Genomic DNA, 280,182 nt, shown 5'->3' with positions numbered 1-280,182 from the left:
CAAAATAATAATTTTCTAATTTTATCATTTATTTGACTTTTATAAGCTGTATTTTTATTTGTGATGAGTTGCAATCAATTTTAATCTTGATTTTTTTTCTGCTTACATAGCCCTAAATTTGGCTGGTAGAAGCCCTCTCAAATTGGTGTCTGTGTCCCTTGGTAGGGCCCTATCATTGGCCTCATCCCAGGATCACCTGGTGTTACCCTGTCCCACACTTAGAATCAACCTTTATTACAAGGAACTTGGGTTGCTTTGAGTAAAAAGTATTAGCACTGGTGTGGTGGTAAATGTTTAATAGACAGCTCTCCAGAGGGATAAAGAAGCCCTTAATTTTAATTTTTGCCAGTTTCTGCTGGGGAAGTACTCCCACTGTAGTCAATTTCAAGCTACCAACACATGCATAGCTGGAAAGAGCTATGGTTGCATACTGTTTTGTAGTATCATCATATAGATACCATATATGCATATTACCTCAAGTAAAATATAATAGAAAATTCCAAAGTAATGAGTTTTAAGTAATTATTGCCTTTGTTTTTAATACAATTTAACTATATGTTTACATAATTTAATTTTTAACTCATTTATAATTTAATAAATTAAGTTAATTAGAGCTTGCAAAATTCCTGGAAATTTAATAGTCATCCCTTGCCGGGTGATATGAGCAGGCTCCAGTACAACACTGAATATTATTTAGAAACCAAGATGTGCATTTATTGCTATGAGGCTATCATTGTTTCTATGCTCTTTCAGTGGAGAGAATGAGGAAACAGAGGTATTGTTTAGAATCTAGGGCTTATATTTATTGTCATTCAAATTAAACTTCCTTTCCTTAAATTATTGTATTTTATATTGTGTATCTTTGTTCTCAGAGTGAAAATCTTGATTTTTAATAATGTTAATATATGTATTTTTTGCCTTATTTCTATAATAAATGTAAAATAGTTTCAAAATTATAACACCAATATTACTGATAACAATAGACTTGTTAAGTGAAGATTAAGTTTTCTTTTTCTCCAGAATATATCTCATTTAAGGCTGTACTGTCACAGTACTGTGTTCAGAGTTTACTTGAAATAGGTATTTTTTTTAGTGGTTTTGTTGTCCTTATTTTCATTTGTTTCACTTGGCCTGTTGGGTCAGACAACAGACAGTTTCTGCTGCGTGGTATTGTAGACTTGGAGCACCCACACGCCCTTCATTCTGCCTCTTTCCCAGGCTTTGATGCAGAAAATGGCTCACAGAAAGGAAAGTATTTATAGTCTAAGGTCCTCCAAAGAATCATTGGCATAGCTCACAATCAGTATGCAAACACAGTCTTCTAGTCCTAAGTCAGTGCTCCAAAAAAACAGGAAGGAAGGAAGGGAGAGAAGGAGGAAGGGAGCAAGGGAGGGAGGGAGCGAGGGACAGAGGATGGAAAGAAGGAAGGAAGAGAGAGTTTCAAGAAAGGATTTGAAAATTAATCAAACTCTGCAGAAGACACAAAGTTCTATTTGATTTGTGAATTTCCCTCAAGGAGCTCAGTCTTGGGTAGATTCCCCAATAAGATATTTCATTAGTTTCCAAACTAGAGTGACTTAACCAAATAAGAATTTATTTTCCTCATTTAAGAAGAGGTACAGAGGTAGGCTGTGTAGGGTTGGTGTAGCAGCTCCACAAGGCCATCAGTGAACCAGGTTCTTTGTGTTGTTCAGCAACAGTATCCTTTGTGAGTGGCTTTCATGTTCATGGTTACCTCATCACGGCTAAGTGGCTTTCTTCCTCCAGTATCACATCCATATTCTCGGGAAGGAGAAAAAGGGAGTGACAGGAAGGAAGCAACAACATCAAAAAGGCAAAACTTACCCAGAAATCCTCAGCTCACTTCCATGAAAACAGTCACATGGCCACCCTTAACTGCAAAGGAGACTAGATAAAGGAGCTCTTTAGCTTGCAACATTGCATCCCTGAACAAACTTAGTTTTGTCAGTAATTAATTCAAGAGAATGTACACTGAGTAAGTAACTATTCACCTACACAAAAACAAATACTTCTCATGAAAAAATCATTATTGGCCTCCCTCCAAAACAATGAGCAGAAACCCATGGACTTCCAACATCTGCTGCGGTAACCTCACCAGCCTGCCAAGACGGTGATGCAAGTGGCCAAGAGGGCAAATATTCAACTTCCACCTGAAGTAAACAGGATTTTATACATAAGAAATTTACCTTACAAAATAACAGCTGAAGAAGTGTGTATTTGGGAAATATGGACCTATTTGTCAAATCAGAGTAGGGAACACACCTGAAACTAGAGGAACAGCTTGTGTGGTCTACGAAGACATCTTTGATGTCAGGAATGCCTGTGATCACCTATCAGGATTCAGTGTTTGTAACAGATGCCTCATGGTTTTGTACTATAATGCCAACAGCATTTCAGAAGACGGACACAAAAGGAGGAGGAACAGCTGAAGCTTCTCAAGGAGAAATACAGCGTCAACACAGATACACCAAAGTAAACACTGTTTTCTGCATTTTCATTTTGAACCAAAATCCATAAATGTCCACCACCACCTTTTCTTTCTTTCTTTTTTTTTTAAATTAATACTGAATATTGTGATTTCTTATTTGTGATTTAAAATGACCTGCTTGGGAATTTTGTACGTTAGAATATATTTTGTTAACAAACACAGCTTTTTGTAAACATGTCAGTGTTTTGTCTTAAACTTTTCCCTCCTGTTTGATACCAGATTTAAAAAAAAAAAAAAAAAACAACCAGTTGAACCATGTCAAGAATTGTTTGGTGGGAGGTGGTCCTAGAGACTGAGCCTCCTGAGAGCAGGGACCTTTCCATGTTTTTATGCCTCCAGTGTCCAATCCAGTGCCGAGCCGTCAAAGGAACTTGTTATAGAGTTATTTATTGAATGTCTGTTAACAGCTCATAACAGCTCCATGAAATAGGTAACTCCATTTTGCAGATGAGGAAGCCAAATGGTTGAATGAGTAAAGTACTCACATAAAATGCTACTGTAACAGCAACCAGTTCTTAGTTACTCCTGTGCATTTGTATAGTACTTGCTTTACAGAAACAAAGCACTTTTGTGAATGTGGATACCCTTGTCCTTAGAGGTCTGTTCTGGAAGTGACCATTCGGATGACAGCACATTGTTAGAAATCTGAGCTCATGCTGCTTGGGTGGTTGTGTTGGTTGCTGCACATCTAAGATTAATGTTTCTGTAGCCATTCCCTTCAGCTGTGAGGCGTCTGTGTGTAGCATGTCTTTGCTATAAATAAAATAATGCTGCCCCTCCGAATAAACAGATAAATGACTTGGTAATTCTGAGAAGGGGGCAATTATCCACTTCTGTCTGTGTAGGAAATCAGGAAAAACTTCATGTAGGAGGTGGTGTTGAAATCAGCTTTGAAAACAAAGTGGGCAGAGGAGAGAATTGCAAGAGGGAATGCCACGAAAAGAGAAGAGGCTTCAGCAAAGGGAGACGTGTGTTTTGATAAAGTCTGGAAAGGGCAACATTTTCTCTTTGGCATGGAAGGGCTGGGAAAAGGCATAGGAGGACATAAGGCAAGATGGCAAAAAATTGTGGAGGACCTCATTTGCAAAGGAAGTAGTTTGGGTTTTTTCCTTTCAGCAGTAGTAATTCCTATCCATTTTTATTTTCCAAAATCTGTCAAGTCTGTCCCCTCTTCTCTATCCCTTGCAGCCCATGTACCAACACGTCCTCCCTAGACCACCACACCTGTGTCTTCCCTGGTCATCTGGCTTGCAGTCCCTCCCTTTCCTGGCCATTTCTCACTTGACTCAAATGGGATCTTCCTAACACCAGGCATGATCCTGTTCTTCCATGATGCAAAACCTTTCCATGCATTCCCATTAGCCTTGAGAGAGAATACAAAACCTGACCTTTGAGGCCCTTACAAGGGGGCAGGGACTGGGAGTGAAAGACTAAAGGAGAGAGAAGAGAGGGGACAGGGCACTGGGGTGTCAAAGTGGTGTCTCATCCCATGTAAGGATGATTGAGAAGTCAGAGCCCTGGTTTTCTAAGAATGCTTTCTGCTCTCCTACTCCCACATCCTCTTTCAGTTGCCCATCAACTGATCCTTCCTGGACATAAGGTTCTGAAGTCAGGGTCAACCTAGTAAAGACTCTGGGCCTCTCCTGTTCCTAAGAGCTCTTGTGGCTGCAGATGGTGCTATGGCTGGGTGAGTGGGAGGACAGGCAGCACTGGAGGTATCTGAGGAAGCCAAGGCTCCAGGGCCAAGGTGAGGTGTACAGAAAATGGGTTGGGCTATGGTGATATGAAGAAAGGAATAAGGGCATAGATACCAAACAACCAATGTAGATTAGCCATCTTTTGTTTTCTAGATTCTGGTGGGACTGGGTAAGTCTGGGAGAAGGAGCAGAGTCAGCCAGGGGGTGGGGGAGGTGGGAGAGATTGGGAGCTGTCAGAGTGGTATGAAGATATGAGAGCATAAGGAGCTATTTCAGATATTACTAACACATACTGGAAGCCCCAAGGCTAGTCAGTTTTTTGGCATGTGTTGGTCGCTCTCGACAGACATACTTTCCCCACATGGTAAAGACAAGAATACAGCAATCACAGTCCCCTGCAAATTACACCTCTCCCCAAGCGACCTAGGTGAAAAGTCTAAGATCAAAGGGCTACTGCTGGTTATGGGAAAATTACCTCTTTCTTTCAGTAACCTTAAATGACCCCAATGAAAAAGTACATGAAAACACTAAGAACCAATTTCTCATTATTGAGAAACTTAAAGTGATTCTTCCTTATTAATCTATGATATTCACAAAACACATATGTCCTACCTAGTCTCTGTGGAGTGAGGCAGTTTCAAAGGTTCATACCCAGAAAATGCTGTAGCCATCTTTGCTTCAGATGAATACTCAGCCAAAGCTCTTTGGGATTGGGAAGGAGGAAATCGAGAATGCATTCTATTTGTTGAATGGGTAATACTTTACCACACACTGAGCTAGGAGCTCTCCAAATCTTAGGGCATTAATTCTTGCACCAGTAACAATATGAGATAGGTTCAGTGAATATCCCTATTTTCCAGAATAAGAAATAGCAAAGAGAGGGAAAGTGACTTGCTGAGCAACATCCAGCCGGTAAGTAACGTAGGGGGAAATTGATCATAGAACAGCCCAGGAAGAGGCACAGCCTAAGGGGAGAGATGGGGATGGGAGGGAAGGGGAAGAGTAGGATCAGGGATTGGGAATTCTATGCTAGGGGACAGATAAGTGACCATAACTCATGTAGATCCTGAGAAAAGTCATTCACCATCAGTCCGGAAGGTTCAGTGTTCAAGTTCAGGCCAGATGAGGAGAGAGGATGAAGGAAACTGGCCTGTGAGGCCTAGACCCTCTGAGCTTCCGGAAAGTCTTTCTGAAGTTCCTTGTGAATTGTGAGTAAGGGGAAGGCTGCATCTTGGAGGAGGCAGAGGAGGAAGTCAGAATGTCTTGCTGACTCCCGACCTTCCCTCCCCACAGCACCAGCCATGCTGCTCAGTTCCTCTTGCTCTTTGGAAAAGACACTGCGGTGCCGCTGTTCCTTCTAAGGGATCCCCACACCCTCTGTGCAGTGGTGGATGGGAAGTGTTCCTGTGGGTGTGGACAGCTCCAATGGCAGCCTCCAGGTGGTTTCCACCATGCTCGGTGCCTGAGCCAACAGCACCACCATCTGGCCTGACCAAGGAGCCAGAAATGGGCACAGACCTTCTCTGTGGGGGGAAGAATGATCATGGAACCCATGCTTTGAGCATTCTGCTGATATCAAGTGAGGGTACAAGGGGCCCGATGACTGGTTGAGAAAGATGAGGGGGGCTGGGAATGGCTGCTGGGGCCAGAGGAGGGAGAAGAGTTCTGGCCTTGATTCCTGGGTCTTGGTAGAGAAAACTTTTTTCATATCCACTCTACTTCCAGAAAAGAGTTCTTTGGATCCCCAAACTTCCATGAAAGGGCTGATCCAGGGCATTGCATTTGCAGCCATTGGAACAGCACAGCTCTTCCTCTGCCTCGTGCCCCTCACGTGAGAACCAGAGTTAAAACTCACCAGCAGGGACTTCTGGAAGATGGCATTTAGGAAAGACAGGGCAAAAAAACACCTCTGTGAAAAATACTAGATAAAAGCCAGAAAGTCACCCAGAACATCAGTTCCAGCAATGCACCGGCTGGACAAGGTCTGCTAAATCCACAGGGACTGTGGACATGGTGAAACCGGGAGTCTGCATTCTGAAACAAGTGAGTAAGCCTGCTGAATAGCCAGCACCCACACTGCAGTGTGGGGAAACTGTGGGTTGGCGTTTGGAGTTGGACTAGTTCTTTTTTAAAAACCCAAAAGTGGCTGCAGATGCGGCAGGAACGGCATCTCCACAACCTGTGAGTACACCTCAATGTCTGGCATGCACAATAGCCTTTCGCGCACCCACTGCTAATCGTCTCAGAGCTAGGAAGGCAGAGGTTAGCCAAAAGGGGAAAAAAACCACACCCCTTACAGCCATCTTCCCAGCGGGCTGGGAATGCTCCTGCCCGGCGCCGGCACCAAAGCCCAGAGCTGCACCAAAAAATCCAGTGTGACGGAAAGTGTTTCCAGCAATGCGCGCACACACTGCGATATCTCGCGTGGACAATAGCCCTTTGCACACCCGCAGCTAATTGTCCTGGAGCTAGGAAGGCGGAGAGGTGCGAAAAGGGGGAAATTAACACTCCCCATTCAGCCATCCTTTCAGCAGGCTGGGAACACCCCTACACGGCCCAGTGGCCCAGAGTTTCCCTTGAGGGATGGTGTGCACTTGTGACATAGCACACCCTTCCCTCAGCAGAGGCCCTAGAAGGGCATGGCTTGGAAGAGGGACCCACTTGGAAATCCCAGGGGCCATATGCTAATACCAAGGACTTGTGGGTCAGCAGCAGAGACAATCTGTGGCAAGACCAAAATTAAGGTTTAGACTCTTGGAACAGCCTTAAATCTTCAGGAACACCTGGGAGGTATGATTGTTAAAGCTGCTTTCACTCCCTAACCACTCAGACACACGCCCCACATTCAGAGTGAACAGCACCAACTACACATGCAAAATTGGTGCACCAATTGGACCCCACACACCACAAAGACAAAGTTGGGGAGAACTGGCTTGAGGGGAATAGGTGGCTCGCAGATGCCACCTGCTGGTTAGTTAGAGAAAGTGTACGCCACCAAGCTGTAGATCTGACAAATGAGAGATAAATCTTTGAATTAGCATACATATCCTAAAAGAACCCTATCAAGTTAAGCAAATGCCAAAGGGCCAAAAACAACAGAAAATTTTAAAGCATATGAAAAAAACAGACAATATGGATAACCCAAACCCAAACACCCAAATCAAAAGTTCAGAGGAGACGCGGTACTTGGAGCAATTAATCAAAGATCTAAAGACAAACAATGAGAGCATGGCACAGGATATAAAAGACAGGAAGAAAAACCTAGAAGAGCATAAAGAAGAAATTGCAAGAGTAAATTAAAAAAAAATAGATGATTTTATGGAAATAAACTGTCAACCAAATTAAAAAGATTCTGGATACTCAGCACAAGATTAGATGAAGCTGAACAATGAATCAGTGACCTGGAGTATGACAAAACAGAAAATGAAAGAACAAAAGAAAGGATGGGTTAAAAAATTGAAAAAGTTTAAATGGACCTCAGGGATATGATAGATAATATAAAACATCCAAATATAAGACTCATTGGTGTCCCAGAAGGGGAAGAGAAGGGTAAAGGTCTAGAAAGAGTATTCAAAGAAATTATTGGGGAAAATTTCCCAAACCTTCTACACAACATAAATACACAAAGCATAAATGCCCAGCAAACTCCAAATAGAATAAATCCAAATAAACCCACTCTGAGACATATTCTTTTCACACTGTCAAATACTGAAGAGAAGGAGCAAGTTTGGAAAGCAGTAAGAGAAAATCAATTCACCACATACAAAGGAAAAACCATAAGACTAAGTAGTGACTACTCAGCAGCCACCAGGGAGATGAGAAGGCAGTGGCACGCCATATTTAAAATTCTGAGGGAGTAAAATTGCTAACCAAGAATTCTTTATCCAGCAAAGCTCTCCTTCAAATTTGAGGGAGAGCTTAAATTTTTCACAGACAAATGCTGAGAGATTTTGCTAGTAAAAGACCTGCCCTACTTGAGACACTAAAGGGAGCCCTACTGACAGAAAAACAAAGGAAGGAGAGAAAGATATGGAGAAAGATTCCATAATATTAAAGGAAGATGTATTTTTTAAGCCATATAGTGACTACTGAATATAAGTTTGGCTTTATTATCATCATAGTCATCATAAGACACAACCCTATATTAAATTATTTTTAATTCCATATTTCAGAGAGGAATAAACAGACATTGCAGAATGGTGACATTATGAAGGAGAAAACATACTTGAAATCACATCCTATTCCATGCTGCCATTTCTTTTACTCTATTTCAAATGGGTAACTCAGGTTTATGGTATGCCATTCTTTCTGAAACACTAGAAGTCAGAAGATGAAGATACTTGCCTCACTTTTCTGACTTGCTGATTGTAAATGTGGTCTTCTCACTTAACTTGTAAGATGGCTCTTAGTTTCCTAATTGATAAAACAGGAATTAGACTAAGAATAATTAAAAACTATTAGATTTAAGTCTGAAAATAAAGACTTCTTTTGAAAATCCAAAGGAATACTCTTACACTTTTTGAGAGCATTGAAAAATGTGTATTCTCAATTATGTTCTATTGATTGGTGTAGATTAGATGCCATTGTCTGGAGATAGGCATATAGAGCAAAGGCATATAGGGAGCAGTGTTGGTGAAAATGTCTATTTATTTATGGAGAGACATCTGTTATTGTAGTCATTGAACCACTAAATTTAAGTGGCAATTATTAACTTTTATTTCATACACTGAAACAAAAGAACATTAATTGTGGACCCAAGATTTACTATTATTGCATAGTTAATGGAAAATACTGAACCATTTTAGCTTCTGAGTTCAGATAGAGGGTTTAGCAAAAAAAAAAAAAAAATCTATTTACTCTCTGATCCCTAAGCTTGTATAGCTTACAATGAGAATTCCTATAAACAAAGCAAAATTATCTCAATGCATTTAGTTCCTTGGTTCAGATAAAAATAATTTCAATAGCAAGGGTTATGTGGAGGTATGTTTGTAAATACAAAGGAGGAAGAAGAGGAAGTATTGATCTGTATTCAGACTTATTCTGCAACCTATGTATGGTGAGAATAGTGCAACAATATTCTCATCTGTAAAATTTATAACATGGCCACTATTTTGTGTTATCAAATAAGATGACTATAAATATCTGAAAAATAAATACTATTTTGAAACTTAAAAAAAATAATAGATGGGCATGTAAGGGAAAAAATATACCTATTGCAAACTAATGTATTTTAATGTTCTTTCATCAACAGTAACAAATGTACTATACCAATACTATGAGTCAACAATGGAGGGGGGGTAGTTAGGGGTATGGGAGGATTTGAGTTTCCTGTTTTTTTTTTTGGTCTGTATTTCTTTTCTGGAGTAACGAAAATGTTTTAAAAATTGAAAAAAATTAATTGTGGTGATGGATGCACAGCTGTATGATGGTACCAGGGGCAACTGATTGTACACTTTGGATCTTTGGATAATTGTATGGTATGTGAACAAGCTCAATAAATAAAAAATTTATAATTAAAAAAAACTCACCAGTAAGCTTTGCCTGACACCTGCTACAGGCTGGCACAGGGAAGGCAAAAAGGAGCTCAGCGTCTGGCAAGGGAAAGAGGCACCAAACACGGCATCACAATGCAGGGCCATCAGGACTAGGCTGAGCCACAGAAAAGCCCATGGGACAGAGGTTTATTGCCATTTTATAAATGAGGAAGCAAAGGAGGCAGTGGCAACTGTGGAGGAGCCAGCCAAGAATCCCTGAGGTTTTGTCACAGGTGGGCCTGGAAGGTTGAGTATTCGTTTGTGTGGTAGTAACTAGCAGCTGCAAGAACCCCAGAGGTATGTTTGAGGAATTCCTGGTGTCTTTGTGTCATTGAAACAAAGGTACATTGAGAGATGGGTAATGGCTAAAAATGAGATTGGAAAAGGTCATTGGTGTTAATTCATAAAAACCTTTGAAACTCAGCCAAAAGTATTGGATAGAAGCCTAGAGTGAGAAGGGCAGAGATGCTGTTCAGGCTAGAGAGTTGGGCAGGGGAGCCACTGGACATTCCAAATGGCTTGGACTTAACCCTCAGTTGGGAGCCATGGAAGTGTGCTAAGCCAGAAGGAACAGTGTCAGCTTGGGGTGGGACATAGACTGGAGAATGAGAGTCCAGGGCTGGAGGCCAGGCAGGATGCTGGTGCCATGGTCTAACCAGGAAAGGCTAGTCCTGAGCCAGGGCAGGTGACGAGGGGCAGCCAGAGGGATGGGACTTGGGGACTGACTGGCTATCAGGGGAGAGAAAGAAGAGCAGAGTGGCAAGGCAAACTGAGGAGCTGGTTTCTAGGGATAATCAGGTGGACTTGAAGACATACAACAATCTCTTCACATTTTGTAAAACACTTTCATAGATGACCTCATCTGAGCCCCATGACCCAATAAAGCAGGGTGTCCCTACTTTACAGTGTGTGAAACTGATCCCTGGAGAGGTTATGTGGCTTGGCCCAGGTAACATGATGAACCAGTAGTGTTGTTGAGGCTGTAAGCCTGAACTTCTGACCAAATCCAGGGCCCATTTGGGGGTACAGGAAGGTGGAGAGCCAAAACTAATCAAGAGGGTTATTGCCTTAGAATGAAGCACATCAGAATGAAGCAAGCAAGGAAAATTGCAGAGATGGAAACAGAAAAGAGTCCTAAAGTCAGAGCATGCCAAGAACCCAAGATGCTTCTGAAGACTGAGGAACAAGAAAACTCCATAATCACCCCATTTTCTGAGAGCTGAATATTGGTGGGTACCTATTGTGTCTGGAATCTACTCTTTCTCGCAAAATAATGATAAACTGGCCCATGGGGCGAGGAACATACAGTATTATAAAGGAATTATCATCCTCAATCCTATATGACATTGAGAATGCCAGAGCATGCTTGAAGATCTTCTTGTAGATGAAGAAGCTAAAGTCCAAAAAGGGAAGAAGGATAAAAATTAGAAACAACTAAAGAGGTTAATGGAAATCAGCAATTTACACACACACACACAAACCAGCACTCAGAGACTCCATTGAGAAGAGGATCAGGGGAAACCCTAGTGGTGTTTGTAGCATTAGAGTGGTGATCTCTGAGCATTTGGCAGGGAGTGATCAGCAGTCTATAGATGCCACAGGCCCAAGACAGCCTGAAGTGACTGGACACAAGGCCAAGCGCAGGTCACTCCTTCACTTAAGTGCCCATATCCTCAGCAAGGTTTAGAAGGGACAGTGCCTGCTGCCCTGAGATTGCTAGGGCCTCACTGTTACTTACCATTTAAGATGATCTGGGACCAGAGTGCCCTGCTGCCCTCCTAAAACCTTGCTCTAGGAGCTTGTGTTCCTTTCAGGATTAACTACACCAATATTTCCTAATATTCATGCTGGACAATGCTGGAGTCTCAGAAATGGGTCAGACCCAGGCGTTGCTCTCAGGGAATAACCAGGGCAGTCAGGAAGGCACATGCACAGTAACAGGGCCAGGCCAGGGGTTATGGTTGCCCACAGGAGGGAGGGACTAAATCTATCTGGGGAAGTCAGGCAACACTTCTGACTGAAGTCAGAAGTCTGGAACCTGTGGGATGGTTCCTGGGGCTGGGAGTGTACAGAGAGGGCCAGTGAGAGAAGACAGGATTACAAACTCAAACTATGGGACTGTGAGGCAAGGCTAAATCAATGCCTGTTCCACTTTATCTTAATTCTGTACTCAAAGAGGAGTCCTTTTAATATTTAGATACCTCACCTCCAGATCTGTGCCAACATCCTTCATTCTTTACCTTGCACCATCCACCAATTCCAGGAAAAGCAAGATAAACTGGAGCGGATGAAGCCTGTGGAAACTACATCAAACCTGGAGTCCATATTATTCCTGGAATTACAAGAGTCTACAAATCCAACTTGGAGCTCCCCAGAACCCTGGAGCCCCTGGAGTCCCCTCAGCTCACACAGCTCTCCCAACTCTGCCTATTGCTCACACTGGTTCTCCATTGAATAGGGGCTACTCTTGGCCCTAATCCTACAACCTTTGAAAGCAAACCCTGTAACTTGTTTGGATTAGCCAGAAGAAACATGCCTCAACCTGGGATGGAATCAAAGGAAGGAGAGATAAATGTGAGAAAGGAAGTAGCTTAAGAGCCCCCACAGTGTGCTCAGTGCCAGGGATATGTAAATTCACAAGAGCACCAGACTTTGGAGCTGCCTTATATGGCTTGAATCCCAGCTTCACTGCTTAGTGGATGTATGTCTTTGGACAAAGCCTTTTGTGCACATCCCTCCCCCCACCACTGTCCCCTCTGAACTTTAGTATTTTCACCTGAGGTGTTCCTGGGTGGAAAGTGAGTATAACGTGGTGTCCAGAGATGAAACTTAGGAGACGCATATAAGGCATGATGATGGGTCCTGAACATCAGGATAAGGCATTAGAGCTTTATCTTATAGGACTGTGAGGACCCAGGGCCCAGGGCCCCGCCCCTGCCTTCATTACGAGATACACACTGCCTACCTGACCAGGCAACAGGACCCTCACCCCAGGTTGGGGGAGCATTAAAACTTCCCTCTCCTAATCACTGTTAGTAACCAAATCTCACAAGAAACTCCTTTGTAACAAACCTTTATAAGCTGCCCCGCCTTGGCCCGCCTCCCTCTTTATCACGAGGTTCACTTTCCACAGCCAGCTGTAACCATGAGACCATTATCTCCTGTCAATAAGTCCCAATTAAGCCCATGTCCACTTCTGTGCCTGGTGTGTTCTTCAGTCTTAGGGCTAAGCTGGGTTGGAACAAGGACCTTATGCCAACTCCCTTAGAATGTAAGTTCCATGAAAATAAGGACCTTGTCCCTTGTTTTCTACTTGGATCACCAGCCTAAAATACAGTAACCCCTCAAAAATGTTCCTTGAATAATGAATGAATGATGCTAATAAAAGGTTTGAAGCAAGGAAGTGGAGTGGCAAGGTATATAGAAATTTCATTCTAGGAGTAGTTATTGAAGATGTATTTAGAAGAAGTGAGACTGGAGGCAGAGAGCCTGTTTAGGAATATTGTAATATTTCTTGACCAGGCTAAAAGGCAGGCATACAAGGAATGAGAACTGGGTTCTGGTGTTAGAACGGACCACACCTGTGTATGGTTCCCTTAAGAATGAATGACAGCCTCCCTTCTAAAGCCAGATATTTTTAGTTTACAGAGGATGGCAAGAGCCTCATCTCTCCCCTTATGGAGTCTTTGTAAGTTAATACGGGGATTCTCCACTCAGGACCATTGAGATAGTCCTCTGTTACTCAGGGTAAATGTTTATAAGCCCTCGCATGGGTGAAGCACCTCTTTTGCATGTAGTTCACACATTCATCCCAAAGAAATGTGAGTATGTTGGATGAAGTGAGCAAGCCAGAAACAGTGGCCCTGGCAGGTACACAGACAATGAAGAAATAAACTCAAATTCATAGTTTAAAATGTTAAGTACACAGTAAGTAAAATGTTAAGTACACAGACAATGAAGAAATAAACTCAAATCCATAGTTTAAAATGTTAAGTATTGGGAAGAAAATACTAGGAGAAAGCACAAGTGACCAGCGGGGGGTAGGGGGGGGGATTAAAGAGTTAGAGAAGGCCTCTCTGAGAAAGTGACATTTGTGCAGAAACCACAGGATTATTAAGAGCTAGCCAGAGAGAAGGAGCAGTAGCGTTTAGGCTGTGTGATGGGAGAGGTTTGGCGAAATCAAGAGAGCCAGCCCCATGTGGCTGGTGCTCAGAATGAGGTGCGCCTGGGAGAGGCATCAAGGGCCCTGGTGAGAAGTTTGGGTTTTATCCGCACTTCTTGCGGGTTATTTCCTCCTGTGTTTTGTAACTCTGAAAAGTGAGGTTGCAGTCAGTGTACCTTGATCTGTGAGAAGCCTGCACAGCAGAGATTTTGAGTTGTGGGTAGAAGCCTTTATAATCGTGTTTGTTTCTACACAAATCCTCTGTTCGGGAGGGAGAGGCAGACAAGGGGATCGGTTCGAGGAGTAGAGAATGGGATCTAGAAGAGGAATGGGTGTTGAGGATGGGGAGTGGGTCGGGGATGGGTCTCAGAATGGGAGAGCCGTAGCTGGGTCTTCCTGGGGTCTCTTGTTTTGCTGGTGGCCGGGGCCTCGCTTGCAGGACAGGAAACAGGGAAGCGCACAGGCTGATCTGCGGCTTGGCCCGAGCGTCGAGAACTTGGCATTTAGTTCCTAGATCAATGGCTTCCAATCCGCCCCACTACCACCTGCATGCTTACAAGCACTGGGTTGGGAGAGGATTCAATCCCAGCAAGTGACTGGCCTAGAGTCTCGAGACGGAAACGATCCGCTGGAAGCGCTTAGCTAGAGCCCCGTGCTCCCAACAGCAGCCCCCGCTCGGGTTTGCTCCGGCTCTGGAGACCCGCGGTTCCCCTTCGCGGCTCCTCCCGATCCCAGCGGCACCCGCGCGCATCCTCAGGCGCTGATTGGTTGCAATCGCGCATGCTCGTTGGCGGCCCTGCGGGGGCGGGACCCTGTGGCCTTCTGCCGGGAGCTTCGCGGGTCTCCTCCGCCTCAGCCCCGGCGGTCGCAGGCGCGGCCAGTCCGGGTGTCCGTCAGTTAGTAGGTCTCACCGGGAGTCGTTAAGTCAGCCCAGTCGACTCGTCCCCTGGAAAGTGAGTTCTTCAATCAGTGTTTGCAGGGAGGACCTTTGGTTTTCCAGGATAAATAGCCCGGTGGAGACGCGCTGATGAAGGTCCAGGCTGGGAAGTCATTGGGGAAAGGAGAAGATGTTCAGTGGGAGGAAGGGAGGCTGCCGTGCAGACCGCCTCTGTGTTCGCCAGGGCGCAGGGAAGGCAGTGAAACCTGGAAGGGAACAGAATTTTAGTCTTAAGACCGTTACATACTCGGCAATAAAACCCTACCATTTTACACAGGAAAATGAGAGGAAATCAGAGAGCGCACGGGGCTTCCCCAAAGTTATCCAGAGCGCTCCTGGCCGAGCGCGGGCTGCAGTCACCCCAGAACTCTTCTCGACCTAAATTAGAGGAGGAAGGGATTTGGTGGTGGGAAAGCAGAAAAGGAGAAGTGGGTTGTGAAGGAGAAAACTTCTTTCACTCAAAACAGGTTTATTGTGTTTATTGTGCTCCGGATTCTGTGCTGGGTACTGGAGATGCAGATAGTGACTAAAACGTGGCAGGCAAAGGTGACACAGACACAACTTATTTTCTCAAGGAACTCACAGTCTGGTGAGGGGAGCCAGACCTGAGAAGAGTTACTTCCCTAAGTACCTTGATGCGGCAGAAACTGACTGAGGAGAGAAGAAATGGAGGGAAGTAATATTTAGTGCATTCTCTCAGGTATTCTGGATAATACTCCTTTGTCAGAGTTTGGATTTTGTTCCAGAAATGAAGTTAAGCCCTCAGAGGTTATGAGCAGAAAAGTAATGTGATCTAATTTGTATTTTAAAAGCATAACTCTAGGTGCCATGTCGATAAAAGACTGTGGAGGGGTAAAGGTGGAAATAATATTGGAACAATGGAAAATTCACTCTCCCTTGCTTAGCTGCAAAGCTTCCTGCATAGTCTTCCCCTCCTCCTTCCCCTCTAAAAGTTTTTTTGGGGGGTGTCCCTAAGGGTATTTCCTATGTCTTCACAAATAGCCCCCCTCCTTCTAGTTCCTGCAGGCATGAAAACTTCAGGTCGGGGGCCAGGTTGGCACTGCTGTTGTTCTATGGGTGCACCAGGCCCCATTAGACGCTGTAGCTACCCTGCTGCTGCTCCTTCCTAGGCATAAGCAGTCTCTTCCAGAGACGGTACAACTTCTGCTCCTTTCCTCTGCAGGGCACATCCTCCAAGAGCCCCAGAGCTTTGCAGAACGCTGTCCAAGTAGTAGGACAGGGTGAGGTAGACGTGAGAGAGGAAGGCACAGTTCTCCTTGTGTTATATTCGTTAAAGGACTCTAGCAGTGTTTCTTGTGCCTCGTGGCAGACAGATTCTAAGATGATCCCCAGTGATCCTCCGGGTTTTTCACACCCTTGTGTAATCTCCTGTGATAGTTAGGTTCATGTGTCACCTTGGCCAGGTGATGGTGCCCAGTTGTCTGGCCAAGCAAGCACTGGCCTAACTGTTACTGAAAGGATATTTGTGGCTGGTTAATAAACCAAAAGGCTGGTATATTAAACCATCAGCTTTTTTGATTGCATCTGTGGCTGATTGCATCAATGAAGGGAGATGATTCAGTCAGCTGGATTTAATCCAATTAGTTGAAGATTTTTAAGGGAGAATAGAGAGAACTTCCACTTCTCTTCAGCTGGCCTGCTTTTCCTGGGGAATTCATTGAAGACCCTCATCAGCATGCCAGCTCAAAGCCTACCCTATGGAATTTCTCTTCTTCGATCAGCTAGCCTCTCCTGGGGAGTGCATTGAGGAACTTCATCAGAGTTGCTGCTTGCCCTGTGGAATTTGTACTCATGCATCCCCACAGTTGCATGAGACACTTAAAAATCTCATATTTACAGATATCTCCTGTTGGTTCTGTTTTCCTGGAGAGCCCTGACTAATACACCTCCCTTTGAGCACGAGCTGACATAGTGACTTGTTTCTCACCAGTGGAATATGGCAGTGGTGGAGGATGATGCTTTCATGATTGTGCTATATAAGATTGTGGTTTCCTTGGTGCCAGCAGTCTCTCTCTCTTGTTGGCTTTGATGAAGCAAGTTGCCGTGCTGGGAAGGCCCACATGGAAGCAGATCCTTCCCCAGTCAAGCCGTCAGATGAGCCCCCAGCTGTGACTGACACCTTTATGGCAGCTTTGTGAAAAACCCTGAAGCAGAGCCCCCACTAAGCCGAGTCCAGATTCCCAACCCACATAAACTGTGAGATAATAAATGCATGTTGTTTTAAGCCATTTTGTGTTAATTTCTTATGCAAGAATAGATAACTATACATGCCCCAATGGGTTACAGCTCCCTGATCTCTGATATGAATCCAGTAAGGGTGGGGCCAAGACACAGACAGATCCCATGCTATAGTTAGCATCATTCCTCCTGCTAAGGTCCAAGATCTTCCTAATTCTCAAATTCATAAGACAAGGTCTCCCCTTCTCTCAGGATAATTTTTTTGAAGAGGATTTTCTTTCTATATTCAGAGAAATGTGAGGCAAATCCATCCTCCAACCAGTGTTCCAGATCTAGATTCAATAAACAGTGATAAAATATTTTCCTATATTAACTTGTGAGTCTCTTCCTGGCAATAGCTTCTACTCCCTAGTCCCTTCCTAATTTAGTCAGTGGCATGAAGTGGGAGGGGGGCATTAAAAAAGGCATGCAGAAATGCAGAAAACACAAATACAGCACTGCTGGAAACTGAAGATATAGGGGAAATTGTGGTGGCAACCGGGGGGAGAAATATGTACAGTGGTACCTCAGTACTCAACTGCTTTGAAACTTGTCAAATTTGGTACTCAATGCATTTTGACATGAAAATCTTGTCCCAGTACTAGTCCTATGTTTCATACCTGATGTGCAAGCTACAACTTGGTGTCGGTTGCCTTGTGACTTGCTGCCCTTTCCAGTCGAAACAAAGGGCCACACATTGGTTTTGCAGTAGTTCTTGCCCTGTGCATATCCCTTGAGGTCTCATCTTAGCTTCTGTGGTCATTTTGTGTATTTTTGCTGTTTTTTTCTCATCATGGGTCCTAAGAAAATGAGCAGTGATAGCACTGAGCAGAAAAGAAAAATTACTTTGCACCATCATTGAGCAAAAAAAAAGAAATAATGGGCAAATATGAGAGCAGTATTTCCATTACTGATCTTGCTAGAGAGTACAGAAGCAGTCCTCAGTGGGTAAGTTTTTGGTGAAGGTGACAAAAGAGTGTGTCAGAGCCTATGGTGCAAGTTGAAAAAAGACAGAAAAGAGAAAGAACACCTCAAGTGCAAGTGCCCGATGTGCTATTGGAGGGAGACTCTCCTTCCAAACATCACTCCATGTACCCTCTCCTCACCACTCTCCTCCCACCATCTCATTAGACCATGGACTCTTCTCAGTATGGGTAAAGTTAAGTTTTTATTCTATTTAATCTAAGTATTTATTAATTTTTAGGTTTATTTATAATTTAAAGTAATGATATACAACCATATCTTTTTATATATTGCCTTAAAAATGTGCATTGTCCTTGGTTTGGGAATGCATTAAATTTGTTTACATTATTTCTTATGGGAAAAGTTTGTTTGGAGCTTGTCATTTTCAGTACTATCGTGACTCCCGGAACCAATTAACAATGGGTACTGAGGTACCACTGTATAAGAAGAGGAATAAATATAAGCACTTAAGAAGCCCTCGCTTCAGCAACATATGCAATCCAAAAGAGAGTGTAAGAAGTACTTATAAAGTATTGAGAGAAATACCCCTGTCAACCCAGAATTCTATACACAGCAAAAATAATTTTCAAAAATGAACTCAAAGATTTTTCAAGACAAAAAAATAAAGGAAAGAATTCATTGCCAGCAGACCTATTCTGTTAGAAATAGTAAGGGAAGCTCCAAAGGCAAAAGGTGTATGATAGCAGAGGGAAATTCTGATCTATAGAAAGAAGTGAAGAGTACCTGAAATGGTAACATTGACAGTGAATATAACAATTTTCTTCTTTTTAATGGCTTTAAAACATAATTGACTGCCTAAAATAAACAGCCACACCATATTACGGAGTTCATAAAGTACAGAGAAGTACAATGTATGATAACAATAGCTGAGAAGATGGGGAAGAAAATGGAAGTATAATAAGATTTTTGTACTATATGTGTGAATAGTATAATATTATTTGAAAGTAAACATCGAAGAGGTATGTTGTAATCCTATAGCAACCACTTAAAATTAATTAAAAGGTGTACCTAATAAGCCAATACCGGGAATAAAATAGAATCTCAAAAAATACTCCATTAATCAAAACCAGATGAGAAAAGAGGAAAAAAAAACAAAGAGCAGATGGAACAAATAGAAAGGAGCTATTAAAATGGTGGATTTAAATCCAACCATACTAATAATTACATTAACTATAAATACTCTGAACATTCCAATTAAAAAACAGAGCTTGGCAGATTGGATTTTTTAAAAAAAAGCAGGTTTTAATTATATGATATCTGCAGGAAACCCATTTTACATGTGAAGCCTTAGATACATTAAAATGGGAAAAGATATCAAATGCAAATATGAATCCAAAGAACACTGGAGAGGTTATATTGCAATCAGACAAAGTAGTTTTAAAAACAAGGATAAAGAGGGACGTTACATAAAGATGAGATCAATTTACTGAGAAGAAATAATCCTAAATATGTTTGCCTCTAATAAGACAGTTTCAGAATATGTAAAACAAAAACTAATAAGTAATGGCTAATAAATACAGGGTTTCTTTTGAAGGGGATGAAAATGTTCTAGAAGTAGATAGTGGTGATGGTACAACTCTGTGAATATGCTGAAAAAAACAACATTGTACATTTTTGAAGTGTGAATTTGATGGTAAGTTAATTACATCTCAATAAATCATTTAAAAATGGCTAAAGGTATACTTCATTCAAAAACCACTTAGTTTCAGATGAAGAGAATTTCATCATCAATAAACCAAATTCTAACTTGCATGGATACAGAATCAGAACAGGCAAAACCAAAATACAAAATCACTCTATTCTCTGAAGGATTAGATTCTGAGGATTAGTTCCTGTCTTAGTTCACCAGGGCTGCTATTACAGAAACCACAAACTGGCTGGCTTAAATAACGGGGATTTATTGTCTCACAGTTTCAGAGGCCAGAAGTCCAAAATCAATGTCAAAAGTCAAAAGCAATATCGGCAGGCCATGCCTTCCCGGAAGTCTGTAGTATCTGGTAGTGTCCTCCTGACCATCATCTCTGCTTCTGTCGCTTTGTGGTCTCTATTTCTGTCCCTCCTGTGTCCAATTTCCTCTGCCTATAAGGTCTCCAGTCATATTGGACTAAGATCCACCCTGATTCAGTTTGGCCTCGACATCTTCAAAAATCCTATTAACAAATAAGTTCATACCCCTGGGACCAGGGGTCAGGATGGCAACATTTCTTTGTGGGAAACATGATCGAATCTACCACAGTTCCTAACTAAATTGGCGTAACCATTTTTTTTCCAGTACCTTTTAATTTCAAAAAGCCAAAAAATAAATAAATAAAACTTAATATAAATGGAAGAAGAACTAGGCAAATAAACTTTCTCCTCTCGGTAGTTGATAGAGGAAGTATTTGAAAAAGTCAGCACAGCTACAGAATGCTATTGGCCAACATCACACTGGCTAATAGTGGCATTTGTAGAAAACTCCATTCAACAATAGTTACATACACATTCTTCTCAAGGGATCATGAAACGCTTACCAAAATAGACCATATTTGAGCCATATCTCAATGAACCTCAACAGATTTAAAATAACTGAAATCATATGAAGAATGTTCTCTGACCACAATAGGGTTAAACTAGAAATTAATAACAAAGATAGCTAAAAATTGCCAAATATTTGGAAATTAAACAATACACTTCTAAACAACTAGTGGGTCAAAGAAAAAAATCACAAGAGAAATTAGAAAAGGTTTTAACTGAATGAAAATAAAAACAATTATTAAAACTTGTGGAATAACACTAAAGCAAAGCAGTGCTTGGAGTAGAAAAGAAGAAAGGGTGCAAATCCATAGTAGAAGCTGCCATCTTAAGAAGCTAGAAAAAAATAATAGCAAATTAAACTCGAGGCAAGCAGAAGGAAAGAAATAATAAAAAGCAGAAATCAATGAAATTGAAAACACAAAAACAATAGAGAAATATCAATGAAACCAAAAACTTGTTCTTTGAAGAAAAAAATCAATATAATTGATAAACATTGAATAGACAGACCAAGAAAAAAAGAGAAGACATAACTTAGAAATATCAAGAATGAAAGAGTGGATATAATCACAGTTCCTAGAGACATTAAAAGGATCATAAGGTAGCATATCAGCAACTTTATGCCAATAAATTTGATAACTTGGAAGGAATAGACACATTTCTTGAAAGGTACAAATCACCAATCTCATTCAAGAAGAAATAGATAACCTGACATGCCCTATATCTGTTAAAGAAATAGCATTTATAGTAGCAATGTGACCATCAATAAAATTCCAAGCCTAAATGGCTTCATTGGTCAATTCTACCAAATACTTCAAGAAAAAATAATTTCAATTCTACACAATTTTTCCCTAAAATAGAAGGAAGAACCTCTACCTGTTTTATGAGGTTATGTCTTCTCTTTTTTTCTTGATCAGTCTACTCAATGTTTATCAATTTTATTGATTTTTTTCAAGGAACAAGTTTTTTGTTTCATTGATGTTTCTCTATTGTTTTTATGTTTTCAATTTCATTGATATCAGGAATGAAAAAAATCTGACATAGATCCAATAAGGACTTAATATACAGAGTATGTAAAGAAGTTGTTTAACTCGGCAACAAAAAGACAACCCAATTAAAAATGATGAAAATACTTGAATAGACATCACTCCAGAGATGTACAAATGGCCAAAAAGCACAAGAAAAGTTGTTCAACATCATTAGCCATCAGGAAAACACAAATCAAAACCACAATGAGATACCACCTCACACCCACTAGAATGGCTACTGTTTAAAAAAAAAAAACAGAAAATTACAAGTATTGGAGAGGATGTGAAAAATTAGGAACATTCATTTATAATTCCTTGTGGAAATGTAAAATGGAGCAACTGTTGTGGAAGATAGTGTGGTGGTTCCTCATAAAGTTATGTATAAAATTACCATGTGACTGGCAATCCCACTTCTAGGATATCCCCAGAAGAAAGCAGGGACTTGAACAGATATTTGCACACCAATGTTCATAGCAGCATTATTCACAATTGCCAAAAGATGTAAGCAACCCAAGTGACCATCAACCTATGAAAGAATAAACAAAATGTGGTATATACATACAATGGAATACTATTCAGCCATAAAAAGGAATGAAATTCTGATACATGTTACAACATGGATAAATCTGGAAGACATCATGTTGAGTGAAGTAAGACAGACATCAAAAGGGCAAATATTGTATGATCTTATTAATATGAAATAATTAGAATAAGCAAACTCATAGTGTCAGAATCTAGAATATAGGTTACCAGGAAATGGGGTGTGGTAAGGAATGAGGAGTAAATACTTAAATTGTACAGAGTTTCTATTTGGGTTTATTGTAATGTATGGTGATGATGACAGCACAACATCATTGTGAATGTAATTAACAGCACTGAATTGTTTATGTGAATAAGGTTAAAGGGGGAAATTTTAGGTTGTATATATGTTACTAGAATAAACATTTTAAAAACATAGGACTTTACAACCACAAATGGTGAATCCTATTGTAAACAGTGGACTATAGTCAATAGTACAATTATAAAAATGTTCTTTCATGATTTGTAGCAAATGTACAACTCTAATACAAGGTGTTAATAATACAGTGGTATATGAGAAGTCTGTATTTCATGCATAATTTTTCTGTAAACCTACAAAATTCTCTGATAAAAAAAGGAGTGAACCTTTGATATGCAAAATAATTTAGATGAATCTCGAAACCATTATGTTGAACAAAAGAAGCCAGACATCAAAAAAGCATATTCTTGGTGATGTATGCACAACTATGTGATGACACTGTGAGCCATTGATTGTATACTCCAGATAGTTTGTATGGTGTCTGAATATATCTCAATGAAATTACATTAAAAATAATACGTATTGTATGCTTCCTTTTATGTGAGACTCTAGAACAGGTAGAATTGATCTATAGTGATCTATATCTTTGGTCTGTGGCTGGGGTTGGGGTGCAGATTGGCTGCAAAGGGTCATGGGGGACCTTTTGGGTCTTATTAAGATGTTCTATAGCTTGACTGAGGTGGTCATCAAATGTATGCATTTGTCAAAATTCATTGGACCATACTTAAAAGGGTTGCCTTTTATTTGATGTAAACTCTATTTCAATTAGGATGATTTAAAAAAATTTTTCAGAGCCCTGGTAGACTTCCATTTGGCTCACATTGATTAGAACTTTGTTGTGTGGCCACCCCTAGCTGCAAGAGAAGCTTGGAAAGTGAGTGTCCATTATTTCTGGCCTCCACAGAGGAGACAGTGAGGGAAATCACGGGTGGGAGCATCCACGGGACCAGCCAGTGCCCATGCACATCTGGGTCTTAAACTTGGGTATCCCGATTCCAAGCAAAAACTCATCACAAACCAGGAAAGAATCATTTCTGGAAAGGAAAGACTTGCATTTGTTCATTTTTTTTTCATTGAATATTTTTCAGGCAAGAACCTTCCCAAGGACCAAAAAGGACACAAAGGTCTATTTGATGTGGGACTTTCCCTCAAGGAGCTCACTCTTGGATAGTTTGGTAGGGGCTGGTTCAAGCACAGCCTGCCACCTTTCCCCGTAACCCACATATACACCCTGTGCTCGGGTCTGTGTTAGCCTGACCCCTAGATCAGGATGATGAATGTGAGCTGATGCCCTTTCTGGGTGCCTTGTGGTCAAACACATCCCCTAGCAGACGGTAGCCTGCCGGCACATTCCATGCCCATTTGCCTGGAGCATGTGTAGACATTGATTGGAGACTGTCTGAGTAACTATGGCGCCTGCCTCATCCCTGCTGAAATATCTGTTCTCGGTGGGGAGGGAGCAGTGCCCTTCCACTGTGGGAAAAGAAGGGTCTGCAAAGTTCACCTGCCTGCACTGGCTGTGGATTAAGACCTTCTGGCCATGGGAAACTGAGACCCACTACTGGAGCTGACTGTGCTCCGTCTCCGTCTCTTCTCCACATGAGTTAACATCTGTCCATCCACTGCCTGTGCAAGTTGTGCTTTTGCTGGTGACCCCGACACCTGCAAACTGTCAATTGGGTTAGGACCCAGGAAGTGCACAGTTGCTGTAGGAGCTCATCAAGGCCATCAGGGGACCAGGTTCCTTACATTGGTGTCCAACAACATTCTTGGTCTGTAGCTTTCATCCTCTTGGTTGCCAGAGGGCTGCTCTTTCTCCAGTATCACATCCACATTCCAGGGAGAAAGAAGAAGAAATAAGACACAAGCAGGAAGTAGTGATGCCATTATCAGAAAAGCAAAAACTTTCCCCCAAATCTCCAACAGTCTCTCTTAACTTCTCTTAAATCCAGTATTTTAAATAAACAAGCTTCTCAAAATACTTGTTTAATAATAAATCCAGCATAGTCAAGGGTTTTTATTTTGACATGGTACATGTGGAGAGAAGAATGCACCCTTACAGATAGGAATTAAATTTAGGATGTTGATTATGACATTATTACTACCAGAACAAGAAATTATCAAGACAACCAATCAGAACGACATATTATTTGGAGATCATTTCCACAAAACATAGAACAATTTCTAACATCTTTGGAGTCTCATAAGACCACTTTAAATTTTTCTTCCAAGGACAGATTTGTATTAACAAAGAATAGAACAAGTCAGTAACAGTCATGAATATTCACAGACAACTATATATTGCAGAGACAAGCATAACTGATATTCTTATAAACCTTCTGCTTTGCACAATATCAAATCAATTTCCTTGAACCATTTCATAGCAGAACAACATCTTTTGATTCATAGCTGCTGGGGAGAGGAACAGCTCCTTCAACTCTTTCTGAGACTCATTTACTTTATTATGAAAACTTGCTTCTGTAAAACCAGGCTCTGGAATTTCAAAAGTTCCTATTATATGCAAAAAAAGACAAAAAACAACAACAACAAAAAAAACAGACCTCCAGAGCTCACTTGTGCTGGTGAAAAACGGGAAAAGAGATGAATAGGCTTTTATGTGCTCATAATAATTTTATAGCATTTTTCTTTTATTTGGCTCATGGGCCAGAGCTTTGTCCTATGACCACCCCGAATATAAAGGAAGCAGGCAAAGAGATTTGTTTTTAAGCTGAGGGCTTTGATAATCTGAATAAAATTGAAATGAAGGAGGTAGAAGAGGTTGTATACAGGTAAGAAATTTTCCTGATCTGACACAGACTTTGCCCCAAAAGAGATGGACAGATAAGAGGGCTGATGAGATTCTGAAAAAGGTGGCTTATTTCTGGCTGGGGAGACCTAGGGAGGCTTCCAGGAGGAGGTGACATTTAATCTGGACTTGGAAAGAAAGAGGATTTGAATGGGGCAGAGGAGAGATTTGCAGAGATTTGCACCATACCATGGAAAGGGGAGTAGCCTGAGCACACAATAAGAGAAGGAGCTCATAGACCATATGTGGGAAAGGTCACATTTTTTTGTCTTTGGCAAGCAAAGAGTGGACAGAGATATAGAGAAGGAAGTGGGCAGTGAATCTAGGGTACATGTAGGACAAAATCATGGAGGGCCTTGAATGCAAGGAAAGGGAGTTTGGAATTTATGCTGTCAGCCATAGAAATGTCTTTTACTTACCAACTATCTCTTAAGTGTATCCCCTTCTTGCCATCCCCTAAAGCCACTGTTCCAGCTCAGGCCCCATCAACTTTCTCCTGAACTATCTATTGCCTCCCCATCAATGCCCTCCCAAATGACTATTTTAACACCCAAACCTGACTGTGTCCCTCATGGTCCAAAACCCTCCCATGGCTCCCCACTGACTCAGGAGACAGTCCGAGCTCCTCAGCCTGGGACTTGAGGCCCCTCAAGGGAGGAGGAGACTGGGAGCGAAGCCTGGAGGAGAGAGAAGGAAGCAGACTCGGTATTGGGGGCTTCACAGGGAGTGGTGGGGGCGCCACCCTGTCCTTGAAGCTCAGCAGCACCTTCCCATGTGCCTCCTAGTTCACAAAAGGGACACACCTTAAGGGTGATGAAGAGACAAGAGCCCCCTCCTCCCACCAAGCAACAAGCATGTTTCCACCCAGCCTCATTCTGACTTCTGCCCTTCATCTCAAGCATTCCAAATCCCGCCCTCCAGGACCTATGGACCTGAGGCCAGAGTTAGCTGCAGAAGGGCTCCTGGTGCTCCCCTGCTGAGCTGATGGCCCTGTCGCTGGTACAGTTGGGTGGAAGTTGTCTGAGGAAGCCAAGGACGAGCCAGGAGGGTGAATGGGGAGTGGAAGATGGTGGGGCTGAAGACTTTACACTCCTTACGTGAGGACACAGAGAATTAGGTACTAAATGACCGATGTGTCACAGACGTCTTCTGTGTGCACAGTCTGTGATTGTCCTTGTGACCCACCTGTGCACCATTTCACCTACCCAACAACTCCTTGAGCAATTACTATTTCTGTTTTACAGATGAGGAAACAGGCTTTCAGAGATTAAACAACTTGCCCCAAATCACTGGAAATTTTACTTGTGGAGTACCCGACTCTTCTGGCCCCCTGGTTCTGTTTTAATGACATGCCCTCCCACTCCAGAACTGAAATAATCAATTCATCCACACATCTGCTCTCTCAACAACGTTACCTGTATGGTGGGGTCTTATTAATTCACACCTTAGAGAAGAAAAACGGTGAAGTGGCCCAGAACCATGTGCGAAGAGAGCCTGCCCTGGGGTGACTGGATTTAGAGTGTGGAAACCTGTGGATTCCAGGCTTGATGACATTATATCTTGCTCTATGGCCTGGGTTAGGGCACTTAATCTCACTGAGCCCACTTCCCAAACTGTCTATGGTAATAATAATAAAACCACTGTGGGAGCAACTTAAACCAATGTTTATAAAGGCACTGAGAAATCTGTAATGGTATCACTACCTTCGTTTTAGGGTGTCATTATTAGAAGTGTCCTCAAAAACCACACAGTTCACCATGTTGTGCCTGAGAGAGCTGTTACTGAGGAAGTGGAGAAGGGAGGAGAAGGCATAACTGTTCACTGGGAGCCAATAGCTGAATTATGGTCTACAATTGTTATTAAGGAGTTCTGAATGCCTCTATAGTTACTATCGTTAATTATCACGACAGCTTTGCAGTGTCAGTATTGTTACACCCATTTTTCTAATTGAGAAACTGAGACTCAGAAAAGATGTGACACAGCCATGATCACAAGATACAATTAATACCAACAAAAACAACAAAAAAACCCCAGCAGATTAGGTCCCCCAAACCACCCTTAGTTTCAATAATTCCCTAGAATAACTCACAGAACTCAGAAAAGGTGTTACACTCATGGTTAGTTTATGACAGTGAAAGGATCCAGTTTAAAATCAGCATGGGAAAGAGGCAAATAGGGCAGGGTCCAGGAGAAACCAGGCAAGAGGTTCCAGTTGTCCCCTCCAAGGGGAGTCAGGTGGACAGCGCTCAACACTCCCAGCAACGATGTGTGACAGCAACACACAGAGTATTGCCAACCAGGGGAGCTCACCTGAGCCTTGGTGTCCAGGTTTTTGAATGGGAGTGGTCGCACTCACACAGGCATGGCTGACTGTCCAGTGGCTAACCTTAGTCTCCAGCCCCTCCAGAGGTCAAGCTGACGCACATGGCCCAGGACCCCCACTATACATCGCATTGTTAGCATCAACTGTCTGGCATGGTCCGAAGCCCCCAGGAAAACAAAGACATTCTTATCAAGCAGGACATTCCAAGGGCTTGGAGGTTACCTCCGAGGAGCTGGACGATGACTAGACCTCTCTTTGGGCAAGGTTAACCCTTTACTGCACAGGTGGGATGCCAGGGGACACAGGTGAGTTCAACTTCCAACTTGACTCTCTACCCCACAGGATTACTTTCTCATGTTTTGGGGGAGGTCAGGAAAATACCAGTGGAGGAGGGGTTGTGTACTATAATCCCTTGCATGTCTGAATTTTCCAAAGGATCCCCAAGCAATTCCATGGCCATGGGCTACTGGCTCAGTAAAAATACCAGCTCCCTTGTAGCTAGGAATAAACCCAATGTGACTATAGATGGTAACACCAAGGACAGATTCCACCTTGTTTGGAGTCTTGAAGAACAAGACTGTACGTAGTTGATCCATGACATACTCAAAAGGGGCAGCATGAGGTACTTATTCCATGCTGATCTAGGAGAATGAAAACGTGCTCTCCTGCGGGAGAATGTTGAATTCTGTGTCAGGTGACATTCAATCTCATTCAATAAATGGTTTCAGAAGAAGGTAACCCAGCGGGGGTTTTGGCAATTGTGTGGGTTTTACTTCACAGGGTGCTGGGCTCTACAAACCTTAGGTCATTTCATTCTTACAAGAGATCAGTACATTTGCTAACTCTATTTTTCTGATTAGAAACACTAAAGAGAGGGGAAGTGACTTGCCCAGCAGCATCCAACCAATAAGCAATGGGGAGAAAAACTGTTCACAAAACAGGCTGGGAAGGGGCAGAGCCTGGTGAGAGAGCTGGCGAGAGAGGTGGGGTAGCTGCTGAGGCTGGGGAGTCTAGCCTAGAAATTGGTGAGGGGTCACAGGCTATGTAGAAAATTCATTCACTGTCCCTCTTGAAAGTCCAGAGTTTGGGTTCAGGCTCTGCCACCTTAAGCAAGTCTCCAGTTTGCTCACCTGGATAAGGGTGTGGCCTGGTTCCACACAGAGGCAGGAAATCAATTTGTGAAAAGCCGCCCAATAGTACTGATCTCAGATTGCAAAACACTGCAGTGCAGTGTTCCTTCCATGGGACCCCCACACCCTCCGTGCAGTGGTGGATGGCGGGGTGTCCCTGTGGGGATGGACAGCATGGGTAACATCCTCCACTGTAGTTGCCCCCTGGGCCCTCAGCACCTAAGTCAGGGGACAGACGTAGTTACGAGCCTTTTCCATGAGGGGAAGAACCAATACGGAGTCCACATACTGAGCATCTTCCTGACACCAAGTAAGCATACAGGGGACCCAGTGGCTGGGTTAGAGAGATGAAACCCAGGCTCCAGGTGGAGGCTGGGCCCAGGGCCAGAGGGAAGCAGAGTTATGGCTCAGACTTCAAAGCCTCAGAAAAGCCCACTCTCACTTCCCTCTGATTCTAGATAAGAATTTGGTTTTCCACCTGTTCGTGAAAGGGCTGATCCAGGGCCTGGCATGTGGAACCATTGCATTGGCGGTGCTCTTTCTTGCCTCATCCTTCTTATGCATCAAAGCTGAAATTCATCAGCAAGCCTTGCTCAAAGCCTACTACATTTATTTCTGTTCTTTATTTCCTTCCTTGTGCTTTCTTCCAGTTTATTTTGCTTTGCCTGCCTTCTTGATATGAATGCATAGTTTGTTAACTTCCAGCCATTCTTCTTGTCCAATGTCTCCATTTTAAGGCTACAAATTTCCCTCTGAGCATAACTTTAGCTGCATCTCACAATTTTAATATGAATTATTTTATTACCATTCAGTTAAAATATTTCTAATTTCCATTATGAATTTTTTTCACCTATGGGATTTTTAGACACAAAAATGAGATACTAATTCTATGTTGTTAAGCTTCACAAGATATTATTTTTATACAGTCACTGTTCATTTATATTTACATATCTAATTTTCCATATGTCTTTACTCTTTATTCCTTCTTGTATCTCAGACCTAAAAAGCCCTTTAGAGCTGGTTTTCTGGTAGCAAATGTTCTTTGTTACTGTGTGTATCTTTGTTTTTGTTTTTGTTTTTGGCCCTCATTGTAGAAATATATTTTTGCAACTTTGGAATGCTATATTGGCAGATATTGAACTATTCCACATTCCATTATTTATTGCTTCTAACATCACTGGAGGAAAGTCAGCTGTAAATCCAATCTGTTGCTCCTTTGAAAATACTCTCTCTTCCTGCTTCTTCTTTTAAGATCTTTTTCTCTCTAGCATTTCTGCAGTTCTACCTTGCTATTTCACCTCCTCTGCCCCTGCCTGACACTTCCCACTTTCATCACAGCAGCTTGCTTATGCTTTTCTGGCAGATAGTCCTGTTTCTTATCCTGCACCTTTGCTGACCATGTCTTCCTCCTGGTTCCCTTCCTTCTCTACGCTTCATCTCCCAATCCTGTTCCATCTCTTACCCCAGCTGATGCATATTCTTCACCTGGGACTCAGCTCAAAGCTTTGGTGGAAGCCTTCCCTGGCCTCTTACCTGGGTTGGGGTCACCTTCTCAGGGCACCCAGAGCCTCTGAGGACTGTGGGTGATCAGACTAACGGTGTCACTCTGATGTCAATAAATGTGGACTTTTCTTATTTATTATTTTTTATATTTGATTGGCCCCTTTAATCTGTGCTTTGGTGTCTTTTATCAGTTCTGGAAAATTCTCAACCATTATTTCTTTATATATTACCTCTGCACTTTCTTTTCATTACGGTGCTCTTATTTAATGTTTGTCAGACTTTCTCTTTCTTTTGTCTTCCTCAATGTCCTGTACTTTCTGGCGACATGGACAAGTGAACAAGTGCTAGGTTAGAGGCCTGTACAGGAGAGATACTCAGCCAACTCTCTTGTCTCCTCCCCTCTCACTCTCAGCAATAAGGATTACCATCTTCAGAAAATAAAAGCACCTCCCAACACCTACACAGTTATTGCCATTTGGTATTGATGATTTACTCCTTGCCTTTTTCAGAGAAAGAGGCATTCCTCTTCCTGTCCAAGGTTAGCCCCACCTCCTTCACTTGGGAATCAATCTCCTCCACCTCCTTGGGAACTACACTCCATTTATCATCCCCTCTGTCTCCTAAATTTTCAATCATTCTTTCTCTACTGGCTCTTTCTCTGAACGATACAAGCATGCACAAGTCTCCTCCACCCCAGCCCCACAGACTCCCTCTGCACACCATCCCACCTTTTTTGAGAGACTAGCTTACACCCATTTCCAATTCTCATCACCCTTATACTTTTCAGTCCATTGCAATCTGCTCTCCAATATCACGCCACTGAAACAACACTTCAAAAGCAACCAATTATCCTTCTTTATCAAAATCCAATGGCAGGTGTCCTGTATTTTTCTCGTTCACCTTTAAGTGGCATTTATGATTAGGAGAGGTGGGGGTGGGCAGAAAGATGAGCCCCTTCCACCTGATGGTTTCGTTTTACAACAAAGGAAGTACAGCAAGACCATCTTCCGAAAGTAATGTGGGTGCAGGCAGAAGAGAGGGGTAGGGGACTTGGGGATAGTGGAGCTGGGGGTGGAATCATCACTGTGGAGAATTAGCAGCATCTGTGCAGTACAAGGAAAACAACTGGTGAGTAGCAGCAAAGTCCCAACAGTGGCTGGAGGTTATTCGTTAATGGTGCAAACTTCATTGCCGTGTGATGTTTCTTCCTGGCAGTGCTTGGTCCTTTGAAGAGAAAAGAGTAGATGTTGGTATTGATCTAGGTTTGGGTCTTGGTAGACAGGGTGCCATGGAGGGTAAAGGGTGGCAGACAAGAGAGGTGAGAAAGCTAGAGGGAGAGAGCACATCAAGTGGATGAGCACGTGTTCCCAATGAGATAGGGGAGGGAAAGAAACCAAGAAAGTTTCCATCAGTCACTGGAGAATGTGTTTGTCTTGGGACTAAAGCTTCCATCTGTGAGGCCAATAGTTGGAATGACAGCACAAGAAAATTGGATGGAGAGAAGAACTAGGCAGACCATGGGGTTGTGGAATTTGAGAAGTGGAAAAAGATTTTGGAAAATAATGGAAACTTGGGCATTTCATTAGTCAGGACCCTTCCAGTTGCAAATGACAAAAGTTGAACTCAACGAGCTTAAACACAAAGGGAACAGTTCCAGTCGTTTATTGCTATACAACCAGCCCCTAAACCAAGTGGTTTAAAACAACAACCATTTTATCATATCTCAGAGTTCCGTGGATCAGGAGTTTGGGCAGAACTCGGGTGAGTGATTCTTCTGCTCCCTCTGACATTGATGAGTGGTATTCAGCTGGCAGCTGAGCTGGGCCAGACGGTCCAAATGACTTCCTTGACATGCCTGACACTGGGTGGGGACAGCCAGGTGGCTGGACTGAGATGGGCCCCTCTCCCTTTCCATGCAGTCTCAGGGTCTCTCCATATGGTCTCTTCCCAGGCAGAAGCTGCTGGACCTCTTAAAGGCTGGGCCCAGAGTCAACACAGCATCACTTCTGCCAAAGTAAGTCATGGGCTAGCCAAGAGTCATGCCCTGATGGAGGGCATGTCAGTGGATTTGCAGCCAACCTTGATCTGCCATAGGAACGCACTATCTTTACGTCTAAGTGTGTACCTGTACTTCAGGCATGATGTCGCCAAGAGCCCGTCTGCCCCCTCCTTGGCTCTGCTTCCTTCTGCACTGACATGCCCTCTGGAGACTCTCTTCACCTGGTGGGAAAGGCGCCAGCTGCAGCCTCAAGCTCACATCCCCCTAGCTTAGCAACTCCAGCTGAAAGAGCTTGTCCTTCTCGTGGTGATACATCAATTCCAGAGAAGACTCTGATAGATCCTGCTTGAGTCACATTGGTCAATCTGGACCAATGGCCATGGCGAGGCAGACACAGCACTTTGTCCATCCCTGACTTCCTCACCACGACTGGCTCCCCCAGGTTGGGTACCAGCCACCAACAACAAAATAAACCAGCCACGGGATCCCAGGAGCTGGAGCAGAGCTCAGGGCATCAGATGGGCATACCCATATGGGGGCCGAAGTCTCCAGGATGATGGCAAGGGTTTGGGGAGACTGAGAGCCACACAAAAACATCCTCTGGGAATACAGAGCTTGACCTGGAGGTCCCTGATGAGAGAAACAACTCAGGGAAGTGGATGTCCTGGCCAAACAGCATGAGCTGCAGAATAGAGAAAGGGTTTGCTTTTTTTTTTTTTTTTTCCTTTTTTAAGTCAGAGTGTGGGGGTTCTAAAAGAATGCAGGCATGGATTCCAGATCCACCAGAGAGTCAAGTCAGAAGAACTGCAGCCTTCTCCAGAGGGTGTTTCAAAGGAGGTGGTGTCCCGGGAAAGGAGAAGGAAGGATCTGGGAAGACGGTGAGGGTCAGAGAAGTCATCTTGGTCAGGTTCTCCAGAGAAGCAGAATGAATGGGAGATTTAGGGTTAGGATTAGGGTTAGGGTTAGGTTTTATCTATCTATCTATATCTGTCTATATCTATACCTATATCTATATCTATCTATATCTATACATTTATCTATATCATCTATATCCATATCTGTATCTATATCTATATCTGTATCTATATCTATATCATCTATATCTATATCTACATAAAGAGATTTATTCAAGGACCTGGCTCGTGCAGTTGTGAGGACTCTCAAGTCTGAAATCCATAGGGTAGACAGCGGGCTGGAAATTCAGCCAATATTGTTGATATTACATTGTTGATATAGTTGATGTTACAGTCTTGAGCCCAGAATCCACAGGGGAGACCGACAGGCTGGAAACTCAGACATGAGTAGATGCCATGGTCTTGAGGCAGAACTGAGGGGTCCGGTGCAGGGGAGGAGGCGTTGCAAGAGCAGAAGAGGGTCCAGGCATGGGTGCGACAGGAGTCGGGCGGGGTCCCAGGCAGCAGGTCTGGGAGGGAGGTGTGGCAGCTGTGGGGGTCTCTGTGCCCCTCGGAGGGACAGCAGCCGTGGTGCTGGGCTGGGCTGAGCTCCTTCTGCAGCCGGGCCCCCCGGGGGTCTTGGAAGGGTGGGAAGAGAGTCAACATGTGTCTGAGCCAATACAACAAGCCGCCGATTCCTTCAATGGGCTGGCAGGCTCCCCTCGTTCTCACGGGAGTGGGCAATGGACAGGCCTTCTCCACATCACCCACTCATGAGCAGACACTCTGTACCTGGCCCTGGCGCTGTGTTCCCAGCAGTGACAGACACTGAGGAAAGAAGCACGCAGGTGTCCGGTGACACAAGAAGGGGGTGCTTGGAGGATAAGAACGGGGTGCAGCGAGAGAGCAAAATGGAAGAGAGGGAAGGCAGTTTGCATTTTGGATCAGGGGAGGCGTCTCTGAGAAAGTGCCATCTGCGCTGAGACCTAACGGTGCCAGCCGGGCAGAAGGAGCAGCGGCCTCCAGGCTGTGCGACAGGGGAGGTTTGAGAGTTCAAGGGTGGAGAGCCGGCTCCACGTGACCGGAACGCAGGGTGAGGGGTGAGCTCGGGAGGGGCCTCCAGGGCTCTCTGGAGAAGCTTGGGTTCCAGCGGAAGTCGCAGTGGTTTATTTTGTCGTGCGCTTTGTAACACCAAAAAATGAGCTCATATCCAGTGGGGCTTTATCTGGGGAAAGCCTACGTGCCCTGAATTTGTGCTCTTTTGGCTCAGCAGTGTAACAAGCTCAGGACTGCCGATGCTCGCTGCCTCCCCTGGGGCTGTCTGACCCAAATCCCTGCCCGTGGCCTCAAATTCTAGGAGAAAACGTAACACTCAACGCAGAGTCCAGTCCCAAACAGATACACGTTCTTGCCAACTCCTTGCGCCCAGAAGGAGATATTTTTCCTGCACACCCTTGGTGTGGACTCTCAGATCCAGCTCCCCACCACGTGTGGCCCAAAGCCTCGTGTTCTCCATCGCTGGGCCGTTTAAACGAAACCTGTGGCCGCGCCCCGCGGAGGGCAGCCAGGCCTCGGTCGCCCAAAGCCTGTGATTTCCAATCCACGCTTCCCTACAACCTCGGCCAGCTCTGTTGGTGTTTTTTTAAAAATTCCTGTTGCATTGTGGTAACATATGTATAACAAAATATCCCACTTTAACCATTTTATTTTCTTAATTTTTCTTTAAAAACACTCTACCCCCGACCATTTTAGCCAGTTTTAAGAGCACAATTCTGCACTGTTAATTACACTCACGATGCTGTGCTGCCATCGCCACCAGCTATGACCAGAACCGTTTCCATCACCCCAAACGCAAACCCTGTCCCCATTAAGCAGTAATTACCCATCCCCGCCACCTGCCGCCTTCCCCTCGCAACTTCTCATCTGCTTTTTATCTCTATGGTTCTGCTTGTTCTAGATATTTCATATCAGATGGAGATTCTAGATTAGAATCATACACTGTCTGTCCTTTTTTTTGTGTCTGACTTACTTCACTCAACATGATGCCTTCAGGGTTCATCCATGTTGTAGTGTGGATCAGAACTCTATACTTTCTTATGGTGGAATCACAATCCATTGAGTGTGTAGCCCCATTTTCTTTCTCTGTCTTCTATCGATGGACACTTGGGTTGCTTCCGTCATTTGGCTTCTGTGAAAATTGGTTGTGGGTGAGAGTTGCATCAGCGTTTCCAGGCTTTTGGTAGAGGGTGGGTTCTCGGGCAGGAACCTGAGTGTCTCTCAATGCAGAGAGAAGCAAGGGGAGGATCTTGGTCAGAGGAAGGACAGAGCAGAAGGACATTTGAAAAGCTCACTCCAGCTGCTCCGTGGAAGGCAGATGACAGAGGGCAGAGCGAGCAGCAGGGATGCAGCGAGCAGGCCCTGACTGCCAGGGCAAGAGACAGAGGGGACTGGTTTCCTAACTGATGGCACAGCCATACAGCGGAACACTATGCAGCTGTGAAAAAGACCAAGAAAGCTCTTCACACACTGATATGCAGACATAGGCCTAAAAGAAGAAAAGAAAGATGCAAAAGATTTGTCCTAAAAATCTTGACATGACGGAGCTGGAAGAGAAGCAGAAGAAAGGCTTGTGAGGAGCTGCCAGGCTCAGGGCACTGGGGAGCCATGGAAGGGCCTTGAGCAGGGGAGGGGCAGGGTCAGCTCTGGGGACATGAGGTGGGGGCCAGGAGGGAGAGTCTGGGGCGGAGTCTGGGGTGGTGGCCCAGGAGGGGGAGGAGCGCACAGGCAGAGGGGGTAGGGCCGGAGGGGCGGGGCCGGCTTTGGGATAGACTGGAGGCCGGGAGGCGGGAGGAGAGGCTGGGAGGAGACTCCAGGCCCCGAAGGCAGAGATTCGTATCCCCATTTGATGGGAAGAAGTTAGAGGGAGCAGGTTACAGATCCAGCAAGTGGAGGCCCTGGAAAGTGTCACCTGGGAGCTCTACCCCCTGAGCCCACCCCAGGACCCTCCCGGGAACCGGGAAGGACTGGGCACAGCCCAAGTCACTGGGCTTGCTGCCCTTAAATGAAGATACTTAAAGGGCAGGAGGAAAATCACATTCCCAAAACCAAAGAGGTCCTGAGCTTCAAGAAACCAGAGTCACTGGAGGAGCCTGAGTCACCCAACAAGTCTGAAGGCCAAACCCCAGCAGCCCAGGAGGGAGGTAAGCCCCGGGCCAGCCTGCATGAGCTCAGCTACAGTGCAGCCCCGGCCTGTCAGCGTCACCAGTGGCATCAAACACTTGGCCACCCCGCAGAGGAGGGAGGCTCCGACACGCGCTACGTCGGGGGCAAACCTTGAAGACATCACGGCGAGTGAAAGAAGCGGACACAGAAAGACAGATAGTGCACAATTCTGCCTATATGAAATATCAAGAAGAAGCAGTGTCATAGAAACAGAAGGGTTAGAGGTTACCAGGGGCTGGAGGAGGGGGAAACGGGGAGGTTTTGCTTTAATGGGGACCATTTCTATTTGGGGTGATGCAAAAGTCTGGGTAATGGGTGATGGTAGCACAACATTGCAAATGTAATTAATGCCACTAAAGTATACACTTAAAATGGTCAAAATGGGAAATTTTGTGTTTTATACATTATCACATTTTAAAAACTTTAATAAAAAACAAAAATTCAACCACCACCACAAAATACGCAGAGATTCCCAGTCCCCGCACCCCCCACCCCCAAACCGGACCCCCAGGTCTGGAGACAAGCTCCCCAGCTGGGTCTGATGTGTGGCAGGGATGGAGGAGTGGGCCCAGGCCTCTGCAGAGGGTCTGCCTGCATTTTCTCACTCTTCCTTACGGGGTCCCCTATGAGCTGGGCTCTGTGCTGCCCGATGCAAGGATGCCAAGGGGGTCAGCACCAGCCCTGCCTGATGGGGCAACTGACTCAGACACTGGCAGCCCCTGCCCAGGTGACCAGTGAGAGAGGACAGTAAACTCCTAGACAGGGTTTCTGGAGCAACTTGGCGCTCTCCATTATTTTTTATTGCGGTGACACACATATAACACAAAATTTCCCCGTTTTTAAGTGTACCCTCCAGCGGCATTAATCACATTCAAACTGTTGTGCTGTATTTGATGATACTATGAGCCAGTGATTACATACGTTGGATGGTTTCTATGGTGTGTGAATATATCTCAATAAAATTGCATTAAAAAAAAAAGTTGTGCCACCATCACCACCATCCATTACCCAGACTTCTGCATCACGCCAAACAGAAACGGTCCCCGTTAAAGCAAAAGCTCCCCATGTCCCCCTCCCCCAGCCCCTGGTAAACTCCAATCTACCTTCTGTCTCTATGCAGCTGCTTATTCTAGATATTTCATGTAAGTGGAACCATGCAGTGTTTGTCCTTTTGTGTCTGGCTTCTTCCATGTGGCACACTGTTTCCAAGGTTCCTCCACGAGCCTTATCGGGCGCGCATCAGGACCTCATCCCTTTTTACGGCTGAATCGTATTCCATACCATGGAGAGACCCCATATGTGATCCATTCATCCACCTTTTGGCTTTTCTGAATCACGCTGCTGTGAACATGGCCCTACAAGTATCTGTTTACGTCCCTGTTTTCAGTTCTTTGAGACATACACCTACGAGTGGGATTGTGCGGTAATTTGGTACTTTTATTTTTAACTTTTTGAGGGGTCTGCCAAACTCTTTTCCACCGCGGCTGCACCATTTGACATTTGCCCCAGCAATGCGTGAGGGTTCCCATTTGTTTGCATCCTTGACAATACTTTTTATTATTTTTTAATAATAGCCGTCCTAGTCGGGGTGTGTGACGTGGCACCACACTGAGGCTATGATTTGCATTTCTCTGATGACTCACCCTGTTGAACGTGGACCCCTCCATTTGGGGGAGGGGAAGCCAAGCAGCGGGTCTGGTTCTCCCGTTGTCTAGGGCTCTGGAGAGGGAAAGAAGACAACAGACACACACGCCCTGTGTGGACCATGACAAACCACGTGTAGATATACCCACTGCCCCCCGGGCAGACCCTGGCTGACTCCGACCCTCAGACCCACAGATCAGGCAGGGCCTGCAGCCCTGCACACCCCATGTACCCCACAGGCATTCCCGGAGGCCTCCCGCATGCCTGGGGCAATCCCATCCCCCGTGGACCCCACGAACGCTGCGAGGGGCACCGTGAACCCAGCAACCAGCAAGCCTTCTGCAGCCAGACCAGCCTTTGGGCACTGCTGATCTAATCCAGTGGCAGCATTTTGCAGACAGGGAAACTGAGAACTGGACAAAAGAAGTGACTTCTATGCTTAAGAAACCCCAAGGACTGCTCTGCAGGGACCTCGGGGATCAGGAGACCCATGCCCGCCCTCCGTGTTGCAAACAGGGAAAAGGCTCACAGCGTCTCGGGCCACACAGCAGGTCTCTGGAGAGCTGCCCCTGCCCCTGCTGTTTTCTTACTTTGCAAGACTCTAAAGCCGAGGTTACAAAAAATACCCACCATGGCCACAGGTAACAAAACACGTGCCCTTGGCCTGGAGGGGGCCGCGTCCAACTTGGGAGCAGGTGCCCCGCCGAGCGGCAGTGGCTTTCCCCAGCTGGATGCAGGGCCTCCACTGCCAGGTCTTCCCTTTTTTTTTTTTTTCCCAGGAGAATCCAAAAGTCCAGATTTCAGTGAGAAATCTCTTGATTTAAACCTGTTAGCAATTAGTAACATTAAAACATAAAAGCAGCTTGAGTCAAATGAAAGCCAGATGTGGTTGTGCCATTTACAGAGCCGATCCGATGCGTCACTAGGAAGATGTCTCCTTCCCCCTAAAACCACCTGCAGCCAAAAGGAGGCGTCCTGAGGCAGAAGGCAAACCCCTCGGCGAGTGCAAATAAATGACTCAGGGGCACACGGAATCCCCCAGCACTGGGAAGAGGCTTGGATCTGGAAGGGTGTGGAGGAGAGAAGTGCGTTCCCATGAGTGAAGGTCGCAAACTGTCCCCAAGGCCTCCAGGGCAATGGCTGGGTCAGAGAGAGGGCCTGGGGGAGCCACACACATCTGCAGAACGGAAAGAGGCAATGGGAGAATTCCCCAGGATGGATGCCGGTGTTCTCAACCCACCGAGAACCCACCACACAAGGTGCGGGGCCGCTTCCAACATCCACTATGTTCATTTTAACTCCCAGCTTTCCATTCTAGTTAAGGTGCAAGTTTCATATGCACAAGGTACAAAAGATGAAAGGCACAAGCGGGGATGAGAAGGAAAGCGAGACTCCTGCCTCAGTTTCCCTCCCAGAGACCACCACCACCCCTGGTACCCTGGGTCTCCTTCAGGAGGCGATTTCGCCCCTTCAGGGCACGTACGTGTTTGGTGGTCGTGACCGGCGAGGTGAGGCGTCCTGGCATCTAGTGGGTGGATTTTAGGGACACTCAAGGTCCCACAAAGCACAGGACAGCCCCCGGCCCAACGAATTGTCCGATCATAAATGTCAAACGCTCCGCGGTCGAGAGAGCCTGCTCCAGAGGTCTACTGTGCACATACAAGCCCACGTGCGTGCTTACACGTTTCTTTTCATGTCAGAATGCCTCATGTCCTGTATTTGGCTTCTTTCCACTTACTTGGCCTCCGTTCCTTCCAGCCACCTCACTCTTTTTCTAACCACAGATCCGGATCCCACCCTGCGAATGGACCGCGATGCCTCGTGCCAGCCCCTCCCGACGGGCGCAGAGGCAGATGATCATCTCCAAGCACTGCAGACGGTGCTGCGCTGATGCCCCTCGCCCGTTTGTCTTTGGGCACGTACAAGACAACCTCTGCAGCGTAAAACCCAGGACGCGGCCTTCCGAGGTCAAAGGGTGTGTGCGTGGTGCCTGGTTTTCACAGATAATGCCCAAACGCCCTCCTTGGAAACGGAGCCGACTTCACGCTCGGCAGCAAGTGACGTCCCCAGCCTAGAGTGTCCTCAGGTCCTTTGATCTTTGCTCATCTAATAGATAGAGCAAAAAAGGTAACTTGTGGCCACCTGAATTTTAATTTCACTTAAAAGGTGTGAAATTGAGCAACACTTCACATCCTGACCCTTGTAAGCATCTCTTTAGGGGACTTCAGGCCTCGATGCACGTGGGAAACCCTCAACAAAGAATCATAAAAGCCAACAAGAGAGTGGGCCAATGGGCCCTGGTGGGAAGGAGAAGGCACCCTGCAGTGGGAATTTTTTTTATTGTGGTAACATATCCATAACATAAATTTTCCCATTTTAACCATTTTTAAGTGTACATTTCAGTGGGGTTAATTACATCCACAATGTCGTGCTACCAACACCATCATCCGTCACCAAGACTTTTACAGCACCCCAAACACAAACTGTGTCCCCATGAAGCAATAACCCCTCATCCTCCTCCCCTCAGCCCCTGGGAACCTCTAATCTGCTTTCTGTCTCATGAATTTGCTTTTTCTAGGTATTTCATGTATATGGAATCGTACAATATTTGTCCTTTTGCGTCTGGCTTATTTCACTGAGTATGAGATTTTCCATGCATGCCGTAGCACGCACCCACACCTCGTTCCTTTTATGGCTGAATCATATGCCACTGTAGGGATAGACCCCATTTCGTTTCTCCATTCATCCGTCGATGGACACAGGTTGTTTCCACCTTTTGGCTTTTGTAGATAATGCTGCTGTAGAGAACATGGTTGTGCAAGTATCTGTTCGAGTCCATTTTCAATCTTTTGGGGACTATGCCCAGGGGTGGGATTGTGGGGCCATGTGATAATTTTAGGTTTAACTTTTTGAGGAACCACCAAACTCTCTTCCACAGTAGCTGCGCCACCTGGCTTTCTCCAGTAGGAATTTTGAAACAGGCTTTCTAATAAAGACCCATTTCCAGAGGTGTTAGAGAAACAAAGAGGAGAGGGCAAGCTCCTGATAACTGGATAAGTAGAAAATACTCAGTATATTTCTTTAGCTGGAAAATGCTTAGCACAGTCTTCAGTAGTCAATAGAGGGAAAAAAAACTGTTTATTAAGATCACTTCAGTCAAGCAGCCTTGAGTTATTCTAAGCATAAAAAGCCCTTGTTAAAATAACTTGCTGTTGCTCTAATCTCAACAACAAAAAACTTACTCTGTTCCCAGGAACTTTCCCAGCATTGCCTGCAGGAAAATGCAAGGGATATCACCAGATAGACTGATGGTCACTTCCTTTTTCTTGAAAAAACAAGCCTGAATGAGGGGAGGACTTTAAGATAACAGGAAATTCTGACCAAACAGCTTTCTCCTATTTTTTCCCCCTTCTGCTTTCTTCTGGATTCTGGCCATTTCTTTTGTCTGTGTTGGGTTATAAAAGCTCAAACAACTCTTCTCACTCTGAACTGATCTTGGAAAGTTTTTTTTTCCTCCAGTTCCTTGTTGATGCATCGTCAATAAACTTACCTTCTCACCAAAGTAAAGAGACTTGTTTCTCTGTTTGATGCGGGATCAGGTGGGCCTGACTATTTCGGACCTTGTTTTCTGATGGTAACGCTCCCGGGTATTGGCAACAGAAGCAAAGGGTCCTCCTCACTCTGCGGGGCCTGGAGAGACGAGGGGCAGGAGCCACCTCCAGCAATCAGCCTGTGCCTGCCTCCAGCCAAACTCACCTTGAAGTTGAAGGGCAAGGGGGTGTGCTGATATGGTCAGCAGAGGTCAGGAGACACAGCCTTGAGCAAAAGCAGAGCAAAAATCCCTGCCCTAGTGATGCTCACAACCTGGAAGTGGATGATGGGAACGTAACTGAAGATACAGAAGCGAACAAATGGAGTAAGAGGCTCTTAAATGCTATGAAGAAAAAAAAAAAAAAGATGTATTTGCCAGAGACTGGGGGCAACTTCAGACAGTGTGATCAGCAAAGACTCCTTAGAGGTGAGACCCAAATGATAAGACATGAGTGCCGATCTAGTGGCAAGAACATTCCAGCAAGTGCAAAGGTCCTGAGGCTGAAACGTGTGTGCCTGGACCAGAGAGAGAGCAGGGTAGTTGCTGCTGAGCGTGTGCTGGAGGCAGGGCCGCGGCCCCGGCTGGTTCAGGTGCTCTGTGGTTGTTGATGGACACATGGAGGCACGGACGGAGGTCTGTGGGTGTGGAGAAGAGGATGCCACAGAGATCTGCTTTGGAGGCAGAGCCTGCAGCCCTCACAGGTGGGCTGGCTGGGGTGGGGAGGAAAGAGTTGAGTATGGGTGTTTTCAAGGTAGAACAACCCCTTCGGGGTCACTGCACAAGCTCCTGCTTCCAACTGCTCCAGTAATTGGGGACTATTTCTGTTTTTCCCAGAGGCCAATGGGAAATAAGCCGTACTCCTTACCTGGTAGTCCCCAAGGGGCATTATACCTGGTGATGCACGAGGAGGGGCACTGGGAGAAAAGAGTCAACTACAGGCAAAGCCGCAGCCCCTCCAAGATCTCACTGATTCTTCTCACCAAACTTGAGAAATAGGGATTATTCCATTTTGCTGGGGAAGACACTGAGGGCCCAGGAAGAGCAGTGACTGGTCCAAGGTCACACAGCAAGGAAGGTGGGGAGCAGGATTGTGTGCACCCAAGACCTAGGTTAATGTCTCCTCCCAAAAAGAACAGGTCTCCCCAGCCCCTCCCGGTCCCCTGTTATCCTGGGGCTGAGGGCTGGAGTGGAGGGAAGAAGGATTTCACCCCAAAAGTCAGTGTTATACTTATTCATGGAAGAAGGTGGAGGGGATGAACTGTGCCCCACAAAAGGAGGGGGGGGGGGACGCCCGGACTCCTCAATCTGAGGGAGGAGGGTCTGGGGTCTGTACTCCTGGGTCTGAGGGAGGAGGGGGCTGGGGGCCCGGACCCCTGGGTCTGAGGGAGGTGGGGCTGGGGGTCCGGACCCCCGGGTCTGAGGGAGGAGGGGCTGGGGGTCCGGACTCCTGGGTCTGAGGGAGGAGGGACTGGGGCCTGGACCCCTGGGTCTGAGGGAGGAGGGGCTGGGGGTCCGGACCCCTGGGTCTGAGGGAGGAGGGACTGGGGGCCCGGACCCCCGGGTCTGAGGGAGGAGGGGTCTGGGGGCCCGGACCCCCGGGTCTGAGGGAGGAGGGGCTGGGGGTCCGGACTCCTGGGTCTGAGGGAGGCGGGGCTGGGGGCCCGGACCCCTGGGTCTGAGGGAGGAAGATGAGGTTGGCGACCTGGTGAGCTGCAGAGCCGGGTTTCGGGAAAAGTGTCCCAGACTCCGGGTTTGGGGACCCAGGGTGGGAAGGCGGGGGCCGCCTGGGGCGGGAGGGGGTGGGGGCCGGGCCGCAGTAACAAAGGCCTCTCCCTCCAACAAGCAACCCCCCCTCGGCCCCGCCTCCCCGGCCCCCCGCCTCCCCTGATTGGCCGGTCTCCCTGCCCGTCAGCGCCGCCCCCCTCCCCGGGTCTGCAGCAGCTCCGGCCGCCTAGTCGCGCCCCCCCAGCCCCCTCCCCCCGCCCCCGCCGCCCCCCGGGCCGGTGCAGCCGCAGGCGGGGTCCCCCTCCCCCTTCCCCCTCTCCCCCCAGGCCTCGCGCGCCCCGGACCGGCCCCCCCTTTCCCCTCCCCTTCGCGCCGCCGCTGCCGCGATGCCCCCCCCTGCGCTCGGGGCCCGGCTCCGGCTTCTCGCCGCCGCCGCCCTGGCCGGCCTGGCCGTCATCAGCCGAGGTACCGCAGCGCCGGGGGCGGGGGGCTTGGCCGGGACTCCAGGGTCCCCGGGCGGGGGGATGGGGGCGGGAGGGCTGCGTCCCGGGGCCGGCAGGGGAGGCTCCGGAACGCAGAGGTCGGCGCCCGGGGGCGGGGGCCGCATCCCCTGGCCCGGCAGGGGGTCCTCGGCTGTCTAGAGCCGCGCCGGGATGCGGGGGTCCGCGTCCCGGGGCGGGAGCCTGGGCTTAGGGGCGGAGGTCTGCTTCTCGGGGCCGGGGAGAGGGTCGCGGACACCCGGGCCCGGCCTGGGGGCGGGAGTCTGCGGCTCCCGATCGGGGCGGGGATGGGGGGGTGTCAGACTCTGGAACCCCCAGGCAGGGGTGGGGAGGTGGTGGCGGGGATCGGATGCTGGGTCGGGGGTCTCCTTCTCTGCGTGAACAGGGTCCCTGAGGAGGTCCCTGCCTGGGGGCTGGGCAGAGATGGGGGGATGCCTTCCCTGAGTCTGTAAGAGGAGGGGGCAGGTTGGTCCAGAGACCTGGATCCCAGGGCTAGGAAAAGGGGGGAGCTGTGGCCTCCCAGCTGGGAGGGGCTGAGATTCCCCAGCTGGGTCACCCAGGTTGGGAGGAAGTATTGGTATTTGGGGATTCCGGGTTATGCGGAGCTGGAGATCCGGGGTGCTGGTTTTGGGGCTCAGATTTAGGAGCTCTAGCTGGGTGTCTGGGTGCCCCACCTGGGCAGAGGATAAGAAGGGCTTGTTGAGAAGGGGGATCTGCTTGAAGAGGAGGGAGGGGAAGGGTTAATGCCTGGGTCAAAGGGTTAATCTCAGCCCTCCGGTGGGGGAGGGGGCTGGGGGAAGGTCTACTGTGGAGCAGTGCTGGGGGGATGGAAAGGTTAATGGGGGTGGGGGCCGGGGGGATGACTTGGATATAGGGGGAGCTTGTGTCTCCCCAGCAGGGAGGGTCGAGGAGAAGCCCCACAGGAAACCGAGGGGAGAAGAAGGCAGGGGGTTAAGTGGGTGGGTGGGTGGGCTGGGATCAGGGTGAATTCAGTGCTTCTGGAGGTTTCCCCAGGCCCTGCCCTGAGCCAGGAGCCACAGAGGCCACCAAGGGCCCCCAGCAGGCAGAGACCCCAAGTTCCAGCCACCTTGCAGCACCCACAGTCACCCACGCACGGCCACACAAACAGCCCCTCCTGGCGGCCGTCTACACCCACCCACGCAGACACCCAGCCCGGGGACAGAGCCGGGCGCTGCGGGCACCTTCTCCCCGCCTGAACTGGGTGAATCACCGTCTGGCTTTCTGACTGCCTGTCTCTCGGTCTCGCTGTCTGTCTGTCTCTCTCTGAGTCTCTGTCCTCAGATGCTCTCTCTCTATCATTCTGTTTGTCTGTCTCTCCTTCCCTGCTGGTCTCAGCACTATCTCACATCTGTCCCTCTCTGCCTCTCAGACTGTCCCCGTTGTCATGTCCCACGCGTGGGGCTCGCTCCCCTCCCGGTCACGTCTGAGTCCTCACTCACTTCTCTCTGGCTTTCCATCTTCATTTCTCTCCTGGTCCTCTCTCTGGCCTTCTTTGCCCTCCCTCCTTCCTTCTGCACTCCTGCTACCTTTTGTCTCTCCCCCCACTTCCTCCCTCCTTCTTGCCTCCCCTTCCCCCCTCCCTCCACCCCACCCTCCTTCTTGTACCCTCAGAGTAACTTCCCCATTTCCCACTTCTGCTCTTTAGGACTCCAGGCATCCCGTCTGTCCACATTTCCTGGCCTGGGAGCTCTAGCAGAGCCGGGAGTTGCCTGGTGACCTTGACCAATCCCTGACCCCTTCTGGGTTTTAGGTTCCCCATCTGAGAACTAAGGGTCTCGGGGGATGGGGTGCAGTGAGCTGGAACAGGTAGGAGGCAGAAGCGCACACACACACACAAACACACACACACACACACACACACACACACACACACGTCCTGACAGCGTGGGCTCCGAAAAAAGCCCAAGGCAAGATACACAAAGTAGTATCTTCTCTTCTCATTTATTCATTTGATGTTTTCTGAATTACGCGAAGGAAACAGTCCCCCAGGAGGATGTGTAAGAGGCAACCCCGTCACCCCACCGGCCCTGTGCAACGTCAGCAGCCGGAGCACACCCTCCGCGGCTCTCTCGCACTCACACAGAGTCAAGCCACAGAGGTCAAGTGTGGAAGGGATTGGTTTGTCGGCTGATGCTTTCCCCGACAAACCAATAGAATCATAATAAACCCATTTCTCCGCAACAAGTTTTTTTTTTTCTTTTTTCCCCATTTAACTATCCCTCCCTGGCATCTGTAGATAATGATCCATCTTTTAGTTTCTAGATTCTTTATGCGCACACACACACACACATACACGCCCACACACATATCCATTTGCAAAGTAGCAGCACTGTTGTATTTAAAAACAATTCAACAAAATCAAATGGCAGCTTCAGCTGCGGCCAGTGGTGCAGGCAGGTCCTTTGCTTGCTGGGCAGCCGGCAGGGCCGTTTTAGGTCGAGGGGGCAGGGCAGACCGTGGCAGACAGGCGGAGCCCCAGGTTTGAGTCCTGGCATTGCCCACGGCTCCTCAGAGCTCCCCATTTGTCCAGAGTGACTGCTCTGCTTCAGGGGTTCGTTTCACAGATTTTTCTTAAGTGCACAGTCGCTGTTCTAAGAACTGGAACCGGGGGTATGTACGGCAGTGAGCAAACCAGAGCTGGCACGGCCCTCAAGGAGGCTTTACCTCAGTGGGCAGAGAAAAACAACAACAACAACAACAACAATTAAAAACAAACAAGTAAAGAAGATAATTTAGAGTGATGAGTGCTGTAAAGAAAAGAAGTGATTTCAGGGCCGAGCTGCCCATTTTAGCTCCCGGGGTCAAGGAAGGCGTCCCTGAGTGGGTGGGTGTAGCTAAGCCCTGATGGAAGAGAAGACGCCTCTGCGGCATCTGGGGAACAGCGGAGGAAAAGGTGGGCGCCAGCGGAGAGATCAGCAAGGAGGTCAGCGTGGTGGGATGGAGGCTCTCTCTGCATCTGGGCCCCATGCGTCAGTGATTAGAAATCCCCCAGCCTCCCAAGGTCCGCAAAGAGGGGAGTGAGTCTAGGGTGCCAGTTACCCCAGGACCCGCTCTTCTCACAGCCCTTTCCTGCCAGAACCCCACCCTACCCCCACCCCTGCCCTCGCTTCTGCCACTGACTAGCTGACCAGGACAAGCTTGTGCACCCTCCCTGAGCCTCGGGTTCCTCATCTGTGATTTCTAGGGCTCCAACTCTTGAACTCCTATTCACTCTTCAAGGCCCACACTCAAATGCCCCCTCCTCCAGGAGGACCTCCCTGACTGTTTGAGGTAGAGTCCCACCCACTCTTCTGCACACCCTCCGACTCAGCAGGGACAGTGTCCCGGGGGTTCTCCCCCACCTGACCAGGAGTTCCCAAGCTGCCCTCCGCCCCTCAGCTTTGCCTAAGTTCCTTTGCAGGGCAAAGAGGTTCTTACTCCTAGGCCAGGTTGCTCAGCTTGTTAGAAATCTCTCCTAGGGGAACTCACCTGTGTGCAGCTTTCATTCCTTGGTTTATCACAGGTATCTGGCCCACCGATCTGGACTGTAAATTCCTCGGAGCAAAGAGCTATTATTTTTCTCCTCTTATAGATGTGGAAACTGAGGCTCAGGTTGGCCCCGAGTCACCCAGTCAGGAAACAGTGGGGCAGATATTTGGCCCCCAAGCCCAGGGTTTTTGGGGCTTGGTTATCTGGCCTCTGCTGACTGTCCATTCCCTCCACAAATACTCCTCTGCCCTGAGCCAGGCCAAGCTCTGGGTCTGGGGGACACAGAGAAGATTCAGGCCCTCAGGAAATGCCTGCAAAGGAAGGGAGGCCCCCAGGAACACTGTCGCAGCTGATTTGGAAGGTGTCCAGAAGAGGGCATGGGAACTCTGCATCAAACAATCAGGGAGGTCCACCTGGAGGAGGGGGCATTTGAGTCTGGGCCTTGAAGAATGAGTAAGAGTTCGAGAATTGGAGCATGTGCCGCAGGCATCCATTTATAGTCACTCATTCAACAAATATTTCCCAGGGCACCCCAGCTCTGCCCTCAGGGAACTTCTAGTCTGATGGGGGAGACAGATGCACAAAGTCACCATAGCATGACCCAAGCTCTAATGGAGGCGGTCCAGGCATTGTAGAATACAAGTTCCCAGGAGACATGATGCCGAACTGAGTTCCCTGGCAGAGGTGAGGGTTTTCCAGGCAGAATTTCCAGAGACAGGACCTCTTGTACACCGGCTTGGTGATTTACATGTCAGCATCTCCTCAGGCCTCCTGGGGCCGGGCCCTAAGATGGAGAAGCTAGAGCTCTGGATTTGGTTTTCTGTCCTGGAGGGACTCCAGTCTGATGGGGGAGGCAGACGCACACGATCCAGAGTGATCAGGGCAGTGACAGAGGAGGGGCCAGGCCTGGGGACAGAGTGGGTCATGGGCTCCTGGAGGGTTGATCCTGAACAAAGGAATGGTTAGCCTGGCCCCCCATAAATTGACATTTATTGAAGCCCAGAGAGGGAAAGGATTGGCTCAAAGTCACACAGCACAGAGGGGACTCCTGGTCCTTAAGTCTGGGGATTTTGCAAGAGAGGTAGACAGACCTGTGACATGCAAATCCAAGGAGACACAGAGCAGGAGTCAGAGTCCCCCATGAGACATTGATTCGTTCATCACGTATCTCCAGGACCGCCCAGGAGCCAGCCCTGAGCTGGGCGTGCTGGGGACATAGAGATGGCTCCTGCCCCACACTTGCCCTGGAGGAGCAGCTCCCCATCTGGTGGGGAAGACAGATGGACAACTCCGTCCAAAACACGCACGAACCTGCATCAAGCTTGGGGAAGGCCTCCCCTTTAACCAGGGGCCCCAAGGAGAAGAGTTTTTATGGAAACGTTGGGGGCAGCAGGCTGGGGAGAAGGGAAAGGCACAGCTGGGCAGGCAAGTGCCGGGGACATGGGGGAGGAGAGTGATGCCAGGCCTTGGGCAGGGGGCTGAGGGGCCAGGACGCCATCCCCAGAGTACTGGGGAGCTACAGAAGACAGAGCAGCGAAGGGGCGAGGGCAGTGCTGAGTGGCGGAAAGCCCTCTCTGGTGAGGGGTGTGTTTGTCCATCTGTCAGTGCTTCTGTCCAATGGAACATATAGTGAAGGTTCTGCCTTCCTGTGTGGGGTCTACACCCTCAGCCCACCCAAGCAGATGACAGTCCTGCAGGGGTGTCTGTCTGCATCTGCCAGCTGCGGATCAGGTCTTCACATGCACCTGCAACCACGTGTTTCAGACCTGGGTGTGACACCACCTCGGACAGCTTTTTGGCCCAGGGTGGCTGTGTGTGCCTGTGTGCCTGTACACCCTGCCTGTGACCTGATTGTAGGTGACAACGTGACTGCACACGGCTGGTTCTTGGCCCCGGGCAGCCCCTTTGCACGAGAGAAGGTGTGATGGCCTAACTATTCCACCATGCAGGCTGTCACTTCGTGCATGACTTTCCGATGTGGGGCGGGAAGGGGGTGGCCCTGCTCCGTGAGCTCAGCATGACCTCTCAAGCCAGCACGTGTGCGTGTGCAAGACAGTTCCCCCGGGTGCTCTGGGTAACCATGTGTGGACTTACCAGCAGCTCCTGGGAGGTGGCGGGGCCATCTATGGGACCGTGTGGATAGGGGGGTGCCTCTGTGTGCTTGGCCCGGGGCCAGCTTTTAGTGGCCAAGCAGGACAAGGGGATGCTTCTGGAGCCAGCTGTCTTTTCTCACTGACCTCCTGCTGGGTGTGTGTCCAGGGCTGGGTGTGCGTCTGTCCCTCGGAGCAGGGCTGAAGCTGTGCGCGTGGCTAAGAGTGAGGGGCTTTTTCCTGGTTGGGAGCTGCTCTGTGTGCCTCCCTGGACCCTGGTAACTGTGTGTGTGAGCGTGCATGTGTGAGTGCCATGTGCAGAAGTGTATGTACATATTGCATATGCATACATGTGTGTGCATGTGATATTGCGCATGTGTGCACGTGTGTATGTGCGTGCATGTGTGTACGTGCGTGTGTGTGCACATATGGTTTGTGTGCAAGTGTGTGTGCATGAGTGCCATGTGCAGAAGTGTGTGTGCATGTGTGCACATATGGTGTGCGTGAGTGCCATGTGCAGAAGTGTGTGTACGTGTGTGTGTGCCTGTGTGTGCACACATGCATATACGCTTGAGCAGGTGCATGTATGGTGTGTGGTGTGTGTCTACGTGAGAGTGCACATGCATGTGTGTGCATGCATTGTGTGTGCACGTGTATCCATAGATCACGTCCTGTTGTCACTAGGCCTGTGCATGGCAGTGTCCACCGTGCATCCTGTGCTGTCCAGCTGGGGGAGCCTGAGCCCCTCCCTCCTCCCAGGCTCTGCCAAGGCCAGGAGAGGCTCGGGCCTGTGGGAGCCCAGAGCAAGGGTCTGCAGGACCCAGCCCTGGACCCCAGCCCTGGTGAGCCCATGGCCCTGGCTTGGCCCCAGCCCCAGAGGGGCTGCTGATGGAAAGGGCCTTTGGGGGCCATTGGGGCCGCACAGACAATTAATTCATTTGATGAATTAGTTCCTCATCCCAGGGTGGGGGCAGGGCCCTCCCTCCTTGACATCCAAGGTCACCCGCTGCCTTCCCTCCCCCGCCAGGGGCTGTCTCCAGCCTCCGTGCGCCCAGCCCCCTCCTTGGCCGTGGTCCAGAGAGAGATGAAGGGGTGGGGTGGGGACTGGCTCCAAGGAGTGTACAGGCAGGCGAGGGCGTGCAGGGGAATTGTGGGCACACGTGTGTGTCCGCATGGGTGTGTGTGGCTGCGAATCTGTGTGGCTGTTCACACAGAAGTGTGCATCAGAGAGATGTGTGTCCGGGGGAATCTATATGTGCATCTGTGTGTTTGGGTGACTGTGACTAGCTCCATGTGCTCATGTGTAAATGTGTGTGCAGATCCATGTGCAACTGTCTCTATGGGTGTAAATATGTCTCTTGATGTGTGTCTATGATGGGGATTTGTACGTGTGCACCTGTGAATACATGGGATTGCATGTGTGTGTGTGTACACGTGGATCTGTACATATGTATCTCTGCATATCTGTATGAATATATCTGTAGGTATGTGTGTGTGCACGTGTAGCTGTGCATGTCTATATGTGGGTATCCGTGTACGTGTGTGTGTGTACACATGGATATGTATAAGTGGGTCTCTGTATGTAGGTAACTGAAAATTGTGTGCGAGTGTATCTGTGTACGTGTGTGTGCAGGTGCATTTGTGTACTATGATTGCGTGCCATCTGTGTAAGTCTCTGGAGGTGCATGTGTGTACCCGTGCAAGTCTCCCTGTTAGTCTGCCAGAGCGGGCCTGTGGGAGAGCACGTGTGTGTGTCTGGCGTGTCTGCTCTCCCTGTGACTGCTGCGAATGCATGTGTCTGCAAGGGTGTGTGCGGCGTGTGCATGTGTGTGCGTGTGCGCATCTACGCCATCTCTGGGGGTGCCAGGGGGCGGGAACCCCCCCCCCACGCAGACCCTGCTCCCCCGACTGAGCCGGCCCCTCCCTTCCTCAGGGCTGCTGTCCCAGAGCCTCGAGTTTAACTCTCTCTCTGACAACTACACTGTGTGCGAAGGGGACAACGCCACCCTCAGGTACCCCCCGGGGCTGGGGAGGAGCTTGGGGACCTGGCACCATCCTGCCCCTTCGCCATCCAGAGCCTCACTCGCAGCCTCTGTCAGAGGGAAGGAGAGAAAGAAAACCTCCTGTCCCCGAGGACAGCCTGATGCCTCCGTCAGGAGAGGGGCTGGGGGGGCCAGCCCCGACACAGCTAGCACCACCCCTGCCTCAGTGTCTGTGACTGTCAGGGGGCTGGGGACAGGAACCCCTCTGGGGTGTTCATGCACACACAGGGTTGCTCAATAAACAACAGCCAGGTTATGTCCCCTGGGTTTCTGTCTCCTCTGTCTGGGTCCCTGTCTCGGTCCCCTTCTCTCTCTGGGACCCTGTCCCCCCCTCTCTGAGTCTCTGTCCCCCCCTCTCTGGGTCTCCGTCCCCTCTCCCTGAGTCTCCGTCCCCTTCTCTCTCTGGGACCCTGTCCCCCCCCTCTCTGGGTCTCCGTCCCCCTCTCCCTGAGTCTCCGTCCCCTTCTCTCTCTGGGACCCTGTCCCCCCCTCTCTGAGTCTCTGTCCCCCCCTCTCTGGGTCTCCGTCCCCCTCTCTGGGTCTCTGTCCCCCTCTCTGAGTCTCTGTCCCCCTCTCCCTGAGTCTCCGTCCCCCTCTCTCTCTGGGTCCCCGTCCCCCTCTCTCTGGGTCTCCGTCCCCCTCTCTCTGGGCCTCTGTCCCCCTCTCCCTGGGTCTCTTTCCCTCTCTCTGGGTCTCCGTCCCCCACCCTGGGTCTCCATCCCCCTCTCTGGGTCTCTGGCTCACAGCAGTTCACTAACTGCTAGCCCTCATCCCCTGTGGCCCCTGAGGCACATGCCATCCCCCTGAGGCTCCTTCCACCCCCCTGTAACGAGGGTTCAGTGATGTCTGCTGCACAGGGCTACAGCAGGAGCCTGGGGGGCCTCCCCGCCCTCCTCATCCCAGGTGGGAGAATGTGGGGGACAGCTCCACTGCGGGGAGAAGCACCTCCCTCTCCCCCACCCCCAGCTGCTTCATCGACGAGCATGTGACCCGCGTGGCCTGGCTGAACCGCTCCAACATCCTGTACGCCGGCAACGACCGCTGGACCAGCGACCCGCGCGTGCGGCTGCTGGTCAACACGCCCGAGGAGTTCTCCATCCTCATCACGCAGGTGGGACTCGGCGACGAGGGCCTGTACACCTGCTCCTTCCAGACGCGCCACCAGCCCTACACCACCCAGGTGTACCTCATCGTCCACGGTGAGCCCCCGCCGGGCAGGAGGGGAGGCCGCGGCACACACCCAGACCCCTGCCCTGTGGGGTCCAGCCCAGCAGAGCCTCATGGATAACCACCCTCCAGCGTGACCTTCTCCAGGGCGGGGAGCGGGGGGCACTCAGTGGACAGCTGCATCCTCTCACAGCTACTCCACACCCAGCTGCTACTCCATGCAGCAGACGCGGGGTTGCAGAAGGGACATGCGCTGCCCTTTGGAAGTGGGCTTTGAGAGGAAAGGCTCAGAGAGGGCGTCCCAGACGCGACGACTGAGGGGAGACTTTTAGCTGGACAAAGAGCTAGTGCCAGGAAAGGAGCAGCAGGTACAGAGGCCCCGGGAGATGTCAGCCAGCTGGCAAAGGCCTCCCAGCCGCTGGATTCTGCCAGAACTCCGAGGGGGAGAGAAAGGTCTGGAGGGGCCACAGAGAGGCAGGAGCCAGGAGAGGGGCTGGGCAGAGCCAGAGCAGAGGAAGGGACGGAGCTCAAGAGCCTGCCTCACCCAGCATCACACATGTGTCTGCAAAGTTAGATATGAAATTATCATGCGACACAGCAATTCCACTCCTAGACCTATTACCCCAAAGAATCAAAAACAGAGGCTCAAACAAGACTCGCACCCAGTGTTCACAGCAGCATTATTCACGAGAGCCCGAAGGCGGAGGCAGCCCGTGTCTGCTGACAGATGATGGAGAAACAAAATGCGGGAAGACTCCCAAAATGGAATGTGATGCGGCCGTGAAGAGGAGTGAAGTTCCGATCCATGCGGCAGCATTGATGAACCTTGAAGGCATCGTGCTGAGTGAAATAAACCAGACACAAGAGGACACATTGTACAATTGCACCTACATGAAACAGTGGTACAAGCAAATTCACAAAGAAAGGAGATTGGAGGTTTACCAGGGGCTGGGGGAGGGGAGCAGGGAGTTACTGCTTCGTAAGTAGTTTCTGTTTGCAGTGACGAAAAATTCTGGAAATAGTGGTGGTGGTGGCACAAAATTGTGAATGGTAATTAATGCCACTGAAGTATTTTTGGGTTATAAATATCTTAACCACAATTTAAAAAAAAAAAACTTGCTTCTCCTGTCCCCCAGAATTGCTTTAAAGTGGGTCTGGAGGAGAGGGAGGGCTCGGAGACACAGAGACACGGAGGGGTCATCACGAGCTCGGACTCAGGCGGTCTGGGTTGGGATCTTGCTCCCCTCTGAAAGCCGAGCAGCCCCCCCGGCAGGCAGACAGGGCCTGGGCAACCTGTGTGCAGGACGGGGCAGGGGCTGTAATTCGTCAAATCCAGGACATCGTTGACTGGAAGAAGCACCGTTAGTTTAGGTCCTGCTAGGAAGGAAAAAAAATTCTGCCAAACAGACTCCAGCATCATCCTTCAGGGCCGTTCTGACTTGAGAAGTGTTCAAATGGGGAAAGCACACGTGCCTTAGAACTGATGGGACAGAGCGACAGCTGCCCCCGGGGGCAGGAGAGGGGGTTAATGGGTCGATTTTGTAAAGCACTTGGGTCAGGTTGTAACACATGGCAAGTGCATGTTTTAAAATTATAATAATAATAGACATAGACAGTGATGGGGGGGGTGGGATTCAGACTTGATGGATGATAGAGAAACCAACTTACGATGAAGGTGGAGAGACAGAAATCAACAAAGTGGGGAAGACAGAAGACCAAGAAGTAGAGACCTCAGGGGAAGGGCAAAGAGGCAAGAGAAACACAGAAAGCAAATATCAGATGGGACTCCCAGGTCTGAGGGAGGAGGGGGCTGGGGGCCCAGACTCCTGGGTCTGAGGGAGGAGGGGCTGGGGGCCTGAATTCTCGGGTCTGAGGGAGGAGGGGGCTGGGGGACGGGACTCCCGGGTCCTGAGGGCCCCCAGCCTCTCACTGAGCCCCTCGCCCCGCAGTCCCCGCCCGCATCGTGAACATCTCCTCGCCCGTGGCGGTGAACGAGGGCGGCAGCGTGAACCTGCTGTGTCTGGCCGTGGGGCGGCCTGAGCCCACTGTCACCTGGAGGCAGCTCCGAGGTGAGGACCCCACCCCTTCCCCGCCTCCACATCCGGTCCCTCATTCCCAATAACCCCGCCCTCCATCCCCCTCATTCCTAATTCCCCCAACTCTTGCATTGACTTGATTTCCTCATCCTACCCTGATCCAGTCATTTCACCCCTGGAGCTCAGATTCTTAGAGATCTCCCACCCGGATATCCCCAGTCTCCCTCCCCACGCTCACAAGATTCTCCTGGACTCCGAGCCCCTGCAGCTAGGCTCCATTCTACACCCCTAAGCCGGGGACCCCCTGGCCCTCGTGCCCAGGCGTTCGCCTCCCCGCCACGCCGCTGAAGGATGCTCTGGCCTGGCGGTGCCCTCACCCCTGCAGTCGGTTTTAGGTGACTCTCCTGTGTTCATGTTTGGGTACCACTGCTCTAGGCTGACCCCAAGTACTGCCCAGGTGCCTGAAGGTGACATCCCAGACCCCACAGCCCTTACCTGACCCAGACTCCAGACCCCAGACCCCTGGGCCCTCACTTCCTAGGTCTTCGGAGGGGGACCAGCCAGTCCCTATGTCCTCTCCCCTGCACCCCCTGTGACCCGGGCACCAGCTCTCAGAGCCCTGCACCTTCCCCCACTGGGACACTGGAGCCCCAAGAGCTCCGTCTTGAGATCCTGGATCCCTGGGTGCCAGTAAGTCCCCAATCCCAGGCTAGATCCCAGGGTCTTCTGAGTCTTGTGCTCTGTCATCAGAGCCCAGATCCCAGAACTCTGCACCCTCCCCCACTGGGTCTGTATTTCCAGGATCTTCTGAGATCCAAGATTCGGAGATCTTCCCCCACTTACCCGTCATGATCTGAGTCACGGGATCCTAGATCCCTGGATGCCCGGAACCCCCAAATCCTAGGGCCCTCCCCACTGGGTTCCAGTTACCGAACCCCAGGTCTGCAGCCACGAACCCCCACCTCCGCCCTCGGGGAGCAACCAGCCCCGCGACCCCCTCCCGGTCCCACTGACCCGTGCACTCCGGCCCCTCAGTGCCGCCCCGCTGATGTGTGTCCGTGTTGTGCCCGTGTTGTCCCGTGTTAAGTGTTTGTGTCCGGCCCCGCCCCTCCCCCCTCCCCCCACAGACGGCTTCACCTCCGAAGGCGAGATCCTGGAGATTTCCGACATCCAGCGGGGCCAGGCGGGGGAATACGAGTGCATGACGCAGAACGGGGTCAACTCCGCGCCCGACAGCCGCCGCGTGCTGGTCACAGTCAACTGTGAGCCCCCTCCCAGGCACTGGGCCCGAGGCGGGGGGGGGGGCGGGCTGTGGGATCCCGGGAGGAGGGGTCCGAGGGCGGAGGGGCCGGGTAGAATTCACTGACCCTCGGCCCTCGCCAGACCCTCCGACCATCACGGACGTGACCAGCGCCCGCACGGCCCTGGGCCGGGCCGCCCTGCTGCGCTGCGAGGCCATGGCGGTGCCCCCCGCGGACTTCCAGTGGTACAAGGATGACAGGCTGTGAGCACAGCCCCGGGGCGGGACGCGGGGGAGGGGGAGGGTCCTCGGTCCCTTCGTCTGGTGGGGGCGGGAGCCGGGAGCTGGGTCCCGGGAGCTGGGTGGGGGCGGGGCACTGCGTTTCAGTGACGGGGTCCGCTGGCGCCTGGGAGAACGCGGGGGCCTCGCAGGCTGAATGCTGGGCCCGGGCTCCCTGGCTAAGCAGGGCTGGAGTCGGGGATCGATGCCGGGGTTCTGGCGGAGCTGGGTCCGGCTGGCTCAGGGCGCCCCTGCAGACCGGGGGCGCACGCCGGGGGCGTCCAGGGTGCTTGAGAATCCAGTATACCCGGAGAGGTGCGGCGGTGGCAGTGGCCCGGGGTCCGTCAGCGCTGGGACCCTGGGGCCTCGAAGTCGTGGGGTGGGGGTCAGGATGCGGAGTCTCCGGGGTCTGGGCTCTGCGCCCCCCCGGGATCCCGCGGCCCGGGCCCTGACCCCAGCGCCCCGCAGGCTGAGCAGCGGCGCGGCGGAGGGCCTGAAGGTGCAGACGGAGCGCACCCGCTCGATGCTTCTCTTCGCCAACGTGAGCGCCCGGCACTACGGCAACTACACGTGCCGCGCAGCCAACCGGCTCGGAGCTTCCAGCGCCTCCATGCGCCTCCTGCGTGCGTCCGAGCGAGCGGGGGGGCGGGGCGGGGCGGGGCGGGGCGGGCGCGGCGGGGGGGAAGGTGGGGCCGGGAGGGGGCGGGGCGGGAGTGTGGGGGGCGGGGCGCGGGCGGGCGGGGAAGGTGGGGCCAGGAGGGGGCGGGGCCGCGGGCGGGCGGGAAGGTGGGGCCGGGAGGGGCGGGGCCGGGAGTGGAGGGGCGGGGCCGGGAGGGGCGGGGGGCGGAGCCGCGGGCGGGCGGGAGGGGGCGGGGCCGCGGGCGGGCGGGAAGGGGGGCCGGGAGGGGGCGTGGCCTGGAGGTGGGTGGGGCCAGGGAGGCGGAGACTCCAGGACCGCCCCGCAGACTGACAGCCAGATTTAGGCAAGACGGACGCTGAATTTCAGAAGCAAGAAATTGATCATTCAACAGATAGGCATTGAGCGTCCACCAGGGACCGGGCGTGGGGGGAGCCAAAAAATAAACAAGTAGCCACATGTGTAAATAAATAACAAGCAAATACAGTCACGCATAAATAAACAAACACATGTTTTGGATATCCAGAAGAGCTAGGAAGAAAATAAACATTAGAGGGGATTGGGGGTGGCGACGTTGGATGAGCTCATTAGAGAAGGTTCCTGGAGGAGAGAACTGAGTCCTGGATGGTAAGAAGTCAGCCTTGCCAGGCTCTGGCGGGGAAGCTTTGCCGGCAGAGGAGGCTGCGTCTGCAAAGGCTCCTCAAGGAGGCTGGCATGACCAGAGCGTCCGGGGGACACCAGGTTCAGGCTGAAGGTGGAGCCCAGTTGATTCAGAGCCTGTAGACGACGCTAAGGGGTTTGGATTTTATTTTACTGCAGAGTGGGGCCCCTGGAGGCTGTTAAGCAGCAAATGACATCTGGTGGGTGTTTCTAAAGAGAACACTCTAGCTGCTGTTTGAGGAATGGGCTTTGGGGAAGAAGATGGAGGCAGGGAGATCAGGCAGGAGACTGCTGCAGCTCTGGGGAGAGGGGGCAATGGTGGCATGGGAGTGAGGCAAGCTCTGTCTGAAAGGTGCTTAGAGGAAGAAGAGGAGGGTGAGGAAAGAGTGAAGCTAAGTTAGAGGCGGTTCCAAGTCTTCAGCTTGGGCAGCGGGTGGATGGGGAGGCCACTTTTCAAAACTGAGAAGCATTGGGGGCTCGCTGGTTTTAGGGGAGAAAAGTCAAGAGAGCGGTTTTGATCTGTTGGGTATAAGATGCTTGGTGGAAGTTCTGGATAGACAGAAACCGTAAGAAAGAAGGATGACCACTGAGAATCCCAGGCTGAGACAGCGGGATTAGAGGATCCTAGAGGGGCAGGGAGACAAGAGAGCGACCAAGCACGGAGAGAGCTGTGCACAGGGAGATGCTGACTCCCAGCAGAGGCCCTGGAGAAGTAAAAAACGTGGACACATCGAGTGAGAGCCCTGGAGACCCTCAGACACAGAGAGGGGGCACCCAGGAGAGACATGCGTGGCATCTCCCCTACCCAGACCTCATTCTGTGACTCTTTCTCTTCCCCCCAGGCCCCGGATCCCTGGAAAACTCAGCCCCGAGACCCCCAGGGCCCCTGACCCTCCTCTCTGCCCTGGGCTGGCTGTGGTGGAGGATGTAGGCGAAACCCAGTGCGGCTGGCTTCCCTGCTGGGGGGGCCTCGGGCCGAGAGCAAGAGAGGAAGGGGGAGCAAGCGCTGTGGGTCTCGAGGGGGCCGAGGAACTCTCGGCCGCCGAGGAAGAGGAGAGGAGGAGGAAGAAGAAAGATCTTTAGAGAACCCATCACTGTGAGGGATAACGCAAAATTATGCATCTTTCTACAGCCATTCTCGTCACCCGTTCACGTTTCCGATTGTGACCCACCCTGGCCACCCCGCCCCCCACTCTTAGCTCAGGCTGTGGACTGGATTGTGTGTGGGTGTGTGTGTGTGTGTGAGTGTGTGGTGGGGAAGGGGGCTCAGCAGGTCTCCCTCCTCTGCACCCCTACTTCTTCTATCCCCCAACCCTGGTCCCTCTCACCTCGGGCTGGAGGTAGCTATGGGGGGGTTTTGTGGTGGCAGCTGTGAAGACAGTCTGTTCAGGCTCTCTGCTTTCCCAATATATGCACGCATGCCGACCCCCTCCCCGGCCTGCTGAAAGGGTGTCTCCAGGTAGGATGGGGTGGGGAGAGGTGTCCCCGTCTCCTGTCAAGATGTCATTTGGCCTTTGTGAACAGGCAGGGAGGGGAGGGGTCTCCATCTCAGCTCCCAGCCTCCCTGCTGTCCCCCACCGGCTGCCTGTCCCCGGAGGCCCCCTCACTCACCCAGGAGCCTCAGACCTTCCCCCTTTGCTTGCCCTCCCCACCCTGAACTTTCTGGCCCCCTCCTGGGCCAATCGGTGCTTCCATCTGACTGTCAGGCCGATGGCCATCGCTGCCTGTCTGTCTCAGTGCTTTGCCCTGCCCCCACCCCCACTGCCCTCGGCCACCTGCAGTGCCAGCCAGCTGCGCCCCCCCCCCCAGCCCCTGCAGCTGGCCCCAGACACCCAGGTGTGAGCTCACGGGTCCGTCACGCCTGGCTTCACCGACTGTCCCTCCCAAAGGCTGACCCGCCCGCCTCACACACACTCAGACAGACTCACACACCAGCGACTGTGACCAGCAATAGCCCCAGTGACCAGCCGTGGTTCCCCCGAGGGTGGGCCACTGCGGCCGGGGAAGGAGCGTGGAGAGGCTGCCGCGTCAGCTCTGACTGTAGAACACCCCGACCCTGCCACGCCCCACACGAGGTGGAGGAGAGACAGGCGTCACCTGACATCCTGAGGCAGCACGAAGATGCCAGGTCACCGGCTCTGACTCCTGGGAGACCCTCCTCTATAAACACCCACCCCCGACCATTCCATCCACAGCTTGGTGGGGAAGAGGGCAGTGCAGGGGGCAGGGGGCAGTGACTGTACCTCAGACGGGGGCGTGGGCCCCATCCCACATTGTCTTCCATTCCCAGGGTCCGGGGGGATGGGGAGGGGCGGGGGAGGGGCTGGAGGGAGAGGGGCGGGGGGCCCTGGGGGCTGTGTGTTCCGATTCATGGGGAGTGTTGAAACCACCTCACCAATAAACGCCTTTTTCCAAAGTCTCTGCCTGCAGGCGTCGGCATCTTTAAGGATTTGGGTGAGAGGAGGGCAAGGGGAGTGGACATCGATGGTGCCTCTTTGGCGTCACCCCCCCTCTCCTTTCTCTTTGGCGGATTTGGCATTGACCCCAGACCCAGAGGCGGCCCTTGATCAGCTTAAGTCAACAAGATTGGTTCAGAGATGAACACAAGACCCAGTCAGGCTGAGGAGAGCAAATGAATCCCAGCATTTATTTGGATTCACAGGAAGAGACACACTTTGGCCAGGTAATGGAGCTCAGGGCTGTGAGGTCTGGATCTACAGGGCTGACACCCCTCATGAAGAGAAGCTGCATCTGTGGGGATCTTGGTGGCAGTGGGGGGAGATAACACGCAGAACTTGAGAACAACAAAGGCTATGGAATGCAGAGTGGAGGGTACAGAGATCCTGAACCCATGATGACATCATTTGAGCAACTGGATCAAAGCCTACCTGATGCCCACCTTCACTTATGTGGGCAAGAGTCCCTTCTATATTTAAGCCAATTTATGCTAGGTTTTCAGTCAGCAGTCAAAAGAGAAATTAAAACTTAACTGATATAGAAGAAGGAATACAGGGAGTCTAGGCACCAGGACCCAAGCCCTCCTCTTTCCAAAAAGATCTGGGGGCTCTATTTCCCCAAGGCCTCTTCTACCTCAAAATGTAACCAGAAACCCCCACATGCATTCCTTCCCTGAAGCACACCAGACACCCATGCTTTAGTTATTTGCTTTCCCTTTCTTCTTTGTTGGCACACCCAACTCCTGAGATACAGGTTGAGATAGCTGGTCTCCCAGCCTCTCTTGCAGTTATGGGACCAGTTTTGGCCAATGAGAGGGAAGTTTGATGGTGGCTTCCTAAAGATTTTTTCTGTCAGAGAGAGTGGGAGGGAGGGAGGGAGGGAGGGAGGTGGGAAGACAGTCATGCTGCATTCCTTTTGACTTAGGATACAGTTGTGATGCCTGGAGCTACAGCAGCCATCTTGCGACTAGCATGGGGGCAACAAGCCTACAGACAATCTAGCAACCCAATAAGGGTGGCAGAGCAGAAGGATGCAAAGGATGCAATGACCTCAAGTTGCTGATGGGGTAACTGAGGTGCTGAACCAACCTGAAACCACTGACTTCCATATTTCTTGCCACCACATATTTTGTTTCTTGCAGCCAAAGGCATCCTCATTATCACACTAAACTCCCAATGAGAAACCCAGCCAAGAAAAAGAAAGCCCACCTGCACTGGCACCAAAACATTTGATCAATCAACCAATATTTACTGATTGCCTGCTATGTGCCAGACTTTGTGGAGAGTAGTGGGGAAAATGACATGGTTTCCGCCTTCATGAAACCTTCCAGGTAGAGAGAATATCAGAGCTAGGCAAGTAATTACCATGACAGATGAAAAGCAGGAGGTTCAGCTACTCCTGAACCTAACCCATGTTCAAGGGCAAAGTTTAGGAAGGGTCTCTGAAAATGGTAATTGTACTCTTAGCCTTGAAAAACAAATCCCACAGGGTAAAAGGAAGGGTTCAAGACAGCATGAACTCCAGGGCCAAAGTTCTGGAGGCAAAATAACACGGGGCCCATTCCCAGAACTAAGAGAAAGTGTGTGCTACTTGGAGTAGCATGGGGGAATGTCTGGGAGAGGAGGCAGCCATGGAAGGGTTAAAAGAGAGGAGGGACGTGATCTGATCTGATCTAAGATGCAGACTCTGGGAGCTGGATGAAGCCCATCCTAGGCGAGGAAAAAGTAGAGAGACCTTTTCTGAGAACACAGCCGGGCTCCCTCTCCAACTGAGCACGGCAGCCAGCCCTGCCTTCCCGCCGCCAGGCCTGCCCACCCTGCCTGCCTGGGGCTGTGCAAGGAGTCCACGGGAGTCACCCCAGCCCCCAAGTCACATCCTCTTGACCGCATGAACACAGGTAGATTCGTCTGGGGTCCACCCTTCAGTGGCAACCAGACAGGAAGGCCTTGCCCGCTGCGGGGGGCAAAGCAGGAAGTTCGGCCCCAGGACGTTCTGAGCTGCACAGGCCACAGGCCCTACTCACACCTGCGTGGCCGCCCGCACCGTCCTTGGGACCCGTCCTGGAGAGGTGACAGGACTGGGGACCGGGACCTGAAAGAGAAGGGGGTGGAGGTGAGGGTGACCTCAGGAGTCACCTTGGAGGAGACAAAGCTCACCTGCCTAGCCTTTTCCGGCTCTTTTCTCTGAACTTTTCATTCAGTAAAAAGCTGAGTCCCCTTCATTTGGACGGGAAAAGTGGTCGGCCACCCTTCGGGGGGAGACAGGACTATCAACAGCTCAAGTTTTATGGGGAAAGAGGGAAATTTCATCCCACTTTAGAGAGAAAATGAAAGTCTCGCACAATTTTTATGGGAGGTGGGGAGAGGAGGGGAAACTCTTCTTTGGATAGACACTCCTCGTCCAACTTTATTAAAAGGCGCCGGGCGGGGGGGCGGGGAGGTAAAGCTTCATGACATTATAAACCGAGAAGTAAAACTCACTTCCCTAAGAAACAAAACGTGCTGCCCCCATTCCCGAAGGAAACTGGGGCGCCCCCACTCACCGGCTGGGGCCCCTTCGGGCTAGGGTCCTCCAGCGGGACTTTGGGGGGCGGAGGCCGTGGAGTCTGGGTTGGAGTCACACCGCGCGGCTTCTTCTCTGGCGCGGAGACCACGGGGGTCAAGGAAGGGGGCGGCGGCTTCTTTTTAGGGGAGCCTCCTGAGTAAGAGAGGGCGGAAGAGAAACGGGGTGACGTGATTGGCTGCTCGAGCATGCCGGCCAGCCAATGGCGGTGGAGCCTTACTCTGATTGGCTGGTATGAGTGAAGAAGGCGGCCAGTGGCTGCGCTGATGGGTTCAGCCAGGTCTCCCCTGGGCTCCTCCCCGGGGACCCCCCTCCCCCCCGCCGCGGGACCCCAGCTCACCCCGGAATCGGCACAAGCAGCAGACGCACAGGAGGAGAAGCGCTGCCGCGAGCGCCAGGCCCAGGAGGGAGCCCAGGACGATGCCGGCGATGGCCCCGGGGCCCAGGATGGGACCTGGAAGAGGCGGGGAGAGGAGAGAGGAGGGGGGCAGGGGGCAGGGCTGGACCACGTTTCCTGCGCCCCTAACGCATCCTTCTTTCGGGGACCCAGGAGTCCAGACCCTCTGTTCCCCTCTTCTCGGGACCCTGGAACCTGGGGCCCCAGCTCTCTCAATTCATTTACTGAGTGACAGTGGCGTGCCTGGCACCCTGCTAGGTGCTCAAGAGCCATCTGTGGGTAAAACAGGCAAGATCCTTACCCTCATGGGGATTAATTCTAGGAGGGAAGCCAGAAATAAGTGTGCAAATAAATAACATTTTTACAGATCGAGCAAACAAGGAAAAAGCATGCTGTGATAGCACTAAGGGGAAGAAAGAAGGGCACCATTAGAAAGGGGGGTGGGGTGGGGTGGAGAGGGAAGGTCCCCGAGGAAGTAACATTTGAGCGGAGACCTGGAGCATAAGGAACCAGGAAGCTAGACCTTGGAGAAGGGTGTTCCAAGCCAAGGGAACAGAGGAAAGAAGTCCCGTGTGAATGGATGATGGGGGAAGAGAGAGGCAGGGAAAGCAGCCAGAGAGGCAGGCAGGGGCCGGCCCTGGAGGAGAAGAGGGGGCTTGTGGGAAATGATGGATGCTTTCAAATTGGGTAACAGCATGATGTGATTTACATAACTTTGACTTCTACTCACAGAATAGATTGTAGAAGGGCGACAGGGGGTTGGAGAGACCAGAAAAATGGTCATTGCAGTCCAGGTGAACATTTCACCAGGGGTGGTGGAATTGAGATGGAAAGGAATGGATTGAGACATTTTGGAAGGAAGATTGACTGGATGTGCTGAGGACTGGGCAGCTTGAGCATGTGGGTGGAGCCATATAGCAAGATGGGGAAGCTGGGGTGTCTTGAGGGGTGGGGTGCAGTTTAGGGGGGAAACATCAAGAAGTCCACTGTGGACATGTGAAGTCTGAGATGTCCAGCAGAAATCCTAGTGAATTTGTCAGATAAGGAATTGGCTTCTTAAGTCTGGAGTTCAGGGGAGAGGTCAAGGTGGGGTAGGGACATTTGGGAGTTATTTGCATATCAATGATATTTAAAGCCCTTGAACTTGGACAATATCTCACTGAGGAGAATTACAGATACAGAAGAGATCTGGTCCCTGGGACACTCCAACAAGCAGAGGCTGGGAAGAGAACAAGGATGTGAGGACAAAGACTGAGGACGGCTGGCCAGAATGCTGGAGGAAGGCAAGGGAGAATGCATCAACAGCCCCAACTCACCCGCCTGGTAGACCCGGCTCTGAGATGGGGTCCCAGGCTGGCCACCCAGCGTGGGCAGGATACGCAAGGCCCAGGTCCCGGGGCTCCAAGGAGGGAGGGGCACCACGGCTGACCGCTCCCGAGGCCCCAGGATGAGCAGGGAGACCCAGTCCTTGTACATGGTGGCTCTGCCCAGGTCAGATCTCTCGGGCCGGGCCTGGACCTCGAAGCCACTGATCAGGGCCCCGCGTTCCACATCCCAAGTCAGCACAGCCACATCTCGGGCTCTCTGCAGCCTCCAAGAGGAGATGGAGGGTCCTAGGGAGACAAGGGCAGGGGTGGATTCCTGGGTCCTAGAGGGGAAGGGGAAAGGGGGTGGGGGCCCGAGTCTGAGGGAGGAGAGGCTGGGGGCCCGGATTCCTGGGTCTGAGGGAGGAGGGGCTGGGACCCCTGGGTCTGACGGAGGAGGGGGTGGGGGCCTGAACTCCAGGGTTTTGGGAAAGGAGGGGGCTCACCAATGAGGGTGATCTGGTTGCCCCCAGCACCCAGTGCCCCACTGCACAGCACGGAGTAGTTCCCCAGGTCCCTATCCAGACTGAAGTTGCCAATAAGGAGCCTCCGCCCGTCCTGGCTGAGTCGCAGGCGACCCCCGCCACCTGGAGCCAGGGGCCGTCTTTCCCGGGCCCAGGATGCTCGCGAGGGTGGGGGACAGCCAGAGGCCTCCAGCACGACCTCTGCCACCCCGGGCAGTGTCTCCTCCACCCTCGGGTGCAGCAACACCTCTCGGGGGGCCTCTGCAGGTGGGAGAAATTCAACCAAGAAAGTCAAGACTGTGGGATTCAGAGAGCCAGTCCTGTGCCCTTAAGTACATCAAATAGAGCTACCCCAACACCTTGACCAAATGAGACAGAACTACCTATTCCCTCATTCATTCATTCATTCATTCATTCTCGGATTTCCTCAACCAGTACTTTCTGAGCACATACCTTAGGCCAAACCCTATGCTGGGAAACTCATATCATTCTCAACCATTCATTGTGCTGAAAAACTGACTTAATCTCTCTTCGTAGGTAGGAAGGCATCAGCTCTCTTCCTGGGTCTGGTAAAGGAAACTTATCCTTGCCTCCTCCTTAATGGGTAGGAAAAACCGGGATTCTTCTCCGGGTTAAGGGAAACAAAAGCCCCCCACCGCCTGCCCCGCCCTTCTGAAATCCTAACGGACCAAAGCAAAATCCCCCCCTCCTTGAGAAACAGGAAAGCAACCCGCCCCCTCGCACCCGGGGTGACGGTGCAGGTGCGCGTGGTGACCAGATGGCGAGCGAGGCACGTGACGGGGACGCCGCTGAGCCGGGGGTGGGCGGGGACCGCAGCCAGGAGCTCGGAGGGCGCCGGCCCGGCGCGGACGCCCTCGGGAAGGCCCTGGAAAAGCAGGGAGGCGGCGGGGACCCCGCCGGGCCACGAGCAGCGGAAGCGGAGGCTGCGGTCCCCGGGACCCCCTTCGACTGTGCACTGTGGGGAGCCGGGGGGCTGATCTGCAGAGGGAAGGAAGAGATAGGGACAAGGGCGGATAGCCCCCTTTCTCCCCTAGCCCCGCCTCTCCGGCAGGTAACCCACCCCTTCCCCAGGAACTCCAGCTCTAAGAGCGCAGCTTGCTGCACAACTTCTCACACCGATTGTCTCCCTTCCCAGACCACCCTGTAGCAGGCTACTCCGCCCCCTCTGTGATAACTGCTCCAGCAGCCTTTTCCTGCCGACACCTCCTCTTTCCCCAGGTATCTCCGCCCTTCCCTGTGGGTCCCGCCCCGTTTTCAGGATGATCCTGACCGAAAGGAAAAGCTTTGTAGCTACGCCCCCTTCGCCGGTGACCCACTCTTTGCCATTTAACTGGCGGCTTACTGTGCGCAGACTGCTCCTTGCCCACGAATCTCCGCCCACTCCGTGGGCCCCGCCCCCTTCCCAGCTGGCCCCGCCCCTTTCTGACTCCGCCCCGCCAACCGGCCATCCCCGCCCCCTTTTCAGGGAAGCTCCGCCCCTCCGTGCCAGCCCCGCCCCCGCCTGGCCCCGCCCCGGCCCCCTCACCCGCCACGGTGAGGTTGAGCAGCGAGCGGCGGCGGCGGCCGGTGCGCGGGTTGGCGGCCAGGCAGGCGTAGGCGCCGGCGTGGCCCGGGCCGACCGCGGGCAGCAGGAGGCGCGGCCCCGCGGGCACCGCGGCCTCGGCCGGGTCCGCCAGGCTCCACGCGAAGTCGGCGGGCGGCCGCGAGGCGGCGCTGCAGCGCAGGGTCACGTCGCTGCCCGCGGAGACGTAGAGCGCGGGGGCGGCGTCGCGGTCCGAGGCGACCGTGATGAGCGGCGGGTCCGGGCCGTCTGCGTGGAGGGGTGGGAGCCTGGGCCTCAGCGCCCTCCTGCCAGGGACCCCGGGCCCTGGGCCCCCGGACCGCTCCCCGCCCCACGCACAAGAAAGACGCTGACGTCGGCCGCGGCCTCCGTGTGGCCGAAGGGGCTGCGCACGCGGCAGGTGTACCGGGCGTGGTCGCCGCGCCGCGGCCGCGCGATCAGCAGCTGGTCGCCCTCCGCGCGGACCCGGGGCGGCTCGGCTCCCTCGGGGTCCGCCGCCTCCAGGACCCGCCCGTCCCGGCTCCAGCTCAGCTCCCCGCGTCCTGGCCCCCAGCCCACGCAGCGCAGCCGGAGCTCGGCCGCCCCCTCCTCTGTCTCCGGGGCCTGGGGCTGCACCGACAGTTGGGGCAGGGGCTCTGCAGAAAAGGGGAGCGGGCTCGGGGACCGGCCTGGGAGTTGGGACCAGCCACCTCGTTCCTTAGATCCAGGACCCCGGGCTCCAGGCAGAGTGTGGGTCCCCAGGGCCCCGGAGTCCAGCACCCCCCCCCCCCGCCCCCTCCCCTGAGAGCCAGGAATCTCGATTCCCAAGTCCAGCTTCCATCAAGCCGCCGAGTGGTGGCCCCCAGCCCCTCTGCCCCTCCCTCCCTCAAGGACCCCAATCCCGGACCCCTTCCTCAGAGAGCAAACCTCACTAGAATGGCACAACGCCTTGCCCAAGGGTCCCCCAGAGCCAAACGGCCCCTGCAGCCTGCGCTCCCGGCCCCAGGGCCCACTTACCGTACACACCCACCGTGAACTCCCGAGTCTGTCGGGAGCCCCCGGCCCGGATGACCTCAAGCTGTGTAGACACCCGGCATCGGCCAGCTGGGCAGAGGTGAGTTCCAGGCCCCCTCCTGCCTGGTCAAACCTCAGGCGGTCCCGGTGAGCAGGGTCTAGGCTGAGCCGTGGCCCCCCTGGCCCCAGGCCCCCAGTTGCCAGCACGGTGGAGCCCCGGCGCCAGACCACCAGAGGGGCTGGGGGTCCGGGGCTGGGGGCTGGCACCAGGGGGAGCCGGATGGTGGTCCCCACCAGCACGGTGAGAGGCCCCCCCACCTGCTGGGGGAAGCCTGCTGCTGGCTGGGCCTCAGCAGATACTTGCTTGTGGGCTGAGAATTTAAGATCCAGCTCCTGGGGAGAGAATTTTGAATCTGCAGCCTCAGTAGATAGCTTGGCGTCCGGGACTGGCACAGAAGCATTGGAAGCTGGAGTCTTAACGGAGAGGGGAGGCTTGGGACCTGCGGCAGGAACTTGAGACCCCAAGGTGGCAGGAGATGCTGCGGGTCCAGGGATTTCAGAGGCCGTGGGATCCTGGGTTGGGGTTGGGAGTTTTAGATCCGGGTCCTCAGCGGAAACATCTGACCAGAAGGACCCAGACGCATGGTTTGAACTCAGGGCCTCCGGAGACCACTGGGAATCGGGGATTCCAGCAGATGCTTTTGAACCTGGAGACTGTTGTGGGAATTTCCAGCTAGGGGCTTTGGTGACGGGCACTTTCAAACTCTGGCCCTGGGAAGAGCTTTCCGAGTCAGAGGCGGCAGAGGAGACGTTGGTTTGCTGAACTCCGGAAGAGACTCTGAGGGTGAGGACCCCTGCTCTGGAGGCTGAAAGGAGAGGACAGAGAGCGCTGGGGGAGGCTTCTGGGGAGGGGGCCAGTGGGGAAGGGGCAATGGGGGAGCTTACCCAGCAGCAGGAAGAGCGGCAGGGCCCTCCAGGTGTGCATGGTGCTGGCCGTGCCCGAGAGGACGCTGGAGCGAGACCCGGGGCCTGCACCCGTCCCTCCTGGGTCGGACAAGTCTGACAGGACTGGTAGCTTCCTGGGCGGGGAAGGGAGCCAGACCTGGAAGGAGGCGTCAGGATCCCCCACCCAGACCTGATGGCTGAGCTGCCCACCCCACCCCACTCACCTTCACATCAGCTGGCCCCGTCTGAGTGGAGGCGCAGCCTGACCCCTGCACACCCACCCCCAGGGTAAAGATGGGGAGAACTAGGTCCCAGCTGGGAAAGTGGCGGCAAACCTCTGGGGGCAAAGCCAGGAAGACTTCCCGGAGGAGGTGACTCCTCAGAGCGCCCCTCTGGCCTTGACCTCAGTCCCAGCGCAGGCCTCCTCCCCCCAGTCCACTCTGTCTTGCCTACAGCCTCTATCCGAGGCTGCCCTTCTGCTCCCAGTCCTACCATGGCTCCCTGCCGCCCTCAGAGCCAAGCGCAAGTCACTCTCTCCAACCCCGCTGCGTCTCCTGAGGCGAGGCCCAGAGCTGCATTTCCATGTCCCCTGGGTCCCTCTCTGCCCCGCCCTGTCCTGGGTTCCCCATCCTGTCTATGCAGTCGCTGGGCTGGGTGCCTGGGAGCCTCTTCACTCCCTCCTTCCCCCTCACCACTGTCAGTTTCCAAACCTGGTCCCTCCTGCCCTGTCTGCCCAGGCCTCAGCTCAGGCCTCTCCTGCCTGGACCCACGCCCATCTCTCCCCTCCAGTCTGACGCATGTGGTCCCTGGGTGTCTTCCTACAGAGCTGACCCACCTCTCTGCTGTTCACTGCCTTCCATGGTCCCCCGGGCCCTGGGAGAAAATCCAAAGCTCCTCAGCAGATCGCAAGCCCAGGGGGGCCTAGACCAACCCCCTCCCCACTGCCCCCCAGCCCCCCCAGTTCTTACTCTTTAAACCACATGCCCTTCTTAGGCCCCAGCTCTCACCTCCGAGCCTAGGCACGTGCCGTTTCCTCTGCCTGGAAGGCTTCCCCGTCCCCACCCCCTGCAACCTGGCTAACCACAACCCGTCCTTCAGGTCTCACCTTAATAAGAACAATAATACAAATTACCAGTTGTTGCACACCAGGAACCACGCTAAATGCTTCCCGTGCATTATCTGGCTGAACCCTGCCAAACTCCCTGGGAGCTGGGTGCTGTTTTCATTTTACGTATCAGTGGACTGTGGCCCAGAAGGGGCCTGCGGAGGTTGTACAGTCGGAGAGGGAAGAGCTGGACTTGAGCTTGGGGGGCTAGACTGTGCCCCCCTTCAGAGGGCTTCTCCTACTACCCCACACTGGGCTTAGGGCCTCTGCTCAGCCCCTGGCCCCTGAGCTTACCCTGGCATGCTTCTCACCATGCTGCTCATCATGGTAATATATATTGAGCATTTTCTGTGGTTTGGGGGTGCTACATAATTAACCCCTCGAGACACCATGAGGATGAGGTCACTTAAAAGATGGCTGCAGATACTGACACTCCTCACCTTGAAGGATGAGGTCTCCGTCCCCTTGAATCTGGGTAGGCTCTGTGACTGCTTGACCGAGAGTACAGTGGAAGTGGCCTTGTGCCAATTCTGGGTCTGGGTCCTGCATGATTGGCACATCCCACTTCCTGTATCTTGGAACTGGCCACCATGCTGGGAGGAGGCCCCGGCCGACGGGCAGCCCCGCTTGGCAGCCATCTGAATGACACCTCTGGTCCCACTGGGCCACCCACCTGATGCTACATGGAGGAGAGACGGGCTTTCCTCAGCAGCCCTGCCCGAGTTCACATTTATGAGCAAAACAAATGATCGCTGTCTTAAGCCACCAAGTTTCGAAGGACTCTGTCATGCTGCAAAGGATAACCAGAACATGGGTGTTACTCCCAACTCCATCCGACAGAGAAAGAATCCTTGGCTTAACGAGTAGCAACTTGCCCAAGGGTCTTACAACTTGCCGAGGAAGTAGCAAAGCCAGGACTTGAACCCAGGCCCTCAGGATCTAGATCCCTGCCCTTAGGCCCTACACGATGCTGTTACTATCCCTGTCTCCCAGCCCAGGGAATGGAAGCTTGTAGGAGGAAAGTCACTTGCCCACGCACCCATGGCTGGTGTGAGTGAGGGCTGACATCGCTAAGTCTGACCCCAGGACCTGCTCTTCACCCTCCATCAGGCTTTGGTTGTCTGATGCTTGTCTGATGCTTGTCTGTCTCCCCAACCAGAACCAGAGCTCCAGGCCTTGTTCCCTCGTGTCCCAAGTCGCAGCAGAGGCCAGCTGGCCCATAGGAGGCCTCAGCAGACACTCTGTGGAGCAAAGTCTTCTCTCACCCACTCACTCCTGTTGTCCTTCAACCCCCAGCTTCGATGCCATGCCCCTGAGGAATCCTGTGACCCCGGAGGCCAGGTCAGGCGCCCCGTCTGGGTTCCCAAGGGCCCACTGCTGCCCCGTGACGGCACATCACCCTGCAGGACACCTCCCTTTACCCATGTTTCCTGCTTTCACCTGCAAGCTTCTCAAGGGCAGGGATGGGACATGACTCACGTGGGTCCCCACCTCACACAGCACAGGGCCCAGCACACAGGGCATGAAGGAAGTGTTTGTTGAGTAAATCAAAAAACAAGTCCCCACTGAATGAGTTGACGAGACAGACGTCAGGAGTCACAGTTTATTGCTCAGATCCGCCCGATCTCCCTCAGCTTAGACACCAGGTCCTCTGTGGTCTCCACCTTGAGGCCGGCCGTGCGCTCGGGTGGCTCCTCCACGCTGACTACCGAGAGCTTGGAGGTCAGGTCCACGCCCAGGTCGCTGGGCTTCATCACCTCAATCTTCTTCTTCTTGGCTTTCTGCACGCGGGAAGCCATGGATCATGGGGCTGCTGGAGCCCCTGCCCTGCCCACCGGCCATTACTCCTGGGGCCTCCTTCCCCTGGGTGCCATGTCTGCAGCACAGTTCCCATTGGCTGGAACCCCTCTGGACCACCCATGGCCAGGACACATGCAGCCTCCTATGGGACCACGCCTGCTGCAGACAATTCCTGGTGGCCGGAGAGCCCTGGGGAGCCCTCCCGTTGTCACTGTCCGTCTTCTTGTAGTCAGTCACCTTGATAAGCCCTTGACTGGCTGGAATGGACTGGTAAACCCATCCTTTTGGCAGTAATGACCCAATGACTTTTGGCTGAGATGACCCACTGATTTCCTGTTGGCTGAGATGACCCACTGAATCCTTCCTGTTGGCTGAGGTGACCCATTAAACCCACCCTGTTGGCTGGAATGACCAATAAACCTTCTCACTGGCTGAGCTGACCCAATAAACCCATCCTAGTGGCCATGCTGAGCAATGAGCTCTTCCTGTTAGCCAACACGGCCTAACAATTCCTAAGGTGAAGACTACCAGGGGAAATCTCCCTGATGAACCAAGGTGACCTAATGGATCCTCCTTATTTGGCCAAGATTACCCAGTGAACTTTCTCTGTTGGCTAGAATGACAATGGGAATATTGTCCAATATGACCCATTGAAGTCTTTCAATTGGCTAAGATATTTAGTAAGTGCTTTGTTAGCCAAAATAGTCTCCATAAACTCTCCATATTGCAGAGACAACCAACAAACCCTCCTCCCTCTCAACCAAAACGACCGGGTGATCCCTTCCTCATCCTTGGATCCTACCCTTCTCCTGCAATGCTGCCCTCATTCCCAGGCCCTCAGCCCATAACCACCACCCCACCCCCAGCCAAGCGGTCACCATGATGTTGGGCAACGTGGCATAGCGGGGCTCGTTGAGCCGTAGGTCGGCGGTCACCACAGCTGGCAGCTTCAGGTGCAGGGTCTCCAGGCCCCCGTCAATCTCCCGCTCCACTTTCACCTTGTCCCCCTCCAGCGTCACCTGAGAGGCGAATGTGCCCTGAGGAGGGACAACATGGGAAGAACGGGCAAGGTTATTCCAGGCTCCCCTCCCTGCTCCACTGCCAAAAGGAAGTAGGACTGTGAGAACTGGTGGGAGAATAAAAGACGGAGAGATCTGCAAGGTGGCCTAAACCCTCGAGTTCAGAACGAGGAGGAGCCACAGCAAAGGATCTCAAAAATCCAGGGTAGGTTGCTTTTCTTTTCCCTGGGAGCAAGGCACAGGTTGCGACTTCCCCAGCCTTGCAGGTGGGTCCCCTTGCTTGAATAACAGTGACCGTATATTGTGCACTGGGCACTCTTCTAAGCAACTTACTTGTATAAAATCATCAGCAACTCCCAGCAACTCCAAGAGGTAAATGCCAATGTCCCCATTTTACAGGTCAAGAAGACTGAGGCAGAGAGGCTGGAGAGCATGCCCGCTGCCCCCACAGCTGACAAACCCGAGAGCTGAAATGCATGCCCGGGCAGTCGCATGCTCACTACCCTCCATTCTACCCGTAGGAACTCTCTGCCCTGCCTGTGCCCACCTCCATCCTCGAGGCACCCCCGGGGCCCTCCTCTTCACTCAGTGGCCATCCTCTGGCCCAGGCCCTTTGCCCCACGGTCCTTCCACGTTCCCCCACCCTGGCCCAGGAACTAATGGGGCCTGCACCCCTCTCTGTCTCTCCACTCAAGCTCATTTGACAGCCTCATCCAAGTGCCCCAGGAGCCCGGCTCTGGGGATACCCCATGAACCAGGCTGGCAAGGCCCCAGCTCTCAGGGCGTATGTGCTAGTGGGGGAGACAGCCAGGGACAGAGTAATCACAGGTGGAGGATCATTGCAGAGAAAAGAAGATGTGATGAAACGAGAGACGGGGGTGCTGGGGACTGAATCGTGCCCCCCACAAAAGGCAGAAACCTGGTCCCGCGGGTGTGAATAGGACCTGGGAAGATGATGTTAGTTCGGGTCCCAAACTGAAGGAGGGCGGGCCTTCAGCCAGCATGCCTGGAGTCCGTACACGCAAGGGAATCGGACATGGATGTGGAGACCGGAGAAGACACAAGGGCTCAGCCAGCTGCGTGGCAGAGGCCTGCGGGAGCCACAGCCAGCTCACTACGGACTACAGAGTGGCCCAGCTGACACCTTGATTTTGGACTTCTGGCCCTCACAACTGGGAGCCGATGAATTGCTGTTGTTGAAGTCCCCTGGCCTGTGGTGTCTGTCACAGCAGCCCTGGCAGACTGACACAGGGACTTGAGAGAGCCCAGTCACAGACAGATGCTTTGGAGAGAAACACAAGGTAACGGTCCAGAGCTGCATGCTCTCCATCGGGGGCCCCGTGTGACTACTGAGCGCCTGAAATACAGCGACCATGACCGAGAACTGAATTTTTAATTTATTTACTTAATTTAAATTAAAAAAAACTGAAACTTGAGAAACAGTATCATGGTTGTGGGGATGGTTTCATGGAATCATTCTTCAATCGAGTTCTTTTTAAACAGCAGGGACACTTGATTCAGTTATGGGGAAAACTTTAAAGTTTGCTTGGAACAACTTGGGTATGGGAATTTACTTTTTCAACTGTGACTAAATCGAGGATTTAGAGTAGATCGGTGCTAAATCAAGGATTTCTGATGGAAATTTAGCATCCGGATAGGTACCAAAATACAAAATACACACTGGATTTTGAAGCTAGCACTGCCCCCCCCCACTCCCCCAAAAAAGGATGTAAAATATCTCAGTAATTTTGTATGATAATTACACATTGACATGATATTTTATATACGTGGAGTTAAATAAAATATAGTGTTAAAATTAGTTTTGCCTTTTTCTTTTTATTTTTCAACATGACTATGTAAAATTTTTAATTTATGTATGTGGCTTCCGTTACTTTCTATTGGACAGCGCTGGTCATGGACAGGGAATGGGGAATCTGGGGTTCAAGTGGTGGGGGTTGAGTACTTCACACAAGGTGGGCAGCGGAGCCCCCTCTGAAGAGGTGGTACCTGAGCAGACACCTGACGGGAAGGCGTGAGCAGGCCAGGGGCCACCTGAGGCTGCCGGGAGAGTAAGTGCAAGGCCCTGAGGCCAGGGCGGTTTTGGCTCAGGAGGAGCAAGGCCGGAGGGGAGGGAGCATGTGGAGCCCCCAGAGGTAGCCGGGTGCCCCTGCCGTGAGCACCCCAGCTCCTCCCTCCTGCCCTCCCGTGTTCTCCCCCGGTCTGCAGCCCCCAGGCCCGGCCCTCAGCAGGGGCCCCCCACCCCAGCCTCACCTGTGGCCAGTCCAGAAAGCCAGCCGTCATCTGCCCCGTCTGGTTACAGTCATCGTCGATGGCCTGCGTGCAGAAGGAGAGAAGGCCGCCTGACGACGGGACCCCTCCCACCCTACCCAGGGGAGGGTGAGCCTTCTCTAAAGTGGGCCACAGAATAAGCATTGTAGGCTTTGCAGGTCCTACAGTCCCTGTCACACTACTTGACTCTGTCTCTGCCCCTGTAACCTGTAAGCATATGGGTTAATGAACCATATAAATGAACTTGTATGGCAATGATCTGATACAACTTTACTTACAAAAACTGGCCGGAGTAGAGGGACCATAGCTCCTTGACTCCTGGTCTAGAGTAACACACTCACTTGGGCCGAGAGACAGGCAGCCACTTGTCCAGGAGCATGTGGGGGCATATGGCACCCCAACTTCAAATGTCTGCCCACTGTATAGTCCCAGAAACCTTCAGTGAGCCAGGCCCTGTGCCGGCTGCACTAGGGAGCTGGGTGAACAGGGTCTGACCAGCAAGAACATTCTGTCCCCTGGCCACAGTGATGGGCTTGGGGATGGGCCCATGACTCAAGCTCAACAGTGAAGAGTCAGCCCCAGGAGCTGCAGTGGAGCTTTTGGGAAAAAAGCCCGGGGCTGCCAGGCTGGGGAGATGCCGTAGAGTGAAGCCAACGCAGAGGAGCAGAGCCGAGAGCTCACACGTGACCCTGGATCAAACTGTGCCTGAAGCCTGATTTACATGAGCTAATAAATTTGCCTGGGACTTAAGCTAGTTTAAGTTGTGATTCTGCCCCCTACGACAAAGAGCATCCTGATGGGTTTGTCTGGCATCTCCCCAACGGGAGGCCCTGGCTCCAGGAACTGTCCCTAACAACCAGGACAGGCAGGATGTCTGTGTCTGAGTCCCACCAGCAAGTGCAAAGGGCTGTGCAATGGGCTGTGCTGCCAGCACCTGTGTCCTGGGAAGCTGGCCTGAGTCCTGGGTATCCACAGTCCCACCGGGGCCTACCTTTTTGGCCCGTTCTCCAGTTAAACCCTCTGCCTCAGTGCACCAATTTGCACCCCCAATCTGCTGCTTTTTGTTCTCTTTGTTTTCTACTGTATGACTTTCATAGTGCGTTCCCCAAACTGCAGGGCAGGCTACCCAGTAACCTATCCTCACCCAGAGGCCAGCATGCCCCCCGTGCCCCTGTATCTCCTCTCTGGAACCCCAGCTTTCTCTATGTTCTAGAAGCCTCCAAAGCCTGTCTTCCCTCTTGGTCTGTGGCCTTCTCGCACGGCCTCTGTCCCTAATTCCCTGCCTGTGGCTCTTCTGATGACCCTCTTCTTCCCTCCCTGAGTGTCCTCGAATGGGAAGGGGCTGTGGAGACATCCTGAGGAAGGTGTCCCCAGGTCTCCCAAGGCCAACAGATGGGCCAGGCCACAGGCCAGCTCAGCTGGGAGGGCCGGGGCGGTGGGACGTTCTAGTTGGGTCCTCGCTCACCCCAGCTCACTCCACTGACCTGGCCTCCTGTCCCAACCGCCCAGCACCCCCCACAGCCCCAGAGGGGTCTTCCTGTACCCAGAGCTGACTCCAACCTCCCCTGCTCAGACCAGGGCTCCCCAGTGCCCCCCAAAGGCCTCCAGTCTTCATCTCAAGTCCAGGCCTCTCCCAGACACCCCCAGGCCCACCTCTCCAGCCAGTTTCCTACCTTGGAATCCAGCACTTACCCCCCACCACCCACTCCCTTCAAAGCTCAAGCCCTGTCCCTCCGGCCGCGTCTGTCTCCCTGCTTTGTCCTCTCCTCTCTGTCCCCTCCCCTGTGGGCCATAACCTCAGCACCTCCCTGGCCTCCAGTCTCCCCCAGCAGGTCCTCAAGGGGTATGAACCGGTCCTTCCCTGAGCCACACTGCTCAGCTGGGAACGCCTGAGGCCCTGGGCCAGGCGACCCTCAGGTCCGCCTCACGTCCGCCCCATCTCCTGAGCAGATGCAGGAGGGTGAGGGGCACACCGACCTGCTTGCCCAGCAGCACCAGGTCCACCTTCTCCTTCTCTGCCAGCTTGGCCAGGACCCGGGCCACCTGCAGGGGACCCAGGCGATCTGCCTCTGCGGCCGGGACCTCCACATGGATGCCCCGGTCTGCGCCCATGGCCAGGGCGGTGCGGATGGTCTCCTGCAGGAGGGGAGGCGGGGCTCAGCTTCCACCTCTCCTCCCTCAGACCCAGGAATGCAGGTTCCCAGGCCCCCAGCCCCTCCTCCCTCAGAGCCGGGGGTCCAGGCCCCAGCCCCTCCTCCCTCAGACCCAGGAATGCAGGTTCCCAGGCCCCCAGCCCCTCCTCCCTCAGACCCAGGGGTCCCGGCCCCCGGCCCCTCCCGGCCGAGCACCTGGCACTGCATGGGGCCACAGCTGACGGCGATGACCTCCTTCACCAGCTTCTTCTCCTTGAGCCGCACGGCCTCCTCCATGGCGATCTCGCAGAAGGGGTTCATAGAGTGCTTCACGCCATCCGTGACCACCCCTGTCTTGTCTGGCTTCACCCGGATCTGCCCGGCCAGGGGGGAAGGGTGGGCTCAGAGGGAAGCGGGGGGCTGGGCCCACTGAGAGGGGCTGTGGCTTGTCCAGTGTCCCCCCGCTCCAGGGGCAGGGCTGGGTGAGAATCCACTGGGGGCAGTGGGTCGCCCCTTCAGCCTGTCACACTGCTCTGAGTGCAGGGACCTTTTACAGCCTCATCCCTGCTCTGGGGCCACCCCTGGGGCCTGAAAGAGCGTCTTGCTCTTTCATTTTTGTTTACTGGAACCCACAGTGAGAAATACATGTTATGTTATGTATTTGTAAACATTCCCCACCTATTTCTGTAAAAACAGTTGCCATATTTGGCTCAGGGAACATGACTCACCCTTGCTCTTTATGCTACACCCTGACATTTTGCATTTTTTCTTTTTTTTTTTGTAAAACTGCCAGCCTTCCACACTGATTCCATGACCCAAGAACATTCACAATCTAGGCTGAAGAACACGGCAGAGGAGCCTCTCTCTGCCCAGGCGGCGGAGGCAGCCGATCCCTCCCCTCGCACAGCAGGTCTGCCCGAGCACCCACCGCCCCAGGTGCCGGGCCCGGGGGCGGGTCTGGGGGCAGCCGGGAGCCGTGGAAGGAGGGCCCCGGCCCCGGGAGCCCCCAGTCTGGCTCAGGAGGCACAGAGGGAACGACCGAACCACCTTCGTGTTAGCTTCTCGTAGTTGCTGCGACAGATGACTGCAAACCTGGTGCCGCAGTTTCTCACTGGCTGAGAGCCAGGTGCCGGCAGGGCCACCTCCCGGGGAGGATCTGCTCTTCGCCTCTCTCGACTTGGGGCTGCCGGCATCCCCTGCTGTGTTCACATCACTCTCATCTTCAAGTGTCTCATGTGGCCTTCCCGTGTGTGTGTGTCTGTGTGAGTGTGTCTGTGTGTGCGTGTGCACGTGCGCACATGTGATCTCACTCCACCTCAGTTACTGGGCCCACCCAGATAACCCAGGGTACTCTCCCACCTCAACAGCCTTCATTTACTCACATCCACTTAGACCCTTTCCCCGAATACGGTCACACTGACAGGGCCAGGCACTGGGTCCCCTTCTTTTGGGGCCATTTCTCAGCCTGCCGTGCTCCTCGGATGGGGGTGAGATCACCAGCCACCGGTTCCCGGGGGCATCATGGAGGAGCCCCCTCTGCACCCCCTCACCCAACCCTAACTCGCTAATCCTGGGGACCGCCCGGCTATCCCCACATGCAGGAGAGAGAACTGAGGCCCACAGTTGGAGCACCTGGCCCAAGGCCACACGGCCGGCCAGAGGAGGGCCTGGGGGTGCACCTGGGCACGCGAGACCCTGGCCCAAACGAAGGACTACTCCCCAAGGGAGAGGTGCAGGGAGCTGGAGAGGGGATGCCGGGGTCCCAACCGCGGGTGATGTGGCAGCAGCCAGGGGAGGCTTCCCCAAGGTGGAGGGCCCGGAGCTGAGACCTGAGAGATGAACGGGGCTGATGTGGTGAAGTGGGAGGGAAGGGCTGGGGGTGGGGGGCAACAGCACGTGCCAAGGCCCTGGGGTGGGAAGAGGCAAGGAGGTGGCCATTGTGTCCACAAGAGAGTGATGAGCAGGATGGAAAGGCTGACAGGGCTGGACCATTGTGGGGCTGAATAATGGTCCCCCAAGATGCCCACGTGCTAACCCCAGGACCTGTGAGCACATCACCTCACACGGCAAAAGGGGCTCTGCAGATGTGATTAAATGAAGGGCCCTGAGATGGGGAGAGAACCCTGGAGTACCCAGGTGGCCCAACATCATCACGGGGGCTTCATAAGAGGGAGACAGGAATGTCAGAGGCAGAGAAGGAGCCACGACAATGGGAGCGGTCAGAGAGAGGGAGAGGCTGGGGATGCCATGCTGCTGGCTTTGAAGATGGAGGACGGGGCCACGAGGCCAGGAATGCAGGCGGCCTCCAGGGACCAGAAGCAGCCAGGAAAGGGCTCTCCCCAGAGCCTCCAGAAGGAACCAGCCCTGCCCACACTTTGATTCCAGGACTCTAAGAGAATACACTGTGGCGTTCTAAGCCACAAAGTGTGTGGTGACTTGTTATACAGCAGCCGTGATGGGCCCAGGAGGCCGTGGTGAGGAGCTAGGTCTTGATCCTGAGGACGGGGAAGGGGAAATAGACGAGTGGATCCACCTGAAGTTTCCATGAGGTTGTTCTGGATTCTTGGTGGAGAAAATTGGAAATGAAAGCATGGAGGTGGGGAGATGGTTAGTTGCTAAATAAGAGATGGAGGTGCCCGAAGGAGAAGAGGATGTATTCGGGAGGTCTCTGGAAGTGGAACCGGGATATCTCTGGAGGCAGTGCCCGAGCGGGGCCTGGGCAGATGGGACGGGAAGGGAAGGAGGCCTCTGGGGACAAGCAGGGGACCCAGGTTCAGTTCTGGGCAGGCTGGGTGTGAGACACCGCGAGAGCTGCCCAGAGGGACTGGCTGCATAGCCCGCTCTTCCCCAGGAGCCCGCGGGGCCCGGCCTGTGACTCGCCCTCTCCCTCCCCGACGTGGCTGCCAGCAAGGGCCCGGCCGGAGCCCTGGGGGGCAGCCTGGGTGAGCTGGGGCACAGGGGCCCTGCCCCTGTGGCTGGCAGGTGTCTCTGCTTCCATCCTTTGGAAAGATGGAAGCAGAGACAGACATCTGGGATTGGGATTCAGTCGGTGGCTTCCCAGCCTGGCCATGCCGGGAAGAAGGAGAAGGGAGAGAAAAAGGGGGACGGAGTAGAGGAGAAAAAGGGGGAGGAGAAGAAAAGAAAACCCATCCTTTCCTATCACTATTATTTCATTTTTAAAGTCCTTTTAATATGAAAAATAAGGCCCAAATTGAAGGCTTGAATAAACTTACTTTTAAGAAATATAACTGGAGCAACCACCATGTACTGAATCCCTATTTTTTCACTAAGGACAATGCTAAGCATGTCATACATATAACTTTCTATCTTCCTTGCCACAATGCTGGAAGAGATACAGTGTATCATGTTATGCTGTGATGTGACTTCTATTCTATTCTACTCTATTCTATCCTATCCTATTCTGTTACGCTGTAAAGTTATTTTATTATCCAATGTTACACTAATATAATTTCTATTTCTTATCTTTCTCCCCATCAGAATGTCACCTCCACAAGGGCAGGGATTTTTCGGTCTGTTTTGTTCATTTCTGCACCCTCAGTACCTAGCACGAGGCCTGGCACACAGTAGATGCACAAGAAATAGCTGCCCAAAGAACAGCTGAAAACTCGCTCATGGGAGTCATGCATTAGACCGTGCACCTGGCAAATGCTTAGTAAGCAGTACGGCAAACAAAACCCAAAAGCCCTCACTTTCCTGAAAGGGGGAAGCATTTGAGACAGGAGCCTCCCCTTGCGGGAGAGCAGCCCCTCATCAGGAAAAGGCCCCTGCTGGCTGCCTCGGGGAGGTTCCTGCTGTGGCTGGAGTGAGTGTCCCCAGCTCCTGACTGCAGAGGAGTCACGGACGAGAACCCTCCGGCAGCACCGAGAAGGAGAAGCGTGCCAGCTCGCTCTTTCAGGAGACCTTTTAAGCTCTGTTTAGTTAAATTACAGAAGCAGGAAACAATGGTTGGTGTAAAAATCGGTGGCAGGTTGTTCTTTTTATAGGACAAGGTTTTATAAATTGAGGTAGAGACTCAGAATTAAGCTTTCAAGCTTTCTCTTAAAGGTGCAGCGTATAAACACTCAACAAAAACAGCTACAACTGGTAGAGGCAGTATTTTAGGAGCTTTATGTGCATCAAAACAGCCTAGGGGGTCGGTACTTCTATTTTCACCCTCGTTTTACAGATAGGGAAACTGAGGCACAGAGAGGCCAAGCGCCTTACCCGAGGTCACACAGCAAGGAAGCAGCAGAGCCGAGAGCCTAACCCCAGGCTGTAGCTCAAGTCCCTCTTGGGAGGCCCATGGCTCCATAAAACCAGCGTGCCCTGGGAGCTACCAGGGCCAGTTCCTTCATTTGCTGCCCACCACATTTGAGCAGGTTTTTATGAAGTGATTCCCGACAGCCTTTCCTGAGCCCTGGACACAGCGCATGGCTCCTGATTCCCTCTGTCCTCTAGTCTCCCCCACGGGGCACTGGGCATGTGCTGGGGACACAAGGGCCAGCAGGACAGACAAGGACACAAGGGGAGACGGCAAACCTGCATGGTCCCAGCTGTGGCCCCCTAACTCCGCGTGGTCCCCTAACCTTGTGTGATCCCCCAACCCTGCGCTGTCCCAGCTATGGCCCCTAACCCTGTGATCAACGCTCGAGACCCTTCAACGGGGGCCCTCCTCTGGGGCAGGCAGTGACATGCCCCTGAAGAAGGAAGCCCAGCCTCCTCCAGTGTTGAAGGGACAAGCCTCTCATGTCCCCCGGAAGCGACAGAAGGCACGGCTGGCCCCAAATTGGCCCAGGGGTGGGAACAGGTTTTCCTGTTTTTTTTTTAAGACATAACATCCTCTACCCACGTGTGTGGGTGTGCTGTGTGTGCCCATGTGTGCATGTGTGCTGCATGTGCACATGTGGGATGCTGTGCTGTGTGTGTGTATGTGTGCTGCCTGTGTGCATGTTAGGTGTGCTTCGTGTACATGCCTGTGAGTGTCTGCATGTGTCTGCGTGCCCCCGAAGAAGGAAGCCCAGCCTCCTCCAGTGTTGAAGGGACAAGCCTCTCATGTCCCCCGGAAGCGACAGAAGGCATGGCTGGCCCAAAATTGGCCCAAGTTCATATACTCTGGGAGTCCTACCGAATTGTGAATTCAGAATTGCTACAGCCTTTCCCAGGATCTTGACAGAGGCTGGGAAGGTTTAGTTCCTCAGTTTCATGGAAAATGTGCCCCCGGCCTGGGATGAGTACTGCCGGGTTGCCCGATGTCTACCAATACCTGATGCAGACACACGCAGACACATGCAAACACTCACAGGCATGTACACGAAGCACACCTAACATGCACACAGGCAGCACACATACACACACACAGCACAGCCTCCCACATGTGCACACACAGCACACCCACACACGTGGGTAGAGGATGTTACGTCTTAAATAAATTGTTAAATAAGTCCCCATTACATCCTGCCAACGACGAGGCTCTCGGGGTGCCACTGGCACTCACCATGTGCACGCTGCTCAGAGCTTTACAAACGTCCACTCAGAGCAACCCAAAAAAGCAGGGACCACCACGGTCCCGTCTGTCATGAGAAGAAAGAAGCTCAGCGTGGGGGGGGAGGCTGAACGACAGCCCCTGAAACGTGTCCGTGTCCTAATCCCCAGACCCTGCAAATATGATCCCTTACGTGGCAAAGGGTGCTCAGCCAATGTGACAACATGAAGGACCCTGAGCTGGGGAGTTTTTCCTGGATTACATGGATGGACTCATTGTAATGTTAGAGACAGGAGGTTAGAGTCAGACAGAAAGCGATGTGACGAGGGGAGCAGAGGGACAGAGTGGCAGCTCTGCAGACGCCACGCTGCTGGAATTGACGAGGAGGATGGGGCCATGAGCCAAGGAAGGCAGGCAGCCTCCAGAGGCTGGAAAAGGACTCTCTCCTGGAGCCTCCAGAAGCAGCCAGCCCCGCTGACACCTCGGATTTAGCCTGTGAGGCTGGTTTGGGACTTCTGGCTTCCAAGACTGCAAGTAAATAAACCGTGCTGTTTTAAGCCACTACATTTGGGGCAATCTGTTACAGTGGCAGCAGGACACTAACACGGAGGGCTTAAATAACTCCCACAGCCACACAGCAGGAAGTGTGAAGGTGTAACTTGAACCCGTGCTCTGAGCTGTTCTAATAGCCCCCCTGCCTGAGCCTGCAGTGTACACTCCAGGCAAAACCCCTGCTCCCCCTGGGGCTCGAATTCTGGAAAAGGAGACAGACACTAAAGCAATAAATAAGTTGTACAGTGGATGACAAGGAGCTAAGAGAATGGAAAAAATAAAGGGGGAGGACAAGAACGGGGGGGCAATGCAATTTGAAGTAGGTGACTGGGAAGTGACGTTCGAGCAAACATTTGAAAGAGGGGAGGGAGCCATGCCAAGATTACAGACTCAAACTTGGCCCCTCTTTGAAAGGAGCTGCTGATCCAGTGGTGGAGGGGAACACATCTGTTTCAACAGAAGATGCCACCCACTGGGGGAGCTGACCCAGGGAAGCCCAGGGGGGCTGCAGAAGCCCCCAGGAGGCACCAGTTAGCCTGATGGCAGTGCAAGGGGGTGCTTCATGGAGGAGGTGATTTGACTCAGATACAGTCAAAGTGTGGCATTTAGGCAGAGTAAAGGAGGGGAGGGTGGGGTGAAGGGTGGAGCAGGAATGGTGCCCAGGCAGAAGACACGGGGAAAGGGGAGGGACGGCAAGAAGCAGCCTGATTTGTCAGGAAAGCACGAGCAGGTTGGTGCTACGGGTGCAGGGTTAGAGGGGACAAGGCTGGAGAGGGACTGTGGCCAGACCATGAGGGGGCTCAAGGGCCAGGCTGAGGGGCTGGGACTTTGTCTAGTGGAGGTGGGTGTGCTGGGGAGCCAGGGAGGCTATGAGCAGGGCAGGGGCGGGGAAAGACCCCGGAAGCTAGTGGGGGATGGACTGCAAGCTGGGGAGGAGGCTGGGGTCAGGGTCCATGTGGGCGAGGCCCAGGTCTGAACCTCTGGGGCCCTGAGGATGGAGAAGAGGGGACAGGGCAGAGAGAAGGGGAGGGCAGGAGGGTCAGGGCTGAGACTGCAGGAGGCAAGGGAAGGAGGAGAGTGGATGGGGCCAGGGTCTGGCCTGGTGAACAGATACCTGGCAGTGTTTGAATCATTTCGTTGGACATCCAGAGACAAGTACGGAGAGAGACAGGATGTGACAGAAGCAGCCCCAGGGTACAGGCACCTCAGTTCTCCCCTGTGTCAGGCCCCGTGCTGGGAGATGCCAAACCCTAGAACAGGTCAACCCAGGTCTGCCCTTAGCAGCAACCTGCCTGCTGGGGGAGACAGATACGACCGCAGACATCTCAGCCCAGGGGAGCAGGGCTGCTGCAGAGGAGGGTACAGAGGGACCCCGAGAAGCAGCCAAAGAAGTGGGAGGAGCACATGACACCGTGACAGGTGGCCAGCTGAGGTGGGGAGACGCTGAGGGAGGGCACAGGCTCTGGAGCTGGATCCGCCAGGGCTTAAACCCTGGCCCTGCCACCCACTAGCTGGGCGAGCCAGCAAGTAAACAAAACCTCCACGGGTCTCAGTTTCCTCACCTGTACAACGGGCTTATCGAGAGGACCGAAAGGGGTAACGTCTGCCAAGGACTTAGAACACTACATGGTTTGGGCTCCCTAAACATCAGCCACTGTGATCACTGCAGGTTTCAGCAATATCAGTGTCAACTGTGCTGAGGCGCCGTGCTGGGCACTGCTGGGGACGTGGAGGTCAGCTCTCAAGTCTGATGGGGGAGACAGCCATGGATGGACGGACGGACACCACCTTCTGCCTGGCTTTCAGGCCACATACTGAGAGAAACTGGCCAGGGCAGTGGGGGTGGGGGGCTGTGTCTGATTCATCTCCGCCCGACCAGCTTTCCTCTAGGGACAAGCCCCAATCAGAGACACGCTGTCCTCTCCTACCCCACTTTCCGGGCAAAATCCAGACACTCCCTGCTCAGACAGGTTGGTTACCGCCTCCAAGAAACAAAAATGCTCTTTTTTTCCTTCTCCCTTCCAAGATAAGGCCTCCTCACTCACTGTCTGGCTATGGGGGTAAAAGATCTCTCGCAGGGAATACAACCTAGTGGGTAAAAGCTGTGAGGAGTCAGGAGGGGCTGGACTGGGGCCTGGGCTGTGTCCCTTCCTGGCTCGCTGCCTCAGTTTCCCTGTTTTAAAAAGGACTAGGACTCCCCAGCAGGTAAGAAATACAGGAAAGTAACTTGCCCTGCACATGTCTCAACAGTTGGAGGAAAGGGACGGGGTCATGACCCCAGGGGGCCCGGGTCCGAATGAAGAGGGATCGGACATCAGAACCTCACAGTCCTTGATCTTTGCCCCCAAGTGCGACTTTGACAGTGGGGACAGGCGCGGCACAGGTCAGAGGTTACGAGTCAGTGTGCGCTCCTGACCCCGGAAGTACACGGCCGCAGGGCTCAGGGAGGTAGGAGAGGGGGGCCCGGTCACCTTCACAGCGAAGTCGATGACTCTCTTGACACCCACAAGCGCGCGCAGCTCCGCCATCTTCCTGTCGCCGCCGCCCGCAGGGTCAGGCCTCCCGCTCGGCCTCAGGATCCAGACGCCACGCCCCGTCCCCTGCTGCGCCTGCGCACCGCGCTCCCAGCCAGCCAACCGCGGCGGGGCCCGCCTCCCCGCCCCGACAGAGGACCAATGAAGAGGCCGGGAGGGAGGATGTGGACCAATAGGCCGCGGCTCCCGGCGTGAGAGGCGGGACCACGAGGGAAGGGAAAAGGTCCGCGAGGAGGTGTGGCCGGGAACTAGGGGAAAGGTCGCGCCGCTTTGGCGCGGTGGGGGGCGCTCGGGCATGGAGAGGCTGGGGGTCGTCCTGAGTACCCTCAAACTTCCCACCCTCTTCCCCGCGCTCTCCCCGAGCGTCCACCTCCCCACATGTCCTCACTTCCCCCCGGGTCCCCGCGGCTTTCCAAATCCATGTCCCATGTTCGTGCGTCCACGAGTGTCTCCCGGTTCCCGCTGTGTTCCTGCTGCCAGTCCACCCCCCACCCCCGCGTCTGCGAGCCCGTGTTCGAGACCCCGGCCTCTCCGCGTTCATGTCCCCGTGTCCATGTCCCCACACCCTCCACAGGAAGGCCCACGGAGCCGCGGTGCTGGCAGCCGTTCCTTTATTCTGCCGCAGGAGGCGGCGGTCACAGGCACACGGGGAACCCGCTGATGGCGTCCGTGCTCTGCAAGATCATGTCCGCCAGCAGAAAGCCGAAGCCTGGCGGGAGGGGGGCGGTGGGTCTCGGAGCGGAGGCAGGGCGGGCCCGGAGCGGGGTCTGGGGCCCCCGGGGAGTGGAGACGGCGGGTCGTGCAGAGATGGGGGCGGGGGTCCCTGGGAGGTCGCTGTGGGCTCTCCCGGGAGGGCGGCTGGGGGGGGCTCTGAGTGTGGCAGGGGTGGGGGTCGCCTGGGGGGTCTCCTCCACCCGCTTGCTCCCGCCTTCCCGGTTACCCGCGAGAATAGAGAAGGGTAAAGCCAGCCACCCCGCAAAATAGGACCAGGAGAAGAAGACGTCGGACTTCCACGCATCTTTCACGGTGTAGCCTGTCAAGGCGATGAGCAGAAGCAGCCCTGGCCCGCGACCGCCGGGTGAGCGTGGCCAGGGGCGCCTGCGCCCGGGCCCCTCGTGCGCCCGGGCCCCTCCTGCGCCCGGGCCCCGCCCCCGCCCCGCCCACTGCCCTGCCCGGCCCTGGGGCCTGCAGCCGTCTCACCGCTGAGGAAGAGGATGGCGCTCGTGGACTGGCCCCGCAGCGCGTCGCCGTGGCGGCTCACGATCTTGAGCCCCATCGCCATGCCCACGATGCCGGAGCCCGCCGCCAGCACCATGCACGCCCCCGTCACCGCCAGCATGGCTGGGGAGAGGGACCGCGTCAGCCCCCGCGGCGAGCGCCTGGCCGAGGGCCGGGCGTGGGGGCGGGATGTGGAGGCCGCGTCGCCAGCCCCCGGGGGTGGGTGGGCGCGGGGTCCGGGGCGTGGCGAGGGCTGCGGTCGGCGCAGGAGCCGGGCCTCACTCTGGCAGGGGCTGATGGAGCAGACGCCTTGGTGACACTCCTGCCACAGGCCACTGTGGCCGTCGGGGTAGCGGCTCCAGTAGTTGGTGGCAGCGGACAGCACCATGAGGATGTTGGCCAGGAGGCTGAGCAGGGTGCCCCCTCGCTGAAGGCTGTGCTTCACCCCCATGCCACGGAGGCTGCTGCGAGGGCCACAGGCTCATGAGGGGCCACACCCCTGCCCCCGGCCCCTGGCCCCTTCTTCAGAGCTGCCCCCTCCCCAGCTCCTTCCACCCCTCCCAAGACCCTCTCCCCTGAGGACCCTCCCTCCCCAGCACTTTGCATCCTGGTGAGACCCTCTCCCCCAAGGTCCTCCCCCCAGCTCCTTCCATCACCCAGACACATCCTCCTTCAGCTCCCCGCTCCCCCAGACTCCTCCCCCAGCACCCCTGGGAGTGGGGATGGGGGTGAAAGTTGGGGTGGGGGTGGGATAGGCAGCCTCCCTCAGGCCTTGCTTTGCCCCTAAAACTCCCTCCTCCAGGGATACCTGCTTGGAGCCCTTACTCCTGGCGACCCCTCCCCCAACAACCCTGCTGGGGTACCTGAGACCCCCTTCCTCCACCAAGGCTACCTTCCCCCAGGCTCCGTGCTTAAGAGCTCCCTGTCTTCCCTGACACCTCCCTTTCCCAGGGACTATTCCCCCTTCAGCCGCCCAGTGCACACCCTCCACCCTCACACCCGCCTAAGTGGCCACACCAGCTCTCCAGGGCTGCTTACACGCAGCGTGGGCGGGGCTGGGTCTCTGTGAGGCAGCAGGAGTTCCAGGACCCCCTTCCTCTGGGGCCATTTAAAGAGATAAAGCCCTCACCCCCAGCGGAATCCCAGCAATGCGACAGCTCTGAGTCAGACAGCAGGTGTGACATGGGTCATGACATGGTAGACCACTTCCTACTTCTAGAAACGTCTTTTCCCTTAGCTTCTGGGGCACCACACAGGCTCGTCTGGTCCCCTGCTCTCCGACTGCCCTCTCAGGACCCCTGCGGGCTCTTCTCCGTGCGGGTTTTCCTTGAGGCTTGGATTTGCACTGTCTTGCCAAGGGAGCCACTCTCTTGCAGCTCCTGCCGCCACCCCAAGCTCCACCTGCAGCCCAGCTTTCCCACCTGCTCCCCCTGGCTGCTCCCCACCCCATAAAGCCCTTGGGTCCCCGCGTCCTGCCCTCCTGCCCCCTGAAGCTGTCTGGCTCATTCCTTTCTATTCCAGTCTTGTGCCTGGCCCCAGGCCCCACCTCTCTGCTCCTACCCTTGCATTCCCAGAGGCTTTCCCTACCCTCTGGCCTCCCCCATAACCCCCGGAGGGGTCTGACACCCAGAGCTGACACTATCTCTCCTCTGCTCACAACCTTCTCAGCTCCCCATCAAGCTCAGGAGGGGGTTAAGGGTGGCCTTAGAGGCCCTGGCCCCCTCCTCCTTTCCTTCCTCTCCCCCCACCCTTGATTCTACGTTTCAGCCACAAAGCGCAACATCCCCCCCACTGTGAGCTGGCCCCTCTGCCTGCTCTGCTTTTCCTCAGTCCTCAAGATATCCCAAAATGCCCTTTCCACAGAGGCTCAACTCCATCTCTGCACGATCTGCCTCCTGCATTCTCCCCTGGAGCTGACTATCTGGCCTGGGTTAACTGCTTTTCATCTATACCTGCCCCCACCCCAACCCCCGGTGCAAGGCCCTGGTGGGAGCCCTGGCTATGACCCAGGTCCACGGCCCCAGTGCGGCCTAGCAGAGAACACATGCTCAGGCCACGGTCCCTGAGCGATGAGCAGATTGACACTGGGCACAAAAAAAAAGAAAGGAGAGCGAGGAGAAGGGAGACCCAACCCAGGAGGAAGAGAGAGTTAGAGACAAAGCAAGGACACAGGGAAGAAAAGAAAAAGAAAGAGAAAGAAAACGGAGCTCCCTGCAGGCAGGTGGAGCTGGCGCACGGTTGGCTTACGTCTTTGCTGAATTAATCTCGGAATAACCACATCACGGCAAAATTTTGTTGCATGAGGGATGGTACAAGTGAAGGGCTGGGGGTGGGGGTGGAGGTTGGGGGGAGGGATGGAGGGTCCAGCGTTCCTGGGCCTCCTGATGGATGGTGCCTTCCGGAGAAGAGGGCTCCAAAGCTCATCCCGCCATTCCTGCTCACATAGCCTCGTAGCCTGGCCGGGGGGCATGGCAGTGGGTGACCAGGCTCAGGGCGCCTGGAGTGGCAGAGAGAGATTAGCATCTGTCCCTGCCCTGCTCCCGGGGGGCCTGGGCTGGGGGTCAGGGTGGAGGGCAGCAGTCACCTGTGCAGACCGAGAGGAAAGCCGAGACCCAGCCCAGGTAGAAAGACCAGGAGAAGAAAGTCTGGATCTGGGGGTGCTGAGGCTGGCCCCACTGCTGGATGGTATACACGGTCATGGCAACTGTCATGAAAAAAGCTGGGGACGGGGGCAAGAGAGAGCGCTCAGCCCCTTGGCAGCGACTCTCCAGCGCTCGGTGTCCAAGTCCGGCCCCGAGCCCTTACCTGCAGCAAAGCCTGTGATGGTGGAGACCAGGGGAATGCGGCCTGGGGCAGACAATGAGGAGATGCAGGGCAGGGTGAGCGCGCCCAGGGACACCAGGCCCCACAGGGCGGCCAGGATGCTGAAGCTCTGTGTCACGTGGATGTAGCCTGCCCGGAGACAGCCCGCTGAGCGCCTGTCCCACTAACCACCCCCTGCAAGCCCACCCACTCCCACTTACCTGCCACTTGGTCGGAACCCGCCCTTGGCCAGAGGCCCAAGTGGATTGAAAAGTGGGGCCCCAGGGCCACGAACCAGAAATCCGTGCTCAGAGCCACCAGGTCGGATATCAGGGCCAGGGAGCTGACAAGCAGAGCCAGGGGTCTCCAGGGCTCCATGGTGGGGGGTGCTGGGTTTCTGGGACCTGGGTGGCGACGATGGACAGGCTGGTGATCCAGACTCCGGGCCTTGGAGAGAGGAAGAGGCTGTGCGCCCAGGCTCCTTGGTCTTCGGGGATTGAGAGAAAGCAGCCAGGAAGCAGTAGGGGTGGCTAGAAGTCCTGTGCTCCCCAAGAGGAGGGTGGCTGGTGTCACACAGTTCCCGGTAGCAGCTCGCACACGACAGCCCCCTGCCTGGTTCTGGCTCCCCTCAGGGAAGAGGGCGTCAAGACATCAGTGGTTTAGGTGGTGGTTTACAACTTGTCTCTCTGCCTTGGGTTCTGTATGCCCCCGCGAAACCCTCCACGCCAGGGTGGCGCTTCCTGGAAGAGGTGAGAGAGAGGCTTGGGGGCCCAGAGGTGGGAGGTGGCCACCGAGGCCAGGGTGTGAGCTAAATGTGGGGGAGGTGGGGGGCGTGGCCGGATGGACATTTCAGAGCAGAGTCATGCTTTCCCTGCGTTCTGTAACCTTCCTGCCAGGTGAGGAGAACCCCAACACTAAGGGCTCCACAAGGGAGGAGCCTGGGGGTCCAGACTCCTGGAGCTGCAGCGGGGGAGGGGAAGGGGCTGGAGGGTTGGGTGGGCTCAGATTCCTGAGTCCCTGGTTGGAGCTTAAGCCCAGGGCAGACAAAGGATAGAGAATCACAGCTCTGAAAGGTTTGTGCAGGTGAAGAGACGCTCCCATCCTCATCCGATGAGTGAGTTCAGAGGCAGGTGTGCTTGGGGCTGGGTCTCCAGCCAGACAGGCCCCAACACCAGGACGAGGGTGCCTAGGGGTGGGGAAGTCACAGAGGTGTTGCTGCAGGCCTTCGGGTTCTCCAGGCACCCGCCTCCCCCTCCCACACCAACACCAAGTCCAGGCCGTGCCTCACCTGTGAGCAGGTATAAGGTGAAGGCGCCAAAGCCCAGGTAGAACGCCCAGGAAAATTTGACCTTTATGAATTGGGAGATGGCCTGAAAGAGGAGCTCTGTCATGAAGAGGAGCTGGGCCAGCAGTCCCAGGAGAACTGGAGAAGGGGACGGCCAGGGGGCCAGGAGAGACTCCTTTAAGGGAGAGTCCCCATCCCCTGCCCAGACCCTCACTGGTGAGGTAACTGGCCACTGCTGAGAACGTGTTCAGGGGCACAGGCTCCCACAGGTGGACGGAGGTCATGAGCAGAATGGGCACCAGTGCGAGGTTGGCCGTGGCCATGGCTGCAGAAGGGAGCAGCCGGACGGTCTTCAGGTAGTCTGGGCCAGGGGGGTTGGGTGAGGGGAGAGTCAGAACCTAGACCCCATATGTGACCTTGACCCCAAACCCAGCCCCCACTTAACTCCAGCTGCAACCCCAAACCCAACCCCATCCTTGACCCTAGCCCTCAAACCAGCCACTCTCCATCCGCAATGCCAGTTCTCACTCCAATCCCAACCCCGTCCTCATCCTGAAAATTAGCCCCGTCCTCATTCCCATCCCCAAACCCAACCACATCCCCAACTCCAGTCCCACACCTATTTCATTCCTCCTGCATCTTCCAACTCCCTTATCTTCTATCTCAAAGAGAACCCCCACCACCACCACACACACACAGACACCATTTTCATCTTTGTCCCCCCCCAGGTCTAACCTTGTTTGTGATCTCCCCACCCCTCCATGGCACACGTGCCCCGTAGCTGCCTCCAGCAGGTTTCTGCACAAATAGGCCTCACAGGTAGACCACAGGCCCAGGTACTTAGTGCCACCTGGAGCACACACCTCAAGCCAGTAGGGACAGACGAAGGCCGCCAGGAAGAACCCGAAGCAGATGCAGCTGAGCACAGTCCTCAAGGTGGTGGTGTCTGGAAGTAACTCTGTGCAATTTCTTGACAATGTGGACCTTGGGGTTGCCAGAGGGGACACTGGGGCCACTTCCTGAAGCTTTTGCTGAGACCCCAAGTGCCCTCTCTGCCCTGCTGCCCCAATCATTGGTTTCCTTAGGTCTCTACCAGTCTCGCCCAAGCACTGACAGTTTTCCTGAACCACCCCAGGTCTCTTCCAACTCCTTCCAGCCCTTCCCGGCCTCTCCCGGGCTTAGGAACCTCTCGGCAGCTCCAACTGCTACAGAACATCCTCTGATACCATCACTCCGGGGGTCTCCTGCTGAAGCCCCCCACCCAGTCCCAAGGCCCTGCCCCCAGCCAGAAACCCTGTTCCCATACTGGGCCACATGCTGTTTTATCAGCCCCTGGGGATCCGGAGTGACCAAAATCAGGTGCAAATTGCTGCCCCTTCCAGCTGGAGAGACAGACAATGAGATACTACATCTCAGAAAAATATGTAGTATGTCAGGGAAAAGTGCCGTGGGGAAAAAAAAGCAGGAAGGGGGTGAATAGTAAGGAATTTGGCATCTGAAGAGAGGACTGCCCTTTGACTCTCCCGGGTGAGACACAGTGGTGGCTGGGACCAGGGGGTGGCTGTGGGTGAGCAAGAAGGAACCGATTTCTGGATGAAATTTCAAGGTGGAGCCAACACTATTCGAGAGATGTTAGGGGAGAAAGAAAGGAGCTGAAGACAATCCTAAATTTGTTCCTGAGGGGTCACCCACACACACCTGATGGTTTATGCCCCACCTCCCGGGAGGGGAGAGCAACTGGAGGTCAAGTTCAACCACAGTGACATGGATTCAATCTTGTCCGCATAACGAAACCCCAACAAAACCCTGGACAGCGAAGCCCCGATGAGCTTCCCCGATTGGCAGCGTTTTCTGGGTATGGTCCTGACTCCACGTGGAGACGGTGATGGAAGCTTCGCGCATGAGCCCCCGCTGGACCCTGCCCTGACGTCTCCTCGGTTGGCTGGCTCTGAGTCGCTCCCTTTTGCTTTAACTAAGCTGCAATCCTTAGGATAGTGTTTTTCCAAGTTCTGAGAGTCACTGGAGCAAATGATGAAACCTAAGGGACTCTGTAGGGACCCGCGAATTTGCAACCAGCTGGGGAGAAGCCAGGGTGGCCTTGGAGCTTGCGGCTGGCACCTGAGGTGAGGGCATCCTCGCGGAGGGAGTTTGGCCTCTGATTTGGCGGTGACTGAAGTCGTTGTAGGGGAGAGGGAGTGCGTTGTGATCTTAAGTAAGGTGGCCAGAGAGGCCTCGCTGAAAAGGTCACTTCTGAGCTAAGACGTGAGGGACGTTCGGGAAGAGGAGAGTGGTCTGAGCAGAGGCGGAGCAAACCTGGACCAGCAAGGAGACTCCCCAGCACACCTGGGCATTTATGCTAATGAGATGACAAAGGGTGGGGCCGCAGGGGTGAGAGGGCACGGAGGTGCCCATCGGTGGATGTCCACTTGGCCTCTGAGATGGGGGCCTCGGGAGGGCTGAGAGCCAAGAAGTGACCTGCTTTGAACTGTGTTAATAAAAATGCGTCTTGACGCCGTGCAGACCTCAGGGGTGGAGGCTGGGGCTGGGGTAGGGGGGCCGGGGAGGGGGCCCTTGCCATCAACCAGGCGGGAGATGGTGATATCTGGACTAAGCTGGGGCTGCGGCTGGGCCAGAAGGAGCTGCTTTCTGGATAAGAACCCCCAGATAGGGCCGACACCGTCTGCTCCTGCAAATCGGGCTGGCGTGGGAGATGAGAGAAAGAAAGGAGCTGAGGGTGAGCCCAAGGTTTGGGGCTGGAGCAGCTGGAAATTGACTGCACAGCTGTCATTTACTGAGATGGGGTGACTGTGGGTGGGGCAGATGTGGTGTCTGAGGGAGACGACGGGGAGCTTGGGTTTTGGCCTGTGAAATTGGACTCGCCTCTTCTTTTCGAGTGGAAATGTTGAGTAGGTAGTCGGAGATATGAGTCTAGGGTTACAGTTATAACCAGAACCATTATTCTTGCTAGAGGAAGCCCCTATAAATAGGATTACTGGAATCAGCCGCAGTAAATATTCCTATTTAAACTGGCCTCAATAGATTATTATTAGAGAAGGCCTCAATTGCCATTTTTATTAGTGTAACGGTAATAATAAATACATATAAGCTATTATAAATATGCTATTGTATTATATATTATATACTTATTTATTATATAATCTATACTATACTATTACATTATATTATTATAATAGACTATATAATATAATACTAATATACTATTATTGTTATTGAGAAGGCCTCAATAAATATTTCTAGGGGGTAAGGCTCTGTAAATGTAACATTTATTAGTGTAGAATTTAATAAATATTATTGGCATCCACTTTGCTAGACAGTCTTATTATTTCATGACAGACATCAGAAATCTTGTGGCCATCGGCCTCCACGTGTTTAATGAACCAATGAATGGGCGAATGAAGCGAGAGCCAGGCTGGCGAATGGTATGTAAAGAGGATGGGGCGGAGGCAGAGGGCCAGGGTCCTGGGAGGGGAGAGGGAGCTGGGAGACCAGCTGGAGATGGGGATGGTGGGCAGCGAGGTCTTGCCCAGAGCTTTTAATTTATCCTGTTACCGGACAGGTCCGTTTCGCAGAAGTTTCGCCCGCTGGTGGGCAGCTCCTGGGTGGGGGCTGGTTGAGGCACCCCTGACCCGACCATACGGTGATACAGCAGCCCCCTACCCCCACACCAACCCCACGGTCCCACCTGTTCCCCCCACCCCACCCCACCCCCAGGGACTCACACTTTCATAGTCTCACATCACTTTTATTTTACTCCCCCAGACCTCCCTAATAGATAGGCCATTTCTCTAGCAGCCCCGGCAGGTGGGGGCTTTGGGTCTTCTCAGCACCCTCCCAGCAGACCCCACTGTTTCCCGTCCCCATTAGGATGCAGGAGCCAGGGGCCCCCACCCAGGGTCCAGGACGGAGCCCACCCCCATCACCAGACGAGCCAGTCCGGACCCCGAGACGTCCCCCCTCTTCAGCGTCCTCACATTCACTGCCCGATGAAGCTGGGCATCGGTCGGGGCTCAGCGGGCAGTGGACAGGCGCCGGCACTCGTGCATACGGTAGGCACACATGTAGAAAATCCCTGAGGGGGAAGAGACCCCATGGGCTCCCCAAGCCCCCCCAGGCCCTGCTCCCACCCCAAGAGACCCCAACACTCCCCTTCGCTGTGCTTCCCAAAGTCCCCAGCCCGGAGTCCGCCCAGAGCCTGTCACCTGCCCCTGAATGCTGTCCGGTCTGCCCAGCAACCCCTCCCACCCCCCCAGCGCCCCCAGCCCCAGTACCTGCAAAGAAGGTCATGAGCAGGGCCACCCAGCCCAGGATGTAGGACCAGGAGAAACGCCAGTCCCCGAAGCGGCGGCCGAGGAAGCTGACGGTCACTCCAGTGTAGACGGCCAGGGCCAAGAGGACAAAAAGGGCTGGGGGGAGGGGGAGCCGTGGGGGGATGGGCAGGGAGGTGGAGATGGGGGGGCACGAGGGAAAAGGGGGGGTTGGGGTTGGATTAGAAATAGGCACGGAGGACAGATATCATAGGAGCTCACTGATGTGAAATAATTAGAAGGTGCAAATTCCTCGAGTCAGGAAGTAGAATGCAGGTTCCCAGGGGCCGGATGGGGGCGGGGAAAGGCGAGTTGAGGCTTAATTGGTAGAGATCCGTTTGGGGTGATGGAAAAGTTTTGGTGACGGATGGTGGTGACAGCTGCACAACATTGTGAATATAATGAACGTCACTGAATTGTGTACTTGAAAGTGATTAAACAGGGAAATTTCAGGTTGTATATGTATTACCAGAATAAAAAATTAGAAAAAAAAGCATAAAACTGTACAGCACTGAGAGTGAACCCTAAGGTCAACTCTAGACTATGGTTAAGGATATAATTATAATAATATTTGTTTAATCAATTGTAACAAAAGTACCAAACTCATGCAAAATGTTAAGTAAAGAAAACTGCATGAAGGGAGATGTATATGGAAATGGTACTTTCTGCATGATTTTTCTGTAAACCTACAATGGTTCTAATAAAAGAAAAAACATGTTTTTAAAAGAAATGGGCATAGAGTTGGGGTTGATATTAGGGTGGGGAGAAGTTGGGGGTGAAAAGGGGTAGGGGTGACAGCAGGGATGGGGATGGTTTGGGGCTGGAGATGGGCAGGGCATTGGGGGTCGGGAGAGGGGTAGGTTGGGACCACTCACTGGAGGCGAAAAACAGGATGCCAGCGGAGAAGGGCCGCGAGAGGCGGGTGGAGGGGGGCTGCCGAACGAAGGCCAAGATGCCCAAGACAATGCCGGCAGTGGCGCACAGGGAGGACAGGATCATGAAGGCGCGGGTGGCGTTCCAGTACGCTGTGGGAGCATCCCAGGGTCACCCCATGTCTCCCCTGCTCCCAGCGGTGAGCACTGCCATCTCCAGGGAGAGAAGGTCTTGCCTGCCTCCATGCCCCTGACCCAGCTCCTCCTTCACCTCTCTGCCAAGGCCCTCCTCTTCACCTGGCGAACTCCTACTCATCCTTCAAAGCCCCAAGCTACCAAGTCCCATCCTCTAGGAAGTATTCCTTCATGCCCTCAGGCTTTATCTGCAACCCCTCCTCCAGGTCGCAACTCTCTTCGTCTGTCTCCCAGTTCCAGGCTTATTGCTCCCTGAGGACAGTGGATGGGATGATTCAGTCACTCACACTCCTAGTACAGCTTTGGTCTGCACACAGGCCTCAGGAAGTGTTTGGTTTTGAATGAATGAACAAACGAAAGGAAGAAAATAGATTCCCAGTATCTTCCTGCCAATCACTCTCTGTCCTCTCTCATATTGTCCTCGTTCATTTCCTCCATACCACTTACCTGCACCTGAAGTTGTCCTACTTGTCCGTTTTAGCTTGTTTATAATGCCTCCCCTCACTAGACCCCCAGCTCTAGAGAGCCAGGCCCTTGTCTGTCTCATTCCTGCTGATTCCCCAGCACCTCATCCCTGGCACACAACAGGTGCTGAAAAAACAAGCAGAATGAGTGGAAGTTGAGCTCAAGGACGAGTCTTCTCTTGGGCTCAGAAGATGCTGTGGGAACATCATTACGATCATCTTCCATTTAGGGGCTGCCAGCCACGTGCCAGGGCTGCCTCTCATGAGTGGTCCTACCTCTTCCTTCCAAGACCCTAGGATGCAATTACTGTCTCTCTCCTTTTTTTTTCAGCAAAGGAAACTGAGGCTCAGAGAGTGGAAGCAACTTGCCTGATATCCCACAGCAAGCCGCAGGGCTGGGGTTGAAACCCAAGCTCCAAAGCCCATGTTCTTAACCGTTTGGCTCTGCTGCCTCTCAAAGCACCCAGGAACCATTGGACACCTCGGACAGACTTCGGGCCTTGCCACCAAAAAGCAGAAAGGCTGGGATCTTTGCAAAATGTGGTCTTTTGCCTCATGTGAGCCTAAATGAGAGAAATGCTCTGGCAGTTTCTCCAAGAGGTCTCTGGGTGTCTAAAGTCTGGAGGCCTTATGGGGAGGGGGGTGTGGTAGCTTATTTCTTTCCAAGGAGGCCTGGCTGCAGCTGCCAGTAAGGGCAGGGGGCATTCTGGAAGGCTACAGGCCCGGGTGGGGGCTGCGGTGAACTGGATAAACGTGCCCCATGTACGTTATCAACTTCTTGCCTCTCAGCTCCACCTTTCTGGAAAACTTCCCCTGTTCAAATTACCGTGTGGTTTCCTTCTCCTGAAGGGGGATACAATTCTGGTGATTTGGTCTCCTAGATGAAACGATTAGGAAAAGCTATTTCATCGAGTCAGAAGCTACAACACAGGTTCCCAGGGCCCCGGGTTGGGGTAGGGGATGGGGAGTTAGGCTTAAATTGTGCAGAGTTTCTGTCTGGGGCAATGGAAACGTTTCGGCACTGGATGGTGGCGACGATAGCCCAACATTGTGAACATAATTAACAGCATTGAATTATATATTTGAATGTGGCTAAACAGGGAAATTTTAGGTTGTATATATGTTCCTAGAATAAAAATAATTTTTAAAAAACCATGGGCCCGTAGAACGCAAACACTGAACCCAAATGCGAACTGTAGACTATAGTTGATAGTATAATTATACCCTCAGTGGGGGGGGGGGCACTTCAGGACTTCTGCTCTAGTTTTGGGGGGCTGTTTGGGCGAATACCCGAGAATCAGTTGGGGGTGAGGTATGTCCTTGGGGTTTTCAGTTCTGTGGTCCTGAAGATGTGAATGAACTCAGAGACCCTCAAGCCTCTGCCCCCCTGCCCACCCCAGGAAGGGATAAGGTACCCCCCCAAGTCTCAAGCAGGAGAATGGGGGGAGAGTGCCAGATGAGACCCCTGGAAGTGAAAAGCACGTGGGGGCGGCGCGGGCCCCTCTGGAGTGCGGCAGGTGGGCTCCGAGTGGCAGCTGAGTCCAGCGTCTTCCCTCTCCCAGCCTCAGCTGCCCCTCCCGCTGACCAGCAAGATGGGGGGGATGTCCGGGCCAGCGTCAGATTTCGGGGCAGAGGGCAGCTGGTTCCAAGGGCAAGTCTTGAGTCTTATTCACGAATACAATGCAACACCTCTGGGAGATGGTGGGAGGTGGGAAGGAGCTCATCTGTGTGGAGTCGGACACGGTAAGCACTCAATAAATGCTAACCGTTACCAGTATCCTTGGTGCATGATATGTGTGTTGTAATATAATTTGTATGTAGGTGTCTATCTTTCTATCAATCATCTGTCTGCGCTCTGTCCCCCCATCATCTTCTGTCTCTCCAGTTATCTATCATGTACCTACTCTATATTTATCTATGTCTATCATCTATTTATCCATACCATCTATCTACTGATCTAATCATTTATCTGCCTACCTATCTATGCATCTATCAATCCATCTATCTACCTACCTGCCTACTTACGTGTATCTATCATCTTTCTATCTCTTGCACGAGCTGACACATAGTAAGAACTTGGAAACCACGTTTTCCTGCATTTAGCACATTTAGGGTCCACACTGTTGCTTCTGCCCACCCCCGCCGTACGTAGTGTGCTTCTTGGTGCAAAGTCGGTATCTAGAAAATGCTATTCCTGCAACCCCAGCCCAGCTGCAGGGCCTGACAGCTAGTAGCGGCCCAGGAAATGTCACCTCTCTCTACCTAACCCCTAAACCAGCACATCCTGTAACCACACTAGAAAAACAAGTACCAAACCCCAGTCCTGCCCTTTCCGTGCTGCGGCCTCAGCTCCCCCCTCACCAGCTCCCAGCCACAGGGTCCCCACCCGGAGGAGCTGGGCCAGTGGGACCTGCAGGGGCTCTGACCCCCGCGTGGCCCTGCCCCCGCCCTGGCGTCTCACCGATGCTCTCCGTCTGCAGGTAGCACTTGCTGCCCAGGCAATACCGCCACAGCCCCTGGTGGGCGAAGGACCCCGACAGCCGGTACTGCATCCACTGGTCTGTCGCAGTGGCCACCACCAGCAGGATCGTCCCCACCCAGGCACAGAAGAGGCCGCCGCCCAGGAAGCTGTACATGGCGGTCTGTGGGGGGCAGGGAGAGAGGGTGGGGCCGGACTCCCAGGACCTGGGGAGGAAGGGGCTGGGACCTGGACCCCCGGGTCTGAGGGAGGAGGGGGCTGGGGGCTGGGATCCCCGGGTCTGAGGGAGGAGGGACTGGGGACCTGGACTTCAGGGTCTGAGGGAGGAGGGGGCTGGGGGCCTGGACCCCTGGGTCTGAGGGAGGAGGAGGCTGAGGCTGGGACTCCTGGGTCTGAGGGAGGAGGGTTGGGGCCTGGGATCCTGGGTCCTGGGAGAGGAGGGGGCTGCCGGTCCAGGGGCATTTCCAGTCCCTACCTGAGTGGCAGAGCCTGCCCTGAGCCCTCCGTCTGCCACGGCCTCTCTGTGAAGACTGAGCTGAGCCAGGTCTCTCCTCTCTGGCTTCTCTGCCTCCACCCGGGTCCCCCAAATCCCTTAAGCCTCCCCAGACAATGGCCCCACGGCCCAGCAGCTTCTAGCAGGCAGAAGTGCAGTGGTGGCAGAGGCCCCCAATGGAATCCGCTGAAGCAGAATTGGATCCAGGCCAATCCGGCCGCTGGCCCCAGGGGCGCCCCTGTGACTCACCCCCCAGCCTCCCCTCACAGGCCTTGCTCCGAGCACCCACCGTGTGAGCCCAAGCTGTGGAAGCACACACACACACACACACACACACACACACACAACGTGGGGGGACAGTCATCTATTTATTATTCAACTAGGACTCCCGATCCAGAAGGCTGGGAAGTGGGGTGGAGGGCTGCAAGGGTCCAGTGGGGTCCTTTGTGGGGTGGGGTCCCGGGGCAAGCCACAGTTGGGCCAGGGATGGGAGAGAGGCTGAGGATGGAGATGGTGGGGGGCAGGGTTCAGAATGGGGCTGGGGTTCAGGGCAAGGATGAGTTGGACTGAAGTAGAGAAGGAGGTTAATGAAGTTGGGATTGAGGTTGGCTTGGGATTGGGGTTCAGCAGTGGGGCCGTGGAAGGGGGTAACAATGGGAATGAGAGAGGGATTGGGGATATGGCACTGCACTGGGGATGGGGTTGAGGTCAGAGAGGCGGGTGGGCCTGGCTTGGGGGCTAGGGTTGGGGTAGGAATGGGGGTGGGTGGCCTTGGGGCTGAGGTCGGGCTTGGAGCTGGTGCTTCAGGCCTGGGTAGGGGTTCAAGGCTATTTTCAGCTTGGGAAGCTCAGTCAGGTTCAGGTCTCACGAGGTGAACCCCAGAACCCCTCCTGATTGAGTTCCTGTCTTTCGGGGGTGGGAGCAGGCTGCCTCTTGGGGTGGCTCTGACAGGGCTGGGGGTTCCAGGGCCCCGGGGTGTTGGGCCCTTCCGGGTCCTAGTACTCTGTCTCCCAGTCCTCGGCTGCAGGTGGCACGTCCGGGGGCGGCTCGGGACCTCCGGCTTCCTTCTTCCCATCCCGGGCAGGCGGTGGCGGTGGTGGTGGCATCACCAGCGGGCTCTTGGGGCCAGCCCCAGAGCCCCCTGCCCAGCCCCACTCTGGCTGCTCGGCTCTCCCGGATCCCCATCGCCGATGGCCCCAGCCTGGCCTGCGCCGGCCTTCCCACTCCCCGGGCCCCCAGGATGGCCTCTTGGCAGAGCCCGGCCGGCGGGAGCAAGCCTGGGAGGCACAGGGGCAGGAGGGCAGGGACTGTTGGAGGGTGTACGCCCCGAGCAGGGCGCTGTGCAGGAGGTAGGACAGGGCGTCCAGCCTGATGGGGACGGTGACGGAGGCCAGGCTCTCGGGGAGCCCCAGGTGGGCTGGGTCTGGGGTTCCCAGGAGAGGAGGTGGCAGGGCTGGGAAGGGCGCAGGGGGCCACGGGTCGGTCCCAGGTGATGGCAGGGACAGGCTGTTCCTAGAATGACAAGAGGACAGGTCAGGGGGGTCTCACCGTCTCCACACGTCTTTCCTGACTGCTGCCTGGCTGCTTCTGTACCTCCCACAGAGTCTGTCTCTCTGTCATCATTTCTGTCCATCTCTGACTTCTCAGCCTCCTCCCCTCTGCATCTCTACAGTCTTTCCCTCCCTCTTTACAGAGTGCAGACAACTGTACTGTAGCTTCAGCATCCGACAGAATTCAGTTCAAATTCCAGGTTGCCACCTTACAACATGACTGGGCAAATCATTTTCCCATTCTGAACCTGAACTTTTCTTCTCAGAAGACAGCTTTTCGTAGGTCCAAGGTGTGCATGTACTAAAGGGCAGGTCTGGAAAGTGCTCAATAAATGTGGATAATGACGAATATTTCTCCAGCCCTGGGCTGTCCCTGGCTTCTTAGTTCTCCGGGTTCATTCTTGAACTTTCTCTCCATTTCAGGAATATCTGTTTCTAGCTCTATCTCTCTATTGCTGTGTATCTTGTTCAATTCTCTACGCACCAACATTCTCTAAGATTCTGTTTCTATATGACACATCAGCCATTTTCTTTTCTTTTGTTCTGATTCTTTCTCTAGATCTGCCCAATTTTTTCTAGGACTTTCTCTGTTCCCTCCCCCTCCCCATCTCCACCCCTCCGTCTCTGTCCCCCTCTCTCTGGGCCCCTGTCCCCTCTCTCTCTGGGTCCCTGTCCCCCTCTCTCTCTGGGTCTCCATCCCCCCCTCTCTGGGTCCCCGTCCCCCTCTCTCTGGGTCTCCGTCCCCCTCTCTCTGGGTCCCCGTCCCCCTCTCTCTCTGGGTCCCCGTCCCCCTCTCTCTCTGGGTCCCCGTCCCCCTCTCTCTGGGTCCCCGTCCCCCTCTCTCTCTGGGTCCCCGTCCCCCTCTCTCTCTGGGTCCCCGTCCCCCTCTCTCTGGGTCTCCGTCCCCCTCTCTCTGGGTCCCCGTCCCCCTCTCTCTGGGTCTCCGTCCCCCTCTCTCTGGGTCCCCGTCCCCCTCTCTCTCTGGGTCCCCGTCCCCCTCTCTCTGGGTCCCCGTCCCCCTCTCTCTGGGTCCCCGTCCCCCTCTCTCTGGGTCTCTGTCCCCCTCTCCCTCTGGGTCCCTGTCCCTCTCCCTCTGGGTCCCTGACCCCCTCTCTCTGGGTCTCTGTCCCCCTCTCCCTCTGGGTCCCTGTCCCTCTCCCTCTGGGTCCCTGTCCCCCTCTCTCTGGGTCCCTGTCCCCCTCTCTCTGGGTCCCCGTCCCCCTCTCTCTGGGTCCCCGTCCCCCTCTCTCTCTGGGTCTCCATCCCCCTCTCTCTGGGTCTCCGTCCCCCTCTCTCTGGGCCCCTGTCCCCCCCTCTCTCTGGGTCCCCGTCCCCCTCTCTCTCTGGGTCTCCATCCCCCTCTCTCTGGGTCTCCATCCCCCTCTCTCTGGGTCTCCATCCCCCTCTCTCTGGGTCCCTGTCCCCCTCTCTCTGGGTCCCCGTCCCCCTCTCTCTCTGGGTCTCCATCCCCCTCTCTCTGGGTCCCTGTCCCCCTCTCTCTGGGTCCCCGTCCCCCTCTCTCTCTGGGTCTCCGTCCCCCTCTAGGAAAGCCTGAAGCTCCCTCACCCCATGGGCCCAGCCCCTTCCTTTGTCTGTTCCATCTGCACAGAAGCCTCTGCAGTCTCTTCTAGCACCTTCCCCAGGACCCCCAAGGGCCCACGAAGGCGGGGGAGGGTCCTGGAAGGAAGTGGGCGGAGCCTTTGCCGAGTCAGAAACGGGGCGTGTCTTGCGCGTGCGCAGAGTCCCCGGAGAGAGTGGAGCGACCCGGTTCGTGGTCTGGGCTCCGGGACCCGGGGCTCTCGGTCCTCGCCCCGACCTCTCTCAGGACGCAGCGGCCTCCTCCCTCCCAGCTCCTTTCCTGTCCCCGTGCATGAGCCTGCCGCGCCGCAGGGGTCCTGATGGGCTCTTCAGGGCTAAAGGGGCGTCTGGACTGTTGTCCACTGCCAGGGGCGGTGAGGTGGGGGTGCGCTGGGAGCCTCAGGGCTGCAGCCCCTTCTCAGTGACCTCAGGTCCTCCCAGGCGCCACGGCTCAGGGTCCACCCTTCTGAGAAACAGCTAATGTCACTCTTTCTGCCCTTGAGAGGGTTGAAGGACGACCCTAGGGACAGTGCTGGGCACGGATCCAGACCAAGTTCCTTTCAGTGAATGAGAGCGACTCACGCTGCCATTGGTCGTCGTGGCCGTATTCTCCTGAGAAGCAGCACGTGGTCCTCCGCGCATCCATTGGTCTAAGAACCACCTGCATTTGCCGTGTGCTCTGCCCGGGCCCTGGGATGGACACTGGGGATTCCAGCTGTGCACAGAACAGGTGCAGCCTCTGCGCTGGGAAGGGAAACAGAATCCTCAAACAGTTCATCTCCTTTCAGAAGTCGTGAAATCGGGGCAGGGGGATGCAGAGACTGGGGGAGGGCGGTTATTTTAGAGAAGGTGGTTAGGGAAGGCTGCCGGGAAAACGCTGGAGCTCCTGGGGCTGGACTTCTCCGTGGAGGGAACGCAGGTCTGAGAATGGAACAAGCTTCCTGTTGGAAAGACTGCAAAGGAATGAGCCAGTAGGAGAGTGATGGGATGCTCATTTTTTTGTTGTTGTTGTTGTTAAACTTTTGACTTTGGGATACTTTCATAAATTTACAGAAAAGTCACAAAGACAAATTAGAGAATTCCTGTCCATGTAACACTCTGGAGTTCCTCCTAATGTCGTGGTACAGTTGGCGCAACTGAAAGAAACCATTACTAGTAGTTAAACTCCAGACTTGATTTTGATTTCATCCAAAAAAAAAAAAAAAAAAAATCCAAAAAAGAAATTGGTGAACTTCAGGATCCTATACCTCTCCTGTTTATGTTCCTTAGTCTCTCAGTTTCATCATCTGTGAAAGGAGGATTGAATCAGTGGGTATTATTAAAGTGGACCTCTGTTTTACTCCTTGTTCTAGTTTGCTAATGCTGCCGGAATGCAAAACACCAGAATGGATTGGCTTTTATAAAAGGGGGTTTATTTGGTTACACAGTTACAGTCTTAAGGCCATCAAGTGTCCAAGGTAACACATCAGCAATCGGGTACCTTCACTCGAGGATGGCCAATGGTGTCCGGAAAACCTCTGTTAGCTGGGAAGGCACGTGGCTGGTTTCAAAATGGCTTTCTCCCAGGACATTCCTCTCTAGGCTGCAGTTCCTCAAAAATGTCACTCTTAGTTGCACTTGGGGTATTTGTCCTCTCTTAGCTTCTCCGGAGCAAGAGTCTGCTTTCAATGGCCATCTTCAAACTGTCTCTTATCTGCAGCTCCTGTGCTTTCTTCAAAGTGTCCCTCTTGGCTGTAGCAGCTTGCTACTTCTGTCTGATCTTATATAGTGCTCCAGTGATTTAATTTAGACCCACCCTGAATGGGCGGGCCAACACCTACATGGAAATTATCCAATCCGAGTCATCATCCACAGTTGGGTGGGGCACATCTCCATGGAAACACTCACAGAATTACAATCTAATTAACACTGATAGGTCTGCCGACACAAGATTACATCAAAGAAAATGGTGCTTTGGGGGACATAATACATTCAAACTGGCACACTCCTCAAAACTATCAAGGTCATGAAAAGCAAAGAAAGGCTGAACAAACTGCCACAAGAGACATGATGACAAAATGCAGTGTGTGATCCTGGATGGGGTATCTGTCTCATGGGTCTCCTGCAGCTTTCTCTGAAAGCCTCACGTTTCTTTTGCTGTATTATAAGGCCTCCAGCCATGTGGATGAAGGCCCAGCCTGATTCAATTTGGCCTCATCTTAAAATGCTCTTCCAAGCTCCAGCTCACAAACGAGTCCACACCTTAACTGATGGTGACATCTTCAAAGGTCCTACTTACCAATGGGTGGGTTGAGACTTGAATGCGTCTTCTGGGGGGGATTCAGTCCCCAGCAGTCTCACAAACACCTCCCCAGAATCAGCTTTTGAGCTCTGCCAAGAATCTCCCCACCTCAGTCATCACGGGCTGGGGGAGGTTCCCCCACTCACCCACTTGACCCCATGGTTCCTGCCACTCTCCCACCTCATTCCCTCCCAGCCTGATCCAGCCTCCAGCTTGCAGCCCTGTTCCCTGCATCGCTGCAGCCCAGTGGAGACAGCTTCCCTGTCCTGCTGTCATAAGGAGGCTGAGGCTGCAGCTGGCCAGACCCCTGACCCAATGGGCCTAGGTTTCAGGCACAAATTCACTGTTTAGCCCTGATTCCCACCTGAAGCCCTGGAGCTGACAGGTTAGGCCGTGTCCCCAAGAAATCACTGTGGTGCTTGGCAAGTGCTCATTGGAGGAGGTGAGTTTAGGAGCTGGACTTGTGGGCCAAGGGCTGTGCTGGAATGAGTCCTCTTGGGTTTCTGTGGTTGTCAGGACCGCTCGACAGCCAGGCTTTCCTAGAAGCCTGAGAGGCAGAGGGAGTCGAGAGGCTCAAGGGCCCTGAAAGGGAGATCACCTGAGTGCCTCTCACCTGCGTCTTACCTGCATTATCTCATTTAAATTCTCACAGTAAGCTTTGTAAAGCATCTCAGTCTACTTTGTCTATTTTTTTTTATATTATTCATCTTCAAATATAGTAAAATTCTTTTTGGTGTACAAAGTCTGTGAGTTTGACAAATGCATAGAGACAATGTAACCATCACCAAACCAAGATACACACAGTTTTGTCACCTTTCAAAACTCTTTTGTCCTGCCAATGTTGTCAGAACAATCTTTTATAAAGGTAACAACATTTTTCTGGAGGACAATTTTGCCTTCTCTAGCAAAATAACAAAGGCACTGCTCCTAAGACCTGGGATACCATTGCTGAGGGGTTAGATTAGAAAGAATTTGCCCTCGAGGTAGCACGGTTTGAAATAGCAAACACACAAGTCCTGGAAGTGCTCAACATGTTGTTCCGCTGGGTACCAGTTAGATGAAGGTGGTATTTCCATGCTGAGATTGGCAGGGAAAGGAAGATATATATGTGCCGGATGTGTATGGAATGATTCTGAGTCATACTTATGAAATAACTAAGGTGCAGAATGGTTTGTGTATTGTTTGGCAAATGTTTATTGAGTGCCTGCTCAGTGCCAGGCAACGCCTACTGTGCACGAGGAGATGCAGCAAAGAACAAAACAGATAAGAATCCCTGGCTTCATGAAGCTTCTGTTCTAGTGGAGGGAGACAGACAATGAGACGGATACGTTAGGTGATAAATGCTACGAAGACATGTAAATCGGAGTGGGGATGTAGGGAGAGCCAGTTGAGGGGTGGAGTGGGTGGGGGAGGTTGTGGGTTTGTTTCTTTTTTTTCGGTTTCACTTTTTTTTTATTCATTTTATTGAGATATATTCGCATACCACGCAGTCATACATCAAATCGTACATTTGATTGTTCACAGTACCGTTACATAGTTGTACATTCATCATCTAAATCAATCCCTGACACCCTCATTACCGCACACACAAAAATAACCAGAATAATAATTAAAGTGAAAAAGAGCAACTAAAGTAAAAAAGAACACTGGGCACCCTTGTCTGTTTGTTTGTTTATTTGTTTCCTTCCCCCACCTTTCCACTCATCCATCTACAAACTAGACAAAGGGGAGTGTGATCCCTATGGCCCCCCCAATCCCACTGTCCCCCCTCCTAAGCCACATTTTTATACAATTGTCTTCAAGATTCATGGGTTCTGGGCTGTAGTTTGATAGTTTTGGGTATCCACTACCAGCTACCCCAATTCATTAGAACCTAAAAAAGGGTTGTCTAAACTGTGCGTAAGAGTGCCCACCAGAGTGACCTCTCGGCTCCTTTTGGAATCTCTCTGCCACTGAAGCTTATTTCATTTCCTTTCACATCCCCCTTTTGGTCAAGAAGATGTTCTCCGTCCCACGATGCCGGGTCTGCATTCCTCCCCGGGAGTCATATTCCACGTTGCCAGGGAGATTCACTCCCCTGGGTGTCTGATCCCACGTAGGGGGGAGGGCAGTGATTTCACCTTTCAAGTTGGCTTAGCTAGAGAGACAGGGCCACATCTGAGCAACAAAGAGGCATTCGGGAGGAGGCTCTTAGGCACAACCATAGGGAGGCCTAGCCTCTCCTTTGCAGCAACCGTCTTCCCAAGGGTAAAACCTGTGGTAGAGGGCTCAACCCATCAAACCACCAGTCCCCTATGTCTGTGGGCATGTTAGCAACCATCAGGAGGTTGTGTTTTTAGGTAGCGTAGGCAGGGAGGGCCTCACTTTTTGAGAAACTGACTTTTGAATAGGGAATGGAAGGAGAGGAAGTAGCTGAATGGCTACCTGGCACAGGCAGTGCAAAGTTCTAAGGTGGGAATGAAGGAGCTGGTAGGGAGGGTGGTGGTAGCAGATGAAGTCAGAGATGGTAGGGATCACTGCTGGGGAGGGTTCATCTCTGTCTGCTCCAAAATCCATGGCGAGGGTGGTCAACACTCTCTCCAGCTCTCATGAGACTGAGAAGGAGCTCATTGGATCATCTTCATGCTTTCCTGCTTCAGGGGCTGTTGGGGATTGAATTGTGTCCTCCTCAAAAGGCGTGTTCATGTCCCACCCCTGGTCCTGTGGGTGTGAACCTATTTGTAAATAGGATCTTCAAAGATTTTATTAAAGTGTGCCCAAACTGAATGAGGGTGGACTTTAATCCAATATAGCTGAAGTGCCTATAAGCAAAGGATAGTGGACACAGAAAGAGAGGCCACAGGGAGCAGCCAGCAGCTGGGAGCCAGTGGAGCCTGGAAGAGAAAGGGGAGGACATCACCACGTGCACTGCCACGTAACGGAAAAGTCAAGGAACCCCAAAGATTGCCAGCCAGCCAGAAGATACAGATCCCAGGAGGAAACCAGCCTTCTAGCTTCTGAAACTGTGAGCAATTAAGTTCCTGTTGTTAAGCCCAAGCCATCGTATAGAATTTCTTTCAGCAGCCCAGCAACTCAGACAGAGGCTCTCTTTGCAGAGAGCTGCTGGAATTTTGCTGCTAGAATTTAGGGGCAGGGTGTGACTATAATTTTAAATAGAGATTGCCTTTTCTTTGTAGACTAAGTACATCCTCTTCCTTTTTAATAGATTCCAAAGAGGACTCTTCCTCTTGGTTCTGAAATGGTCTCAAGTGAGCAGCCAGTTCTGGGGTCAGAAAACCTTCCCTCCCTCTAGTTTCCCACAAGAGGAGAAGGTTGTCAAGTGGCTGTTGGGCCGGTGGGGAGCGTGGGGCTCTTTGGTGAGATGTTTTATCACGCTGGCACCCTTCACTCCTCCCAAAGCTGTGTGTGTGTGTCTGTGTGTGTGTGTGTGTCTGTGTGTGTGTGTGTGTGTGTATGTGTGTGTGTGTGTGTGTTGGGGGAGGGGGTCCTCCAAGAAAATTTCTGGTAAAAACTGGGGGGTTCTGAAAGAAGGGGAACTAGCATTTCCTCTTCCCATTACGTGTCTGCTTTCGGCAGCTGACTTGTTGCACTGCCCTGCATCTGCTTCTGCAGGGAGGGGAGAGAGCATTAAAGAGGGAAAGTGGGGGGCAATGGGGAGCAGGGGTAGTGCAGCCTGCACTCTCCAGTTTGGCTAGGGTGTGCATGGAGAGTAGCTGGGCCTCAGCTAGCTAGAGGGTATCTCACCCAAGAGGGCAGCAAGAGGCCGTTGGGTGTCTGCCAGTGGTAGACTCAGTCACGGAGTGGGAGAGGGGGAGCCAGAGTTCTTGGGTTGAGAAATGGAGGAATCGAGAAAGGCTATTTGGGTCCATTGAAAGTCCTCACCGTGCGCTCCCCAGGAGAGCGAGTATTTGGGCCAGCCAGCCTGGGCTGGCCAGAGAAGCACCTTCAGCCAATGGAGGGTCACATCTGTGGCCAGTTAGGTCACAGGGCAATTTGGAGGACAATTTGGCCTTCTCAAGCAAGATTGCAAAGACACCGCTCCTAAGACCTGGGATACCATTGCTGAGGGGTTAGATGAGAAAGAGTTTGCCCTGGAGGCAGCACGGTTTGAAATAGCAAACACACAAGTCCTGGAAGCGCTCAACATGTTGTTCCGCTGGGTACCAGTTAGATGAAGGTGGTATTTCCATGCTGAGATTGGCAGGGAAAGGAAGATATATATGTGCCGGATGTGTATGGAATGATTCTGAGTCATACTTATGAAATAACTAAGGTGCAGAATGGTTTGTGTATTGTTTGGCAAATGTTTATTGAGTGCCTGCTCAGTGCCAGGTAACGCCTACTGTGCACGAGGAGATGCAGCAAAGAACAAAACAGATAAGAATCCCCGGCTTCACGCAGCTTCTGTTCTAGTGGAGGGAGACAGACAATGAGACGGATACGTTAGGTGATAAATGCTACGAAGACATGTAAATCGGAGTGGGGGTGTAGGGAGAGCCAGTTGAGGGCCTCAATCTTGTGGGAAACCAGGCCTTGAAGTAGGAGCAGAGAAGAGGCGACTCAGAGCTAACTGGTTCCCCTCTCTTCTCCAAGGGGCCAGGTCCCAGCTGAAACCTGTGCTGGATGTGGAGGGAACGGTGATGGGATTTAAACTGAATCTGACATTAAGATTTAAGATCAGGCTGAGTTTTATTCATCAGAACTGACTGGAAAGTTACAGTGTCTGAGATGTCAATGGACAAAGGAAAGAGTTTTAACAGAACATGATTGAAGGTCGTGATCAGAAAAATAGAACTGGTCCATATTTATACCTCACGGAGTTCATTGTCCCTGGTGAACTGGTGACGGAGACTGGCAGTACAGAGAGTCCAAGCTGGCTCTTCTGACTCCAAGCATGGAGTGTTGTGCATTTACACAACTGCCTTTCCCCAAGAAAGTCATCCTCCCTCCCTCCCTCCAAGTCCCAAGTCGTTATTGCAGAAATCAGGACTTCAACACTGTATCCCTGGTCCAACCCGTTGCCCTAGCCACACGATCTTGCAGTTTCCCAGGTTGAGCAAACTTCCAGGAGTGGCTTTTCTGGCAGGATTTAGGTGTGGAGGGAAGGCAGCAGAATCTCTAAACCTGTGTGGCTTTCAGAGCGCTGCTCGTTTCTCAAGGCCCCGCTAGTTATATTTTGTTAAAGGGCATTGCATAACCTGCAGAGCTCATCTGTTACAGGGTCTGTGTGAGTCTGAATCCCACCTTGCTCCTTGGCTGTGTGACCTTAGGCAAGTCCCTGTCCCTCTCTGAGCCCAGCCATAAAATGAGGCGGTTGGATGCGGGGTGCCACTCCATGAGTCTGTCATTCTGCGACTCCGTGTTTACTGGCTTCTGATGGACAATGTCAGTCCTTGCAGCTAATTCAGTTTTTAATTTTATTTTATTCAGCACTCAGAGACTTTGGCACAGCATGTCATCAATTACCAAATAAAGATTCCTTGGGGACTATGGAGGAAGGGCAGAGAAGGGTAGAGGAGGCAGCTAGCCCAGCTTTGCTAGCTGTATCTTCTTTGCTCTGTATCTTCTGCAAAGCTGTTTGCTTTCCCTCGAAGACCAGAGCCCAGGACTGATTAAACTGGGTTAGTCAGTATCTTCCAGAAGCCAAGAGAACCTCAAGTTTTAGAGTTGCCATTCTATAGTTGCCAACCAAGATTTGGATTTTGATAACGTTCTTTATTCTTCTGACTCAAGGAAGCATACTCATCAACCTCTGATAATAAACAGTACTTAATTTTGGGTGGTAGTTTACAGTTTATAAACTGTCTCCATCTATGCTCTCTTATTCAATCATTACCACATGCCTTTGAGATAGAGGTATTGTCCTCATTTTAATACATGGGGAAACTGAGGCTGAGTGAGGGAAAATGCCTGCTTACCCTTAGGCTGGTAGTGAGTGGTAGGATCTGGGTAAAAATGCAAGCCATCTGCCCTTTCCATCTGCAGCAACTGCCACATCTCTTTGGACGGCCGTGTGACAGAGGCAGAGGCTGAGTCAGGCTGTGGATTGCCAGCAAGCTCCAGCGGGACCATGACCTGCCGACAGCTCGACTGCAAACTTCTAACCTCCAAAATTGTGAGACGATAAATTCCTGTTGTTTAAGCCAACGATTCTGTGGTCCTTCGTTACCACAGTCCTGGCAAACCAAGACACCAGGTAAGGAAACCCTTGGGAAATTCCATCTCAAAAGATTTTTGTTGTTATTGTTATTTGCTAGGTAAGGATCTTCATCTAGGAAATTGACTGATTTGTTAAATTGCCACTAAGAGAGTGGGAGAGCTGGGTACCACAGAGCTTTGGTCATTTCATTTACAAGAGGGAGGTTTTTGTTAAGGTATGACCAGGAAAAGGAATAAAATTATAAGTTGTTCTTACATATTAACTTATTTGTAATATTTATGTTAGAGAAAAGTCAGAGCCTCCCTCTTGGTGATGCCAATGAGAAGAAAAGTTGTGATTGGCTGTAAGGACTGTCAATCATCTCATTTATAGAGTCACTTCTCCCAGGGAGGAAGCCAGGCTGTGTCCCGGAGCTGGCAATGTTGAGCTTTTCTTTTTATGCCCTTCCTAAAACTGTTGGAGGGGGGATCTTTACTCCATAGAAAGGTAAACCCAGGAAGGTAAAGAAATCTCATGCATAGTGGCTAAGAAACCAGTGCCAGAAATATTTGATGATTATTTAACATTTTCCCAGACAGACAAATCAGGGGGTTTTGTTGAACCCTTCTGACTCTCTGTCTCTTAAAGTTCTGAACCTTTTCTTGCTGCTTTATACAAACAGCCAATTATCTGGGGCCTGGTCAGGTAAAGGGGGCTCTCCAGGTCTTTGGCCAAAAATCCCCTTAAGACTTCATTTGAGTATTAAATAGGACAATGTAAGTCCTACAAACTGACCAGGGATGTAGTAAAGGGCTCAATAGATGTTAGTCACTATTATAAAATTTTTTCTCACAAATAGCTGTGGAACTTGGGAGGGTCTGGCTGCAGTGTGTATTGTGTGGGAAGCTGCCCTACAACTCTCTTTGGGTCACACGGCCAAGATCGTTGCCTAACAGACACCTCTGCATATGCTTGGAAAATATTAACAAGCCCATTTTCCGTGTCAGTCTAAATTGTCCTGTTTTGAAATTATATTCTTTCTTTTCTAAGTCCTTTCCCTGCTTGTTAAACATCTCGATCCTATTGGCAACAATCTATATCAGGTATGGGGCCTTGGATGTCCCAGTCTCTCCCACGGAGCCGACCCCAGAGCCCTGGAAACTGGCCTGGGGTTCTCTGAGTTCCTTTTCACCCAGGACTGCCCCTGCAGGAGGGCTTGTCCCGTGGTGGGGAACTGTGGTTTCAGAGCCTGTGGTTTAGAGTCAGACAGACACTGGCTGGGCTCCGGATTCTGCTGTGTTCTCCCTTTGCGGCCTTAGACAGGGCAAATTACCTCTCATATGTCTTTACGATGCAGACATTCACTATTTTACACCATTGTTGTTTGGGTTTTTTTTTTTTTTTTTTTTTTTTTTTTTTTTGGAGTGGGGGGAGAATTGAAGGAGATAACTATAAATAAATTAATTAAATAACTATAAATAAAGTAATGAACTTAGAATATGGTACATAGTAAGTGCTCAAAAATTAATTCCCTTCCCTTCCCCTTATTAGTAGACTGCTTACATATGTACAGTTTGTGATCTGAGACAACCCTAGGGACTTCTGCTTTATATATATATTTTTATATATATATATATATATATGTATGTATGTATGTGTGTATTTTAGTGTTTCCTGTCTTCTGTGTAATTTATTGCTCTTTTTAAAAATGCAAAGGCCAGCTCCTTTTCTGTGTCTGCAAGTGGTAACCAACCCCCAAAAAGGCTTTCTTTGAGAAAATTAGGGCTCCGAGCTGTGGGAAAGGAAGAGATCAGGAAGATAGAAGACGAGGGTCATCATTGAGCCAGACGTGGGCCCCTCTTCTCTGCTTTCTAGCTGGTTTATTCATGGCACTTTGGCAGTTTGTTCTTTGCTCCATTTGAAAGCATCTCCACCGCCATCCCCTCGTTCATTTGCTCTTCCCCGTATCCCACGGAGTCTGTCTCTTCCGGTTTAGACCAGTGGTCTGAGAACACCCCGGCACCCCAGCTACACGTGGTGTCCTGCCCTTGCAAGTCCCACTCGGGAACTTTCCTTCTAGTCACACATCTAGTCATTTTTGCCTTCAGTTATTCAAACTCTCTGAACATCTGCCTCTGTTTCCATTTCTGTAAAAATAAGTGGGGTTAGTGGAGTTGAGAGGAAGATTTAGCAAACTTTTTCTGTAAAGAACCAGATGGCAAATATTTCAGACTGTTCAGACTGACAACTCAACCCTGCCTTTGTAGAGTGAAAGCAGCCATCGACGACACGTAAAAGAAGGAGGGAGCATGGCTGTGTTCCAATAGAACTTTATTGATGAGCACTGAAATTTGAATGTCATATAATTTTCATGTGACACAAAATATAATTCTTCTTGCAACTTTTTTCCCAACTGTTTAAAAGGTAAAAAACATTCTTAACTCATGGGTAGTACAAAAATAGGCAGTGGGCCAGATTTGGCCTGTGGGTCCAGTTTTCCGATTCCTGGTTTAAATTTGGGAATCTGTGGGACTTAAGTAATCAGCTAGGATGAGGTCTGGATATTTCAGAGGAAAATCTTTTCCTTGCTTCTTAGAACAATGCATCCAGAGAGGGAAAGCCGCTTTGGATAGATTTGTAAATGCTTGTTTCAAATGCTTGGGTCTGGACGAGACCCTCCTTGAAGGACTGAAAAAATGAGACTTTGCACTCCCTTTTTCTCACGCTCTTTATTTCTCTGGTTTTCTCCCTAGCCTAGGACTCTTGTCCTGAAGCTCGGCAGAGCCTCTGTGGAACTTGACTTCTGCATACTCGGCTTGGGTTTCCCACTGTCTGAGGCCTGGGAAGTTGAGAACAGCATAGTGGAGCTCTTCTGAGCTCGTCTCTGATTCTGGGGCTTGAGTGAGTGATTTGGATCCTGGTCCACTGAGGGTAGCAAAACGTAGCTCCTTCGGGTTCTTCGATTTCAGGGTGTGAGGGTCTGGCGGAGGGGTCTGGGAAGGACCGGCTGGGTCGACCCTCTGATTCCGAGCCTAAGGGAATAACAACCATCCTTCATTCATTTGTTCAAGGAATATTTGAGCACCGCCAGGTGCCAGGCACTGTTTTAGGAACTGGGTGGGGAGAGGGGGGTGTCCAGTGGGGAGGGAAATAAATAAAGTCCGTGCCCTTGCTAAGCTTGTGTTCTATCTCGTAACAGGCACAAATAATAAGCGAGCAAACACAGAATATTAAGTAATGATAAATGCCGTGAAGAAAATAAGAGCAGGGTGAAGAGACAGTGGAAGGGCAAGTGCGGCAACTGTTTTAGAGTGAGCGGTCAGGGAAGGTGCATCTGGAGGGAAGATACTTAGACAGAGAGAGAATGGATTATAGTGGGAAGGACCCAGGTACTATTTGGAGAAGGATTATCCCCAGGGAAGGACGAAACAAATTTGAGTACCTTGAGGTGAATGTGTGATAGTGTTCAAGAAAGAGCAAGACAGCTAACGGGGCTCGAGCAGAATAAGTGGGAGAAGAGGGGAAGGAAGTGAGGTCAGTGGGGGAGCCAGGAGCCAGGTCATTTGAGGCTCTGGTAAGGGCTTCGAACTTACTCTCAGTAGGATCGAAAGTCCTTGGAGGTTTTGAACAGGGAAGTGACAGGTTTTGATACACGTTTTAAAAAATATATTTTGAAATGATTATCGATTCACAGGAAGTTGCAAAATTAGTACAGGGAGGTCCCCTGTACCCCTCACCTGGTTTCCCCAAGTGGCTACAGCTGACCTAACTGTAGACCATCAAAACCAGGAAGCCGACGTGAGTGCGGTGTCTGCACAGAGTTCTGTGCAGTTTCTTTCACAAAATCCCACCTCGATCAGGATAAGGAACTGTCCCATCACCAAGATCTCCTTCTTGTTATCCGTTTGTAGTTCCACCCCCCTCCCTAACCCCTCACAACCGCTCATCTGTTCTCCATCCCTATAATTTTGTCATTTTGAGAACGTGATATAGACGGGATTATGCAGCATGTGACTTTTTGAGATTGGCTCTTCCCCCTCTTTGTTTTTGCCCTTAAGGTCCATCCATTTGTTGAGTGTTGCAATAGTTCGTGCCTTTTTATTGCTGAGGAGTATTCCACAGTATGGGTGCACCTGTTTGTATTTTTAAAAATTTTTCTCGTGGTACCATAGATACAACATAAAATTTCCCACAGTAACCACTTTCAAGTCTACGCCTAATTGGTGTTCTTTGCATTCACAACATTGTGTTGCCATCACCACCGTCCATTACCACAACTTTTCCAACACCCCAAACAGAAACTCTGTATCTTTTAAGCAATAACTCCCTGTTGCCCTCCCCCATCAACCTATTTGTGTTTTAAAAGGATATTATGTACGGACAGTGGACTGGAGGGAGAAAGAGGGGAAGCAGAGAGGACACACAGAAGGCTGCTGTGGTGTTCTGGAGAAGGATGTGGGGCATGGAAAGGGAGGTCAGGGGTGACGGGGGAGAAGCACTTGGGTGCATTTTGTAGGGGATTTGCTGGCGGATTTGTTGCAGGGTGGTAGAGAAGAAAGTACTGAAAGATGGTTCCCAGGCCTTAGCCTTGAGCAGCTGGGTCACTGGTCATAGTATCTGCTGAGATGGGGATTGCAGAGGGGAAGTGGAAGATTAGTCATGAGTTTAGCTGCATCATGGCAATTTTGAGATGCCTAATAGACGTCCAAATGCAGATGCTGCGTGGATAGTTGGGGGGAGAGGTCAGGAGATACAAATTTTGGAGTCATTGGGAAACTGATGTTATCTTCTGACAATAGCTGGCAATTACTGAGCGCTTACTAGATGCCAGGCGCTGTTCTAAGTGCCTCACAGGTACAAAGCAAGCACACCGGATGCCCAGAGCCATCCTACGAGGTGCCTGCCACCATTACCTCCATTTTACAGTTCAAGAAATCGAGGCACAGAGAAGTGGCTTGTTCACGGACACGCAGCAATGTGGAGGCCACCCGACTGTCCCTTGACAGATGACGGATAAACAAAAAGTGGGACACACGTGCAACAGAATATTATGCAGCTATAAAAAGGAATAAAGGTCTGATATAGACATGTGCTGCATGAAACCAGCCAGACCCCAAGAGACAAATATTGTATGGTGTCACTTATATGAAATAACAAGAATATGCGAGAGACAGAAAGTAGATTACAGGTTACTCGGGACTGGGAGGCAGGTGGTGAGGGGAAGAGGGGGTTACTGCCTAAAGGGAGCAGAGTTTGTTTGAGGTGATGAGAAAGTTTGGGCAATGGATGTTGATTGCGATAGTAGCATAATATTGTGAATGTAATGAATACCACTGAACCGTACTTGAAAGTGGTTAAATTGGGAAATTTTGAGTTATAAGTATGTTGCTACAATAAAAAGTTATTTTAAAAAAATAAGAACACCCAGCAATGAAAGGAGGATTTGAACCCAGGCAGGTTCCTGCCTTATTCACTGTGATATATTGCTTCCCAATGACAGTAATAATTCTTATATAATAATTATAATTAGTAATGTAAGGGGGTCGGTAGGAATGGGATGGCCACCACACAGTGAGAGATTCCATATATTCTAATCCTCACTCTCAAAGAAAACTGAGGTTCAGAGAAGGTGAGTGCACGGCCGAGATCGGGACGCACAGTGCCGGAGCCAGGCTCTGAATCCCACACAGGGTGTCCCTAAGGCGAGGGGCGGGGGCGGGACAGGGGTGGGAGGGCATGCAGTACACAGCGAGGGGACGTTTGGCCCAGCTTGCCCGACCACTCACCCGGGAGAAGGTGTTTGGGATCACATTGACGTAATCCATGATCGAGCTGCCCCGGGAGGCCCTGGGCCTCGGCTTCAGCGCCCCGCTCCGTTTCCCCCTGAGGATCTTCACGCTGCAGAAACGAGCCCCACGTGCTGTGTGCCACACGTCTTCCCGTCCCCAGGCCCCAGCTCCAACGCCCCGTGGCTGCTCCACCTGACTCACACGATCAGCACGAGGCAGAGGGAAAGGAACGTGGTGATGCCGGTTCCCAGAAATGCTCCTTTGGAGAAGGCTGTTGAAATGAGCCCCTTCTTACCTGCAGGAGGAGAGGGTCCGGTGAGCATCCCCCAGCCACGGGGGCCCCGGCCTTTCGCCTTTGAATCCGGCTCCACCTCCCGTCCCAGATGTCTGGCCTGTAACCCTCTCTCTTCCCCTGCCCAGGTGTCGGGCCTTCTGACCTGAATTCCTCCTCTTCAACCACAGGCCCCCAGCCCCCAGCTCCTGCTCCACCCTGGCCACGGCGGGACCTGGGCATCTGGCCGGACCCCTGACCTGGCAGCAGGAGGACAGTGACCCTCTGGTGCCCGTGGGCGTTCTGGGCCTCGCAGCTGAGCCGGAGGCTGGGGTCGAGCCCCCCGTGGAGGCTCAGGTTGCTGTGGGCCCAGGGCCTGGCCGCGCTGGACGTGACCGTGAAGGAGGCGTTGCCGCGGGTCCCCTCCACCAGCTCCTCCCCAAGCCGCCAGCGCAGGGAGGGGGCCGGCTGGGCTCGAGCGGAGCAGCTGCAGCGCAGACCCTCGGCCTCCCAGGAGCAGGAGGGGCTGAGCAGCTGCGGGGGGTCTGTGTGTAGGGGGGTAGTAGGATGATCGGGAGGTGCCCCCCTCCCCAGGACCCAGGGCTCCTGCCCCCAGGGGCCCCCACACTCACAGATCACCGAGAGGAGCAGGGAGACCTGGTCAGAGCCCAGCGGGTTCTCGGCTCGGCAGGTGAGTTCTCCTTCATGCTCCATTTGTACTGGAGGCAGCTCCAGGACCCCTGGGTCTGAGGGCTGTGAGGGGCTCAGGGCTTGGCTCCCCCGGGCCCAGCTCAGCCTGGCAGGGGGGTTGCTGTCGGCGACACAGACGAGACGCAGGGACTGGCCCTCCTGGACTGGGAGGAAAGTGCCATTCTCGACCTTCTCCAGCACTGGGTCGGGGAAGAGGTTGAATCAGAGCCGAGCTGAGCGCACAGGGACCCTCCTGCGACAACACCCTGGGCACCTGGGTCCCCCACCTTGGCTCCTCGGCTCTCTCGCATACCTGTCCTGTTCGACTGGGAAACCATCACTCGCAGGTTCTCTGGAGCGTCTGCAACAGAGAGAGGCACTGGCTCGGGGGCAAAGGGTGGAGGGAGGGGAGGTGGGAGAGCCCGAGGGCTCTGGACACAAACCACCCGAGGATGGAGACAGGGAGGAGGGCTGGTCCCACCACCCCCGCCCCTGGCCCCCACCCCAGCCCGGAGACCACTCACACTGCACGGAGAGCTGCAGGGTGCGGCTGCCAGAGCCCAGCGTGTTCTGCGCCCGGCAGGTGTAGCGTCCCGCATCCCCCACCTCCACGCCGGGCAGCTCCAGCCCCAGGGATCCGGAGTCCGAGGGGACGGACCAGGAAAGCACCCTGTCTTCCCGCATCCAGCTCAGCACGGCGGGGGGCTGGCTGTCCGCAGCACAAAGGAGCCGCAGGGACTGACCCTTGGTGGCTTCCAGATACTGGATGTTTCTCCAGGACTCCAGGGCTGAAGAGAGAGCAGAAGAAGGGCTGAAGGGGCTGCACCATCCCCCTAACCCCCCGAAACCTTTCTGTTCCCTGCAGAGGACTGGCTCAGCTCCACTGCGGGAGGCCCTGGGTACCTGGTGCATCGGCTCGGGAAACGCTGATAACAACATCCTTTGGGGCATCTGCAACAAAGTTGCAAGCTGGCTCGGAGGAAGATTTTTGCCCCACAGCCAGAAAGAACACTCTGGAAAAGAAAGCGTGACTATCCCGGGGGAGACGAGGGACAGAGCAAAGCATAGAAGTGTGCCTCCGTGGATGGAGCACCAGATGCCACTCCCACTCAGCCCCCAGTCGAGGCAGTGCCCCACGGGCCCTCCTTTGATCCCCGAGCACTGCCGGCCGGAGCTCTCCGCCTCCCCCCACTCCTGGCCGGTTTTCCCACTCGCTAAAATCCTGCCACCGACTCACGGGCCACGTGGAGTCGGACAGTTCTGCTGGTGCTCACGCCCTGTCTGGAGAAGTCCACTTGACAGGTGAGGTCGGTGTTGTGGTCCTGGGGCCTCGGGGTGAAGGTGAGCACAGAGAAGTGGGAGGTTCTGGGCCTGGCGTCCTGGGCGGAGACGGCAGCCCCCAGCCAGGAGAGAGCGGGGGCTGGGCATCCCTCGGAGGTCAAGTTAAACACACAGACCAGTGTGGCCGGCAGCCCCGGCTCCAGGATCTCCGGCACATAGACATCCGGCTTCTGCGTCAGGGCTGGAGCAGGGGTGGGGGGCGATCTTAGCACCCCGAGAGGGAGTGGGGACTCCGGGGTGTGCTCCCACGAGCGGCCTCTCCAGTCCATTCCCCAGACCCCTCCCCAGTGGCAGCAGGGCATCCCGTCCCACTCTGGCAAGAGCCAGTTTCCTACCTGTCACTTCCAGAGTGAGCTTGTTTTCTAGGAAATTGTATCTCACGTAACTTCCCCTCTCCACCCGAAAGAAGTAGGTGGCTGTGTCCCCAGCCTGGGCGTCTCTGATCAACAAGGAGCACCTCATGTTCTGGGGATCCCCAAGCAGCTGGAATCGGCCCCGGGTCTCCTCTTGCACTGGCCAATCTGGGTTGTTGGTGGCCACCAGGAGCCGCTTGTCGGGCCAGTCTTCCTCCCGATACCAGTAGCCATGAGCCAGGTCAGAGCTGTGCCAGCCTCTCAGTGGGTAGGAGACGGTGCAGGGCACGAGGACGCACAGACCCTCCTGCACGGTCACCAGCTCTGGCACTTGCAGCATGAACTCTGGTTTCCAAAAGGAGGACTCTGAGGGGAGACAAGAGGCTTAGCCTGCAACCCCCGCCCCAGCTCCGCCTGGGTCCCTGCTGGCCTGGGCCCACTCACCCCCGGTCAGCAAGGACAGCAGCAGCAGAAGCAGCAGCGGCGACATCGCTGGAAGAGGGGACTCTCAGGCGGGCCCTGCGATGGGCGCATCTCCCCGCGGCGGGGACCGGGCTGGCTCTGGGCCCCGCAGGTGGGGCAGCTGCTGCGGAAGCTGAGCCCCGGGGGACTGATGCATGAAATGCGTGTCGGGTTCTGAGGCCCAAAAGACCGACCGGCTCTCTGCCTTTCTCTCTGCCTTCCGCCCCCACCTCATCCACCCTGTTCTTCGTCTTTCCTGGGTCAGGGGCCGGGGTGTGGGTGGGGGGTGCTTGCTGAGCTGGTCTTTCCCTAGGCGTCTTTTGGGGAGGCGAGGAGAAGGCAAATGCCTAGCCAAGGGGCCTGGCTGTGGGTAAGGGGTGGGGGTGGTGAGGTGGGGAATCTCCCATTGGGCCCTGGGTCACTGAGCAAGCAGAAGTGAAAGTCCACCATCACCTCCTCTTACCCAGCTCCTCACCCCCGGAGTTGGTGGTGGGTGGGCGCAGAGGAGGTGGGGGTTCGTTCCCAGAGGGGCTGGTCTTGCCAGATAAAATGCGGGATGCCGTTAGAGTTGACTTTCAGGCAAACCATATAATTTTAAGGGTAAGTATATCCCAAGTATTTCATGGGATATACTTATGCTAAACATTTATTTGTTGTTTATCTGGAATTCAAATTTAACTCTTTGCACCTTGCACTTTTGTTGACTAACTCTGGCAACCCTAGGCTGGTCTCAATCCCACCCCTTTGCCCTTCCCGATGCCGTCCCCCCATCCACTGGCCCCGAGAAGTATCTCTTCCAAACTGCATTTCCTCTTCTGTCAACACTTTCTTGCAACTCAGCACTGTTGTGAAATGAACTCCTCCACCCAAAGGCAATGCAGTTTTGGAAAAGATCCTCAGAAACAGAGCTGCACAGAAGTGCCCCTAAATGCCCCCGATGCTGGGACAGACATTCACCCTGGGGCCCCGGGGAAACCGTCGGCCATTATTCCTGGAGGAGGGAAGTCAGGGAAGGTCTCCTGGAGGAGGAGGCGCTAATCTGTCTCTGCCCCAGCCCTGTCCCTGCTCTTGCACTCACTTTCCTCCTCCTTCAGATCCCTGGGCCCCACGGCCCAAAAACCGGCCTACACTGGGGGCAGCCAGGTCCCAGCCCCCAGGGAGCCCCCTACCAAGGCACAGCACATGCTTCGCTGAGCAGAGCTGTCACAGGACACCTCCCCCGGGAAGGAGGCAGGGGCAGGGCTGAGGACTGAGGGACAGCAGCTCAGGCCCCAGCCCCACACTGCCTTTGAGCATTTTCATCCCTCGAGGGGACTCTCTGGGGGGCAGTGCCTCAGTCTCTCTGTGGATGCTGCCCTGCCAGCCTATGACCCCTGATGTGGGCTTGGGAACTTCTGGCCCCAGCAGGTGGGCATCCAGGGGTGGCCTGTGGAGAGATCTGGCGGCCTCGCAGCCCCCACCTGACAGTGCGAGCCGCCCTGGGGGTCCCAACTGAACCTCAGGTCCGAGCCCAGGGGCGTGGGGGTGAGGCCAGGCGAGGAGGGCTCAGGGGCAGGCCTCTCGAGGTCCACAGCCAGAGTGGAGCCGAGGTGGGCTGGACAGGGAGTGGAGGAAGGGGAGTTCCCGAGGGTCCTGCAGGGCCCCTCCTCCCCTCCCCCCACAGCCCTGAGGCTTCTCGCTGCTTCTCCCGGCGGGACAGGCCTTATTTAAATACTGTGCACCCTGCTTGCTCAGGCCTCCTTCCCCGCTTCATTCCCCAATCCCTTGTCAAGGTCACCAAAGACCTCCAATTGCTAAAACCAGTATTGGGTTTCTGTTCTCACTTTACTTGTGTGCCTCCCCCTCGGCGGGTGCCAGGCTCAATCACCCATTCCCTCCTGCGGTGCCTCCCAGCCCGTCTCGGGGCTGCCACATCGCACCGGTCAGGGCGCCGTCCACATCCTCTCCGAGAAGGCAGCCGCGGCTCTGACTTGCGGAGACACGTGCGCCCTTGCCTTCTTCCTACCTTCCCGGGCACTTCCTCGCCCCCTTTCAGGGCTCCTCCTCCTGTCCCTGGCCCCTCCGTGGCGGAAAGCCTCAGTTCCGACTCTCCCTGGATGTCCCACGTCCTCCATGGCTTTAAAAACACCTGCTCCCAAGGTCGACTCCCTGATTTTTTATGCACTGTGCTGTCGTCGGGGAGTGATTTGGAGGCTGGGGCAGGGGTACCCGGGACCTCCCCGTATATGTCTTTGTGGCCTCCTGTGAATCCATAATTATTTCAAAATAAAAAGGGAAGAAACAAACAGAAATAAATGATCACAGAAAAATAAAAAAACAATAAAGCAGGCTGATGACTCATAAAATTACATTTTGACCCTGACAATTTCCCCTCATCTACTCAGGAATGAATATATAATGAGCATCTCGCATTTAGCGTTCTCCATGCAGAACGCTCTGTCTCTCACCCCAAACCTCCTCTTCCAACAGCCGCCTCTCCACATCACGGGGCACCCACGTCTACACACATCCTAGAAAGACTCTGATTTCTTCCTTACCCCGAACCCATACCCAGCCCATCCATGAGTTCAACTTTTTAAATATTTTAAGAACCTGTGATTAAAAGTGGGAAATTGTAGGTTATATACATGTTACCAGAATAAAAATTTTAAAAAATGTTTAAACTGTACAACACGAGCAGGGAACCCTAATGTAAACTATGGATTACAGTTAATGGTATAATTATAATAATATTGGCTCGTTGATTGTAACAAAGTTACCACATGAAGGCAAGGTGTTAATAATAGGGAAAATTGTGTGTGTGATGGGGGTATATGGGAACTCTACTTTCTGTACAATTTTTCTGTAAACCTACAACTTTTTTAATTAAAAATTAAAGAAAAAATCTATCTACTTCTCTGCATCCTACTGCCATTCCCTGACCGGAATGTCCGAGCCTTTCCACTATTGACGCTTTAGGCCAGATAACCCTTTACTGGGAGATGGGCGTGACCTGTGCACCGTAGGGTGTTTAGTCGATGTCCTGACGCAGCCCTTCCAGACCCCACAATCAACAGTGTCTCTGGACAGATGACCCCGGGCAGTGAAATCTCCCCCGACTGGGAACCACCGCCATGGGCCAAGCCTCCGTCACTCCTCTGCCTGACGGCACGATCGCTGATTACTTTGCTGCTTGGACTTTTGCTCTCCCCACTGTGTTTCCTCTCCACATAGCAGCCAGAATCATTTTTAAACCATAAGTCAGACCAAGTCACTCTCTTACGTAAACATTTCAATGGAGTCCAAATCACCTGCCGTAGACTATGAGGCTTTTGATTTGGTTTGTTAAAGCTGATGGAATGCAATATACCAGAAATGGACTGGCTTTTTTTTTTTTTTTTCCATTTTTATTGAGATTGTTCAGATACCATACAATTATCCAAAGATCCAAAGTGTACAATCACTTGCCCCTGGGTACCCTCATAACAGCTGTGCGTCCATCACACTTAATTTTTGTTCAATTTTTAGAAACTTTTCATTACTCCAGACAAGAAATAAAGCGAAAGATGAAAAAAGAAAAAAAGAAAAGGAAACTCTAATCCTCCCCTATCCCTAACCAACCCCCCTCAAATGTTGACTCGTAGTACTGATATAGTACATTTGTTACTGTTTATGAAAAAATGTTGAAATACTACTAACTGTAGTATATAGTTTGTAATAGGTATATAGTTCTTCCCTATATGCCCCTCTATTATTAACTTCTAATTGTATTGTCATACATTTGTTCTGGTTCATGGAAGCGATTTCTAGTATTTGTACAGTTGATCATGGACATTGCCCACCATAGGATTCAGTTTTATACATTTCCATCTTTTGACCTCCAGCTTTCCTTCTGGTAACATATATGACTCTGAGCTTCCCCTTTCCACCTCATTCACTCACCATTCGGCGCTGTTAGTTATTCTCACATCTTGCTACCAACACCTCTGTTCATTTCCAAACATTTAAGTTCATCCTAGTTGAACATTCTGCTCATACTAAGCGACCACTCCCCATTCTTAAGCCTCGTCCTATATCTTGGTACCTTATATTTCATGTCTATGAGTTTACATATTATAATTAGCTCCTATCAGTGAGACCCTGCAATAATTGTCCTTATGTGTCTGGTTTATTTCACTCAGTATATTGCCCTTGAGGTTTTGTCATCAACCCATTTTTTTTTAATATTGTTTTGTTCACTCACCATACATTCCATCCCAAGTAAATAATCGATGGTTCTCTGCATGGTCATACATTTATGTGTTCACCACCTTCACCACTATCTATATAAGAGCATCTACATTTCTTCCACAAGGCAGGAGGGAGAGTCAAAGAAGGTAGAGAGGCAAAAGAAAGAGGAAAAAAAGAAAAATAAATGACAGCTAGGAAGCAGCAAAAGGAAAAATAACCTTAAATCAAAGTAGAATAAAGAATCAGACAATACCACCAATGTCAAGTGTCTAACATGCCTCCCCTATCCCCCCCTCTTACCTGCATTTACCTTGGTAAATGTTACATTAAAGGAAGCATAATACAATGATTCTATTAGTTACAGTCTCTAGTTTATGCTGATTGCATCCCTCCCCCAATGCCTCCCCATTTTTAACACCTTGCAAGGTTGACATTTGCTTGTTCTCCCTCGTAAAAGAACATATTTGTACATTTTATCACAATTGTTGAATACTCTAGATTTCACCAAGTTACACAGTCCCAATCTTTATCTTTCCTCCTTTCTTGTGGTGTCTCACATGCTCCCCACCTTCCTCTCTCAACCGTATTCATAGTTACCTTTGTTCAGTGTACTTACATCGTTGTGCTACCATCTCCCAAAATTGTGTTCCAAACCATGCACTCCTGTCTTCTATCACCCTGTAGTGCTCCCTTTAGTATTTCCTGTAGGGCAGGTGTCTTGTTCACAAAGTCTCTCATTGACTGTTTGTCAGAAAATATTTTGAGCTCTCCCTCATATTTGAAGGACAGCTTTGCTGGATACAGGATTCTTGGTTGGTGGTTTTTCTCTTTCAGTATCTTAAATATATCACACCACTTCCCTCTTGCCTCCATGGTTTCTGCTGAGAGATCCACACATAGTCTTATTAAGCTTCCTTTGTATGTAATGGATCACTTTTCTCTTGCTGCTTTCAGGATTCTCTCTTTGTCTTTGACATTTGATAAGCTGATTATTTAGTGTCTTGGCGTAGGCCTATTCATATCTCTTCTGTTTGGAGTACACTGCACTTCTTGAATCTGTAATTTTATGTCTTTCATAAGAGATGGGAAATTTTCATTAATTATTTCCTCTATTATTGCTTCTGCCCCCTTTCCCTTCTCTTCTCCTTCTGGGACACCAATGATACGTACATTATTGTACTTTGTTTCATCCTTGAGTTCCCGGAGACGTTGCTCATATTTTTTCATTCTTTTCTGTGGTCACAGCTAGGGGCGGGCAGCCACGGAACCCTCTGCGCTCAGCGTTGCTTGAGGGGTACCGGCGGCGGCTCTTCCCGGAGGCGAAGGTGAGGCGGGGGACTTGGCCGAGTCCCCGGCGGAGGCGTGCAAGGTGTGGAGGGCGGCGAGAGAGGGACGCGAGACACTCTCTTTTCAAGGTAGTAGAACAAAAGGCCTTTATTCAGGGGTGAGCACAAGTTATATAGGGTGGCATAGAGGGCGGGGTTGGTGTTAGGGGTGTGGGGTCCTTACATGGCAATGCTGAGGGGATAAAGGCTAGGATTGGTTCTGAGCGGGCGCGGAGGTCGTTTGAAAAGGGCGGGAGTTGCTCTGGCAACAGTGTATGCGCACTGGCAGTGGCGGGAGTTGCTCTGGCAACGGGGAGTGTGCGGGCAAGATAAAGGGGGCGGTTTTCTCTGGCAAGCTTCCTCTAACGGTTGTATTTTGGGTGAGGGAGATGGGGCCTGTAGCCGGCTCCACTTTCTCAGGCCCGGGGGGCTGTGGAGGGTAATACTGCCCATGCCCACTACCCTCCCCAGGGGCTGGCCAGGTTCCCTGGCCCCGGCCCGCCAACTTGGAACTCAGCACCAGCAACCCGCACTTTTCTCCATCTGCTCCTTTGCGTGTAGGCTTTCAGGCATTTTGTTCTCCAGTTCCTGAGTGTTTTCTTCTGCCTCTTGAGATCTGCTGTTGTATGTTTCCATTGTGTCTTTCATCTCTTGTGTTGTGCCTTTCATTTCCATAGATTCTACTGTTGTTTTTTGAACTTCTGATTTCTGCCATATATATGCCCAGTGTTTCCTTTACAGCCTCTATCTCTTTTGCAATATCTTCTCTAAACTTTTTGATTTGATTTAGCATTAGTTGTTTAAATTCCTGTATCGCAGTTGAAGTGTACGTTTGTTCCTTTGACTGGGCCATAACTTTGTTTTTCTTAGTGTAGGTTGTAATTTTCTGTTGTCTAGGCATGGTTTCCTTGGTTATCCAAATCAGGTTTTCCCAGACCAGAACAGGCTCAGGTCCCAGAGGGAAGAAATATTCAGTATCTGGTTTCCCTGCGGGTGTGTCTTAGAAAATTGCTCCACCCTTTGATGCCTCGGGTCACTGTGCTTTTCTGCCCAGCAGGTGATGCCTGTTAGCCTATAATTCTTGACTGGTGTGAGGAGGTGTGGCCGTGTTCCCCCAGGCTCTGGGGTCTGGTTCTGAATGGAAAGGGCCCCACCCCTTTTCTCCTAGAGAAGACAGAGCCCCCAGGTGGAGGTCATTAGCATTTCAATGGTCTCAATCTCTGCTTGTGCTGTCTCCACCCTTCCCAGAGTCACAGCCCTGGAAACTGAAAATGACTGGGGCTTTCTCCACTGAGCCAAAAAAGAAACAGATAGTCCCCTTCAGACCCAGTCCAAGGCGACCCTCCAGCTCTCCCAGGTCAGTCGTCACCCAAAGCCTCTGTCTGTTTTTTGGGGATGCGTACCTGTAGTGAGCAGTTCACACTCGCTGCTTAAAACCCCAGTTGGAGCTCAGCTGAGCTATATTCGCTTGCTGGGAGAGAGCTTCTCTCTGGCACCACGAGGCTTTGCAGCTCAGGCTCTGGGGGAGGGGGTCTCACAACTTGGATCCGCAGGTTTTACTTACAGATTTTATGCTGTGTTCTCGGGCATTCCTCCCAATTCAGGTTGGTGTATGATGAGTGGATGGTCTCGTTTGTCCCCCCGCAGTTATTCTGGATTATTTACTACTTGTTTCTGTTTTTTTGTAGTTGTTCCAGGGGGACTACTTGGCTTCCACTCCTCTCTATGCTGCCATCTTGCCCCTGTCTCCTCTGGACTGGCTTTTAACAATGGGGATTTATTAGCTTATAAGTTTATAATTCTCAGGACCTGAGAATGTCCAAATTAAGGCACCAACAGGACGACACTTCCCCTGAACACCAGTTACGGGCGAGCTTGGGCTCCTTTGTCACATGGGAAGGCGTACGGTCACGTCTGCTGGTCCTTCTGTCCCAGATTTTGTTGCTTCCAGCTTCTGGCTTCAGGGGCTTCCTCTCAGCTTCTCTGGGTGCTTCACTGAACTTCACCTCTTATCCTCTTATAAAGGAGTCCAGTAAGAGGATTAAGACCTTCTTGAACTGGCTGGGTCACATCTCAATTGAAGTAACCTGATCAAAAGTTCCCATCCTCAATAGGTCTGCACTCACAGGAATGGATTAAAAGAACGTGGCCTTTTCTGGGGTACAAACAACTTCAAACTACCACAGCTTCCCATGATTAAACCCCATTGACCTCGCCAAACCCACTTTGTACCAGCGTTCCTCCAACTTACTGCATCCACTTCGCCATCTCCGCTCTGCTTCGGAAGCTCCAACCTTGTCCGCCGCCTAACGGATGTGCTGCTCGCCGGTCTCTCTCCCAGAAAGGCACTTTGATTGGCTCCTTTTCACTGCTTTCTGCTCCACGGCCACCTCCTCAGAAATGCCTTTCTGGGAGAGAAATGCCCCACAAATGAAATTGCCCCCTTCCCTAACCCCCACACTTCTCTGTGGTTTCTCCAACCCCCTCAGAACTTTCTACCCTTCTTTGGGGTGACCAGAGCACCCCCTACCTGCTTTGAGGACCAACTCCTCTGAGCCGTCCTGCCCTACGTCAGACAGGAGTCTAGAGGCCACCTAAGGCCCTGAGGATCTTTTGTCTGTCAGGCTCACATCTGTCTCCTCTGCCTGAGAATTTTCAGATTACCCCGAGCTTGCTCCTTCAAACACCGACTCTCCAAGCCTCCAGTCTCCTTCATCCTCTCAGCAGGCGTTGGGCACCAGCTCTGCCTATCCCTGAGTTTCACACAGAGGAACCTCGAAGGGATGGGATGAGGTCCCATCTAGAGAGATGCACTGGGAACCAAGGGGAGAAAAACAGGGAGCTCTGAGAGGACGTGAGGCGGTAGATGGGGTGAGGAGGGTGTGGGGGAGGGAGGGGTAGGTGGGTAGGTAGGAAGTTCAGGATTCTTCCCCAGGAGGGCTGCAGGGCATGGACCTGTGGTTTGGAATCAGAGAGGAGGGATGGGGGTGGGGGGTGCATGGGGAAGGGTCCCAGTGGTGAGTGAAGAATCCAGGCATAGCTGTAGCCGAGGCCTGGAGGGTGCTTAGGAGCCTTTGTTGAGGGAGGAGATATCTTGGACACCCCTGACCAGCATCTTTGTGTCCAAAGATTTTTTTTGGGCTCAGGATACCTATTACCTGGCCCAGGCCCCGCTCACCACTGTCCACCTTGCAGGTCCGCATGCTGCTCCTAGAGGGAGCTCTGTCCCACCAGCTCAGCCTGATCCCGCCGAGCCTCAGCTTCTGGTGCTGCAGAAATGCATCCCTGCAGGGAATTTATCTTAGACTCTGGACGCATTTGCAAACTGCTCTTCTGGAGAGGCTGCATTCATTTTCATTGACCTACAAATTGTAATTGTGCTCCTCACTGCAGCTCAGTAGAACTCAGTCTCCACCAGGCGGAGCTTATTAAGGCAAAAACTGACCAGGGCACCACAGCCTACTTCCCTCACTGCAATTTAAAACACTCCAGGATCTTCCTGCTCTCTAAAGCATCTTTATCAAATGATTTCCACCTGAACATGTGACGTCCACATAAGAAAATGGCCTCCTGTGGGTTGTCCAGGTCTCTTCTTTGTTTCGCCTACGTTGGGGACATGCAACGCTGCAGAGTTTCTTAGCGGGGCCTTGGCTCGCTCTGCAAGGAGGGCTGCACTCAGCAGGAGGCATTCCTTCCCTAAGGTTTGGGCTTTCTGCTGGAAGGTCCTACACCAGCATTGTGCAGCACTGCTTGTCCGAGGCGGGGCTCCCCCAGCTTCCTGGATATTCCCATTTGAGGTCAAGGCCATGAAAGTCATTTGTGCAAGAACCCTATGGCCAAGTTGACAGAGGTCTGATGGTTGTTGGCTGTGCCTAGCGTATCTGTGAACACCTGAGTACCAAAGGTCCAGCCCCCAGTGGCCAGCAGGGTCTGCACCTTGGGATCCACCTTCTTCAAGTCACTGAAGTTCTTGGAGAGAGGGCAGTCATTCCACTCCATGGAGCTGAGGTGGTGTAAATGACATGGGTGCACAGGTTGGGTCCACACCCTCAGGCAAGAAGTGAGTCACACGCTTTCTGTACTGGGCCAAGTTGATGAAGTAGCAGACCAGGTTTGCAGCAGAGCTCCACTAGGTCATCTGCAGAAATAACAAGCCTGCCCAAGCCACAGGGTCATAGCAGGTGCTGGCTCAGCTGCAGACTGCAGTGCTGATGAAAACAGTTCTTTAGTTCCTCCCCTCCTTTTATCGTCTCTATTTTTTTCATGTGCTGTTTTTTCACTTTTCTCTGCTATAATCTTCATTAGTTCCTTTTGCTTGTTTTCAGTTTAGTTTGCTCTTCTTTATCTAATTCTTTAAGGAGTAAGGTTGGGTTATTGATTTGAGATCCTTCTTTTTTAATGTAGCTTTTATGGCCACGTATTACCCTCTGAGGCACTGCTTTTGCTGAATCCTGTAACTTTTGGTATGTTGTCATTTTGTTTTCATTAGTCTCGAAGTATTTTCTAATTTCTCTTGTGGTTTCTCCTTTTACCCATTGGTTGTTTTAGAGTGTGTGGTTTAATCCACACACATAATGGTGAATATTCCAGTTTTCCTTCTGTTATTTATTTCTAGTTCCATTCCATAGTGGCTGGAGAAAATACTTTGCATGATTTCAATCTTTTAAGATGTATTGAGACTTGCTTTGTGGCCTAGCATATGGTCTCTCCTGGAGAACGTTTCGTATGCATTTGAGAGGAAAGCGTGTTCTGCTCTTGCTGAGTGGAATGTTCTAAACGTCTCTGTTAGGTCTAGTTGGTTGATAGTGTCATTCGAGTCCTCCGTTTCCTTGTTGATCTTCTGTGTACTGATAGTGGAGTATTGAAGTCTCCAACTATTATTGTGGAACTGTCAACTTCTCTCTTTGATTTTGTCAATTTTTGGGACTCTGTTATTAGGTGTGTATATGTTCACAATTGTTATATCTTATTAATGAATTGACCCTTTTATCAATATATAATATCCTTCTTTGTGTCTTGTAAAAATTTTTGTCTGAAAGTCTATTTTGTCCGATATTATTATGATATTGCTGGCTGATTGCTGAACAAAACCTTAGAACATAAATTGTTCCACAATCTGATCCAATTAAATTTGGGTCCCTTTGCAAGTGTAATTTTTGAGACCAGGGTCTGAGGTTTGTTTTGACACCAGGAGAGTTCTTATGATTCTCTCTGGTAAACCAGCTAGACTATTGCTTAGCTCATTGCTCTCATGAAGCTACTAACCACCTTTAAAGAACCTTCAAAACTTCCACTGTTTTTGAGAGCACCTTTAAGCTTGAATTTCCCCACACTCGTTTCAAATAACGCCAGTTCCTTTGGGGAGAGCTTTGTAGATCGTTGGTCTTAAAACCTGTCTTTCCTCCCAGGACAAAATCTCTGAGCTACATATCTAGAGCTGGATGAGGGGACAGCAGCCCACTCCTCTCTCAGTGACATCCTTGCTTTATGAGCAGGGTGTGGGGTAAATGGTAGCTGGTGTTCTTTGCTTGCCTTTCCTTGCATGAAGACAAGGGTGGCCAGTGTCCCTGCATTCTCAGCACATCATGGGGGATTCAGAGCCTCTGCCCTGAGTGGGAATGGGTGGACTCCAACTTCTCATCTGCACCTACCTTGCATTTAGCCTTTGCAACACATCGCTGGTAGGAGGATGAAAAATACTGTCGGCCAACTCCTCTTGGGAAGATTCAGTAGCACTTGAATTGGTGCTGTGAGAAGAGAGAGCCTTGAGTTCTTGGTTCCACCCACCTGGAGTGGAGTTGCCATCAGCTGGCAGGGGGAGGTGTTTGTGCAGATTGTGGTACAAATGCCACAAGCTCTCACTGTTCTTACCAAGTTTCAGTTCTTGAATAAATGTTTTTTTTTTTTCATTTGCTATGTGCTCTTAAGACAGTTTCCATAGATTTTAATGGTGCTTTTTTAAAAAAATAATTTTCACTAGTTATGCTTATGTTTCACTGGGGAGTGGGGTCTGTGGAACTCTTCATGCTGCCACTCCAGAAGTAGAGACAGTAGCATTATTCGTAGTAGCCCAAACTGGAAATGACCTGAGTGTCCATTGGCTGGTGAAAAGGTAAGTGTGGTGTACATCTATACACAGGAATACTCTTGGGAATAAAATGTAATACCTACCGACATATGCTCCATCATGGTTGAACCTCAAAAACCTAACGCTAAATGAAAGATGTCAGACACAGTAGACTTTATATTGTATGTTTCCATATATAATAGATGTCAAAAAAATCTACAGAGACTGAAATCAGATCATGATTTCTTGGGGCTGGTGATGGGAGTAGATATTGACTGCAAATGGGCATAAGGGTTCTTTTGGGGATAATCAAAATCCTAAAATTGTTTTATAGTAATGGTTGCACAACTCTATAGATTTGCTAAAACCATTGAACTGTACACTTACAGTGGGTGAATAGTATGTTATATAAATCATACCTTAGTCAAACAGTTTGAGAATGTGTAATGGGTGCTCCTGCTTATTGGCATGAGAGAGTAACATGGTACAGAATAATCTTTTTTCTTTAAACAACTACAATAGTGGACAAAATATAGGAAACCTCTATTTTTATACATGGGAAAAAGGTAAGGCACAACTCTGATCCCCAAGAGAAGTAAAACAAGTGAAGTGAAACTTACAATCACACAAGTTTTGCATTCAAGTGAAACTAAATTATCCCTAGAATAAAGACAACCTATACCTACCATGGGAGAGGCTAAAAATTAAAAAGACTAAAAATTAATGATCAACCCAACATACAAATAACTTAACTGTTTTCAAGAAAAAAGACCAATGCTCTTTAAAGGAATACAAAACCAAGCAGTGAGCAACATGAAACTCACAAAGTCCAGCATTCAGTGAAAAAATTATTGGACATACAAAGAAGGAGGAACATATAATACATAACTAGAGAAAAATCATTTAATTTAATCAGGTCCAGAAGTGACAGAGGAGATGGAATTAGCAGACAAAAACATTTAAAGAGTTATTACAAATATGTTTGATATTCTCAAGGATATAAAGGAAAACATAAACATAATAAGAGAAAATATATAAGAATAAAAAACTAAGAAAATGTAACTTCTAGAAAATAAAAAACAATATCTGAAATAAAAATTTCACTGAATGGGACTCACAGCAGATTCAACATTGTAGTAAAAAGAACAATGAACTTCAAGACATAAGCAAGAAGAGAGAGGAAGGAAAGAAAAAATATATTTAAATAAACATTGGCTTCAATTTTACAAATTTGACCAGAGCTATAAATCCACATATCCAGGATACTCAACAAATTCCAAACAGGATAAACCCTTACAAACAAACAGATGTTCATACACAAATTTCACACCAACACACATAATAATCAAAAAATTGAAATCCAGTGATAAAGAGAAAATATTAAAACCAGCAAGAGGAAAAAATACAAAACAGGAAGAAAGAAAGATAAAAATTACAGCAGAATTCTTATAAGAAACTATGCAAGTCAAAAAAATTTAAAGTACTGGAAGGGGAAAATGTCAACCTAAATTCCATATCCAATGAAAATATGTTTCCAAAGTTAATGCAAATTAATTTTTTTCCAGACAAACAACAGCTGAAAGGATTCAACACCAGCACACTTGCATTTCAAGAAATACATAAGATCTTCAGGCAAAAGGAAAATAGTGCTATGGAGAAACTCAGATGTATGTAAAAGAATTAAGAGTGATTGAAATGGTTTATATATGGATAAAATAAGAGGTTTATATTTATAATTTGAAGATGTCTTTAAAAACAGTTGTTTAAAATAAAAATAATATTATGGGGGCTCATAACAATACATTATGGAGTTGAATTATAAGCTTATCAAACACAAAAGCAAAATGTTACATGCAGTATAATTCAAAATAGTAATAAATATCTATCTCCCCCTTTGTCCTCCTAACCATTCATTTAGTACCACAAGAAAGAGTTCTGGAGAGTGGAGTTGAAAGGTAGAGACAATTTATTTCTAGGTAGGGGGCAAGGCCAAGTCATCCGGTACCTCCTTGCTCCAAAGAGCTGTGCACGTGTAAGAGAGAGTCCAAGGGGGCAGAGCAAAATGGTGGCATCGATAGGTGTGGAATTTACTTAGTCCTCTAGAGCAACTAGTAAATAACCAGGAACAACTAGTAAATAACCTGGAACAACTGTTGGGAGACATCCGTGAATGGACACACATTGTACACCAGCCTGGAATGAGTGGAGTGGCTGAGATTGTAGTTCAGAATTGTAAGTAAAGCTCTGAAAACCCAGAGCTGAAGCCCCTCCCCACTCAGACAGGGCAGGCTGAGCTGAAACACTGTTGTGTTAAAAAAAAGAAACAGGTTACAGGGAAAGTAACCCAACCAAGCTCCAACCACTGTTTTAATTAACACATTTGGACTACTGAATACAAGCTACAAACACAGAGCAGGAAGGGAAGCAGGTTCCTTCCAGCAGGGAGGAGGCAGGGCTGATGGGAAAAAAATACATAAATAAATAAAAACAGAGTCCTTTCAGAATATTGGAAGATGGCTGTATCCCAAGAAAACTGAGGGAACAGGGACTGGTTCTGAAAAGGGGCTTTTGCTCTTTTCCCATTTTTTTCTCTCATTCTAAGCAGCCCATTAGAGAAAGCCTCAGGCATCCTCAATTCCCTGCTGACCCACACTAGGATGGAGTTAACAGAGCCTTTCTCTATTTCTTCAAATGGAGAAGATAACTCCCTTGGGGGTGTATCTTTCCTAAGAAAAGAGGGGTGGGACCACCTCAAGTAGAGGCCCTCTTTCAGAGAATTCAGACTCCAGGGCCTGGGGGAAAACAAACAAACCAGAAACAACTTAAGCTTGGCCTCTGACACTATCCACCCCTCAGCAGGTCAGGGTACACTGTGAATTAAAGGGACTACACCTCTTTATGCTGGTGGGGAGCTGCAGGCTGACAAGTGCCACCTACTGGGTTGGATAGGAAAAGCACAGAGTCTAGAGGCCTCACAGGAAAGTCTGTCAATCTTCTAGGACCCACCCTCAGGGAAACCTAATACTGAATACACAGCCTCCCCCTGAGATCTGAGTCACTCTATCTGGGAAAATCTGATTGGGTCATTCAAGGAAACCAGACGCTTAGGGAAAAAAATCACACTAGGAAAAATGAAGATATGGCCCAGCCAAAGGAACAAACTTACACTTCAACTGAGATACAGGAATTGAAACTAATTATTAATCAAACAAATCTCCTAAATCAATTCAAAAATCAATTCAAAAATCAACTCAGTGAGTTGAGAGAAGGTATGGCAAAAGAGATGAAGGGTATAAAGAAGACATTGGGAGAACACAAGGAAGAAATTGAAAGTTTGAAAAATCAGTTGGCAGAACTCATGGGAATGAAAAGCACAGCCCAAAAGACGAAGGACACAATGGTGACATATAGTAGCAGATTTCAAGAGGCAGAAGAAAAGATTCATGAACTGGAAAACAGGGCATCTGAAACCCTACACACAAAAGAACAGACAGAGAAAAGAATGTAAAGATATGAGCAACATCTCAGGGAACTGAGTGACAACATGAAGTACAAGACTGTATGTGTCATGGGTGTCCCAGAAGAGGAAGAGAAGGGAAATGGGGCAGAGGCAATAATGGTGGAAATAGTCACTGAAAATTTCCCATCCCTTATGAAAGACATAAAATTACAGCTCCAAGAAGCACAGCGAACTCCAAACAGAATAGATCCAAATAGACTTATGCCAAGACACTTAATAATCAGATTATCAAATGTCAAAGACAAAGAGAGAATTCTGGAAGAAGCAAGAGAAAAGCAATCCATCACATACCAGGAAAGATCAATAAGACTATGTGCAGATTTCTCAGTAGAAACCATGGAGGCAAGAAGGAAGTGGGATGATATATTTAAGATACTGAAAGAGAAAAACCAACAACCAAGAACTTTATATCCAGCAAAACTGTCCTTTAAATATGAGGGAGAGTTTAAAATACTCTCTGATAAACAGAAAATGAGACAGTTTGTGAACAAGATACCTGTTCTACAAGAAATACTAAAGGGAGCACTACAGATAGATAAGAAAAGACAGGAGAGAGGTTTGGAGCACAATGTTGGGAGATGGTAACACAGCAGTGTAAGTACACTGAAAAAATTTGACTGTAAGTATAGTTGAAAGAGAAAGGTTAGAGACATGTAGGACACCAGAAGGAAAGATAGAAGATAAAGACTGGGACTGTGTGGCTTAGTGAAACCTAGAGTGGTCAATGATTGTGATAAAATGTACAAATATGCTTTTGCATGAGGGAGAACAAACGAGTGTCAACTTTGCAAGGTGTAAAAGGGGGTGGTATTGGGGGAAAAAGCACAATCAGTGTGGATTAAAGTCCATAGTTAACAGTAACATTGCAATATGCTGTCTTTAATGGTAACAAGGGAAATACCCAAGGCTAAATGCCCATAGGAGGACATAAGGGAGAGGTATGGGATTCTTGGCATTAGTGTGTGGTCTGACCTTTTTATGGTATTTTGTTTTATTTTAACCTTTTCTTTTGTGGCTTTTTAGTGGCCTTTTTTTCTTTTCTTTTGTCTTTTTTACTTTTTTTCCCCTCTTCCTCTTTATTTGTGGCTGTATTTTATCTTATTTTTACTTTTCCTTTTATTCTTTTTATTATTCTTTTATTTCAATTCTTTCTCTGAGTAATGAATATATGTAACTGCTAATTGTGGTGACAAATGCACAACTATATGATGATACTGTAAACAATTGATTGTACACTGTGGATGATTGTATGGTATTTGAATATATCCTCATAAAATTGCGGGGAAAAAAATAAATAGAGGGACACAAGTGCTGGAGAGAACTTGGAGAGATGTATATATTCACTGTTGGTGGGGAAGTAGAATGGTGTAGCCTATCTGGAGGACAGTGTTGTGGTTCCACAAGAAGCTGGGTATGCGGGTGTCACAAGGTTCTGCAACCCCACTATGGTATATACGCTTGGAAGATCTGAGAGCAGGGACACGAACGGACATTTGCACATTGGTGCTTATGGTGGCAGTATTCATGATTTGCAATGGATAAGAGGTCATCTAGGGGTACATTGACTGATGAACGGAAGGGTGCGTTGTGGTGTATGCATACAATAGAATATATTGAGCGGCTACAAGAAGGAGTGAAGCTGTGCGACACACAACTAGGTGAATGGATCTTAATTACAGTGTTTTGAGTGAAGCACACCAGAAATGAGAGGACAAACATTATAATGCCTCACTAATATGGACTAACGACAATGTGTAAACTCTGAGAACTGACTCTTAGGGCACAGCTTATCAGGAGAAGCTTACTGTAATGGTCGCTAGATTGTAAGCTCTTACAGCAGTCACATTTATTCCTGAGTTGTAATGGTTATCTCTAAATCCTGAGATGCTGAGCTCCTTGTGTATAACCTCATTGATCTCTGGAACTTTGGGTATCTGTGTGACATTTGAGACTTGGAGCTAGAACTTGGCAGTTATGAATGTCAGTATTACCCCATACAGCAACTGTTGAGAGCTGAAAAAGAGTTCAGACTTCAATTAGAGATATGAACGAATCAGATATGGTTAGAACTAAGGCAAATCAGGCCCAGGGGTAAAGGACGATACTGACTGGGTTTTAAAACTACAACTCTTATGCAAGACCAAGGGAGGACATGTTTATTTGGTGCAGGATCTATATTTTCTGTAGCACACTAGATAATTTAACCTGTGTGATCAGTTTGTTTGAATACCATAGGTGCATGGAGCTGTGAAAGAGAAGTGGACTTGATGAGTTTGTACAGGCTGGGGTGAAATCCCAAAACATCCCAGAGTGATATAGGCAGAGAGCAAAAGCATATTTGCAGGATCCCCTGAGGAACTGGGGAGAATTGTGGAAATGTTGGACGTCCCCTCCCAGGTTATTGCTGATTTTACTGCAGACATCGAGGACTGCCAATTTCGTGGGCCGAGCCCTCCATCTGGGGGCCCTCCCATGTGAGGCTAGTTGCTACAAGGGAGAGGCTAAGCTCACTTATAATTGTGTGTAGGAGATCCCCCCCCAGAGGGCCTCTTTGTTGCTCAGATGTGGTCCCCTCTCTCTCTAAGCCCACTTGTTGGTTGAACTCACTATCCTCCCCCTACATGGGACATGACACCCAAGGGTGTAAATCCCCCTGGCAATGCAGGAAACGACTCCTGGGGACAAGCCTGGACCCAGCACTGTGTGACTGAAGGGATCTTCTTGACCAAAAGGGGGAAGAGAGATGAAACAAAATAAGGTTCCAGTGGCTGAGAGATTTCAAATGGAGTTGAGAGATCACTCTAGAGGGTATTCTCACGCACTGTATAGATAACACCTTTTAGTCTTTAATGTGTTGGAATGGCTAGAGGGAAATACATGAAGCTGTCAAACCACAACCCAGTGATCTTGATTCTTGAAGATGATTATATAACTTTGTAGCCAGCACAGTGTGACTGTGTGATTGTGAAAACCTTGTGGTTCACACTCCCTTTATCCAGTGTATGGACAGAAGAATAGGGTGGGATGGAGGGGATGGAAAGATTTAGGTGTTCTTTTTTTGCTTGTATTTTTATCATGGAGTAAGGAAAAGGTTCAAAAATTGATTCTGGTGATGAACACACTAATGTATGATGTTGCTGTGTATGATCGATTGTACACTGTGGAAGACTTAGGGTGGGTGAGTATATTTCAATAAAACTGTATGTAAAAAAATAAATCAAAAATGGGGGGAGGAGGAATACGGGGTGTTTTGGAAACTTTTAAATTTAATTTTAATTTTATTTTTTTGGAGTAATGAAAATGTTCCAAGATTGTGGTGATGAAAGCACAACTATATGACGGTAGTGTGAACAGTTGATTGCACACTTTGAATGATTGCATGTTATGTGACTATATTTCAGTAAAATTGCATTTAAGAAAAAGAGAGAGAGTCCAAGGAGACAGGGGTTTGACGGACCCTCACCCATTTTGCAGGGCTCGGGAGCCCAGGTGACACTGCTGTGAGGAAGAGGAGGGTTCAGCCAGATTTGCCATCCCGTCCCCTTGAGAAATTCTGAACCTGTGTGGGAAACACAGTTGTGAAATTAGAGACCAGTCCTATGCCGGGTTTGCTCAGGAGAGAACAAGGTACGTGAAGCGACCAGCAATTGGGGGGCTCAAGAACAAAGATGCCTTGAGAAGAGTTTCTGACCTGGTGTAGTAGATCCAGGTGAAGACATAGGTGAGAAGGAAGCCAGTCCCCATGAGAGCTCCCCTGAGCAAGGTGAGGAGTAGAGGCCAGGAGCCCTCCTGCCCCCCTGAGTCTTGGCGGCAGGGACAGGAGCTACCTGGGGGAGGGGAAGGTAGGGGGGAGTGAGTTTTCCAAGCCCACACCTCAGCCCTGCTCATAGCCCCACCTGAGAACGCAGGTGTCCTGCCCGTACTCACCCTGCACAACTAGGCTCAGGGAGATGTGGTGGGAGCCCAGCGGGTGCTGAGCGTGGCAGGTGAATTCTCCTTCGTCCTCTGGAACCACCTGGGGCAGCTCCAGGACTCCCGGATCCAAGGTCTGGGAGGGGCTGAAGGTGGAGCCTCCCCGGGACCAGCTCAGCCTGGGAGGGGGGTTGCCGTGTGCACCACACACCAGGCGCAGCATCTGGCCCCCGGGGACTCGCAGTGAGGTGGCATTGCCCAGGATCTCCTGGACTAGGGAGACAGAGAGAGCCAGAGGGGCAGGGCTGAGAGGCCCTTCTCTCCACACTCAAGAATGGAAAACAGTACGTCTGAGGCAGGAAATGGAAGCAAGAGTGAGTATGGGTGAGGCTCCAAGGGGAGAGTCAACTCAAGATCCTGGGACAGGACAAGCTTCCTGGGGGAAGGGAGCCTGAGAGGGGGGTGGAAATAGGAGTCAGAGTTAGTCATATGTGGGAGAGGGTGTCCCAGGATGGACCTTGATGTGCAAGCACATGGAGTGACCCTGACATGTGTAGTTCTGACCATTTGTATGGAAAGACATGGAGGTGTGAAGACAGGTGATGTTCTTGGGCTTTCTCCTAAGGGCTATGGGAGGAACAGGGTCAGAGCTGGGTTTTAGAAAGTTCCGACTGGAGGGGCCGAGACTGGAGGCTGAAGTGATGGTCCAGATGAGAGAGGTCAGGAAGCCTGAGTTGGGGCTGGGGCCCACGGGGACAGAGGAAGGGAATGGTTTGAGACATCTTCAGGAAGTCAAGTTTGCAAAACTCACTGACTCATGGGGAGTGTGGGGTGAGACAGAGATGTCTAAAGTGGCTTCCAGGATGTTGACTCAGGTGTCTGCAGAGGGGAGGGGCCCACCGGGAGGGGCCCACCCCAGTGGGAGCTGAGTGCCCTCAGGGCCGTGTGGACAGGACGGGATGTGTGAGGGTCTTTAGTGCACAGGAAGGATTGGAGCCACCAGGGTGGATGAGCTTACAGCAGGGGTCCTGCAGAGAGAGAAGGGGGGTCCAGTTCGGAGCTGTGGGAACTCATGAATGGAAGCTTCTCGTGGGGGTTGAGATGGCTCAGAGAGGGAGCAGGGGAAGCAGGAAAGAGAGTGTCATGGCAAAGTGAGGGAGACAGGTCAGGAAGCAACCAGAGGTGGATCGCCAACTAGGAATGAACAGTGGTCCTGCAGAAAGCCCTGCCAGGGGAGGGCAGCAGAAGCGAGGCAGGAGGGAGGGTGGAGTGTGATGGGGCTTCACTATGTCTAACTTTCACAACACTCCCCTTGTGTCAGCTCTGAGCAGAGGCCCCACTCCCTTCCCAGCCCCAAGAGGCGAGATCCTCTCTCACCTGTGCTGTTTCCCCGGAAGAGGCTGAGGGTCAGGTTCTGTGGAGCATCTGGAAGAGAAAGAAGTGATGGGTAATAATGAGGAAGATGGTGGGGTCTGAGTGTTCTCTTCATCTTGACCCAGCCATGCCTCCAGGGCAGACCCCACATTCCCAAGCCTTGTCCCCAACCAAGCACTGCACTGCCTGCAGGGACCCGGGTGTCCTGGCCCAGCACTCACAGGAGACACTGAGCTGGACGGTCCTCTCCACGGTCACCCTCGCTCCAGGGAAGGTCACCTGGCAGGTGAGGCTGGTGCCGTGGTCCTGGGGCCGTGGGGTGAGGGTGGGCACCGAGGAGAGGCGGGTGCTGGGGCCCAGGGAGGGGAGGGCGGCTGACGTCCAGGAGAAGGTGGGGGGCGTCCCCCGCTCACAGGCCCAGGGCACAGCGCAGGTCAGGCTGCTGGGGCGGCCGGACTCCAGGGTCCCCGGGATCTGGATGTCGGGTGTCTGGTTCAGGGCTGGTGGGGGGCGGGGAGATGCAGGAGCAGGAGGGAGGGGTGCCTGGGTGAGCCCGAGAGAAGCCGCAGGCTTTGATCCTGCTCCTCCCCCAGCCCAGCCTCGCTTTACCCCCAGCCCCCTCCCCAGGGCGAGGAGCAGGGGTCCCAGGCTGTCAGGGGCCCATGACCTTCCCCTGGGGCCTCTCCTGGGGCCTGGTCCTCACCTGTCACGTGCACAGAGAGCTTGGGATATATGTAATTCCATTTCATATGTCCTCTCTCCACCCGAAAGAAGTATGTCCCGTCATCCCCCCTCCGAGCGTCTCTGATGTCCAGGGAGCAGTTGTTCTGGGGGTCTCCGAGGAGGTGGAATCGGCCCTGGGTCTCCCCCTGCACGCTTCGATCTGGGTGGTTAGTGGCCACTGGAGCACCATAGAATACATCAGCCCCGTCCCGGAACCAGTAGCCGAGAGCTGGGTGGAAGTCGGTCCAGCCTTCCCTGGGGTAGGAGAACTGGCAGGGGATGAAGACGCACAGGCCCTCCTGCACCGTCACCTGCCCCTGCACTTCCAGCCCGTATCCCGGATGCTGAGCCAGGGACCCTGTGGGGAGACAAGGTCAGCCGCAGCTCCAGCCCCAGCCCCACCCGCCCCTCTCCCCGCGGACCCTCACCTGCCCACAGCAGAGGCGGCAGCAGCAGCATCTCAGGAGGGTCCCGGGGCTGCTTCTGCCTGAGAAGAGAAGAGGAAAGCAAGTGAGAGGGAGGGAGGCAGGGACCCACCGGAAGCTGGTGCAGAGCACGAGACCAGGGCGTTCACAGAAGAGGAACTTCAGCCCACAGGCAGTCGGAGCTCGTCCCCTCCACTCAGAGGGGATGGAAACCCCAGAATCAGAGACCCCAGAGACCTGCCCAAAGAGGACAGCAGAGAGGACAGGTCCCCACGTCCTGCCTCCCCTCACCTGTGTTCCTGGTCACCAGTCCTGGTGCACAGCAGCTCCAGGACATCTGAGACGTGGGAGGGGGGAGTGCTCCATGGTCCTCCCAGTTTGAGGAGCTCTTCTCTCCACCGTTTCCACACCAAGAATCCCATCTACTTCTGGTCTGGTCCCAAGAGTCACAGACCCATCTAGGGCTGTGTGGTGGACAGTCCTGCCAGGGGTAGGATTCTTTAGGGTCTGCGAGTGTCTGGGGCATAGCAAATGAAAAGAGTTAGGGAGGGAGGGATCTGTCCATCCATCCATCCATCCGTCTGTCAATCCATCATCCATCCATCCAGGTATCCATCCATGGATACATACATACATGCAGACATTTATTCATCCATCCATCCATCCATTCATTCACTGAACAGGTAGTGAGCATCCACTAGTTCGTGGGTCTGGAGACAAGAAGAGATATGACCTGGACAAGGCCTTGCAATGCTTCCCTTCCAGCTACATCACATCCTCACCCAACACACAGGGCTGACTGGATTTAAGCTGCAGTCGCTGGTGAGTGTCCCATGTCTTATCAAAACACACTGGACATTTTAAGAAATACAAGTATGGGATTTATGTTTGTTTCTATTATGCTGATACACAAACTTTCAATGACACCTCCAAAATAATCCCATGTAGCAATTTCTCATGCAAATCACAAGGAGAACACTGATATTCTACAGACTAGTACAAAAGAAACTTCTCGTGCTCAGGTGCTGAAATTCAGCACACTGTGGATTGAAACGATTTTCTTACTTCCTCAACACATATGTTAGCATTTCCTTTTCTTTAAAAAAAATCTGCTTCTCAGAGAGAAATGTGGCTCAAAAGACATAGTATTCCCAGAAAATATGCATGCATATTTGAATAGAATTAAAATTTGAGGCTCAGCTCACTTGGTTTTCCATCTTACTCTATGTAGTCTGTCTCTGCCAAGTTCTTTAGACTTATGCCACTATATACTTGTAAAACATTTAAACACATTATCTAGATACTCATTCAATCTTATTAAGTAGACAGAGTTTTGCATCCTGGTTTGATATGTGAGGAATTGAGTCTCCAATCAGTAAAATAGTTGGAACTTGTTCTAGGTTATGAAAAAGGAAGAATTCGTTTAGCGGCATATAAAAGAAAATCTTATATACCACCAAGGAGTCATAATGTTGGGTCACATGGTAAGTTAATATGTAAATTTATACAAATTGCCAAACTTTTTCCCCATGTTGAGCAATTTTTTATTCCCAGCATCAGTTTCTGAGAGTGCTAGCAGTACCGCAGCCTCACCATCACTTGGTATTATTAGGGTGGAATTTTTCGTTTCGTTTTTTAACCATCCTAATACTTGTGTAGTGGTATCACATTCCTGTATTAATTTGTAATTCCCTGATGACAAATGGTGTTGATCGTGATTTCATATGCTTGTTTGTCATCCACGTTTCTTCTTTGGTGAAGTAGCTGATCAAACATTTTGCCCACTTTTAAAAAAAATTTGTGATTTATTTATTTATTCTTTTGTTTTGAGAGTCCTTTATATATTCTGGATACAAATCACTCATCAGATGAATGCTTTACAGATACATTCTCCCAGTCTGCAGCTTTTCCTTTCACTCTCTTACTGGTGATTTTGTAGAACGGTTGACCCCTGTTAACACAAACACGTTGCACGTGAGACAACCCACTAGTGTGACAGGTCCTGGAAAACAGAACAAGGAGGATAAAGAAGGGAGCAATGCCAGTGGCAGAAGGGGGTATTCTGAGGTCCAAATTCCCACTGCCACCTCAAAATACCCACATCCCAATCCCTGGACCTGCAATATAACCTAATAGGAAAAAGGGATTTTGCAGATGTGACAAAAGTCAGGATCTTGGCAGGAAGAGTGTGCTGGTTTGAATATATTTATGTCCCCCAGAAAAAGCCATATCTTTGATGCAATCTTGTGAGGCAGACATATTAGTGGGGATTAAGTTGGAATGTTTGGATTAGGTTGTTTGCATGGAAATGCGCCCCATCCAGCGGTGGGTGATGACTCTAATTGGATAATTTCCATGGAGGTGTTACCCCACCCATTCAGGGTGGGTCTAAATTAAATCACTGGAGCCATATAAATGAGCTGACAAACAGAAGGAACTCAGTGCAGCTGTGAGTGACATTTTGAAGAGCAACTGAGAGTGACATTTTGAAGAGGAGCTACAGCCAAGAGGGACACTTTGAAGAATGAACAGAAGCTGAGAGAGTAGCTGCATATGAGAGACAGTTTGAAGACAGCTGTTGAAAGCAGACTCTAGCTCCAGAGAAGCTAAGAGAGAACAAACACCCCAAGAACTAAGAGTGACATTTCTGAGGAACTGAAGCCTAGAGAGGAATGTCCTGGGAGAAAGCCATTTTGAAACCAGAACTTTGGAGCAGACGCCAGCCATGTGCCTTCCCAGATAACAGAGGTTTTCTGGATGCCATTGGCCATCCTCCAGTGAAGGAACCCGATTGCTGATGAGTTACCTTGGGCACTTCATGGACTTAAGACTGTAACTTTGTAACTGAATAAACCCCCTTTATAAAAGCCAAGCCATTTCTGGTGTTTTGCATACCAGCAGCATTAGCAAACTAGAACAGAGAGGTTATCTTGGATCACCAGATGGGCCCAAGCTGGTCACTAGTGTCCCTGTAAGAGGGAGGAGGGGGAGATTTGGTGCACACAGAGAGGAGGGGGTGCAGTGTGGCCCCAGAAGCGGAGAAAGGGGGAGGCAGCCACGAGTCAAGGAGAGTTGGCAGCTGCCACGAATTAGAAGAGGCCAAGAAAGGATGGTCCCCTGCGTCTTTTAGATCCCATCTCGATGTAGTTTGCTACAGAGGCCAAAGGGAATTAATTCAGACAGGAATCCATTGAGCAACGCTGGGAGAAGGCAGAGAAGGAACTGAGAAGAGTCTTTCTTCACCTGCCCCATGTCTCGGTTCCCCATTCACAGCAAAGCTCCTCAAAAAGTTTGTTCTCACTCCTCCCACATCCTCTCCCCAATGCCCTTCTGAACTTCCTCCCCTCACATCCTCGCACCTTTCCCACCACTCCATTAAAACCCCCATCGTCAAGACCACCAGTGACAAACGTGTTTCCAGATTTAACTGTCCGTGTCTCAGCCCCCATGAATGGACATAGCATGTGGGTGCACAGGGCACACAGCCCACTCCCCCTCACTCGCATCCAGGACGCCGTGCTCTCCTGCTTCACCTGAGGCACCTGCCGCCCCTTCTCACCTGCTTTGCCTGCTCCTCCTCTCTGCACTGTCCCAGGCTCTGTCCACAGTGGCCCCTATTTCACCTCGTCACTGTCATCACTTCACACCTGCTCTACAATCAACATCTGCAGCCTGGACCCTCTCCTGACCTCCAGACGTCTATGCTCACCTGTCCACCTGCCTCCTGCTGGGATGTCTAGTAGCCCCTCGGAGTTTACATCTGCCTCAAATCCCTGCTCTTTGACATCCTCTATGTGTTGTGACTTCACCCATCTGTTTGCTCATAGGAAACGTTATGGCGCCATCCTTGCTCGTCGCTTTCCCTCACCCCCTTCCATTAGAAAACCCTACACTTGACCTTCAAGGTGTTTGTAACACCGTGTCCTCACTGCCAGCCCCACCCCTCCCTGTCCTGGTTCCACCCCATTGCCTCCTGCCTGGGTGTCCAGCAGGTTCTTCTCCTTGTCTTTCTGTCTGGCCTATTCTGTGCATCCAGAGTACCTTCCTCCAAACAAATATAAACAGCCAACATGGTCTAATTTTGTTTATTGTTTCTTTCTCTTTAGTCCTACCCTTCTCGTCTCCAGAATATCATCTTGTTCAAGACAGAGACTTTGAAGTTGTGAATGCACCCCTGGCACCTGTAACAGTTCCCTGCCCCTTAGGTGATGCACTAGACAGAATGTCGTTATGTACACTGAATCTCTCATGCACACACGCGCACGCGCACACACACACACACACACACACACAGGACAGAACCTGCAGGTGAGCCACACTTGGACAGGCAGAAAGTGGTGTCAGGGAGAGCATTTTCAGAGTCTCAGAGGGCTGGTCCGGTCGGGCGTGGGAGACCTCGCATGTCTCACGGGGTGGGGTCAGCCTGGCGCGTCCAGCAGGGGACACCACACCAGGCAGGAAGACCAGGCCATGGTGATGGCTCCGTGTTCTCCTGCGATGGAGAGGAAACATCAGCGACCAAACCGTGGAGACCTGGAGAAGTTGGTTCTGGAAGCACAGACCAGGAGCCTGTGTTGGGAGGTGGGGAGGGGAGGGGTTCAGGGATCCAGGGAAGGGAGGAGGCCACAGGGAGGACCAGGTCAGGAGGGAGAGGAGAAGGGCACATGAACGAGATGTGAAACGAGGATGGACGCGCGTGAGTCAGGGTTGTACTGGATCTGGCAGGAGGGAGACCAAGCGGAGAAAAGGTTCTGGGTCGAGGTGAAGCCGGCGGTGTCCGTGTCATCGGGGAAGTGGGAGCCCAGCAGAGAAGTGGGCTGGGGAGCAAGACGGGCAGCTCAACTCCGGCCGTGCTGGGCAGAGCAGCCCTGGGCCCGCCGTGGGGGACGCGGCCAGGTGGGATGATGGATGGTGAGATGCCTACACCACTCACCTGAGACTCCAGCCCGTGGCAGCGTCTGCACCTCACACCTGAGCCCGCAGGACCTCACCCTGAAGAAGAGACCAGTGCCTTCCAGTCTGGCCGGTCATGGTGCCGCGGGAAGGCTGGGCCCCTGTTCCCTCTTATGGGGCCGGAGGGTGCCTGAGGTCTCCCCCAGTCCTGCCTGACGAGGGCAGGAGCTTCCCCATCCGGACCAGACTCCAGTCGGCACGTGTGGACCCTCCAAGCCAAGTCACCCCCTGCCCACCCCGACCCCTCCTCTCCCGGGGGCTGGGCTCACAGGGAGACAACGAGGCAGAGGCCGAGGAGCAGGGTCTTCACAGCTGCTGCCCCGACGGCCACCGCAACCACTTCCGGCACAGGCCCTGGTTTCCAGCAGGAAAGTGGGGTGTAGACGGGGTAACCCCGTGAACCGCAGTCCCATTTCCTTCCTCTCCCTGCAGGACAGAGACCTTTGTTTTTCAGCCCCTGCCCTCCACCCCTGTGTCACCGGATGTGGGTCACATCCACCCAGACTCTCCCCAACCTGGCCCTGCTCGTCCTGCAGGTGGACAGAGAAAACGTGGACAACTTGGGTCTCACCAAAATTAAAAGCTTTTCTTCCTCACAGGACACTATCAAGAAAGTGAAAACACAGCCCACAGAAAGGAAGAAAATATTTGCAAATCATATATCCAATAACGTTCTACTTTTCAACATACATAAAGAGCTTTTATAACTCAACAAGGAGACACATCCACCCAGGCATCAACCCAGCCCGTGCCCTGACTGTCCAGCAGTTGGACAGAGGGCTGTGGGGTGCTAGCCTTGCAGCCGAGGGCTCTGTGTTCATGAACAGGTGAGCTCAAGGTCATTGGGAGGTTGGGGTCAAGCAGGCACCCCCGTGACACTCACTCTGCAGGGAGAGGCTCACGGAGGTGTGCTGGGTGCCCAGCAGGTTCTCAGCTCGGCAGGTGAATCCTCCTTCATCCCCAGCGGGCACCCAAGGTAGCTCCAGGACCCCCAGGTCCAAGGGTTGCGAGGGCCTCAGGGTTAGGCTCCCCTGGGCCCAGCTCAGCCTTGCAGGGGGCTGCTGTCGGCGACACAGATGAGACGCAGGGACTGGCCCTTCTGGACAGGCAGCAATGAGCCATTGCTCAGGACCGTGGGTGCTGGAGAGAGAGAGAGACAGAGTCAGAGAGACGAAGAGGAAGGATTCAGAAAGACAAAGGGCAAGAGGGACAACGCAACCACACAGATGGAGAGAGGGACCGAAATCAGAGGGAAGTGAGCCTGGCCGGCCTGTGTCTTTCTCTGCACACACATGTGGATTCATCCCTGCACTGACGGCCCCTCACCAGATTCAGCCCTGAAAGCACCGGGTGGGGGGCAGCCTTGGGCTTCCAGGACTCCCCGACTAAGTCGTGCCCTGTCCTGGTTCCCACAGCCTCCCAGCTCCTCAAGCTGGCAACTCAGAACCCAGATGGACGTAGAAGGGCCTTGATCTCCATTCAGGTCTTCACCTGACCTCAGTTTCTTGATTTAACGAGGTGCCTCTGAGAGGGGCTTTCTGGAGAACCCCTCAGTCTGGAAGCAGGTGCTCACGACACTACACGACACACGTCATCATGGGGGGGACTCAGGCTGGGTGAGCCCTGGAGGCAGAAATGTCAGAGGTACTGGCAGGTCTGGGAGGGCTTCCTGGAGGAGGCAGCAAGTGAAGTAGAGTGAAGGGCAAGCAGGGGCCCCTGGGTGAGGGTGAGGGTGTGGAAGGAGGAAGAGGAAGTGCCCGGGCACAGCTAGGGAAAAACCACCCGCCCTGCAGGCCTGGAGCCAAGAGCAAGTGGGATGAGGCCACAGGAGGAAAATCTGTGAGAGTTGATTTTTATCAATTCAGAGCATGAGAAATCAGAAGCCATAAAAGAAGAGGTTAATGACTGTGACTAAATGTAAATGCAACCCTATACGTTGTAAGAACCACTGTTATCCAGGAGGGAAGGCAGTTGGCATACTGGAAGCATATTGGAAGCATATTGGAACTCATACCCCAGACTAATTTCTCTAACTTGCAAATAACCGTTTAGAAAAACGGGCAAAGAATGAACAGCGAGTTCACAATGTAAAAGTCACGGCCCTTGGTCCAGTGAAAAGACGCATCATCACTCGTAACAAGGGAACTCCCGACTGAAAGCACATGGACGTAGTTTCTCCCCGACATGGGCAAAGATGGAAAGCGTTTCCCGCGCCCTGCACCGACGGGGCTCGGGGGACACACGCGCGCTCGCCCCTCCGCCGGGGGCGGGAACCCGTCCAGCCTCCGTGGGGAACGCGGTGACCCCTCCCCGGCCGCGCGCGAAGGCGGGTTCCGGGCGCGCAGAGCGGCTTCCCGGGCGGCGAGCGGGGCGCCCTCCCGTCCCGCGGCGGAGGAGGGGCCGTGGGCGCAGCGGGACCCGGCACAGCGGCGACGAGGACGAGGACGGGCTCAGCGCGGACCCCGCGCCCCCGAGGGACCCCTCGGACCCGGGAAGGAGCCACGGCGGGAGCAGGGGGCGGGGAGCACGGGGGCGGGGGCGGGGGCTCCGCCTGCATTTGATTCTCCGCGGTGTGACTCTGTCATGTCCCCAAAAGCCTTTAAATAAACGCCATGTAGGGGAGGGGGGTGAAAGGAGACCGGAAGGGGCGTCCGAGGCGGATGACGAGGGGGTGGCGCCGGCTCTGCTGTGAGGGTCCCTGTTCCTGGGGAGCGGAGAGGCGAAGTCCGAGGGGAGGCCCCATGGGGACAGATTCTCCAGCGGCCGTGGGGTCTGGGGATGGAGCGGGACCCCTGGGCTCACCGAGGAGGGGTCTCAGGGTGAGGGCAGGCTGAGGGGGGAGCAGAGCCCCGACCCCCGCGACCGCCCCAGGGAGCAGAGGCGCTTTCCTACCTGTGCCGTTTCCCGGGACCACAGCGAAGGCCAAGCTCTGCGGAGGGTCTGGGGCAGAGATGGGAGACCCGCGTCAGGGTGAGGGCTGAGTGGACGGCGCCCCCCATCCCCGGACCCTCCAAGGGGGAGCAGGATGGAGGCGGGAGACCCCTGAGCCTCCCACCCAGATCCCGGGACCAGCGCAGTGTCCGGGGCCCTGAACCTCCCTCCCCACTGCCCGCAGGGACCCGGGCGTCCTGGCCCAGGACTCACAGGAAACATTGAGCTGGACGGTCCTCTCCACGGTCACCCCCGCTCCAGGGAAGGTCACCTGGCAGGTGAGGCTGGTGCCGTGGTCCTGGGGCCGTGGGGTGAGGGTGAGCACCGAGGAGAGGCGGGTGCTGGGGCCCAGGGAGGGGAGGGCGGCTGATGTCCAGGAGAAGGTGGGGGGCGTCCCCCGCTCACAGGCCCAGGGCACAGCGCAGGTCAGGCTGCTGGGGCGGCCGGACTCCAGGGTCCCCAGGATCTGGATGTCGGGTGTCTGGGTCAGGGCTGGTGGGGGGTGGGGGAGACGCAGGAGCAGGAGGGAGGGGTGCCTGGGTGAGCCTGAGAGAAGCCGCAGGCTTTGATCCAGCTCCTCCCCCAGCCCAGCCTCGCTTTACCCCCAGCCCCCTCCCCAGGGCGAGGAGCAGGGGTCCCAGGCTGTCAGGGGCCCATGACCTTCCCCTGGGGCCTCTCCTGGAGCCAGTTCCTCACCTGTCATGTGCACAGAGAGCTTGGGATATATGTAATTCCATTTCATATGTCTCTTCTCCACCCGAAAGTACGTCCCTTCGTCCCTCCTCCGCGCGTCTCTGATGTCCAGGGAGCAGTTGTGTCTCCTGAGGTCTCCGAGGAGGTGGAATTGGCCCCGGGTCTCCCCCTGCACACTTTGATCTGGGTCATTTGTGGCCACTGGAATGTCCCGGAGTACATCAGCCCCTTCTGGGAACCAGTAGCCAAGAGCTGGGTCAGAGTCGGTCCACCCGAGATGTGGGATGGAGTCCGTCCAGCCTTCCCGGGGGTAGGTGACCAGGCAGGACACGAGGATGCACAGGCCCTCCTGCACCGTCGCCGGACTCTGCACTCGCAGCGTGTACCTCCCATCCCGGCCCCCCACACCCCCCCAGAGCAGAGGCGGCAGCAGCAGCAGCAGCGTGCTGGGTTGGGTCCAGGCCTGGGAAAGTCAGTTTCTCCGGGTTCTTCTCTCTGGGAACTGTAAGCTGCAGGATTTAGAGGAAGCCCTGACAGGAAGCGGAGGGCGAGGAAAGAAGAGGAAGAAGCTCAGCCTAGAAGCCGTCATGAACACCTTGGGTGCAGCCCCTCCCCGTGCCCTCCCCATGCTGACACTTGCCCCCTCCCTGTCGTTTTCTGCAAAGTAAAAATGGGTCCCTCCCGGGCAAACCCCCTGAATCACAGGCTCTAGATGGTGTGAAGGTCAGTCCTGCTGGCAGGCGGGCAGGGGCAAGGGGTGGGGACCTGGATAGGTGGGGCAGGCAGCCTCCCCTCCCTCCTTCAGCCACCCCACAGTGGGTGCCCTCTCTGTGCACAACGCGGACAGCACCCCCGACCCTGCCAAGAGTTTCCGTCCATTTTTACTGATGCTGAGTGTGGCAGGTGGGGTCTCCTTCGTGCCAACTCCTGCACCTCGGACCAGAGTCCAGCAGATGAAGACCAAGTACAGAGACTGGGCCTCAGGAGTGGTCACCGTGTGCCATCTCCCAGGGCCTCTGGTTTTGGGAAGAGGCAGAGAGCAGGAGGGCTCTCCCTTACCCCCCACCCACAGAAACAGAGAGCCCACAACCACAGGACCAGGCTCAGGGATGGGCAAATATGGGATGAAGTGGCTAAATGACCTTGGGGTCAGGTCAGGCTTAGGCTTCGGGGAGGAAGGGGAGGCTGAGCAGGGGCTGAAAGGATGAGGGGAGCTGGTCATATTAACATGTGATGTGAGGGCATCTCGGGGCGGGAAGTGACGTGCAGAGGCACTGAGGCAGCCTGGCGGGTGAAGGGAGCTGCACCTGTTTCTGCAGGGAAGTCAAGGAAGTATCAGTAGTGATGAGCTGAGGAGCTGGGGCCTTGTCCTGGAGAAGCTGGGAAAGGCTGTGCTCAGCGGATAGGTACGGTCAGCTCTGGCTGCTTGGGAAGTTTTGGGTATGCACCTACAAGTGAGAATTGCTGGGGTCATATGGTAATTTCAGATTTAACTTTTTGAGGAAACCCCCCATTGCTTTCCATAGTGTCTACACCATTTTACATACCCACCAACAACGCACTAGAGTTCCTATTTCTCTGCATCCTCTCCAGCACTTGCTCTTTTCCATTTTAAAAATAATATCCTTCGAATGGGTGTGAAATGGTATCTCATTGTGGTTTTGATTTGCATTTCCCGAGTGGTGAATGTTCTTGAGCATCTTTTCATGTGCTTATTGGCCATTTACATATCTTCTTTGGAAAAATGTCCAGGAATGTCTCTTGAATTGTAAGTGCTGGGCTATGCCCTGGGGGTAATTTAGAGTTCTTAAATTCTAAAAGAATTGCAAGATTGGCTGATTCCTATGAGCAGAAATCTGAAGAACATATGTGGAAATGAATTCTAACCATGTGAAACCAAGGAAGATAAAATATTATACTGAGTTGAGCCACATTTATTAATATGAGTTCTTTGTAAGCAATCAGGGGTATAATTTAATTCACGAAGCTGTCAAATGGATCAGTTTGCTTGGCTGTTTGATTGAGACAATGTTGTACCCATGGACTCAATGAGCATGGACCCAACAGTGGCCTAAATTCAATGAGGTTGATACCAGAACTTTCTTGGAAACAGAGGGGAAGTAATCCAAAGGATTGGGAGATAAAAATGTTGGAGTGAATTTATCATGTGCAACCTGCACATCCATTCCCCTTGGTACTACCCCTGCAGCAATACATAAATAAGGAGAGCACTGATATCTGTGACGAGCTCTATGGGGGCTGTGTTGTTTAGGGATGACAGGGGGAAATGCCCCAATTGAAGTGGGAATGCCGATTTCAACAGGGATGATGAGAAGCTAGAGTGGTGAAGGCAGAGTGGCAACATGCAACTCCTGGAGACAACGTGGGCACATTTACTATAACGAGATGCACAGATGAAGTGGCAATCATCCTATCGCTACAAAAGAGGCACCGTGTTTGGTAGGCATCTTTGTATTTTAGAGGCAACGTATGCTCTGTTTGATCTGCTGCTCTAAACCATTTATCACGTAACCCTAAGGCTTCCAGTTTGAGTTGGTTTCAGAGCAAGGAAAGGTCCCACAGCAGGTCCAGGCTGTAGTGCAAGAAACTTTACAACTTGGGGTTTAGAACACAGAAGCTCAAATTATATTTGAAGGGCCTCTGACATTAAGAATGCTGTATGCATTTTTGGCGAGCCCCTTAGGGCAGGCCCTAGGATTTTTGTTGCAAAGCCATGCTCTCTTTTTTAGAACATGGTGGGTCTTTTGAGAAAGAGCTTCTGACATATTACTGGGCCCTGGTAGAGACTGAATGCCTGATTTAGGGTATCAAATGAACATATGATATGGACTGCTCATTAGGAACTAGGAGCCATATGACTCACCAAGCCAAAGAGCTGGGCAGGTGAACCAGAAATCCATCATGGACTGAAATTTGTCTATGACACTAGGCTTCAGAAGCACAAATAAGTTTCCCTGAGCAGGTGGCACAGAGTCCCACAACACCTGCTCCTGGTGTGTTGCCTTATTATTTATGAAATAACACCTCTCTCCTCATGGGAAGTTCTTTATGATTATCATCTGAGGATCAAAACACTCCCCATCTTGGTTTATAATTTGTTTTGCACAATATGCTGGCACAACCAGAACTGCACAGTTGCAGCCTTACAAACCCAATTCCAGTGAACCTGACAGTTCTGAAGGGAATCCCCCTAGTGGCAGAATTTCATCAGTGCATTTGGTGGTTCACTTCATCTGGCCGGAAGTTTGGGGAACATTTTTCTAGGAATTTGTCTGTTTCATACATAGGTTCAGATTTATGGGAATAAAGCTTTTCATAATGTTCATTACTTTCTATTTAATTTCTGCAGTATTCAGAGATGTCTTCTCCTTTATATTCTTGGATACTAGTTATTTTTGCCTCCTAGCTTTATTTATGGATTAATCTCAACTGAGGTTTATCAATTTTATTTATTTGCATTAAAGAATGTTTTCTAACATGTTTTCTAAGATTATGATTTTATATTTCCTTCCTTCAAATTCCTTTTGCTTTATTTTACTGTTCCTTTTTCTAAGTTCTTGAGATAAAAGCTTAGATTAATAAATGTTAGCTTTTCATCTCTAATGCATACATCTATGATTATGTACATTTCTCTAATAATTGCTTTAGTTTTACAATAAAAGTTTCATAGTATTTTCATTATTATTCAATTTTAAATACAGTCTGATTTACACTGTGATTACTTAATCCATGACTTATTTCTAAAGGATTTTCTACATTTCCATTAATATAGAAATGTGTATATGATTACATTTTTATTATGGATTCCTAATTTAATAACAATGGGATCACAGAACATATTCTGTATGATTTCAATCCTTTGACATATGTTGAAATTTATTCCATGGCCCAGTATATGGTAAAAACATTTGACATGCTCCAGGTGTACTCAAGTAGAATGTGTACTCTGCAGCCACTGGAGCTGTGTTCTACCTGTTGCTGGCTGTTCAGGGCAAGATTTTAATCATGTTGTTTACACATATTATATCATATAGCCTTACTGATTTTCTTGTCTGTTCCATTGGTTACTATAAAATATGTGATAAAATTACCCTCTATGAATGTGGATTTGCCTAAGTTTTTGTGGTCAGTTTTCGCCTTATATATTTTGAGGCTATGTAATCATGGCAAACATATTTCAATTGCTAGATCTTCCTGGTAGATTGAACCTATAATCATTTTGAAGTGTTCCCATTTATCTGTATTTGTTGTACAAAGTATGTATTTTTTATATTAATAAACTTATGAGGGACAGTTTTATGTGTCAATAATAATATTAATCTAGGTGTTGCTCTGAAGGAATTTTGTAAACATGGTTAAAGTCTACAATCAGTTTACTTTAAGTAAGGACGATTATCCTAGATAATCTGTGTGCTGGTTTGGATGTATTATGTCCCCCAAAATGCCATAATCTTTGATGAAGTCTTGTGTGGGCAGGAAACATATTGGTGTTGATTGGGTTGGAGACTTTTCATTGGATGTTTCTGTGGAGATGTGATCACTCAATTGTAGGCAAGATCAAGTAATATTTCCAACAGCTTTAATACTTCCATTTTGGAGACGATGAACTTGGTTTCAATTCTTTTAGTAAATCTGCTTGAGATTACAACATTAAAATATCAAAACCTAAATTTTATCTTAACATTTAATCTTCTCCTGAATAGTATAAAGACTTCAGAGATGTAAATTGAATTTGCACTCTCCTAAATTATATGTTATAGTAGTCTGTTATTTCAAAACTATTTCTTATATTCACCATCTACAGATCATTGTTTCTTTTTACAATGAATGTTTGTTTTCTTTTGCTTGCATGTTTGACAATTTCTTAGGTTTTCATTCCTTTTTGCCTCTCAGGGTTTCCTTTTAGGATCATGTGCCTAATGCCTGAATTATATACTTTAGAATTTCCTTTTAGGAGTCTCTTGGTTATAAAATTTCACATTTTTTGTTTGTATTAAAATATCTTTATTTTGCCTTCAGTATAAAACTGTTTCCATTGAGTATGATTTCTAAACTAACTTACTTCTTTCTGGATATCAAAGACACCATTCCGTGGTATTCAGGCTTCTAATATAGCTCCTGAAAAACCAGTCATCAGTCTAACTGTAGCCTTTAAATGTACCCGGTCTTTCTCCTGGCTACTCTCAAGAAATTCCCTTGGTAGTTGGTTTTCACCGGTTTTATTTAGTTTCATGGAAGAAATGGAGGCAAGGAGATCTAAGAGGCTGTTGTTGGAGTGGATATGGAATATAGGTGAGTGGTGAGAAATGAAGTTGGAGATGTTTGCATGGTCCAAGGTCTCGTAGAGCCTTGAAAAGAAAGAGGAAGGGCATTAGCTTTATTCGGGGAAGTCATGGAAGAGTTTTGAGCAGGACATGACACAGCTGGTGCCGTGGCCTCTGAGACTGGAACGTACAAGCCTTAGGAGAAACTGTCAGCAGAAGCTTTCTATTCGAGGCAGAAGAACCTAGCATTCACTAAAGACACACTTTGTGTCAGGACTTTTGATAGCTGTCTTATACGTCATCTTTCATTGATCCTTCACAGAGACCTGTTTAGACAGGCTTATTTACAGACCAGTAAAGTGAGGCACAGAGCCTCACAGCAAGATGAAGTGATTTGCTTCATACCTGGCATAGATGGATTTGAACTCAGTTCTCTTGGTCACAAATCCTGTGGTTTTCCATGTAAGCCATCGGGTTCATACATCCATTGCCAAGAAGGACATTGATTTTTAAGGACTCAGACCCTGGGAAAGACCATGTACTCTTCAGTCAAGGCTGTGGCTTTGGGTAATTTCTCACTTGTGTGTCTTGATCTCTGTGTACTCAGTGACGTCCTGTGCCTGAGGCTTCGGCTTGTGGAATCTGAGGAAAGCGTAGTGGAGCTCCTGTCCCTCTCCTGGGGTGGGGCCAGCCCCGACAGGGGCCGCGTGGTCTGAGGGGGTGCCTCTCCAGAACCGGAGCTGGGTCCCCTGAGGGGAACGAAGAGCAGGGATTCAGAGCAAGGAAATGTGGACTTGGAGAAAGCAGCCAAGGACCAGAGAGGGATTAGGACTGATAGAACTTTTATCACTTACCTGTTCATTTATCCAAATATACTTAATAACACTCATACGTTTTTGCCTAACGATACTCAACTGTCCTGTTTACAACCGGAAATGCACTAATTCTCTCCAGATATAAGGTGCATATCCTTGGGCAATATTCACTCTTAAACTTGATATCCTCCAACTTAAACACTACAACATGAAACAAACACAACTTATGTCATATAAGGGGATAAGACAGGGAGGAAAACAAATATATTTGCTTTATGTACATATACACTCTCATACTCATAACAAAACAAGGAAGAAATATTCATAACCATTATACTCCTCATTTCTGTAACTGGTCATATGGTCACAGTTCATATTTATCACTACCTTCTTCCACTACCCATTCCATGTTCCCTTTACTCTCAGCAAGCACTTCAGCTGGTCGAGGTTCTTTGTCTGGTGGGGAGACCCAAACCTTCATTCCTGAAGTTTCTGGGCCATTGGTAGTCCTGCCTGGATTGGGTTGTTGCCGTTTTCCATTGACTTGAATCACACGGCATGGTAGTGCTAAGAGACGCCCTAGGGGATATCCTGTATTCCAGGAAAACCCTTTTTACCTCCACTGTGTAGTTGCAGTGCTATTTCCCCTTGATAGTTCAGGATTGGTAATCCTGTGGTATTTAAGTTAATATTGATTCATAGGCATGAGGACCGAGCCCTGACTTCTGTTCAGCATAAGTCCCCTTAAGAAAAGTGAAATGACAAGCTACACACTAGAAGAAGTTATTCACAATTTATAGCTAACTTAATTTGGCATAAAAAATATATAATGACCCCCTATAGACCAATAAGGAAAGGACAAAATTGTATTTTGTGGAAAAAATATCCAAAAATTATTGGCATGAAAATCTGTGCAAGTAAGAGGGACTATCCTGTAAAGAGGGGAGGAAAAAATGGCTTTCCACACAGAAATCATGAAATCAGATTCCCTCTTCACACAATACACAAAACTCAGCTCCAGGATGATTATAAGACTTAAATGACCTAAATGTCAAAAGCAAAAATTTAAAACTTTCTGTAGAAAATACAGGTGAATATATTTCTGCTTTTGGAGTAGGAAATATTTTCTTTTAACAAGGCACAAAATTCACTCCCTCTAAAAAAATGTTTAATTAATATGACTATATCAAAATTAAAGACTTCTGTTCAGCAAAATTCATCTTCAGAAAAGTGGAAGGACAAGCTACATGCTAGAAGTAATTTATAATATATATAACTAACATAATTTGGTATCAAAAATATATAATGGCTTCCTACAGATCAGTAAGGAAAGGACAAACTACCAAAAGAAAAAATGAGCAATAGAGATGACATATGATTCATAGAAGAGGTACACCTATAGTCAACAAATGCATCCATATATGTATAGCAATTAATAATCAAGAAAATGCAAATCAAGACCACAATGACATACAGTGCTATCCTGATTCTATTGATAAAAACTGAGAAGTCTGGAAAAACCAAGTGTTGGAGAGGATGCGAAGCAAAGAATCTCTGAGACATGGCTGGCAGGAATGTCCATTGGTCTACCATTTTGAAAAACCATTGGGCGTTACCTCATGTGGTAGATTAAATTGCATACCTCAATTTAGACACGTTCTTAATTAATCTTATTCCACAGTCCTGTGGGATGAAACAATTGTAAACAGGAACTTTTCTAAAGAAGTTTTTTTAGTTAAGGTTTGGATCAACTGAATGAGGTTGGGTCTTAGCCCAGACTGCTGTAGTCCTTTATAAGCAGAAGAAATTCAGTCAAAGTCAGAAGAAGCCACGGGGAGAAGCCGGAAGCTGGAAATCAACGGAACCCAGAAGAGAAAGGAGAGGACGTCGCCAAGTACCACGAGGCAATGATACAAGCCAAGGAACCCCAAGGGCTGCCGGCAAGCCAGCACCAGGATGCTACAGATTTTGAGAAGAAAGCATCACCTTGTTGAAGGCTCAATTTATTTACTTCTCCTAGCCTCAAGACCATGAGCCAACACATTTCCATGTTTAAGCCAACCTGTTCTGCGGTATTTGTCAGCCTGGAAAACCAAGACACCTGTAAAGACAGACATTCACACACCCCATGTCCTGTAATTTAACTTTTAGGTGAGTGACCAAGAGAAACCGCTGTATATGACTACGATGAGGCATGAATAAGCATGTTCACCACAGCACATCTGGAATCAAACCACAACACATCTGGAATCAAACCACAACAAATGCACATCAACGTGAAGTAAGAAACATCAAATGTGTTGTAATAGCAAATTGCTATATCATATGGCAGTAGAAATTAGTGAACTACATATATCAGCTACATATAACAATAGGGATGAAACTTAATGTATGTTCAAGTGGAAAAAGCAAGTCCCCAGAGAGCACATTGAGCATAATACCCTTTCTGGGTAGTCACAACATTAGCTAATATAATCAATATATTACTTAGGTACAATGATATGAGTTGCAGCCAAGAATTCAATATGGAGGTTATTTGGGATGGATGCAGATAGATGGGAAAGCAGCAGCACAAGGGCATGTGTAAGTTACTGTCAGCATTTCCATTCTTGGTTTGGATAACAGGTTCATGGTTTTATAGTATATTATAAATAAATAAATGGGGAAATGAAATAGAAGAGGGCCACGGGGAGATTGAGCACTGATTTACAGCTGATTTAATGGACCCAAGGTGAATTAAATACTCACGTGTACCTAGGAGAGGAAACAGGGACAGGGTGTAGCAAGTGAGGCTAGTAGGGGCCTGGATCAGACGTGGCCCATCTCTCACGGAGCCCCTAGTATGGGGCCCAGGCCCGGATTTGCAATTAGGACATGGTGAACCCCACAGAATAGAGATGTCCACTGGGCTTCTAGGGACACAGAATGGGGAGTGACGGTCTCCCCTTGGAGGCTCACAGGGAGCAGATAACATTTACTTTGCATCTTAAAGGGTGAGTGTGAATTTTTGCCGGTGGAACTTGGCACCGAGTGGCAAATCCAGGGGAGGGTTACTGCCACAGCAGAGCCAGGCCTGTTTGGGACAAATGAGGACGATGAGGCATATGGAGGGGCGGGAATGGGCTGGAGAGGGCTGGGACCGTCTCAGCGGACCCGAAACACCTGGCCAAAGCGTTTGGACTCTTCTCCACGCAACCTGGAGCCAGCAGAGATGTTCAGACTATGGAGAGACCAGACAATAATTGTTCCTGGCGAATGATGGGGGCAAGAAAGCAAGGTGGGCTCAGGCATCTGGGAGAGAGACGACAAACTCTCCGTGAGTAGAGGGGCAGAGCAAGGAGAAGGAGCCTGGTCTGAGTTCTGTCTGGGAGCCGAGACTGGGATGAGAATGACTCCAGGGTCTCCAGGTGTGGAGGGTTGGACACTGACAGGGAAATAAATGCCAGTGGCCCTTGCTGAAGGGACGATGATCAAAAGGAGGTGCCCGCGTCACTCACCGAGGGGTCAGGACTCCCGACGGGGCTCACGTCCCTCATGCCTGCCACGAGCCAAGCCGCTCTCTTCCTGCAGGTCTTCATCCTAAGGCCACAGATTACTTGCGTGACCCCCTGCTTGGCCCAGCTGGGGGCTGCTTTGGGCCACCACAGAACCTCCCTTCCCTTGCTTCTTTCCCAATCTCCCTAGTTTCCTCCAGCTCTAGTTTTCTGAGATTCTGCAACCTGTACGTGCTCCCGCCCCAGGCCTCTCCCTCCAGCCCTGGAGTCCACTCTCACCTGAAGACGAGGCAAAGGCAGAGAGCAAGCAGCGCCATCCCGCTGGCGCCCCAGACCGCGCCCAGAGCCTCGCCTGCCCTGGGGTCTCGTTTCCCTGCAGGCAACGGGATTCCCAGTAAACCCCAGATCAAATACGTGGCATCCTTCCCACCAGCCGCCCCTCTCTGCCCTCCACCTGTGTGCCCAGCCCCCTTCCAGGGACCTGCTCCTCGGCGTCCCTTTGCCTTGTAGGCCCTGGGCCAGACCAGCCCCCAGCCCCGAGCCCCAGTCATGGGGCTGAAGATCTCATGCCCCAGCTGCTCCGGGCCGGGCCTCAGGCCCCGTCATCTGGGTTCCATCTCTCTAGGCTCCAAGCGTCACCCCTCAGCAGACTCCTGACCCGGGTGGAGCAGGCCAGTGACTCTGTGGGCTCCATGGACATTCAGGCCTTGGAGCTGAGCCTGGGATGGGAGCTGACCCCCCTCCCAGCCCCCCCCCACCACCTCCACTGAGGCTCGGGGGCTGCTGGCCCAGGGTCTGGCTGAGCTGGGAATGCCGGTTCCCTCCAGCCCAGGGAGGCCGGCTGGGCGGGGGCAGAGCCGCTGCAGTGCCCACCCTCAGCCTCCCAGGGGAGAGGGTCTCTAGGAAGTCAAGAGAGGACTCAGCAGGGGCTTCTTGCCTCTCTAATGCCATGGAGACTCGGCCCCAGGTGCCCCCACACTCACAGAGCACAGAGAGGCTGAGCGAGACGTGCAAGGAGCCCAGTGGGTGCTGAACGCAGCAGGTGAACTCTCCTTCCTCATCCATCCCTACTCGAGGCAGCTCCAGGACCCCGGAGTTGGAGATGGGGGGGGGCGTTCAGGGCTGGGGACCCCCGGAACCAGCTCAGCTGCGCAGGGGGGTTGCTGTCAGCTTCGCAGAGCAGGCGCAGAGCCTGGCCCCCCAGCACGGGAAGGGACGAGGCGTCTCGCAGGATCTTGAGGGCTTTGGGGAGAGAGACGCAGAGACAGAAAGAGAGCAAGCGACTGAGAGTGAACTGTGGGAGGCTGAGGGTCTCTCCCTCCTTGCCAGGGTCTAACAGGAACAGGTACCCCTCTCCTCCCGCAGGGCCCATGTTAGCCTCGGGGGGGGGGATCCCTGCTAGCCCAAGGAGGGGGGCCCATACTAGCCTGAGGGGGTCATGCTAGCCTGAGGGGGGGCCTGATGGAGCCCCAGCTTCTGGCGTTCAGAAGAGGTGCAGACAATTCACCTGGAGCAGGCCCAGCTGCCCGGCCGATGGAGACAGAGGGCCTGGGTTGGGGATGTGAATAGATGAGTCAAAGGGCCAAGGAAAAACCTACAGAAGTTTGGAGTGATGGTAAAGCTTTGGTAATGAATGGTGGTGACAAGGGCACAATATTGTGAATGGAATTACCACCACTGAACTGCATACTTGAAAGTGGCTAAAATGGGGAATTCTAGGTTGTATGTTACCATAATTAAAAAGAAAACACCATAGAACTGTGCAACACAAAGAAGGACCCAGAATTTAAACTATACACTTTGGTTAATAATATAACCTAATAATATTCATTCATCAGTGGTAACAAAGGTACTGCAATAATGCAAAATGTTTTTAACAGGGAAAACTGGAGGCAGGTAACATGGGAATTCCGTATTTCCTGTGCAATATTTCTGTAAACTACAACTGCTCTAAAAAATAAAGTCTAATATAAAAAATAAATAAAAACCTCAGGAAACAGGAGGAGGTAAAAGATCACAGAAGGGTGAAATGAGCATCCTTTAGGTTTGGCAGAAGAAATGGGTGGGTGAGCAAAAGGCTAACTCCAGGGAGCTGAAGTGGGTGGATATTGTAAAAAGGAGACAATATCCCTACCTGGCCAGGTTGTGGTGCAGACTACATGACACACATGTACTACTCTCCCCTATCTGACCCCAGCGCTGGCTTCCTGTTGGAGCTCTGAGCCCCACGGCCTTCCCTGGGCGGGCAGAGACCCCATTTCCATCCCACCCAGGAGAGGAGATGTTCTCTCCTACCTGTGCTGTTTCCTTGGAAGACGCTGATGGCTGCATTCTGCGGAGCATCTGGGAGAAAAAGATGGTCGGACATTAGGCCTTTCCTCCCGTGAAATGGGTATGGGGGGGGCCTTCCTGCTTGGCAAGCCCTGCACCAGCCCTGCCCTGCCCCCACTGCCCGCAGGGACCTGGGCATCCTGGCCCAGCACTCACAGGAGACGTTGAGCTGGACGGTTCTCTCCACGGTCACCCCAGCTCCAGGCAAGGTCACCTGGCAGGTGAGGCTGGTGCCGTGGTCCTGGGGCCGTGGGGTGAGGGTGAACACCGGGGAGAGGCAGGTGCTGGGGCCCAGGGAGGAGAGGGTGGCTGACGTCCAGGAGAAGGTGGGGGGCGTCCCCCGCTCACAGGCCCAAGGCACAGTGCAGGTCAGGCTGCTGGGGCAGCCGGACTCCAGGGTCCCCGGGATCTGGATGTCGGGTGTCTGGGTCAGGGCTGGTGGGGATGGGGAATCAAGATCCTCAGCACATTGTCAGCAGCCTGTCCCGGTGTCCTTCTCGGCTGTCCCCACCCCACCCTCATGAGGAACAGAACACTGTTTTTCTGCTTCTGGAGCCTCACACCCCAGGGCTCCTTCCTGGCCCCAGCCATACCTGTCACATTCAGGGAGAGCATCTGATCCTCATATGGCCGTTTCCAATACCAGTCTCTCTCTACTCGGAAGAAGTATGTCCCGCTGTCCTGCCTGTTGGCATCTTGGATGCTCAGGGAGCAGTCAGTGTTGGGGTCTCCAAGGAGATGGAACCGGCCCTGGGTACTTTTCTGCAGCTTCTGTCCTGGTTTGTTTGTGGCCACTGGAGGATCACGATTTATGTCTGCTCCTTTCCGGAACCAAAACATGTGGCGAATTCCATAGGAAGACCAGGGGTGGGATATTTTGCATGGCACAAGGATGCACAGGCCCTCCTGTACTGTCACAGATTCCTGGAACTCCAGCTGGTATGCTGAATACAGAGCCAGGGACCCTGGGGAGAGGGAAAGACTAAGCTCCAAGCTTGGTGCCTCCCCTGAGCGGGGCCTCCTCCCCCCCCCTCCCTCTTGGCCCCTTGTCCCCTGGACTCCTTCTAACCCCTTTCTCCCAGACCCCCTCTTCCCCAGAACCCTCTCTCCCCCTGGGCTCCCTCTCCCCTCCCCTCACCCTTGGCCCCCTCTCTGACCTCCCCCCTCTCTCCCTGGGTCTGCTCTTCCCCATCTCTCCCCCCCCACCCCCCGGGCTTTCCCCCTTCTCCTACCCTCCCTCTCCCCTCTCCTCTCTCCCCTCCCCTCTTCCCCCCCTCACCTCCCCACAGCAAGGGCAGCAGCATCCACAGCATCTCTGGTTCATGCCATGGGACAAGCCACCTTCCGGGGTGTCTCTGAAAGAGAAAGGGGAAACTGCAGATGTGGGAGGGTGCAGGATGTCTAGACAGGAAGCCAGGGCTCAGAATAAAATGCAAAAGCCCGGAAAAGGAACTTGAGACTCGTGGAGCATTGAGCTGCGATTGATTCTATCATCCAGTCCCATTTCTGAACATCACAGATAAACCCTGAGGCTCTAAAGAAGAAAGGGGTCTTGCCCTAAGTAAGGCAGTGAGGAAGGACAGAGTCCCCCAGGTCCTGTCCCCTGGCCTCAGGCACAATTGTCTGGACTGGAGAGACAGGTACCACTTGGCCCTGGGAGTCACGGGCTCCAAACCCTCGTGGAGGTCAGCATGCCAGGAATGGGACTCAGGATGGCATAAGAGAAGGGAGAGGGCCCAGGTGGGCAGAAGAAGCAACTCTTCACTCATTTCATTCATGCATGCATTCATTCAGTTATTCACAAACTAGGGGCTGAAGTAAAAAAGACAGATTTGAATCAGACCTGACCTTCAAGTAGCTCAAGCAAGGTGGGGGGAGACAGATACACTGAAAGGGGCTCCAAAAAACCCATCTGGGGGGAAATAGACCCCCAAACTTCCCTCTTGAGGGAAAAGGGACTTGCTTGATCCAAGGGAAACGGGGAGCCATAGAAAATTTTTGAGCAGAAAAGGGACAGAGTCATATATAGGTATCAGTGTACACAAGGACTGGAAGGGAGAGACTAGAGGCCAAGAAGCCAGAAAGCTCTTGCAGTTGTGCAAGAGCAGAGGACCAAGCCTGGATGGAGACAGGGGTCTGTGGCATTCTGGTGCTGGCTTGTCACAATCCTTGGGGTTCCTTGGCTCACATCACTGCCTGCTGTCACATGACATCTCTCCTCGTGTCTGCACTTTCGATTTCCGCTGGCTTCCAGCTTCTTCCTGTGTGGCCCCCTCTTACTGACTGCATCCTATTTATAATGAGTTCCCACCCTCAGGAAAGCAGATAAAGATTAAGAACATGCCTGATCCCCTGACACCATCTGATTAGTCTCTCCTAGATTGGAAGAGGGGGCAGCTGTGAGGTAACAAGAGCTGAGAACTCTTTCTGGACTGGAGTTTAGTTTCTGACCCAGATCTTCCCCTTTAACAGAAATATCCCCTCCTCCCAGACCACTGCAGGGGAAGTGAAAGCTGAAGTCACGTCACCCCACACTCTGCGGATCCTTCCTTCCTCCTCTACTCTCAGACCCTCCTCCTCATCACCTGGAGCCCAAGTCCCTCTTCCCTCAAGAGAGCTGTGGAGTTTGGGGGTCTATTTCCCCCAGATGGGTTTTTTGGAGCCCCTTTCATGAGGGCCTGAAGAGTGGGAAACCAAGACTCTCCTGGGACCGAATCCACTCTGTCCTGGGCACATGGGAGGGTTCAGGGAGCCTCGGATGAATTCTGGTGCTCATCTGTGAGGAGAGACCCCATGGGCAGAGGTTGGGTCCAAGCCTGGGGCCTCAGACTTGGGTGAGCTATTTGGATCCTGAGGGAGGTGGAGCCTGAGGCTCCAGAGTTCCTCCAGCCTCCACAACGCCTCCCATCTGTGGGGTGACCATTTAATTGCCCTTTCCTTGCCCCACCTCCCTCTCATTAGCTAATAGCCTGCTTGGTGTCTCCCTGGCAGCCGTCAATCTCTGTGGCCACAGCACTCTTCTCCCAATCTAAGTGACATCCCATATATGCCTAACACAGTGAATGCCTCCCATCACTTCCAAAGATAGAAAGTCCGCCTCCTGCGATTTCATTCCTTCAATTTCAAAGGTGCTGAGGCACATTTGAAAAGAATCTTTCAAGATTTGACACAGAGTTAGGGACAGAAAAGGACCATGAGTCATGTTCCCTGGGATAGCTCCATTTTGGGTACCAGGTAGAGACAGACGGAGAAAGAGAGAGACACAGAGAAACAGCCAGAAAGAGAGACAGCTGGAGACAGAACGAGTGAGAGATGTCAGCACGTTGGAGAGAGAGAGGAACTCAAGTCTTCAGGAGGTGGAGGAGGGGTCTGGGGTCTATCCCAGACAAGGAGGGATTCCTGAAGGCACTGGGATTTCGGTCTGCCCTGAGAGGCAAGGAACCGGAGGTATGTGAGACGTCCCTTTTCCTGGGGGGTGGCAAGGGGAGCCTGAGAAGGACAGTGGGAGGGACTTCATTCCGGGTTCCCTGCATCTTCCAAGTCTCCCATCAGGAGCCGCCCACAGGGGGCGCTCTTTCCAGCCAATATACATTCTGGTCTCTGCGTGCCCCAGGGAGCAGGACTGGCGCTGTCCGGGGTGCTGAAGAAGATTGGGTCCTAAGATTAGGAATAACTAACTAAACAGAAGCCGCAGGCTGGAAGAGCTGCCCAGTAAGAGGGACTGGGCCGCCTGAGAGTCTGGGATTCCTCCCGGGCCCCTACTCCCTCTTCCTTCTTTTACCTCGGGAATGTCCTGTGGATGGTCAAGCCACTGAATCAAAACCAGCAGCAACCCATCTCCTGACTTTTGTTACGTGAGGAAAAAAAAATCTTATTTGCTAAAGTCCCTGAAAGTCACTCTTTTGTAACTTACAGCTAAATGCATTTCTAATTGATGCAATAACTGGGGAGGAGAGAATATTCCCCTAATTCCATTAGAAGCCAAACCATTTTCCAAAAGTGTAAAACTCATTTAAACTCCCAACAATGCATGAGAGTGCCTGATATGATTGACTTTTTTCACCTTTGCCAATTCAAGGTTAGAGAAATAATATTATATCTTTATTTTGCATGGATGTGATTATAAACAACATTCCCATCTATTTATTTATTAACTAGAGTGTCTCTTTGTGACTTATCTGTTCACAGGGAGGAACCTTGGAGTCTTCCTTATCAACTTCTCTAAGCTCTTTGTAAAGATATTAATCTCATACCTATTATTTATCTTACACAATAATATACTCTTGCCAACAAAATATGCATTCCTAAATCATAAAGTTTAGTTTTTACTATTTTGAACTTTATGTAAATGGAATCATATTTTTTTTCCTCTGGTTACTTTCACTCAATTTTGGTTTTAAACTTTCTTATCGTTAAGTGTATGACATGCAGAAGATACAAATCATTAAGTGTGCAGCTTAATGATTTATCAGAAAGCAAACAATTAATTTACAAAATAGACTATCGTCAGCTCCAAAATGTATCAACAGTCCATTCTCTCACTATTAAAGCTTTGCAACACGATTATTATCTGCCTTCTTGATTTTCCAATCTGATGAGTGGAAAGTTGTATCTACTCTGTTTATTTTTAAGTTTCTTCATCTACCAGTGAGGTTGTGCATCTAAACGTGGACTTGTTTTTTCATTTTTTCCATTCACATTTCCATATTTGTGAAATAATATTCATATTCTTTGCTTATTTTAAAGTTGGTTTGTTTTCCTTTCCCTTAGTTGTGGAATTTTCTTGTGCATCTAGTTATTAATACTTTGTGAGCTTTAGATGAAGCAAATGGCTTCTCCCAGTCCATCTTGCAATGAAACTTGTCTGGGTTTTCCTCTATTTAATGGAAATCCTTAATTTTGATGCAATCAAATATATCATACAAACAAGTCTTTTAAACTATTATAAACTATTTCCTGAGATTTTAAAAACAGTCTCTCATTTATGAATATTGTTCCCTGGAAAAGAAGAGCACTGGAAATTGTCACCAAGAGATGAGTGTCAGCACCAAACTTTTATCTTGTCAAATATTTACCACCTATTTTATTGTGATATATAACACATATGCAGGAAGGTGTATAGGCAGGTAGGCAGGGTTAACCAAATGGTTAGAGCAAAAAACAATGTAAACACAATGGAGTAAAATATAGAACACTGATGACAAAACCCAACCCAGACATTCCTTTTACATGTCTTTCTGATCAGAACATCTTCTATACCTCATAAAAATAAAATAACCACTCTCCTAATTTTTACATTAACAATTCCATGTTTTATTTATAGTTTCACCATCTATCTCTGAATCCCTAAAAATTATAATTTAGATACACCTATTTGTTAACTTTTTAATTAATGTAGTCATGCTGTATATGTTTCCTGGATCTTGCTTCATTTCTATTAAGGTAAAATTTATGTATAATGAATACAAATTTTAAATACATATATTTGCATTTATGAGTATTCTATTAACATATAATAAATAAATTTTATATGGTGGATGTCTATATAATGCACAGGTTTTAAGTGCATAGTTTGATGAGTTTTGGTAAATACACACATTGGTACAGCCACCACCCCAATCAAATGGAGAACATTTCCATCACTGCAGAAGATTCCCTCGTGTCCATTTCCATTCATCTCTCCAAAGCAGGCTTTGTGCTGACTTTTATCACCACAGCTCAGTTTTGGCTGCACAAGAACATCATAAACATGGAATCATAGCGGGTACTCTTTTGTGCCTGGCTTCTTTCTTGAAATTCCTATGTGTTACTGTATGTAGCAGTGGCTTGTTCCATTTCATTGCCAAGTTGTATTCCATGAGTGAATGTACAGTACCACATTTTTTTAATCCGTTCAGATGTTGATGGACATTGGGTCACTTCCAGTGTTTTGCTATTATCAATGAAGCTGCCTTGAACATTCTCATATGAGTCTTTTGAGGATATGTACTTTCATTTCTCTTGAGTAAATACCTAAGAGAAGAATTGCTGGGTCATAGGGTAGGTACATGTTTTTGTTTTTTCCTTTAGATGGGTTATGGACTGCACAATTTAAAAAGATTGGAAATATGTACTATTGAGGAAACAAGAAATAGAGACCCAAAGGACAGGCCAGTTATAAATACTGGATAAGCTAAGCTTATTATTGAGCAAAAAATTCAGAATGCAGGTAATCACAAGTGGACACAGTTATTTGAATTTCAAGCTCTGTTCATTTGGAATTAAAACTACAGTTGTTATTCGTCATATGGCTTTTAGTAAACAGAAGTTACTACATTTTGCAATAGTAACTGCAATAAGCTTACTCTGATGTACTATTTCTCAGGATTCTCTATCATTCCTGCTATAGTTGTCCCTGATAGTGCATCTATTGAAAGTTCACGTGGTTAGTCATATTCCTCAGTATCCCTCAGTGTGTCCCCAGAAAAGATATGTCCAAATCCTAACCCTAGGTCCCGAGAATGAAACCTTACTTGGAAGTAGGGTCTTTGAAGATGTTATTAATTACGATGAAGCCAAACTGGACTAGGTAGGCCCTGATCCAATATGACTGGTGTCCTTGTAAGAGGGAAATTTGGACCTACAGACATACAGACATACAGACACACAGACACAGGGGAGAACACCATGTGAAGAGGCAGACAGAGACTGAAGTGCTGCAGCTGCCAGCCAGGATTGCAAACCACCAGAAACTAGAAGAAGCAAGGAAGGATTCTCACATACGGGTTTCAGAGGAAGGATGGCCCTGTCAACACCTTGACGTCAGACTTCCAGACAACACATTTCTGTGCATCTAAGCTACTCTGTTTGTGGTACTTTGTTACCTAGGAAGCTGAGACAATCAATTAAGTTTATATTAAGTGTTTCACCTGTGAAAACATTAGCACAGTCAAGATAGCAAACACACCCATCATTCCCAAAAGTTCTTCTCAGCCTCCTATGCTGGATTTTCCTACCTACCTGGCCCCTAAATTTTGCAGCACTCCAGGGCCCAGAAAGCAAAAGAGCTGGGGGAAACTGAAAGGCCCTGTCTCTCTGGCCTTCACTGGACTCATCACTCTAGTTCAGAGACTAAGGCTTCACTCCTTAAGGTGGAGGGCTGGGAGAGGCAGGGCCTTAGAACTTCACAGGAGACACACACAATTCACATGGCCCTGCCTGGACCTCCCCAGGAGTCTACCAAATTTGGGTTAGGGATGGAGTTTTGGAACCTATTCAATTATCAAGTTTTCCCAAACATCCTGTGGGAACCAAATGACACCCACTCGCTTTCCTCACAGAACTCACTAACTTGAGGGGGGAAGGAAGACTCCATAGATAAGGACAGTGGGGAAAGATGTCAAGGCTGGAAGTTGAGTGGTCAACAGCAAAAAATGCTTCAGAGAGGTTGCATGAGGCAAGGATGAAAAGCAGCTTTTGTCAACGAACTGCTCATGGTGTGAGCAGAAAGTGATATCAGAAGAAGCGTGACTTTGGGGACTGAGGACTGATGGGGCTTCTCATGGCTGACCAAGGACCCCCAGTATCTGAGCTCTGAAACCCCAGCTCACCATGTGGGCAGAGGTTCCACTCTCATCCAAGCCCTAGACCCTAGAGAAGAGGTTCTCTACTGCCTGGGCAGTTGTCTCAAATGGCAGATGGCCAATTCCATGGCACATCTAGGATGGGAAGTCAATATTTCCATCCTCTCTGGTGGTAATGCGGTGGCCCTTTGCATCTTTCACAGAACCATAGAAATAGGACTGAACCCTTTCCAGCCGGGTTTCCAAGACACAGACATAAATTACCTCTCCCTTAATGCCCTCACTCTCAGGAGCCCAGATTTCATGGCCAACACTCAGTTTCTCTTGTTGTCACACCAAGTCTAAAGGTTACTGATAGGTGAAGTCGGTGCCACGGTGGTGGGGCTGCAGGATGAGCCTAAACATCAAGAAATGATGTTCCCAAGACCAGTGGAGAAAATGGTGGCCCATTTCCAGGAAAAGGTGAGGGACTTTTCCACTTACGGGTTCCAGGTACAGTGGGTGCCAAATTCCCCAGAAAGCCGGACTCCAAAGTCTGCAGGACTTGGATGTCAGTGTCTGGGCAGGAAGGAAGAAAACAGGCTTAGAAGAGGGGCCCCAAGGCGTGGTCTTGGGTGTGGCTTCCACACCAGCCTCTGAGCTGGCTCCTCTCCTCTCATCCCAAGGGATATATTTGCTTTCCTCCTTGCCCACACACCCAACCTCCAAATGAGCAACAGGGGCTGACATTAAGTGGTGATCCTACCCTGGAACCCCTACCCTTCTTGTCAGAGAGACAATGTCTACTTTTTTTTTCTTTTCTTTTTTTTTTTTAATTTTTACAATCCTAAAGTCTTTTATCTCTCTTTTTACACCTTTTATGCCATGAATTCATAGGGAATGGGCTCCAGTAGCTCAGGCTCCTTTCCACTGGTTCTCAAAAAGTGTGCTTCTCTTGAGTGCAGCAGGCTGGCACTTTAATTGAACCCAGGTACCTTTCTCTTTGGCTTCCTTTTTTTTCTGATCATTTTCCTTCACATACTTCAAGAAGCTATCTCAGCTCTTAGAGTGCTTAATATGCTCAATACATACATTAATTCTCTTGGCAAGAATGTTGCCTTTCACTTGTTTGTTTACAACGATACCAGCAGCATGCTGGGTAACACTGCAGACTCGTCCAGTTTTGCCGTGGTAACATTTGTGAGGCATTCCTTTTTGCACAGTGCCCATTCCCTTGATGTCTACAATACCTCCTTTCTTGTAGAGTCCCATAAATGTGGCCAAAGGAACAACTCCACGTTTTCTAAAAGGCCTAGAAAACACACAGTGGGTGCCTCTCCTCTTTCCCCGTGTGTTCATCATTTTGGCGAATCACTGCAAGATGGCGGTTCCGGCTGAAAGGCCAATGTCTTCTTTTTGTAATCCCTCTGCCCCAACCCAGTCACCACCACCCACTGATATCTATTTTGGATCTGACTAGGTTCCCACCCCAAACCACTCCCTCCACCAGGGACTCCAACCCACTACCAGCGGAATTAAAGCTGATCCTTTGTCTCCAGCCCAAAGAACCACGGGAGGACACAGTCCTTTCCTTCCCTATCACCACTAGGACCTTGGCCCTTTGAACCTTCTCTCCTAAGAAACTTACAGCTGGGGACTCTCTTTCCCTCTGGGCTTCCTGGGGCCTCTCACACAGGGCAGGAGGAGCTGGGGAAATGGGTCTAGGTGACTAGGTGAGTCTGAATCCTCTGTTCCCTGCCCAGCTCAGTCCTGGCTCAGAGTAGGCATGGGAAACTGTTAGCTGAGTGCTTCAACTCCTCCAAAACTGAGAATAGGGTCCCAGCCCCAAATTTGGGTGTGATATTTTGGGGTTTCCTCATGCCAGTGTGATGGGTTCAGAAGGACCTGAGGCTTGTGGGTGGGACTCACCCCTTCCCTGTGTTTTCCACAGACTACACCCACCTGGTCTAGCCTTCCTGATGCATCTTGCCCTCCTCTCACCATTTGGCCATCCAGACTGACTCTCCCTTCTCCTTTCTGGAGTAAACTGGCCCAGCAGATCAGCAGCACCCTTCCTCTGGAGGTGGGACACACACGATCACTGATATTACCCACTAGACAGGGAGAGACCAATGAAGCAGAGACAGATGTGCTCTCCAAGGCCCCAGCACATGACTGCATGAGAGGCCACGTTGCCAGACACATCCTTAGACCTGTCCATGATCCTGAACACTTCTATGGGCCCCTCATCATCCTTGAAGCCCTGGGTCTACGTTTTGTACCATCCTCCAGACTTCCAATGGGCTAAAATTTCACACCTAAGTTCCAACTCCAGAGGTACCCAGTGCCATGGGTTTGTCTCCGTACATCTCAAACCTATGATTTCCATCAGAAAAGGCCTGAGCCTTATCAGGTTGTGATGCAATTGGTTTGGGCTTCATCAAGTAACTTTCCATTCAATTAAGAGTATAGGGACAGACAATAGTTTAAAAGTAAAGAGCACTCAAGAAAAGAATTCAAATTCAACACATTTTTACTAAAGGAGCACGTAAAGTAAAAGGAACAAATTTACAATATAAAAATTAATTGATACATTACCAATTCTGGGAGCTCCTGCTCCTCCAGATGCAGCTGGACGTGAGATCAGAGAGCTCCATCCTGTGAGATACAGAGTATTTATAGCACTTTTGATTTAGAATACATTCAATCAAGTTGTATTCTGTTTTTACATTTGAACCACAAGTGGTGACTGACTCATAGTGAACAAGAAGTGAATCAAGATCAAAGGAGGATATACACAGCATTATCAGAGACTTAACCTTGAATGTCTACAAAACTCTGCCAAAAATATTTCTAATAACTAAGCTATGACTTCTGTAAGAATAATGTAACATACTTTTACTTATATAAAGTCTAAAAACTAGAAAAAATATTACTACTATTTATCTCTAACTTATTAATATAGTTTTCTTATTTCATTCTGTAATTAGTTTAGCCATTACATCATGTTGGTAAGCATATATTTGATTAAAACTGGATTCAGCCTTGCTACATTACTAATGGCTTATCTATGATTGAAGTAACAGCTGCAGCCCCATGCTATTTTCTTTTTACACAGAGGACCAGATGATTTCATGTTATCTATATCTAAGAAGGTTGAGAAGGGTTTTCTGCTTTCTTGAAAATATTCACAGCTTTTAACTGTTTAGCTTCTCCTTTAGTATAATCTTCTAATATAGGACTTGAAGGATATGAATTATTTGACCTAGTTATTATAGTAAGGCCTCTCCACTCTTTATCATTTGGAAATTGTACTTGAGTGTTTTTGGGTAAAAGTTCCTATAAATATGCTTCTGTATCAGAAGGAATAACTGGTTCTTCACTATCAGAACAAAAATCATCAGATGGTATAAGAAAGCAGCAAGTTTCCTCAGCTATCTGATCCTTACACAGAGAGAAGGAGTCAGCATCCTCATTATCAGATTCGTCAGTAGAGATATTATCCTGCAACACCAGGCCATCTCAGAGACACAGGGTCCAACTCAAATTCGTCAAGCACTTATATTCTCCGTGCAGTTCTCAGGACTGAATGCACATTTGGCATTCTCATGCCACATGAGATACATACTATTGTAACCTTCCTTTTATAGATGAGAAAAGCAGGCCAGATAAGTTAAATAACTTGCCCAACTAATGCAGAGAATAGACAGTGAAGCCAGGAATCAAATTCAGACACCTGACTCCTGAGCCTTGCCACTTACAGAAGATGCTAGTCTGCTTCTCAGAGGTATTTATAACAGCCTTTTTCTCTTAAAGGAAAAAAAGTAGGGGAAAAAGTGAATAATCATTGATATGGAAATGGCATATATAATATGAATAAATTATGGCATGGCCATAATATCATGGAATATTATATCGTTTTTCAAAAAAGGTATCGTAGAGTTTTGAAAAAAGATGCACACACATGTATATGATATGATTCTATTTCTATAAAAGAGAGAAAAGAGTTCCTATATAGGTTTATGAGCATAGTAATATATGTGAGGAAAGGAAAAATGAGAGAGAGAGAGAGAAAAAATAAGATATGACATACAAAATGGTAGAAGCAAGAACTGCCCATACAGTAATCACATTACATGTTAATTGTAGGTATTCTGTTATGAAAGATGGGTGTTGAAGTTAAATTACAGGCAACAATAGAAGTTTACTGAGAGAAGCTGCAGGGCAGCCCCAGCTGGCAGAAAGAGACTGCTCAGAAGGGAAAACCACAGGTTGGGTGGCAGGGTTTCTTTTTTTGTACAGTTTTCTTCCAATCAGGAGGTTACATGGTATCTTGGAAATGTAGGGTATATGAGCTCTGGCCAATAGGGTATTGCACACAGTTTATCTTGTAACTTGGCAAAGCCTGGTTTGTAGATTCAAACAGGAGAAGTGAGGGAGGGACGGAGCAGTGAAGTGGCACGAACAGAAGTGGCGCAAAGTAGGGGAAGGAGGGAAGAGTGACGTGGCACATGGCGTGATCCGCAACCAGGCTTTACAAAAGAGGGAAACGGGGTGAGGGGCCCAGGGCCCAGACCTAACATTAAGGGATTAAACTCCCCAATAAAAAGACATAGACTGGCAGAATGGATTAAAAAACAGGACCCATCTATATGCCATCTACAAGAAACTCACTTTAGACACAAGGACAAAAATAGGTTGAAAGTAAAAGGTTGGAAAAAGATATTTCAGGCAAACAACAAGCAGAAAAAAGCAGGGATAGCTATATTAATATCAGACAAATTAGACTTCAAATGTAAAATAATTGAAAGAGAAAAGAAGGACACTATATATTAATAAAAGGGACAGTTCATCAAGAGACATAATAATCATAAATTTTTATGCACAGAGACAGAGTGCCCCAAAATACATGAGGCAAACACTAACAACACTAAAGGGAGAAGTAGATACCTCTACAATAATAGTTGGAGACTTCAATACACCACTCTCATCAATGGATAGAATATCTAGACAGGGGGATCAATAAGGAAACGGAGATGTTGAATTATATGATAATTGAACTAAACATGACAATCCTTTTGAGAACACTACACCCCACAACATCAGGGTACAGATTCTCATGGAACATTCTCTAGGATAGACCACATGCTGTGTCACAAAGCAAGTCTAAACAAATTTAAAAATATTGTTATTATACAAAACACTTTCTCAAATCATAATGGAATGAAGTTGGAAATCAATAACAGGCAGAAGGTCAGAAAATTCACAAATCTTTGGAGGCCAAACAACACACTCTTAAACAACCAGTGGTAAAGGAAGAAATTATAAGAGAATTAGTAAATATCTTAAGGAAAATGAAAATGAAAATACAACATATCAAAATTTACGGGATGCAACAGCCCTGTTGAGAGGGAAATTTGTTGCCCTAAATGCCTATATTAAAAAAGAAGAAACAAAAAATTGAGGAATTAATGGTTCACCTGGAGAAACTAGAGAAAGAGCAGCAAACTAATCCCAAAGCAAACAGAAGGAAAGAAATAACAAAGATTAGAGGGGAAATAAATGAAATTGAGAGTATGAAAACAATAGAGAGAGTGAACAAAACCAGATGTTGGTTCTTTGAGAAATCAATAAAATTGATCAACCCTTAGCTAGGCTGAGAGAGAGAGAGAGAATGCAAATAAATAGAATCAGAAATGGGAATAGGGATATAACAACTGACCCGGCAGAAGAAAAGGAGATTGTGAGAGGATGGTATGAGCAACTATATACTAATAAACTAGACAACTTAGATTAAATGATTAAATGGACAACTTCCTAGAAAAGCATGAACAATGAACATTGATTCAAGAAGAAAAGCAACCTCAACAAACCAATCACAAGTAAGGAGATTGAGTCAGTCACCAAAAAGCTCCCCCAAAAGAAAATTCCTGGACCAGATGGCTTCACATGTGAATTCTACCTAGCATTCAAGAATTAGTACCAATCCTGCTCAAACTCTTCAAAAAAACTGAAGAGGCTACCTAACTCATTCTATGAAACCAACATCACCCTAATATCAAAGTCAGACAAAGATACTACAAAAAAAAAGAAAGAAAATTATAGACCAATCTCGTTAATGAATGTAGATGCAAAAATCCTCAACAAAATATTCACAAATTGAATCCAGCAGCACATTAAAAGAATTATACACCATGACCAGGTGGGATTTAGTCCAGGTATGCAAGGCTGGTTCAACACAAGAAAATCAATTAATGTAATACCCCACATCAATAACTCAACGTGGAAGAAACACCTGATCATCACAATTGATGCAGAAAAGGCATTTGACAAAATTCAACATCTTTTCTTGGTCGAAACACTTTAAAGGATAGGAATAGAAGGGAACTTTCACAATATGATAAAGGCAATATATGAAAAACCCACAGCTAACAACATACTCAATGGGGAAAGATAAAAGGCTTTCCCTCTAAGATCAGGAACAACACAAGGATGCCCACTGTCACCACTGTTATTCAGCATTGTTCTGGAAGTTCTAGCCACAGCAATTAGGCAAGAAAAGAAATAAAAGGCATCCAAATTGGAGCGGAAGAAGTAAAACTTTCACTGTTTGCAGATGACATGATCCTATATGTAGAAAACCCAGAAAAATTCACAGCAAATCTACCAGAGCTAATCAACGAATATAGCAAGGTAGCAGGCTCCAAGATCAACACACAAAAATCAGTAGTGTTCCTATATATGAGTAATGAGCAACATGAAAAGGAAATAAAGGAAAAATTTCATTTACAATAGCAACCAAAAGAATCAAGCATTTAGGAATAAACTTAACCAAGGCCACAAAAGACCTATACACAGAAAACTACAAGAAATTGCTAAAAGAAATCAAACAGGACCTAAAAGGAAAAAAAAAAATGGAAGAATGTACCATGTTCAAAGATTGGAAGACTAAATATAGTTAAGATGTCAATTCAACCTAAACTTATTTATAGATTCAATGAAATACCAATTAAAATCCCAACAATTTACTTTACAGAAATAGAAAAACCAATAACCAAATTTATTTGGAAGGGTAGTGTGCCCTGAATAGCCAAAAATATATTGAGAAAGGGGAATGAAGTGGGAGGTCTCATATCACCTGACTTTAAAGCATACTACAGAGATATAGTGTTCAAAACAGCATGTTACTGGCATAAAGATATATATATAGACCAATGGAATCGAATTCAGGGTTCAGAAATAGAACCTCTCATCTACAAACAATTGATATTTGATAAGGCAGTCAAGCTAATGCAAATGGGACATAGCAGCCTCTTTAATAAATGGTATTTGGAGAACTGGATATCCATATCCAAAAATATCAGAGGACTCTTTTCTCACACCTTATATAAAAACTATCTCAAAGTGGATCAAAGACCTAAAGATTGGTGCTAAGACCATAACACTTTAAGAAGAAAATGTAGAGAAATGTCTTTAAGATCTTGTGATAGGCAGTGGTTTCCTAGACTTACACCCAAAGCACGAGCAATGCAAGAAGAAATAGATAAATGGATTTTCTCAAAATTAAACTCTTTTGTACATCAACAGACTTTTTCAAAAAGTAAAAAGGCAGCCTACACAATGGGAGACAATATTTGGAAACCACATAGCAGATAAGGGTTTAATATCCAGACTATATAAAGAGATCCTACAACTCAACAACAAAAAGACAAACAACCCAATTTAAAAATGGGTAAAAGACATGGACACTTTTCTTAAGGAAATACATATGGCTCAAAAACAGGAAAAATGCTCAACTTCACTGGCTATTAGGGAAATGCAAAACAAAACCACAATGAGATATCATCTCACACTTGCTAGAATGGCCATTATCCGAAAAACAAAATTACATGTGCTGGAGAGGATGTGGAGAAAGAGCCACACTTATTCACTGTTGGTGGGAGAGTAGAATGGTGCAGCCACTCTGGAAGGCAGTGTGGCAGTATCTCTGGAAGCTAAGTATAGAACTGCCATATGATCCAGCAATTCCATTACTAGGTATACACTCAGAAGAACTGAAAGCTAAGACACAAATGGAGATTTGTAAGCTGATATTTATGCAGCATTATTCCATGATTGTTGAGACGGAAACGGCCCAAATGTCCATCAATGGATGAGTGGATAAACAAACTGTGGTATATACATATGATGGAATACTATGCAAGCTGTAAGACAGAACAAAGTCATGGAACATATAACAATGTGGATGAACTTTGAGGATGTTATGTTGAGCAAAATTAGCCAGAAACAAAAGTATAAATACTGTATGGTTTCACTAATATGAACTAACATTAATGAGCAAACTTTGAGAGTTAAAAGCTGAGAACACAGGTTATCAGGAGATAGAAAGAAGGTAGAGAATAGGATTTGATGCTGAAGGAGTATAGAATGTTCAATAGCATTGACTGTATAGATCTAGAAATGGACAGTACAATACTGTGTTATGGTAGCACAATATTGTAAGTACACTGAACAAGGATGTCTGTGAGTAAAGTTCAAAGAGGGAAGCTAGGGTAATATATGACACCAGAAGTAAAGATAGAAAATAAAGACGGACTGTATAACTTAGTGAGACCTAGAGCAGTGAATGATGGTGATTAAATGTACAAATATAAAAATGTATTGACGTGGGAGAATAAATTAATGTCAACTTTGCAAGGTGTTGAAAAAGGGATGGTATTGGGGAAAAATATAATCAATGCAAACTAGAGTCTATAGTTAATAGTAATATTGTAATATGCCTCCATTAAATGTAATAAAGGCAATATACCAAAGCTATATGTCTATAAGAGGGGGCTATAAGGGTGGGGTATGGAATTCTTGGTGGTGGTGTTGTTGTCTGACATTATTGTATTTTATTTCATTTCATTTTCATTTTTTCTTTTATTTTTAATATTCTTAAAAAACTTTGTTTGGAGCAATGAATATTCTCAAGTGCTGATTGTGGTAATGAATGCCCAATTATATGATGACACTGTGAACAACTGCACACCATGGATGATTGTATGGTATGTGAATATATCTTTGTAAAATTGCAGGGGGAAAAATAAACAGAGGGACACAAGTGCTGGAGAAATCGTGGAGAGAGGGATGTACCTCTTCACAGTTGATGGGGAAGTAGAATGGTGCAGCCCATCTGGAGGGTAGTGTGGTGGTTCCACCAGAAGTTAAGTATGTGGGTGCCATGTCCTGCAACATCATTATTGGGTATACATTTGGAAGAACTGAGAGCAGGGACAGGAATCGACATTTGCACAATGGTGTTTACGGCAGCAGTATTCATGATTTGCAATGGATGGAGGTGGCCTAAGGGTACACTAACTGGTGAACAGAATGGTGAACTGTGGTGTATGTATACAAGAGAGTATTCAGCAGCTACAAGAAAGAATGAAGTTGTGAGAGGAATGGATCTTGAAGACAGCATTTTGAGTGAAACAGACCAGAAATGAAAAGACAAATATTATAATGCCTCACTAATATAGACTAACTATAACATGCAAACTCTTGAGAATTGACTCATAGAGCACAGGTTATCAGGGGAAGGTTTATTGTAAAAGTCCCTAGGTTGTAAGCTCTTAAAGCAGTGACATTTATTCCCGAGTTGTAATGGTTATGTCTAAATTCTGAGATGCTGAGCTCTTTGTGTATAACTGGTTGATCCCTGAAACTTCAAGTATTGATATGACACCTGAGACTCAGAGCTAGAGTTTGGTAGTTATGAACGTCAGTATTATCTCATACAGCAACTGTTAAAAAAGCTGAAAAAGTTCAGACTTCAATTAAAAATATGAATGAAGCAGATCTGGTTAGGATAAGACAAATCAGGCCAAAGGGTAAAGGATGATATTGACGGTGTTTTAAAACTTCTTCTGTGTGAGACCAGGGAAGAGATGTTTATTTGGTGCAAGATCAATATTTTCTGTAGCACAATAATTTAACTTGTACAGTTAGTTTATTAAACACCATAATTACATGGAACTTTGAATAGGAAGTGAGATCTGGTAGGTTTGTACAGGTTAGCATGAAATCCTTATACATCCCAAAGTAATTTGGGCAGAGAATAAAAATATATTTGCAGGGCTCCCCCGAGCAACTGGGGAATAATGTGGAAATATTAAACTTCCCCACCTGGGGAATTACTGATATTCTCACAAGTATTGAGGACTACCAATTTAGTAGGCTGAGCCCTCAATCTTGGGGCTTGCCCCTATGAAGCCTGTTACTGCAAAGGAGAGGCTAAACCTACTTATAATTGTGCCTGAGTCCACCCCCCCCCCCCCCGCTTCCCCAAAGAACATCTTTCATTGCTCAGATGTGGCTTCTCTCTAACCCCACTACGCAAGTAAACTTATTGCCCTCCCCTTATGTGAGACATGACTCCCAAGGGTGTAAATCTCCCTGGCAATGTGGGACATGATTCCCAGGAATGAGCCTGGACCCGGCATCATGGGATTGAGAAAGTCTTCTTGACCAAAAGGGGGAAGAGAAATGAAACAATATAGTTTCAGTGACTGAGAGATTTCAAATGGAGTCGAGAAGTCATTCTGGAGGGTATTCTTATTTGCTACACAGATATCCCATTTTAGTGTTTAGTGTACTGTAATAGCTAGAAGGACATACCTGAAACTGTTGAACTGCAGCCCAGTAGCCTTGATCCTTGAAGACAGTTGTGTAACTACATAGCTTACATGGCGGGATTGTATGATTGTGAAAACCTTGCGGCTCACAGTCCCTTTATCCAGGATATGGATGGATGAGTAGAAAAATGGGAACAAAAATTAAATGAATAATAGGGGGGATGGGATATTTTGGGTGCTCTTCTTTACTTGTATTTTTATTCTTGTTTTTTTGGAGTAACGAAATGTTCAAAAATTGATTTTGGTGATGAATGCACACCTGTATGATGGTACTGTGAACAACCGATTGTTACACTGTGGATGACTGTAGGGTAGGTGAACATATCTCAATAAAACTGAATTGGAAAAAAAAAGAATAGAGGCTTACAAAAAAATAATCTTTATGTAAAGTGTTATGTGCAAGAATGCTCTCTGAACAGGGACACAGACATTTGTGCACTGATGCCAAAATACTCACAATTGCCAAAAGATGGAAGCAATCCCAGGGTCCATCAAGTGAAGAATGCATAAACAAAATGTGGCATATACATTCAATGGGTTATTATTCAGTTGTAAAGAGGAGTGAGGTTCTGTTGCACGTGGCAGCCCGGATGAACTTTGTGGATGTTGTGCTGGGTGAAGTGGGTTGGACACCAGGGGATGGGTATTGCGTGATCTCACTGCTATGAGCTAATTGTAATGAGTGGACTCGTGGGGTTGGAGTCTAGAATATAGGGTACCAGAATCTGGAATATAGGGGATAGATTGGGGTAAAGTGTGAGGAGCTGATGCTTGGTTTGCGCAGAATTTCTATTTGGATTGATTTTAAAGGTTTGAAAGTGGATGGTGATGGTGGTGGCACGTCATTGAGTGTAGTTGACTCTGCTGAATTATTTCAGTACATGAATGCGGTTTAAACGGCAAAGTTTTGGGTCATGAATGTTACTAAAATGAAAGCTTGACGTTAAAACATGGGACTGTAAAACACTGTGAACCCTGTTGATGAACTTGGGTTTCACTGCTTGTGTAGTGCAGTTCCATGGATATTTTTCTTACAAAAATTTATTCTACTCCCATATATGCCCTTTAACCACATTCAGATAGATGTTTCAGTGCTGTGAACTGTGTTTGCGGTGTTGTGCTGCCACCACCACCATCCGTTACCAAAACATTTCCATCGTTTCGGGCAGGAACTTTGCATTTAAGCCTTAACTTCCTATACCCTTGTCTTACCCTGGTGACTTATATTCCGGTTTCTGGCTCTATGAGTTTGCTTGTTCTGATTGTTTTGCGTCACTGAGGTCATGCAATGTTTTTTCATTTGTGTCTGGCTTGTTTCACTCGGTATGTTGTCTTCGGGGTTCATCCATGCTGTAGTGTGTATCAGAGCTTCATTCCTTTTCATATCCCTATTCATATTTTCATACCAGCTGCTCACTCTACTTTCATTTCATTTAATTTTTTGTAACAGATAAACTGGCCAAAAGATACATTCCCAATAAATCAATCTGACAATAACCACTAGAAAGAACTACTTTATAAAGTCTGACAGAATGTCTTCTGCTAAGATGTATCCACAATTAACATCATCACACCAAAAGGTACTTAGTAATTTTTTGCACTAGCATTGTCTTGAGTGATATAGACATAGTCCCTATCTCTAAAATGGTGACTCTAACCAGCTACCGCAGGCTGAACCCAAAGAATTAGGCCATGAGTGGTTGTCTAAGGCTCCTCAGTGTTTAGTCAACAATGAGCATGCATTATGGTGATAATTTTTAAGAATCAGCTAGGTATTTAAGTCTCTCTTCCAGTCTAAAAGTGGCCCAGTGGTCCAGGCTGCTGGGCTGGGGAGAATAAGAGCAGTCCAGTGAATCCTGAGGAGACCCCAAACTGGCTCTTATGGGCCCATGGCCTAAGGGGCCTCCAGAGAGTTCAGAGCAGTTCAGAGAACACAATATGTGGGACTCCCCTCTTTTGAATCTGCTGGCATCTCCTTCCTGTATTCTGTCCCCACCTCTGGATTGTGCCTTTTGGCCCCCCTGTCAGAAAAATAATCTTCTGTGGTCCTGGTGAAGATCCAGCAGAGCACCTTGGCCAAGAGAGCAGCAGGAAGAGAAGACAGAGCTGTTTGTGCAGGGAGGGGAGACCAGAGCAGCTGCTTCTTCCAGACCTGCACAGAATGGAGGGCTCCCTGCAGAGATGGGGAGGGCAGCCGGTAGGGTCAGGGGAGGGTCCTTGTCTGAGGGAGGGGGAGGTAAAAAGGAGGAGCTATGCACATTTGTATACATGTGTGTGTGCATGTAGACATGTGGGAATGTATGTGTGCATGTGTATCTGTCTAGGGTGAGTCTTTTTCTTTCTTGCCTTTTATTTTAAATTGTACTAAATGGATATAGATTGAGGTTAGAGAGTAGGGGTGCTATATCCAAACACTGAAAAATGTGGAAAAGTGTTTATAAAAGTAGATTTTTAATATAAACATGATGTATGCTCATTGTATACTGAGGAAAACATAGTAGGGCACCAAGTTGAAAGAGTTCACTTACAACTATGTTGTGGGGAGATCCTTGTTACTTGATATTCTACGACAACTGCACACAGCTTCATCACAGGGACAGGTAGTATTTTTAAAATGTGTATTTAAAACTGGAGCATGGCATTTTTAATGGGCCACTTTCCGCCTTTGCGATTTTGAAGGAAAAACAGCTGTGGGCACTTTTGTCTGGCATTTGCACAGCACTTCTGTGCAGAGCTGTTATGAAACAATATATTTAATTAGCATCTCCTTGAGAAAAGAATGGGTCTGAGTAACAAATCCTAGCTCTCAGGAGTTTATGATCCACACTAAGCACTATCAGGGATAATGAAAAGGATATTGAGATCCACAACTGCACCCATGTGTAGAGAGAGATGTAGAAAATGCATGAGTATTTAGTTTTTGTACATTAGTTTAGAGTTCAGGGTAAGGAAGGCAGAGAAAAATTGTAAATTTCTGCAAGTAAGTGTAAACCAAATAAATATTAATGTTAAGTAAAAAAAAAAAAAAAAAAAAAAGAATGCTCTCTGCAGTGCTGTTTAAAATAGACTTTGAAAAAAGAAAAGAAACACACAAATGTCCAACAATGAAAGAACAGTTAAATAAATGCTGGTATATTCAAATAGTGGACTATTATAAGCCATTAAAATGATATATATGTAGCTTTTTTGGAAGAAAGTCAGTATATTAAATAAAGGAAGATATTAAGTGAGCCAGGGTATTAAAAATAAAAAGAATATATAACTATCTCCTATATTCATTCCATTACTTGGCACTTTAAAATGTTTAATATTGCACCATAAACAGAATTAACATTAATATAATTTCCAACAAACTTTCCTATAAATAATCTGGAAGCATTCTGTCTTGTAATACTTTTAGAAAGGATTTTCCCAACACATTCATCAAGGTTTCTTCCTTGGATGAATTCTATAATCCTAATGAGACTAGTAAAAATATGGATAATTACCTTCATTGCCAAACTCAAAAGGCTTTTTCCTAAGCAATTTCCATCATGTGCATTACATGTGACTTTGTGATTTGGCTACACATGAAATGTATTCCTAGTTTTTTTCTGCAGCACGAATTCTATAATGTACCATTAGAGCTGAGATTTTCTCATTTTCAAGAAACAGAGTTTACCACATGTATGAATACTCGGATGCATACTGAGAATTATTTCTGGATGAAGCTTTTCTCGGAATCACTACAGTTGTAACATTTATCATCAGTACAAGCTATCTGGAGTTTATTGAAATTTCACCTGTTGGTGAAAGCCTTTCTGCATTCAGAACATACAGAGTCTCTCAAAATATGAATTCACTGATTAATTTTTTTAATTCTAAAATTTAATTTTAATTCTATTTTAAGTTACAAGACCAATAATGACATTGTAGAGGGAAAATGTCTGTATCACCAGAGATGACTACCAAGTTATCTGTTTATTTATCCACATTCTGTTCATTATTGCTGTGTACATACCTGTTAATGGTGTATAAGAATTATGTCACATCATTTTGGGTTGTACATTTTTCAGTTAACATTCAGGTATTTTCTGATTTAACCTAGTCATCATAATTATGTTTAGAGTTGTATGAAAAATTAGAAGCTTACCAACATTATAGAATTTTCAGTCACAGCTTTTACTTCATAACCATTTGCAAATACTAATCCATTGAAAAGAACTCTGATTTCCTTGTCTAAAACTCATTACAAAATTCTGGGAATTCAGCATTTCCAGACCACTTCACAATCCTACATTTCAATTTATTTTTCATTAATAGGTTGTTAGGCAAAACTCTGAATAAGTGGCTGAATTATTTTGTCAAGCATTCTTGTTAGATGTTTTTCCCAGTATGATACCCCGATGTGAACTCCAGCTGAACAATTTTTCACTTTGATTTTAGGGTTGACATTTCCCCAGTATGAGAAACTTAACATTGATGAATAAATTCAAAACCACCAAAGACTTTTCTTCATTCTATATATACAGAGAATGTTTTATACAATGTAAAAGTTCCCATATATTCTACACTTTCTCTGTAAATAAAGGATTTCTCACATTTTTTCATTGAGCAACTACTCCATGAATAATTATCTCTTGTTTTCCTACAGTTCCCTTCTTCTGGTAAAGGCTTTTCTATCCAGTTTTCTGGCTTAGGGGTCATTCCTACTCTGAGATATGCTCAGAAGTAATTACAGACATACAGTTATAGGTAATTACAGACATACAGTGCCTCCCAAGATAGTACAATCATGTTATTTGGGGATAGATTGTAAATAAAGGCATTTACACATTTATCACATTGACAGAGAATTACATTCCTGTGTGAATTCTTTCATTTTTAAAGGTTAGAGCTGTGGCTGAAGACTCTTCCACATGCAGAACATATTTAATGACTTCTCTGGTGCTGTCTAATGGCAGACTAATGTCTAAAGGTTTTCCCACACAGATGGCAGGCATGTTTTCTCCCCAATGTTAGATATCTCATGATATCTCAGTGTAGCAATATCAGTGAAGTCTTTCCCACATTCATGGCAGACAAATGGCTTCCCCCCCAGTGTGAGTTCTCTCATTGCCTAAGGTTACTACATCAACTGAAGGATTTCCTACATAGATGGCAGACATGGTTTCTACCCAGTGTGACTTCTCTCATGTCTTCTGAGGGCAGAACTATCAGTGAAGCCTTTCCCACATAAATGGCAGACAAATGGTTTCTCCCCAGTGTGAGCTCTCTCATGTTGCCTAAGGATACCACATTGAAGGATTTTCCACATAGATTGCAGACATATGGTTTCTCCCCTGTGTGAGTTTACTCATGTTGCCTAAGGTGATAACATTGAATGATTTCCAACATAAATGGGAGACATATGGCTTCTCTCCAGCATACTTTTTCTCATGTTGTCTAAGGACAGAACTACTTCTGAAGACGTTTCCACATAGATGACAGTCATATGACTTACATCCATTATGAATTTGCTTATGTCAACTAAAGAATGACTGATAATTGAGGGCTTTTCAAAACTGTTTGTTCACATAGTGTTTCTCTCCCACGTCGATCAGTGTAGAGTGAATGAAATCTTCTTCCAAGTCATTACTTTCAAAGGGAACTTTTGCGTGTAAGAAATCTGCTGCTTTGACTGAATGGTAGATGTGTCCTTATAGGTATGTGGCCTGGTTATCATTTTTTCTTTTTTATGGTCATTTTCCCTGCCTGGACTCTGTACTTGGAGAAATCCTAATCCTTCTATCCACAGTTCCTCTCCTTGTTCCAACTGGGAAAGCACTTCTGACTTGCAAGACTGATCCCCATGGACACCAGATCATTGATATTCTCCAGTAAGACATCTCTGAAGTTTTCTTGATGTTGTGTCCAGCAAGACCCACACTTCCCTGGCAAAGTCTATAGCTATATCATTGAAGGTCAGAGTCCAGTGGATGCATTGTCAATAATTCTAATGTCAACCATCTTCCTCTGGTTTTTCACTTTCAGACAGTAGAAGCACTAAGCAATCTACCAACTTTCTCTCAGGCTGTGGCATCAGTATGACTCAGAACCCAAACTGTAGGAGATAGCGAGGTCAACTAGATTCTGAAGCGGGTTCAACAGAATAGCAGCTCTTTGCTCTTCTCCCAAGTCCTTACTGTTCAGCTTCTTCTCTGGTGAAAAAAGAGCTAATGAATGTCAAGTTGTGGTTTCTTATTGAATGATTTCCCATAGTCAAAGCATTCATAATGCTTCTCCCAAGTATGAATTCTCAGATGTGTAATCAACTCTGATTTCTGGGTGAAGACCTTCTCACATTCAGTACAGACACAGGTCTCTCTCCTGTGTGAGTTACTTGATGTCTATTGAAATTTGACCTGTTGGAGAAGGCCTTGCCACATTTACTGCATATATAGGGTTTCTCTCCTGTGTGAATTCGCTGATGCTCTCTAAGTTTTGCCTTAGAAATGAAGGCTTTCCCACAGTCACTGCATTCAAATGGCTTCTCTCCACTGTGAGTTCTCTGATGCTGGCTGAGTTTTGATTTCTGGTTGAAGGCTTTCCCACATTCACTGCATTCATGGTGTCCTTTTCCAATATGAATTTTCTGATGCATATTGAGGTGTGACTTTTGACTGAATGTTTTTCCACAGCCACTACATTTATAAGGCTTCTCCCCTGTGTGAATTCGATGATGTATATGAAGTTTAGACTTGGAAATGAAAGATTTCCCACAGTTGCTGCACTGGTAAGGTTTCTTTCCAGTGTGAATTCTTTGATGTGCAACCAAGTATGCCTTCCAGGTGAAGGCATGCCTACATTCAATACACACATAGGACTTCTCTCCTGAATGGGTTTTCTGGTGTCGCCTGAGTGTTGACTTCTGGGTGAAGTCTTTCCCACATTCGACACACACATATTGTCTCTCTCCAGTATGAATTTTCTGGTGTATATTGAGGCCTGACTTCTGAGAGAAGACTTTCCCACATTCACTGCATTCATACAGTTTTGTTGTAGTATGAACTTTCTTATGTCTGAAGAGACTTAACATGTAGACAAAAGATTTTTCACATTCATGGCATTTAGAGGGCATCTTTCTAGAGTGAGTTTTCTTTTGTGTAATAAATTCTGATCTCTGAGTGAAGACTTTCCCACAATCAGTACATATATAAGGAATTTCACCTGTTTGAACTGTCAGTTGTGGCTTTGGAGTGAAGGTTTTTCCACATTTGCTGCAGTCATTTAAGTTTTCTACACTATGAATTCTCTGTTGAGTAAAGAACGTTGATTTCTGGGAGAAGATCTTCTCACATTCAGTACATTTATCAGGTTCCTCCCCAGTATGAATCCTATGTTGGGTGAGTACCTGTTTGTGTCTGAGGATTTTTCTACATTGGCCACCTTCATAGAAGTTCTTTCCTGTACAAATATTCCTGAGACTCGCACTGGAAGAGCTATGGATGAAAAGCTTCCCAGATCCAATAAACTTTTCAAGGAGTTTTGTGGCATTGTTTTTATTTTGACCATTTACTTCTAGGTTATGAGTCAAACATTTTGCAAATGAGTCACATTTATGAGGTCTTTTTTGTGAAGAATTAAGACAGCCCCTCTCATAAAGGTATTTCCCAGGGTCCTCATTATCACAATCCCTCTCTGTATTCAATGGTTTCTTCCTGTGGAAAGCACCATCATGTGAAGGTTGATTTTGAGTTTCCTGATCTCTCTTTCTCTGGACAGCATTCTGCCACAGGTCTTCTAAAAAGGAACACCACAAACCATCTCTTGGGACTACACCAACCATATCACTATGATGTGAAGCTTTTTCTGAACTTTCCTGCTGTGGAGTTTCAAGCCCAAACTCCCCTTCTAAAAGCATAAAGAAAAGACAAAAGTGACAATATAAACAGTTAATAGAAGATAGAGGAGAAAGAGAAACAGTATGGAAATAGAGCTGATTAAGAGTGATCACAGAGGAGGCAGGGCAAGATGGTGGCATGGAGAGATGTAGAATTTAGTTAGTCCTCTACAGCAACTAGAAAATAGCCAGGAACAATTAGTAAATAGACTGGAACAACTGATGGCAGACATCCATGACCACACATCGTATACCAGCCTGGAATGGGTGGAATGGCTGAGATCACAGCGTAAGTAAAGCTCCCCAAACTGCAGAGCTGGAGCCCCTCCCCCACCAGCATGGTAGGCTGAGTTGCAAAACTTCATTGTGGGAGAAAGAAGCAGTCCCTGCAGAGCAAGGGAATGTAGCTTAACCAAACTCCAACTGCTGCCCTCCTTCAGGGAATTCAGATCCCAGGGCCGGGGAAAAAACAAAACAAAACAAAACCAGAAACAATTTAAGTTTGGCTTCTGATACCCTCGGCCCCTGGTCAGGACAGGGTCCATTGAGAATTATAGGGACTGCATCTTTTTGCAACAATGGGAAGCAGCTGGCTGACAAGTGCCACCTGCTGGACAGGATAGAAAAAGCACCAAGTCTAAAGGCCTCACAGAGAAGTCTGACAGACAGCCCCTAGGGAAACTTGATACTGATTACACCTTCCTCCTGAGACCTGGGCCCATCTGGTCTGGGAAAATCTGATTGGGGTAATCAAGGAAACCAGATGCCTAAAAAATTACGAGTCACATTAGGAAAAATGAAGATATGGCCCAGTCAAAGGAACAAACTTACATTTCAACTGAGATACAGGAAATGAAACAACTAATTATTAATGTAAAAAAAATCTCCTAAATCAATCAAAAAATCAAATCAACAAGTTGAGGGAAGGTATGGCAAAAGGGATGAAGGATATAAAAAAGACATTGGGTGAACATAAGGAAGAACTCGAAAGTTTAAACAAACAATTGGCAGAATGTATGGGAGTGAAAGGCACACTATAAGAGATGAAAAGCACAATGGAAATATATAACAGCAGATTTGAAGAGGCAGAAGGAAAGACGAGCTGGAGGCCAAGACATCTGAAATCCTACATGCAAAAGAACCCAGATAAGGAAAAGAATGGAAAAATATGAGCAGCATCCCAAGGAACTGAATGACAACATGAAGCACATGAATGTATGTGTCATAGGTGTTCTAGAAGGAGAAGAGAAGGGAAAAGGGGCAGAAACAATAATGGAGGAAATAATCACTGAAAATTTCATATCTCTTATGAAAGACATAAAATTACAGGTCCAAGAAGCGCAGTGTACCCCAAACTGAATGGATCCAAATAGACCTATGCCAAGACACTTAATAATCAGATTATCAAATGTCAAAGGCAAAGAGAGAATTCTGAAAACAGCAAGAGAAAAGCAATCTATCACATACAAGGGAAGCTCAATAGACTATGTACAGATTTCTCAGTAGAAACCATGGAGGTGAGAAGACAGTAGCATGATATATTTAAGACAGTGAAGGAGAAAAACTTCCAACCAAGAATTCTATATCCGGCAAAACTGTCCTTCAAAAATGAGGGAGAGATTAAAATATTCCCAGCAAACAAATACTGAGAGAGTTTGTGAACAAGAGACCTACTCTACAAGAAATACTGAAGGGAACACTACAGGCAGATAGGAAAAGACAGGAGAGAGATGTTTGAAGCACAATTTTGGGTGATGGTAGCACAATAATGTAAGTACACTGAACAAAGATGACTGTGAGTACAGTCGAAAGAGGAAGGTTAGGGGCATGTAGGACACCAGAAGGAAAGATAGAAGATAAATACGGGACTGTATAACTTAGTGAAACCTAGAGTGGTCAATGATTGTGATTAAGTGTACAAATATGTGTTTACATGAGGGAGAACAAATGAACGTCAACATTGCAAAGTAGTAAAAATGGGGTAGTATTGGGGAAAAATACAATCAATGCAACTAGTCTATGGTTAACAGTATTACTGTAATATGCTTTCATTAATTGTAACAAAGGTAATATACCAAAGCAAAATGTCCATAAGAGGGGGATATAAGGGAGGGATATGGGATTCTTGGCATTTGTGTTGCTGTCTGACATTTTTATTGTATTTTATTTTAATTTTATTTTTTCTTTTTCTTTTTACTTTTCTCGCCTCTTCCTCTTTCTTTGTGGAAAAAATGGAAACATCCTTATATAGATAGTGTTCGTGAATGCATAGCTATGTGATTATGCAGGGAACCATTGACTGTTGACTTAGGATGGAATGTATGGTGTGTGAATAAAACTTGTCTAAAAAACAGAGGGATACAAGTGCTGGAGAAAATGTGGAGAAAGGGATGTACTTTATCACCATCGGTGGGGAAGTAGAATGGTGCAGCCCATCTGGAGGGCAGTGTGGTGGTTCCACAGGAAGCTAAGCATGAGTTTGCATATGATCCTGCAACTTCATTATTAGGTATATACTTGGGAGAACTGAAAAGAGGGACATGAATGGGTATTTGCACAGTGGGGTCTATAGTGTCAGTATTCATGATTTGCAGTGGCTCCCACTACCTTTATACAGCATATGGACAGATGAATAGAAAGATAAGGACAAAAAGTAAATGAATAATGGAGAGGGATGGGGGATATGGGATGTTTTGGGTGTTCTTTTTTTTTTTATTTTCACTTTTATTCTCATTCTTTTTTGTGTATGGTAATGAAGGTGCTCAAAAATTGGTTGCGTTGGTATATAAGCAGAAGATCTGAAAGCAGTGACACAAACAGATATTTTCACACCTTTGTTCATAGCAGCATTATTCACAATTGCCAAGAGATGGAAACAATCCAAATGTCCTTCAACATATGAATGGATAAACAAAATGTGGTATATACACACAATGGAATACTACACGGCAATAAGAAGGAATGAGGTCATGAAACATATGACAACATGGATGAACCTTGAAGACATAACATTGAGTGAAATAAGCCAGGCACAAAAAGAGAGATATTGTATGTTCCCACTAATGTGAACTCTGTGAAAAAAGTAAAATAAATGGTTTACATTGTAGAATGTAGGGAACCTAGCGAAAGCAAATAATGAAGGGGGAATGATAGTCTAATAAGAACAGATAGGTTATGGAGGGTAAACTTAATGCTATGGGGATGCTCAAGAACGACTATGGTTTGTTAATTTTTGAGGGGTATGGTAGGAACAAGTTGTCAGCAATGTAGTTATTTTCGGTTATCCATTTTTCTTATTTCTTTGTTCAGTTATGGTTTGTTAATTTTCTTGGGGTATGGTACGAATATGTTGGAACCAATGTAGTTATTTTAGGCTATTTATTTTTTCTTATTCCGGTTTTGTCTGAAATGTTGTTTTTCATTGTTTGTTTTTTAAGTTTTTGATAAAGTTAAAAAAATAAAAAAAATTGACTGTGGTGATGAATGTATGGCTATATAACTGTAATGTGAACAATTGATTGTACACTGTGGATGACTGTATGGTATGTGATATATCTCAATAAAATTGAATTTTTTAAAAAAAGGGTGAACACAGAAAAATGACTGAGTCAAGTAATAAAGGGCATGAATATGGTAAGAATGAAAAGAAAGTCATGTAGCCCTTATTATATGCCAAGAACTTATTGATATAGCACTTAGGATGTTCTAGGTGATGCATACATAAATTTCTTTAAACCTCACAACTATCCATCAGGTGGCTTCAATTATTATGTCTGTAATACAGATGAAGAAAATGAAACACAGAATGGTTAGTTAAGTCATTGACCAAGATCAACTTGCTAATCCACGGGGAAGATTAGATTTGAACAAAAGCGGCCTGGCCCCACTTATGTAAGCAGTCTAGATACCAGATCTAGTAGGAAGACCAGAAGATAACACATACAAGGACGTTACAGGGCAACATCTGTGGATAGCTAAGGCTTGAAGGAGGTATAGTTCTTTATTATCATTCAATTCTAAAACCTTATCGATCTTCCTGCTTCTTCTCACTTGTTAGAAACAATGCCAAACTCACCACCCCTACCTGTCCTCTGGAATATTAAAGCTTCATGAACTATCCTGAGATGGCCATGCCGTGAAAGTATGCCTATGCCCCAACTCTCCAACTCTCCACGAAGCTGGAATTTTTTTCCTCTACCAAGCAAGGTGTATTGGCAGACTGCATGAGCAAATGCCCCTAGTATCTGTTTTATCCTTCTTCCATAGAAGTAGAATTGTTGCCAGCCACATGGCTGTCAAGCCGCATAACCATCCCAATTTCCTTGGCAATGAAATGTGACTGTGAGACCATTTTTGCCAATGGAATGTGTGTACAAATGGTGTGCTTCACTTCTGGGCCTGGGGAGTAGGATGGCTGGCAGTTTCTCAGTGCCCGCCTCTTTCCTCCTGCTTAGTAGAACCTGGCTTTGGAAGCAATCCAGTCAATCATGCAGATCAACAATATCATTGGGAGGGTGGAACGACAACAGGAGAAACTTAAGACACTAAATGAGTCTGAGAAGCAATACTCCCTGTCAACCTGTTTGGAGAACTGTTTTACTGGAGAGAAATTATTCAAGAATTATTTGAGCAATAGGATCATGCTTTCTTTGCTAGAGCTTTCAACTTTACGCTATATATCATTTTTTTGCCAAGGATTGGAGTCAGTGGTCATCCAATTGATAATACAGTGCAAGAGAAACAGCAGATTCTCAATAAAAATGATAGACTGACTAAATGAGACTATTACTTTATTTTACCAGAGTTTTAACACTGACCATGACATGACTCACATCTAAGTTCTTTTGTTTTTCAGTCAGTTTGATAAACTGTATTCCAGACCCTTGTCCAATCCAAAAACCTCATTCATCTTTCACTCTTCTATATAGAACTTTATATATGGTCCATAACTCTGGCTTTCATTTACCCTAAAGGACTTTACACATGGGGTCCCTAGGCAAAGAGTTGGAACATTTTTAATTTTTCAATTCATTTAGCTTTTAAAACTCTTGCTGAACCTAATAATACTTAAATAACTGCAATTAATGTTCAATGCAAAACATTCACATTTGTGCTGAAAAGCTTACCCACAACTCTCCCACACAAATTAATAATGTTGCCTCAAAACAAGTCTACTTTATTAAATCAAATCCAAGCATACACTCATGTCTTCTACCCCCATTTTAGCTTGCTCTATCTGCTTCCTTCTCCAAAGTCAAAATTGCTTCCTGGAGCAACGAAGAGCCCTATGCCCTTAAAATTAACTCCCAACCACACCCACCTTTAGAGGGACACCATTTTCCTGAACTTCAAAAGCAGTCACTCTCTGTGCCCCCCATTTTGAAATTTATATTTTTGATACTTATTTTTAAAATAGCCTTCCATTAAATAGATATGATTAATGCATGAAGGCTGACATTTTTCATATCTCATGCCATTGTCATCTCTGCCAACTACAATTTCTGTTTCTTTGAATTTATCTCAGCAGATATTTAAAAGATCCTTCTAAAAAACACAAAATATCCTCTTTTGCCTATCTTATTTTGTCAATAATTTACTATTCTAAATGGTTTCTTCATACTTAACACTCATATAATGAAAAGTAAGTAGGCAGAGCACAAAATAATTGACAGTCTGGGTAAAGAGAGGACCATCCAATATTCTACATAATACACATTTAAAAATTAGTAACGTAAAGCATGCATTATGGGAACAATTAAGGTACAGTTTTAAACTGGAAACATGGGGTCATGATGATGATGTCACTGAAAAGAGTTTTAGTGATTATATTCTACATAATTGGAAACGACTGCCTGTGTGCATCAAAAATCTATTGATTTACAATAATGAAATCTGTCAGTAGCATCTAGGATGAAGTCATAAAAGACTGGACTCCATAAATCCCATTAGGAGCAAAATAATCCAAGCAAGGTTGAAAAGAGGGACCTGTACTGGGGTAATATCACTGAGATTAAGAATAAAGGGCATCTACAGATATCTCTGAAGGTTGAGACAGTGATCAAATGAGAGACAGGGGTAGCAACTGACAAGTAGGATTTAACAAAGGATTACAAATACTTAATCTTTATATAAATAACTTTTTTTTAAGTCTCTAGGGTACTAGAATAGCTAGAAGAAATAACTGACATGGTGAAACTGTAACATATAACATGCTTCAAAATTTGCTCTTAGCTACTTATTAAATTATACTTTGAAAGTTATCACATTTCTGTATATGTTATATTTCATAGAAAGGAAAAAACTGAAATTATGGAATAGTAACCCATAATGCTCTTTGAAATTTGCTAACTACCTGTTAAATCGTACTTTGAAGGTTATCACCTTTCGGTATATATGTTATACTTCACAATAAGGAAATAACTGAAATGGTGGAATTGTAACCCATAACATTCTTTGAAATTTGCTAATTACCTGTTAAATTGTACTTTGAAAGCTATGACTTTTCTGTATATATGTTATATTTCACAATTAAAAAATGTAAAAAAAAAGAATAAAGGGCATCTAAATGATATGTTAAAAAAGAAAAGAATGTATGCACAACTATGTGATGATACAGAGAGCCAGTAATTGTATACTTCAAATGGGTTGTATGGTGTGTGAGTATATCTCAATAAAATTGCATTAAAAGAAAAGAAAAGAAAAGAAAAGAAAAGAAAAGAAAAGAATGGTAGGAAATGCAAAGTGATAAATAAAATTTGAACCTGAGAGAGAAGAGCCAAGAAATGCAAATAATCTGACAAAATTTGTAAGGTGAGAAGGATTTCTGATTTGGGCGATGGTAACTCCAATTTCTGATCCCTCAAAAACAAAGGAAGTGAGTTATACCCTGGGAACTGTTTTCCATGCAGCTAAATAAGGTAACAGAATACAGTTTAACCACAGGGCCTCAAAGTATTGATACAGGAATCATCAGAATACAAATACAAACACTAAGGGTTCAGCATGAGTGGGCTTTTTAAGGCAGATACTACAGGGAAGGAAGACCAGAGAGCAGGAGTAGGTCCCCAACCTAGGGGTACCACAATTAAAGGAGAAAACAAAATCAATGAATTTAGGGGCAAATCAACAGGAAAAAGGCAGAAAATCCATGAACAAACACCTCAGATGGAAAAACCAATCAGATAACAGAAATGATGAGATGGTCACATAACTTAGTTATTAGAAAAATGAAATTGAAACAATGAAACAGTCCTTTCACCCATCAGATGGACCACAAAGGAGAAATGTGTACAATGCCAAGTGCAAGCAAAGAAGTACAAACATGAATCCTTGTGCACAGCAGATGGGAGTGCAGCCCACCCAAAAAGCAATGTGGTTTACTTAGTCAAATTAAGTATACTTATACCCACTGATCAGGTAATCCCCTCCCGAGGATCTGCTTCTGAGAAATTCTCACACTGAGCCCTGGGGACATTTATAAGATAATGTATTGCAGCTTTTCTTATGTTAACTGAGAGTAGGAAACATTCCAAGCAATCCTCCTCCTTGCTCAGACAACAGATACATAAAATGCTGTATATTCACACCCTGGAATACAGCACAGCAGCTGGAGGGGATATTAAAATTCTACATGGACAAGGCAAAGTACAAAGTGAAAACTTTTTTAAAGAGTAATTCATACATGATATAGAAAATACAAACATAAAAGCATTCACTTGAGTTTCCACAAGAATGTCACACCGAAAACAGAAAAGCCTTGAGAATAGATGTCATGGTGAGGAGGAAGATGGGTACGGGGCAGGAGAATAAAAGGAAATATATCAAAAAGTTTCACAAGGGGGAGAGGGGACTCATCCAGAGGGAGGAGGCCAGTCTGCCCTGAACTGAAAATTATAATCAACTCAACTCTCCTAACACGAGCTGCAGAAAGTAATAGAAACAAATTCACAGGCAGTGCCCCTCAGTGTGGTTCACTCAAGCCACACTGGGAGGAAATGTTAGAAGGAGTGATTGATAATGTCAAAGACATCAAAAAAGCACCCCAAAGCTAAGGCACAGTGACCACAGAGTTGTCAGAGGGGGACTGGCTTGGGGAGAAGGGGAAGTGTTGGGGAGCAAGGACAGAGGTGGTACAGACCGAATACCATGTGAGGCTGGCTGCTGATGACAGATTAAGGCATCTCAAAGTGGGAAGGACAGAAAATGAAAAGGAACCAGCAGGAGAAAGAGTGTTGCATGCAGTGATTCTGGAAGAAGGTGGTTGCATGAGTACATCTAGGGAAAGACTCAGTAAGAATAAAAATGTTAGGACAGAGAGATGAAAGAAGTGATGAGGCTGACTGGCATACTATTGGAGGAGAGATAAAGAGGGCAGCTCTTCTGCCAAAGTGCCAAGCAAGGAAGAAGGCAGCTGACATGGCAAGAGGCCCGAAGTGGAGATGACACTTAAATATCTGAGGAGCAAATGTCAAGTCTCCTTAAACAATTCCGAACATCTGTTACCTTCCAGAACAATTTTCTTAAGATAATTTCAAAGGCATTGGCTTCTCCCATCACAGCCGAGCTTTACTCCTGCATCTCCCATCCACCCAAGTAAGGGTCACTCACCCGGACAGCCCTGAGGTGGGAGTTCAACCTCCACCATCCATGGCTCCTTTCCTTTTTCCAACCTGAAGATGACCTCTGGGCAGGGAACGTGACACCCTGTTAATGAGAAAGGATTCCAGATTTGGCCATAGCTTCTTGGGTTCTAGTGACCATTCAATGAAGCTTTCCATTTGCACATCAGAAAAGTCAACATCTTTCACTGGGGACAAATTAATACTCAAAGGTGCCTGAATGGAATGAACAATCTGGGACAATGCAAGGACAAAACCACTACATACTTCAGATGTACCCAGCATCCCACAAGTGAGGAAGGAAACCTCAGTGAGGCCCATCCAAGATTCCAGCTCAGCTGTGCTCACCCACTGAGAGCAGGTGGCAGTAGATCTCCAGCATCACTTCCCAGTAGAGGCATCTCTGGGCAGGGTCCAGGCGCTGCCACTCCTCCCTGCTCAAACGCACGGTCACGTCCTCGAATGACACTGATCCCTGTAACAACACATCCCGACTCATGTGGATGGGGAAGTTAAATACAGGGACTTGCTTGTAATGATTTTTCACCTGGTACATCATATAGGGTTCCCACTAAATACCTGTTTCACACTGCATTTGGGGGCATTTAAAAAAAACGTATAGAAATAGCCTGCTATTCTTTGCATACTACATTCATTCAGTGATTTTTTTTTCCAGAAATGAGAACTCAGATAGGTTCCCTCTAAGTTCTCCATCAAACTTAGGAATGACCTGCATTACATTTATTAAGCAACTATGTACCAAGCATGGGTAAGCTAGTACCCTTCTAGCAACTTGGAGACTTGGGAAGTAAATAAATACACTAGTACAACTACAAAGTTCAAAAGGGAGCATGGTAGAAATACATGCAGAGCACACTGTGGGCCCAAATTAGGGAAAAGCAAAGTCTGCCTGGGAGGGGAAGATTATTGAAGCTTCTGAAAGTCGGTGACACTTTTATTGGAAGTGAGAATTTTATATAGGATGTGTGAGGGAAACCATTTCCAGAAAAGATCAGGAGTAAAGGTGGGAAAATAGGAAAACCAGGGAACATCTGATACCTCTTTGTAAGAGAAGAGGCATCTGTGTGTGTATGAGGAGGTGATGATGATCAGCGTTCTAAGGAGGTGAGCTAGGGTCTGATTACATAACAGGTATGGATTTTTTTCTGTAATTAATGGATTTCCATTTAAGTATTTTGAGTGCAGGAAAAACATGATCAGAATTATATTTTTAAAAGATGATCTTTCCTATAAGGACCAATTTTAGGGTAACTTAAGAGTTGATGATGGAAAGTTCTTCATTATATAAGTCTTTCTAAAAGAACTGAACTTGATGATCAGTCTTGACATCAAAAAAAGAGAGAAATAATCAGATAATGCATCCACCCAATTGATATAATATTGCATATATGGTACTATTCTTGACACCCCCTGTGCCAGTTTGGATGTATTATGTCCCCCCAAATGCCATTATCTTTGATGCAATCTTGTGTGAGCAGAAGTATTAGTGTTGATTAGACTGTAATTCTTTGATTGAGTGTTTCCATGGAGATGTGACCCACCCAATGTAGGTGATGACTCTGATTAGATCATTTCCATGGAGGTGTGGCCCTGCCCATTCAGCATGGGCCTTGATTAGTTCACTGGAGCCCTATAAAAGCTCAGACAGGAGCGAGCTGCTACAGCCAAGAGGGACACTTTGAAGAACGCACAGGAGCTGAGAGAGGAGCTGCAGCTTACAGAGACATTTTGGAGATGGTCTTTGATGAATGCCCCAAGAGCAACTGAGAGTGACATTTTTGAGGAACTGCAGCCTGGAGAGGAACGTCCTGGGAGAAAGCCATTTTAAAACCAGAACTCTGGAGCAGACACCAGCCACATGCCTTCCCAGCTAACAGAGGTTTTCTGGACACCACTAGCCATCCTCCAGTGAAGGTACCTGACTGTTCATGTGTTACCTTGGACACTCTGTGGCCTTAAGACAGTAACTGTGTAACTAAATAAACCCTCTTTATACAAGCCAATCCATTTCTGGTATTTTGCATCCCGGCAGCATTAGCAAACTATAACACCCCCCCCCTAAAAAAAATTGAAGTGGAAAACATGTTACCAATATATGGTGTGAAGACGACTGAATAGGTAGCTTAGTGAACATGAAGTTGGATCCCTACCTAAGGTTCTACATGAAAATAAATTCCAAATGAATCACAGACAAAAAGTAAAAAATAAAAAAGCCATATAAGAACAAGAAGAAAATATTATTAGGACAGTTGTTTCTTTTAAAAAAAAAAAATAACTGAGAAATGGGAAAGAACTTTCTCTGATGGCATAAAACTCAGAACAAAAGATTGATGAATTCAACTATGCAAAAAAAAAAAGCATGGAAAGAAATTAAAAACAAAACTGAAAAAAATTTTTTGGAACAAATGAAAAAAAAAATTTGTAACATAAAGGAGAATCAAGGAGCAAAAGTCTTTAAAAATACTAACAACCCAATAGAAAAACAGCTCAAAAAAATTTAAAAGACACAGGTGCTTCACAAACACAATCCCCTATCTCAACCTCAGCTATAAGAGAAATGCAAATTAAATCTGCAATGAGATTCTGTGTTTTCACTTATTAGATTCGCAACAATCAACACGAAAAGGATCTATCTTGGGTAGTTGAAGGAGAACATCCCATGCCACACAAAGGAAGGCGATTCTGTCGTATCTGTCCAAAATAAGTACACATATCCTTGGCCCTAGGAATTTCAACTGTGGAAACTGATCTCCAGATATACCCCTCTCCCTTTGTACTAAATGAGATTTGTACAAGGATATTCAGTGCTACACTGTCTCTACTAGAAAATGATTGGAAATATGTTAAATGTCAACCATTAAAGGGCTGGTTAGTTACGATTTGACATGTACATATAATGGAATAATATGCAGACTTTATTAAGAAAGAAAAGAGGTAGCTCATTGTACTTCCATTAGATTATCACCAAGATTCATTGCTAACAGAGAAAAGCAAAGCATGCCCCCCCACACACACCCACACCCCCAAAAAAATCTGAACAGATCATCTGTGAAGTGTTCAAAAGTAAACTGCTCCCTGGTGGCCTCTGGAGGGGATCCGGGAGATTGGAGTGAGATCTGGAGAAATATTTCATTTTGTCTTTCAAACCTTTCATGGAATATGAAATATGGACAGAAAATACATGAAACATAAATATATAGTTTAATCCACCACCCCAATCAATAGACTACTGACAGCCCCCCAGAACATCCCCGTGCTTCGGTGTGTGCCCTTTCCAATCACAAGCCCCTGCACTGCTCCTGAATGGAACCCACTATTCTGGCTCTTCTAAGCACACCTGTGCCTTTTTCATAGATTTACCACTTGAGAATACCACCCACCCACCCCCCAGCCTCAAACATTATAGTTTTGTTTCCCTTGTTCTTGAAATTTATATAAATAAGAATCAGACAATATGCCTGATTAAACATTGTTTAACATGATTCATCCACATTTTTGCACAGGGAATTAAAAGTTGTTCATTTTCTTTGTTGTATATTATTCCAATGTAGAAAATACCATCATGTATTTGCCCATTCGACTGTTGATGGGTATTTGGATAGTTTCTAGTTTGGGGCTATCATGCCACAGCGCAGTCAGCCCTGTCTTTTTATTCTTCCTTTGCCCCAGGGCCACCTTATTCCCCTACCCAACCTCCTTCCTTCCTCAGCCAGTTCATGGTTTCCTCTGCAACAGACTAAACTCTAAGTGTGGGGACAGTGGCCACACGTGATCTGCTATCTAGGATCAAGATCGTCTTGGGGTAGGAATCCAAGGCCTGCTGCTTCTAGTTCTAGGGCATTGTCCCTGGGGCTGCTCCTGCTTACCTCACGCTCTTCCAGGCCCAGAACCTGGGGCCTCCGGGGCAAAGTTCCATCTGCAGGCATGTCTCCTCTGGGCTTCAACTCTTGGCTCCTCCTGCTGACAACTCCACTCTTCCTCGAAGCTGAAGCTGGGTGGGCATCTAGAGGCTCCAGCCAGAGCTGCTGAGGAGAGGCGGGTGGGATGGGAAGGACCCCATGTGGCCTCCTCAACGATGCAGCCCAGGGGCTGTGCAGAGACGCCAAGAAGTCCTGGAAGAGCAATGATGTGTGAGTGGTCATTCAACGTTCACACCCCATGAATTTCCTGGGGCCCTTAGGTAAAGGTTACTGTGCTATTGCACTCTTCAGAAAACCTGCAATTGTAAATCCTTTCTCTGCTCTTTGGAGATGTATGTACATCTTGTACAAAGCTAAATAAGCCTTTTTAACAGCTCTGCAACGCAAGAGTATCTTTCTCCAGGACCTGGGAGCACCTCTCTGAAACACCAAGGAAGTTAGCGTCCTTATTTCACCATCTCCATGGGAGTTTAGCTTAGGTGTCTGGCCCCAAGTTGTAACCACCTACCTGTCATCTAGAGATGAGAAGTTTTATTTTTCCCTTGGATGAGGAAACTGAGGCTGCATGGTGTAACGTAACCTGCCTGAAGGTCACTCGGTTTGCAATTGGTAGAGTACAGATTCGGCTCCATGTCTGCCTCCTTCTAAACTGCACCCTGCTGCATTACCCTACGCAGCCTCCCACATCGTCAGTTTCCTGAAATGCTGCTTCTGTTTCCTCTTGCTTCCAGAGAGCTCTGGCTGCGGGCAGCCGTGTCTGGTGTGCCTAATCTGAGCTCCCAGACATTTCTGTGTGCATCATGACACTGTACCCACCCCAGACTCTTCTGACACAGATAAAAATTTAAACTCACCAAACTCATCCCCCACCTTGACCCAGAGAATATGCAGATCTGCACCAGGTCCCTTCCTTACTGACCTCCCATAATGCATTGCCCCCAGACCCAAATCTGGTCACTGACAGCACTGACCTCCAGGAAACCCCAAGGAGTGGACCACAGGACTGCCACAGGTTCCCAAAATGCCCCCCAGTCACTGACGTGGCCCAGGTTCTAAAGATCATTATTAACCCATCCTGATGGCCAGCAACTACATTCTGCCAAGTCCCATTGCTGTTTTCCATAGGATCCCAAATAATCCCCCATACAGGGTTCCAAACAACACTTCCCACAGGAAACCCATCATTGTTCTGCTCAACTGCCAATCACTGACCCTCACCATGTCCCGCAGAGACCCACAGAGAAGCCAACACTCACTGCCCAGAAACCAATGCAGTCACCTTCACAACCTCATCACTGACCCCCAAGACTTCCAGTCAACTGGCTCCCATATGCTCACAATGATGGCTACCCCCAGCACCCCAAGCTACCGACTCCTGCAACACCGATGTGGGTGTCTTCCTCCCACACCAGGGAAGGTTTTACAAAGTGATCCTCAAAGTCCTCCAATTCCTGAAGCTCCCAGCTTCCCATCAATCAGTGCCCCCTCCAGTCCGCCAAGCAGGGAATCACTTCTCCAGATATCCTCCAGTACTGTCCACTTAAGATGCACATTCTCTGTCCATACACTTGGAATCTAGTAATTACAAAAACAGTGATGTGGGTGCCCCGGGCCCAGGGCCTTCCCTAAGGGCCTTAAGACTGTGCACACGGGAGGCGGGGCAAGATGGCAGACTGGTGAGCTGTATGTTTTAGTTACTCCTCCAGGAAAGTAGGTAGAAAGCCAGGAACTGCGTGGACTGGACACCACAGAGCAATCTGACTTTGGGCATACTTCATACAACACTCATGAAAACGTGGAACTGCTGAGATCAGCGAAATCTGTAAGTTTTTGCGGCCAGGGGACCCGCGCCCCTCCCTGCCAGGCTCAGTCCCGTGGGAGGAGGGGCTGTCAGCTCCGGGGAGGAGAAGGGAGAACTGCAGTGGCAGCCCTTATCGGAAACTCATACTGCTGATCCAAACTCCAACCATAGATAGACGGAGACCAGACACCAGAGAATCTGAGAGCAGCCAGCCCAGCAGAGAGGAGACAGGCATAGAAAAAAAACAACACGCAAAACTCCAAAATAAAAGCGGAGGATTTTTGGAGTTCTGGTGAACATAGAAGGGGGAAGGGCAGAGCTCAGGCCGGAGCCCAGGCCCTGAGGCGCATATGCAAATCCCGAAGAAAAGCTGATCTCTCTGCCCTGTGGACCTTTCCTTAATGGCCCTGGTTGCTTTGTCTCTTAGCATTTCAATAACCCATTAGATCTCTGAGGAGGGCCCTTTTTTTTTTTTTTTTTTTAATCCTTTTTCCTTTTTCTAAAACAATTACTCTAAGAAGCCCAATACAGAAAGCTTCAAAGACCTGCAATTTGGGCAGGTCAAGTCAAGAGCAGAACTAGGAGAGCTCTGAGACAAAACGCAATAATCCAGTGGCTGAGAAAATTCACTAAACACCACAACTTCCCAAGAAAAGGGGGGTGTCCGCTCACAGCCATCACCCTGGTGGACAGGAAACACTCCTGCCCATCGCCAGCCCCATAGCCCAGAGCTGCCCCAGACAACCCAGTGTGACAGAAGTGCTTCAAATAACAGGCACACACCACAAAACTGGGCGTGGACATTAGCCTTCCCTGCAACCTCAGCTGATTGTCCCAGAGTTGGGAAGGTAGAGCAGTGTGAATTAACAAAGCCCCAATCAGCCATCATTTCAGCAGACTGGGAGCCTCCCTACACAGCCCAGCAGCCCAGAACCACCCTGGGGGGATGGCACTCACCTGTGACATAGCACAGTCATCCCTCAACAGAGGACCAGGGGGTGCACGGCCTGGAAGAGGGGCCCACTTGCAAGTCTCAGGAGCCATACGCCAATACCAAGGACTTGTGGGTCAGTGGCAGAGACAAACTGTGGCAGGACTGAACTGAAGGATTGGACTATTGCAGCAGCCTTGAAACTCTAGGGTCACCAGGGAGATTTGATTGTTGGAGCCACCCCCCCCTCCCTGACTGCCCAGAAACACGCCCCATATACAGGGCAGGCAACACCAACTACACACGCAAGCTTGGTACACCAATTGGACCCCACAAGACTCACTCCCCCACTCACCAAAAAGGCTAAGCAGGGGAGAACTGGCTTGTGGAGAACAGGTGGCTCGTGGACGCCACCTGCTGGTTACTTAGAGAAAGTGTACTCCACGAAGCTGCAGATCTGATAAATTAGAGATAAGGACTTCAATTGGTCTACAAATCCTAAAAGAACCCTATCAAGTTCAGCAAATGTCACGAGGCCAAAAACAACAGAAAATTATAAAGCATATGAGAAAACCAGACGATATGGATAACCCAAGCCCAAGCACCCAAATCAAAAGACCAGAAGAGACACAGCACCTAGAGCAGCTACTCAAAGAACTAAAGATGAACAATGAGACCATAGTACGGGAGATAAAGGAAATCAAGAAGACCCTAGAAGAGCATAAAGAAGACATTGCAAGACTAAATAAAAAAATGGATGATCTTATGGAAATTAAAGAAACTGTTGACCAAATTAAAAAGATTCTGGACACTCATAGCACAAGACTAGAGGAAGTTGAACAACGAATCAGTGACCTGGGAGATGACAGAATGGAAAATGAAAGCATAAAAGAATGGGGAAAAAAATTGAAAAAAATCGAAATGGACCTCAGGGATATGATAGATAATATGAAACGTCCAAATATAAGACTCATTGGTGTCCCAGAAGGGGAAGAAAAGGGTAAAGGTCTAGGAAGAGTATTCAAAGAAATTGTTGGGGAAAACTTCCCAAATCTTCTAAACAACATAAATACACAAATCATAAATGCTCAGCGAACCACAAATAGAATAAATCCAAATAAACCCACTCTGAGACATATACTGATCACACTGTCAAACACAGAAGAGAAGGAGCAAGTTCTGAAAGCAGCAAGAGAAAAGCAATTCACCACATACAAAGGTAACAGCATAAGACTAAGTAGTGACTACTCAGCAGCCACCATGGAAGCGAGAAGGCAGTGGCACGATATATTTAAAATTCTGAGTGAGAAAAATTTCCAGCCAAGAATACTTTATCCAGCAAAGCTCTCCTTCAAATTTGAGGGAGAGCTTAAATTTTTCACAGACAAACAAATGCTGAGAGAATTTGCTAACAAGAGACCTGCCCTACTGGAGATACTCAAGGGGGCCCTACAGACAGAGAAACAAAGAAAGGACAGAGAGACTTGGAGAAAGGTTCAGTACTAAAGAGATTCGGTATGGGTACAATAAAGGATATTAATAGACAGAGGGGAAAAATATGACAAACATAAACCAAAGGATAAGATGGCTGATTCAAGAAATGCCTTCACGGTTATAACGTTGAATATAAATGGATTAAACTCCCCAATTAAAAGATATAGATTCGCAGAATGGATCAAAAAAAATGAACCATCAATATGTTGCATACAAGAGACTCATCTTAGACACAGGGACACAAAGAAACTGAAAGTGAAAGGATGGAAAAAAATATTTCATGCAAGCTACAGCCAAAAGAAAGCAGGTGTAGCAATATTAATCTCAGATAAAATAGACTTCAAATGCAGGGATGTTTTGAGAGACAAAGAAGGCCACTACATACTAATAAAAGGGGCAATTCAGCAAGAAGAAATAACAATCGTAAATGTCTATGCACCCAATCAAGGTGCCACAAAATACATGAGAAAAACACTGGCAAAACTAAAGGAACCAATTGATGTTTCCACAATAATTGTGGGAGACTTCAACACATCACTCTCTCCTATAGATAGATCAACCAGACAGAAGACCAATAAGGAAATTGAAAACCTAAACAATCTGATAAATGAATTAGATTTAACAGACATATACAGGACATTACATCCCAAATCACCAGGATACACATACTTTTCTAGTGCTCATGGAACTTTCTCCAGAATAGATCATATGCTGGGAAATAAAACAAGCCTCAATAAATTTAAAAAGATCGAAATTATTCAAAGCACATTCTCTGACCACAATGGAATACAATTAGAAGTCAATAACCATCAGAGACTTAGAAAATTCACAAATACCTGGAGGTTAAACAACACACTCCTAAACAATCAGTGGGTTAAAGAAGAAATAGCAAGAGAAATTGCTAAATATATAGAGACAAATGAAAATGAGAACACAACATACCAAAACCTATGGGATGCAGCAAAAGCAGTGCTGAGGGGGAAATTTATAGCACTAAATGCATATATTAAAAAGGAAGAAAGAGCCAAAATCAAAGAACTAATGGATCAACTGAAGAAGCTAGAAAATGAACAGCAAACCAATCCTAAACCAAGTAGAAGAAAAGAAATAACAAGGATTAAAGCAGAAATAAATGACATAGAGAACAAAAAAACAATAGAGAGGATAAATATCACCAAAAGTTGGTTCTTTGAGAAGATCAACAAGATTGACAAGCCCCTAGCTAGACTGACAAAATCAAAAAGAGAGAAGACCCATATAAACAAAATAAGGAATGAAAAAGGTGACATAACTGCAGATCCTGAAGAAATTAAAAAAATTATAAGAGGATATTATGAACAACTGTATGGCAACAAACTGGATAATGTAGAGGAAATGGACAATTTCCTGGAAACATATGAACAACCTAGACTGACCAGAGAAGAAATAGAAGACCTCAACCAACCCATCACAAGCAAAGAGATCCAATCAGTCATCAAAAAGCTTCCCACAAATAAATGCCCAGGGCCAGATGGCTTCACAGGGGAATTCTACCAAACTTTCCAGAAAGAACTGACACCAATCTTACTCAAACTCTTTCAAAACATTGAAGAAAATGGAACACTACCTAACTCATTCTATGAAGCTAACATCAATCTAATACCAAAACCAGGCAAAGATGCTACAAAAAAGGAAAACTACCGGCCAATCTCCCTAATGAATATAGATGCAAAAATCCTCAACAAAATACTTGCAAATCGAATCCAAAGACACATTAAAAAAATCATACACCATGACCAAGTGGGGTTTATTCCAGGCATGCAAAGATGGTTCAACATAAGAAAATCAATCAATGTATTAGAACACATTAACAAGTCAAAAGGGAAAAATCAATTGATCATCTCAATAGATGCTGAAAAAGCATTTGACAAAATCCAACATCCCTTTTTGATAAAAACACTTCAAAAGGTAGGAATGGAAGGAAACTTCCTCAACATGATAAAGAGCATATATGAAAAACCCACAGCCAGCATAGTACTCAATGGTGAGAGACTGAAAGCCTTCCCTCTAAGATCAGGAACAAGACAAGGATGCCCGCTGTCACCACTGTTATTCAACATTGTGCTGGAAGTGCTAGCCAGGGCAATCCGGCAAGACAAAGAAATAAAAGGCATCCAAATTGGAAAAGAAGAAGTAAAACTGTCATTGTTTGCAGATGATATGATCTTATATCTAGAAAACCCTGAGAAATCGACGATACAGCTACTAGAGCTAATAAACAAATTTAGCAAAGTAGCGGGATACAAGGTTAATGCACATAAGTCAGTAATGTTTCCATATGCTAGAAATGAACAAACTGAAGAGACACTCAAGAAAAAGATACCATTTTCAATAGCAACTAAAAAAATCAAGTACCTAGGAATAAACTTAACCAAAGATGTAAAAGACCTATACAAAGAAAACTACATAACTCTACTAAAAGAAATAGAAGGGGACCTTAAAAGATGGAAAAATATTCCATGTTCATGGATAGGAAGACTAAATGTCATTAAGACGTCAATTCTACCCAAACTCATCTACAGATTCAATGCAATCCCAATCAAAATTCCAACAACCTACTTTGCAGACTTGGAAAAGCTAGTTATCAAATTTATTTGGAAAGGGAAGATGCCTCGAATTGCTAAAGACACTCTAAAAAAGAAAAACGAAGTGGGAGGACTTACACTCCCTGACTTTGAAGCTTATTATAAAGCCACAGTTGCCAAAACAGCATGGTACTGGCACAAAGACAGACATATAGATCAATGGAATCAAATTGAGAATTCGGAGATAGACCCTCAGATCTATGGCCGACTGATCTTTGATAAGGCCCCCAAAGTCACTGAACTGAGTCATAATGGTCTTTTCAACAAATGGGGCTGGGAGAGTTGGATATCCATATCCAAAAGAATGAAAGAGGACCCCTACCTTACCCCCTACACAAAAATTAACTCAAAATGGACCAATGATCTCAATATAAAAGAAAGTACCATAAAACTCCTAGAAGATAATGTAGGAAAACATCTTCAAGACCTTGTATTAGGCGGCCACTTCCTAGACTTTACACCCAAAGCACAAGCAACAAAAGAGAAAATAGATAAATGGGAACTCCTCAAGCTTAGAAGTTTCTGCACCTCAAAGGAATTTCTCAAAAAGGTAAAGAGGCAGCCAACTCAATGGGAAAAAATTTTTGGAAACCATGTATCTGACAAAAGACTGATATCTTGCATATATAAAGAAATCCTACAACTCAATGACAATAGTACAGACAGCCCAATTATAAAATGGGCAAAAGATATGAAAAGACAGTTCTCTGAAGAGGAAATACAAATGGCCAAGAAACACATGAAAAAATGTTCAGCTTCACTAGCTATTAGAGAGATGCAAATTAAGACCACAATGAGATACCATCTAACACCGGTTAGAATGGCTGCCATTAAACAAACAGGAAACTACAAATGCTGGAGGGGATGTGGAGAAATTGGAACTCTTATTCATTGTTGGTGGGACTGTATAATGGTTCAGCCACTCTGGAAGTCAGTCTGGCAGTTCCTTAGAAAACTAGATATAGAGTTACCATTCGATCCAGCGATTGCACTTCTCAGTATATACCCGGAAGATCGGAAAGCAGTGACACGAACAGATATCTGCACTCCAATGTTCACCGCAGCATTATTCACAATTGCCAAGAGATGGAAACAACCCAAATGTCCTTCAACAGATGAGTGGATAAATAAAATGTGGTATATACACACGATGGAATACTACGCGGCAGTAAGAAGGAACGATCTCGTGAAACATATGACAACATGGATGAACCTTGAAGACATAATGCTGAGCGAAATAAGCCAGGCACAAAAAGAGAAATATTATATGCTACCACTAATGTGAACTTTGAAAAATGGAAAACAAATGGTTTATAATGTAGAATGTAGGGGAACTAGCAATAGAGAGCAATTAAGGAAGGGGAAACAATAATCCAAGAAGAACAGATAAGCTATTTAACGTTCTGGGGATGCCCAGGAATGACTGTGGTCTGTTAATTTCTGATGGATATAGTAGGAGCAAGTTCACAGAAATGTTGCTATATTAGGTAACTTTCTTGGGGTAAAGTAGGAACATGTTGGAAGTTAAGCAGTTATCTTAGGTTAGTTGTCTTTTTCTTACTCCCTTGTTATGGTCTCTTTGAAATGTTCTTTTATTGTATGTTTGTTTTCTTTTTAACTTTTTTTTTCATACAGTTGATTTAAAAAAGAAGGGAAAGTTAAAAAAAAAAAAAAGGGAAAAAAAAAAAAGATGTAGTGCCCCCTTGAGGAGCCTGTGGAGAATGCAGGGGTATTCGCCTACCCCACCTCCACGGTTGCTAACATGACCACAGACATAGGGGACTGGTGGTTTGATGGGTTGAGCCCTCTACCACAGGTTTTACCCTTGGGAAGACGGTTGCTGCAAAGAAGAGGCTAGGCCTCCCTATGGTTGTGCCTAAGAGCCTCCTCCCAAATGCCTCTTTGTTGCTCAGATGTGGCCCTGTCTCTCTAGCTAAGCCAACTTGAAAGGTGAAATCACTGCCCTCCCCCCTACGTGGGATCAGACACCCAGGGGAGTGAATCTCCCTGGCAACGTGGAATACGACTCCCGGGGAGGAATGTAGACCTGGCATCGTGGGACGGAGAACATCTTCTTAACCAAAAGGGGGATGTGAAAGGAAATGAAATAAGCTTCAGTGGCAGAGAGACTCCAGAAGGAGCTGAGAGGTCACTCTGGTGGGCACTCTTATGCACACTTTAGACAACCCTTTTTAGGTTCTAAAGAATTGGGGTAGCCGGTGGTGGATCCCTGAAACTATCAAACTACAACCCAGAACCCATGAATCTCGAAGACAGTTGTATAAAAATGGAGCTTATGAGGGGTGACAATGGGATTGGGAAAGCCATAAGGACCACACTCCACTTTGTCTAGTTTATGGATGGATGAGTAGAAAAATAGGGGAAGGAAACAAACAGACAAAGGTACCCAGTGTTCTTTTTTACTTCAATTGCTGTTTTTCACTCTAATTATTATTCTTGTTATTTTTGTGTGTGTGCTAATGAAGGTGCCAGGGATTGATTTGGGTGATGAATGTACCACTATGTAATGGTACTGTAAACAATCGAAAGTACGATTTGTTTTGTATGACTGCGTGGTATGTGAATATATCTCAATAAAATGAAGATTAAAAAAAAAAAAAAAAAAAAAAAAGACTGTGCACACAGCAGCTTGCTTGACCCAGGTCAGCTAAGGTTTAACCACCCTCTCCGTAAAACCAGGCCTCCTAAGGCAAATGTTAATCTATAGCTTACCTCCTTCCTCAACTCCCTGAGACGCTATCACTCTTGTTGTTATATACAAAGTGATTATAATCCTCCCCTCTTTGCTGTTCAATACAATCAATCCTTCTCTATGTCACAAGACTCCTGTTCCCGCATTTATGCTCTCATACCCATTGGAATATCTTTGTCTCAAGCTCCTAAAACCAGTTTGGCCAGTTCCCCCCAAAATGCAGATTAACTTCTCACAGCTCTGCACCGCCACCGTCGGTGGCCCTTTTATTGTGCCTCTTTTTCATGCTCCCGGAAGTGTCTCAGTGATGTACACTGTCACAGCCCGAGGGGGCTTTGCCGGTCAAAAGACCAAAGAAGATGCTGAGTGTTTGCTGAAACATGAACTTTATTTGGAGCTTACTCACAGGGAGGCAGAAATCAGCAGAAATCAAACGGCTTTTTTTCTCACCAGGCAGGTACTGCTTTCACAGGGAAGTTGGCCGTAGGCCCTTGAAAGTGGTCGGCAAGCCAGTTATACGGGTTTACGACAAAGACATTCCTAAGGGTGGGAGGGCATCCTGTGACATGGGGGTGGTGCAGGAAGGAAAGAATTATAGGATGGGGCTTTGTAAACAACCACAAGAGTGATAACACTTCGGGGCCAGAAGCAGGTAGACTAGATTAATATTCTTGCTTTTTCGGGAGACCAAGTTTCTCACCTCCTGCTTACTTCCCGTATAAAGTTACAATTTACCTTTTTTCTCTTTACTGGCTTGCAAAGATCATAGGTTAAACATTAGCTGCCTAGATCACACAGACTGCTGCGCACCAAGGTCCGTGGGCCTGTTTTGTTCAGGCCAGGGGCTGCCACACACATATACAAAATACACAAGGGAAGGCTGAAATTAATGAGCCAGTCACCCAACTTTAATTCCAAAAATCATTCCATCGCTCACCCCACAGCTGCTCTTTCACTCACCCCAAAGACCCCCATCACTCACCCCACATACCCCCATCACTCACCCCATGGATCCTCCTCATTCACCCCCGATGCCCCTTCACTCACCCCACAGACCCCTCCTCACTCGCACTGCATAACGCTATCACGGATCCCCAGCCTGTAAGAAAGGAATAAGTTTCGTTTTCACATAGAGACAGCATGGAATAAGGGAAATGGAGGCAAAACCAGTTTAAACAAGCCCCAGACAAAGAGAAGAGAGAATCTGCCTGATGTAAAGAGACATGAGGTAGTATCAGAGGTGGGAACTCACAGCAAAAAAATAAAAATTTGGGGGGGCATTGGCTAATCAGTTCAAAATCTCAATAATGAGCTAGTTGGCTCTCTGGGATTGGCTGTACAAATTAAAATCTCAAAAGATGAATTAGTTAGTGTTCTCGGATAGGCTGTAACCTCTGTAGTACCCAGTCAATGGGGAAACAGGGGAGGGACTTGCGAATTAGGAGTAGGAGATTTAAACATCGCCATTCTCTTCCTCTGGGGCGCCAGCCTTCCGCGTGTTTGGCTGGACGCCCCATCTTGCAAGATCGTAAATAAATTCTTTTCTCCTCCAGAACCGAGAGAGCGTTTATTCCCTTATAGGTACCACTTTATTTCCGACACAGCCGACTTCCAATCAGTGACCCCTCAGGACTTCCAAATCACCTGAGTCCTTCAAGCGCCACAGGAGTTAGAAACCTCTGGCAACAGCAGTGAAACCTTCCTCGGGACACTTACCTCTGGGTCGCATTCCCGGCAGGTTTTCTTCGGCGCGGATTGCCGTTTGCACATGCTCAGTAGCACATCTGAAGCTTCAACCTGCCCATGGTTATCATGGCGTCTTACGGCGTTTCTCCATTTCCGTTGTCAATCCTCTTCCAGGCCTGTATTAGGCGAACGTCATGGCTGCGCCCTATCAGAGCTCGTCACCGGGAGACGCCATCTTGGCACAATTTCCATTCCGTACACCTCGGGGAAGAGCATCCAGCCTCACAGAGCAAAGCCTTGGGGCTGTTCCACGTTGGCAGGGATCTATTCAAAATGTGTATTTAATTCGTTCTAGGAGAACTGTCATTGCAAATTCTAAAAAATACCTTTTTTCTGTATTTTCACATTTACTTAGACTTTCTTTTTTCTGAACTAAAGAATTCAGTCTCTAGTAGTGCTTTTGAAATTTTTCTTTTTGAGAAATTTTACCTGTATGATCCTTGCACAGTTGATCCCTACACCTGGATAAATCCATTGATGAAGTTATCAATTTAGAGACAACCTAAGAAATAATTTAGGACTCTCAGGACTATTACATTTAAAGGAAGGAGAATGAAGAAAATGCAGTCAAGTCAAAGAGAAAACATGATTACTCAGAACAATGCCAGCCAGCCCAAGAATATGCCCCATGTCCATCTTAATACCACCAGCCATTGCATTCCTATATTTTCTCAACCTAGTGGTAGCCCCTGTTAGGACTTCAGCAACAGGTTTAGATTTTACAATACCAGGCAGGGGAAGTGTTTCCTAGTCAGACGTAATATCCAGTCCTACAAACCATTCAGGTAAAGAAGACACAACCACTTCACATAAAACTTGTTCGAAGGCTTCCATGTCCTTACGATTCTGGTCAGCGATGGCTTCATATTGTGCCCTCATGTTGCTGAGAAGCGTGGTGAGGTCCACCTGGGGAACAGCATCCATTTCTTCACTGACCTGGCTGGGACCACCTGCCAGGAAGCTTTGGAGCTCCTAGGGACAATGAATGAGAGTGGCATACAGGTGCATTCTGATTTTTGTAGGCTCTAAGCACTTTTGTCTTTGTGGGTCTCTTCCTCCACACACACACAGATATTAAGAATTATATTTTACATTGCATTGGTATAATAAAGAAAATATATTAAAAAATTTTTTCATCTAAACTTTCACCTTACTCCCATCAACCACTGTATTTCTATGTCAATGTGTATTTGGCATATTTCTTATTATTTTGCATTTCTTTATGTATCCAGTGAGCCAATTCCTTGAGGATTGGGTCTACTGCCATTTCTAAATTCCATCGGTAACATTCACATTTAGTAACTGACAATAGCACAAGGGCACTTTCTACCAAGGGTGACCCAGGGCCAACCAGGAATCAAAGTTTCCTCATCTCCCACTCTCATACTTCCTCTTCCCAAACCACGTTTCAGTGAGTCAGGGCAATTCTAGTGAAACCCACTTCTGACACCAACTGCCATAAGTTCAATAACTTCAGACAGCAACTACAATGTAACTCTAACTCTAATTATCAGGAGTTAGGCAAGATCCCATGTTATGGCAATCTTCTATAAGACTGCCCTTCAGAAACCAAGTTCAGGGGCCAGGTCTCCCAACCTTCTGACCAACTGGCTACAACTTTGGGGATTTCCACCCCCACCCCCCAAGTAAAATAACTCACTGGAATGGCTCACAGACTCAGGAAAGCACTAAACTTATGATCATAGTTTTATCATAGCAAAAAAAAAAAAAATAAATAAAAGCCAAAAGAAGAGGCACAGGGGGCAAGATCTGGGAGGGTCTGAAATGCAAGCTTCTGTCTCCTTTCCATGTGGGGTCAGAATGTGTCAATCTCCCGGTCCATCAATGTATATTGTCAATCATGGAAGCTCACCCAAGCTTCAAGTGTCCAGAGTTATACAGTTATAATTAATACAAGCAGTGTCTACATGGTTGAACTCAATCCTCAGCCCCTCTCCCCTTCCTGGGAGGGCACATTTATATGATGTGGCTCAGAACCTCAATCCCCTAATCACAATTGGTCTTTTCTGATGAGACCAGCACCCACACCCACCCACCCACCCAAGACTACTGGTGTGGCTGGCCCTACCCTGTCATCTCCTTGGCATAAACTGTGAGGTGTGGTCTAGGGTCCACCATGAATAACAAAAGACACTCCTATCTTGGGAAATTCCAGATTTTTTAGAGATTCTCCCCAGGAGCAAGGAAAAAGGCAGACCTCTTTTCAGAGGCCAAATTTGTTGCTATGCAGACAAAGTTTAGCATGATCCTAAATTAACTCAAACTCAGTGCTTTCATCTGCCTCTTCTATCTGTGCCTAGATATCAACTATCCATCAGTTCAACATAAATTGAGCACCTTTGGACCTGCCCCAGAAACTGCCATCAAGGATAGAGAAAATGATCAAATTCCTGATCTCTTTTCACAAGAAAGACACTGAATGACAGTGAGAATTCATCCTACTAGTGACACTGGACCTATAGTTTCTAGCAGGAGAGTATAGGGAGGAGTTTAGGACAGCTATGACAAGGTGTGATTCCTGGATCCAGTGAAGGAGGAGCTGGACATAAGGGTAAGGATGCAAAGGACCCACTGAGAAGGAAATCCCCCATCCCCCCATACTGGGGATTCTGACCAGCATCTCTGGATGTTTGGGGCTCAGAATGTTAAAAACTATAGAAAATAACATCGGTATTTGCTCTAACTTCATTTTGATAGATCAAGCTTGTAAGAACCAGAATTGTTTTTCTTTTTTCTTGACTTTTATTTACACACGATGTATGAAGACTCACAGGAAGTTTTGGCTGTCTTCTTAAGGAAAAGCTAATGACAACCTCACACAAATTATTCTAGCTTGTAGTAGAGGCAAAATGAAAGCATCTGCTCTTCTAAAGACAATGTTAAATAAATGAAAAGGCAAGATAGATTGGAAGAAAATATTTGTAACACATGTATCTCTCAAAGAATCTTTTCTAGGATATATAAAGAATTTTTACAATACACCAGCCCAATAAAAAATGGGAGGAGGATTTGAACAGACACTTCAAAAAAGAGCATAAATGAATGACATAATTAATCAGCAGGGAAATGCAAATCACATTAAAATCACGAGATACCACTGTACATCCACTAAAAAGACTGGCTATACCAAGTTTTGGAAAGGCTGTGGAGCTACTGGAACTGTCATGCATCTGATAAAAGACATCTGTGAAAACCTACAGAAACTATCACCCAAAACAGGGAAAATTTAGGAGCATTCTTACTCAAATCAGGAACGAGACAAGGGTGCACATTGTCACCCTTATTATTTAACATTGTTAAAGAGATCCTAGCTATTCAAGTAAAACAAAAACAAACAAGAAACATAAGCTGAGAAAAATTCTCATTACTTGCTGATGATATTAAAGTCTACACAGACTTTATAGTAACCTAATTACAGAAGTTGCATTCCATCTCCTTTGCCATAGTCTGTTGTTCATAAGGAAGCCATCGATTCCACCTGCCACTCTAGAAGAGAGGCTCATCCAAAGGAGTGACTCATTAGAGGTCACCTTGGGATGAGCCCACCACACCAAGAATAAGGGCAGCCACATCCTGTCAAACACATAGTTGTATTCCACCAGTTTCCTTGTCCAGGAGAGGACAGGGGCTTAGGACTGATACCACCATGAATGAGGATGGTCAATCCAGTAACCCCCAAGGGCCCTGTTAGAACAGTTGGAGGAGCTTCTCCTTTGCAGAGTCATCCATCAGTTAGCATCCAGCTTTGTAATGGTCTTCTGTGGGTTCACTTGGCATGGGCACCTCCCTCTGCAATCAGCCTCCAGGGGGACACTCCACATGTGTCTAACAAGATCTTGCCCAGCCAAGGTTGGCCCCATCCTAGTGAGGTTGCCTGGAGTCCACCAGAATCCACTGAAATCCAGGGGATTTGTTTGTTTTGTCTATCTTGATCCCAGATGCATCCCCAGTGCCCAGAAGAATGCCTGGTACTAGTGGTGCTCAATAAATACTGGTTGCATAACTCACTCCATGAGAGCAGGGTCAAGACCCTGTCTTCCTCACCTCTGTGTTCCCAGGGCCCAGCAGAGATGGAGGACTCAAAACAAAAGGCCTGTGACGTCTACATATTCCTTATACAAATCCATGGAAGGGTAAGGTTCTATAGGGGATCCAAAGTCTTCATAACATGAAAATAATCCTAATTAACTGATCATTGATAAAATTAGCCCCAACCAGACATCCCCCCATAATTAACCCAAGGGTCTATTTAGACCTCTGCTCCATCCTAATTGCATCAGTTATCTTGTGTCAATCAGTCTTCTCTCTGTGTCGGTCCCATGAAACAGATCGCTTGCAATACATTATGAATGTGATGTAAAGAAACTGCAAAGTAAAACTGCAAATATCCCAAAAGATGCAGGATTTCACAAGATCATGAGTGACGAAAGTGATGTTTAGAAACTGTGCCAAAATCATGGTTGTAGAAACACCCAGTAGTGTTAGACGGGTTACCATTAGAAGAGGAGAAAATCAATAAGAACAATGACATAACAATTTGAAAGGGTATGGCTGAACATCAAAGGCTTACCGATGGCCCTTGAGAAAAGTTGCAAATGACTGCAACAATTTTTTCTTGAACACCTACTCTGGGCCAGATATAATTTTAAGCCTCTTATGTAAATTAAGTCATTTATTCCTCAAACCGTCCTAGGAGGTAGGCTACTGTTATCACTCCCATTTTAGAAATGATGATGACACCGAGGCCCAAAGAAGTTGAATGAGTTCTCCCCAAACCAAACATCCAGTAAGGGAAAAAGCCTGCATTGACCCTCTGCAGTCTGATGGCAGAGCCTAAGTTCCTAACATTATCCTACTTTACCTCTGCATATGCTTTTTATTATTAGGAAATGAAAGCCATGAAAGTGAAGAATTAATGCTTGATCCATCTCTTGGTTGTTCTAAGAATTAGCACAAGGTTTGGATTTAGTAGGGTGAGGCTCATGGGCTCTGGAGCCAGACTACCTGGATACTTCACTTTGTGCTCTAGCCCTAATTTTTGGTGGCAAGTGATCTAACCTCTCTGTGCCTTCATCTCCCCAGTTGCACAGTGGAAGTGATAATGGTTCCCACCTTGGGGAGACATTTTCCGATTCATGCATTAATGTGTACATAAAGCATTAGAAGGATGGCTAGCCACTGGCAGTGCAACATTAATGCTACCAATTGTCTTCACTGAAAATGGAATTTCATTAAATCCTAAAGATATTTTCAAAATTTTAATTTTATTATTCAGAGTGAAGTCTCAATCAAAACTTCCCTCGCACAAAGTATTTACCACAAAATTCTGGTCCCCATCTGAAGTGCATCTGCTTGAAGTTGAAGGGACCTTTTCCTTTTACTAACTGATATCTGTGAAGGAGGACCTCCTGGACATAGCTGCTGAATGAATAAATGAATGAATGGATGAAAACAACAGATGGGAGTTAGGGATGGCAGAAAGGAGAAACACGTAGAAGAAACATTTCTTTAATGAGGGAATGGGTGGGAGGGCTGTCCTGCAGCCCTGGTCTTGGGGACTCCATTCTCGACTCTAGATGCTGCCTCAGCTTGGCACTGGGGATCCTGAGGCCAGGAGGCTGACGTCCACGGTGAGGTTGGTGTAGAGGGGCTGCCATTCCTTGGAGAGAAGCCTGTAGTCCAGCGAGTTTATGCCATCGTGCCGCCATGTATGGTGGGTCTGGGACAGAAAGCGAGGCCTGGGGAAGGGCAGGGGGAGCTGTGGGATCCTGGGGCCCAGAGAGGATCCAGGACTGACCACCCCACCTCCAACCCGACTCACCTCCAGAGACTCCACCAGTGGCCGTACTCCTGCTCCTGCTCAAGCATGTGGTAGCGGCCAAAGAGCAGGTGGGGCTGTGAGAGGAGCATCCTGCTTAGTTTCACCCTTCCAGGGAGAGGAAAAGGGGCAGTGGGACCAGCCCCTCAGTCGACAGAGGCCTGTGTCCCCCCAGACCAGGATGGCCCATGTCCCCTCTGGCCCAGGAATCCCCACTTATCCCCTCAGAACAGGGCAGCCCCTGACCCCCCATGTCAGGGCAGAACCTGCAGCCCCTCATGCTAGGCTCCCTAGAACCAAGCTCCCCACCTGGCAGCAATGTCGTCATCCTCACCATCCCGGTCCCAGCAGGTATTGGGGAAGCCATTTATCCTCAGGTAGTGAATGGGGCACAGGGCAAACACCCCTCCAAGGTAGCCTTTGTAGGGCAGTCTAGGGAGGCCGAGAGATGGAAGCAGAAGGAATTTCAGGCAACAGAGGTCCTGGCCCCTTCCTGGCCAAGATCTCCGAAGTCCATTTCTGGGTTTGCCCTTCTCCGCTCACCCGTGACAACCCCTCCCCTGACCATTGTGATGGCCCCTCACCTGACTGTTACGTATTCAACTGTGTCCCCCAAAAAAGATATGTTCAAGTGCTAATCTCTGGTCCTGTGAACGTGAACATATCTGTACATAGGATACTTGAAGATGCTATTAGTTGAGACGAGGCCAAATTGGATTAGAGTTGGCCCTAATCTAATCTGACTAGTGTATGAACAGAGGATATTTGGACGCAGTAAATAAGACAGAGAGAGGAAGGCCATGTGACAGGATCTAAGACTGAGTTATGCCACCAAAACCAGGGAGCATCGTGGTTTGCCAGCTACCACCAGAAGCCAGGAGAGATGCACAGATGGATTTTTCCCTTTAAGAAGAAGCATGACCCTGCTGACGTCTTTATTTCAGAATTTATTCTCCAGAATTGTAAGATAATAAATTTCTGTTTAAGCCAAATCATCTGTGGTACACTGTTAGAGCAGCACTGGCAAATGAAGACACCTGACCTTTGGGACATCCCCTCCCCTGAATAACCCAACAAGCCTTCATGTGACCCCACTGACAGCCCCTTTCTCCCACCCCTGACCCTTGACCCTCAGCCCCTCCTCTCATATGTTCCCCTTCTCTGACCTCTGATCTCATCTGACCTCTGCCAAAGCCCCCTCTGCCCACCACTTTATTAAGCACATCCTCTGGCTCCCCCAACCCCAATTGGCACCCTCATCCAAGAAGAAGGGTTTTCCCTGTCCTAAGGACTTCCCCCAGCTCCTACAGTCCTGCCCCTGCCTCAGCCTCAATGATCAGGGCTGGGGCCCTTGAACCCACCATACACCGATAGGCAGGTGAGGTCCAAGGAAGGGCAGGGCTTGGTCAGCAGTCTCTCACAGGAGTCCCCATCCCACTGCCTACTTGTAGTTGAACTTGTCAATGGCCACAGACACATGGGCAGGGAAGGTGTCACAGATGTAGAGGTTGCGATCATCCTCTGGGAGTAGGTCCACATCATGGAAGAAGCAGCAGTCCCAGTCCTCCTCCTTCATGGCCTCCCAGAACCCCACATTGCGCAGCTTGCCCCGGTTGAAGGCAGTGTTGTTTACCTGGGGTGGATGGAGACACTCAGTGCTGCGCCCACCACTGAGCAGTGGGTTCTCCCCCACCTGCCAGGCTTGTTCTCGTTCACCTTTTCAAGTTCCATTATCCCCACCTGGGACTCCTTCTCATTCCCACTGTGGTGCTGGCAAACTCATACTAGTCCAGGAAGATGTAGTTCACTGGTTACTGCCCCCTGGGATCCCACTCATGGATCCCACTCTCATCCTAGATAGTCAGTAACTCCCTCCTCTGGGCTCTTCCTCTTGAGGTTCTCAAGGATCATCACCTTCAAGGGGCTGAATGAGACAGCAGAGGTTAGGGATCATCAGGCATTGCCTGTGTCTCTCTTTGTCTCTGCTCCTGCAGGATGGAAACTGGCTCTGATGTCTAGGGACCAGCACAGGGTCTGGTTCTCCTCTTCCTTTATCATCATTATTCTCCTCTTCACTTTATCACCATCATCATCCTCACCATCATCATCATCATCCTCATCACCAGCATCAGCATCATCACCATCATCACTATTTTCATCTTCAACAACTTTAGCATCATCACCTCACCTCCCACATGGCTATTACCAATATTACCACTATCATCAAAACTGTCATCACCATCAGTATCTTCACCATCTTCTTCACCAAAATCATCATCACCATCACTATGAAGACCATCATTAGCATCATCTTGGTCATCACCACCACCACCCCAAATATAATCTTCATCATCACCACCATCACCATCATCACCATCGTCACCATCACCATCAATGCCTTCTTGACCATGTTCATCACCAAAATCAACACCATCACCATCATCATCATAACTGTCAACATCATTACCATCATCACTATCACTCACTGAGTACTCACTATGTGCCAGGCACTGCCTCCTGCTTAACATTAACTCAGTGAATCCTTCCCACAAGCTTGTCTCATGAATGAGAAAACTGTGGCACAGAGGATATGTTCCCCAAGGTCATACATAATTTATACTAGGTAACAGTGTGCTGATTGAATGAATGCATAGATAGATGAATAAATGGTCCCACATCCAGACCACATAGCTAGTAAGAGGTTGGGATTCAAACCGACAACTAACCTCAAACCCAATACTTTAATTTACCCTTTAACTTTACTGTGCAGCCTGGCCAGCCCTGAGCTCAGGGAGCCCTACACTCAGCTGGGACTATAATCTCTGTAGCCAATCCAGCTGTTCCCAGACTCAGCCAGTCTAGACCAAACCTCCAGCCCCAGGCTGAATTCCTCCAATTCAAGTGCTTAACTCACAAATTCTGCCTCCTAGAAGCTTCCTGACCCAGACATTCTCACCTCAGAGAGTTACGGACTTCATTTCTCCATGGCCCTGCTCAGACCCCTCTGTTTCTGCCCCTCCCCATTCCTGCCGTACCTGGTTCACCACATAGACGGTCTAGTGCAGCTGCTGGCGCTGCAGGAAGGGGTGCAAGTGGAAGAGCCAGTGCTGCAGGTGCTGGGCTTGCCCATAGAAGGGCACCACTACCGCTGTGTGGTGCTGTGCCCGGCAGTTGGGTGGCCAGTATTGTCCCCCCAGCTTCACCAGTGGGTTCTTCTTTACCACCTTCTCCATTGTCAGGTTCTCCGGCATCATCACCTTCAAGGGGCCATGTGAGAGAGGTAGAGGCCAGGGAGGGTCAGGGGCCTGCCCCGGCAACCTCACAACCTGGTTTTACTGGGTTAATTAGTGCCCCCCCCCCAATTCCATATCTAGCTGAAATCTCAGAATGTAACCTTATTTATAAATAGGGACTTTGCAAATGTAATTAGTTAAGATGAGAGCATACTAGTATCCTCGTATGAAGGCAATGTGATGGAGGCAGAGATTGGAATGATGGGTCTACAAGCCATGGAATACCAAGGATTAAAGGCAAACTTTAGAAGTTGGGAGAGATGCATGGGATGGTTTCTTCCTCAGAACCTCCAGAAGGAACCAATCCTACTGATACCTTGATTTTGGACTTCTGAACTCTTATTTGTGATCTTTTGCTATGGAAGCCCCAGGAAATCAATACAACAGTAAAGAGGGCTCACGTTGACGGAAGTATGCCCTTCTCTCCTAGTTTCCCCCCACCTCTCTGTAACTCCTCTGCCCCATCTCTGACCCCTCTCCCCTAATTATATATAATCTCTGGGGGCTGGTACTGGCCCCTATGTTTCTTACTCATCTCTCCTTCAACAAGCTCATCACCTCCTGTTGCTTTTCTTTTCATGGACCCCGATGGTCCTAGATCTGCCTCCTAAGTTCCAGTCTGGTGCCTCCCAGATGTCTCCACCTGGGTGTTTCTCAGGCCTTACACTCTCACTACATCTCAGACTATCTTCGTTCTTGGTTCCCCTTTCATCGAGGGTGCCACTATCCACCCACTCACTTCCCAGCCTTGTCTCTTCCATTTCTGTAGCAGATAGTAATTTTTCCAAAGATGGCCATAAAAGTATCTCTCATTCAAGATGTTTTTCTTACAATATGACTTTGGTACTCCTACTGAAATGTGGATTTATGTCCCCATGCCTTAAAATTGAGTGGGCTTTTATGGCTGTTTCAATGAGAGGAGTTTGCCAGAGGTGACATCACATGGGCTTCTGAGGCTAGATCATGAAAAAGACACATAGCTTCCACCTTGGTTCTTGAACACTTGCTCATGAGGTCTTCAGGTAAGCGGTCTAACTGCTCTGTGGCCACCATTCTGTGAGGAAGCCCAGACTAGCCCAGATGGAAACACTACATGGAGAGGAAGTGAGATTACACGGAGAGAGATAGATGCCCACTCAGCTCCCTACTGTTTCAGCCTCCCGCTGTTTCAGCTCCAGCCCTATCTCACCGCAGCTGTACGAAAAACTTGAACCACAACCCCCAAGTTGCACCCTTCCAAAAATTCTTGACCCACAGAAATTTTGAGAGTTAACAAAATGATTGTTTTAAGCCACTAAGTGTTGGGGAGAGTCATTATGAAGCAGCAATGGATAACCATCACACTTCCAAATCACCCTCAGTCACCAGGTCCCCTTCCTTCTGCCTCCAGATTCCACCCTGCTCAGAAAGCCTTGCCAGCTCCCCAGAGTCTGAGGCAGGGGGACTGCCGCAAGCTTACTGATGTAGGGTGAGACGATGGGGCAGGTGGGCAGATCCTCCTCACTGATGTTCACAGGGTGGATCTGGCTGAGGTTGGTATAGACATCCTGGTAGGGGATTCCTGGAGAGGAGACCTGGACCAAAAAGGGCAGCTCTTCTCCCACCTCTGGCCTGTCTTGTATTAGGAAGCGCAAGAAGGAGGTGAAGCCATGGTGGTGGTGGTTTTGGTAGAGTAATGCCCCCAAGAGCAGCAGCTGCACCCCCAGAAATAGTATCAGGAGCCCCCTCTGCTGTGCCACTCTGGGAAAGGAAACACAGGATCATTCCTTCCATTCTGCAAAACCTTCTCTTTTGCCCATAGCCCCATATGACTCAGCTCCAGTCTTCTGCATCCACCCTTCCAACTGGTTTTGTAGACTCCACAGGATGGAGATCAAGATGAAAGACTGGCCCGAGGCCACTCAATGCCACATTTGTGTTATTAAGTTGCCTTGTGCATGCCTTCAGCCTCGTCTCTTCTACCTGCCCCCTCCAAAACTTCTGCTTACATTCTCCAAACGCCTCAATGCCCTTGCCTATAAAATGGGACTGATAGCCAGGTTGTTGTGCTGACATGTAGCGTGCACAGCTCAGAGTATGACACAAGCTCAACACTGTTCCAGGACTGGACTAAGTTCTCCCCCTAGAACTTGGCTAGGATGTCCCCCTACCCCCAAGAACCAAATGGTCCCTGTGTGTTTCCACAGGCCCTGTATCTCCTTCTGCCACGATCCGATCATCCTGGATTGTGAATATCAAGCAACCTCCCCCATCAGACTAGTAGCTTGTTGTAGGCAGGGCCCAAGATCGACTTATCTCTGGGTCCCTAGCATTTGTCAACAGTCTGTTTACTGAGGTAGGGTGAGAGGATGGGGCAGTAGGGCAGATCCTCCTCAGTGGTGTTCGCAGGGTGGATCCAGCTCAAAGGAATGAAGAATAAGTGAATGAGCAACTGAATGAATGAGTAGGTGGTAGACAGATTCCCTTCTCCGCCTGATAAACTCCTATCATCCTTTGGGGGGCCACTGCACGTGCTCCTCATCCAGGGAGTTTTAAGTCCTTTAGTCTCCCCTGGTGCTGTGTCTGGGCTCTCCTGGCTCCCCGTATCCCTGCTGTCACAGCTCGGGTCACCAGAGCTGTAATGATTTGTGTCCAGGTCTCTCTTCCCCACCAGCCTGGGGGCCCCTTGAGGTCAGGGCCTGGATCTGACTCATCACTAAGTCATTCCCACAACACCCAGCACAAGGGCTGAGCATTCGTTCATTTGTATTTATGAATCACCCACTTTGCGCCAGACATATAGGAACCAAGGATACAGTCTCACAAAAAATCAAAAGAATCCCCGCCCCCTGAAACCTACATTCTAGTGGGGAAGACAGACAAGAAAACAGAATTTCAGAAAGCAATAATCTATGAATAAAATGGGCAGTGGAGAAAAAGCAGGGGACTACTTCTGCTAGGGTTGTTGGGGAAGTTACATTTAAACTGAGACCCGGAGGACTAGGAGGAGCCAGCCATGGAAAGAGTGGAGTGGGGAACCATTTCCAGCTGAGGGGACAGCCTCTTACTGTCGAGGCTCTGAGGTGGGAATGGGGCAAATGTTGGAAAGAGGGGGAGGAAATGAGGGCAGAATGGCAACCAGGGCCAGATCAGGGAGGGCCTTCTGGGTTATGGTGAGGGAATGGGGGAATGATGTGATTGGGATAAACATTTGAAAGGTTGTTCTGGAGCAGTGGTTCTCAATCATGGGGCAATTATGTCCCTGGTGGACACTGGGCAATATCTGGAGACATTTTTGGTTGTTATATGATTGGGAAGGAGGTGGAGGAGAGGATGCTACTGTCATCTGGTGGGCAGAATCCAGGGATGCTGCTGAACATCCCACAATGCACAGCACACCTCTCACAACAAAGAGTGATCTGGTCCCAAAAGTCAACAGTGTGGAGAATGCGAAACCCTGCTTTAGAGGCAAGGTGATGTTTCTCACCCATGGAGGGTGACCTGGAGGGGAAGAATGTCCTCCCTCCCCCACCAAAGAAACTTCTAAGGCCCGAGCCCTAGACAGTGCCAGCATTGCTGAGTTGGACTAAGAAGGACAAGGAGAGTTCTGAATTCCTGCTTTGCCAAAGACTCATTGAAGGCAAGGACTTCATGGACTTCGAAGGCCCCTCCCCACCTGCCCCAGCTGTAGGGTGAAGAATCCTGCAATATTCCCCTGTGCTTCAGGGCCTCCTAGCTTGTGCATGATGACTCCTGTTTTGAATTTATACTTGGAGAGAAAGGTGCTTTCACTGTAATGGAAAATGACAACCTTGTGGAAATATGGCAAAGAATGGGATGGGGCTGAGAAGTTCTGCTCTCCCAAAGGAAGCCCTTGAGCTAGAAATGAGTAGGGTTTGTGCTGGTCACTGTTGTTCCAATTAACAGTCTGGAGCCAAGGCTGCAGATTATGAATAGATGTATAAATAAGTTTGTCAAAGGGCAATTGAAGAATTATAGGCTGGTGTACTTGTAACTTAAGTAGTGACTACATTTTAGATGAATTAGACAACTCACTTATCAAGGGATGCATGTCTGGAAGTGGATCTCAAATGGTGGAGCAAGACAGAGTATAATCAGAGATAGAAAACACTTAAACTTTGGAGCAGTTAGAGCACCAAGGAAACAGGAATCCAATTGCAGTAGCAAATTCTCTGTTGTAGGATGGACATAAAGAGTATTCCGTACTGGTGGAATTTCCTCCAGCTTTTCAGCTGGAAAAGTGGCTTACAAAAGAGCATTGTTTCAGAGAACACCATCTAGGCTTTCAAGTGACATTCCTAGATTCAGACGCCCCTCCCTGTCCTTTAAATAAAACAAGAAATCAGACACCAGGCAAGATTTGGTAGTGTGCTTGGGGACCAAGACTGATCCTCGAGATCTCCTGGTGGATTTAGTTGGTTCAGAAGCAATTTATGGATGTGGATGCTGAGTTGAAGCATGAAGCTCATGATAATCCCTTTCCCCAGCTGTGGATGCTGCACGTGCGGAACGCACCTGGCTGCTCTACAAACAGGAGGTGCCAACACAGCCTTGAGGGTACCTCTATTTCCCTTTCCCAAGCAGGGGAGGTGGTGAGGTTGGAGGAATGATTCCTACATGATGCATGCTCTCTGGAACATAACTCTTTACACAGGAGTTGGATGCATCTGATAGTTTCTCTGCAGAGATACCAGCTGAGAGCAACTGTGTTGGTTACATGTCAACCAGCATGAAGATGCCCAGACTCATTTCCAAACCTCCTCCTGGTGCCAGGTTAGGAAAGGCTGTTGTTATTCAAAGTATGGCTTGTCACCTGGACGGCCCAGTGAAGATGACTTCTCCAATGCCAAAGAAAACAGGTGAAAGGTGTTTTATAGCCGGAGAGTATCAAATGATTGTCTTCTTATTCCTCACTCTGTACGTCCTATTGCAATCAGGCATTGACTTAGGATGCAGTGCTAATGCACTTGGGGCTCTTGTGAAAATGTAACTATGAACCATGAAAAAAACTGGCAGTATAATGTGACTATACGTATGGCAGCATAAGGGTGTGTGCTTGTTGCTTCCTCAAAAAGAAAAAAAAAATACTTCTCACTAATGTGAAAAGTGAACCAGGTATGAGAAAATCAACTGCACTTTGTTTCCCAAAGTTACTTAAAATTTCAAGAAATATTTTTGACTTCTTAAACCAGTAGCAACTCTCATGATTCAGCTTAGTAGAGCGTATATCCACATTTTCTAAAACATTGGTGCTCTTTTGCTTAATTATTTTTTAATAATAAATTATATTTTCATTTGTGGGATGAAAGCTCTCTGGCTCTGTGGTGCATTTCTACATTCCTTAGGAATCGCCTGTCATCTGGGGGATCCAAGGAGTCTTCCCCAAGGGTCCCACATGTTGGGACCCCCCCCCAGTTCCCCTTCAGAACAGTGGTCCCTTCCTCCTTAGTGAAGCTTCACAGGTATGTGCTCCCACTTCAGTTGTTCCGAGTCAGGCTGTCTCTGCCCCAACCCAGGGTCCTCTCTTCCCGCCCCTCCCTGCCCGGAAGTGGCCATAATGAAAAGGGAGAGGCTGAGGCACAGGGGACCCTTGGCCACTTAAGTCACACCCCACACACCCTCAAAGGCCTACGCTGTCCAGAAACCACACAGCAGACAAGAGGGAAGGTGTGGAAGCCAAGTCATTGAGAAGCACCTTTTTCCAAAGAAAACAGAATGTAAGAAATGTGCATCTCTCCTTAACAATGGCATCTGTTTTTCTCCCTCCTCAGGAAAACATCTTTCTGGTTGGTTAGGCTCAGAAATGCATGCCCCAAGTCAGACTGTGCTTTTGTGTTGGCAGCTAACCTTTCTCAGTCCCTAAATATCCTGACATCCGAGGAACTGTGTCTTATGGTACACAGAACCAATTTTACCTGACAAAGCAGAGATCTTCGACGTGGGCTATGTGCACAAGTATCTGAAGACTCCCTGGTGTGGACTCCTGTATTCCTATTTATACCTTTCAGCTGAGGGTGAACCTTGGCTCATGGTGACATGTTCTGTATTCAGAATGACTGAAGGAATATGGGTTAGTGTTGCTAATTTTTAAAAAATTTCACTGGAATGTTTTCTGGGACAATCACATTTTTTCAAGTTACACAGGATAGAATACCCAGGTAAAAATTTAAATGATGTTAGAATTGCCATAGGTGAGTAAAGCTGATTTAATCGAGTCGTGTCATGAAATTTTTATTCCACTAACAATGAATCTCAGGTCACCTTCTAAAATAGATTTTCTATTTCTAGTAATGATAACCACTTTACGCTGAAGTTTCAGATTCAACTTGAAACGAAGGAGGTGACGTAGTTTTTCAAAAATTGTTTTGGTGTTTCTCAAGCATAAAAGGCTTTAAGATGACTACGATAATATATGCCTACACTCCCCTTCCCCCAACATCCACACCCTTATGTTTTAGCTACTTCCTATTTTATACCATTTCCTAAGACATAAAACAGGCTAGTGGGAAAATTCATAGACTGGATCAGAAGCAAATGTATTAAGCTTCTTTTTAAAGTTCCTTGTCCTTAAAGCATTGTAAAATTATGGCAGGGGGGGCGGGCAGGCAGGCAGGGCAATTTTGCTTTTTGCTAAGACTTGTTTACGGATGGGAGTGCAGTCCAATAGAAATATAATGCACACTATATACGTAATTTTAAATTTTCTAGTAGCCATATTAAAAAAGTAAAAATAAAAAGTAAAATTCATTTTTTAAATTGTGGTAACACATGTAATGTAGAATTTGCCACTTTTAACCATATTTACATGTACAATTCATTGAAATTACTTACAATGTCTATCATCAACAAGGTGAATTATTTTGGTATTTTCATTTAATCCAACGTATCAAAACCATTTAAATTCCAACACAAAAAATTTAGTGATATATATACATATAGATTTTATTGTCTTTGAACCTGATGTGGATTTTACACTTGTAGCACATCCCAATTCAGACAAACCACAGTTCAAGTGCTCAGCAGCGATATGTGGCCAGTGGCTATATTGGACAGCCACATCTAACATCTATAAACATTCCATGTGTGCCTAGAAAAAAACGTGTATTCCCTAATCAAAGGGTGCAGCTTTCCATTTATGTCCATTAATTTCAAGCTTGTTAGGGGTATTAAAATTTTCCATAATTTTACAATGCTTTGTCTACTTGAATAATTAGATACATTAAAATGTCATACAGTACTTGTGAATGTGTCAATTTCTTGTCATCCTGTTGGTTTTGGTTTTATTTATTTTAGGCTATGATGTTAGGTGCATCCAAGTTTAGGACTGTTGCATCATCCTGGTTATACCTCTTACATCTGTGATATCACTCTCTTACGGATAGTGCTTTTTGACTCAAAAATCTGTTTTGTCTGGTGGTTAACATAACTAAACTTAGATTTCTTTGGGTTATTTTCCTTTTACTTTTAAACTTTGTGTCTTTATGCATTAGATTTGAAGTCTCCTGTAAACAATCCAATAACACCTTTTTTCTTTTTCGATTTCCTAGTGATAGACAAAATTGCTGGTTCCTATTCTTTCCACAGCAGATCTTATTAATAAACTTATTTCTAACAGTTCCACCCAATCTAAACAACACTAGACTGTTAGGTTTTATTGACTACTACATTCCACAAAGGGAGTCCCAACATTAAGCCAACACCTGCCCAGTGCTTGCCCATTTCATCCTTGAAGCTACCTTTGATTTCCTACGTAAGGACACTGAGACAGAGAAAAACCACTTACCTAAAGTCCCTCAGGTCTAAGACCCAATTTAAGTCCAGCCCTGTTAGTCTGACACCAAAGTTCTTTCCACTGCCTGGATCAATGTTTTGGGGAGTCAGGGAAGGCTTCCCCAAAGAAGAAGCTTTCTGAATAGGTTCCGAAGGTTAAGTTGACATCCAGCTCCCATACAAAAAGGGGGAAGGGCAGTCTGGGCAAAGAGGAGCACTCAAGTTTTATCTCTTCTCATTCTCTGATGAGATTTTCAATCTCAGCACTTCTGACATTTTGGGCCAAGTCATTCTCTGTTGTGGGAGCTGGCCTGTGTGTTTTTAAGTTTTGTAACATTTCTGGCCTCTATTCACTAGATGCCAGTGCCCACACTACCCCCCAAAATTGACAACCAAAAAATATCTTCAGATAGTGCCAAATATCTCTAGGGGTAAGGGCAGTGGCAATATTGCCCTGGGATGAGAACCACTGCTCTAACCTTTTAAGGGTTGTACTATTTACTTCTACTTACAGGTGAGAAAATGAAGTCGAGATAGGATAAGCAACTAGTCCACGGTTACACAAGTAGGGGATGGGAGCCCCAGAGTCTGAACCAAGCAGTGCATCTCTGGAGCCTCTGTCACCACTACATCTCATGGAAGTACTTTCTGTACCTGAGTTTTGCATTTATAGGGGTAGAGATAACAGTAAAAGACAGGAAAGGAAAAGCAAACTAGGAGCACATCAGAAGGGGTCTTGAATACCTTGTCTGCTCTGTACCAGACCTTCTGCCCAGTGATGCTGGGGATGCGAATTACAATACAACCCAATTCCCCCCTCAAAGAGCTCCCAACATGAAGGGAAGAGAGACACTGAAACAGACCCAGAGAACCACAGCCCAAGGTTAGAGAGCCTCAGAAAAAGAGGTACCAGGGCCTGACGGAGCCCAGAAGAGGCCTGTGTACAAGGAGGTCTAGAAGGCTTCCTCAGGGAACATGTCCAAGTGCCTACATGGATGAAAAACTGGAATCAATATAGGTAGGCATGGGAATCTCCCAAAGAGAGGGGATAGAATCTGCAAACATTTGGCAGAAAAAGTTATTTCACTGGTAAATTCGGGCACCTGCAAGCCAGCTAGCTGTTCAGCGTTGGGAGATGAGGGCTGAAAAGTTGGCAGGGCTCCGGTCACAAATGCCAGGCAGAGGGACGTCATCTATACCATATAAGTGATGAGAAGCTTGACAGTCACAAGCCCTCTCCAGAGGGCCCCTAATACCAAGCTAGTCATTTTCCCCCAGAATATTAAGTTAACATGTTGCAACAAATGAAACATAAAATGTTTGCAAAGTAACCATGAGAAACGTCTGCTCAATCAGTGCTGGCTTACTGTTGAATCCGGTCACTGAAGACTAGAAGGACTTGCCAGTATACTTGCCTCAGGCCATGAAGATCTCACTGTTGCTCCAAGGAAGGTGACATAAGGAGCCAGAGCACACCTTCTTTTTAGAGCACTTTCCACATGCCAAGCACTGTCCTCATGCTTTATATATATTATCTCATTTAGTATTCTCAACAACTGCTATTATTCCCATTTAACAGATGAGGACACTGAGGCACAGAAAAGTTAAGCCACTTACTCAAGGTCACACAACTAAGCAAGTGGAGCAGGGACTCACCAAGACGGGCTGGCTTTAGTGTATTCTTCACTGATGCCCACTTTGGGGTAAACCTTTTTACCTAATTTTCCACCAAAAAATATGCAAGTGGTATTCAGATCTGCTTACACTATTTAAATAAAGAAACTTCCAAAGCTTAGGAGTAAAACCAACCTAAACTGAACCAAAGGACAACAGAATATCACTTTGGGCCAGGGTGTTTCAACTGCAGCACTCTTGCCATTTGGGGCTGGAAATAATTCTCTATTGTAGGGGGTGAGGGCCACCCCACGCATTGCATGTTTAGCAGCATCTCGGGCCTCTACCTACCAGAGGCCAAAACCCAGCTACCCCCACCTCCACACTGTGAAAGTCAAAACTGTCTACAGACATTATCAAATGTTCCTTAGTGGGGGCAAAATCCCAGTGTTGAGAATCGCTGACTTAGACTCTCTTTAGATTGCTTGATTCCTGAAATTCCCAGTTAACTACTTGCTTTGAAAGAACTAAAAACTTATGCCTGCCCCAGGAAAGGAAGCCATTTCTGATTAAGAGGATTAAATGAAATGAAAACATTAAACATTTAATGAACACTAACTTTGACCAAACACTGTTCTAAACAGTGTCCATGTTACAGAGGCAGGTCCTATTATTATCCCTTATTTACAGATGAGAAAACCGAGACGGTGCACAGACTGAAAAGCAGTGTCCGGTACCAGCTAAGTGCTCATGAAGTGCTGTTATCCCCACCCCTGCCCACATGTCCCGGTCAGCAGCATCACTTGTGCCATCTGGGCTCGTACAGCCCTTGACATCTCCACATTGTTAAGCTTTATCACTCCTATTTCCAGGCCCAGAGGTCAGGCCCTGGCACACAAGAATCCTCCAGAAATAACAGTTAAAAAAGCGCCCAGAGTTCAACCCTCGCTACAGCCTCACCCAAGATACGTCCCCCAATACACCTCATATTCAACCCTCCCTTATCAAAGGCTTCACAAAGATAGAAACGAGAGGATCTCAGAATATAACATGCAAGAGAGAGCAGGGAGACTGGAAGGAGGTTGAGGGCTTGGACGGTGGGGAGCCGGGCTCCATCTCCTGATATTTAGGCTTGTGCCCTAGGGAACCCTGTCTCTCTCCGGTCTCACCTGCGCTCCATCCTGAGCTTTGTCTTCAACCGCGTCTGGCACGGGGCATACAAACCTGGGCAGAAACTGCCCACCGCGAACACGCGAGCCCGGCGCCGTTACACGAGCTCCGCGCTTGCGCAGGGACCCAGGCCGCAAGGCCCCCACGATGTGGACACGCACAAAACGCCCACTCCTGCGAGGGGCGCGAGCAGCCCACCCCGCATCCCCCCACCACACTGCCCCATCCTTGGGCTCTGTCCCACGTCCGCACCTCCTCTCCCTTCTACAACCCCAATTCAATTCCCCACCCTTCGCAGACTTCCACCACAAAACCCTATCACACTCCCACAAAGGAGAAGGGGCGACCACATGCACTTCCTCTTTGGAATAAGCCATACGGGGCCGCAGGTGCTCGCGCACAGGCGCAGGAAGAACTGGAGGCGCGGGCCTAGAGCACTCTGGGAGACACACGCGGGGCGCGCCACGTCGCCGCGGGGATCGCCGGGAACTGCAGGCCCCGCGGCCCCGAGGGCAGGGAGCGCTTTGGCCGGCCGCCGCACAGGCTCCTGGGAGTCGCGGGCGGGCGGCTCCAAGGCCTTCTGGGAGCCGTAGTCCTTTCACGCGCTTCCGCGTTTGCCGGCCGCCGCGACCTGCCCGCGGCGCTTCTGCCCAGGTAAGCGCCCCCTTCCGCTCCGCCCGATCCCGGTCCTTGGTCGTGGCGCCGCTGACGGTCTCCGTGTTGCTCTCCCACGCGGTCCGGTAGGCGTCCCTGAAGCGACAGCACCCCTCTCCGTGACCCCTCAACGCCCATCTCCCGCTGGCCTTCCGGGCAGCTGTTGTCCCTGCCGACCCGCTTTGGACACTGCTGTCAGGCCCGACTACTTCTGGCTCCTGCTTCCCGAGCTGGGTGCGGCCCGAGCGCCCCTTGCTTTGCCCTGGTGACAACCCAGAGTAGTCGGGGCCGGACTGAGGGGCCCTGAGGCGGCTGTGGGAAACAAGAGGCGGCCCCAGACCCAGCCCACAGCACAGGACCCCGTATCTAACTCGTCCAAACGAAATTCTGGATTCTCTGCTTTCAGCCTACCCCTCTTACAACCTTTCCCGCTTGTCTTCCCTCCCCAGTGTCCCCACTATCTTTCCACATGCTGAGGCCAAAACCTTGGAGTTATCCGAGTCCTGTTTCTCTCATCGACATCCCTTCCTCAACCAAGTTTTGTGCGAGCCCCACCACCCGCGTCCAGAATAAATCCAGAACCTGCTCACTTCTCTCCAATTCCACTGCTCCCACTCTGGGCTGAGCCACCATTATTGCTTCCCTGGATCACTGCAGGGGCTTCCTCAATGTCCACCTGTTTCTGCCCTTGCTTCCTTCCACTCCCTGCAGTCACACACACAGCCTGAGAGATCCTGTTAAAATATGCATCGGATCCTATCACTCCACAGCTTAAAACTTCCTAATAGCTCCCATCTCATTCAGAATGAAATCCAAGCTCCTCGCCCTGCCAATCTCCAGACAGCCTCCATCCCCCTCTGCTCTTCAGCCGCAATGCACTCTCCAAGTGAACATAGCCAGGCCTTGCCCTTCACATCTTTTGTGTTTGCTATGAACTCAATCTGGAACATAAGTAACCCACACTCCATTCCCCACAGTCATGTCTCTAAGGATAATCCTGAGGATAATTACTCATATATATTTGGGAATCATCTTGGTCATTTATTTGCTTATCCATGGTTTGGCTCTTGCACAAGAATGCTGGTGTCCTGATGTCTTATTTACTGCCATGTCCCCAATGCCTGGAGTATGTTGAGTACACAGAAGGCACTCAGTGGATATTTACTGAATGAATGAATGAATGAAAGTTTAAGCTGAGACTTGAAGGTCAGAGTCAGGCCTATGGTGTTGAGAAACAGCCTGGCCAAAGAGGGGGGTGGGGGGTGGGAAGACCTACTGCAGCCTCCTGGTGTGCGGGGCCAGACTGGAGGGCCTCAAATGCCCAAGAGCTCAGGATGGAGACCAGGGGTGGGGCTTGGTCTATTGAGGACCTCAGGAGGAGGACCCCAGGATTGGGTGACTAGATTTAGGGGGAGAGGAGAGGTGGATGCAGGGTGACTTTATGTCCTCTCCTGCAGAGGAGCTGGGCAGCTGGTGGTGGTTCTCTCATGGGACAGGGAACAGCTTGGCAAGTTAGGTTTCCGCCTTGGAGGAGGAGGGATAGGTTCAGTCTGGCACTCAGGGTGTGAGAGGCGCCCCAGCAGGGACCTGCAGTGGGGCATCTGGAGGACCAGCCTGGGTGATGTTGTGATTCAGAGTCACCCACAAGGAGACTGAGAAGAGTGCTGACCATGTGGAGGCCAGCAGAGAAAGAGGCTTCCCCAAAACAGACTAAGCAGGAGAAGCAAAACCAGAAGAGAGAGGATGGAGTTAAAAGTCAAGGGGAAAAATGTTTCATGGGGGCACTGCTCAGCTGAGCAGATGTGCCTGAGGGTCACTGCAGATGGGTCCTGAGAGCTGCCTGCTCAGTGACAGAGAAGAGCACTGTGGGCAGAGGGAACAGCCAGTGCAAACCTATCAAGGCAGGGGTGTTCTTGGGGTGTTTTGAGAGTAGGGGCTTTAGTGGGTGAAGGAGAGAGTGTGTGTGTGTGTGTGTGTGGCGGGGTGTCAGAGGAAAGGGGAGCCAGACCATATAGGGTCTCAGAGGCCATTCATTATAGAGAGATGAACTCCACTTTAGTGAGATGAGATGTATGGGAAGATTTTGAGAATGTACTTGGCAGGATCCTGCTGGCTATGTGGGGAACAGTTGTGTCTAGGGGGTTGGTCCCAGGGGAGGCAAGGAGACCAGCCAGGAGCCTACTGCAATACCCCAGGAGGCAGATGGAGCTCAGACTAGGGTAGTAGATATGACAATGATTCTGAATCTCTTGAAGCTCAAATCAAAGGAATTTGCTACCTTCTATTTGGGCATTTGGGATTGGAGGGTCTGAGGATGTCCCAGGGGGATCCTCAGTGGGGCATCTGGAGGCAGGCTCAGGGCTGGACATTGTGATTTAGTGACCCACAGGGAGAGAAGAGTGGCAAGAGAAAGAGCAGCCCAGGATCTTAACTCCAGGGCCTCTGGCTTGAGCAACTGGAAGGATGGAGCTGCCCTTTACTGCAGGAGAAGCAAGTTTGGGAGTAGTCAGGAATTAGGGTTTTTAAATGCCTGTTAGACATCTAAGTGGCACTGGTCCCTGCCCTCATAGAGTCACATTCAGTCATAAAATAATTTTGCATATTGAAAATTCTGAAAGCACTGTGACTGCTCTGACTGGTGTGGAGACTAGCAGAGCAGCCCCGCTGGGGATGATGGCCGCTCCTCCTGAGAAGGGGGGAGAGCTGAGCCTGGGGGCTTCATGAGATGGCCAGGCAGGCAAGACTGGAGGAGAGAGGAGCTGGAGAGGGGGATGAAGAGACATGAAGGATAGACATAGGTCATGAAGCCAGAAAACCCAGGTGGGAGGTTCTCACACCAGAGCAGGGTTGAGTGCAGGCCTGGAGGTCTGCCCCATCCCCACTACAAACTGAAATCCAATTGTCCTTCGTAGTTTAACCCCCTTCTCTGAGCAGCCTTCATCTGTCCTTCAGAGCCGCTGAGCCATCCTAAGCATTCTGAGCTGCCCTGGACACCTCCCTTTGCCCAAGGGCCTCTTTTACTAGGGATCCAGTCAGCCTCCCGCTAGAAGGCAGTGTACACCCCAGACCCTCTGATCGGGGCTGCAAATAGGGGTGGCTTCCCTGAAAGTGGTGAAACTGGCCCTGAGAAGAATCTCGAGCTCCGTGGACAGAGATAAAATCCAGGAGGCCTCCCAGGAGGGCCTAATCCTTACCACTTGTTTCTTTCTTTTTTCCCTGTCGTGAAGCCGACCCCTGCTGCCCGATTCCCCCGCGATGCCGGCCCCGCCCTGCGCCTCCTGCCACGCGGCCCGCGCCGCCCTCCGCAGGCCCCGCTCCGGACGCGCGCTGTGCGGCGCCTGCTTCTGCGCCGCCTTCGAGGCCGAGGTGCTGCACACGGTGCTCGCGGGCCGCCTGCTGCCGCCCGGCGCCGTCGTGGCCGTGGGCGCCTCGGGCGGAAAGGACTCCACGGTGCTTGCGCACGTGCTACGCGAGCTGGCGCCGCGCCTGCGCATCTCGCTGCAACTCGTGGCCGTCGACGAGGGCATCGGCGGCTACCGGGACGCGGCGCTGGCGGCCGTGCGGCGGCAGGCGGCGCGCTGGGACCTGCCGCTCACCGTCGTGGCCTACGCGGACCTCTTCGGGGGCTGGACGATGGACACCATAGCCCGCAGCACTGCCGGCTCCGGCCGCAGCCGTGCTTGCTGCACCTTCTGCGGGGTGCTGCGGCGCCGCGCCTTGGAGGAAGGGGCGCGCCTCGTGGGTGCCACGCACATCGTGACGGGTGAGCGCATGCGTTCCAGGGCGGACCAGGAAGGAGGTTGGGGGCCCGAGAGCGCAGGCTGAGTGGAAGGGAGTTGAGTGCATGCCCAGAAGGTGTGTGTGGGACCCTGGGCCTGTCCTAAGGGGAGGAGCCTGAAAGGAGCCTGGGAAATGCGCATGCCCCAGTTTGAGGCTGGCTCTACTCAAAGTTCTTAAGGCCGGGACCGGATGTGCGCATGCCCTGGATGGGGTCAGGCCGGGCATCACCGAGGCTTTTGAGTCTTGGCCACGGTCTTCATTCAGACACACACTGGCAAATGGAGGTGTAGATGGGCTACTCTCCCAGGACGAGGACTATGGTTCTCTGCAGTTTTTAAAAAACGACATTCTTTGTGTCTTCCTTCAGAAAGAGAGGAGAATGAAGGTATGTCTTCCTTCAGGAGCCATCTCTTGTCTGAAATGCAACTCTTTACTTCTTTTCTCTGTCGGCCTCTCTCTGATATCTCTCTTATTCTCTCCCAATCATTACTTCAACAAATAATTATTAAGCATTAATTCTGTACCAGAGATAAGCTATGTTGTCTAAAGCAAATTACCTAATCTCTCTGCCTCAGTTTCCTCTTCTGTAAAATGGGAATATTAATGTGTGGCTCCCAGAGTTGTTGAGAATTAGATGAATTATCATGTATAAAAACTTAGACTAGAGACTAAGTAAATACTATATAAATCGTTTGCTGTTATGATGATGCAAAGCACAAACACACCTTCTGCTCTTGCCTGGTTCTCGAATACACTGTGACCTGATGAGTGCGACTAAGGAAAATTACACAGTCTTTGTGAGCTTCTACAGGCGCACCTAAGGAAGCTTCTCCCGAGGCTTTGAGCTGAGACCTGGAGGCTGAGGGGTAATTAGGTATGGGATGAACACGGGGTAGGGGAGAGAGGGCAGAGGAAGAGCTTGGCAAAGACCCTGACAAGATGGAAGCATGGCCACCTTGAGAAGCCCTAAGCAGACCATGGTTTTACTATATAGACCAAAGAATAAGTTGACAAAATACAGAACGAGTATAGATTTAGCTTAAATTTTATGGTGACTATTGTGTAAATATTCATTGACTTTCTTCCTGCTGTTTCTAAACAAAAGTAATGCAAACACCTGATCTGCGTTCTCAGAGGCACTTGTATCAACAGCCCTTTTTGACAATCTCCATTGGCATTTTGACTTCTTTGTACAGTTTGAATTAGTTTTAACTGGGGTGAAATGGTATTTGCAGCCTAAGGCACCTTTACTGCCTACCTGAAAGGGCACTCGCCCAGGACCTGGTAGCAGTAGGTGGGGTGCAAATGAGGGCACCTCAAGTTGATGCTGGGGCGTCTGTGTGCATGTCCCCATGTCTTCTGTCACAGTGCCCACCTCCAGCCTCCACCCCGGGGGTCTCCATAGCCCAGGTCCCCTGTCCACGTCTCCCCCTGTGCCCGGCACCCCCGCGCGCCCCTCACCTGCTCCCCATCTGCTCTCCCCGCCAGGCCACAACGCCGACGACATGGCGGAGACGGTGCTCATGAACTTCCTGCGGGGCGACGCCGGGCGCCTGGCCCGCGGCGGGGGCCTGGGCTCTGCGGGCGAGGGGGGCGCCCTGCCGCGCTGCCGCCCGCTGCAGCTGGCCTCGCAGAAGGAGGTGGTGCTGTACGCGCACTTCCGCCGCCTCGACTACTTCTCCGAGGAGTGCGTCTACGCGCCCGAGGCCTTCCGCGGCCACGCGCGCGACCTGCTCAAGCGCCTGGAGGCGGCGCGGCCCTCGGTGGTGCTGGACCTTGTGCACTCGGCCGAGCGCCTGGCGCTGGCCCCGGCCGCGCGGCCCCCCGCCCCCCGGCGCCTGCTCCCGCTGCGGGGCGCTGGCCAGCCGCGCGCTCTGCCAGGCCTGCGCCCTCCTGGACGGCCTGGACCGCGGCCGCCCGCGCCTGGCCATCGGCAAGGGCCGCCGCGGGCTGGCTGAGGAGGGGCCGCCGGGCGCGCGCGGGGCCGTCCCCGCCTTCTAGGGCCGCTCACCTGGACGCCAGACCCGCGTTCTTTCCTTCTCCCGCTGCGCCTTGCCGTGAGGAGGGGGTGGCCTGGGTCCGAGGAGAGAGGGGCTGAGAGCACGGATTCCTAGGTCCCACGGAGAAGGGGTCTTGGGGCCTGGACTCCTGGGTCCAAGGGAGGAGGGGCTGGGTCCAGATGTCTGGGTCTGAGAGAGGAGGGTTCCGGTCCCAGACATCTGGAGCTGAGGAGGAGAGGCTAACAGCTCATGATTCCTGAGTGAGTGGGGGTGAAGGGGCTGCCCCCCAGCGCCCCTACTGGGTTCTGGGTGTGCTCAGGCCCTCACTCTTCTTGAGCACCTACTGTGTGCCTGATGCTTCCTTTCTCGTGGGATAAGCAGGATCACATGAGGAGAGGGCTTCAGTCATTTGCAGTGGTCATCGCCACACGTCCTCAGGTGCTTCCTGTGAGCCCTTTCCATGCATCATCTCATTTCATCCCATCATGACCGTTGCTGAGTAAACAGACTCATACAGGTGTGGTGACTGGCCCAAGGTCACCAGTTTGAGAGGGGCAGAACCGGAAGTGGGCACCCACCCAGGTGGTCCTGGCTTCAGAGCTCTCCAAGACTGTGGAGTTGCCTCTCCCCCCCCCCTCCACTGACTCTCTTGGTGTCTCCATGATGGGTGAGGAGTGACTGGGTGGGCTCCCCTAATCTCAGGCTCTGGAGGCAGGGCTGGGTGAGCCTGGGTCAGTGACTCTCAACTTCTCTGGTCTCTTCTGAAAATGGAACTTGCATTCCCCCTCCCCTGTTTAAAACTTGCTCAATCCACAGTGGCTTCCTTGCTTGTGCCTGTGAAGGTTTGGCCACCAGGGGGCTCTGGGTTGCTGCCCTGCAGTTCCAGGAGGTGAAGCCCAGAAGCTTCCTCCCTGACCCCTGCAGAGACTTGGGTTTCTCAGTCCCACCTGTGAACTTTTGCTGGGCTGGTTCCCTTGTCAGGAATGCCCTCCCTTTCCCACCTTCCTGCCCAAATCCTCCGGGGTCCACCTGGGAGCCTTCCCTGATGTTCTCTCATCCAACTCAATCCCAAATCCCAACCTCTCAGTCCTGCCCTCATTTGTGGCCGTCCAACCCTTTTGGGACTTGTTCACCCTAGTTGTAATGAGCTTTGAGGGCAGAGACCAGATCTCTCCCCCAACTGGATAATAAACATTTATTGAGAACCTAATGTGTGCAGGGGTTGTTCTAGACATTGGGGATGGAATGGCAGGAAAAAAAAATCCCTCACTCATGGAGCTTACATTCTTCCAGGAGAAAGATGAAAGGCAAGTAAATATATTACGATGTTAGATGATGTCGAGTGCTATGAATAAGAAAGCAATCTAATAGGAAGGGGTGCTGTTTTAGTTTGGGAGCTCAGGACTTGTTTGGGACGATGACTTGTGACAGAGACCAAAATAGATCAATGGAGTTTTCTAGCCATGATGAAGTAGCTTGTGGCAGAACACTTCCACTGATACCACCTAGAAAAACAAAAGATGTATAATACGAAAGAATCTGAAGACATCGAAGAGCTACCAAGGCAGGTAGAAATTGGAGAGCTAGGATCCCAAGAAAAGGGACGCTTATTCTGCTAGAGGGGCCGAAAGGTTAAGAAAGCAAGCAGAAGGCATAGTTTATAAAAGGCTGAGAACCTGAGCTGAGCTTTTGACTTGGGGCTGGAGACCAAAAACTTGGAGTCCAGGGCTACCAAGAGAAGCAGGCCTTGAGCCAAAATCCTGGAGGTATTGAGGTGAACCCAACATTGTGCTCATTTTCACCTCGGAAGTCTCATGGAACTGGGTGAACAAAATTTGATGTTCAAGTTCTGCTGAGGAGGAGGGGGCGAGGTAAACATTCCCACCTTCAGTCAGGACCCAAGAAGGATTACACGGTAGAAGTAAGGATGATCTGGAAATAGACCTACCCACAAAAAGACAAAAACCCAGCTTCAAACACTCTAAATCCTGGAGGAGATTAAGAGAATCTGTTCCTACTCTAACTGCTTGCCAGAAAGCAAAAATAAATGTCATCTAGAACTGTGCTGCCTAATTAGGGCTCTTTAACTTTTAATTACATTTAAATTAACGAAAATTTAATAAAATTTAAAATCAATTCCACACTCACATTAACCACATTTCAGACACTCCACAGCCACATATTGAATAGCATTCCCGTCATCACTGAAGGTTCCATTGTGCAGTGATGGTCTAGATCCTGTTTGAGAATTCAAAGGAAGAAGGTTTCAACAGAACTCAGATGTTTACAGTTTTTCAGACTAAATATTTGGCTTCCAAGAAAACATTTTTAGTAGTGCCAGGAGATAGGACAAAAATGACAACATCAACAGAAAAACAGACCATAGACATTTTCATTGATGATCCAGATGTGGGCATTTTAGGCACAGACTTCAACATGCTCAAGAAAATCAGTGCTAGGATGGAGAATATCAGTAGAAGCTTAGAATATATGAAGAACTAAATGGGCTTCCAGTCAGGACGGAGTAACTGGTATTAGACTTACCTTCCTGCTGGAAACAACTGTCACGTAATTTATGAGGCATTTCTTCTGCTTTACTCTACACCCAGCCCATCTCCCTGACTGCTGGCCCTGCTGGCCAATCCCAGCCTCAAGCCCACCTCCAGCCACTTGGCTTTGTACCCACAGAGATGATACCTACACAGACAAAAGCTTCCCTTAGGCTGTTCTGTGAGCTCCCACTTTGGGGTCCCACGTTGGTGGCTGGACATCTTTCACTCTTCAGATTTTGCAAGCTCTGCCTTGTCCACCCATACCCATGGTTCAGATGGACTGCTTTGTGATGCTCTCCTTTATCCTTCTCCTGCCCTCTCTGGAATTTCACTTCCTAGCTCCTACCACATCTGTGTAAGGACTAGATCTTCTAATAAATAAATCCCTTATCCCCATAGTTCTTCTAGTGGTTCGATTTCCCCGACTGATGAGCCGCTTTTGTCTTGACATCAGGGGCAGCCACAAGGGAGCAGAAAGCTAGAGACTCTGGACTGCCCCAAACCCTTCCCTTCCCCCAAACAACTACCAGGGAAGTGAACACTGAGCTCTTCTCACCTCAGGCCTGGTGATAAACTGTCAGGCCACTTCTGCCCTATTCCTCACCCCCACCCCCCCAACCCCCAGGAAAGAATAGAGTTGTGGTTTCTCCATGTTCACTTAAAATTCTTGGAGCATCTCTCTTGGGGCAGAAGCAGCTGTCTTGGTCCAGGACCTACCTGAAACTGAACTACTCCTGGCCTGGTCATACAAGAAGCCTGAAGAAGGGATGACTGAGCTCAAACTCATCTGCAGGGTAGCCCTTCTAGTCAGAGGCTGGGACTGACAACGGGGGCCCTGGCCCTGGTCCCAGATGTGGGTGCGCTGTGTATAGGTTTCTAACGTCAATTCCGGTTCAAGAGGGACAGGACTTGTGTGTTGTTCTCAGCCCCTTCCTGCGTCCCATGAGCCCTACACTCATACCTTAAAAATGAGTCCCCTGACTTCTGACCAGTTCCTCCAATCCCCACAAGACCGCCCTCTTTCAAGTAACCACAGAAGCTTCCTCTCTTTAACCCACCCCATCTTCCCCTGACCTTGCCTAGCATGCTCTGCACCTCATGCCAATTTTCTCCATTCTGTGGTCCATTGAGGCCACAGGATCCTTCTCCTAATCTGAGCACTCACCTTTCATGTGGAAGGAAACTTAAAATTTATTTTTTTGACCCATCAGTTCCAAAGCTAACTCCTCAACTAGGCTCCTGATACTTCGTTCCTTCATTTGAGCTGAATCAGGACTTGGCATAGAGCCTGGCCCAGAAAAGGACCACAAATCATGTTCTCTGACGTCCTGAGCTCTGACAGTAAAAGGGAAAGATTCAAAGCAAGATTGAAATATCAACATACTGGAAAGTAAGGGGAGGGAGGAGAGGAGTGTGACCCACCCAGAGGTTTTCTGGAGGAGGCGAGTGGGGTTAGCCCTGAGGGGCAAGGAACTCACTGGTCTGTGAGAAACGCTTTGTCTGTCTGAAGCTAAGTCCCCTCTTCCCTGGGATGGGGGAAGAGTTGCAAGGGGAGGCTGAAGAAGGCCCTGGATGCCAGCACCTCTGTCCTGCAGCACAGGTAACCGGCCTCATCCCCCAGGCTTCTTACCTCTGCATTGGGGATAGGTCAGGTATCTGTCCACAGGTTCTCCTTCCACCAGGACAGACCTGGGGAGCCCCTAGCAGCAGGGTTAGCGCTGTCTGTGGTGCTGGAGCACAGCTGGACTCTGGTTCAGGAAACTCTCAACTCTGCCATGGGACTTACATTGACAGGCACAAGGTCTAGAGCCTTGGGCCAGCTGGACACCTAAGTCAGAGGGGCTGCGGAAAGGCTAGGGAAGGAGAGGGTAGGGGATGGAGTGGGAGAGGCTGGGTTCATCTCTGTGCTGTTCCTTTCATCTCTTTTGCTGCCAGCCTGGCTGAGGGACAGGGAGGGGCGAGGTGTTTGCTGACGCTATAGGTATGCCGATGCCACTGGTCCTGGGGTCACACTTTAAGTGCAAGTCCATGCATGGACCTCTTCTTGGATGAGGGATTAGGATGAGATGGTGTTGCGTGAAGCTCTTGCATCCCAAACTCAGGACTGTGTCTTTTTATATGTTGCCTATTTAATCCTCACAACCACTCAGAGAGGGTCTGTACTGATTTGAGTGTATTGTGTCCCCCAGAAAAAGCCATATTCTTTGATGCAATCTTGTGGGGCAGATGTTTTAGTGCTGATTAGATTGGAATCCTTTGAGTGTGTCCATGGAGTTGAGACCCACGCAACTGTAGGTGATAACTCGGATGAGATAACTTCCATGGAGGTGTGGCCCCGCCCATTCAGCATGGCCCTTGATTACTGGAGCACTGTATAAGCCAAGAGGCACACTTTGAAAACACACAGGAACTGAGAGAGGAGCTGCAGGTGAGAGACAGTTTGAAGACGGCTGCTGAAAGCAGGCTTTTGCTCTGGAGAAGCTAAGAGAGGAAGAACGCCCCAAGAGCAACTAAGAGTGACATTTTTGAGGAACTGCAGCCTAGAGAGGAATGTCCTGGGAGAAAGCCATTTTGAAACCAGAACTTGGAGCAGACTCCAGCCACGTGCCTTCCCAGCTAACAGAGGCTTTCCAGATGCCATTGGCCATCCTCCAGTGAAGGTGCCTGATTGTTGATGTGTTACCTTGGACACTTTATGGCCTTAAGACTGTAACTGTGTAACCAAATAAACCCCCTTTATAAAAGCCAATCCGTCTCTGGTGTTTTGCCTGCCAGCAGCATTAGCAAACTAGAACAGGGTCTGTTATCCTCACTTGACAGGGGGAACCCAAGACTCAATGTGGTAAATGACCTGCACCAGATCTCACATAACTGATGCACATTTAGGGGGCAGAATTGTAACCCCCACATACTTGGCACCATAGACTGCTCCTACATCGCTTTTACACTGAACTCCCAAAGGAAAATAGAAGGGCAGGAGGGTATACACTGGGAAGGTTTTCTATTTCCAAGGGATGGGCCATCCTCTTTGTAGCCCGGGACTGGTAGTGATAGCACAGAGCAGAAGGAGAGACCCCACAGGAGGGGGGTATTTCAGAGGGTCAGCATCCTGGCCCCATTGACAGCTGCCAGCATCATCTTCCAATTACTCCAGAAGACTCTAATGGAAACTCAGCTTGCTGAGTATGAGTGAGGAGCGGCTTCCATTTAGCACTTGCCTTTGATACAGAGGAGTTCCCCAAGGGATATCCTGGTGAGCTAGGGAAACCACCAAGCTAGACAGGCCACCACCGAGAAGTAAGATCTTACTGGTGACCTGCAGAAGTGATAGTTTTTGGAGAGTTTTAGGCTAGCCACGGAGAAGCAGGGGACTTGGAATAAAAACTTGGGCATAAGGGAAAGAATGATGAGGGATTGAAGATAAGAAGAAGTATTAGTAAAAGATGTTTACTGCCAACTTTGGGCTGGCAGTTATGTTAGCTGTTTGCATTGTGCATATTTTCTCATAGGAACTAGCAATCTAAGAATTAGCCTTATGAAATAAACTCTAGAACCATACATGGGCTGAGCACTGTGATTGGTGCAGAAGATTTGGAATTGAGCAAAGCAGACGATGCTGACTCCAGAGTGAACACAGACAGGGACCTGTGTGGAGCCTCAGTTTCCTTATCTGTAAAACATGGCCCGACACCACTGCCTTGAAGAGCCTTGGGGCTGCTGTGAGGGTGGGGAGGGGGTTTGGGGGTCTTGGGCTGCCACACGGCTGCCAGGAATGACTTCCTTCAGCATTTAGGCAACTCTGGCCACACCTCCCCTCACATTTTCAGGACCGGACAGGCCCTGCTCGGCCTCTGGCGGTTACTTAGGTATTTCATTCTCACCTGCGCGCCCTTTCTCTGCCCTCCACAGCGCAATGCCTTGTTGGTTTTGTACCCTGCAAATATCTCCTTCCAGTCTGTCCTCTGCTAGCATTGTCTGCAGTGTCATGAGTTTTGATGTTGTCAAATCCATCTCTTCTTTTCCTGATAGAAATATTGAGTTTTTATTAATTTTTGTGATAATCTCTTTTAGGAATATTATTCTTTCTTTATAATTTCCAGCAACAAAAAAATTGACCATGAGAACATTTCTTAGCTTGCAATATTTTTACATATTTTTATCATGAAAAATATATTTACAATTTAACAAATGATTATGAAGCCAACATTGTCTAATCACCTTTCAGATTCAGAATTAGAACACAAGCTTCCCCCACCCCAGGGACCTCATAATTCCCCCCTTTCTTTCCCACCCTATTGATTCCCCTTCCTCCAACTTAGAGTTGTCTTTTTTTCTTGTCTTTGCGTATCAGCATGACACCCATGCTTTCATCCTTAAACAGGGTAGCTGCTGTAGAACTTTATATAAATGAAACCAAACAGTAGGGATTATTTTGTTTCTTATGTATTTAGCTCAAATATATGTTCCTAAGATTCATCAGTGTGGTGGCATGTAGAAGTTGTTCAGAGGTTTTCTTTGCTTCGGAGTCCATTGTTTTACCATATGATTATCCGTCAATTTGTTTAACTATTCTATTGTATATAAATGCTTGAGTTGTTTCCAGTGTTTGGCCAAAACAAACAGCGGTTCTGTGAATACTCTCATGTGCACGCCTGACAGCACAGACACATAAGCGTTTCTTGTCTATACCCAGGAGTGGAATTACTGTCTCAACAATATGTTAGTGTTGCTGGAAAATGCCACCTTCCTTTCAAGATGATTTAACCTATTTATACTCTTAGCTTTGGAAAAAATTTCTGATTGTTCCAATCTCACCATTGTCAGATCATCTAAATTATTATTATTATTAGCCAATCTGGGAAGTATCTAATTGTGATTTTAATGTGCAATTCTCTGATTGCCTATGAGCTTTGTAACTTTTCATGTATTTATTGACCACTTGTATTTCCTCTTTTGTGATGTACCCATTTAAATCTTTGGCTCCTTTTTCTAATAGATTGTCTTTTCTTGTTGATTTTAAAGAGATCTTCATGTTTTGTGAACTACTCTTTTGACAGTTGTATGTGTTGCACAGATCTTCTGTTGCTGACTGGTGTGACTTTCCCACCAATTATGATGTCTCTTTATAAAGTAACTTTATAAATTTTATTTTACCAATTCTTTCCTTTATGCTTAGAGTTTTGTGTCTGGAAAGTGTTCTCTCTGCTGAGGTCATGAAGATATTTTTAGAATATTGTACCTAAAATAATTATAGATTTGGCTTTACAATTTAAATCATTAATTCAGTTGAAATTTATTTTTGTGTGTGGTGTGAGGTAGGAGTGCATTTTTATGTATATATGTGTGTATGTGTGTATGTATGTATTGCATATGGGTATCTGGGTCCACGCCGTTTATTGAACAGAGACTATCATGTCCTGCTCTGGAGTGTCACTTGTCACATGAAAATCTCTGCATATGCTTTCACGTGTCTCTGAGACTCTGTTCTTTTACATCAGACCACTTCTAGATCTGTGCATTAAAAGCATGCTCTTTTAAATATGATTTATAAAGTCTTGATTTCTGGTAGAGCATGTTCACCTACTGTTTCCTTCCTTTTCAAGAGTTCCTTTGATTCTCTTCATCCTCTGTAATCCACATAGAGTTTAAAAGTAGCCTATGATTTTCCACAATAACCTGGAGAGTATTTTGATCATGATTGGGTTGAGTCTACATTAATTTAAGGAGAATTGCCATCTTTTCAGTGTTGCATCTTCATTTATATCTATCAATTAAGTTTTTAAAATTTCCCATAGACTCTTGCATATCTTTTGTCAGATGTCCCAGTAGTTGACAATTTTTATGCATGTGAAATCATTCTCCTAAGCATTTTGGCTGTTTGTAAAATATAACTGATTTTTCTTTATTGACATTGTATCCAACAACCTTCCAGAACTACCTTATTAGTGCTGAGATTATATCAGACAATTCTTTTGGATGTTTTCTTCTCACAATCATAACATCTATAAATAATGAGGGCTTTGCATATTTCTTTGCAGTCAATATGCCTTTTATTTCTTATGTTGCCTCACAGGCTAGGATCTGCAATAAAATAATTGAATAGTCATGTTGATCGCAGGTGTCAGTTTGTTCCTGGTTTCAAACGAAGAGCTTACACCATTGAACATGATATTTACCACAGTTTTGTGGCTACCCTTTATGAGATTAAAGCTGTTTCATTCTATTTTAATCATAAATTGATGTTGAATGTTATCAAACTGTTTCTTGGCAATTATTGGAACAGTTATATAATTTGTGTTCTTTAATGTGGAGAATTACTTTGGCAATACTATAATTGGCAAACCAAACTTGCATCCATGGGATAAATACATTGGGTCATGATATGGTATTTTTTTCACCTATATATAATATATATATTTAGTATATAATGTTATATGTATTTCTAGATTCAGTTGGCTAATATTTTGAGTTTTTCAAATGTGTTTTTAATGAAAAATGGTCTGTAGATTTCCTTTATAATACTGTCCCTCTCAGTTTCAGTATCAAGGCTATGTTAGCCTCACAGTGAGTTTGGAAGTGTTCTCCCTTTTTCTGTTAGAGAGTTTGTGTAACATTGGAATAAATTTTTCTTAGAATGTTTGGTAAAACTCACCTGTGATGTGGACCTGACACTGTGGGATTGAGAACATCTTCTTGACCAAAAGGAGGATGCAAAATGAAACAAGTTTCAGTGGCTGAGAGATTCCAAATGGAGTCGAGAGGTCACTCTGGTGGGCAGTCTTATACACTATATAGATAACCCTTTTTAGGTTTTAGTGCAGTGAAACAGCTAGAAATAAATATCTGAAACTATCAAACTACAACCCAGTAGCCTTGACTCTTGAAGATGATAGTATAGCAATGCAGTTTACAAGGGGTGACAGTGTGATTGTGAAAACCTTGTGGATTGTAGTCCTTTTATCCAGTGTATGGATGGATGAGTAGAAAAATGGGGACAAAAAAAACTAAATGAAAAATAGTGTGTGGGGGGATGTTTTGGGTGTTCTTTTTTACTTTTATTTATTTATTTTTTTCCACTTTTTCTGGTACAAGGAAAGTGTTCAAAAATATATTGGGGTGATGAATGCACGACTACGTGATGGATAGCACTGTGAACAATTGATTGTACACTTTGGATGACTGTACGGTATGTCAATATATCTCAGTAAAAATGAATTTAAAAAATTCAGCTGTGATGTCATCTGGGTATGGAGTTTTTGTTGTCAGGAGATTTTTTTTTTTTTTACCATTTTTAAAAAATGCCCAGGGCCACGTAGGACAACAGAACCAAAGCTCATGATTTTGGTGTCGACAAATGCCATTGGAAAAATCCAGGTAATTTTACTTAGATATTCTGATTAATTCTCTGTGTTCAGGCTTTTCTCCAAATTTTGGCCTGGTGGTTTCACACTTTCTTTTCAGGTTTTCTCTACTTTTAAAGTGAAGAGATTTTTTTCTTTCCATTTTACTCAAAGGATTTTATTGTTTTTATTACGAGGCTTGGTAAGAATGACCTAGTCTGTCAATACTAACAATAGTCACAGCTCAGCTTCTTACCTTGGTATTGAGAATGGGGTTTGAGGCATGGAAGTTGGAGATCAGTGTCTTCCAGTACCGCACTGGAATTGTCTACTTCCTTTCTCATGGTTGCTTTCTAAAATCTATGGAGTAAGATTGTAGTTTATCCAGGTTTCATTGCTGCTGGTGAATTTTGGGCTCATTTGGTTTAAGTGCCTTTCGTATTTTTCATTCAACTCGTTCAATTTAGTGGGAGAGAGAATGAGCTCTTTCTTCAGACCCCCTCTCAACCCAAGGCTGTAGGCTCAGGTTTGGAGGACAAGATGGTGTGGTCCACATGGAGGCAAGCTGGCACGGCCTCCAGGGGGAGGAATCTCGAAATGCAAAGGCAGTGTGCTATGAATCAGCTTCGGGAAGGGTGGGCTAAGAGGTGAGGGTCAGGAAAAATAGCATGAGGTCATGAAGGGCTTTAAGTGCCAGGGGAGGCACTTGGGATGCACTAAGACCAGGGAGCCATGAACGAGTTTGGGGCAGGAGAGAGGGTGAGCTCTCTGGCTGTTGGAAAGATCTCTTTAGAGTCCATGTGTGAGATGGGGAAGGGGATGGAGGCCAGGAAGTGACAGAATATGCCAGAAAGATGGACAGGCAAAAGCGGAGCAAGGGGATGAACCCGGAGAGGTTACAAGGTGGCACATCGTGAACTGAATGCCAGGCTGAGGGTTAGTCTTCACCTGGGAAGGCTCTGAGGAGCTCCAAGAAGGCAAGTGGCACCAACGCATTGCTGCCCTGTTCTCTGTGTGCCCGGCCACCCCCAAGGTTCAAGGAGCAGAGACCAGCAAGCACCAAACACCTGTCCTGTGACAGGACCTCTGTTAAATTCTTTAATCCTCACAGCAGCCTTTGAGGTAGGACACATGATCTCTGATTTACAGAACGGGAAACTGAGGTACAATCAAGTGAACTGCTTCATAACAATGCCTGGGAAAGTGGTGGAGCCTGGATTTGAGCTCGAATCTAATCCCATCACCTGTGATCTTGCTGCCCTACCTCGGGGTGGGGAGGGGGCTCCTAGAGTAGCCAACGGTAACATCGCCACACGGGCTCCTCATGCTTCATCGGCGAGCCCCTGGCTTCTCCCTTCCCCCCAGCCTGGCTGGGATTCCTCGGGCCAGGACTGAGCTCTGGGCGGGTCCTCATCTGCGGGTCTGGCTTTGATCTCGGTGGCACTGTTCTCGTCCTCAGGCCCCCGCGGCTTCACCCCCTGAAAGCTGAGGGAGGCGTAAGGGTGATTCTGCTCCTCCCCTGCGGCAGGGGCGTCGCCGGGTGGGGTCCCTGGGTCCGGGGAGGGGTCTGGCCAGGGCTTTTCCCTGCGGCCCTGGGTAAAGGGGAGAGAAGAGAATCAGAGCAGGGATGAGGCGCTCATGGTCCCCAGGGGGAGGCTGGGCGGGCGGGACATTTATTCATTCATCCTTTTATCCCACACACATGTCCTGTGGACTCAACTCTTCACTCATTCATTTAAACATATGTAACACTAGAATTCATTAGAGCCTACTGAGAGATTCCTAATCACATTCAATCCCCACAGAAATCCAGTAGAGAAGATACTGTTATTGTTCCCACTCTACAGATAGGAAGGCCAAGTGGGGAGAGGCTGAGGAACTTGCCCAGGGCCACCCAGCTGGTCAGCGGTGGAGCCTTTTTAACCTCGGCTGCAGTGTTACGTGCTGGGTCCCGGACTAGGGGTGAGGTGTGCAGTGTGAGACAGCACACATACAACCCAACCTCACGCAGCTGACAGTCCGCTAGGAGGAACAAGGAAAAGCAAATCTCTAGCTCCTGTGTGTGATATGAGATATTCTGAAGTACAGTTCAGAAAAGATGCCGATCCCGGATCCTGGACCCGGGTTCTGGAAAACAAAACTAGAGCAGAGTCCCAGTTCCTCAGCAAGGATGGCACCAGACGCCGGTGAACCTGTCCCTTCCATTCCCATCTCTGCCCAAACCTCTACACGGTGATGCCAAAGGAAAGTGAGCTCAAAACAACATGAGCCTTCAAAGAGTAGCCTGGAAAGGAAAAACAAAAGGACTCCAGTTTAGGAAAAGAGTTTCCCCACATCAAACTAAAAGTAGAATATCTGGAGAAAAGGCTTAATTAGGCATAAACAAGATGAAATGAAATAACAAAGCAGCTGTTTGCACTGAACCCACTGTAGCCAAAGAAGGGGCAATACTGACATGTATCCATTAATAACTTTACAATATATGAAAAAGGGTTAAATTCACCACTCATGAGATTCAGATTAGATTAATAAGCAGGATCAAGCAATATGTCCTCTTTCACTCGAGTTATTTGCCAAATTCTGGCTCTGAGTTAGGTGCTATTCTAGCAAATGGGGACATAGATGGACTGAAACAAGTCCACAGTAGTTGCCCTCATGCAGTTACTTGTAAGCAGGAGGATAGTAATACTAGAAAACCATCGTCAGTGAGCTCCCCGTGAGCTAGGTATTGCCTAAGCACTCACCCCGCTCCCCCCACCCCCAATATTTGTAAGACACAACACTATCATATTAATTGCTCCATTTCCTGAACAAAAGACAAAGACAGAGAGGTTAATTAAGTTGTCCAAGGTCACACAGCTTGGAAGCTGGTGAATACAGGACTCGAACACAAGAAGTTGAACTCCAGGGTCCATTCTGTTCCTCAGTTTATTATTATGCTGACAGTACAAAAGCTTACAGAAAAAGAAAGCTCTACAATAGTTCCTGTCAAGATAGTGAATTCATACTGGGTCTATTTCTCAAATCCAACTATGGAGGAATTAAAGAGAGTACTATAGAAGGACAAAATTAAATGAATGGATGAATGAATGGATGGAATATATCAAAATCTCCGGGGGACATGACAAGCTAATTTAGGATGGGGGAGGCAGTGATGGCTGTAAGCTTAGAGCGGGGCAGCTGGTTTGTCAATGAGAGAATAGATCATCCCAAATATATTTGAATTCTGCTCCTGCCTCTCTTCTGCCCTCGCTTTGGGACAATCACTACCTTCCCCCTTGCTGGAGAATTCAGAGAACAGGGACAGGAAAGTGGTATGCAGATGTCCACAAGGCAAATGCTGGATCAGCACCAAAGCCCGGTTCCGGTGAAGAGAAGGAGGAACAAGCAGGGCCTGCCTGCACTTTGGCATTCTCGTCTCCATTTCCTCCTCTCCAAACTCCCCAGGCTGGTGGATCACAGTCCAGGGAGAGCCCTTGCCCCTGCTGCTTCTCTTCGAGGGTCTGAAGGCAAAGGGATGAACTGAGCTGCTTTCGTGGAGGGGCAGGAAGGGGGAACGATTGGCTATAATTTTGGTGTTGGGGATGCTCCACTCTGAGGCTTGTTGCTTTGGGGCTCAGTGGGTCTGACACAGGCCAGAGTCTACCCTTCACCCTCCCCCAGTAAACACAGCCAGGTAGAAGGCAGGTGACCCTGGGGAGTGTGAGGTCACAAGTCAGAAGAGAGGGCACATGGAAAAAAAACAAGCCACCTGAACCCCCTATACCATCGAAAGCATAAGCAATAGAACACTTTGATCTAGAATTTAAACTAAGCAGTGCTCTAAGAAACAAGCAGTGATATTAGCAACATGAGAACAAGTGAGAAATTATTCTTAATCTTAGTAAAAATAATTATTCTTAATATTATGTGTGAAAAAAATATGTAATAGGTGAATCGAAGAACCCTATGGATGAGACGAAAGGTAGAATGGATGCATTTGAAAGCAAGTTAATAAGCTGGAAGGGCCGTTTAAAGTTATCTCCATAGAAGGGGGTAGGGAAAGATGAAGAATAGGACATATGAAATAAAAGTTAGATGTGGAGGATAGAATAGAAAACATCAACATTCAGATAATAGTAGTCACTAAATGAGATAAAAAGAAAATAGAAGAGGAGGAACTATTTGAAAAAAAAAATAATGGAGATAAAATTCCCAGAATTAAAGAAAGACAAACAACCTCAGTTGAAAGGGCCCTACGAATGCATGAAAAAAGACAAGGGAAAGCCCACACCCAGGTATAGTATAGTGACTCTTAATATCAAAATCAAAGAGAAAAGTTCAAAAGTTTCCAGGGAGAATTAGCAGATTACCTGTAAATGTGCAAGAATCAGACTGACAAAAGATTTCTTAAGAGCAATGCTGAATGCAAGAAACAATGGAGTAATATGTTTAAAGCATTGAAGGAAAATAACTTTAAACCTAGAATTTATATTGTGCTAAAACAGAATTCAAATGTAAGGGCATAAAAATATTTTCAGTCATACAGAGCCTCAGAAGTCTTACTACATGAAGACCATTGAAAACACATTTGGAGGAAGAATCAAATTAAAAGAGAAACAATAGCAGGAAATGCTGCAATAAGTGTGTGACATGAAGGGTAGAAAACACCTCAGTAAAATGTGTGTAGCTGTCCATAAAGAAAACAAGACCAAAGAATAGAAAATGTGAAGTATGTTCACAATAATAGAATGAAAACTTTCAGTCTGTAAGTAGTATCAGCATTGCCAATAGTGGAGAGAGGAAGGGGAGAGCAAGAGACATATAAAAGCAGGCTAAAGTTCTTACTTTATTAAGTGTAAGATAGCTATATTAACTTTTTAAATAAAAAAGGAGAAAAATGAAATAATTAAAAAGTGGAACCTAGTGAAAGTAAAAGGTACAATGGTAGGAGAACAAGTCCACATTTATCAATAAACATGACAAACACAAATAGAGCAAACTCAACAGGTAAAAGACAGAGATTGTCAAATTGGATTTTGAAAGCCTGGCTAAATACTGCTGATAGAAATCACTACTAAAGAGTAAAGACACAAAAAATTGTAGAAAAATGAAAGGGATGGAAAAATATTAGGCATTCACTAACTGATAACAACTGGAGTAACTTTTTATTAAGATCTGGCTAAATAGACTAAAACCAAAAGAATCAATAGAGATATGCAGGATCACCACGTGTGATAAAATTTTCAACTCACCAAGAAGATACAATATTTCTAAAACATGTAGTGTCAATTTTCAAGTAAACCAAATATAAGAAATGTATTTGATAAAACTCCAGGAAGAAATTGACAAATATGCTATCATAGTATAAGATTTCAACACACCTCCCTCAAGTATTTATAGATGAGGAAGACCTATCAGTAAAGATTTGGATTGGAACAAAATAATTAACACACTGACCTATTTTATAGAGCATTTAAGAAATAGAAAATACACATTCTTAAGCACACAGGAAACATTTACAAAATTTCATCATATGCCAGGCCTCAGTGAAGTTTCAACAAATTTCAAAAATAGGTATCATAAAAAACAAGTATTCTGACCAAAATACAACTGTTAGAATTTAATTATGAAAAGATGTGTAAAAATCCCTATATATTTGGACACTCCCAAATAATTAAGATTAGCAAAAGAAATAACAATAGGATTATAACAATTTTAGAACTGAATGGTATTAAAATGACACACATCAAAACTCGCGGGATGGAGTGAAAGTGGTTTGAGAGAAATTTTTCCATGAGTATTTTTATAAATAAAGAAGAGTGCTGTTAATAACCTCAATATCCCACTTAAAAAATTGGTCAAAGAACATCAGAATAAACCAAAGGAAGTAGAAGGAGGTGCTAAGAAAATGAAAGTAAAATAAATATAACAGAAAACAAAGAAATAGTGAGAAGATCAACAATCCCAGAAGTTGGTTCTTTGAAACCAACACTAGAATGGGCAAATATTTGGCAAGACTTAGGTAGGTTAAAAAAAAGAGAGACCATAAATAATGTCAGGAATATAAAAAGAGAGGTAATTTCATGTAAAGCAAATAGTATAAAGATAAGAGGATACCATCCATGACCTTTTGGCAGTAAGTTACGGAACTTAAATGAAGTCAACAAATTCCTAGAGCAAAGCTTACTAAAGAAATAAAAGTTTTACACAAGATAACATTAGGCTCAGATGGTTTTACAGGTTAACATTTACTAAACACTCAATTATTCTGTAATTCAATATTATCTTAATACACAAACCAGAGAAAAATAGAAGGTGAAAGCAAAATGATAGGCCCATTTCACCCATGAATATAAATGCAGAAGTGCTAAACAAAAGCTTGGAAAACTGAATCTAGCAGGGCATAACAAATATATACCTCAAACAAGTTGGTTTTCTCCCAGAAAATGTCATATTAGGAAATGTTTAGCTATCATTCGCTGTAGTAATAGATTAAGGGGAAATAGAATATGAATATTTCAGTAGATGCATTTGAAACATGCGAGAGAAATTCATGATAAAAATGTTAGGTTGGTGCCAGAAAGGAACTTTCTTAACCTGATAAAGTTTATCTACAAAAAACCTACAATTAAAACTACCTTAAATGGCGAGATTTGGGCTACATTTCGTTCAAAACCAGGAGTAATAAAAGACATCCGCGATCACTTGTATTAGTCTTTGACTAGAATCTTAGCCAGCATATTAAGGCAAGAAATTGGAATTAAGTGCTTATTAAGTAAGTAATAAAGTATATGGAGTAATAAACTTATTATTTTGCAGATAATATGACCATCTAATTTGAAATCCCAAAAGACACTAAAGACAAATTATTAGGACTAACAGGAGAGCTTAGGAAATCGGAAGGATATAGTATCTATTTCAAATGTAGTTGCATCTCACTCTTTGCTGCACCTACCAACAGAACGAAGACTTTTCTTGACACCCAGACAGTTGACATCTCAGAAGAGGCAGTGTCATTCCGAAGGAATGCACAGTTATTGTAAAGGCCTAAGAGGATCCCAGCAGAAGAATTCAACCCCATCAAAGCAGAAAAGAGAAAAAGAGAAGCTCTGATTTGGCAAATGGTGGGGAAATACAAAGGAACTGGTTGCAGTTCAAACAATCTGTAGTCAGGGACATGGACTTACAAAATGAGGTCAGTGTGTGCTTACTTTGCAAAGTAATTATTCGGAAGAGTGGGTCATTTGTTGAAATCTGAAATCTCTTTGAAGAAAAAATACATCTGCAGAGATTGCATGAGGCCAGTATTTCTTGTTCAGTCCCTGAAGCCCCCCAAAATGAGTGAATTCTTGAAGGAAATGACATTACATTTGCATCAGACAGCTTCTTTGATTCAAAAAGCCAGGATAGTTAAAATCAAGGATATCACAATTTTTCTGATATTCGCTGTATCTCCGAGAAGGAACAGTTTAGCAGGATTATGAATGAGCTGTAGAATTCTCCACTGCAGAAACAAGATCTAAATGATACCGAAGACCAATTTTGATATTTTTTAATTGTAAAAAGCAACCCAATATATTAAAAAATATATATTTCCACTCTGGCAATAAGCAATCAGAAAAATGCATTTTTTAAAAGAGAACATTTACAGCAGCAAGAAGAACTACTACCTAGGCAGAAAAATAACAAAGCTTGTGCAAGACTGGTGTGTAGAAATTCTACATCTTTCTTGAAAACTTTAATAAAGACTTAGACAACTAGAGAAGATTCTACTTTCATGGATAGGATGACTTGAATTTATAAACAAGTAAATTATTCCAAAATTGATCTATGAATTCAATGCAATTCAAATCAGAACACCAAGAAGGATTTTCCTGGAGCCTGACAAGCTGAATCTGACATTTAAATGGAAGAACAAAGTGCCAAGAATAGCCAAGACATTACTTAAGAAGGTTAAGTCAGAAGTCTTGTTCTATCAAATGTGACTTTCTTCCAAATCCAAAGAATCTACTGACTGTAGGGACAGTGTGGTTCTGACACAGGGACAGTATATTTGACCACTGGAATGGAATTGAGGCCATAGAAAGAGACCCACACATATACAGAATTTTGATATCTCACAGAAGCGGCATGGCTGACCAATGGGGGAGGAAAGGAGGGACTATATTCTATAAATGAGGGAGGAACATACATGGCTCAACACCGTACATCACACACAAAAATCAATTCCAGGAAGATTAAGTACTAAAATAGCAAAAGAAAACCACAAAACTTTTAGTATAAACTCTACTTGAATATCCTACTGAGCTTAAGGTGGGTAAGATTTTTCTTAAATGAGACACAAAAGTAACTCACAGAAAAAAGAAGATTAATTAATGTTATTGTATTACAATTAAGACTTATATTCATCAAAGTTTACTTTAAGAAAAATGAGAAGACAAGCTAATTGCCAGGGGAAGATATTTATGCCCATGAACACGCATCCAAAGATTCTCATCCTCACTGGTAACAACAGAAATGCAAATAACTACCATGGTGAGATACCATTTTACACCTATTGAGTGGCAGAAAATTGAGAAAACCAAGTGCCGGAGAGACTGTGAACCAACAGGATCTTAGAGACATCGATGGGGGAAGTGCAAATGGGTGCAACCATTTTGGAAAACCATTTGTCATAATCTGGTAAAGATGAACATTCACACAACCTCTGACCTTATGGTTAGCTTCTTGGGTATATGCCCAAGAGAAACTCCTGCATCTGAATACAGTGAGACAAGAATAACTATGTTCACTGTAACAACACTTGGAAACAATAAAAAATGCCCCTCAATATGAATTTAGAGGAACATATTGTGACATCATCATAAAATAAAATTATTATACAGTAGGGAAGATGAATGAGCTGACACTTTGTGCAACAACATGAATGAACCCTCACAATATAAAAGTTGGGTCTAAAGAGCAAGTCCAAGAAGGATGCATGGAGCATTATACTCTGTAAGATCAGAAGCAATTTAAACTAAATATTGCATATTTCAGTTATTTATACATGTGATAACACTAGCAACCCAAGGTTCAGAAGACTGGTTACTGGGAATGCATCAGGGAGCCATGCAAGGGTAGATGTAAGTAACTGCTCGGTGTTGCCAAGGCTTGAACTCAGGGAGCCTGACCCAGGCTCAGGCCCTTGCCCAGCGCCCTGACCTGGGCATAGGCACCTTATCATCAGTGTTCTAGGTCTTAGTGTTGGATGGTGTGTTCACACTTGCTTATCATATTATGAATTTTTTTAAAAAGAATAAGTAAAATGAAAGTCAACCATGCTTCTTGCAGTGATAACAGCTTGGTTATGAAGGAGACATTTTAGATAATTCCATTCAGGGCAAAATATACGAGCTTTTATGAATGGGGAGAGGGGACGTGCTGGACAGGAACGGAGGGAGGGACAGTTACGGGGCTTGAGCAGATCTGGCCCTGTCCATTGAGGATCTCACAAGCATAATTGACAGGTAAATACAGTGGAGGTGTGTGACGAGTCCAAGTCCCTAAAGACAGGGATACGCGTAAGGCTGTGGACACAGAGAAGAGGCAGGGATAGCTGTCGATGGAGAAGGAGAGGACAAACATCTTCCAGAGCAGGGGATATTCAACTCGGAGCTGGAAGGATGAGAAGGGTGGTCTGGGGAAAATTGGGAAGGAAGGGCATTTCAGGTAGAAGGACCTGCATATGCAAAGGCTCAGAGCTGAAAGGGAGTGGGGCTCCACAGAAACACAGAGAAGATCAGCGTGGGTGAGGGGGGTGAGCCCATCCAGTGAGGCAGACTGGGGAGGAAATAAGCCAGAGCAGCTCCCAGGTGAAGACCTCAACAAGAGAACCAAACATCCAGCCAAGGAACGTGGACTGGATTCTTCACACAATGGGAGCCAAGACCAACACTGAAACTCCAGGTTGGCCAGATAGTAACATTTGGGGAAGCTGTTGAGGGTGAGCATCGAGGCAAGGAGTTGAGGTGGGCAGGAGGCCGAGCAGAGGACCAGGGTTAGCTTAACTTCAGGAGGGGGTTGGATGGGATGTAGTGATTTCTCGGCTCTGGGAGGTGAAGAGGGGAGAACAGAGGGAGGACAACTCCCAGGTGAGCAGGGAGAGGCAGGTTTGGGAAACACTGAGGAACTCAGGCTGGACTTGCTGATCATGCTCAGGCCCCAGAGGACACCCATGTCACTCACCCAGGCGACTGCACCCATCACAGGGTCCTTGTTGTCCACGCCCTCTGCTCTCCCAGCTAATTGCTTCCTGTGGGCTTTCACTCTAAGGGAAGAAACCAGGACTCAGCAGCTGGGAGGGCTCAGGGCCCAGGCGGGCAGGCTGCTCCCCTGCTCCCCGTGAGGACACTGCAAATGACAACTGGGGCATCCCTGGAACTGGGTTTGGAAACCCTCCTGATGAGGTGTAAGTGCTTCTCCTGGATGACCAGAGGTTGGGAGAGACCACACTTGGCCAAGGCTGCTAAAGACTGGATTTCCATCACTAAAGACCCTTCTGGATCTGCTCAGCTCCCCCCACTCCCTGCTGCACACCTCCCTGGACCTCCCTGGGACCAAGGCTTACATGCAAAAGAAGGCGAGGCACAGACACAGGGAGAGCAGGACCACAGTGCCAGCGCCTCCAAGGGCCCCCAGGACCACTCCTGCCCTGGACTCCAATTTCCCTGCAGAAAAAGGCATGTGAGGAGCCTCAATCCCAGCACTCAGTCTCCTGTCCTCCTGCCTCCTGACTGGATTTGCTCTGGAAGGCTCCCCAGCCACAAGATAGTGTACCTCAACCTCACAAGCGATCACCTTCCATCCAAGCCCCAGCCTTCCCCCTGCAACAGGCCCCCTGACCTGGTAGCAGGAGGACAGTGACCTTCTGGTGCCCATGGGTGTTCCAGGCCTCGCAGCTCAGCCGGAGGCTGGGGCTGAGCCCCTCGTGGAGGCTCAGGTTGCTGTGGGCCCAGGGCCCGGCTGCACTGGAGGTGACCGTGAAGGAGGCGTTGCCATGGGTCCCCTCCACCAGCTCCTCCCCAAGCCTCCAGTGCAGGGAGGGGGCCGGCCAGGCTCGAGCAGAGCAGCTGCAGTGCAGACCCTCAGCCTCCCAGGAGCAGGAGGGGCCGAGCAGCTGTGGGGGATCTGTGGGGAGACATGTAGCAGGATGATCGGGAGGTGCTCCTCTCCCCAGGACCCAGGGCTCCTGCCCCCAAGGGCCCCCACACTCACGGAGCACGAAGAGGAGCAGGGAGATGTTTCTAGAGCCCAGCAGGTTCTCAGCTCGGCAGGTGAGTTCTCCTTCATTTTCAGTCTTTACATGAGGCAGCTCCAGGTGTCCAGAGTTGAAGATGAGCGAGGCATTCGAGGTTGGGGACCCCTGGAACCACCTCAGCTGCGCAGGTGGGTTGCCATCAGCAACACAGAGCAGGTGCAGAGCCTGGCCCTCTGGGACGGAAAGAGGCGAGGCGGCGTTTCTCAGGATCTTTAGTGCTTGGGAGAAAGGTGGAGAGAGAGAGAGACAAGATTGCATAAAGAGAGAGGAAGGGTGGGAGATGCAAAGATGAAGAGTGAAAGAGGGATGCAAAGACCCAGAGAAAATGGGAGAGTGTGCCAGGGGAGGCTGACCATCCCCATGCCTTCGGCCTTCCCGGTATCCTGGGGCACACCCCACTCCCCTGCCCCATGTTATCTTGGTCCAGTCTGGGTTCAGCGGGCCTTTACACCCCTAGGAGGTTAACCCATATCTCCATAGGAGGGCACTATCTCCCTGGGACCTGCCCGGACAGTTAGCAGAGAGAACAGAGAGCCCAAGGTGGCTTCGGGAAGTCGTTTCAGTTAGTGCAGGAGGAAACAGGACCAAGGTGTCCGCGGGGGACGGGAGGAGGAGAGCCATGGAGCAGAGCCCGGCGGGTGAGATAGGCAATCCTTGGATGAGGTCACAGAGAGGTCTCAGTGACTGCGGGAAGAGCTGGCCACAGGAGGGACACAGGGATGGAGAAGGCCAAATGCTGACTCAGGCTTTGAAAAGAACGTGCGCCTGGGAGGTAGGGGAGGAGGGTGGTGATTCTCATCCTTGCCCTCCCACGTCTGACCCCACGTGAGCTTGGATTCCCCACCTTTGCTCGGAGGAGGCACCACGGACAGTTCCCAGCCCTGGAGAGGGGAGGGTATTTCCTACCTGTGCCATTTCTGCAGGTGCTGATGGTGAGGTTCTGTGGAGCATCTGGGATAGAAAGATACGGCCCCTGCATCAGGGGTGAGGAGTGGGATGGGCATGGTCCTGTATCCAAGGGGCCGTGGGAACAGAGGGCCGGGGTGATGCCCTCTTTGCCTGCCCACCCCCACCCAGCCGCCCAAGGCTCAGGTTAGCTGCTCCCCAGTCCCCCCCCCCCCATCTCCCTGTATCCATCTCTTTCTGGTGCTCTTCCTTTGTCTGTGATTCTCTTTCCTACACACACCCCCACTTCCTGCAGGGCCCCCGCCTCCCGCCCAGCACTCACAGGAGACGGGGAGCTGCACAGTCCTCTCTGTGGCCCCTGGGGCTTCCTGGAGTTGCACCCGACAGGTGAGGTTGGTGCCGTGGTCCTGGGGCCTCGGGGTGAGGGTGAGCACCGAGGAGTGGAGGGTTCTGGGGTCCGAGGAGTTAAGGGCAGCCCCCGACCAGGAGAAGGTGAGTGCTCGGCTCCCCTCACAGGCCCCTGGCAGGCTGCAGGTCAGGTTTGTGGGGCGGCCGGACTCCAGAGGTTCCGGAAAGCGGATGTCGGGGGTCTCTGTCAGGTCTGAGGAGGAGAGAGGGGACGCCTGGGCCCTGGGGGTCGGGGACCCAGGGTGTGGCCCTGAGGGTGGCTGGTGCCCCGGGGCTGAGCTGGCCCCTGGTCCTGTGTCTTCCGACCCCCGCAGCGCCGTGACCAGGAGTGGGGGCTCCTGTGCCTGTGCTATAGCGGGGTGCCCACCGCCCAGGGGCTCTCCTGGGGCCCTGCCGTACCTGTCACCTGCAAGGCCAGCCTCTCATCTCTGTAGTAATAGCTTCCCCTCCTTCGTCTCTCCACTCGGACCAGGTAGGTCCCCGCGTCGCTCCTCCGTGCGTCCCTGATGTGCAGGGAGCAGTTGGTCCTGGGGTCCCCGAGGAGGCGGAACCGGCCCTGCGTCTGTGGATTCACCGGTGTGTTCGGCTTGTTTGTGGCCACGGGAGGAGTGTAGGATACGCTGTGCCTGTTCCAGAGCCAGGAGATGTGCGGAGGCTCAGGCCACAGGCTCCAGGGGTAGGAGAAGGAGCAGGGCACGAGCGCGCACAGGCCCTCCTGCACGGACACCGCCTCTTGCACCTGCAGCTGGATCTCGATCTTCTGCTGCCGGGACCCTGGGGGGACACCGGGGGGCGCCAAGGCTCAGCGGCAGCTCGGGCCGCCCCCACCCCTCCTCCCCCCACCCCGCGGCCCACTCACCCGCCCACAGCAGGGGCAGCAGAAGCAGCGGCAGCATGTCGGCGTCTGCAGGGCCGGGGCGCGTCCAGGCCCCTGTCAGGGAAGGAAACGTCCCGAGTGCGGGGTTGGGGCCGAGGAGCCCCAACAGGAAGGGGGTGGGGGGAGGAGAGAGCTGCGGCCGTCCCGGGAAGGGGAACTTGGAACCACGGGGCTGGGCGCGGGGAGGAGAGCCAGCCGGGGTCCCCGCTCCCCACTGACGTCCTGAGAGGGCGAGAGGCTCCTCCCGTCGACGATCTGGGAGTCATCACCTTCCAAACCACGCTAATTATACCAAGAGTTCCACTGAGACCACCAGACAGAAACGAGGAGGATGTTTCTGGTCATTGGTGGGGCTTCTATCAGAAGCATCCTCCCACTCAAAACCGCTAAATGTTCTGGGGAAAAAAAATCCTATTTCCTTATAACCATGGAAGAGCCGACAAGCAAGAAAGGAAATTTCAGATTCAAATCCAGTGTGTGGTGGGAACCCAGCTCATCCTTACCCTGGGGCAGATTTGCTGATGGGGCAAACTTGGGTTCTGGACTTCTTGGATCCTGGGTCTGGCAGGAGAGAGCTGAAACACAGACCCACCCAAGGTGGAATGCTCCTGGGAGATCCTCGCCTCATTGCATGGAGACCCCAGAAGGGTGAACCTCAGAGTGCAGAAGCAGATTTGCCGCAGTGATGCCAATGAAGCTCGATTTGCAGAGCTTCTCGTCTGCTCAGATCTTTTCAGATACCTGGCAAAGGCCCAAGTGATACATGAAACTGGCTTGAAATCTTACTGCTCTTTTATGAAGGAAATTTAACAGGGGTTTCCCCAACTTTACAATGATCTTTAAAAATGGAGGCAATCCCAATAAGGAGTCATGTGCTCAAAAGAAAGTTTTTTAAACTATAAAAGAGAAGAAGAAATTTCAGTCAGTCCTGGCAGAGGAAATACTGACTTCTCTTTCTATTCTTTTTGTAAAAAATCATATTGCAAAGCTGTTTTCTCATAAAGAGGCAATCAAAGGGTATCAATCAAAAAATGGGAAAAGTGTATTATGCAGATGTGCCGTACAGGTATGCTATACTATTAACAAAATCAGTATGTACATTTTCTGAATTGTCTGGTATTTTGGTATTCCTCAGCATTTTAGGTTTTGTGATTTGATGTGATGTTTTCTCATTCCAAAAAGAAATTCATATAAGTGCCAAATTTTGTATTATTTTTCTAAAGCGTGATCCTAACGTTTGAATAAATGACAGGACCCGTGAAACTTGGGTCTTCCCCTGCCTCAGTGTTCAGGCACACGAGAGTAACCTGCCCCCACCCCATGCCCCAGAAATTGTAGGGAAGTTGCTGTGGAGTAGACTGGGGAGGGCGGGGACCAAAGAAGAAAGGTGGTTGTGGCCACAGGCCATGCTCCACGTGGACGTACAGCACAGACTCACATCACCCGGGTGGTCTAGCAAATCCCAGGCTGTGCATTTAGATTATGGTGGTCAAGATCCCAAGCAGCAGACAGTGCTCCCCTTATGCTTCACTGGCCTTCCAATACCCGATTACCTGATCACTTTGTTAAATTTCCTGTTGAAATACATAGCATGGCTTCTGTTTTCATGACTGGGCCTTGGTTGCTGAAATCTCGAGAGATGAACAATAATAACAACAGAAAGCACTGGGTGATTTCAGTTTCCCTTTATAATAAAACTCAGAGCCAATTGGGAATAAAAGAGAATTTCCCCAACAAGATAAACGGTGTCTGCAGCAAACATCATCCCTAATGGGGGAACATCAGATTCTACAGTCTGGTAAGGCAATTAAAAAAAACATAAAAGAATTGAAAAGGAAAAAAATCAAAGAAGTTTTCTTCTTAAATGACATGATTCTCTAAATAGAAAGCCCAAAAATATATAGATACATTTCTGTGCTTAATAATTAGCAGGGTTTCTAGACATAAAATCAAATTACAAAAATCAATTGAATTTGTATATCTTGATAATAAACAATACTGGAATTTTATAAAAGATGCTAATGACTATAGCATAATAAGTTATGATAAGCAATTTTAGAAATCTGTCTAGCAAAATATGTGCACCATCTTTATGGAGAATATTATACATCTGTATTGAAGTACATTGAAGATGTAGATAAATGGAATGACATGTTAATGGACTAGAAGACCATATTGTGTAAATGTCAGTTCTATCCAAATTAATCTACAGAGTCAAAGTAATATCTCACACAATCCTCCAGGCAATTTTTGTGGATCTTGATAATTCTGTTGTAAAATTCCTATCAGAGTGGAAACTTCAAGCCTCACCAAGTGGTCACGAAGACGACGAAGGTGTGAGGAGTGGTGTTGTAGTTTGCTAATGCTGCCAGAATGCAAAACACCAGGACGGATTGGCTTTTATAAAAGGGGGTTTATTTGGTTACAAAGTTACAGTCTTAAGGCCATCAAGTGTCCAAGGTAAGTCATCAACAATCAGGTACCTTCACTGGAGGATGGCCAATGGCATCTGGAAAACCTCTGTTAGCTGGGAAGGCACGTGGCTGGCATCTACTCCAAAGTTCTGGTTTCAAAATGACTTTCTCCCAGGACATTCCTCTCTAGGTTGCAGTTCCTCAAAAATGTCACTCCTGGTTGCTCTCGGGTTGTTTGTCCTCTCTTAGCTTCTCCAGAGCAAGAGTCTACTTTCAACAGCCATCTTCAAACTGTCTCTCATCTGCAGCTCCTGTGCTTTCTTCAAAGTGTCCCTCTTGGCTGTAGCTCCTCTTCAGAACATCACTCACAGCTACACTGAGTTCCCTCTGCCCATCAGCTCATTTATATGGCTCCACTGATCAAGGCCCACCCTGAATGGGTGGGGCCACACCTGCATGGAAATATCTCATCAGAGTTATCACCTACAGTTGGGTGGGGTGCATTTCCATGCAAATCTGATCAGCAACAAAACGTCTGCCCCACAAGACTGCATCAAAGAATATGGCTTTTTCTGGGGGACATAATACATTCAAACCAGCACAAGGGGCTCTGTAAGATATTAAGACATTATGATGTTCTAAAAAAAGAAAGACAGTTTTATACTGACATAGGGATAGACAAACAGATGGAAGGAACAAAATAGAGAAACATACCTAGAAACATACCTCAACCACAGGAAATCTCACGTATGATAGAGAAGATGATAGAGAAAAGCGGGAAAGCAATTGTTCCAGTTTGCTAATGCTGCCATTATGCAAAATACCAGAAATGGATTGGCTTTTTTAAAGGGGGTTTATTTGGTTACAAATTTGTAGTTCTATGGCCAAAAAAGTGTCCAAATAAGGCAGCAACAACAGTATACCTTCACTAAAGAAAAGCTGATGGTGTCCGGAACACCTCTGTCAGCTGGGAAGGCATGTGGCTGGCATCAGCTGGTTCTGAGTTGTGTTTCTGTTCCTCTGTCAGCTCCTGTGTAGCTTAGCATCTCCAAATGTCCTTCTGTCCACAACTCCAAGCATCTCTGAGCATCTCTGTCAGCTCCCAAACATCTCTCCAAAAGTCTCTCTCAGGTGCTCTGAGCTCCTTCTGTCTGTGAGCTCTCTTATAGGACTCCAGTGATTTAAGTAAGACCCACCCAGAATGGTCAGGGTCCACATCTCCATGGAGATGTTTAATCAAACATTTCTACCCTAATCGACAGACTAATCAGTCTGCCCCCACAAGACTGCATTAAAGAATATGGCTTTTTACATGACATAATATATCCAAACCAGCATAGCAATAGATGATTCAATAAAATGTGTGAAAAACTGGGGATCTACATGCACCCAAATGAAATTGGACCCCTATCACATCCTATGCATGAAAATTAAGTGCAGATGGATTGAAAACCCAATTTTGAGAGGTAAAACAACAGTGGCATTAGAAGATAATGAAGCAAGATATTGCCATGCTCTTGAAGTACGGAAGGATGCTGAACAAGACATAAATAGCACCTTCCATAAAGAGAAAGACATAAAACTTGAATTATATTAAAATTAAGAACTCTCCATAAATGACACCAAGAGGAAAGTGAAATCTTCAGCCACCTAGTACGAGAAGATATTTCTAATGTGTATAACCAGCAAGGAAAGTACCATTATCCAGAATAAATGAAGAATTTCTACAAAAAGAAAATACAGAAAAGTGGGCTCACTCATACAAGTGCCTCATCAAAGGCAGCATTCAAGCCAGTTAACAAATGAAAATCTGCTCTACCTTATCAACAGCCAGGAAAATGCACATTAAAATTATAATAAAGTACTATTACACATGCTTCAAATTGGCACATATTAAAGTATCTGACAATACCAAATTCTAGTGAAAGTGTAGCACACAAGTTGTTGGAAAGTAAAAAAAAAAATTGTTGCAACCACTTTGGGGGATAGAAGCATTTTCTAGTAAACTGAGGATAAACATACGCTACATCCCAATGATTCCACTCCTAGAATTCTCTTCTAGAGCAGGGTCGTCAATATGTAATCATTTGTTCCATGTGGTTATTGACCACTTGAAATGAGAGTGTATGGCTATGTGCTATAAGGTGTTATAAGATGTCCTAAAAGAGTGCAACTCACGTTGTATTTCAGAGACTTAGTACATAAAAAAAAGAATGCAAACTCATTAATAATTTTATGATTACCTATTGAAATAAGATTTACATATATGGATTAAATAAAATATATTATTAAAACTAACTTCACTTTTTAAATAAACTTTTCTAATGTGGCACTTAGAAAATATAAAGTTACCCTACAGCTTGCATATGTGACTCACTCTGTATTTCTATCAGACAGCACCAGTCTAGATAACCTCTTGCCGCTGTGCCCCAGGATACAAGGTCAAGAGTCTTCATAGCATGGTTGTTCCTACTGATGCCACTGAAAGTATCATAAACATCTGTCAAAGGTAGAATGTGTTAATTGTGTTGTATTCATACAGTTGTTGCCTATATGACAATAAAAACAAGATGCAAAATCATGCATCAGCATGATTCCATTAATGAAAGGTTTAAAGCAGGCAAAACCAAACTATATTGTTTGGTGATACATTCAAAACACTAAAATTATAAAGGAAAAAGAAACATAAAGAGCAGTGGGAAGGGACACCACGGGGGAGTTCCTTGCAATATTCTATTTCATAACTGGGTGGGACTTCCTTGGGGGGATCCACTTTTAATTATTCCTTAAAGAGAACATATATGGTTCAGGAATTCTTTTGGATGTTTGCTAGATCTCAAAATAAAAATGAAAAATAAACTCATGATCAAAAAATTGGAAGACACCACTAAATAGATAAGGTAACTGTGATGGTTTGAAGGTATGTGTACCCCAGAAAAGATCACGTTCTAAAAGCGAATCCATTCCTTGGGGGCAGGAACTTTTGATTAGGTTATTTCAGTTGAGGCCCCAGTCTTTTATGAGAGGATGAAATTCAGAAAAACAGAACAGAAGCTGAAAGAGAAAGCCACAGAAGCTTGGAGAGAAAAGCCAAATAAGCTGAAAGAGGACACAGAAAAAAGAGAGAAACCACAGAAACAGGGAAGAGGCCACTGAAATCAGAAGCTGAAAACAGTGAAACCCAGGAAAGAAGGAGCAGCAGACTCTGGCCATGTGCCTGGCCATGTAACAAAGGAGTCTGTGGTCACCAGTAGCTGGTCTTTGGGGAGAAAACATCGCCTGTTGATGTCTTGATTTGGATATTTTCACGGCTTCAGAACTGTAAACTTGTAAGTTAGTAAATACCTATTGTAAAAGCCAATGATTGCATTTTGTCAGCTTTAGCAACTTTCACTTTAGTGACTATCACTGACTTAAAGCTGTATGTATAAATGAAAAATAACTTAGAATACAGAGAGATTAATTTACAAATGTTTAAAACTACTGTGAAATTATCTTAGCATACCCAAAATGTATTCAATTATGTGAACAGTAATGAGACCATTTATATTTTACCAGTCTGCTTTGTGAGAGTTTAACTACGCTGGAAACACAAATTTAAGTCTCCTAAAAATATGCTTTGTTTAATAAGTAGATCAAGAATGATTGACTCAAAATAACATCATAGAAATAGCTACAAAATATATGAAATGTTTTTGAAAATAAGCTGATAGCACATAGGAGGTGGCTCCCCCAAAAAGAGAAGACAAAAAACAAAATTCTGATAAATGCAGCAATTCTTAAGGCCCATACACACACACACACACACACACACACACACACACACACACCAAAATGGCTAAAATTACAAAGACTTATACTAACTGTTGGCAAGGATGTGGAGGAACTGGATCTCTCAAGCACTACTGATGAAAAGCTAAATGAGTAAAAACACTTTGGAAAAATGTTTGACATTATCTACTAATGCTAAACACCACCTACCCTATGATCCAGTCATTCCAGAAACTTCTAGGATTTGCCCAAGGGAAGTGAATACACCTGTCCACTCAAGGACATGTACAAAAATCTTCTACCAAGTTTATTCACAATGGCCCAAAACTGAAATTAAGCCAAATATACATCTACAAAAAAACAAGATCAATAAATGGTGTATATCATACAATGATATAATACCCAGTGATAAAAAGTTAATCTCAGACACATTCAACAATGTGGATACATTTTATAGACAGTATGTCTATAGGGAAAGAAGACAGGCACAAAAGAGTTAGACATTTCATGATCCCATTTATATGAAATTCTAGAACAGGCAAAAACTAATCAATGATTATAGAAGTCAAAATAGTGGTTTCTCTTTGAGGGTAGGAGATATGGACTCTGGGAAGGGGTACATCCCATAATGCATGCATAAACCATCTAGAATGTGAAAAGTGTTCCAGGTATATACCTTGAAATGGGTGATATATATATATTATTTTATATATATATATATATAATTAGTATACTTTATGGTGCACTACCTTGATAAGAAGACAAAAATAATGAATTTGTGTGCTTGGCTTAGCTTATCTTGGGTCCAGAATATCTGGATAAAAGTGATCAAATGGTGAGTGAGAATACTAATGCTTTGTTTTTTTTTCCTCTGACAAGTGTGCAGGAACTGAGTGTGGATATTGCTTCTCCTTAATCCCAACACTGAATCCTGATGTCTAAGGCCTGAGTAGGGAATAGATTATTGTAAAAACAAAAGGGACTGGTTTAAGGATGGTCCTTGCGGGGTTCCAGGGGTCCAATCACCTTACCTTTGGTTCCCATGGAGACAGAGTGACAGATTCTCAGAGTAGAGGAGAGAGTGTCATGAACCCTGGGTGAGGGGTGGGGCATGAGTGTAAATGGGAGCAGAACAGGGAGTGGGGCTGGTGAGTGGAGCAGCAGGAGGGGGCTGGAGAATCATGCTCAGGGGGCTTGGAGTGGGGTGAGAGGAAGGCTGGGGACAGGATTGCAGCTTTCTTACTGGGGGAGGGAAGCTCAGTCTGGCCTCCCAAGTCTTCTCTCCAGATCAAGTTACAATGACACAGTTCTAAGGTTCAAGGGAGAGAGATAAAGGACTTTGTAAATGGGTTACCCTGGGCTTGGCAGGGCCTGCTCACCTGGGGCACATCCAGGTGGGAGGTAGGGTGAGAAGGAAGCTGGTCCCATTGGGATTTCCCCTGAACACCCGGAGTCCCAGGAGCTCCTGCACCCAGAGGCACAGGGGCAGGGAGCAGTTTCACTGCAGGGGGAGAGAGGCAGGGAGCAGTATTCCTACGACCAGACCGTAGCCCCACCCTCATGTCTCCTGCCCTCCCAGGACCTAGACCATCTCCCCCAGCCCCCAACCCTTACTTAGCACTGAGAGTGTCAGGGAGATGTGAGGAAACTGAGGATGCTGAGCTCCAGACTGTCCTGGACTAGGAGGGTCTACAGGATTCTTCTGAGCACCCATACTGCTCCTGCCCCTAGCTGAGACCCCCCCCCATAGAGGTTTCCACCCCCTTCCAAAAGTCTTGCCCCAGCACTCACAGGCCATGCTAAGGAGGATGGTCTTCGCTGTGATCATTCCATCCCCAGCAAGGAGCTGGGGGTGCCCAAAGACAAGAGCTAAGCGTGGCCATCGAATCATTGTGCATCTGAAGTCCTTGAGAGGAGAGGGCAGGGCCCGTCAAAGAGAAGGCAAAGGCTGGTTCTTCTCCATTCGGCTCCAGGGTCCCTTCCAAACCATGAGTAACAGGGCATCCCATCCTAACCGTGATCCCACACAGCCTCTGTCTTCTTGCCCTCTCTTGCAGAATTGCCACACCTGTCACACTACCAGTGGCTCCTTAGGTAAACAGGAGGTAAACTCCTCATATATGCCCCTCTCTGAGGTGCACCTGGATCCCGGGGAGTGGTTCTTATTCTGGGGAACCGGAGCAGGTGGTGTTGACCTTGGGGACTCCTAGTCACATGTACCTGCTGAAGCACCATAATCCATGTGTCTGGCTACCGTGAATCTCAGGATTCCAAGTGTTGGAGAAGGGACAGAGCACCTGGTCCCATCCCAATGGTCTTCCTGCACTCAACCCCCCCGGCCCCCTCTGGCTTCATCCCACGAGAGGCATCTCTCGAGCTGGAGGGGCCACATCTCGCCCAGGACAGCCCCATATCCTAACCCTCTGTTCTGTCCACTCGTCAGGAGTGAGACACAGATGAGGTGGGTGAAGGGAAAGGAAGTTGCAATCGGAAGCCACAAGGTATGGACAGAAGGGCAGAAGAGGAAATTTCCCCATAACCTCTACCAGAAAAGCGGGGCCCCAAGTGCGGGGGCCAATGCCCATCCTCAAAAAGGTGAAATAACTAAAACTACTCAAGCAGGGAAAAGAAGCAACCCTTCCACTTTCAAGAAGGGCTACAGAATTCATCTCAAAGGCAGGTGTTTTTATATACTACATATATATTTATACAAATTCACATAAAATTATTGATTATTTTGGATGTAAAAACATTTGGAAGATGAGATGAAGCAAAAGCTAAAATAACTCTAGATAATAAAGTAACATGAATCATAAGTTTCTGTCTTTTGCAGGAGAGAGAAGCATTGTTGGAAGTCCTAGACTCAGAGGCAAGGCAATGGGATGGGGGTTTGGAGATGGCCCCAGCCTCCAGCAACATGCTGTCGGGAGCGAGACAATCAGTAAAAGATCCTATGATGGGGATGAATGTTGAATATTTGCAGCACGATGCCTGCTATCCAATTTAAGCTGCTTTCTGTCCTGTAGGGCCATTCTCATCTGCCGTACCCAGACCTTCAATCAAGAGTGTTACACAAAATACCCTTGTGTAATAGTATCGGGGAAATGCAGGAAAGACGTCTTTGTGCTCGCCTTACAGAAAGGACACCAGCTTGCATATGACAGGAGAACGCCTTTGCCCCCGGGCACCCCCCAGCTTACTCTGCTGGGTTGGCATCTTTGGGGGCATGGGGGGGCTGCAGGAACTGGGACCACTGGTTTACGCCATTAATACCAAAATCTGATGCTACAAACATGGAAGATATCAGCCTGGTATATTGCCATTTGGACAAAGTGGAAACTGGAGATTAGGAACTGGGAACTAAGACATAACCCCTGTTTGAGGATATGACGTGATTCAGCAAGGCAGGAAGTAATCGGGGGTAATTTTGAAGGACGGGCTCCAACTGGCAGAGGAGTAGACCATAAGAAGAACGAAGTACACTGTTGATCAGCAGTTGCTCCGGGGCTAATAGAAAAATCAGGTGGCTATGAAGGGTCTCTCCCACTTAGATATGGCTTTTGGGTGGATTTTATCTGGCTTGTATTTCTATTTTTTTTAATTGCAAGCATTATATTTATTGTTTATTAGAGAAGTTGTGGGTGTGTGGAACAATCATGCATAAAATACAGGATTCCCATATACCACTCTCTTATATTTATAAATATTTTAACTAATTTCCAACACTTAAATGTTGGGAATGCTCTTAGAGCCTAGCTTTTCTTGGAAAATTGTAAGATCTGACATTCCTACATGACAACCAATGGCTAGAGCTGAGCAGAAACTGTCCGCCATTTACTTTGCTCCACTCTTCCGTGTGCTGTGGACTCTACATCGAGGTCAATACCAGGGACCATAAATTGCCCCGATGTTTTCTTTGTAACGGACGTACTACACTCATGTAACACGCCTCCACCTTTTCTGAATTGCCTGCTAAGACAACATCTGTCCTGGAAAGAGGGATGCACGGAAGCACCAAACAAAGGCCCCACAGGCCAAAAGGTGTCTTTAGTTCAACTTCTCAGCAGGTTCTGGCTCACCTGAGGTCTGGGAGGAAGGCCAAGGCCAAGGACACCATCTGCTGGACCAGAAGTTTTTACGTATTTCAGATGTTAAGTTTGAGGAGTGTCTTAGTTTCCTAGAGCTGGTTTAACTACATACCACAAATTAGGTGGCTTAAAACATCGTAAATGTAGCAGCTGGGGAGGCTAGAAGTCTGAAACCAAGGTGTTGACAGGGCCACGCTTCCTCTGATGTCTGCAGGGTTCGGTGATCAGAAATCCCCGGCATTCTTTGGCTTGTGGCATAACTCAGTCTTTGATTCCATCCCATGGCTGTCTTCTCCCCACCCCAACCCCTCTTCCTGTCTCTCCCTCTCTCTCTCTGCCCATGTCCAAATTTCCCTTTCTTAGGAGGACACAAGTCATATTGGAACAGAGCCCACCGTAATCCACTTTGGAACCATCTTAACTTCTTCAAAGATCCTATTTCCAAATAGGGTCACCTTCAGAGGACTGGGGCTGAGGTTTAGGCTTGAACATGTCTTTTTGGAGGATGCAGTTCAATCCATGATGAGACAATGCTCCTAAAGTGTAACTGTGTGGCGTCACCTCCCTTCTCAAACAAAATGTGTACAAATAATAGAGAAAGGAAAGAACATAAAATGAAGAAGGTAAATGTAAGGGGATTTCAGGAGTTTAAATATATAGGACAGAAATGTTCCGTATGACATTTATTGTTTGTTGGACAACTAGATTAGGCAAATATTATGCCCTAGTTGCTACGTGCACTTAAGAAATTTAAAGGGAAAAAAAATGAAGTACACAATGAAAAAAGAAGAAAATGAGTAAACCATAAAAGCAGCAAGACAAAAGAAGACAGGTAACCTTATATGGGGCCACAATAATAAATATCAGTGAATTGTCACCAGAAACTTACCATACACCCCCAAATAGTGTAATAACGTGTCTAAAATGTTGAAAGGAAAAATGCAAAAATTCTATACTCTGGGAAATTATCATTCAAAATAGAAGAGGGAATTGTGCTTTTGTTATAAAGGATGAAGCTCCCAGAAGAGTGAACCTCATGCAAAATAAAACCAACTGGAAGCCATAAGCTTTGGAACTACCTACGGGGTAAAAGCAAACAGATTTTGGAGGGGAGTGAAAATGGGGGGTGGGGCAGGAATTGACCAATGAAGGGTGAATGGCTTTGTCCCAACTGTGGGCAAGGTCTTCAGTGCCGAGCAGGAAGGCTACAACGTGAGTGGAATTCCTGCCACTCTCTGGCATGAGGAACCAGGGGGAAGAGCTTGGGGCAAGTATGGACACTGCAGAATGAGATGGATAATCCCACAAAAGAGAGAGCCAGCGAGGGAACTCCAACTTCAGAGGACAAACTCTTCCCGTGACTCTGTGTGATCTCAGACATCATCCAGGGTCACCTCCCGTCTTGCAGACGGAGACTGTGAGTTACCCAGATTCTGAGAGTCTTGTCTGGATTCACCGGGTAAGGGTTGGCAGGTTCCCTCATCTGCAGCCCTTTCCACCTGCATCACCATCTACACAGACAAGAGAACACCACCTGCTCAGGTCCCTGTGAGTCAGAACCTCTGGACTCTTGGGGAGATCAAGAAGCAAATTCATCTTTGAGTGTTAGGAGCTGTTTGGAAGGAAGCCTGGGCTGGGGTCCGGGTGGGCATATGCCCTTCTTCTTTATCTGGAGGGGAGGCGTGTCCTCGGGGACAAATGTGCCCGGTGGACTTGACCTGGAGCCACGGTTGTCACAAGAGGTGTGGTCTCCATCCGTGACTCTGGGGCCTCCCGACCCCTTGGAGTCGGCTCCCTGCTCCCCACTCACTGTCCCTGTCCCAGGCAGCCTCCACCCCCGGCCCTGGTGCAGATGCCCAGGCCAAACCTGAGAGCCGAGGGCGGGGAGCCCCTGGGTGGGAACTCTGACTCCTCACCTGCCACGTGCTCCTCTCTATGCCTCAGTTTGCTCATCTGTAAAAGGGGGGCTATAATACAACTGCTGTGGAATATTAAATGAATGCGCACATGTGCAATTGTTAGGATGGCATCTGACATGCAGTATTCACCCAGTTGTGTTTATTAAACACCAACTGTTTGCCAAGCCTTGTTCTAGAGGCCGGAGCTATAGTAAAAGCTGAAATCATTGAAAATCACTGTCCTCCTAGATATTATATTATAATTGGAGAGAGAAATAAGAAACAAGGAAAAGAAGTAAAACATATAGCAATATAGCATGTTGGAAAGGGAAAAATACTAAGGAAAAACACAAAGCAGGCCCAGAGGCTAGGAAACATCAATGACTGTTGAAGTTCTTCAGAGTGTCCCTTTGGACGAGGTGACATTTATATAAAGTCATGAAGGAAGTGAGAGAATGAAGCCTGCAGGTGTCTGGGGGGAGGTGCCGTCCAGTAAGAGGAAACGGTAAGCACAAGCACTTTTATCGGTGCTTTAATTTATTTTTTAACATTTTAATTAATTTGATTATTTTAAATTTATATTTTGGTATTTTCTCTATTTCATCCAAGCTGGAGCCCTTCAGAATTTCCTTCCAATATTTGTTATTTTACTCCGTCTACCACTTCCCAGACAGGGGGTTGCACATTGTTCCTAGCTCCTTATTCCCAGTTTTCATTCTGTCCAAATTGCATTATACCAGGTTGATGTCTTCCGAGATTTCAGCACCAGCTATGGATATTTGATGGTAAACCAGGAGTCCCAAATTCCTGCCATTTTTCAGGATTTTACTATCCAGGAAAAATAACTGGAACTCCCATGCTACATCACTACAGTGAATCCAGTGCCATGCCCCACCTCACCCCACCCCGTGATATTTAGGGAAATTTTTTGGTAGTTTCATTCTTCTGCTTGTCACACATGAGCATCTTCCTCTCCCCACTATGTGGAACAAAGCTATATTTCCTGAATTTCCCCATGCTAGTAAGTGTAAAGTCTTTTATGGAGGGTTGGAGACAGCAGAAGAGAATAATTCCACAGGACAGGAAGCAACTTAAAATTGGGTATTAGACATCATCGTTGCTAAAGTTCCCCATCTGTCTCCAACCCAGAGAGCCTTTAATGACCTGCTGTCTCCTGCCGCCATGTTGCTGGGATCCCCTCTCTTCTAACAGAAGACCTGCTCCCACCCCCAACCCCTTCCATTGCCACTGGAAGTGCCCCTTCCCTGCCCCTCAGTCTCTTCTCTCTTGGCCACAAAAGTGAATTTTAAGATTCGTGTCAGTTTATAATGTAATTTTAGTCTACTGTTTTAACCTCAGCATCCAGACAAGCCCCAGACTTTTTGTTTCTACACCTCAAACAACTTAATTTAAAACTTTCTGAAATAATTATAGACTCACAGGAATTTGTATAAATCATACAGAGTGCTTTCGCCAATGATGATGTGTATAACTGTAGTATAATCTCAAAACCAGGAAATTGAAAGTTAACTTGTCTTTAGATCTTATTCAGATTTCACCAGTTTTTACCATGCCCTCATATGTGTACATGTGTTTCTTTGTTGTAGCTTTATGAAATTTTATTGTATGCATCAATTTGTGTAGCTGCCATCTTAATCAAGATACACAACTGTTTCATCACCACAGAAGACTCCCTTGGGTCATCCTTTTGTAGTTGCACCCACCACACCCCCCCATCCCTATCCCTGGCAACCACCAATTTGCTCTCCATTTCTTGAATTCTTCAGTTTGTTTAAAATAAATGTTTACTTCTTTCCTTGAGATAAATTCTGTAGTCCATCATGAACCTGAAATTGTTGTTTTCTTCTCTACCACCACCATAGTAGTATTAGTTACTAGAATTTTGTTTTGACGGATGACATCAAGATATCAAAAGAGATCTTTTACAAAAACATGGTCATATGCCAGCATGTTTCCTAGAATCCCATGGAAGGGTTTGCAGCTATGACATTAGAAGCTGGTCTTTAGGGGAAGGTATTTGATGGCTTAAGATGAGTCCAGAGAAGGAGAGGGTAGATGATGGGAGGGTGGTAAGGGAGAAGTTGTGTTGGGCAGAACTCTTTTGGGTGCAAGCAAATAAAATATGATTCAAATTGGTTTAATCAAAAAACAAAGCCTTAGCTCATTCAACTGAAAAGTTAAGACGTACACTGGCTTCAGGCCCAGGTGGTTCCAGAATTTAATCGGCTGGTTCTAGAACTTAATCAATATCAAAAACTCAATCTTCTTTTCTTCCTTCCCCTATCCTCCTCCTCCTTCTCTTCCTTCTCCCCTCCCTCCTTTTCCTTCTCGTTCTTCCCTTTCTTCTTCTCCCTTAGAGTTTGTTGTCTTCTGTGCCACATTTATTACTCCCCTCAATTATTGGGTTCCAGCAACTTAGGCCACCATTTCCCCTGTTTAAGGACTCCAGCAGAAAGAGAGCAGCTGTTTTCCAAAAGTTGTAACAAAAGTTCAGAAACAACTCACACTCGTTAGAAGAACCTGGGCCACAGAGCCATACACGAGCTGAAAATCTGGCTGGGGTTGTGATGGTGTTGATGGACCAAGCTCCCTCAATCCAGCTTCTTCCTGCCCAGGCACCTGGGCTTCCTTGGTGGTGATGGTGGTGGGGTGTATAGGGGTGGTTTCCATCCCTCTGAATCAGGGTCTTTCTGTCCACAGATTGTGGCTTCTGGCTCCAACATCCACACCTGTGTTCCCATGCCTAGGAGAGGGAGTTATGGAGGCAGGAGGATGCCACAGAACCTGGGTAGAGCTGGGTCCTCCAACTCCAGAGACCAGTTATGCTGTCCCTGCTGTCGACTCTTTAGAGGCAACTGTCCATGGGTCTTTATCCACAAATAAAGATAAAGTTCCCCATCTATCTCCAACCCAAAGAACCTTTCATGACCTACTGTCTCCTGCTGCCATGTTGCTGGGATCCCATTTCTTCTAACAGAAGTCCTGCTCCCACCCCCAACCCTTTCCATTGCCATTGGAAGTGCCCCATCCCTGCCCCTCAGAAAATGCGCTGATTTGTCAGGGTTGGTTCACAGGCTCAGCCCTGGAGCAAAGGGTGGGGCTGACAATGGTGGATTGGTAAGACCTCCAGAGAAAGACCAACTTGCTGCTCAGATGAAGAAACGGATTCCGAACAGTGAAAAAAAACAAAACAAAAATAAATAACAGCAAAGAGAGACAGAGCCACAAAGGACGTTTGCTCACACTTGGGAGACTCAGGAACTTCTGGGAGCAAGGGAGGGTGAAGGCAAGTTCTCCAAGGGCTGTAAGCTTTGTGGGTTGGACTCAGGGTTGGAGCTGTGGCTCTCATCGCCAGAACCTGGTGTATGCTGGTATGTTGCTATCTCAAATATCCTCTGCAGTGTGTCTGGGCCCCTAGGCTGAGTTGGACTCCAGTCACCAGGCTGGACTAGTCTAGCTTCTTCCTGGCTATGGGGAGAAGTTTTGGGGGAAGTTCCTTTTCTGTTAAACTAGGGTTCTTATGTCATCTTGTGGCTTCTGGCTGCAATTTCCTCTTCCTGACCCGCCCCTTCTGTGTTCCCACTCCTGATAGATAAATCAGAGCATGGGTGTCGGAGAAGGAGGCGGTCACAGGGCAGGGTCTTGACTCCCAGGGTGGGGACGGGACTCCCAGGGTGGGGAGTCCCAGGGTGGGGATGGGATGCTCCTGGATGAGCCTCTGTCCCTGTAATCAGGAGCACAGAGCCTGTGAGTAAGCGAAGGACAAATGCACCCTCAAGCCCTGCACTTCCCCTGCCGCCAGGGATACAGTCTGACTCTGACCCTCAGGTCCGTGACAGCCCCCACCCCCAGTTCTAGATTGCCATGTGTGAAATTCCCCTCTCTGGGTTTCCCCACTCTCCTAGATTTGGGGTTGAAAATTCTTCTTTCCCCTGTCAGTTCTCCAGTTGTTCTAAGAAGATTTAAAATGATTTCCCCGCTCCCCCTCCTCAGCTTTTAGATGTCTCATTGGGAAGGTGGGTCTGATAGCTGGCCCTCATCTCTTCCCCATCCAGGGTCGCGCCCTTTGTGCACTCCTGGCTCCTGAGGACAGCAAGTTCCGGTGCCGAGCCAGAAACTTCCCAACTCCAGACGCACAGATCTAACGCTCTCTGCTGACCCTCCCCTTTGTGCATCTAACGGGCTGCCGCTGAGCCTCGGCGTCCCCCGGTGTCCCCCCAGGGTCCCGGCAGCAGAAGATCGAGATCCAGCTGCAGGTGCAGGAGGCGGTGTCCGTGCAGGAGGGCCTGTGCGCGCTCGTGCCCTGCTCCTTCTCCTACCCCTGGAGCCCGTGGCCTGAGCCACCGCACATCTCCTGGTTCTGGAACAGGCACAGCGTATTCTACACTCCTCCCGTGGCCACAAACAAGCCGAACACACCAGTGAATCCACAGCCCGTGTAGACAAGACTCAGCATCTCCGTAACTTGGGGTCTCCCCTGCAATGGGGAGCGGGGACCCCAGCTGGCTCTCCTCCCCGCGCCCAGCCCCGTGGTTCCAAGTTCCCCTTCCCGGGACGGCCGCAGCTCTCTCCTCCCCCCACCCCCTTCCTGTTGGGGCTCCTCGGCCCCACCCCCGCACTCGGGACGTTTCCTTCCCTGACAGGGGCCTGGACGCGCCCCGGCCCTGCAGACGCCGACATGCTGCCGCTGCTTCTGCTGCCCCTGCTGTGGGCGGGTTAGTGGGCCGCGGGGTGGGGGGAGGAGGGGTGGGGGCGGCCCGAGCTGCCGCTGAGCCTTGGCGCCCCCCGGTGTCCCCCCAGGGTCCCGGCAGCAGAAGATCGAGATCCAGCTGCAGGTGCAAGAGGCGGTGTCCGTGCAGGAGGGCCTGTGCGCGCTCGTGCCCTGCTCCTTCTCCTACCCCTGGAGCCTGTGGCCTGAGCCTCCGCACATCTCCTGGCTCTGGAACAGGCACAGCGTATCCTACACTCCTCCCGTGGCCACAAACAAGCCGAACACACCGGTGAATCCACAGACGCAGGGCCGGTTCCGCCTCCTCGGGGACCCGAGGACCAACTGCTCCCTGCACATCAGGGACGCACGGAGGAGCGACGCGGGGACCTACCTGGTCCGAGTGGAGAGACGAAGGAGGGGAAGCTATTACTACGGAGATGAGAGGCTGGCCTTGCGGGTGACAGGTACGGCAGGGCCCCAGGAGAGCCCCTGGGCGGTGGGCACCCCGCTATAGCACAGGCACAGGAGCCCCCACTCCTGGTCACGGCGCTGCGGGGGTCGGAAGACACAGGACCAGGGGCGAGCTCAGCCCCGGGGCACCAGCCACCCTCAGGGCCACACCCTGGGTCCCCGACCCCCAGGGCCCAGGCGTCCCCTCTCTCCTCCTCAGACCTGACAGAGACCCCCGACATCCGCTTTCCGGAACCTCTGGAGTCCGGCCGCCCCACAAACCTGACCTGCAGCCTGCCAGGGGCCTGTGAGGGGAGCCGAGCACTCACCTTCTCCTGGTCGGGGGCTGCCCTTAACTCCTCGGACCCCAGAACCCTCCACTCCTCGGTGCTCACCCTCACCCCGAGGCCCCAGGACCACGGCACCAACCTCACCTGTCGGGTGCAACTCCAGGAAGCCCCAGGGGCCACAGAGAGGACTGTGCAGCTCCCCGTCTCCTGTGAGTGCCCTGTGGGCAGTGGGGGCAGAAGGGGAAGGTCAGGTCCTGGGGTTCTATCTCCAGAGGGGACTGAGGGAAGTCCCCAAACCCTTCCCTTCCTTTTCTATGAGTCCTCGGGCAAAGGGCATAAGCCCCACCTGTCCCCCTCAGCACATCCTCTCCTGCCAGCCTCTCCTGGGTTCCTGACCACCAGCTTTCCCCTGGGAAACCTCACAGGTAAGAAAATCCCTCTCCTCCCCCGGGGCTGTGACAGGAGCCGGGTCTCTGCCAGCTCAGGGCTCAGCGGGTGTCCCAGAACCAAAAAGAGGGGCCAGCTGTGCTTGAAGATGAGACCCTCCCTCCCTCCCCAGCCCCTTTGGTCTGCGTCTGCCCCCACCCGTCCTCACTGAGTTTGCATCCAGGGGTGCAGCACTGCTTTCAGCTGTATCCCTTCCCGGAATTCCCTCTGCCCTCGCTTCCATGGCAGACACCTTCCCATGTCTCTGCTCCGACCATCTTTCCCAGGACCCTTTAAAGTGTGCTGCCCCATAGGTCTGCCCTGGAACCCCGCTTCTCCACACCCTCTCCTCAGTGGCCTCTTTTCCTGCTGGAGCTTCACCTCCAATCCCTCCCACATCCTGATGCCTCCCACATTCTCTCCTGCCTCTCCCTGAGTCCCACATCTGCTCCTGGAGCCCCCTCTTGCGATGGCACCCCAACCTGCCACCCCCACCCCCACTTACTCCAGGCATAGTTTGGGCGACACGTTAAACAGTTTCCTTTCTCTCCAGCGATACCGCATTGTCAGTGAATCTTGCAACTTCACTGTGCAAACCACCTCCCTGGGCTCTGTCCCCTGGGCCCCAGATCAGCTCAGTCTCCGTCCTCTCCCCTGGACCACTGCCGCGGCCTCCTCTTTAGTCTCCTGAATCCTGTCTAGCCCTCCAGTTCATGCCTCACTTGGCCCCAGCGGGGTCTGTCTGCACCCTGAGCTGACTCCATCTTTTGTTGCTCAGCCCCCTGTTCCTTCCCAGTGCTCCCAGGAGAAAGACCCAGGTCCTCAGCCTGGCTCTCGAGGCTCCGCACAGTGCAGCCCTGCCTTCCTTTCCACTGCCTCCATGTCAACAAATTCAGGTCCTCCTGGCCAGGTTGCAGGTGTAGGTACATGTCCCCTCATCTCTAAGG

General features: G+C 48.5%; 15 protein-coding genes, 2 long non-coding RNA genes and 3 pseudogenes across 47 annotated transcripts in view; 7 read left to right on the top strand and 13 right to left on the bottom strand.

The window, feature by feature from the left end:
• The first annotated feature begins 2,134 nt into the window (after positions 1–2,134).
• On the top strand, positions 2,135–2,497 carry LOC119520928 (annotated as a pseudogene).
• A 1,683-nt stretch (positions 2,498–4,180) lies between these two features.
• Positions 4,181–12,198, top strand: SIGLECL1 (SIGLEC family like 1). The gene is given in 6 exon segments (XM_037820538.1): positions 4,181–4,256; positions 5,500–5,690; positions 5,692–5,785; positions 5,932–6,037; positions 10,813–10,969; positions 12,004–12,198. Coding segments are annotated over 6 exon segments (819 nt in total).
• Positions 12,199–43,612: 31,414 nt separating this feature from the next.
• On the top strand, positions 43,613–59,707 carry IGLON5 (IgLON family member 5). 2 transcript variants are annotated; one of them, XM_037820377.1, is made up of 8 exons: positions 43,613–43,740; positions 51,288–51,366; positions 52,363–52,595; positions 54,513–54,632; positions 55,727–55,861; positions 55,983–56,103; positions 56,587–56,741; positions 58,258–59,707. In XM_037820377.1, the coding sequence occupies exons 1-8, from the start codon at positions 43,662–43,664 to the stop codon at positions 58,344–58,346; spliced, it is 1,011 nt and encodes a 336-aa protein (XP_037676305.1). In that variant the 5' UTR covers positions 43,613–43,661; the 3' UTR covers positions 58,347–59,707. The 2 variants fall into 2 exon arrangements, with proteins under 2 accessions (XP_037676305.1, XP_037676304.1); XM_037820376.1 differs by having other exon boundaries at positions 52,300–52,595.
• Positions 59,708–60,738: 1,031 nt separating this feature from the next.
• Positions 60,739–70,599, bottom strand: VSIG10L (V-set and immunoglobulin domain containing 10 like). The gene is given in 12 exon segments (XM_037819647.1): positions 60,739–61,963; positions 62,415–62,569; positions 62,775–62,888; positions 64,148–64,444; positions 64,642–64,920; positions 65,404–65,658; positions 66,206–66,490; positions 66,577–66,876; positions 67,238–67,295; positions 67,298–68,100; positions 68,180–68,336; positions 69,725–70,599. Coding segments are annotated over 12 exon segments (2,973 nt in total). The 5' UTR covers positions 69,923–70,599; the 3' UTR covers positions 60,739–61,891.
• A 255-nt stretch (positions 70,600–70,854) lies between these two features.
• Positions 70,855–85,182, bottom strand: ETFB (electron transfer flavoprotein subunit beta). The gene is made up of 6 exons (XM_037819646.1): positions 85,030–85,182; positions 76,741–76,899; positions 76,370–76,528; positions 74,375–74,437; positions 71,963–72,121; positions 70,855–71,065 (listed from the first exon to the last, which is right to left on the bottom strand). The coding sequence occupies exons 1-6, from the start codon at positions 85,084–85,086 to the stop codon at positions 70,895–70,897; spliced, it is 768 nt and encodes a 255-aa protein (XP_037675574.1). The 5' UTR covers positions 85,087–85,182; the 3' UTR covers positions 70,855–70,894.
• A 467-nt stretch (positions 85,183–85,649) lies between these two features.
• Positions 85,650–89,852, bottom strand: CLDND2 (claudin domain containing 2). Of its 13 annotated transcripts, XM_037819645.1 has the most exons (7): positions 89,408–89,847; positions 89,116–89,262; positions 88,895–89,029; positions 86,593–86,774; positions 86,293–86,433; positions 86,033–86,152; positions 85,655–85,801 (listed from the first exon to the last, which is right to left on the bottom strand). In XM_037819645.1, the coding sequence occupies exons 1-7, from the start codon at positions 89,488–89,490 to the stop codon at positions 85,728–85,730; spliced, it is 882 nt and encodes a 293-aa protein (XP_037675573.1). In that variant the 5' UTR covers positions 89,491–89,847; the 3' UTR covers positions 85,655–85,727. The 13 variants fall into 13 exon arrangements, with proteins under 13 accessions (XP_037675564.1, XP_037675565.1, XP_037675573.1 ...); XM_037819636.1 differs by having other exon boundaries at positions 85,650–85,801; positions 86,293–86,774; positions 89,408–89,850; XM_037819637.1 differs by having other exon boundaries at positions 85,651–85,801; positions 86,033–86,125; positions 86,293–86,774; positions 89,408–89,850.
• A 4,290-nt stretch (positions 89,853–94,142) lies between these two features.
• On the bottom strand, positions 94,143–100,801 carry LIM2 (lens intrinsic membrane protein 2). Of its 3 annotated transcripts, none has more exons than XM_037819329.1 (5): positions 100,774–100,801; positions 98,715–98,895; positions 95,598–95,747; positions 94,687–94,821; positions 94,143–94,487 (listed from the first exon to the last, which is right to left on the bottom strand). In XM_037819329.1, exons 2-5 carry the CDS (start codon positions 98,887–98,889, stop codon positions 94,426–94,428), a joined length of 522 nt encoding a protein of 173 aa, XP_037675257.1. In that variant the 5' UTR covers positions 98,890–98,895; positions 100,774–100,801; the 3' UTR covers positions 94,143–94,425. The 3 variants fall into 3 exon arrangements, with proteins under 3 accessions (XP_037675257.1, XP_037675256.1, XP_037675258.1); XM_037819328.1 differs by lacking the exon at positions 100,774–100,801 and adding an exon at positions 99,208–99,461; XM_037819330.1 differs by lacking the exons at positions 94,143–94,487; positions 94,687–94,821; positions 100,774–100,801 and adding exons at positions 94,837–95,102; positions 99,208–99,461.
• On the bottom strand, positions 99,580–102,551 carry C27H19orf84 (chromosome 27 C19orf84 homolog). Its single transcript, XM_037819325.1, has 2 exons — positions 102,342–102,551; positions 99,580–100,737 (listed from the first exon to the last, which is right to left on the bottom strand). The coding sequence occupies exons 1-2, from the start codon at positions 102,374–102,376 to the stop codon at positions 100,221–100,223; spliced, it is 552 nt and encodes a 183-aa protein (XP_037675253.1). The 5' UTR covers positions 102,377–102,551; the 3' UTR covers positions 99,580–100,220.
• LOC119521252 lies at positions 102,249–113,878 on the top strand. Its single transcript, XR_005214323.1, has 3 exons — positions 102,249–103,083; positions 110,620–110,830; positions 113,041–113,878. It is a non-coding gene; the product is annotated as an uncharacterized LOC119521252 (long non-coding RNA).
• Positions 113,484–119,897, bottom strand: LOC119521240 (sialic acid-binding Ig-like lectin 10). Of its 2 annotated transcripts, XM_037819313.1 has the most exons (11): positions 119,662–119,897; positions 119,200–119,583; positions 118,761–119,045; positions 118,427–118,474; positions 118,048–118,311; positions 117,837–117,884; positions 117,466–117,723; positions 117,094–117,378; positions 116,764–116,857; positions 116,560–116,671; positions 113,484–113,805 (listed from the first exon to the last, which is right to left on the bottom strand). In XM_037819313.1, exons 1-11 carry the CDS (start codon positions 119,705–119,707, stop codon positions 113,503–113,505), a joined length of 2,127 nt encoding a protein of 708 aa, XP_037675241.1. In that variant the 5' UTR covers positions 119,708–119,897; the 3' UTR covers positions 113,484–113,502. The 2 variants fall into 2 exon arrangements, with proteins under 2 accessions (XP_037675241.1, XP_037675243.1); XM_037819315.1 differs by lacking the exon at positions 117,094–117,378 and having other exon boundaries at positions 119,662–119,890.
• A 488-nt stretch (positions 119,898–120,385) lies between these two features.
• Positions 120,386–141,959, bottom strand: LOC119521242 (sialic acid-binding Ig-like lectin 14). 5 transcript variants are annotated; one of them, XM_037819317.1, is made up of 10 exons: positions 141,526–141,953; positions 141,238–141,296; positions 140,790–141,167; positions 140,308–140,586; positions 140,090–140,137; positions 138,728–138,985; positions 138,492–138,627; positions 138,264–138,359; positions 130,865–130,960; positions 120,386–121,920 (listed from the first exon to the last, which is right to left on the bottom strand). In XM_037819317.1, exons 1-10 carry the CDS (start codon positions 141,654–141,656, stop codon positions 121,836–121,838), a joined length of 1,566 nt encoding a protein of 521 aa, XP_037675245.1. In that variant the 5' UTR covers positions 141,657–141,953; the 3' UTR covers positions 120,386–121,835. The 5 variants fall into 5 exon arrangements, with proteins under 5 accessions (XP_037675245.1, XP_037675249.1, XP_037675247.1 ...); XM_037819321.1 differs by lacking the exon at positions 140,308–140,586 and having other exon boundaries at positions 141,526–141,959; XM_037819319.1 differs by lacking the exon at positions 130,865–130,960 and having other exon boundaries at positions 141,526–141,951.
• Positions 131,216–141,291, top strand: LOC119521251. Of its 3 annotated transcripts, XR_005214320.1 has the most exons (6): positions 131,216–131,325; positions 132,846–132,947; positions 138,275–138,427; positions 140,044–140,159; positions 140,279–140,372; positions 140,858–141,291. It is a non-coding gene; the product is annotated as an uncharacterized LOC119521251 (long non-coding RNA). The 3 variants fall into 3 exon arrangements; XR_005214322.1 differs by lacking the exon at positions 140,044–140,159; XR_005214321.1 differs by having other exon boundaries at positions 140,034–140,372.
• Positions 141,960–143,019: 1,060 nt separating the features above from the next.
• Positions 143,020–150,439, bottom strand: LOC119521883 (annotated as a pseudogene).
• Positions 150,440–154,064: 3,625 nt separating this feature from the next.
• LOC119521243 (sialic acid-binding Ig-like lectin 6) lies at positions 154,065–169,820 on the bottom strand. Its single transcript, XM_037819322.1, is given in 10 exon segments — positions 154,065–155,845; positions 159,409–159,490; positions 159,685–159,778; positions 160,389–160,515; positions 160,517–160,647; positions 161,701–161,748; positions 161,893–162,171; positions 162,330–162,701; positions 163,016–163,091; positions 169,782–169,820. Coding segments are annotated over 9 exon segments (1,341 nt in total). The 5' UTR covers positions 163,050–163,091; positions 169,782–169,820; the 3' UTR covers positions 154,065–155,671.
• A 335-nt stretch (positions 169,821–170,155) lies between these two features.
• On the bottom strand, positions 170,156–171,295 carry LOC119521250 (annotated as a pseudogene).
• A 16,228-nt stretch (positions 171,296–187,523) lies between these two features.
• On the bottom strand, positions 187,524–211,756 carry LOC119521248 (zinc finger protein 175-like). The gene is made up of 5 exons (XM_037819327.1): positions 211,653–211,756; positions 200,320–200,565; positions 196,781–196,907; positions 196,422–196,517; positions 187,524–187,632 (listed from the first exon to the last, which is right to left on the bottom strand). Exons 1-5 carry the CDS (start codon positions 211,704–211,706, stop codon positions 187,619–187,621), a joined length of 537 nt encoding a protein of 178 aa, XP_037675255.1. The 5' UTR covers positions 211,707–211,756; the 3' UTR covers positions 187,524–187,618.
• A 5,252-nt stretch (positions 211,757–217,008) lies between these two features.
• Positions 217,009–231,557, bottom strand: LOC119521245 (beta-1,4-galactosyltransferase 3-like). Its single transcript, XM_037819323.1, is given in 7 exon segments — positions 217,009–217,441; positions 217,525–217,629; positions 217,831–217,953; positions 218,967–219,154; positions 220,557–220,792; positions 222,274–222,554; positions 231,368–231,557. Coding segments are annotated over 7 exon segments (1,098 nt in total). The 5' UTR covers positions 231,379–231,557; the 3' UTR covers positions 217,009–217,287.
• Positions 231,558–231,891: 334 nt separating this feature from the next.
• Positions 231,892–239,118, top strand: LOC119521246 (cytoplasmic tRNA 2-thiolation protein 1-like). Its single transcript, XM_037819324.1, is given in 4 exon segments — positions 231,892–232,022; positions 235,250–235,785; positions 237,291–237,631; positions 237,633–239,118. Coding segments are annotated over 3 exon segments (1,020 nt in total). The 5' UTR covers positions 231,892–232,022; positions 235,250–235,277; the 3' UTR covers positions 237,804–239,118.
• An 8,796-nt stretch (positions 239,119–247,914) lies between these two features.
• On the bottom strand, positions 247,915–261,270 carry SIGLEC5 (sialic acid binding Ig like lectin 5). 2 transcript variants are annotated; one of them, XM_037819316.1, is made up of 9 exons: positions 261,149–261,270; positions 260,689–261,063; positions 260,204–260,482; positions 259,882–259,926; positions 258,933–259,193; positions 258,561–258,845; positions 258,286–258,385; positions 257,904–257,985; positions 247,915–249,286 (listed from the first exon to the last, which is right to left on the bottom strand). In XM_037819316.1, the coding sequence occupies exons 1-9, from the start codon at positions 261,183–261,185 to the stop codon at positions 249,017–249,019; spliced, it is 1,734 nt and encodes a 577-aa protein (XP_037675244.1). In that variant the 5' UTR covers positions 261,186–261,270; the 3' UTR covers positions 247,915–249,016. The 2 variants fall into 2 exon arrangements, 1 of the variants encoding a protein (XP_037675244.1); XR_005214319.1 differs by lacking the exon at positions 258,286–258,385 and having other exon boundaries at positions 249,244–249,286.
• A 15,789-nt stretch (positions 261,271–277,059) lies between these two features.
• The window catches only part of LOC119521627 (sialic acid-binding Ig-like lectin 14), a 5,909-nt gene continuing 2,786 nt past the window's right edge, over positions 277,060–280,182 (top strand). For 3 of the 8 annotated variants that reach the window (XR_005214387.1, XM_037820092.1, XM_037820091.1), the window contains exons 1-4: positions 277,060–277,186; positions 277,414–278,073; positions 278,159–278,533; positions 278,740–279,234. Coding sequence is in view for 4 of the 8 variants with exons in the window: in XM_037820092.1 (XP_037676020.1) it covers positions 278,037–278,073; positions 278,159–278,533; positions 278,740–279,234 (907 nt within the window). In the remaining 4 variants the exon portion in view is untranslated. The remainder of the gene's footprint in view (positions 277,187–277,413; positions 278,074–278,158; positions 278,534–278,739; positions 279,235–280,182) is intronic. The other 5 variants (XR_005214389.1, XM_037820094.1, XR_005214388.1 and 2 more) reach the window with 3 other exon arrangements.

This window comes from Choloepus didactylus, chromosome 27 (assembly GCF_015220235.1).
Source record: "Choloepus didactylus isolate mChoDid1 chromosome 27, mChoDid1.pri, whole genome shotgun sequence".
Taxonomy (NCBI): Eukaryota; Metazoa; Chordata; class Mammalia; order Pilosa; family Megalonychidae; genus Choloepus; species Choloepus didactylus.
The sequence above is the reverse complement of the archived record's forward strand: the minus strand, read 5'-3'. Positions and strand labels throughout refer to the sequence as shown.

What these genes read in the sequence shown, in the direction of transcription:
- IGLON5 (XM_037820376.1), top strand. Translation starts at nt 43,662, where the DNA reads ATGCCCCCCCCTGCGCTCGGGGCCCGGCTCCGGCTTCTCGCCGCCGCC. An exon ending in CCTGGCCGTCATCAGCCGAG is followed by an intron (nt 43,741 to 51,287) that starts GTACCGCAGCGC and finishes TCCCTTCCTCAG; the next exon opens with GGCTGCTGTCCCAGAGCCTC. An exon ending in TGGTACAAGGATGACAGGCT is followed by an intron (nt 56,104 to 56,586) that starts GTGAGCACAGCC and finishes AGCGCCCCGCAG; the next exon opens with GCTGAGCAGCGGCGCGGCGG.
- ETFB (XM_037819646.1), bottom strand. Translation starts at nt 85,086, where the DNA reads ATGGCGGAGCTGCGCGCGCTTGTGGGTGTCAAGAGAGTCATCGACTTC. An exon ending in TCATCGACTTCGCTGTGAAG is followed by an intron (nt 76,900 to 85,029) that starts GTGACCGGGCCC and finishes CTGGCCGGGCAG; the next exon opens with ATCCGGGTGAAGCCAGACAA. An exon ending in CCACGTTGCCCAACATCATG is followed by an intron (nt 71,066 to 71,962) that starts GTGACCGCTTGG and finishes TCCCGCGTGCAG; the next exon opens with AAAGCCAAGAAGAAGAAGAT.
- CLDND2 (XM_037819631.1), bottom strand. Translation starts at nt 89,490, where the DNA reads ATGGAGCCCTGGAGACCCCTGGCTCTGCTTGTCAGCTCCCTGGCCCTG. An exon ending in GCTCTGAGCACGGATTTCTG is followed by an intron (nt 89,263 to 89,407) that starts GTTCGTGGCCCT and finishes GTCTCCGGGCAG; the next exon opens with GCTACATCCACGTGACACAG. An exon ending in CGCCATCCTCTTCCTCAGCG is followed by an intron (nt 86,153 to 86,292) that starts GTGAGACGGCTG and finishes GTCGCGGGCCAG; the next exon opens with GGCTGCTTCTGCTCATCGCC.
- LIM2 (XM_037819329.1), bottom strand. Translation starts at nt 98,889, where the DNA reads ATGTACAGCTTCCTGGGCGGCGGCCTCTTCTGTGCCTGGGTGGGGACG. An exon ending in CCTGCAGACGGAGAGCATCG is followed by an intron (nt 95,748 to 98,714) that starts GTGAGACGCCAG and finishes ATGCTCCCACAG; the next exon opens with CGTACTGGAACGCCACCCGC. An exon ending in GCTCATGACCTTCTTTGCAG is followed by an intron (nt 94,488 to 94,686) that starts GTACTGGGGCTG and finishes CTTCCCCCTCAG; the next exon opens with GGATTTTCTACATGTGTGCC.
- C27H19orf84 (XM_037819325.1), bottom strand. Translation starts at nt 102,376, where the DNA reads ATGGAACAGACAAAGGAAGGGGCTGGGCCCATGGG. An exon ending in GAAGGGGCTGGGCCCATGGG is followed by an intron (nt 100,738 to 102,341) that starts GTGAGGGAGCTT and finishes TTGTCATTCTAG; the next exon opens with GAACAGCCTGTCCCTGCCAT.
- LOC119521240 (XM_037819313.1), bottom strand. Translation starts at nt 119,707, where the DNA reads ATGTCGCCGCTGCTGCTTCTGCTGCTGCTGTCCTTGCTGACCGGGG. An exon ending in TTCCCAGTCGAACAGGACAG is followed by an intron (nt 117,724 to 117,836) that starts GTATGCGAGAGA and finishes TCCCCGACCCAG; the next exon opens with TGCTGGAGAAGGTCGAGAAT. An exon ending in TCCCAAACACCTTCTCCCGG is followed by an intron (nt 113,806 to 116,559) that starts GTGAGTGGTCGG and finishes TTATTCCCTTAG; the next exon opens with GCTCGGAATCAGAGGGTCGA.
- LOC119521242 (XM_037819317.1), bottom strand. Translation starts at nt 141,656, where the DNA reads ATGGGATTCTTGGTGTGGAAACGGTGGAGAGAAGAGCTCCTCAAACTG. An exon ending in CTTCCGGGGAAACAGCACAG is followed by an intron (nt 138,986 to 140,089) that starts GTGAGAGAGGAT and finishes CTGTCTCCCTAG; the next exon opens with TCCAGGAGATCCTGGGCAAT. An exon ending in TTGCAAAGGCTAAATGCAAG is followed by an intron (nt 121,921 to 130,864) that starts GTAGGTGCAGAT and finishes ATGGATTCACAG; the next exon opens with GAGGCCACAAAGACATATAC.
- LOC119521248 (XM_037819327.1), bottom strand. Translation starts at nt 211,706, where the DNA reads ATGTGCAAACGGCAATCCGCGCCGAAGAAAACCTGCCGGGAATGCGAC. An exon ending in GCCGGGAATGCGACCCAGAG is followed by an intron (nt 200,566 to 211,652) that starts GTAAGTGTCCCG and finishes TTGCTCTTCCAG; the next exon opens with GACTTCTTGGCGTCTCTGCA. An exon ending in CTGCCACCTGCTCTCAGTGG is followed by an intron (nt 196,518 to 196,780) that starts GTGAGCACAGCT and finishes TCTCATTAACAG; the next exon opens with GGTGTCACGTTCCCTGCCCA.
- SIGLEC5 (XM_037819316.1), bottom strand. Translation starts at nt 261,185, where the DNA reads ATGCTGCCGCTGCTTCTGCTGCCCCTGCTGTGGGCGG. An exon ending in GCTGCCCCTGCTGTGGGCGG is followed by an intron (nt 261,064 to 261,148) that starts GTGAGTGGGCCG and finishes GTGTCCCCCCAG; the next exon opens with GGTCCCGGCAGCAGAAGATC. An exon ending in CACCTGCAGAAATGGCACAG is followed by an intron (nt 259,194 to 259,881) that starts GTAGGAAATACC and finishes CTTTCTCCCAAG; the next exon opens with CACTAAAGATCCTGAGAAAC.